Below are 235,993 nucleotides of genomic sequence, written 5' to 3'. Positions count from 1 at the left end.
ATGAGTTTAGGGAAGATCAGACACCTCATTGTCAAGCAAGTCTCGAGTTTGAATACTCATACTGAGGGTTAGAACATTCTAGAAACGAGTGAAGACTTAGCACCAGACTGCCAAGGAAGATTCCTTTAGTACTTTAGTGGACCACATATGGTACCAGAGGGGGCTCCCCCAGAGCCCCTCTATATTGTTGAAGTAGGGGTGCTGAAGTAGGTAATGAATGGGGCTTGTCCTCTCCCTGCTGGAATGTGCTTCTGAGAGGGAGAGTCACAGAGTACAGCGGCTGATTGATTCATTGGTTCTTTTACCCAATAATGATTAAGCACCTACTTGTTTTCATGCTTGATTTAGGCCCTGGGGAGACAGCTGTGGGCAGAACAAAAAAACCTGCCTCCTTCAGAGTTGATATTTTAAACTCAGGAGACAGTCAGTCAGATAATGAAATAGGTCTGTAACATGATGATGACAAACTATAGCAAGTGTTCAAAGAAAAATAAAGCTTTAGGGATAGACATGTAGCTCAGCAGTAGAGCACTTGCCTTACAGGTGTGAGGCCCAGGATTTGATTCCAGTTCTGCAAAGCAGAAGGTATTTTTTAGCTGGCAGAAACGTAAGAGAGAGGAATGCTATTTGAATGAAAGTTGTCTTTGAGGAGGAGATATTTAATCACAAACCTGAAGAAAGTAAAGGACAGAGTCAGGCAGGGGGTGGCCGGTGCAAAGTTCCTGTGGCTATTGCAGGTCTGGAATGTTCCAGACCTCCTCAGAGAGGAAGTTGACAGGGAGGATGACGTCACTGCAACCAGATTAGCCAAGGATGGAAGGTGGGAGATGAGGTCAGAGACAGGTATTTATGAAGACTTGGTATTTTCTTGGGATATTAATGAAACCCCATGTTAATGGGTGTGTACTCAGGCTCTCATGAGAGCCCATCATTTCTGCAGAGAGAAAAGATGACAGAAGGGCGTTTGCCTTGCACGCAGCCTATCCATGACAGACGGTGGTTCAGACCCGGCATCCCATATGGTCATCTGTGCCTGCCAGGAGCAATTTCTTTTCTTTTCTTTTCTTTTTGGTTTTTGGGTCACACCCGGCAGTGCTCAAGGGTTCCTCCTGGCTCTGTGCTCAGAAATTGCTCCTGGCAGGCTCAGGGGACCATATGGGATGTTGGGATTTGAATCACCAACCTTCTGCATGCTAGGTAAACACCTCCATGCTATCTCTCCGGCCCCCAGGAGCAATTTTTGAGCGCAGAGCCAGGAGTAACCCCTGAGCACCCCTGGGTGTGACCTCCCCCCCCAAAAAAAAAACAAGAAAACACAACAGCATATGGTGGTGATTGGGACATGGTGGTGATTAGGTGATTGAGCCAGGTTGGAGTCTGAGATGGCGGTGAGAAGGGATGATGGTTCTAGGATCTAGTTTGTGAATGGGGAGATAACAAGATTTGCCCAGAAGCTTGGTAACTATGAAAGTGTGAAAGTAGGGCCGGGCGGTGGCGCTGGAGGTAAGGTGCCTGCCTTACCTGCGCTAGCCTAGGAGACGGACCGCGGTTCGATCCCCCGGCGTCCCATATGGTCCCCCAAGCCAGGAGCGACTTCTGAGCGCATAGCCAGGAGTAACCCCTGAGCGTCACCGGGTGTGGCCCAAAAACCAAAAAAAAAAAAAAAAAAAAAAAAAAAAAAAGAAAGTGTGAAAGTAGAGGCGTGTCAAGGAATGATTGATTACACTTAGAACAAAATCCATTTTCTTCATAATAGCCTACAAGGCCTTACATGAGCCAGGTCTGTGCCCTCTCTCTAGCACCCTCTCTGCCCCACAGTGACACTGGCCTTTTTTACTCATTGGCCAACATGCCAACCTTCTCCCCCTCCTCCCTCAAGCTCTGCTCAAATGGCCACTCTGCAGAGAAACTGGCCCTTTCCTTAAAGCGGTAACTACTCGCTCAGAGGTTCTGTCTATTTTCCTATTTATCATCTTCCTGCTCCTCCAGACTGTCAGCCTCTTGCGGGCAGCGACTCCACAGGGTCTCTCTGCTATATATTCCCAGTGCTGGCAAGAGTGGCTGGCACTTGGGGGCCAGAAAGATAGCACAGCGGTAGGGCATTTTTGCCTTGCAAGCAGCCGATCCAGGATGGACGGTGGTTCGAATCTTGGCATCCCATATGGTCCCCTGTGCTTTCCAGGAGCGATTTCTGAGCACAGAGCCAGGAGGAACCCCTTAGCGCCGCCAGGTGTGACCCCCCCAAAAAGTGCCCATGCCTGCCAGGAGGGATTTCTGAGCACAGAGCCAGGAAGAACCCCTCAGCGCCACAAGGTGTGACCCCCCAAAAATTAAAGAGTGCTTGGCACCACCGCTTACACCAACAAAGACTTCACCACTTCTCCCCTTTCACTGGTGTCCGAATACTACCCAGGCAAGAGACCTGGAGCATCCGCAGATTCTGGGGTCATCATATATTCAGGGGAGACATATACCCCACGAAGCCAGGGACCTCCCACGCCCACAGGTGCCCGCAGGACAGAAGAACTGGAGTGGGCAGCTGGAGAGCAGCGCCTGGGATGGGCCACGAGAAGATGCTCGGGAAGCCACGCCCCGTATCCCGCGCAGCCAATCAGCGCGGCCCTCCCGATGCCCCCTGGGGCCTGTAGTCCCGACCCGGGCGCCCTGGGGCGCCGCTGCGCGCTCCAGGACTCCACGTCCCGTCGTGCCCCGGGGGCGCGCTGGGATTGGCCGGGCCCCGCCCCCGGCCCGCCCCCTCGGCTCGGCGCCGCAGCCCCGAGAATGAATGAACTCGTAGCGCGCTGGGCGGCAGAGCGGGCGGCGCAGGCCGGGCTGGGCCCGCGCGCGGCGGCGGCGGCGGCGGCGGCGGCGGCGCCCCGGGCCGGAGGCGGCCCAGTGGAGCGGGCCATGGCCACCGCCATTCAGAACCCGCTCAAGTCGTGAGTGTCCCCGCCGTCCGGCCACGTCCACGTCCGCGTCCGCGTCCGCGTCCCGGGGCCCCGGCGCCCCCATCTCGCCAGCCCTTCCCCCAGCTCGATGCTCGTCGGAGGGGAGCCCCCCAGGACGCGCCCCCCAAGGCTCCATCTCGGGGTGGGCCGCCACCCCTGGGTGCTGCCCTGGGAGCGAGGACGGGAGCCCCTCAGTGGCCGCGGGGGCGCCTCTTCTTTGTCGCTGTCTGTGAAGGAATGTGGCGCGGGCTGAGCGGGGTGGTGGAGGCCGGTTCCCCACCCAGAGTGGGGGTAGGGGCTCCCCTCTTCTCCCTCTCAGTGGCCCCGGGCCCTAGGGGGTGCTGGGGACTGGGAATGAATTGCCCGAATTCAGAGCCTGGCTCTGGGGGTCTCAGCCCTCTGGCCTCCTCATCCAAGCAGCTTCCCCTCTCCCTCACTGTGGGGGGGCCTTGGTCTTGGCCTTGGCCTTGGCGTGCAGTGGTGGCATTTGAGGGTCTCGTCCCCCAGGCTGCTTCTGTCTTTCTGTCTTTCTCTCCCCGGATCCGGACGCCCCAAGCCCGCTGGAAACGTGTTCATTCCCGTTCACACACACACTCGCGCGCGCGCGCGCGTCCAGTCCGAGCGGATCCCAGGTCGTGGGGGTACCTGAGGGTGCTCGGGGCTGGCACCCATGCTAGCATCCCCGGGGACTGACCCCCTTCCTCGCCCTGGTGCCTGCTCAACTAGGACGCCTGGTTGGAGCCCCGTGCACTCGCTCGCTCGCTCCCTGCGCTCTCCGGCTTTTCCCGGGGTGCTCCCCTCCCGCCCTCTTCGGGAGCACCGGCTCCCGGGTCCCCGCACCCCAAACCCTATTCTCCCGTGGTGACAGCGGGCGCCCCCAGTGACAGGCGCGCGGCCGCTCCTGCCCGCTTCCCGCCCCCCCCCCCCCCGGGCCGGCCCGGGGGAGGAGGAGGAGGAGGAGGAGGCCGAACGCCCGCGGCGCTGCACAAAGGGGCCGGGGCGAACTCCCCCACCCTTCTCCCCAATCCCCGCCGCCTGTCGCCTTGACCTTGAGCTACTTGGGCTGGAGCTGGGGGTGGGACCCGGGAGCCCCAGGGCTGTGCGTCTTCGCTGGGCTGGACTGGAAATCCTCGGTTGCTTCTGGTTTTGGGGGCGGGTTGGGTTGGGTTAGGGCTGGGGCTAGGACAGGAACCTACTTATGTGCCTGGCTGTGTGCAAAAGGGGGCTTGGAGGTTGTGCTGGGGCTGGGGGGATTGGGGGGCACTCTTCTGCCACCCCCTCTCCCTCTGAGGAATGCATACTGTTTCCCTGCTGAGGGATGCCCTCACTGTTTTGGAGACCCTGCTCCTGAATAGCTCAGTGTTCTTGGCCTACAGCAAGGCTAAGGCGTGCCAGCGCTCGCTCTTCTTTGCTCACACGTTTGGAGGGGCTCCCTCCGGTGGGGAAGAGGCCTCCTTTCTGAAGGAATTTGGAGAAAAAAAAATGAATGGCTCCTGGAGGCCAGGGGGCAACCTTCTGGGATTCTGAAGGCCCACAGCTAGCCATGAATCTTTCCTCTGCTAAGCCTCAGTTTCCCCGTCTGTGAATTGGGACATCCTGATGGTCCAGTTCTTGGCGCCTGCTTGGTCCAGACTGCCCAGTGGGGTATCAGTAAAGGTTGGATTGTGGGCTGGTCCCCCAACCCCTCCAGGAGTGATTCCCGCGCAGTGAGCCAGGAGTAACCCCTGAGCACCGCCAGGTGTGGCCCCAAAAAGGAGAGAGACCCCTTTCCAAGTGCAGCCTGGATCTGAGCCAAACCCTGTGCCCATGGGATGTGAGGGGCAAGGCCCGGAGGACATGAGAGCAGTTTCATGCAGGCAGTGTGAGCTTATGGCAAGAATTCTGGGGTGCAGTGAGAGAGAGCCCAGATGCTGGAGGCCAGAGGTGTGTGCCGCGATAGAAGGAAGAGGGGGGTGTTTGGGGGATCTGTGGGAGGTGAGAGAGGAAGGTGGCCAGGAGGACACCCTCTGGGTGAGCTAATATTAGAGGGGGCAGGGTTTGCTGTGAAGGAGATGGGGTGATGCGAGTGAGTGTCCCTCTGGGCCAGATGTGAAGCAGAGACTCGTGCCCCCTTTTCCTGTTGAAGGTGGGAATGGGTCAAGTGGGATGATGGTGAAGAGATTGTAGAAGGGGCTAAGGTTGGAGAAGAGTGCACGTGCCCGTGTGTGTGTGTGTGTGTGTGTGTGTGTGTGTGTTCTCCCCTGTCTATGGAGAAATTTGGCCAGTGCCTGTGACTCTAGATTTGTCCCTTGGGGATAAATGACCCTTGAAATATCTTGAAATGTCCCTTGACCCCAAGTCAGTGGGGGTGACAGCTGGAGAAAGGAGGTAGGGTCCATTTGGGGACACATCCGCTTAGGTGAATGAATTCATCCCCTCAGTCCCATTTCTATCGTTGTAGAAGATTCCTGTGCCCCAGATTTCCCCAGTGGGAAATAGGGCGGATCATCAGGATGCCAACAGGGAGGGTCACTGTCAGGATTATCTGAGCTAATCCCGGTAAAGCATTTACCTGCCCAGGGTGGGTGCTAGTGTCTCATTGAACCCCCTCTTCTCCCCAGAAACGGGTTAGCTAGCGGCCACTTTCCACATCTGAGTCCAGATCAGAGCGTCCGGAGGAAGGAGCACACTCAGCACATGCTAGCGGTCAGGCACCTCTCGAAACCCTTGGCCTGTATTTGTTTACTTACTACTCCTCATCCACCCTCATGTTACAGAGGAGGAAACTGAGTCCCGGGAAAGTGAAGTCCTTTGCCCGAGTTCCCGTGACCAACAGGTGCAGCGGGATTGATTTGAACCGGGGAAGTGTGGGTTCCAACTTCCAACTAACAATTCTTGTGCTGCAATCTGGGGGTGATGAAGGGGGTGGGCGCTGAGTCACACTTGGCTTCGCATGTGGATGGGACATTTGCATGGACACTAGTAAGGAGACCTCACGCCTCCCGGCATGGAACTGCGTTGTGTGCTTGGGTGTGTTGTGTGTCTGTGCGTGTGTGTAAATGTGAGTCTGCCTGAAGGCGTGTGTGTGCGTGAGTCAGTGTGGGAGGCTGCGAGCCCCCCCCACCCCCGGGTGCCTGTGTGTAAAACTGCCATGTGCGTGCGGGCGTGCGCGCGCGAGTGAGTGAGCGAATCCAGGTGCGCGTGTGCGCGCGTGTGTGCCGGCCGGCCGGGCTGTGTGTAAAAAGCAAAGCGGGCGCGTGTGGGCGTGGCCGTGCGTGCTCGCGGCGGGCCCGGGGCCCGGGACTACAACTCCCGGCATGCCCCGGGCGGGCCCGCCCCGCCGCCGTGATTGGTCAAGACGCTCGTAGTCCCGCCCCCGGGAATGAATGGATGGGCGGCCTCCGCGCCCGCCCGCCCTCCCGCCCGCCTGAGCTCGGGGAGGACCGACCCGGCGGGGACCTGCTGGGGGCAGGACCCGGGGAGCAAGATGGCCACGGTCATCCCCGGCCCCCTGAGGTGCTGCGGGCCCGGGAGGCAGGGAGCATGCGGGCGGGGGATGCGCGCCCCTGTGTGCTTGTGGAGTGTGTGTGTGTATGTGTGTGTGTGTGTGTCTGTGTGTCTGTGTGTGTGCCTGGGGGTGGGGCCGATGGGGTGCTGGGGGCTGTCACCGTGCAGTTGCGGGTCTCGGGCGAGAATTGGGGTCCCACGCGCTGCTCCTGGAGGAGCCCAGGGTGTGGGGGGAACTTTGTGTCCGCAGAGGGGCAGGATCCGGTGACTCCCCTGGCTGGGCCAAGAGTGAGGAGGTGGCCTTGGGAAACTCGGGAGGAACCCCCACACACACCACCTTTGTCTTGGGGTGCCGAGCCTGTCACTTGTTTGTGTGCAAGGGCTGCTCTCTGCCTCTTTGGGCTTCTGTGTGTGTGTGTGTGGCTGTGTGAGGGGTTCTTTTATTCCACACCAGGGAGCTTTTTTTTTTTTTTTTTTTTTTGGCTATGGGGTCTCTTGAGTTGCATGTCCAGGCCCTCTGAAATTGCAAAAAAATTTTTTTTATTATAAAAGAAACTGTGGCGTCTGTGCTGTGTGGCTGTGAGTGTGTTAAGTTTTTGTGAATATGGGTGGATCTGCCCGTTTCTGGCAGAGATGTGTCTATCTTTGTGCATCCGAATATTCTCGAGTATGGATGTCTGTCGGCGATATGGGATGTGAAGATGTTGGTTCTATGTCGTGTGTTTTCTCTGTGAATCTGATTTTATTGTAGAGTGGGGGGAGAGGGTGTGTGTGTGTATCTTTGGATATTGTGTGTAGATGCAGACGTGGGTAGTTTGTTTCTATAGTTGTCTTGTTACGTGTGTGTTTGTGTATGGGGTGTGAGCTGTCTGCGTGTTGTGAGGTTGTGTGTGTGGGCGATTGTTTATGTTGCGTGTCTTTGGATGTGCACAGGCAACCTGTGTGCCCTGCCTGTCTCTACCCTCTGAGCTGCGGGTTGTGAGAGGGGGTGCCTTAGGTGCGACTGATCTGTTTCTTCTTTGTGAGTCTTGCTTGGGCTGGGTCTCTCTTTGTGGCTGTGTTGGTGTGGTGTGCTTTTATTGGTGCCTATATAGACAGGTCCCGGTGTATTTTGGGGTCTGTATTATTTGTCCCTGATCCCTTGGTCAAAGTGGGTTGAGTCCATGGCTGGGAGTGGGAGAGGGAAAAGGTGATGTTGGAGGAAGAGGTGAGGGTGGTGGGGAGAGGTGAGGCGGGAGGGGCAAGGTGAGGCCGGAGGGGAGAGGAGAGGTGAAGTTGAGGAAGAGGTGAGGTTGGAGGAAGAGGTGAGGCTGGAGGGGAGAGGAGAGGTGAAGTTGAGGAAGAGGTGAGGTTGGAGGAAGAGGTGAGGTTGGAGGAAGAGGTGAGGCTGGAGGGGAGAGGTGTGGGGTGGGAGGGGAGGGCTGAAGCAAGGCCGGGGTGCCCCCCCCCCCCCCGGGCGTCCCCCTGAAGCCCCTGCCGCTGCAGCCTAGGCGAGGATTTCTACCGCGAGGCCATCGAGCACTGCCGCAGCTACAACGCCCGCCTGTGCGCCGAGCGCAGCCTGCGCCTGCCCTTCCTGGACTCGCAGACTGGCGTGGCCCAGAACAACTGCTACATCTGGATGGAGAAGACCCACCGTGGCCCTGGTACCCGGGTACCCGTGGAGAGGGCGTGGGGCGGGCGGCTACTTGGGGGGGGCGCGGCCTGACAGCCCCCCTCACTCCAGGCCTGGCCCCGGGACAGATCTACACGTACCCGGCCCGCTGCTGGAGAAAGAAGCGGAGACTCAACATCCTGGAGGACCCCCGGCTGCGCCCCTGCGAGTACAAGATTGGTGGGTGGGGCTGTGCCTGGAGTGTGGGGGGACGGTGGGGTTGGATCCAGAATCCCAGCACTCCACACTCCAGTGTGTCTCCAGGTTCCCTAGGTGATAACTTTGTACAGCGTCTTCTCACGGGGTCCCAGGCCTGTGGGGCCGGTGGGTGGTCTGTCATGTTTGCAGCAGGATCAGGGTTCAAGCTGTTGTGGGGGGCTCTGGCCTGGTCTTCCTGATGGGGTACTCAGTGTATCTGGAGTGTTACTTTATTTGTGGTTCCCTTTCTCGGCCTGTGGCTGCTTCTTCGAGTGACCCCTTGGATCTAAGGGGTCTAGGGGTACTGGGTGCTCAAACACTCTGGGAGTGTTGGGGAATCTCCTCTGAGCACATGGGTGAACTTTCTGTTTCTCCCTGATCCCGCCCTCAGTGTGGGTCCCACTGTGCTGGAGGGTCCCCTTGACTGTTTCTCATGGGGTGTCTGTGTAGCGGTAGGGAGGCCCTAGTGTCCCCCTTTCCTTTAAGTATCCGGGCACAGCCTGTCCCTGAAGGTCTCTGCATGTGGCAAGGTCTAGCTGTCATGCCTGTGTTTCTTGGTGTATCCCGGGGTTTCATCTCTCCTGAGTGTCTTGGGAGTGTCACTCAAACCCCATAGTGTCTGGTGGGATCCCCGGTCTGGTGCTGGGCCCCGGATATAAGGTGGCACCAGTGTCTGCTGGGATATTGAGGAGCCTCCCCTGCTACCCCCAAAAAGCCTAGGCCACTGCTCTGGGGGTGTGCCAGGACAAGACGGGCCCCTTGACTTCTCCCCCAGACTGTGAAGCACCCCTGAAGAAGGAGGGTGGCCTCCCTGAAGGGCCTGTGCTTGAGGCGCTTTTGTGTGCGGAGACTGGGGAGAAGAAGCTCGAGCTTAAGGAGGAGGAGATGGTCCTGGACTGCCAGGTGGGTCTCCCTCCACCCAGCCTCCCCTACTGTCTCCTGACTTGTCCTACCCCTTGTCCCCAATCACCCCTGAAGCCGAACAGTGCTCCCCACTTTTGCGACCTGACTCTCCTTCACCTGGTGCCCAGAAACAGCAGCTGCTGGAGCTCCCACATGACCTGGAGGTGGAGGACCTGGAAGATGACATTCCCAGGAGGAAGAACAGGGCCAAAGGAAAGGTGATGGGATACCCCAACTTCTTCCCGCACCCCAGGCTCGGGACACAGCCCTCCCAGGTGCTGTCCAACCCCATGACTCCCCGGAGTGGCCTGTGGGCTGAGTGGAGACTTTCTGTAGATGGGGAAACTGAGGCTTGGGCCACAGAAGGCTTGTGCCAAACAGGTTGGATGGGATCAGGACACCCCTAAATGAGGGAACCATGTCTCAGGGAAGGCCCATTTGCACTCGGGTTTGCAGGCGGCAGGCAGACCACACTGGGTATCCCCATCCTCCCCAGGACTCTTTATTCCTGACTGTCTCCCCAGGCGTATGGCATCGGGGGTCTCCGGAAACGCCAGGACACCGCGTCCCTGGAGGACAGAGACAAGCCGTATGTCTGCGATAGTGAGTCCTGAAGAGGGGGGCAGAGAGGGGCCCCGAAACCTCGCCCCTTCTGCTCCCCCCTCCTGGTCTGGACCCTCTGGGGCAGGGTGGGGTGCTCAGCCTCGGGCAGCTGGGGTGGGGTACGGGGGGGGCTGGGGGTTCTGATGGGCCCTGCTGCCCCCCGCAGTCTGTGGGAAGCGGTATAAGAACCGGCCGGGGCTCAGCTACCACTACACCCACACCCACCTGGCCGAGGAAGAGGGCGAGGAGAATGCGGAGCGCCACGCCCTGCCCTTCCACCGCAAAAACAACCACAAACGTGAGTGGGCCTGGGGCCCTCCATGGCCCTCCATGGGCTGGGGGGGGAGCTGAGGCGCCGGGGGAGGTAGGTGGGGGCAAAGGAGACCAAGACATTTCTGGAAAAGCTCCAGCTCAGCGCTCCCTTCCCCCACCGACCATGGGGATGCTGGATCCGGGGTTGCCATGGCAACCCACCATCTCTCCCTCGCTCCCGGCCGGGCGTAATATTTCTGGGTCTGATTTATTGTTTCAATTAGAGCTTGGGGAGGGGGGTGGGAGCTGACTCCCTCCCTCCTTCCCTCCCCACCCCCCCTTTGCCCTTCTTGTTGGAGCTCAGGCCAGGGGGCAGGCGCCGTGGCCCAGCAACCTTTGGTGCCAGCCCCGCACCCATCCCATGCCAGCCTCGACAGCTGAGGAGTAGGGGAGGGTTGGCTGGCTGGGAGGCAGGCGCTGCCGAGGAGAAACTGTCCCCCACCATCCCTGAGAGGGGGGGGTGGCTCTTCCTGTCCCTTTCCCCCTGCCTCTATGGGAATGTTTCCTCGGGGCGTGACTTCCCAAGGCAGATGGTCTCAATGCCGGTCCGAGAGGCTGGCACATGCATGGGTGCTGGACTTGACAAGTTGCTTTTTTAATAAAAAACCGGAGATCAGGGGCAGGAGCCTGTGCAGTGCAGCAGGGAGGGTGCTTACTTGCACAGGGCCAACCTGGGTTCCATCCCTGCTTGGCTGCCCGAGCCCTGCTGTGAGTGATCCCAGATCCCAGAGCCAGGAGTCAGCCCCGAACTGTCAGGTGTGGCCCCCAAACAAACAAAAACCAAACCAAAATAAAGAAGATAGGTCAGCTTTCAAAGATTGGGGTCTTCTTTTTTTTTTTTTTTTGGGGTCACACCCGGCTGCGCTCAGGGGTTACTCCTGGCTGTCTGCTCAGAAATAGCTCCTGGCAGGCACGGGGGACCATATGGGACACCGGGATTCGAACCAACCACCTTTGGTCCTGGATCGGCTGCTTGCAAGGCAAACACCTCTGTGCTATCTCTCCGGGCCCAATTGGGGTCTTCTTGATGAGAATGATTTGATCCTCCCAATTTCTTTTACTGGCCACAGCTGGGGGTGGGGTGGGGAATGCCCTCTTTCCCCCTCCCCTGTGCCTGGACCCAGGGCTGTGGCCTCTGGTAAAACCCCCTTCTCTGAACCCCACCCCCAGAGTTTTATAAGGAACTGGCCTGGGTCCCTGAGGCGCAGAGGAAACACACAGGTAGGGAACACCCCTTTACCCTGCATTGCTGCGTCTCTCACCCCTGCCTGGGAGTCCCTGTCAGTTCCTGTCCGCTCTCCACCCCTCACCCCTGCCCTAGGGTCCCTGCCAGCCTTCCATCCCTCACCCATGCCCCAAAGGTCTCTGCTGTGCCTCACTCCTGCCCAGGGGAGGTTTCTTTTAGCCCTCCACCCCTCACCCCTGCCCTAGGGGTCCCTGTCAGCCCTCCACCCCTCTCTGGTGTCCCTCCCTGTCCTACCCCCTCACCCCTGCCTACTGTCTTTCAGCCAAGAAGGCGCCTGATGGGACTGTCATCCCCAACGGTTACTGTGACTTCTGCCTGGGGGGCTCCAAGAAGACGGGTTGTCCTGAGGACCTCATCTCCTGTGCTGACTGTGGGCGATCAGGTGATGCCCCCCACCAGAGTTCTGGGGTACAGAGGATTCCCAGTGTCCAGACCTGGGGGGATGGAAGGCAGAGGTGTGAGACCAGGAATAGAGCGACTTGGGGAGGATTAGGGGTGCTCCTGACTCTGGGGCTCAGGAGTGGTACTGCTGGGGTACGCAGGGGGCCCATCAGCTGTGCTAGTGAGTTCCAGGGCGGCTGTGTGTGCAGCCCGACTGTGGGTGACGGTGCCCCTGCGGAGGTATGTGGTTAACAGAATGTGGTGCCCCGGTGGCTTGTGGCAGGCGGCTGTGGTTACTCGTGGCCATGGGGAAGGAACTGTGGTTGTCATGGTATTCTGGGAGGGAGGCAGGTTGGCATGGCGACCGGTTGCTTGGACCTTGGTGCTGGCTCTGGGGAGTGGCCGTGGGGTGACCAGGCCACCTCGACAGGGACAGTGGATTCTGGACATGGGATGTGGAATGTGGGACCCGCGGGGTGACACATGGCTGGGAGAAGGCAGGTGGGGAGACAGTGTGGCTGCCCTGGGGGGTCTGGAGAGCTGAGTGCAGTGGCCCCAGTGGGGTCACAGGGCATGAGGGAGGGGGTAGGCGCTCCACCCAGGTGGACCCTAATGCCTTCCTGGCCCCGTCCCCCAGGGCACCCCTCGTGTTTACAGTTCACGGTGAACATGACTGCGGCCGTGCGCACCTACCGCTGGCAGTGCATCGAGTGCAAGTCCTGCAGCCTTTGCGGCACCTCTGAGAACGACGTGAGTCCCCCCACCCAGACAGGGCGCCCTCCGGAGGGAGGGGCCGCCCCCCAGCCCCAGCCCCCCCACCCCGGCTTCTGGTGCCCCCGTGCCCCCAGGGTGCCAGCTGGGCAGGTCTCACCCCCCAGGACCAGCTGCTGTTCTGTGATGACTGCGATCGGGGTTACCACATGTACTGCCTGAGCCCCCCCATGGCGGAGCCCCCAGAAGGTGAGAGAACCGGCTTAGAGGGTGGTCTTCCTGGGTGGAAGGGCTTATCCCTGGTCCCATTTGGGGCCTCATTCCTGCCTCTGCCTCTGCCCTTGCCCAGGGAGCTGGAGCTGCCACCTCTGTCTCCGGCACCTGAAGGAGAAGGCGTCTGCCTACATCACCCTCACCTAGGCCTGCTGCACTGGGGTGCTGCCCTCGCCTCTCGGAGCGCCCCCTCACTGCCGTTCTGGAGGGGGAGGCTGGGAGGCGGGTCCGACCCCTCCTTGATCAAGTGGAATGTTTGCCCCGTGGGGGTGGCCCCACAGGGACCCCCCCACATCCTTCCCTTGGCAAACGGGCACCAGGGGCTTCTGCTCCCCTCAAAGCCATACCCCGCCTCTGGGCGGTCACGAGGGGTGGTGGATGCCAGCTGGGGGCATGGACACAGCCTTTTTCTAAAGAAAAAGTCAAAAAGTTAAAAAAAAAAAAAAAAGAAAAAAAGAAATTAATATATACAAAGAGTCCTAAGGCTCGGGCAGGGGTAGCCGAGCTGTCCCCCGGGCACCAGTTTCTGCCAGCTCCCCCTGCCCCATTTTCTGGTGGGTCGCCGCTGACCTGACCCCAAGTGGGTACCTACCCCTGGTGCCAGGGCAGGTGGGCACCGTGCCAGCCCTGCCCTGGGGCGAGCACTGTGGATTCTGCATGACGTGACCTTGGTTCTGAACTCCGACCCGTCCCCACACCCCACCCCACCCGCACCTGCCGCCCAAGGTGGGCCCTGCCCAGCGCCTCCCGCTGGGATGAGAAGCACAGACTGCAGCCCCCCCCCTTTTCCCTTGTTCCCACCCCACCCCGGCCAGGCCGGGCTGCCCCTACCCCCCTCGCTGACCATTTTCAGGGGAGCGAGGGGGTGTGGTTGTTTCTTGTGGTTGTGTGTGTTTGTTGTTCGGTTTTAAACAAAACAAAAAAAAAAAAGGGAAATTGAGACTGCAAGTGGGGGAGGCGGTGGGCATGGGGGAGACCGTCCCCCACGCAGGCGAACCCCCCCACCCTGGAAGCGTCTCCTTTATTGCCTGCCTCTGCTGTGAATTCACTTGTTCTGTGTATTAAATTGGGCCAGACCCCTCTGCCCACCGCTGTGCTCCAGGCTGCTTCGGGGCGTCACTTAAGACAGGGAAGTGGGGGTGTGTGTGTGCCTCTTTGGGGGGAGAAGCCACCGAGGCGAACAGCTGGAGCGGGCCGACCTCCGTGGGGCTCCCCGCCCGCCGCACCCCGCCTTCCCCGGGCTTTGTCCCAGTCCTCCCCGCCTGGCAGGAGCGGAGCGGAGAGGGGGATGGGGTGGGCGAGGGGCGCCCGCCCGCCCCGCCAGCTGTGGTTGCCCTGGCAACGGCTGCTGCAGCTGCGCGAGGCCGGGGAGGGGGCGGGGAAGGGAGCGGAGGAGGCGCTGGGGTGCGGGGCCGGGGCCGGGGCCTCCATCCTAGGCCGGGATGTGGGGCCCAGGGCTCAGGGTGGAGGGCCCGACTCGGGCGTCTTGGGGGAGGTGGAGGGAGGCTTGAGAACCGGGGTACAGCTCGGAGTGAGCCCCCGATCAGATCAGGAGCCTCGGTTCGCGGTCGACCAGTGACAGCAGTGGGGCAGGATGGGCGAGAAAACAGCAGATGAAACTGGGGGAGCCCCGGGGGTGATGGGGAAGGGCCCGAGAGGTGCAAGAACTGGGGGGATTGGGTGGGGAGGGGGCGCAAGAGCACCATAGTAAAACAAAAAGCTGCGGGGTTGAAGCAGAAGCAGCGATAGCATAGCAGTGGACACAGGTTCGATCCCCCCCAGTTAGCCCGGTGATGATTTCTGAGCGCAAACGGGAGTAAACCCTGAGCACCACCCAGTGTGACCCAAAAAGAACCCCAAAAGAAAGAAAGTAGCAACCAGGCGGCGAGGTGTGGTGTAGGGAGGGAACCAAGGCCCAGAAAAAGGAGAAAATGGGGGTGGGGGGCGATCCAGGGACAGGCCAGAGATAAGACTGCTTCTGGGAAAGGATCTGGGGGAGTGAGTCAAGAGTGGAGGGGACTTGGGGGGGCCGCCGGGTGTGGGAGCTGAAAGTGGGGCAAGGTGGGGAAGGGAGGGTGGGCCAGGCCGGGCCGGGCCGCGGCTGCCTGTGCCAGTGTGGGGTGCTGGGTCGGCACCAGCGAGATGTGAGAACAGATTGTTCCAAAGGTTCCCGGCGGGGAGGGCTGCCGAGGCTGAGGACAGGGCCACGAGGCGGGCGGGGGACCCGGAGTGTCTGGAACGCTCCAGACTTTTTAGGAGACGTGGAAATAGCCAGTTCACCTCTGGGAAAAGAACGTAGCCGCTTTCTGGAAAATCTTTACGGGTGTGAGTCAGAGATCGAGATGGCAAACTCCATGGCAGGTCAAAGAGATGGGCAGAGAGTCCTGTCAGAGGCAGATGAACCCCCCTTTCTACGAGACGCAGGTCTTTGGGTTTCCAGGAAGTCGATTCAAAATCATGTTGCCCTTGAGTGCACAGGTCCTAGGGGTTACCTAGGTTATGTGCCCCAGCAGGGTGAGCTCTCATGGGGTGACTGCTCCCTGGCTATCTGTGCCCACCTTGGACCAACCTGACAATCTGCGCAAGGAGGTGCAGGGGGGAGGGCTAGAAATCCCCCAAGGGGCCTGAGTCCTGAGCCACGATGCTAAGGTCCTAGTCAGAACTGGGGCGATAGCACAGTGGGGAGGGCAATTGCCTTGCACGCAGCCTACGTTTCCATCCCAGGCATCCCTTATGGTCCCCCAAGCCTGCCAGGAGTAACCCCGAGGGCCCCAAAACAAAACAATACAAAAAAATCCAAGTGATTGAGCCAACTGTGTTCTTCACACACCTTTTTTGTTTGGTGTTTCTTTTTTTGTTTGTTTTTGTTTTTGGCTCACACCCGGCAGTGCTCAGGGGTTACTCCTGGATCTAGCTCAGAAGTCGCTCCTGGCAGGCTCGGGGGACCATATGGGATGCAGGGATTCGAACCACCGTCCTTCTGCATGCAAGGCAAAGGCCCTATCTCCACACTATCTCTCCGGCCCTGAATTGTCTACTTTTATATTTTTCTTGAAGGAAAGGAAGTCTGCTCCTAAGAGAAGCAGTGGCTTGTAAGCCGGTGGTGTATAAGGTGTGCATGGGTGTACATATGTGGTGTGTGTGGTATGCCTGGGGGGGGGTGGAGGGAACCCCTCACTCATCAGTGTGGGAACGAACACAGAAGCCTTTTCTATGAAACATTTTATTTCCTTTGAAATCTCCAGAAACATGCCAGAAAATTTCAAGACAGGGATAGGAAAAAACAAAAGAAAATGACAAGGAATAAAAAAAAATTCAAAGGAAACAAATCAACATCTGAAAAAAATAAAACAAAAAGCCAAAAGCCAAACAAATACCCCAGTATCTTCAGTATCAGGTAAAACACCAACCTCAAATTAAATAGATTTGTTTTTGCAGAGATCCTTAAAAATAACAAAACAAAACCAAAAACCATAATTTACACTTGTCAATGTACATGATTAGGTCCCCGAAATGATTAGAATGATCTGAGGATATGAGGAGACAACTCAAAAAGGGGTGGGGTGGTCCCGGAGAACCCTCTGGACAAGGGGTGGGCAGAGGGGGCGACGTCACAGTAGTTGGCCAGGGCTGAGGGCCAGGCAGGCCCCCCTGAGGGAGGTGGCAGAAGTGGGGGCTGCTCTGCCAGCAGGGAGGGGGGTTGTGCCGCCCCCAGGCTAGGGGGCCTGCGTCCTGTGCAGTCCCTGCAGCCCCTTCCCTGAGGTTTTTGGTCCCCAAGAGAAGGCGATAGGGTCTCTGGCCAAGGGCAGCGCCACAGGCCCTGTTCCCGGCCCCAGGCCAGCTGCTCTGGGCCAGGCCTGCGCCAGCCCCTGCCAGACCGCCCTGTCCGGGTCCCAGGACAGGCCTCGACCCGCAGCTGGAGGAGGTTGCGGGGATCCACAGACTGTGGCCGTACAGACTTGTTCTGGCGCAACTCTACATGAAAAAATAAATATATATATATATTTCTTGTTTGTTTTTAAAGGAAAAAAAGAAACTCTGTTTCCTGGGTGAACAGCGTGGCACCACGCGGGCTCGGCTGCCTGCAAGGGGCCCCTTATTGCCTTTAGAGAACCGGTGTCTCCAGAGGGGTCCACGGCCAAGTGCCCCCCAAGGAGCATGGGGAGGGGGCCTGCCAAGATGGGCCGAGAAACTTGCAAAGGAAAAGACAAAAGCGGATGGAGGCAGCTGTGGACAGGCTGCGGTACGGAGGGGCCAGGCCTCGGCTGCAGGGTGGGGGGTGCAGGCTCATGGCCTCATGGCCTTGGGTGGGAAAGACCATGACGGTCTCTAGTGTGCAAACAGTCTCCCCCAAAGTGGCCTCCGTTGCTGGGGTGCTCTGGCCCTCCTGGAAGGCCAGGGGAACGTGGAAAGTCGAGAAAGTGCTCCTGGGGGTGGGGGGGCAAAGGTCTGGGCTGTGGCCTTCACCTCTTGTGGGGCTTGGGGGGTCACAATGGTTTTTCATGCAGGGAACTAGGACGAGAGTCCACACTGGGGCCCCTTTGGGCTGTGGGGCTGGCGGTTCCTCTGGCCCTTCCTGCCACCCCTGTGGGCTGGGCCCTAGAGGAGAGGCTGAGGCCCTGACCCTGGGTTCCAGGCTTGTGAGGCCACGGAGGCGGAAGAGCTGTGGCGGGTCTGGCTGGATCCTTGGTCACACCTGCCTGGGGAGGCCCCTGTGGGCAGTGGGGGGCACAGAGGGCTCACAGCTCCTTCTTGTCCCGGCAGAAGATCTCAGCAAACTTGCGCAGCTGCTCACTGGCAGCCTGTGACTCCTCCTGTAGCCGCTGATTGTTCTGCCTCAGACTGGCCACCTCTGACTGCAGCACTGCCTTGTCCTGTTTCTCCTGGGGGACGGGAGAACACCACGGGGTGTTTGGCCAGGGCCAAAACCCACTGATGCAGTTAAGGGGCTCTGGCAAGGTCTCTCCAAGGTTGGACTTGGGGGTTCACTCCACAACCTGAGCATCACTGCATCCTCATGGCAGTGGGGGCCTCAGGATGGTGGACACCCCACTTTGCTGCCCCTTCGGAGATGCATTCCCAAAAGTCACCACATTGGAAGGTGGTGTCGGGCCTCAGGTCACATGCTTTCAGAGGTCGGCCTGCGGGTCCTGGTACCCACACTGAGACTGATACTTGAGACTCAGCATCCACTTTGCCTTTGTCTAGGACCAGCAAGTGACAAGCAGTCTCCTAGGCCTCAAATCTCCCCACTTTCCAACAGACCCAATACTCAATTGCCTCTATACTCAATTGCTGACTTCTTCTGGTCTGACGATGCTGAGAAACTCATGCAGCTCCCCTCACAAACACTCTGGGCCCCCTTTCTATCACACCTGGTAGTGCTCAGGCATCACTTCTGGCTGTGCTTGTGGGACATACGAAGTGCCAGGGATCAAACCTGGGTTGGCCATATGGAAGACACTCGCCCTGCTCTACCTGCTGTACTACTTGGGTCATACCTGGCAGTGCTGAGGGTTTACTCCTGGCTCTGTACTTGGGGATTACTTCTGGTGGTGCTCTGGGAATGGAACCGGTTTGGGCACCTCCAAGGCAAGTGCCTCATCCATTGTCCCATCTCTAGCCCTTTCCACCCTTCATGTGCCTATAAGGACGTCTGCATCCCCTACTCTGGAGACTCGTCCAGTGCTTTGGGGCTCACAGTGTGAGACCTCCTTCCAGGTCCCTGCTCTGTGCTTGTGCTAGTGGGTCTATGGGCGCTGTGCCCAGGTAAGCGGGGCAGCAAAGGGGTAAACAGCTCCAACTCTATGCTCCATATTCTGGCTACTATAATCCTGTCTCCAGAGCCTCTCTGAGAGGTGCCAACCCTTGGGGCTGGTTCAGGCCGGGCCATACCTTCTGGAGGTCTGTGTGCAGCTGCTTCAGCATCACTTCCAGCTGGTACACTTTGCCTGTCAGGTCCAGCGGGGGCTCCTCACTGTGAACACAGGCCAGGGGTTAGGGGTTAGGGGTCAGGGATGAGGGGATGAGCCCCCACACTCCTGAGAGCTGAGAGTTCTTTCGGCAGGGGGAGACCAAGCAGCCGCCCACTGCTCCGCTCAGGCCCACAGTGCACCCCCAGGGCGGGACTAGACACTGAGGTGTCATGGTTCACCCCTCGTTCCTGTCATTATGGGGTGGGGGCCGGGTCCCAAAGCCAATGTGAGGAGCCAGAGAAAGCAGAAATGACTCCAGGGAGCGGCTGCACTTGCACATGAGGCTGAGGGTGCGGCCTGGTGTGTCTCCCAGAGTGGGACAAGGAGACTATGGAGAGCAGCCCGCAGACACAGACCTGCCCACCTCCCTGTCCCCAGGAAGGTCCCCCTGTGTGCTACCTGGCAGCCTGAGACACAAAGCAAGTGTGTCCTGCTCTCCTGGGAAGCCACCAGGGACTGGCTGCCAGCAAGCTGAGCATGACGACGCTCTCTCCCAATTGCACAGAAGAGGCCCACGTCGCAGCCAGCATGCTGCCCCAGAGGGTTCCCAGGAGTCTCACCTCATGGTAGGGGTGGTCCTGGGCGTTGGGGGGGCCCTCTCCAGGCTCAGGTGGCTGTGGACGGGGCTGTGTGCTGGTGGGATGTCGGGACTCAGAGCGGGGTCATTGAGAGAGAAGAGTGAGACAGCCCTTTGCACTGCCGGGAGAGTTTCAGAGGGCAGATTAGAGGCGGAGAGGGGAGGCGCAGAGCTCCCGAAAACGCCTCCCTCCACCCCCACCCTGTCCCCACCGCTGCTGGCTCAACCCACCTGAGGGAAGAGTGGCAAAACCCACCCAGCTTCTGATTCAGCACTAGGGCCAGTCGCGCCACATTCCACAGACAGACAAGTTAACACATGGGCCCAAGGGGTGCCTGTCAGGATTGAACCTGGTCCTCCAGTGAGCAAAGCCATTCTCGGGCTACACCCAGCAGTGCTCAGGGCAGACCCCTGACTGCTCAAGGTTTATGATCCCTGGTGGTGCTGGGGGAACCGTATGAAGTCTGGAGATTAAACCAGGGTTAGGGTCAGTTCTGAGCAAGGCAAGTTAAGGCAAGCCTTAACACTGGACTATCTCTTTGGCCCTTTCTAGTCTTTCTTGTTTATTATTTAATTTATTTATTTTTGTCACACTCAGTAATGCTCAGGGATTACTCATTCCTTCCTGGCTCTGGGCTAAAAAATTACTCCTGATAGTGCCTGGGGGGCCATATGGAATGCTGAGGATCAAATCCTGGTAGGCTACGTGCAAGGTAAACCCTATGCACTGAACTATCACTCTAGCTCCATTTCTTGTTATTTTATTTTTTAAATTTCTTTTTATTTATTTAATTAAATAATTTATTTTGGGGGCAGGAGAAGTGGCACGGAGCGGTAAGGACAGACCACGGTTTGATCCCCCGGCATCCCATATGGTTCCCCAAGCCAGGAGCAAATTTTGAATGCATAGCCAGGAGTAACCCCTGAGCATTACCGGGTGTGGCCCAAAAAAACAAACAAAAATTTTATTTTGGTTTTTGGGCCACACTCAGTGGCGCTTAGGGGTTACTATTGGCTCTGCACTCAGAAGTCGCTCCTGGCAGACTCGGGGACCACATGGGATGCCAGAAATTGAACCCGGGTCTGTCCCGTCCCGGGTTGGCCATGTGCAAGGCAAATGCCTTACCGCTGTGCTATCAACTCCAGTCCCGTCTCTTGTCATTTTAAAAATGATAAATGATAAAAACCGGGGCTGCCACACTGCTGTGCACATTCCTGCCTGTCTCGCAGATGCCACATGTGACTTCTGGAAGCTGCATCAGCACTGTGGCCAGGAGTTTGTGAGCACCATTCAGGGTCAGGAGTATGTGAGCACTAAGGACAGGATCACAAGCCTAGTAAGCACGCGTGAGCAAGCATCCCTGTGCCTGTGTTCGAGCCCATGGCTGGAGAGAGCACAGTGAAAGGAGGCAGTTGGCCTGCGAAGTGCTGAGCCAGTTCAATGGCTGATGCCATGGGATCTCTGAGAACTGTGGGGTGATTTCCAAGCATAGAATTGGAAGTGACCCCAAAGCATTACCAAAACAAACAAACAAACAAACAAAAATAAGAACCCCTGGGCTGGGAGAAATAGCCTGGAGGTAAAGCGTCTGCCTTCCATGCAGAAGGGCGGTGGGTGGTTCAAATCCCGACATCCCATATGGTCCCTCATGCCTGCCAGGGGCGATTTCTGAGCATAGAGCCAGGTGTAACCCCTGAGTGCTGCTGTGTGACCCAAAAACAAACAAGCAAACAAACAAAATAAACAAGTGAGAGCCATAGAAGCACCAGAGTCCACTGTGAGCCCCTGTCCAGGCAACAACACAAAAGCAAAGTTGGAGTATAAAGAACCTTAGGGCCTTTTCCTTTTTTATTTTTTCTTTGGCCCCACTTGACATTGCTCAGGGGTTACTCCTGGCTCTGCACTCAGAAATTACTCCTAGCAGTGCTCAGGGAACCATGTGGGATGCCAAGGATTGAACCAGGGACAGTCTCATGCAATGCAAAAGCCCTACCCGCTGTGCTATCGCTCGGGACTTTCCTTCCTGTTTTATTTTATTTTTTTTTCTTTTGCTATACTTGGCAGTGCTTAGGGGTTACTCCTAGCTCTGTGCTCAGAAATCACTCCTGGTGGGCTTGAGGGACCATATGGGATACTGAGAATTAAACCTGGGTCAGCCACATGAAAGGCTAATGCCCTACCTTCCTTTTTTTTTTTTTTTTTTTTTTTGGTTTTTGGGCCACACCCGGTAACGCTCAGGGGTTACTCCTGGCTATGTGCTCAGAAGTTGCTCCTGGCTTGGGGGACCATATGGGACACCGGGGGATCGAACCGCGGTCCGTCCAAGGCTAGCGCAGGCAAGGCAGGCACCTTACCTTTAGCGCCACCACCCGGCCCCACCTTCCTTTTTTGGGGGGGGGGTTTGGGCCACACCCGTTTGACACCCAGGGGTTACTCCTGGCTATGTGCTCAGAAATCGCTCCTGGCTTGGGGGGATTGAACCGTCACGGTCCGTCCTACGCTAGCGCTTGCAAGGCAGACACCTTACCTCTAGCGCCACCTTCCCGGCCCCAATGCCCTACCTTCTATACTATTGCTCTATAGCTATGCTAGCTATAGCTATGCCATATTAAGGCCCCCTCCTTTTTTTTTTGGCCTTTCTAAACAACTTTTGTTTGAGTCACACAGAGCCCTCAGGCTTTATTCACTCCAGGATCTGCACTCAGGAATCACTCCTGGTAGACTTGGGGGACCATATGGTATATCAGGGGTTAAACCCAGGCTGGCTGTGTGAAAGGCAAGCACCCTCCTGCTGTCTTATCTCTCCAGCCCTGTCAAATACTTCAGGGTGGTGTCACTTCCAGATCCTGCAAATACCCTGCATCTGCTTCTGCTTACAATCATTTCCCCCCCCCCTTTTTTTTTAGCACTCAGTCAATTGTTGCTCTGGGATCCAACTTTTGATCATTTTCCCCCATCACCAAGTGGGATCATTCTACCAGGAAGCAGTATCATCTGGACCCTGGCTCAGTGGGGCAGGAAGTGAAGTGAAGTGGGGTGCTCACAGGCACCTGCGTTGGTTCCTAGATGCTTCTCAGGGGTCCTAGCCCTAGTGTTTGGCCAGGAGAGGGAGAGGAAACAGCTCAGGCCTGGGTACCTTCCCTGGAACCCCGGCTCAGGGGACAAAAGAAAATTAGTGTTTTTTTGCCCCCAGTAGCTTATCGCCCTCTGGGTAGTGAGAGAATGGGGGCACCTTCTGTTCTTCCTTCTGGTGTGACTCCAGGTGGGCCCTGCCATGATGGGGAACTTTCAGCTGTAGCCCTCCCACCCGCGGAGAGCTGGGAACAGAGTGACAGCTGGTCGGGCCCACGCCAGGAAGCTTCTCCGAAACCCCAGAGAAGTTCCTGTGGGGCGAACACACCCACACGGGGAGGCTGAAGCCGCCCAGCCCCAGGGAAGAGGAATTCCTGCCTGAGGAGGTGCTGCCTCGAGGCTGCTGGTCTGTGCAACCTCATCTGTTTCCTGGAACACAGGGATCAAAGCATCTCCCTGAGTGAAACCTGAGAGGAGCCTGAATCTGTGCTCATAGTACCCTAGTCAGAGGCACAGAGGTCCTGAGGTGGCTCTGTGGTGAGGGTTGCCCTGAGTCGGTAGGATCCTTGTCTAGGCAGGGTACAGAGACCTCGGGGTGAGGAAATGTCTCACTCTCGGAGACCAAGAGATTCAGCACTGGGGCTCTTTTATAAAGGGTGGAAGGTTGAGTTTTTTTCTCTTGGGCGACAGAGCCTGCTCACTGCTCTGGAAGCCTGGAGGTGAGAGGGAACTTCAGGACCTATGACCCCTACTGCCCAGAATGGAGAGAGGGCGGATCTCCTTCCCATGGCCTTCCCAAGGGCAGCTCACATCCCCCCACTCTGGGCAGCACTTGTAAGTATCCGGTCCGTGATGTCACTTTCCTGGTGGAAGTGACCCAGCAACCCTCTCAATACTGAGCCAGGCAGCTGGAGACGCTCAGAATAACCAGGTTTATGTGCAGTGTGGACACGCCCTGGCTGCCACTCCAACGGTCCAGGAACACGAATATAATGCGTTCAGCCTGGTTTGTCCTCTGTCTGTGCCCCCTGACTCCTGCAGATCACCTGTCAGAGTGCACAGGCTCAGATACTGTCTCAGTGCTCAGGGCAACACACATGCTGAGGAAGCACAAGGAGTTGGGCTTCCTCCTGGGCTTCCTGAGGGAGGATAAGCAGATCTATGGGCTAAAGACCGACCATAAGCCACAAAAGTATATGTCAGGGCCCGGAGAGATAGCACAGCGGTGTTTGCCTTGCAAGCAGGACCAAAGGTGGTTAGTTCAAATCCCAGTGTCCCATATGGTCCCCCGTGCCTGCCAGGAGCTATTTCTGAGCAGACAGCCAGGAGAACCTCTGAGCATCGCCCGGTGTGGCCCAAAAAACTAAAAAAAAAAAAAAAAAAAAAAAAAAAAAAAAAAGTATATGTCAGAGAGAACCCTGAGTTCTGTTTATAGATGAGAAGGGGAGCCACTCCCGGGGGACACGGAAGACAAGGCAGAGACTGGCTGCTGCTTATATTCTCTTTTCTTCTCTTCCAGAAAAAAAATAGCAGGTCCCCAAGTTTAGCCTGGTGTCATTCCCCAGTCTTTCCTGCAACTAGATGTGGCCTTGCTGGGGAGCAAAGACCCGGGGAAGTGTCTATAGGGGAGGGTATGTGTTCTTTCTCCTGCTCATCAGAGTTGGAAGTGAAGGCTGGAGCTGTAGCAGCCTCCCTATGATGGTGAGTCCCCTGGAAATGATAGGGCACAGTGGGGAGGTATCTGGTGCCTACTAGCTTGCGGAAGTACCAGCTCCAGACTGTCCATCCCAGGATTTTTTCTTTATAAAGTTTTGTGGATTATACCCAAAATGTTCAGGGGTTACTCTTAGCTTTGCAGTCAGGAATTACTCCTGGTGGTGTTGGGGGACCATCGGGGGTGACGGAAATTGAACCCACCTGGTCAGCTGCATGAAAGGCAAGTGCCCTACCCACAATACTCTCTCTCCAATCTGCATCCCAGGAATTTTTACCTGCAGAATGTCTTGTGTGTTTACGTCATCATTAATGTAGGTTTTTTGTCACTTACATTGAATTCTAATCTAATTACCATTTTTATGATGTGAGTTTTGAGCTGCAATAATCTAAGATATCATCTACTGAAGGTTGATGTGCTTGATGTGATTATTTTTTTTTTGGAGGGGAGGACACATCCAGAGGTACTCTAGGGCTTACTTCTGGCTCTGTGCTCAGGCAACTAAATATGGTACCAGGATTTGACTGGCATTGATTCTGTGTAAGGCAACCACCTAACCCCTTGAACTAACTCTTTGGTCCCCCTGCCCCATGGTGTTTCCCACAATCCACTGCAGCCCTTGGCCCTGGGAAACTCACCTCTGTTTTGATTTTGTTTGGCTTTGATTTTGGGCCACATCCAGCATTGCTGAGGGGCTACTGGCTCCGAGCTGGGGGACCAGGTGGTGCCAAGTAGGACATGTGGACCTCCCACATGCATAGTGTATATTCCCCAGCCGCTGGGCCTTCGCCCTGGCCCCTCCCTACTCTGCGGACAAGGTCATTCTCAAAGATAGCTCAGAGGTGACACTTGTACAGTGTCTTCCAGAAGTCTGAGTACTGCAGTGAACCCAGCCTGAGTCTAAAGCCAGAGTGCACCCACCACCTTCTCAAAGCTCCAAGGCCCTCCACTCCACAGATCCTTCGAGAACAGAGGGGCTGGGTAGAAGGCACCACCTACCTTCGTATGCCTTAGCCGCATTCACCAGGCTGGACCACTCGAGGCCAGCGGCTGTGTCTGGTAGTGGCATCATCCCAGGGTCCAGGCGCCGCAGCGGCCGGTCCCGACTGTCGGCCAGCGAGAGCTCTGAGGCAGAGATGGTGGCTGCGAGCCAGAGGGAGGAGGAAGAGAAGGTGGGGAAACAGAGAAGTGAACATGCTGTGCTTGTATAGTCCGTACAGCACCACGGCTCGCCTGGCAAGTCTGAAACGCTGGCAGGTGATAAATGCCAGGTGTCTACATGGGTACACTTTCCCGCAGGGTTCCCGGGGTGGCCTTGCTGAGACGATTGTGATCAAAGTTTGGATGGTGGGGAGGGTAGGAGCGGGGTGAGATGCTGAGTACAGGGTAGCACAGAAGTGTTTCAGGCAGGGGGGACCAACTGAGAAAAGAGGACCGTGGGGGAACAGACTGGCTGGCGTGGGGTCTGGGAGGGGTAGGAAGGATGTGGCCAGGGTCTGGGGGATGGAGGGTGCATATCGGAAGGCCCAGGAGAAGGGGTTTACACAGCATGTGGCAGGGTAAAGATGAGGTGGGTCCCGGATCTGCTCTGTAGGTGGATCCAGCAGTCATCCACAAGAATAGCTGAGTGTGTGACAGCGAGGGGTTAGGATGGTGGTCAGGGCCAACAGGATGGAGCAGGTGCTGAGTGACACCAGATCATGGTCACAAATTTCTGGGTATCCATAGGCTTGGGGCTGACCCCAGAAGCTGAGCATACTGGCTGCAAAGATGCAAGTAAAAACTGAGGCCAGGAACAAAGCTGGGAGAGTGTTTGCCTTTCACGAGACTGACCCAGGTTTGATACCTGGCATCTATTATGGTCTCCCAAGCAGTATCAGGAGTGACTCCTGAGCACCACTGGATGTGGCCCTCAAATATACAAACAAAAAAAGAGGCTGGAGGGTAAGGGGGTGACAGCACAGCAGGGAGGACAATTGCCTTGCATATGGCCAACCTCGTTCAATCCCTGGAACCCTATATGTACTCCCGACCCCTGCCAGGAGTGATCACTGAATCCCCCGGTGTCCCATATGGTCCCCCAAGCCAGGAGCAACTTCTGAGCACATAGCCAGGAGTAACCCCTGAGCGTTACCGGGTGTGGACCAAAAACAAAAAAAAACAAAAAAAACAAAACAAAAAAAAAAAAGGAGTGATCACTGAAAAGGAGTAAGCTTGGGTGTGGACCCAAAATAAAAGAACTGGGGCTGTCAGGTGTGGGCTGTGTGGTAAGCAGGAATGGCACAGCCTGGTCCAGGCAGGCATGTGGGACCGGGGAGCGAGTGCTGAGCCTCAGAGAGGGGCAGATTCTGGCTGTGGCCACATCTCATGTTCCAGGGGCTGGAGAGATAGCACAGTGGGTAGAACGCTTGAATTGCATGTGGTCAACCTGAGTTTGATCCTTGGCATCCTATATGGTCCCCCGAGCCTACCAGGTATGATTTCTTAGCACAGAGTAACTCCTTGAGCAATTCAGAGTATGGTAAAAAAAAAAAATCACACATACACACAAAAAAAATCAAACAAAACAAAAACATATCCCATAGTCTGGAGCTGATCAGGAGGTCAGCTCCTGATCCTCAGGGAGGAAGCAGAGGGCAGTAGCAAGGTCACTTGCTGGGTGGAAAGATGTCAGGTAATGGCAGAAGAGCTGGAGGACAGGAATTGGGGTAACCGTTGGGCTCAAGTTCCTATGCACCCGACTTCCCTCCCTGGTCCAGCTACCCTCACCCAGGGGGTTCCAGGCTCACATTTCTTTTCTGGGAAGCCATTGCCAGTAGCAGGGCTGGTGGTGGGGCCCCCAGGCGTGTGAGGGTGCTGGCGGCGCGCGGGCAGTGTGCTGGCGGGGAAGGCGCAGGTGCTGCTGAAGAGCACGTCGCTGGGCAGGCCGGGCTCGGGGCCGATGGCGAAGCTGGGCTCACGGCGCCCGCTGCACAAGCTCTCATCTGACAGTGTCCGCTGCAGGCCCTTCTGCGGCGACTGTGGTGGGAATGGGGTGTCACGTGGGGTGCAGGGTGTGGGGCACAGCCCACTGTCAGAGGCCTCTTCCTTCCCCGGACCTCTGTGCTTATGGCTCACCCATGCTCATTTCTTTTTTTTTTTGGTTTTTCGGGCCACACCCATTTGATGCTCAGGGGTTATTCCTGGCTACGTGTTCAGAAATTGTTGCCCCTGGCTTGGGGGGACCATATGGGACGCCGGGGGATCGAACCATGGTCCGTCCTACGCTAGCGCTTGCAAGGCAGACACCTTACCTCTAGCGCCACCTCACCGGCCCCACCCATGCTCATTTCTATCCCGTGCAAAGCCCCCCAAGTTCTGGATGGCCAATCCCCCTTTCTGCTCTGAGTGAGCTTCTGGAAGGTGGGGTGATCTGGCCTGGTAGTCAAGTGGTGGAGCTAACGGGTCTGAGCACCCTCTTCCTGCTAAAGCTACAGTGGCTGGGTGGGTTCCCACAAGAGCACGGGACAAGCCTGCTGGCAGCTACCCCCATTTTGGTCCCCAACCCCCAACCTAACATCTCCTGGGGTCCTCCCTCTGCTCTTGGTCTGGGCAGATGGTGGGGGGCACTTTCCTTGCTTGAGAAGGGCACAGAGCTGGGGGTTTTGATGAGAGGCCTCTTAGGTCCTAGGAGAACATTTTTTTTTTTGGGGGGGGGTTTCAAGTGCCCTTGTGCCTAAGCTGCTCATTCATCCCCTGATGAGCTGGACACCATGAGTCCCCCTGAGGCCACCCCTGGCCCTGATTGCTGGAGGAGGGGTGGCCGCATGTACCCCACCTCTCGCTCCTGCTCGGGCGCCAGGTTGTCCATGATGATGAGCTTCTTCAGGTCGTCCTCAATGGTGGACTTGTAGTTCTTCCTTGGGGAGCGCAGGTCTCGGAGTGATGCCCTCAACCGTGGCTGCCCGAAGACATTCTTGGTGCTGGTGTCCACCTGCCTGGAACAGGGGTCAGGATCAGAGAGGTGGAAGCATGAGATGCTTCTCGAAGCTGCTCTCTCTGCTCCCTCCCTGGAGAAAGTGTCCGAGGCCCCTCTTGACCCCCAGAGGGAGCTGTGTAGTGCAGCACTTGTGCTGGGCACTGGGACCTTGGGGGACAAACACCAGGAAGGAAGGGCGAGAGGCTTATCAGAGGGAAATTCGAACAGGCGCATTCCAGGAGCTGGGAGGGCCCCCCCCCTCCCATTCTGGAGGCCTCCCTGAGAATCTGGGTCACTGCAACTGCTGCTGTCCTCTTCAGTTCTCCCAAAGCTGACCTCCACTACATTCAAGAAGGCTCTGTCGTCTGAAGCCAGGCAGGGTAGTGCCCTTCCCCCATCTCTGAGCCAGCATAGTGCAGTGGGGCTGGGGACCCTGACTGAGAGCAGAGGTGTGGGAGACAAGAGCCCTGTTGTGTCAGACTGAGCAGCACCTGAAGCTGTGTTCCCCGCCCTATCCCTGTGTTCTCCGGTGCTCAGCCATTCTCCAAGTCTAGCTGCAGTGCCAGGTTACCAAGTGTGGCATTGGATCATTGCAACAATAACAACAACAACAACAATAACAACAACAACAAAAGGGACTGATGTAATAGCACAGAGGAAGGGCGTTTACCTTGATTGTGGCCAACATGGGTTTGATCTCCAGCATCCCATATGATCCCCTGATGACGGTCAGGTGTGACCCCAAAACTAAACAGCAACATCCCCAAACAAAATCCCCCAACAACAATGGAAAGGGAAGAAAAAGCAGCTGACACCTGAGTGTGTCTGCTTAATGTCAGCTGGGACTCCTCCCTCAATGCCAACCACCCCTATGTGGCCATTTCCGCTCCAACCAAATGGAAGAAACAATAAACCAGGAGCAGCTCGCAGGCAGGGAGAACAACTCACAGAAAAGAAACTGTTTAGAGAACAGCTCTAGCAGATGATAAAAAAACAAGTCTGGGGGAAACTGCACCTCTAGTACTGAAGGGGTGACCAGGAGCCAACGAGCAGTGACCCACCCTAACAACCTGTAGTGCAGGCACTCTGGGAGCACAAGCACAGGACAGGACATGCTGAGACACAGCAGTTGATAGAAATGCTTCCCAGTAGCTTTGTTCTGTTTGTTTTTGGGCCACACCCAGTGGTGCTCAGTGCTTGTTCCTGGCCCTGTGCCCAGGCTCAGGAATCACTCCTGGTGGGGCTCAGGGAATGCTAGGGATTAAACCCAGGTCAGCTGCATGCAAGGCAAGCGCCCTATCTGCCATATAATCGCTAAACCCTATTTTGTTTCAAGTTTTATTTGCTTCAGAAGTTGACTCAACTTTTTTTTTTTTTTTTTTTTGGTTTTTGGGCCACACCCATTTGACGCTCAGGGGTTACTCCTGGCTATGTGCTCAGAAATCGCCCCTGGCTTGGGGGGACCATATGGGACACCGGGGGATCGAACAGAGGTCAGTCCTACGCTAGTGCTTGCAAGGCAGACATCTTACCTCTAGTGCCACCTTCCCAGCCCCTTGACTCAACTCAATTCAATTTGCTGCATTCTTAGAAACCTCATCGAGGGCCTGGAGAGATAGCACAGCGGCATTTGCCTTGCAAGCAGCCAATCCAGGACCAAAGGTGGTTGGTTCGAATCCCAGTGTCCCATATGGTCCCCCGTGCTTGCCAGGAGCTATTTCTGAGCAAAACAGCCAGGAGTAACCCCTGGGCACTGCCGGGTGTGACCCAAAAACCAAAAAAAAAAAAAAGAAACCTCATCGAAATTCTCTATGAGGAGAATTTGATCCCTGATCCCCCAGGAGTGATCCCTGAGCAGAGAAGAACAGCCAGGTATGCCACCAAAACAAAACAAACAAAAAAAGAAGTAATTAGAAGTTGCTGTTTTGGGGCCTGGAGAGATAGCACAGCGGCGTTTGCCTTGCAAGCAGCCGATCCAGGACCAAAGGTGGTTGGTTCGAATCCCGGTGTCCCATATGGTCCCCCCGGAGCTATTTCTGAGCAGACAGCCAGGAGTAACCCCTGAGCACCACCGGGTGTGGCCCCCCCCAAAAAAAAAACCAAAAAAAAAATTGCTGTTTTGGGGCCCGAGAGATAGCATGGAGGTAGGGTTTTTTTTTTTGGCCTTGCATGCAAAAGGATGGCGGTTTAAATCCCGGCGTCCCATATGGTTCCCCGAGCCTGCCAGGAGCGATTTCTGAGCATAGAGCCAGGAGGAACCCCTGAGTGCTGCCGAGTGTGACCCAAAAAAACAAAAAACAAAAAAGTTGCTGTTTTATATTATGACTGCTTTTTTTGTTTTTAAATTTTTGGGCCACACAAGAATTACTCCTGGTGGTGCTCAGGGGAACATATGGAATGAAAGGGACTGAATTGGGTTGGCTGTCTGCAAAGCAAGTGCCCTACCAGCTGTAATATCATTCTGGCTCCTGCTTTTTACTTTGAGGGAGGGGTGGCACACCTGGCAATGCTCAGGGCTGATTCCTGGCTCTCTACACTCAGGAATAACCTCTGGCAAACTCTGGTGATCATATAAGATACTGGGGATCAAACTTGGGTCAGCTGCAAGTGCTTTACTGGCTGTACTATCACTCTGACGATAGATTAGGTTTATATCTAGATCTAATTTTTTTTTTTTTTGGGTCACACCCGGCAGTGCTCAGGGTTACTCCTGGCTCCATACTCAGAAATCACTCTTGGCAGGCTTGGGGGACATATGGGATGTCAGGATTCAAACCAATGTCTTTCTGCACATGAAAGGCAAACGCCTTATCTCCATGCTATCTCTCCGCCCCGATCTAATGATCTAATGATTTTTTAAGTTGAAGGCCCTTGACCACTGTAGCTCTTCAGTTTTTGCTTATACACAATTCATTCTTTAAAATTAAGCTGTGTAGGAATAAAATTTGAAACAGGTTTATGTATTATTTTTTGTTTTATTTTGGGGTCACACCTGGCAATGCTCAGGGTTACTTCTGGCTCTGAACACTAGACTCAGGAATTACATCTGTTGGTACTTGGGGGAATATAATGTGTATAATGGGGATAGAGGGTCTGAACCTGGGTCAGCCACATGCAAGGCAAGCGACTTACCTGCTGTACTATTTCTCTAACCCCACCCCCGAAACATGGGTTAATAAAATGCCAAGTTAAAAAAAAGGAGAAGGAGTAAAACAAAGTTACATAGAAAGAACAAGGTATGGGCTGAAGAGATAGGATTTAGGGTATTGTATTATTTGCCTTGTAAGCAGCGGGCCTGGGTTTGATCCCCAGCAAACCCATATGGTCCTCCAAGCCCTATCAGGAGTTAGAAATAAGTCCTGGGGCCGGAGAGATAGCATGGAGGTAAGGCATTTGCCTTTCATGCAGAGGGACGGTAGTTCGAATCCTGGCTTCCCATATGGTCCCCTGTGCCTGCCAGGTGCGATTTCTGAGCATAGAGCATAGAGCCAGGAGGAACCCCTTAGTACTGCCGGGTGTGACCCCCCCCCCAAAAAAAGAAATAAGTCCTGACTGAGCGTATCTGGTTCTATTTATTCAAGGTCTATTCTATTTAACATACTAATGCAGGTGATGCAATTTGGACTAATTATGCCACATTCAAATGTGAGCCACTGGTGGTACACACTCATGTCAGCATGTCAATCTGTGTTCATTTGCTAGTTGTTCTCAGATACTATAGAATGTATATATATATATTGTGTGTGTGGGGGCAGTGAGAAGCCGATGGCATAGCAGAAACCAAACCTCCCCAGCCCCCAAACTCCGGCTGAATCCTGCCATCGAGTGACTGCAGATATAAAGTATGAGGAAAGCCACTTTGGGAAGTCCGTTCCTTTGGATTTGCTTTTCTCTGTGTCCTGCAATTTTCCAATCTATTTCCTCAATTGCCAACGGCAGCCATACATTTTAAGCAGCAGGAATTTCAAGCTTGGAATAAAACCAAGCAGGAGAGCACTCAAGAGGCGGAGCCGGCACGAATGACACACGGCTTCCCCGAGCTCTGGCACCGTCATGGCACCGCCTCACAGGCAGCACCTGCCAGGGGCACAGCCACTGGGGATCCTTTGAACCACAAGTGCACCCCCCAGGCGCGCGTTCGTGTGTGTGTGTGTGTGTGTGTGTGTGTGTGTGTGTGTGTGTGTGCACGCGCACAAGAGAGAGATTCCCACTCATCATCCCAGCAGCCACCAGCACAAAGGAAAGGGAAGGAGGGAAATAAAATTTAAAAAAGCCACAAACCAACAAACCAAACAAACCCAAACAGGCTAGGCTTTGGCTCAGCTGTAGTGACGAGACAGCCTGCCTGTGGGGCCCAGAGTTCAATCCGCAGTACTGAAAGTAAACCAAGAAACAAATGAAGAAAAGGCCCCAAAGGAAGCTCCTTTGCCCAGGGGTCTGAGTGGTGGCATCAGCCAACATCTCAGTCCATGATGCTCAACTTGCATTCTGTCGTGCTGCAGTTTCTTTTAAGAGGGGGCCCATGAGTGCTCCAGGCTTATTCCTGGCTCTATGCCCAGAAGTGAGCCCTGGCAATGCTTGGAGACCATTTGTGATGCCAGAGATCAGACCAGGCTCATCCATGTGCCAAGGCCAGTGCCTTACCCCCATACTATCTCTATACTGTATTAATAAACAAGTTTCATTACAAGAAAAAAAAAGGCAAAGAAAAATGAAAGGGCAGAAAATGCCAAGAAGGGCCAACAGTCAGGACCCAGACAACAGCCACTTCCTTTCCCGCTGCAGAAGGGCCAGAAGTGGCAGCAACCGTGGCCAGAGCTTGGCTGGGCCCAATCCCAGCCGACACGTGTTCGGCCTCCAACTGGGGCGGCTCCCTCTGGGACTGGCTAATTAAGACCATTAGCATGGCTGCTGGCCTGCCCAAGCTGGGGGTGCTGCCAATGTGGCTGGCAAGGATGCAGCCAGGTCTGTACTGAAGGCGGCTGCGGGCTTTCCTGGAAGGACAGCTGGGAGAGGCACAGGAGCGGGTCACATGGTCCTTTCTGCTGTGGTGGCTACAGCTGGATCCAGGCCAGGGTCACCCACTGGAAGTCAGAGCTTGCTGACTCATGCCATGCCACATGGGGGCCTGGCCACACACCCCACCTCTGGCTGCAGGCTCCCATCTTTCCCCTTCTCAGGCTAAGGAAATGCAGCACACACTGAGCAGGACTCCCAGTCTATGTGCCCGGTGCCCTGAGCACCTGAGACTTGCTGAGAGTAGAGTCCTGGGAAAGGCGGTCCCTGATTGCCCCTCAAGAGGCTGTGGGGCAGATTCTCCTGTCACCCTGGCCCCTCAGAGGCTCTGACTTCTGATAGCGGCCATGGGGATGGGAACTTGGGCCTGATTTGATGCTGCTCTGGCACCCGCAGCTAAGCTCACATGTTCGTCCTTCCTTTTTTTGTTTTGTTTTGTTTTTGTTTTGGGGTCACACCTGGCTGTGCTCAGGGGTTACTCCTGGCTCTATGCTCAGAAATCGCTCCTGGCAGGCTCAGGGGACCATATGGGATGCTGGGATTCGACTGACCTTCTGCATGCAAGGCAAACGCCTTACCTCCATGCTATCTCTCCGGCCTCCTCGTCCTTCCTTTTTTGCGGGGAAACAGGGTTAGAATTCAAGGTCTCCTTCGTGCTTGTGAGGCACCAGACTTCCCACCCACCCCTCTCCCGTTATTCCCCTTAGAGCATGCACAGGTTCCCTTGGCTGCCTTCTCTCCAAGTCTGGGGCAAAGGGATGGAGCTAGAAGGGGACCTAAACAGTGTCCCTGATGACAAGCCCATGCAGTCTGTCAGCTCATTCCACACTCCTAGGGAAGGGGTCTCTGTGGAAACTTCTGGAAGGGCCAGCCACAAGGTCACCAGTGGCAAGGGAGGGGCCAGTCTTGGGAAACACATACCGAGGAGGCTGAAAATGGCTTTCAGTCATCCTGGAAACCACCGTGCAATGGCTTCACCAACTGTCACATGTCACACTGAAGGAAGGACAGTCCACTGGTTTAACATTTTGTTTTTGGCCACACCCATTGACGCTCAGGGGTTACTCCTGGCTATGCACTCAGAAATTGCTCCTGGCTTGGGGGGAACATATGGGACACTAGGGGATCGAACCACAGTCTGTCCTAGATTTGCGCTGGCAAGGCAGACACCTTACCTCTAGTGCCACCGCTCTGGCCCCTAGTTTAATATGTTGATGCTGGCACTGCAACTTGTATTAATTAGGCGCCAGAGTTATAATACATTGGGTTGGGCACTTGCCTTGTGCATGGTTTATCCTGATTTGATCCCTGGCATCCCAGGTAGTACAGCGGAGCATTGCCAGGACTGATCCTGAGTGCAGAGTCAAGACTCAGCCCTGAGCAGTACTGGTGTGACCCAAATTTTATTTTTTTTTAATTTTTATTTATTTATTACTGTTTGGGCCACACCCTGTGACCTTCAGAGGTTACTCCTAGCTATGCGCTCAGAAATCGCTCCTGGTTTGGGGGACCTGGCCCAAATTTAAAAAAAGGAAAAAATCTGGGGCCAGAAAGATAGCACAGTGTGGAGGACCTTTGCCTTGCAAGCAGCTGATCCAGGACAGATGGTGGTTCAAATCCCGGCATCCCATATGATCCTCCAGCCTGCCAGGGGTGATTTCTGAGAACAGAGTCAGGAGTAGCCTAGCCCCTAAGTGTTGCCCCAAAACAAAAACAGAAACAAAAAAAAAAAAAAAAAGGAAAAAATCTGGGGCTGGAGCAATAGCACAACAGGTAGGACATGTGGCTGACCCAGGTTTGATCCCCAGCATTCCCTATGGATGGTCCCCGAGCTTACCAGGAGAAATCTTTGAGTGTAGATCAGCAGGAGTCCCTGAGCACTGCTGGATGTGGCCAAAAATCAAAAGAAAAGAAAAAAAATCTATCTGTAGGTCTCGGGGGTAAGCTCGGCAGCTGTGGGCTGCTGTGAACAAGTATAAAGTCAACAATTCTGGGAATCCCTGGTGCCTCCATGCACCAAAGAGAGATCTGGTAGCTCTGCCATCAGTGCTCTTGGGTGACACAAGTGTTTTCTAGCAGCACTGCAAGCACAGATGTGAGCTGTGGGTGGGCCCAGTCAGCACCACGACTAGACCTTATGCCTCAGTTCTAGAGGTACAGCAGGCGGGGAGCTTGCCTTGCACACACTGGACCTGGGTTTAATCCCTAGAACCCCACAGGTTTCTCCAAGCCTACCAGGAATGATCCCTGAGTGCTGAGCTAGGAGTAAGTTTTGTACACAGTGGCTCTAAAACAAAAGTGATACCAAAACAAAAAACAAAATTAACTCCCTTGACTATAAGCAACACATACCCCAGAGGGCACCAAGGAAGAGGGAAGAAAAGAGGGACAGGGAAGAATAAAAACGAACACAAAGAGAAGGGGAACATTTCATTCATAAATTAATAAATATCACAGTAAACTTTCAAGCTGTCATGTTCTCCAATACTGTAGGCAGCAAGGAGCTCATAGGTAGTTTTTTTCCTTTCCTTCTCACCTAGTGGTGCTCAGGGTATGTTTTTATTGGTACTGGGAAGACACTGGGGATTGAACCCAGAACTCCAGCATGCAAAGCAAGGCGGGGCCATTGTCCAGGCTCCACTTCACACTTACACCAAGTGTGCATGTGTAGAGGTAACAAGGGCCCCTGGATTGTGTCTCTTCTCTGCACCTACTATGCCTTGACTCACAGGCTTAGCTTCACCATAACTCTTAGCCTAGTGGGTGTGACAAAATGTGAGTGGCTGGGGTGGGCGCTGGAGTAGAAAAAAGTAGGTGAGGGGCTGGAGCAATGGCACAGCGGTAGAGTGTTCGCCTTGTACGAGGCTGACTCAGGATGGACCTGGGTTCGATTCCCAGCGTCTCATATGGTCTCCTAAGCCAGAAGTGATTTCTGAGCACATAGCCAGGAGTAACCCCTGAGCGTCACTGGGTGTGCCCCCCTCCAAAAAGAAAAAGTGGTGGATAAGTGAGAGGACTGGAGAGCTTCTCAGAGAATGGGCGGTGTTAAGCACCTTGGGGGTCCTTGAACTCAGAGACCAGAAAGGGGATAGGGGCCAGGATAGGGCCTGGTGTAAGAGGCGTGACATGTGTGCTTAGTACCTTTGGTTGATATCAGCTTCACTTCCTTTTCTACCCCATCAACTCCAACCCATCACCCTCTGAGCATCTCCCTGGGAGGCACAGCTCTTGCTGGCACTCCTGCTCACAGGCCCTCTTGCGTGTCATGAGCACCCACTTTATTTCTTTCTTTCTTTATTTTTTTTTATTTTTTTTGGTTTTTGGGCCACACCCTGTGACGCTCAGGGGTTACTCCTGGCTATGCGCTCAGAAGTTGCTCCTGGCTTCTTGGGGGACCATATGGAACACCGGGGGATCGAACTGCGGTCCGTCCTAGGCTAGCGCAGGCAAGGCAGGCACCTTACCTCCAGCGCCACCGCCCGGCCCCTTATTTCTTTATTTTTAATATTTTTAGTTTCTGGGTCACACCAAGCAATGCTTAGGGGTTACTTCTGGCTCTACAGCTCAGAAAGGAATTACTTCTGGCAGTGTTCAGGGGACCATATGGGATACTGGGGATCGATTCCAGATTGGCCACATGCAAGACAAAGGCTGTTCTAGCACTCTGGCCCCAGCACCTACACAAGGTCACATCCCCCCACTTCCTCAGGGTAGATGCCACAGCCCTGCCACATGGCTTCTGAGGCTACTGCAATCTGCCAACCCTCTGATGTCACTGTTCCCACCAACCAGAACAATCTTCATCTAGATCCTACATTCCCCCATCTGGTCTCCTGCCCTCTTCTCTCCTTAACTGGAAACTCAGCTCCCCAACAGTGGGGAGTTCTGTCCGTCTCTCTGCACTGTGCCCCAGTGGACAAGCATGCACTCACACAGGAGCCAGGAACCTCCAGCTCCCATGCCCCACAGAAGCCAGGATGCTTCACGAGATGCCCTGGTACTTACTTCTTTGGGTCCGTGAAGGGAAGTGTTGGGTCTGTGAAGGGGAGCGGCCGTGGCGGGGGCTCGTCCGTTCTCTTCCACCCCGTCGGGTGCTTATTGCGCACGGGCTGCTTGGAGAAGAAGGACTTGGGCACAGAGGCAGAGAGCGGGAAGGGGCCCGGCTGGGTCAGCTGAGAGGGCCGCGGGGTCTCTGAGTTGGTTGTCTTGTAAACCTGAGCAGGGTAGGCGGCCCTTGAGCTCATATCACTGCAAAGGGAAATCAAAGAAATGAGCCATCAAGTTCCAGCTGCTTTTTACAAAAGCACCCTGTTTCCATGCACTCCTGGGAATTGTGAAACACTCGCTCATGAGACACACCAATGTGTACTGGGGGCGAAGGCTCCAATCCCCAAGGAGAAGAGGTCACAGTTGCACATTGGGTGCCTCTTACAACTCTACTGGTCACCAGAGAACAAGTGTGGGGAGAATGGCCGGCCTTGGGTCCATCATGGAAAGTTCTTGGTCTTTCACCATCACTGGGGGCAGCCCTGGATTCCTCTGAGCAATGCAGGGGTGCTCTGGGGAATCCCAGGCCCTGCAGGGTCCTCACATTGTACCACACATCTGGTGGCTACAGAAATATGGGGAGAGGTCCCAGGACCTCCTGAGTGTGATTTGGAAGGTCCCCAGAAAAGGCCACCCCCAACCCCTACCCAACAGGCCCAGACTGGGCACAACTACCAGACTGAAGGAGGTGTTTCTAAAAGAAACTGTTGTTTATGGTTTGTTCTTTCCTTTCCTTTATTTTTTTTTTTTTTTGGTTTTGGGGCAACACTTAGCGGTGCTCAGGAGTAACCCTGAGCACCACCAGGTGTGGCTCCAAAACCAAAAGTAAAAGTACCTCACAGCTCAAGTGCTAGATTCTTGTACAATCAAAAGCTGCAATGAACCTAAAGCTCTCAACCAGGCCTAACGGCTTACCCACGAGGCATATCAACTTTCAAAACATTTAATAAAATTCTGATTCCGTTTCAAGCAAGAGGTATTTAATGAGACAATGAATGCCCTTCAGAGTATAAGCAGCAAGTCCCTTTTGAGGTTAATTTTCCCAGTACTGGGTTTGTTTGTGTGCTTTGACAAAGGCCAAATGAGGAGGGGGTCAAATTCCCTCTCCACAAACACAAGGCAAAAGAGACCACATTGGCACTGTGGCAACTGAGCAGAGTGTGGGCTGCAAATTATCGACCAAAGGGCCAAGATTCCATGAGGCGGTTGCACTTCCTGAGGAGAGCAGAGGCATGTTACTTAGGGGCTCTCCTCTCCTGCTGCCCAGCTAGGTGGACCAGGATGCATGGCTGCAACAGAGGCTTGGGTCACAAACACAGTACGTCTCAGAAGGGGAAGTAGGAAAGGGGCGGATAAAGCTCAAAGAGACGAATGGTGAGAGCAGTGGTAAGGCTCCTGCCTTGCGTGCGACTGATTTAGGTCTTTTCCCTAGACAAAACTATCTAAATTTGATGGGTATCATTCATCAAAGACATTGAATAAGCCCAGCAAACCCCAGGAAGGATAAACATAAATGATTTATGCCTAGAAAAATGGCTGAAAGCCATATACTTAAGTATTTTATCAAAATTTCACACCCAGTGGGGTATCAGTACCACTAACTATTGCAAGAAAACAGTTAAGGGCTGAAGTGAAAGGATACTGAGGAGGGCACTTGCCTTACAAGTGGCTGATTTGGGTTTGATCCCCAGAATCCCATATGTTTCTCTGAGCACTGAACCAGGAGTACAAAAAAAAAAAAAAAAAAGAAAACAACAACAACAAAGACATCATGGTTAAGCAAGGATTTGTAGATTCAGTAAACTGACCTGTCATCAAACAAAGATAGTTCCTGCTAACCAATGATGAGAGAAGTCTCTGTGGTCATATCCAACTCACAAAACCAAGAGTAAAATCTTAAGCTGGAAGGAAATGACTTTCGGGGATGAATTCATGTGGGAAAAGAGGGGTTCTAGGCAGTCAGGGGTGTGGGTCACAGGGCAAGATCCCCACAGACTCACATGATCTCATTCTACCTCTAACTTTCCATGAGATGCACGACTGTGCACTGTCGGGTTTACAACACATGAGGAGACAGAGATGAGATAAAAATAACACAAAGGGGCAGGAAAACACTGTTATACTTGGAAAAAGTTTCCATCTTTTAAGGGACTAAAACTAGCATTAATGTAAGTTCTACTGATATGATATATAATATAAAATATAGTAAAAAAAATCGAAATGAATCAGAGGCAACTGAAGACTATGAATATGGTGTGTAAAAGGGGTGCTTGGAGCCCACCAACTGGAAGCCATGCAGGCCTGAGTTCCTAGTTCCAACCCTCCCACCCACCTGGGCCACATGTGTCCTTTCCTTCGAGACAAAGCAGCAGACAGACAAACAAGGTCAGAACCCAGATTTTCCAGGGCTATAAAGCAACCTCACTACCTAGAATTATGGTTATAAAGGGCACAGTTTTATGTGGGGTTCAGCCGGGCTGCTCTACCCAGCCTAGCAGCCCCAGAGGCAACTGAGATTCTGGTGGGTCTGTGTTTTGGCTCACCAAAGGTGCTGAGGAGCCATAGGGCGGCTGGAAGCATCACAACTGTGCAGCTGGGCAAGCTCTGATATGGGGGTGCCTGGTGACAGTACAGGGAGCTGTGCTTCTACCTCCAGCAATAGAGGGTGGGGCAGCACCTCTCTCAGAGACCTCTTGCCTGTGAGCAAGAGATCTCAGGCTCCTCTTTCAGAGGGAAACTGAGGCCCTGAGAGAAAACAGCTTCCCAAGTAGGTAGGAATACAAAAAAAAAAAAAAAAGACAGGTTTGGCTGGAGAGGCCACTTCAGCATGGTGGTCATGGTGAGAAGACAAGTTCGACATATAGCCCAGATCCTATCACAACCCTTCCAAAAGAAAACCCAGGCTCTGAACAAGGTGGAGCTCACAGGCAGAGCCGGGAACCCAGGAAACCGCTTGCTCATCCTGGTTGCCCCAGGCTGGCCCATCCCTGGGGCTGAGTCAGCCACTGGCTACGTTCTATCTGTGGCCCCGTAGGTCTTCAGAATTCTGCCACCTCCACCATCCCTGGCAGCCCATGTCCTTGCTATGGCTTCCTTCTGCCTCTCAGTGTAGACATAGCAGCACCTGCTTGTCTACTTAAGACTTGTGACAATCTCACATAGGGGGAGCCAGAGCTCCCAGAGGCCCCACAAGTCTGCCACTTTATCTCGGCTCCAAGAAAGCTGCTTCCACCACCAGACACAGCCACCTCAGGCTCTGGCAAGTCTCGTGCCCTCTGTACTTTTCCCATTCACCTTAGGGCTCACTGAGTCTCATAGGAAGCCTGGCACAGGGGATCCCAGTCTAATCCTTCACCAGGCAGGTGGGCCCCCACAAACCTAGGGCACTCACATTACCTTCGGGGACTCGGTGCCCTGCCAGGGGTCCCCAAGGCTCTCGGTACAGCGTCACGGGCTGGCCACGTGCTGCCTGCCCCCGTGGGAATGCCAGTGTGTGCCACCACACGTGGCTCTAAGCCTGTGGCAGCACTGACAAATTGCTCTGGAAAGCCTGGAAGCTTCTGAGGGAAGGGTGCATGCCCAGAGGTGCCTAGGAGCTCAGCCCACTGTGGGACCCACAGCAGGCGCCTGGCACTGTGCCCAGGAGCCAGGCTCCATGACAAATGTCTGGGGCTGGGAGGGGGGCCAGAGTCCAGGCAGCACAAGCCGCTACAGGCCACTTCAGGCGGGGGTGGGGGTGGAGACAGCTTGGCAGGGCTGGGCTGGGCTCATCCATCCTTGGGCTGACTGTTTCCAGCTCCACTCCACTGTGGCTCTGCTCCCCAAATGCTCCTCTGCCCGGACCCCAAAGCTGCTATGAAGTTGTCTTTTGGTGATGTGCTCAAGGACCTGCACAGCCCCAGTTTCTCCAAATCCAGTATTAGAGGAACCGTGCCCTGAGCACAGCAGTCCTCTATTTGCCCCACTGGGACCCCACACATACCCCCTGTCTAGGACATTGCAGTGAGCCTCCTGTAGGACCTGACACCTACTTTTTCCTTTACCTGGATCACTACCTGGCTTCCTCCAAAGTATTAAAACATCACCTTTTTGGGGCCAGAGCTATAGCATAATGGTAGGGTATTTTCCTTGCAATCTGATCCGGGGGGCCAGAGAGATAGCATGAAGGTAAGGTGTTTGTCTTGCATGCAGAAGGACGGTGGTTCGAATCCTGACATCCCATATGGTCTCCAGAGCCTGCCAGGAGCGATTTCTGAGCATAGAGCCAGGAGTAATCCCTGAGTGCTGCCAGGTGTGACCCAAAAACCAAAAAAAAAAAAAAAAAAGAATCTGATCCGGGACAGACTCTGGTTCAATTTCATCCCATATGATCCCCTGAGCCTGCCAGGAGCGATTTCTGAGCACAGAGCCAGGAGTAAGCCCTGAGCACTGTGAGATGTGGCCCTAGATCCCACTCTGGCCAAATAAAATAGCCCATCTGCATTGTCCTTAGGCTGGAAGGTTACTTGCCAACTATCTTAGGAACACATCCAAACTGTAAGGTGCTCTGACTTCCTTATCCCCCACCAGTTTGTTACCCCACAATTTCTCCTGAGCCCAGGCACTTGCATTTGATGGACTCCCTTGTTTGACCCCAGAGCCTTTGCATGCAATTCTCTTTTTCTCATTCACAGAAACATTCAACTCCACACTTCAGTTTCCCTGCTCCTATTTGGGAAATCAACTTAAATCTCTCTGTGAGGTAACTGAAAACGACCCACTGGATGCCTGAATCCTGGCCTCTTCCCTGAAAGAGAACTAAATACCATATTTATTTTACTGACCAAATGGGATGCTTCTTTGTGGGGTGTGGGGCATTGGGAGTTACTCATTCGCAAGTTCAGGGGATGCTGTGGTGGCAGCATTCCTCCATCTACACGTGTCAAAGGAACATAATTTTTTGTTTATTTTTGGGCCACACCCACCTTGAGGTACTCAGGAATTATCCCTGGCTTTGAGCTCAGGAGTTACTCTGGCAGGGCACTGGGGGACCACATAGGATGCCGGAAATTGAACCTGGTCAGCCACATGCAAGGCAGTGCCCTACCCACTGTGCTTTTGCACCAGCCTCCAAGGTGCATCTTTTAACCCAATTCTTTTGACCTTGGTTCCTGAGACATGATCACCACTGGAGTGACTCATGGAGAGACCTCTGGAGAGAGGCCATGGTCAGAGCCGGCTCTTCCGCCCTGTGCTCTGCTCCTCTGAGGGAGATGGGGCTGCAAGTGCAGCTGATGGGTTGAAGCCCCTAAGAAGCTGCCATACAGGCTCCCCAGAGTGTGGGGTTTGGAAAATTGTGGGTGCTGAGCAAGAGCAGATGCTCCGGAGGAGGGTGTGCTCGAGGGCCCAGAATTTAGCCAGCCCGAACCGCTTCTGCCTGAACAGTCCTTGTGTGAAAGGTCACACAAAGCTGGACACTGAAGCCAATTGCTCCCTGAAGCTCTATGGCAGGGGTGGCGAACAAGTTCGACACAAAGAGCCAAAATTTTAAACTGTGAGAGTCAGAGAGCCACACCACGCAGTGACCTGCCAAAACAGACAAACACTCACACAAAAGCATATAATTTTAACAATAATCTATTAAACACATATTTCATTTTGCCATTTTGAGTGAGGGTAAAAATCCTGCAGTGATGGTGAGGGTGTGCTGTGTCCTCCACACGAAGAACTAACAGCAAGATGTGACCCAACATGTGACACATGGGTCCCCTGCTTGCTGGCCCATGCAGTTGTTTCTGAGGGATGGGAGCCGGGAGGACGCAGGCTGGGGGCGGGACTCCGAGCTTGGAGATCTCTCCTCAGAGGTCCCTTCTCAGAAGCAGCAGAAGAAAATCCAAACTTGGCAAAGAGCCACAGTAGACAAAATAATGGTAAGAGGCCCAGAGAGATAGCACAGTGGTGTTTGCCTTGCAAGCAGCCGATCCAGGACCAAAGGTGGTTGGTTTGAATCCTGGTGTCCCATATGGTCCCCCGTGCCTGTCAGGAGCTATTTCTGAGCAGACAGCCAGGAGTGACCCCTGAGCACTGCTGGGTGTGGCCCAAAAAAACAACTAACCAACCAAATAAAAAATAATGGTAAGAGGCAAAGAACCGCATTCATTTTGACCAGGAGCCACATGTGGCTCGAGAGCCGCATGTTCGCCACCCCTGCTCTATGGGCTGCTCAAGCAAATCACTGGGAACAGATACCCAAGAAGGTCATGTGGAGACTCTTTACTAGCACAGGTATCTGAGGTGCAGGGGCGATCTCATGGGAAACCCTTTCCACACCTCCAGGTGGAGTCAGGGTGGAGTTAAACCGGGGAACACTCACAGGCTGTGTAAAATAAGCCATGGTACAGTGGGTTTGATCCCCAGCATCACAGACTGTACCCGAGTTCCACCTGATCACAGAACACAGAGCAAGAAACCTTCAGTACTGATTGATGGGTGTGGCCCCCAAAACTAAAAACAAACTGGGAGGAGGCAGCAGACAAATCCTAAATGAGCTCACTCCCATGTGGGATCTGGCACCAGAGCAGGGGAACAGGCACCCAACAGAACCACAGAACCTAGACTGACCACAGAATGGAGGTGACAGGGAGGAAATGGACTGACCATGGAGGTGGTAGTAACCCCTAAAAAATTCAGGCCCTGTAAACCATTGTTACCTTAATCCAAAGTTTAAATCTTACACACTGTTAGATAGACAGCCTGTGCTGCTATGAACTGTGAGGAGTGGGGTCCCTGCCCCCATTAGCTGATCAGAAGTGAACTTGTTCGAGGTGAAAGTAAAGGACACGCACAAGGGATAATTGTCCCCCAGTCCATGCAAACCCATGCAACAAATGACACACACTTGCACAAACTCTCTAACACCCACATAACTGTACCCCAGATCAAGACTGGATCCTCTTGGGGCCGGAGCCATGGGTACAGCGGGAAGGACATTTGCCTTGCATGCAGCTAACCTGGGCTCTATCCCTGGCACCCCATGTTGTCCCAAGTTAGAGCCAGGAGTAATCCCTGAGTACTGCTAGGTGTGAACTCAAAACAACAACCCCCACTCCCAAAGACTGGGTCATCAGCTCACTTGAAACCACTCAGTTGCTCCTTCCTTTCTTCCTCCATCCCCATCACTTCAGGAAAGTGACTCCCAAACCCAGGCGAAATCAGGGTACCTCCTGACCAACCCTAACCCCAGGCACTCCCCTTCAGGCTTCCCCCAGAACCCTCCATTCAGTGTTGTTATGGTTACTTGCTTGTTATTCCCCTGGTCCCGTCAGTGCCAGGGGGTCTGGTCTGCCCTTGGTGCCCAGCAAGCGCCCTCTGAGAACATAGGCAGAGCAGGGTGCTCTCCACATGGCCAGGGAGGCAGAGCCAAGGGCGGTGCCAAGCATACTCGGAGCAGCCCACATGCTCGGAGGCACAGGCCGGTTGGTACAGGCCTTCGCTCAAGCCGGAGGGGCCTGGGGTCCTTGTGCCCAGAGAGAGGGGACAAGAAACAAAGGAGGGGGGCTGGGGTGGGGCTGTGTGAGTTCCAGGTTTTTCGGCAGCTTTTCTCCAGGAAAGATCCTTCCATACCTGCTCAGGCCTGCTGGGCTCCTACTTTCTTTTTTGCTTTTGGGCCACACCCAGTGGTGCTCAGTGCTGACTTCTGGCTCTGTACTCAGGAATTACTCTGGGTGGTGCTCTGGGGACCATTACCTGAATTGAACCCAAGTTGACTGTATGCAAAGAAAATGCCCTACCAGCTAGCTGTACCACTGCCCCAGTCCCTCTTTCTTTCTTTCTTTTTTTTTTTTTTTTCTGAGCCATCCCCAGTGGTGCTCAGGGATCACTCCTGGCAGGGCTTAGGGGCCCTATGGGGGGGAATGGACGGACCAGGATCAAACCTAGGTTGGCTGTGTGTAAGGCAAATGCCCTGCTCTCTGTGGTAATGCTTTAGTCCCCACTTCCCACTTTCTGATGCTTCCTTCTCCTCCCTGATTGGCTGGGCTCTCACTACCAGGAAGGGGGTCTGTCTCTCCCACTGCACTGAGCTGCAAGAAGGCCAGCTTCAGGCTGCTTCTGCTGTCCCTGGCACTGTGACAAACTTGGTCAGTCTGAGGCAGCCCGTTCTTGTTATAATCACTGGACATGGGGGATGGGGCATCCGTTGCCAAGCACTGCTCTAAGACTCTAAGAGGATGGTCACTTAATCTTGTTAAGTGGGAAATGATGCTGACAAGGAGGCGCACGGGCTCAGCCCACCCACACTGAATACCTAAGCACAGCATGTGGTCCAGGATGTCAGGAGGGAACTTTCATGTTTTCTTGGTTTAGTTTTTGAGCCACAACTGGTGCTGTTCAGGGGTTACTCCTAGCTCTGTGCTCAGGGGCCATTCCTGACAGTGCTTGGGGGACTATATGGGATGCTGAGGATCAAACCCAGGTTGACAGAGTGCCAGACAAGTGCCCTTAACAGCTCCATCCCAGGTTGGAACTTTCTGGTCAGCACCAAACAGGTCATCCTTTCCATTCCCCAAAGGAAAGTAAGGTCACCTGTCACATTACCAGGTCCTCATCCTTCTGACTTCTCCTGAAATCCTGCCTCTTCCTCCCTGCAGTGACTTTTGGAAACTTTTTTTTTGGGTGTGTGTGGGGTCACATCCGTTGATGCTCAGGGGTTACTCCCGGCTCTGCCCTCAGAAATCACTCCTGGCAGTGCTCAGGGGAACATATGGAATGCCAAAGATTGAACCTAGGTCAATCCGTCACCCACTCACTATACTATCTGTCCAGTCCCTGGAAACATTTTTATTGTTTGTTTGTTTCTTTTTTTAGTCACACCCATCAGCACTCAGGGGTTACTTCTGGCTCTGGGCTCAGAAATCTCTGCTGGCAGGCTCAGGGGATCATAGGTGATGCCGGGAATCGAACCTAGGTCTGTCCTTGGTTGGCCATGTGCAAGGCAAATGCTCTATGTCTATGCTGTGCTATCTCCACGCCCTCCCCCTCCCAACACTTCTAACTTGGTAGATGAATGCTATCTGGTTGGAGAGCTGTTTAATTATTTCGATCCTCAAAAGAGACTCAGTTGAATTTTCATTTGAAAATCCTCATCACATCACTCTGAGGTAGACCGAGATCTTTCTACACACAGACACCCTTTCACAGATGAGTAAACTGAGGTCCAGAGAGGTTCTGTCATCAGGCCAGGCACAGGAAGGAGTATGCACCTCACCTCTAGGTGGACTCTGGGTCACACTTTCCCCTGCCTAGAATACATTTGTATAAATCTGTGCATTTAATATGCCTTAATTTATCAAAACAACCTCAGTAAAACCTGGGGCTGGGCCGATAACGCTCTTCCTAATTCTCATTAAAGCAAACATACATCCGTTTAAGAGGAAACACTTTCCTCTCTGCACCACCCCAATCACCCTGAGCACCCCATTTTGGGAAATGCTGTTCCACACTAAAGCTTGGTTGCCTAGGAGAAAACTTCAGGAAGCAGCTTTAATGAGTAGATAAGAATGATTTGCAATTAGCATCAATTGTCTGTATGCAAATTAAGGCTCCCCAGCACAGGCCCCTCTTTTGTAGAGGGCTCCTCTCCCATTTTATTTCCTTCATTTCTGGGTTCAGCAAATCCTTCTCTCAGACACCGGGTAATTTCATACCCACGCCCTGCCTCAGTCCAAGTCTCCTAGCATGGCGGCCTTTACAGCTTTGCCAGGAGCCTGTGCCCGGGACCTTCTGGGGAACCTGCCACCTCTGGCACTGAGTCCCTGGTGGCTGTGGGGACAGACACCAGAGCTGCTCTATGTACCCCTAGTTGTTGGGGGGCTGGATGAGTGACTGAATGAAGGAGCTGTTCAGGAAAGGTCAAGGCTGTCTAGTCAGGTGGCACGAGTGAGATGAGCCAAAGTCATTGGGCACCTCTTCTCTTTTCCCTGACAGAAGCAGTGAGCCCCAGGGGGACACTCAAACTCGGGATGCTGGTGTGGTACAGGAAAGAGTCTACACATGGGGCAGGTGGGCAGGCTCAATACCGAGAATGCTTGACCTTTTCCACAGAAATTTCTTGGGACAGACGCAGGCCACGGGGGTGGGCAGGTGGGAGAGGTCAAGGGGTCCGACCCCCTCCTCAGAACCAGGGTCCTAAGGTACAAGGAAAACTCCATACAGGCATTCATGGGTGAGGCCAGAGGGCAGGCCAAGGAGGGTGTGGCCCTGTCTGGGCACCCTCAGCAGGGGGCCCAGGGAGGGTAAGACACAACCCTCCTTCTGATTTCTAACGGGGGTTGCATCTTACCCTCTCTGGGGCGGGAGGGTTTCTGGCTTCCAACAGCTGCTGAAAAGGGATGTGGGCAGGCCTGGCTGCTGGCTCCTCTGTCCCACCCTCTACCTGCCTCTGCGGAGAATCTCAGTCTGGTCTCCAGCCCCGTTGGCATCTACAGTTAAGTTAAAAATATACATTCCCAGGCCCTACCTTGACCCAAGGAGGCAGAAATTCTGGGTGGGGCCCGGTCCTTTGCATTGACCTGCACTCCAGGGGACACCTGGGAACACCATCCTGCGTCGAGGGGGGAGGCAGGGCAAAGACCTTGCAGGCTTAAGGTCAAGTTCTGCCTGTCCTACTGGCCGCAGTGGCTCTGCCGAGCAGGAGGCGGCAGCTGCTTATCCCAAATCACCAGGTTTCACCTCAGGGGTCAAACACTTCTGACACCTCAGAAAAGTGACCACAGGTTTTAGCAGTGAGAGCAGAAAACAGATGGGATAAATCAGAGACTTGAAGCGACAGACCAGGAGCAGGGCTGGAGGTTCATGAGTTCCCCTTCCCCTTCTGCAAGGACATGCACCCGTGATATACTGTGGGCATGTTTCTGGTGGAGAACCCCACCGATAGAGTTGTGGAGGGATGCAAGGGGTTTGGGAGACCCTCAAAGGCATAGTCTTACCTGGGTTGCCTTGGTGGGTCACGGCTGCCCCCTGCCAGGCCAGTGGGCGTGCTGGTGCCTGACGAGTACAGCTTGGTTCGGTGGCCTTTGCTCTGAGTGGCGACTGCAGGGGCCGGGGAGACCTCTCGCCGCCGGTCTGTGTGATGGGGCCGCCCCATGGCCTCACGTCCGCCCCCACAGAGACCCAGATTTCCAGGAGGCTTGTGGGGTTTGGTGGGCCGAGGCACCTTGGCCAGGGACACGCAGCTGGGGCTGGAAGTGTAGAGGGAGGTGTCGATGCCACTGTCGCTAGAGCCACCCTTGGAGAGGGGATCCTGCTCAGGCTCCAGAGGGTCCAGGGGGTCGAACCAGCGGTCATCACTGTGGCTGCTGGATGCATTGCTGGACAGGGTGTTGCTGCTGGAATGACTCGAGTACTGGGGCTCTCCCTGGAAGGTGAGAAGTTTGTTCACCTTGGGTAGCACAGGACCCCGCTTTCATTTCCCAAACACCCATCTGAGCATCTTCGGAAGGGGGCTGACACCTGCTCAGTGTCTTGGAGGGGTACAAGAGGTTGTGTGCACAATCTGTGCTCCCCTGGACTTGGCCCCAGGTCTGGTCTTGAGCTCTGGTCTTGCAGCCTTGGGCCAGCTCTTCCCTTGCAGCCCCATCCTCTCTGTCACCCTGAACTTTGCTTCACTTATATGCTCATGGCCAGTTCATCAATGGCAAATCCTGGTCTGTGAGAATAACTAAATCCTGCATTCCTTGCTTCCTGGTGCTGCCTTGCCCTTCTCAGTTCTGCTACCTCCCTGGTCTTTGGACTCCTGTAAACCCTGGTGTCAGCTCACACCCCTTCCCTGCTCACATTCTCTCTGGACTTAACCTCTGTCCTGTACCATGTGGTCCCTCTTCAGGCCTTAGACCTGCTCATCATGGCTCTGGGCAGTGGCTGGGCCTCAGCCCTGCGTGCCCTTCCCTCAAACCTCCCAGATGGCCTTCTCTGTCTCCCTCATCCTCTCTCTCCTTAACTGAGCTTTGGATTTCTTTCACAGCGGGGCTGGGTTTCTATTATCACCTTGCTTTAGGTCTGTCCCTGTCTTGCATGGTTCCATGGCTGGGCATGGTGGAAGCGCCTGTTCAACACCCACTGACAGGTGCTGAGAGGCCTGCCCGAGACCACCTCTGCTTCCTGTGTGCACAGGACATCCTCACCCCACCCCCAGCCTCTCTCCCTTCCTCCCTCATCTGGCAGCAGTGCCTTAAGGGGCAGTGGAGCCACGAGAGGCTTGGAGCCTGGGCCCCATTCACCCTGAGGATGGTTCTCACTGGACACCATGAGCTGGGCTGCTATTGGAGGGAGAAAGACGTGTGCTGTGGAAGGTCACTGGGATCTCATACAGGGACTGTCAAGCTGATGAGACTGAATGTCCTCCCCCCCCCCCACAATTCCTGCTGAATTCTCGATCTCAGAGACCACAGTAGGTGGCAGGACCTCTGGAAGTAACTGCTCCTGAGAGAGTTATGACAGCCTGACCCATGCGTTAATCGTCTTGCAGGAGACCAGACTCCTTCCTTGGCTCTGGATCATGGTATAAAAGCAGTAATTTGGGGCCGGAGAGATAGCATGGAGGTAAGGTGCTTGCCTTGCATGCAGAAGGTCGGTGGTTCAAATCCCGGCATCCCATATGGTCCCCCCCCCCCAGCCTGCCAGGGGCGATTTCTGAGCGTAGCCTAACCCCTGAGCACTGCCGGGTGTGACCAAAACAAAACAAAAAAACAAAAAAAAAACAAATAAAAGCAGTCATTTGCCAACCAGGAAGGGGCCCTCACTGGACTCAGGGTCTGCCTGCACCTTTGTTCCTGACTTCCCAGTCTCCGAAACAGGTAAGAAGATCCTGCTGTTTCCCAGCCACCCAGCAGCGGTACTTTTGTTACCATAAGCCAAGTGATGGCAACCCCCAAGACCAGCAGAATAATGAGGAAAAGTACAGCATGAGGAGTGGGCTGAAGGCCAGAGTCAGCACACAAGCATGGTAGGAAAGTGACTGTAGATCCGGAGGGGAAGGGGACAGAGGTGGGGGAGGTTCACCGCCAGGTCTTCCTGCGGTGGGGGAAGGGGAGCCCCGACTCACTTTGGAATGTCTGTTGGGAGAATCTTTGCCTGCTGGGTCCTGCCGGGAGGCGTGCTTGCTCCCACTGCTTCCAGTCATGGCTGTGAGCCGGGCCTGGGCGGGCACATGCCACAAAGGCTCTGCAGGGAGACAGAGAAAGGAGCGGTGAGAGGTGACTCAGGCCTGGCCCCCGTCCACCCATCCATTGGAAGGAGCCAGTGCTCAGATGCTGCAAAGTCCCACCCCTCTGCCAGCTGGTGTGCTGAGCACCCAGGGCCAAGCCCATCAGCCTAGCTTGGAGCCCATCTAGGGCTGAACATAAGCTCTCAGCAAGCCCTTAGGCCAGTGCAGGTAACCACGTTCCTATCCTCACTCACTGTCTCTGGTCTTTTCTGGGTTGCTAGGGGCTAGTCTCAGCCTTTACCCACTTGCCAGGGGAATAAGGTCTTGCAGTTCTCAGGTCAGCGGTGAGTGCCCTGTCCACCTTCGAGGTCTGTGCTTTTGGGCTTGACCCTCGCTTTATAGCTGGGCAGACTCAGAATTGTCATAAATGACTGTGACCTTTCATTGGACAATCTGCTGATGATTCCTCTGCCCCTGGTGGCTTCAAAGAACTCAATGTGAAGATACCTCATGCCTACGGGAGGCTCTTGGTTGGCCCTGTGATTGACTCTGTCACTAGGATCCTCTGGATGAACATTTAGGATGCTTTTGTTTTGTTCTGTTTTTCTTTATAATAGCATCTAGGGCTTTATTGCACAGAGGCTTTGCTGGGTAAAAGGTAAAGCAGGTTAGGTTTACAGTCACAGAGCTGATATGGCTGTCAGTTAGTCTCAAACTCCCAAGACTCATCAATTACCTGAACTGGGCATCTGACTTTAAAATAAAACTGACCACTGTAGGAGGGAATTTAGTTAATAACCCTGAAGTTTCCTCACTCTACAAAGCAGAGGATTCAAACTTAGACAGAGTCCCCACTTCTAATTAGGGAGATAGGTAGACAACTGACACGATAGGAATCACTGATGAGCCCCCTTCCTGCATTTGCTATCTGCCAGATGTGATTGATGTCTGCGCCCTTCCGACAGATGGAGGACAGCAAGACTCAGAGAGGTTAAGTCCCTAGTCCAAGGTCACACAATCAGAAAGGGCTAAAGACCTGAGCCCTGCCCCTGCCGCTGAGCCTCCTGCAGTGAAAGGTGGCAACAGAGAGTGTCTGAGAAAGATCCGCCTTCCTTTTAATGACAGACCACTTAGGAGTGACCTCACTGGATGCCCTCAGCCCTGTGAGCGAGAGACATGATGGACGCTTCCTTGTGAGATGTGAACCCTGCTCAGAATGTCCCAGAGACCTGCTGGAAGCCAAGTTCACAACTACAAAGTATGTTGCCTCCACAGTGGCCCTGGGGTGCCAGGGGTACAGCCAAGGATGGCCCTAGCTGTAGGTGTGATAAAGCAGGGCAGCTGCTCTTGGGCTCCTGGGAGATGAGCAGAGAATGCTGGGAGGTCACACCCCCACAGTGTCTACACCATCTTCCAGTGCCCCAACAGTTCCCCACAGTCCCCCCATGCCCAACCTCTCCCATCGGCTTCAGACTACCTCTACCTCCACAGTCTGGTGCCTGACAGACTCCTGTCACCAAACATGTTGCCTCTTTACACAACACCTTTCAACACATACACACACACACACACACACACACACACACACACACACACACACTTCAATGATAGCTCTTTGCTAGTTGTCAGGCCAGACTCCCCACACCCTCTTTCTCCTGTTACACTACACTGAGGCACAAAGACACCCCTCACTCTTCTACATGACCACATCCTGACCTGCCCTGCCCCTCTTTTCCTGCAGTGTCCCCAGAAAGAATTGTAGTCAGAGGACCCTGTGAACACTGTGTCCAACCCCACCCCACCCACCTTCGCCACACCCAGCTGGGGTGCTGTGCAGAGGAGACAGAATCTACACCACCTCCCCCATGTCCTCATTTCCCCTAGTTCTCCTGCCACAAGGTCCCTCACTGTTCCTCCAACCCCAGAAGCACCTTCTCCAACATCCGGCATCTGTGTCCCTCACCTTCCCAGTGACACACCCTCCCACAACGCTCCTACCTTCCCAACATGCTGCATGCGTCATAGACAAGGACATAGCTGTGTAAGGGGCAGTGCTGAGACCAGGGCCAGGAAGTACAGCCCTGAGCACCTCCCCCAAACGCTCCCACTCTGCTGGTACCTCTGAACTCTGGGGATTGGAATAGTCTGGGGACAGGCCTGGGATCAATGCAGGGACCTCCAACAAGAGCACTTATCTGTGGTTCATCTATAAATCGGGCTGAGCCACTGTGGTGTCTCTGGGACACCTGGACATAGTGGTATGGGGGTCATGGGGCAATGCCAGGCAGAATGAGGAGGGGAACAAGTCCATAGGCGAAGCCCTGTGCTGGGCTGAGCAGACTCCAATCCATCACGACACTGACTGCCCCAGTGAAGACGCTGATGAGTTTCCGTGGTATCTTATTTGGGGTGCAGGAAGATGCTACCTCCCACCCTCACCCATCTTACACTTCTGGTGTACTGCGATCACCAAGCAACGCTTCTGTGTCTTTCTGAGCTGAGTGGGGAGGAACAAGATGCAAATCTGGGGCAGAGACTCTGTTCCAGAGCCGGTGGGTGACAGGCACAGCCTGCAGGCCCCGCAGCAGAAAGGGCAGCTGCCGCGCTTCTGGAACTCTCCATCCCAATCTGGGATGCGCAGCCTCTCCCTGACAACCCCTCTCCCCAGCACAGTGCTTGTGGGAGATGGAAATGGGCCAGCACGGTGACCTCCAGAGCTGCCTGGGACAATGGTAGAGCTGCAGGAACAGCTCCCCAGAGGACTTGTCTTCCGCCTCCTCTCCAATGTGACGTCTGGCACGTCAGTGTTTGCTTTCCTTTGAGCCCACCCTGTCACCTGGCAGCTCTCACTACAGAGCTGCAAGACTATGATGTCAAATACTGCTAACCGGAGTGGCCCCTGACCATCAGTATTGTCATGGGAGAACAGGCAGAGGATAAAGACATGGGAGGCTGCTCAAGCTCATCAGGGTGTCAAAACAGGCAGGATCATTAGTACAGCACTGAGCCTTACCATGAGTACCCCAAGCACAGAGTCAAGGGTGATCTCTTAGCACTACTGGATGTGACCCCCAAACCAAACAGAATATCAGGACATTAGGAAAAGGTAAGCCAAAGGTATGCAATGAAACCTATGATGGTTTCCTCCCACATGGCCTGTGCAGGGCCCTCAGAGATTCACAGCCATGGGCCTTGGCCTTGAGCTGCAGCCTGGTTTGTCTGAGTAGAGGTTCCTCAAATGAAAACTTAAATCACAACATGACCCTGCTCTATGTCCACCCCAATGGCTAGAATGGAACAAGACCCAGGCGGGGCATGGACAGGCTGAGGCATTGGTCTATTGTCTACCAGGTTCTTTTGGCTGACACCACTGCTTCCCAGTATGCCCACACCAGTGTGAACATAAGCACTACAGCATTAGGAGCAGTGCAGCTGCCTGTCACTGCCAGAGCGGGTGGATTGTTCATACCAGAGTCAGGCCGGACACATGGACATGTCTGGGTTGTGAGGCACCATGGGACCCTGGAGCCCTGCTGGAAAGAGCCCGGCCACGCTGACTCTCACCCTGTGACAGACTCACACATGACATGACCTTTCTCTTTGGCTGCTCAGAGCCAAGCTGGATGCGCCTGCTGCCCTGGTAAGACCCCTTCCAGCCCTTTCTCACCAAAGCTGGTGTGGTGCCTTGTTATTGGTGCCTGGAAAAGTGTGTGTGTTAGGACTTACCTGGCTTTGGGCGCTCCATGGTACTCTCCTGGCTGGTCAGACCACCTGAGGAGGACTCGCCGCTGGACGTTCCATCGAGGCCAAAATGGGGGTCAAAGGACAGCAGTGGGTGGGGGGCGGCTGCATACCTGCAGGACATCGAGGAGAACGAGTGCAGGGGTTAGGGCTGGCATGTGGAATACCCCCAGCCAAAGCTACGTGCTGCTGGGTGCCAAGGGACTGGGAGGTAGGGGTGGGGGAGCTGGTGAGTGAGCCTGAGTGTGTGAAGGTGCTGGTCACTGAAGGTCGAAGGTCAGCACATTCAGGGAGGGGCATCTCTGGGGGCTCTTTGATGCTAGAAGAATGGGGGGGGGCTGGTTGTGAGCAGCTCTCCCCTGACCCCAGTCAGCTCTGGGCCCCCCTTCTGCCAGGACAAAGGAAGTACCTGAGGATTAGGGGAAGGCTGGATCTGGGGGGATGCTGGAGGGTTTGACCTCCCTGCTGCCTCCTGCCCAGCCAGGTGCAGACTCATTCCCTAGGAGTGCCAGAGGCAACCTCAGCCAGCCCTTCCTCAGGAACCAAGGACAGGCGCCCCCTAGAGGAATACAGTGCCCATCTGTCTGTTTAGTGGCGGCTGGAGGTTCTGGCTTCAGAACAACCCAACTGGGCTGAAATACTGGTCCCCTCCTTGGGCCGACTAAGGACTCTGGGAGTTGAGCTGAATTTTGCCACCAGAAACCAGGATAATGATATTTTCTAAGTACCAAAGCTGTGAGGTGGAGGAAACAATAATCTACAGACCAGCTCCTCCTGGAGGCTGGGGTTCAGGGAGGAGGAAGCACCCTCTGTGCCCTATCTCCCAGGTCCCTGCCGGAATCCACTCCCCATATGATCACAGCTGGCAGAAACCTGCTCCTGGCTAGGCTGGGTTCAGGGATAGACATCTGCACAGTGTCGCTAATGAGATGGGAAAAGAGAAGAGTCACTGAGACTCCCACAAAGTATTTCTGGATCAACACCTGGCAAGCACATGACAGGCAGTTTGGCCTGACCCTGGGGGTGGGGGCTTTGTGGAAAAGTTTCCTTGCTTTCAGAGAAGTCTCGAATGGATGGCTCAAGGACTGGGAGAACATAGGACCACTGATACTCCCTAGCTCCTCCTAGGGAGGTTAAGGCTAGTCATAGAAACGGGCTGGCTAAGCCCTAATGGACTTTCTTTTTCTGGGCCCCAAATATTTGAGCCAGTCCCATTGCAGGGACCTGTAGACAGATGCACCCATGGTCACAGGCCCCATACCTGGAGGAGTGATGAGCTCCTGTTAATAGATGAAGGGGCCACTCCCCACTTGGCATGGGAAGTTCTCAATTGGGATCCTCAAGATACCTCACCCCATGGTCAAAGACCAACTCTGACCATGTTCTATGTTCCAGGGTAGCTGAGGGCCAGTCCTGAGGTACACTGGGCTTTCTGAACAGGCACTGCTGTCCTTGCCTTCCCAGTCCTGACCTCTAATGCACCCAGAAAGACAGGGCTAAAATAGTCAAAACAATCTTCACTCTGCTAGTGGCTTGCAGCCAGCCAGCCACCTGGTAACACAGTCTTCCAAAGGAGCCAGAAATTGCAGCATTACTAGGTTTACCCACTTTTTGAAAAGTATTGTTATCAAGTCTTCAGAAGGAAAGGATAATGTTAGCATGGCTGGAGTCAGACACTGTGGGCTGCTTCAGGGAGTCAAGTCAGACTCAATAACAGGAGCCCAACTCTTTCTAGGTGGGACAACAAAGTGTCACTGGACTACATTTTCCAGAGTCCCTTGTAGGTCACGATGGCATTTCTGCAGGGAGGACCAGCCTGTTCTGTCCATCTTGAACCTCTGTCAGCAAATCGGTGAGTATGTGGTCCAGAGGATCATGGGGTAAAGGGGGAAGAACTGCCTGCCATGTTTGGTCCTGCTGGTAGAATCCCAAGTCTGCTCTGAGGAGCTATCCTGCCATGCCAAGTTACAGTTTAGGACAATCATGGATGCCATGTGATCTTCCAGGGGGTTGAGTCAGAACTGAGCAAATGACCTGGTTTCTTGTCTCAAGCCAGAAAGAAAAAGCTGAGTTGTAGCTTGGTGGCAGAGTATGTGCTTTATGTGTGTGAGGCCCTAGGTTGGATCCCTGGCACCAGCTAAAGAAAACTGTATCAAGGGGACAGTGTTGCTCCTTCTGAATCACGGAGCCAGGCCCAGAGGGGAGCTCTGCTGGGCTACGGTGATCAATCCTTCTCAGGTTTCATATGTCCCCTTGAGTGAAGCTCTGGGTCACCAGCAGCCTTTAGCTTCCTAATTGACAAATTGCGCTTTTAGGAGTTGGCAGAAAAACAGGGGAAAACAGTGAGTGGCCTGTCAAGTGAATAGATGGGGTATCTGGCTGGCCCTGTGCTACAGGCTCGCTCATGTACATCCCTATGTGCTGAAGACTCTCCCTGGGTTGGTGGCCTGCATATTCTCACCCACACAGGGACAGCCCTGCTGCCCTCATGCACACACACACACAGGCTTCCCTGGGTGTGCCAACTTTGCACCAGGCATTGCGACATGTTTGAGAGGGATCCTCTTGGAATGTTCCACATTATGAGTTGATCGACTGCATTTACAGGGCTGACATGTCTGGTCACGGGTCACTTATAAATTTTTTTGTTTTTTTGTTTTGGGGTCACACCCGGTGATGCTCAGGAGTTACTCCTGGCTCTGCGCTCAGAGATTAACACTGGCAGGCTAGGGGGACCATATAGGATGGCAGGAATTGAACGAGGGTCTATCCTGGGTTGGATAGACATACAAGACAAATGCCCTACCGCTGTTCTATCTCTCGGCCCCTCACCTATAAATCTGAGGTGATCCACAAGACAGGTTCTCTCTACAGGGTTCCTAAATAATCTCTGTGCTTATGTTTTATTTTTATTTTTTTTGTTTTTGTTTTTGAGCCACACCCGGTGATGCTCAGGGGTTACTCCTGGCTATGTACCCAGAAGTCGATCCTGGCTTGGGGGGACCATATAGGACGCCAGGGGATTGAACCGAAGTCCGTCCTAGGCTAGCGCTGGCAAGGCAGACATCTTACCTCTAGCGCCACCATGCCAGCCCCAATGTTTTGTTTTTATCTTGGGGTTTCACCCAGCAGACTACTCCTGGTCCAGTGCTCAGGGGTTGTTCTATTGCTCAGAGGACTGGCCATCTGGTGCTGTAGATGAAACCCAGGACTCCTGCATGCAAAGCAAGTGGCCCACCCTCCTCAAAGCTCCCTAAGTTGGATACAAAGCAGGCATAATGGAAGCCAGAGGCTCATGGTGAGGCAAAGTCCGAGACTGAAGTGGAAATAGAGGTGTGGGTCAAGGGCAACTGAGCAGCAGGAAAGGCCTGGACGAAGCCTGCTAGGGAAACTTGGCAAAACTTGGAACCCAGCTGTAAACTGAGATTTTAAAATAAACCAACCAGGCTCAAATCTGGGCAGAGCTAGAGCAGAGCCAGTCAGTGTTCAGAGGGGAATACACACCACAGCCCAGCACCCTGTGGACAGGGATCGGGGTCAGGGACAGAGACACAAGGTTTACTAGCATCCTCCTGAGACTCTGCCACCTTGTACAAGTGTGGACCAGGAAACAGAAGGGTGATGGAGGATGCACATTAGGGAGCCTCAGTTTTCATCTGTAAAATGGGATGATTCAACTCCCTGGTGCATGAGAGGATCTATGCATGAGCACGGATCACACTGGCAGGTGACACAGGCTCACAATGAAGAGTTCAACCACTTCCTGTCTGAAGGGGCAGAGCTTGGAGGGAGGAGGAAGGACAGATTCACAAGGGGCCCCAGAACAAAGGGATGTGCTGGCGGATAGGAGAAATTCCAACAGAAATCTGCAAAAGACAACAAGAAGGGGCCAACAAGAAGTGATAGCACAGCGGTAGGGCATTTGCCTCGCATGTGGCAGATCTAGGACGGACCTTTGTTTGATCCTTCAGCATCCCATGAGGTCTCCCGTGCCAGGAGTGATTTCTGAGCACATAGCCAGGAGTAACCCCTGAGCATCACAGGGAGTGACCCAAAAAGCAAAAAAAAAAAAAAAAAAAAGTTCAAACAGTGGCCTTCATCGTACAATGTGAAACTAGAACTTGTAGGACCCAGGATTGGGCAGTTTTTAGACTATATATTCAAGGCATGGTTCACATGAAGGAAAAACCCCAGGAATTCAGGGGTGGAGCAATAGTATAGCTGGTAGGGCGCTTGACTTGCATTCAATGACTTGAGTTAAATCCCTGGCATCCCATATGATTCCCCAACAAATACTACCAGAAAGGATTCCTGAGTGCAGTTAGAAGTAAGCCCTCCTAGACAGACAACCAATTAATCTTTGATAAAGGAGTAAGAAAAGTCTCTTCAACAAGTGGTGCTGGGATAACTGGTTAGCCACATGGAAAAAAGCAAAATTGACCTCTACCTAGCACTATGCACAAAGGTCAAATCCAAATAGATTCATGACCTTGATATCAGATCCAGAACCATACAGTATATAAAAGAACACCCCATGACATTGAGACCAAAGGCATCTTCAAGGAGGAAACAGCATTGTCCAAACAAGTGAAAGCGGACATAGACAGATGGGACTATATTAAGCTGAGAAGCTTCTGCACCTCAAAGGAAATAGTGACTAGGATACAAAGGACACTAGAGAATGAGAGAAACTATTTACCCAATACCCATCAGATCAGGGGCTAATATCTAATATATACAAGGTACTGAGAGAACTTAACAAGAACAAAATCTAACCCCATCAAAAAAATGGGGAGAAGAAAAAAACAGATAATTCCTCAAAGAAGAACTACAAATGGCCAAAAGACACATAAAAAATGCTCTACAGGGGCTGGAGAGATAGCATGGAGGTAAGGCATTTGCCTTTCATGCAGAAGGTCATTGGTTCGAATCCCAGCATCCCATATGGTCCTCTGAGCCTGCTAGGAGCGATTTCTGAGCATAGATCCAGGAGTAACCCCTGAGCAATGCTGGGTGTGACCCAAAAAACCAAAAAAAAAAAAAAAAAAAAAGCTCTACATCACTAATCATAAAGGAGATGCAAATCAAAACAACAATGAGGCACCATCTCAAGCCACAGAGACTGGCACACATCATAAAGAATAAGAACAATAAGTGCTGGTGGGGATGTGAGGAGAAAGAACTCTCATTCACTGCTCATCGGACTGCCGTCTCATCCAGCCTTTCTGGAGAACAATATGGAGATTCCTCAAAAACTGGAAATTGAGGGACCAGAGTGGCGGTGCAGCGATAAGGCTTTTGCCTTGCACACATCTGACCTAGGATGGACGGCAGTTTGATCCCCGGGGTCCCATATGGTCCCCCAAGCCAGGAGTGATTTCTGAGCTTATAGCCAGGAATAACCCCGGAGCATCACCGAGTATGGCCCCAAACAACCAACCAATAACCAACCAAACAAACAAACAATAAACAAAAATCTGGAAATTGAGTTCCCATATGATCCAGCAATACCACTCCCAGGGATTTACCCTAGGAACACAAAAAAAACAATACAAAAATGTCTTCTGCACACTTTTATTCAGAATCTGGAAACAACCCACATATCTGATAAGAGTGGCTAAAGAGACTGTGGTACAAATACACAATGGAGGGCCCGGAGAGATAGCACAGCGGTGTTTGCCTTGCAAGCAGCTGATCCAGAACCAAAGGTGGTTGGTTTGAATCCCGGTGTCCCATATGGTCCCCCGTGCCTGCCAGGAGCTATTTCTGAGCAGATAGCCAGGAGTAACCCCTGAGCACCGCCAGGTGTGGCCCAAAAACCAAAAAGAAAAAAAAAAAAGAAAAAGAAAAACCAAAAAAAACCAAATACTGGGGCCGGGTGGTGGCGCTAGAGGTAAGGTGCGCTAGCCTTGGACGGACCGCAGTTCGATCCCCCGGTGTCCCAGATGGTCCCCCAAGCCAGGAGCAACTTCTGAGCGCATAGCCAGGAGTAACCCCTGAGCGTTACTGGGTGTGGCCAAACAAAACAAAACAAAAACAAACACAAATACAATGGAGTACTACGCAGCTGTCATGAAAATGAAATCATGAAATTTTCCTATACATGGACAGACATGGAAACTATTATGCTGAGTGAAATAACTCAGAGGGAGAAAGACATAGACTAGTCTCACTCATATGAGATTTAAGAAAAATAAAAGACATTATTGTAATAATACCCAGAGACTATAGAAATGAAGGCTGAAAGGAAGCTTACCACAAAGAGTGATGAGTTCAGTTAGAGAAATAGCTACACTGACAACTATCATGATAATGGTAGTGAGCGGGGCCGGGAAGGTGGCGCTAGAGGTAAGGTGTCTGCCTTGCAAGCGCTAGCATAGGACGGACCGCGGTTCGATCCCCCGGCGTCCCATATGGTGCCCCCAAGCCAGGAGTGACTTCTGAGCGCATAGCCAGGAGTAACCCCTGAGCATCAAACGGGTGTGGCCCAAAAACCAAAAAAAAAAAAAAAATAGATAATGGTAGTGAGCAAGAGAAATAGAATGTTTGTTTTGAATACAGGCAGGAGGTGGGGGGAGGGAATGCAGGGGCTTTGGTGGTGGGAAGGTTGCACTGGTGAAGAAAGGTGCTTTTTTTTTTTTGTTTTTTTGTTTTTTTTTTTGGTTTTTGGGTCATACCCAGTGGCGCTCAGGGGTAACTCCTGGCTCTATTCTCAGAAATAGCTCCTGGCAGGCTTGGGGGACCATATGGGATGCCAGGATTCGAACCACGATCCTTCTGCATGCAAGGCAAATGCCCTACCTTCATGCTATTTCTCCGGCCCCAAGGGTGATTTTTTATAACTGTAACCTAACTACTACAAAAATGTTTGTAATCATGATGCTTAAATAAAGATATTAATTAAAAAAAAAAAAAGAAGTAAGTCCTGAGCAGTGGTGAGTATGGCCCCAAAACTAAACAATCCTGACCTGGTTCAAATGAAAACCCTTTTTCATTTTGCAAAAGACTCCATTAAGAATATGAAAAGAGGGGGCCGGAGAGATAGCATGGGGGTAAAGCGTTTGCCTTTCATGCAGGAGGTCATCGGTTCGAATCCCGGCATCCCATATGGTCCCCCGTGCCTGCCAGGAGCAATTTCTGAGCCTGGAGCCAGGAATAACCCCTGAGCACTGCCGGGTGTGACCCAAAAACCACAAAAAAAAAAAAAAAAAAAAAAAAAAAAAAGAATATGAAAAGAGGGGCCGGGAAGGTGGCGCTAGAGTTAAGGTGTCTGCCTTGCAAGCGCTAGCGTAGGACGGACCGCGGTTCGATCCCCCGGTGTCCCATATGGTCCCCCCAAGCCAGGAGCGATTTCTGAGCGCATAGCCAGGAGTAACCCCTGAGCGTCAAACGGGTGTGGCCCAAAAATCAAAAAAAAAAAAAAAAAAAGAATATGAAAAGATTAGAGAGAGAGTGATGGTACAGTGAAGTACAGTAGAAGTGCTTGCCTTGCACATGACAGACCCATGTTCCAAATCTGACCCCCTGAGCCTTGGCGGGAGAAGTCACTGAGCATGAAGCCAGGAGTAAGGCTTGAACCACGCCAGATATGGTTCCGAAACAAAACAAAAATGACTGAATAAAAGGAAAGAAAGTGACATCACCAAAATGGAGAAGAGCATGGATAGCCTAATCCTTCACCCCCTAGGAAAGGGATGGGAAAGGCACAGAAATGCTGCAGAGATGGGCAGAGTGTTTGGGGAGCACTCACTCTCAGTGAAGCTCAACCGAACAGAGTGGGTCAATGGGTCAGTGCTTGGAGACTAGTTATACTGGTAGAGTATGGGGAGGCGTGTGGGAGCATTTTGAGCTCCTGGGGCCTCCCTCCCTCCCTCCCTCCCTCCCTCCCTCTCTCTCTCTCTCTCTCTCTCTCTCTCTCTCTCTCTCTCTCTCTCTCTCTCTCTCCCTCCCTCCCTCCCTCCCTCTCTCTCTCTCTCTCTCTCTCTCTCTCTCTCTCTCTCTCTCTCTCTCTCTCTTGGTTTTTGGGCCACACCCAGTGGTGCTCAGGGGTTACTCCTGGCTATCTGCTCAGAAATAGCTCCTGGCAGGCACGGGGGACCATATGGGACACCGGGATTCAAACCCAAACCCTAACCCTAACCCTAACCCTAACCCTAACCTTTGGTCCTGGATTGGCTGCTTGCAAGGCAAACACCGCTGTGCTATCTCTCAGGGCCCTCCTTCTCTCTTAACACACTTGTTTCAACAGTACATGACAAATAGGCAGCACATGATTCTTTTCACCTAGCATAGAGAACTCACACAAACATCTGGGCATCATAGACAGGCAACTAATGGAACAGCAGACGGAGAAGGCATGTGGCAAGGCTGAATGCACAAAGCCATCAACATGTTCGTCACCACGGCCATCATCACCTCACACTTACTTCTCTGTGTGTGTGTGTGTTACATATCCAGCAGTGCCATATGGGATGCCCGCTCAGCTGCATGCAAGGTAAACACCAGAGCTGCTATATTATCGCTCTGATCCTCACTTATAATTTTTTTTTTTTTTTTTTTTTTTGGTTTTTGGGCCACACCCGGTGACGCTCAGGGGTTACTCCTGGCTATGTGCTCAGAAGTCGCTCCTGGCTTGGGGGACCATATGGGACACCGGGGGATCGAACCACGGTCCGTCCTAGGCTAGCGCAGGCAAGGCAGGCACCTTACCTCTAGCGCCACCGCCCGGCCCAGATCCTCACTTATAATTTTTTTGGGGGCAAAAATGTGCAGTAGCTGCATTACAGATCTCACAAGCAAAATCTAGTAGATCTTCTAAGTAGATATGGAGCCAATGACGCACAGATGTTAAGTCAGCAACATCGAATGATTAACTTGTAGTCACCAAGCTGTACAGCATGTCCCTGAGTAGTTTTGGTGAGAAAATGCTGAACACAAACATAGTACCTGAGGCTTCACTTCCGTCAAACGTCAGTTCACTTAACACTAAGTTTCTGAGAACCTAGTGACGACATCAGGTGAGGATCCACACGCGAGGATCTACACTTTGTAACGGAAAGTTTGGCTCTTCTGAACCACTTCTCTCCCCTTTTCTCTCTGTGTGTGTGTGTGTGTGTGTGTGTGTGTGTGTGTGTGTGTATGTGTATGTGTGTGTGTGAAATTCTGCAAATGTAATACCACCTAGTTAACTGAAATTGATTTCACTTGGCATACTGCCATCTAGGTCCATCTATGTTGTAGCAAATGGCAGGACTGGTTTTTTTTTTTTTTTGGTTTTTGGGCCACACCCGTTTGACGCTCAGAGGTTACTCCTGGCTATGTGCTCAGAAATCGCCCCTGGCTTGGGGGGACCATATGGGACGCCGGGGGATCGAACCGCGGTCCTTCCTTGGCTAGCGCTTGCAAGGCAGACACCTTACCTCCAGCGCCACCTACCCGGCCCCAGGACTGGTTTTTTTTTTTATTTTAATAACTGGATAATATGATTGTATATTTGTATATGATATATAACAGACATCGTAATGATGAATTTATGCAGATTCTATGGTCCTTTCAACCAACAACAGGAACTATGGTACTATTATCCTTCAAGGGCCAAAAGGTAAGAAACAAAAGGTGACTCTTCTGTGCCATGGACTACAACTGACCAAAAGAGAGGGGTTGACCATTGGTGCACAGACAACCTGGCAGAAGTGGAAGGATGCTACTGAGGAGGAAGCTCACTCAAAGGGAGACACCCTGTCTGAGTCATTCTATAGGACACCTGTGCAGTAATAAAGGGGTGCAGAACAGATGTGTGGCGCTGTTTTGATGATGAACAGATGGAGGCTAGGAATGAACAGTGGGCAGGGTACAAGAGGGAGTTTTGGAGGAGCTTGATGAAGGTTCCAGAAGTCCATACACAGAAGTGCACCGAGGCACTGCACACGATTGCCAGGGGACTTCTGTGCAAGTATCTTGCTCTGAAATCACATTAAGCTCTGTAAGACGTCAGGCCTGGGGAAGGCTGGCCTAGGGGCTTGGGTACTCTTCAGAACCCTTATTATGTAGAGATTTTAGTAACTTACTGTGGATCTGTAATTATTAAAAAATGAAAGTTTTTGGGGGAGGTGGTTGGGAAAGCTCAAAACAAAACAACAAAACAAAAGCAAACAACCAAAAAACCCAATAATGAATAAAACCCAAATAAAAGTTCAGAACTGGTAATAAAGGGGGTTAGAGAGACACAGCAAAATTTTGGGAAAAAGAAAAAGCTTCCTGGAGTTTAGAGTAAAATCATCCCCACTACCTCTGTCTTTGGGTGCCTGCTTGGTGCCAACTGTCATTTCCCTGTTGCCAACTGCCCAACTCAAACGCCTCCACACCATTTTGCTTAGCCACCCCCCCATTCCCCCCCACCCAAGGCCTTGGTTCTGGAGTCGCTCCCTCTTCTTTCTGGTAAACTCCTACCAATTTCTCAAAGCTCTGATCAAATATCACCTGTTCTAAGCAGCCAGCCTTGACCTCTTAAGGGTGCTCAACAAAGTGCATCCCAGTCAGCAGCACCAACAATGGAAATTCCTGGTAAGTATCCCCAACTTATCTCCAGGCCCCAGCACATAAGATGCTCAGGAATTCCATGATGGAGGAGAGCCGAATGGTGGCTATGGGTAGGTCCATTTCCCAACCAGCAGGACAGGCTTAGAATCAAACTGTGGGTTGGTGTGGCGTCCTGGGCTGGGAGCTGGGCCCAGGAATCCTTCCATGAAATATGTGGTCAGGGATTTCCTATGTGCAAGACTCTGTGCCCTATGACAGTGACAAAAAGCAGAACTGGGAGACGAGATCTTCATGTGCATCCCCCCTCCCCATGCCTGCTAAAAGAATGAGGACATGGACAGCCTGACACGTGGCCTGCATGGGGCCAGAGACGTGGATATGTAAGGCAACGTGGCCTCAAGGAAGCAGGGACAGATATGGGGGACAGAAGAAGATTCCCTACCCCCTACTGAGACTGAGTGGGGGTGAGTCAGGCTGGGGGATGGGGAGGAGACGGAGAGAGGCCGTGGGGGGAGGAGGGAGAGTGAGGCCCAGGATCTGGCCTGAAGCCAGGGGAGTGGGGGACTCCCCAAGACAGGGATCCAGGAGGGGGATGGGCAGGAACAGGGTGGAAGGTGGAAGGCACCGAGGGCTTGAGTTCATCCCGAGGAACATCCTCCCATGGTTGGTGCCTCAACGACACTTATGCCACAAGAAAAGCCAAGGGTGAGCCCAGTGCAGACCAGCCCAGACACAGCCATTCTCCCTCAGGCACAACCAGTACCTACGAGTCCCTGGGGAAGTGTGCATACTGCAGGGAAGGAGGTGCCCCAGCTTTTATCCCAGTCCTGAATTTGAAAAGAGGGAAGAAGTCTGACCTTTCTGGGGATGGCTTGTATCTGGCGTAGGTAGCTGAGCCGGGGGTGGAGAAGCTCCCAGAAGGCTGCCGGTAGGGAGGGACTTTGTCGCCCCCTGCTGGTGATGCTGTGTAAGGGGTTTCTGGGAAGCTGACAGGCCTGGAAGGAGAAAAGCAGGGGGGGTCAGTGGCAGGGACAGAAGCAGAGAGGACAGGCCCTGTCACATCCCACCGTGGGTCTGTAGAAAGGGTAGCTGGAAACCACACAGCCCCCCCCTCAAGGACAAGACATTCTCCTGCTGATTGCACCCCTCCATTTCTTAGAAAAGGTTCTTTCTTTGTCTTCCAGTATAGAAGAGGTTCGACAGAACACTTGGGAGGCAAATGCCATCATCATGAACTAGAATGGGGACAACAGCTCCCACACCCCACCATCACAGCCTCTCCTCCTCCTGCTTTCCGCCTCCCCCAATAGGGAATCTCTCACCTAAATTTTGTGCTTATCAGTGCCTGGATCTTTTTAAAAATAGCTTTAATCCTACATGCTAGGCTGGATCTCCACCCTCAGACTCTGAGCTCCCAGCACTGGGCCTCTCACTCACACGAGAGCTCGTAATAGAAAGGAGAGAAGGAAGGGAGGAAAGCGTGAGCCAATAGGACTAGAGGGAACCGAGCAAGACTGAAACAGGCAGACACTAGGAAACAGGGGAGGAGAGGGAAGAGCGGGTAGGACAGGAGGGAGACGGAGGGTGGTGGTGGTGCTAGAGGGCCTGGGGGGTCCTTACCTCTTGCTGTGCAGGGACTGGGACTCCCGGAAGGGGACCATGGGGTTCTGCTTCGGGGGCCGGTTCAGGGATTGGGCATGGCCGGGGGTGACGGGAGTGGTCCACTTGGAGGCTGGTAGAGAGTTGTGGGATGCGGGCCCGCTCCACTGCCAGGGAGCGTTGCTGCGGTAGGGGGGCCGGCCCCCCAGAGTCAAGCTCTCCGGCTCAGTCCTGGGCTCCGAGGTATTCATGTCGTAAGTCTCTGGCCAGCCCCTGGGGAGAGATTAGGTGACTCAGAGATCACAGCGGAGGGGAAGGTTGTGTCTCAACTGTCAGGCAGGGCCTAATCGATGTTGGTCTGAAACTTGGCAGCTCCGGGTCTTCAACCTGGTTGGGGCTCAGCAGCCCAGTCACCTTCTCTCCCTTCGCCTAGTGAGGCTGACCGCTGCCCTCCTGGACTGCCTTGGGCCCTTCCCGACTCGGGAAGGGGCAGACGCCTTCCAGATCAAAGGATAGTATCTGCCTTGTTCCAAAGAAGCTCAGAGGCAGCTGAAGAGGAGCAGGTGACCTACTTTGCAGGGTGGTTAAAGGAAAAAAACACACACACACACACACACACAAAAACACACGCACAAAAACCCTATGAAACCCAGAGCCTTGAAATAGATGCAGGAGGGCCTGTGACTCCCTCTGAGGGGTTGGCGCACACATCAGAACTCCAGGCTTGTGGTGGCAGTGGTGGCTGTATGTAGCTCAAGAGGGGGCCGGGGAGCCGAGCAGGGTCCAAGCTCTGGGATCTACCTCCTGTCCCCAGAACTGGATGGGCCTGGAGCCCCACCTGTCTCCACCCAGCCATCCTCCAAGGTACTTCTGTGCCGTGGAGCTGAGGAAAATTTTAGCATCACCTGAAGGGACCTTGGGACCTCGTGGCCATGAACCCAGCAGGGGGGCCAAGGTGTCCTTGGATGGCAGAGGGCAGGAGTGATAGTAGAACAGGTAGGGTGTTCGTCTTGTACGTGGCTGACTCAGATTTGATTCTGACATCCCATAAAGTTTTCTGAGTTCTGTCAGGAGTGATTCCTGAATGCAGAGACAGGAGTAAACCCTGAGCACTGCCAGTCATAGCCCCAAAACAAAAGTTAAACAAACAAACAAAAACTGGGCTGGAGAGAAAGCACAGTGGTAGGGCGTTTGCCTTGCATGCAGCCAGATGGTGGTTCGAATCCTGGCATCCCATATAGTTCTGTGTATGCTGGGAGCGACTTCTGAGTACAGTCAGGAGTAACCCCTGAGCACTACTGGGTGTGACCCAAAAAACCCGCCAAAACAAAAAACAATAAACAAAAAGACTGAGGGGCTGAAAAGATAAAATGGAGGTAGAGCATTTGCCTTTCATACAGAGGGATGGTGGTTCAAATCCCGGCATCCCGTATGGTCCCTGGAGCCTGCCAGGAGCAATTTCTGAGCAAAGAGCCAGGAGTAACCCTTGAGCACTGCTGGGTGTGAACCCCCCCCCAAAAAAAAAAAAAAAAAGAAAGAAAAAGAAAACTAAGCGGGAGGGACACAGGTTGCATCACTAGGGCAGGAGTGTGGCCAGAACTGAATCAGTGGGCAACATCTCAGAAGGTAGGAGGTAAGAAACAAGATGGAGTTCTGACAGGGCTCTGCCTACGGGAGGGAATATAGGTCCCAGTCTCAACTCGCCAATACCATGGGCTGTGTGGCTGCCCCACGCTGATATCTCGCTCTCCTAGAGGAGGCCCTGTGACTGAGGGGCTGAGCTCACACCCTGGCTTCAGGTGACCAAACCAGGTCTCGTAGAACCCCACTGCCTGGACAGGGGGGTTCGGTGCAGGCCAGACAGAAGCTGAGCAGCAGTTCTGCGAGTCTTGTGGACTCACGGGGAAAGGATAGATTCTTAGGTGAGGCGCTGCTTTCGTGTTTCATTTGTTTTGGGGTCATACCCAATGGTGCTCAGGTGCCCTATGTGGTCGTTCATGTGCTAAAGCAGATGCCCCCTCTTCTGTCCTTCCCCTCTTCTCTGCCCTCATGAGCTGAGGAAATGGGTGAAGGGGAGCCCTGAGGGCTATGAGTCTCCACATGTGTTTCAGTGCAGTGTGGTGGGTTTTCCAGTGGAAACTGGGGTCGGGAGCCTACCTCAGGGACCGTGGAGATTTGGGGAGATGGTGCACCCCGGAGTGCAGATACCCACCCCAGAGTCCCACTCACAGTAAGCATCCCTGGTGCCCTCAAGCCCTCACCTGCGGGGTGTGCCGTCGTCAAAGGGCGGGATGATGACCACCTTGACGGTGACAGATGTGCGCAGCAGGTCGATCATTTGGTCATGCGTCAGCGTGACCACGGCCACTTTGCAAATCTCCACCAGGCGGCTACCCTGTCGGAGGCCAGCCTGCCAGGCAAAGCCGTAGTCCTCCACCTCGGCCACGGTGCCGTCGTACTTCACGTGGAAGCCCAGCTGCCCCAGCCCATTCCGCCGCAGTGTCATGTCCACTGTCTCCCAGCCGTTGGTCATCACCTGTGGGCAAGTGGCAGGGGTTGGGCTCAGAGGCTGCCACCCTGCCTCAGCACAGCATGCTGGACCTCTGTCCTCACCTTCTCTTCCTGGTGGGAGCCTACCTTCTGGCCCCACTGTGGAGGGTGGGCTCTGTGACCTGTGCTCTGGGACCGAGCACTGAGCTATGAGTGTACTTGCTGTGTCGCTAGGGCTGGGCCATTTAGCTGCCCTAGTGAGACCCTCCATAGGCCTTTCCCTGGGCTCCAGCCCCCACAAGTACATGACACATGATGACTGTCTGAAGCTGTCCTATGCAGCAGGGGGACAGACACCCTCTAAGTCACCATCAGAGCCAACAGTGACTCTGGTGAAAGGGGCTGAGAAGCTACCGAGTAGCCCTGGGAGCTTCCTTAGGGTCCCAGCTGAAGGCTGGAGGCCACATGGACACTTGTTTTTAGTGAACACTCTGCTCTGTTTGTGGGGGATCCCTCTCTTCCTGGTCCTCCCTCACAAAGCACTGCAGAGAGCAGGAGCCCCACCCAAAATCCCAGTCTTAGGCAGGCTGTGCAAGCTCCCCCTTTCCTGGGAAGAGATGAACCACACATGCGATGGCCCATACAACAGCTTCTGTCCCATCTTCAGAGAAATGTGCCATGGGGGGGGGGGGGGTCATTCCTTGGCTTGTACCAGGCTGTTGTCTCTCACCTCCACTCCCAGTGATATGGACCTGCCTGTGATAGCCACCTGGAGCAGTCACATGTTCTACATAACCAGGGACACACAGAGTATGAGTCTACTATGGGCAGTGGGAAAGGAGGGTTTTGGGAAAGGTGGGAACTGTCCTGAAACGGTCCCTCCAACCCATCTGTGGGTGGGAGTGAGACTCGAACTGGGGCAGCCTAGGCTTGCTTGGACCCCACAGAACTGAGACTTCCTGCCCTTTCCTTTCCTTTTCGGTAATTTCAGAGCCCAACTTGTTTACACAACAATAAGGAATTAGTGTCAATTGTTTATGTACAGCAGTGACAGTGATTCTCAGTCTACTGTAGAAGGGATTATTTACAGATGGAGAGACAGGATGTGCTGAAGTATCAGGGCCGTGGGGAGCCGCACACCCTGGGCTCTCTGCTGCAAGCTGGGTTCTCAGCTGTGAGCTGGAGCAGGCCCCGGCCCACTCTGCACATGGTGCAAACCTTCCCACACTAGAAAGTGGAAGAAACAACTGGGCTGAGAGCTAAGTCTGGTGTTATGTGCCTCAGAAGAGGATGTCTACTGCCTTCAGCCAAACCAGCTACTTCTGCTCTGGGATTCTGTCATCATCTTCTTCCCTTTGAAGGTATCAACTGAATATACAGACCACAACTCTCTAGACTAGAGCCCTGACCTGCTGATGGGGAGGGTTAGAGGTTAGCCTAAACCCCACAGGGGCAGGACTGCTAACCCTGTCGATCATCTCTTCTTTAGTGCTTGGGCCACACCTGGTGGTGCTCAGGGCTTACTCCTGGTTCCTTGCTTGGGACCCCAGGATCTAACTGGGCTCGGCCATATACACAGCAATCACTTTACCCACTGTACTATTGTCCCAGCCTTTCCTCCTACCCATTTACTAAGATGTCGCTCCCCTCTCCAGGATTTCTGTTTTGGATTTGGGGTGGTGGTGGATCACACCAGTGGTGCTCAGGGGTTACTCCTGGCTCTGTGCTCAGAAATCATTCCTGGCAGGCTCAGGGGACCATATGGAATGCAAAGATTTGAACCACCCATCTGTCCTGAGTTGGCTGAGTGCAAGGCAAATGCCCTACCACTGTGCTACCTCTGTACTACCTTCTCTGGCCCCCAAGGATTTCTTCTTTATGTAGGGGCTGAGGAGGGGGATAAGCCCAGTTTTTTTAGGGGTTAAAAAGGCAACTTTCAGGGGCCGGGAAGGTGGCGCTAGAGGTAAGGTGTCTGCCTTACAAGCGCTAGCCAAGGAATGGACCGCGGTTCGATCCCCCGGCGTCCCATATGGTCCCCCCAAGCCAGGGGCGATTTCTGAGCACATTGCCAGGAGTAACCCCTGAGCGTCAAATGGGTGTGGCCCAAAAACCAAAAAAAAAAAAAAGAAAAAAAAAAAAAAGAAAAAGGCAACTTTCATAGATGCACCATCACCTTGCTGGATACCGAATTTCTCAGTTTCAGCAGCTGGGTGTGGACACTTGGGTTTTGGCCAAACCAGACAGGAGCATGAGTGATGGAACCAAGGGCTCACACTCAGATAAATGTTTGTAACTGCTGTGGAAAGAAAAGGCAACCACAACTACGTTGTCATCTCCTGTTGGGAACAGATTGAACAGAGTGGCTCCAATGGTCACATCTTATTCTAAGACAGGAAGATGGAAGAGAAGGTGTGTGAACTGGGCAGGAGAAGGCACATACAGAGGCGTTTATGCGGAGTCCAGAGAACCCACCTGCTATTGGTGTCTGGACACAAAAGAGCTAAGATCTGGGACATGGCATGTCCTCAGCTGTGAGCACTTTCACGTGGGCTCCAGTGTGCTGGGCCAGCAACTGGGATGCCTGTGGCTGGCAGAACCATCTGCTCAATGTGCCTCTACCTGGCTATATCAACCACCTGCACCAGAGCAGCCCCAGAAAGCCCCTGGGGGGCTCACCAAAGGTCACAGCAAGTCTATCTATCCAGTGTTGGACAGTGCACAGCAATAGCGACACATCCTAAATCTACTCTGGAAGCCACGACGCCACATCAATTACAGTGTACAGTGCTGGGGTTTGTGTTAGAGATCCGGGAAGTAGGGTGCTATCAGTAGCCCAAGCTCATGAGGCAGTGTAAGCCCTGAGCTGTCGCTGGAGCAACAGGCAGTCACTCCTGCTGCCAGACTCTCTTCCTGGTTCTGCCTCATTCTTCACCAGTCTGAGGCCTGGCTGTGTGCAGAGGCCAGTGCCCAGACTGTGGGAAATGAACCAGGGCTTCAGATATAGGGGACACAGGCCACCACTGAGTTACAGCCCTGTGACTTTGATCACTACATTTTGTCAGGCTCAATTAAAAAACAAAAACAAAAACAGTAGTGGGGCCTGAGTGATACCACAGCAGTAGGGCACTTGCCTTGCATGTGGCTAATCCAGGATGGACCTTGGTCCGGTCCCCAGCATCCAATATGGTCCCCCAAGCCAGGAGCGATTTCTGAGTGCATAGCCAGGAGTAACCCCCAAGCATCACCGGCCCAAACACACTCTCTCTCCTCCCTCCCTCCCTCCCTCCCTCCCCCTCCCTCCCTCCCCCCCTCCCTCTCTCTCTCTCCCTCCCTCCCTCCCTCTCTCTCTCTCTCTCTCTCTCTCTCTCTCTCTCTCTCTCTCTCTCTCAAAAGGTAGAGGCCACTCTCAAAGGTATTGAGGGATACCATGAGTTTCTGTTTTGAAGTCCTCTTCTCAGGAGGTGCCCCAGACCACCATCCAGAATACAGACTGAGGGTATTTAGTGAGTAACCAAAAGGAGAAGGGGTTGGCAGGAACCAAGAGTAAAAGTGCACTCCTGGCCCAGGTAAAGGGAACTTCCAGCACCTTGCTTCACTGCCCTATGCAAATAGAAGCCCAGAGCATGTAGCCAGATCCTGCAGTATTTAGAAAGGCCCAGAAACCAGATGGTGAACATATGACTCTCTGGATGGTCAGCTCAGGTGAGTCAACGCTGCACACCACCCAGGAGCCAGTGTGCCCCATGCTAGCTTTGCTATACCCTAACACCCCCTCTGCAGCCTCTGGCACTTGTGAATTCTGTGCACCATCTACCCTGAATGGGGGCCCTGGAGGGTATGTTCTAGAAGGGACACACGAGGACTATGGGCACCTCAGCACTGCTGGGCAAAATGGGTGTGGAATTTCTCCCTGGAGTCTTCACAGAGCAGAGCCCTATGGTCATAAGCCCTTCTGTGATTTGTCACTCTCTGGCCTAGAGCTTCAAAGGGCAGGAGGTGGTCACTTGGGCCCACACAGGGCTTCACCTCCCAGGCCTCCTTGCTCAGTGAGATCGACCTCTTTCTTGGGGGTGCTACTGAGAGAAAAGGTGAGTCATGACTGGTGCTAGGCGAGGCCTGTGTGTATCTACATTTGCTCCCCGAGGCAGTGATTGGATAATTAATACAACAGGCATGTAAGGCCGCAGGTGATGGAGGTGGGCAGTCTGAAAAAAAGAGAACAGGGATGGAGGCACAGGCAAGACTAGAGAGGGGAAAGGGTATTATATCTCTCCTCAAGAGGCTGCAAAGGCAGGGAAGGCTGTGGGAGCACACAGGCACCCGATATTGGTGAGGTCAGAGGGCAGCAGGGAGCAGAGCCTGTGGGTAGAACTTCAAAGACCTGGATCTTTGCCTGGAATGGCTGAGGGGCCTGCTGTGAGTTGTCCAATTACCTTGTATGTGTGTGGTGTTTGGGTCACATCTGGCAGCGATTAGGGGTTACTCCTGGCATTGTGCTTAGAAATCATTCCTAACAGGCTTCAGGGACTATTTGGGATGCCAGGGATTGAACCTGGGTCAGCAACATGCAAAGCAAACGCCCTACCTGCTGTGCTATTGCTCTGGCTCCATCCAACTACCTTACTTGCGGTCAGAGTAAGGAGGGAAGCTGAGACCATCTGATGGCCTATCTTCAAGAAGGAAGGCAGGGACTCTGGGAAGAACGGGCCAGGAGTTCACTTCAGGACAGGCCAGGTTAGGTTTCAGGGTTCTGAGATGCCCACCTGAGGGGAGGTGCTAAGTGAAGCAGGAAGATTCTGCAGAAGTTTGGGCACAAACAGGTTTGCAGCCTAGGAAAGCCGACTTCAGCTCCAGTCTGCCACCTGCTGGCTGCTGCCCTGGGTGAGCCTATCTCCAGCTGCCTTCACTCTGGACTGCGGTAGGAGCTAATATAGGGCTGGATGCTGGAGTTGGGGTGGCCAACAGCTGGTTGTTGCTCTGACTTCAGAGAACAGGGACAGAGAAGGGGAGGCCAGCCAGGGGAGGGAGAGAGGGATGGAGGGCAGGCAGGCAGTCAGGCCAGCCTGGGCAACAACGCCACTTACCCAGTAGTGGTTATTAACAGACTATCACTCTCATGGTTCAGATGAAGAAACAGAGTCACACGGTCTGTTACTTGGCTCCAGGCCACAGGAAGTGTCAGTGCAGGAGCTTGTGGACTGACCATGGGGTGACACGCTTCTGTTTCCCTCAGGCGCCTTCTTACAAATCTGCCCAGGGTCTGGAGCTGCCCACAGGACACTCCCCTCTGGCATACCCTCCACCCCCTTGTTTAGTGCTTCAAGGAACCTCAACAAATGACATTGCCCTCTGTCTTGAGGCCCATCTGCTGCCCTCAGGTTGACCAACTGCCTGAGCTATCTGAGGTTTGGGGCAAGACTTTTTTTTGGTCACACCTGGCAATGCTTGCGAGGTCATATGGGGCACTGGGGGTCAAACTCAGGTAGGCTGCATTTACAAGGTAAATGCCTTGCCTGCTTTACTTTCTTTAGTCCAGGTAAGATTTTTATGCAGGGGCTGAAGAACACACAACAGGCTGTGCACTGACTTTGCACAGGGAAGGAACAAAGTACTGCTGGATAAATGGCCCCCTTCTCCTTCCCTAGAATCAAACCACCAAAACCCGATAGACTGTTGTTTGGTCTAGTAGTGCTAAGTGCTTACTCTTGGCAGGTTCGGGTGATCATATGAGGTGCAAGGATCAAACCCCGGTTGACTGCACACAACATAAGCACCCAGATCTGCTGTATTATAGCTCTAGCCCCCTGAAACCTGAAAGACCTATCCAGATTGGTTTTTGCCTTCAGAGAGAGGAAGCAGAATCTCTCACATTTCTGTGATGAATACTATGGCATTATTGCTGTCACCTCAGTTGACACTGCCTAGGTTTGCTTTTTTTTTTGGGGGGGGGGTCACATTTGACAGCGCTCAGGGGTTACTCCTGGCTCTACGCTGAGAAATCAATCCTGGCAGGCTTGGGGGACCAGATGGGATGCCGGGATTTGAAGCATCATCCTTCTGCAAGCTAGGCAAATGCCCTACCTCCATGCTATCTCTCTGGCCCCGGTTTGCTGCTTTTTTAAATTTCTTCTCGGCCCCTTTCCCACTAATGGCCTGAAGTTTTCCAACCACTTTTATCCTTCTGGAAAGTGCCCTCACTGTGCCTTGGCATTCTGGTTCCCACCTTCCCCAGAGCAATGTCAAGCAGACTGGCTGCTGGTATGCCAGGGCATGGCCACTTGGCTTCTCTAGACAGGGCCTGGCACCTTGCTGCCTGCTTAGGCCCCTGCCCACCCCAAGGGCCACACCTGCTCATCTCACCTTTAGTCTCTGGACAATCTCCCTGATGTCATCTACAGAGCCCTCAGTGGCCTGCAGCAAGATGTGGTCCCCTCGCCCATAGAAGATTTTCAGTGTCGAGGAGTCGGGAGTCCAGCCAATGACGTCCCCACAGTAGCAGTTGAACACCACCTCCTTGGTGCGGAGGTCCAGGAGCACCACAAACTCATTGGAAATGCCCAGGATGCAATCAATCTCCTGTCCCTGGGCGTAGTCCTGTGCTGCCACCCTCCAGGCCACGGCCCCCGCACTGTGCTGCTCGGCGCCTGCCCGTGCTTTGGTCTTCTCCTTCTTCTTGGAGGTCAGAGAGATGAGGTTGAACTTGCCGGTGGAGTCAATGGGTGTGTTGGAGACACAGTTCTCGGCCAGGTCCTTGAGGTACTCCTGGCGGGTCCTGGTGGCCATGGTGTGGAACTTGTCCGACTTGTGCGCTGCGTTCTCCGCGTTGATCACCTTAGCTAGCAAGAAGTCTCTGAAGACGTCAGATTTGCGGAATGTGGTCCCACTAGGAATAGGGGGTCCGAAAGGAGGTGCATCTTTGGATCGAGTCACAGCCATGCTGCGGAGAGAGATGTCATTCAGATCAGAGGCTCTCACATTCCTTGGGCCCACTGCCCCTGAAACCTACCTTTTTTAAGCAAACGAACAGAAGCTGCTTAATTGCAATCCAAGCTACTACTAAACTGGGCTGGCGCCTCCTTAGGGAAACCCGGGGTCAGATGGCAGGAAGAGAGAGGTACCAGGAAAGCCTACTTAGGAAGAAATGAGAGGAGCAGCATGGGGGTGGGGGGCTTGGAAGAAAGCATGGAATAACTTGGAGTGGTAGAGTCTCTTGGGCACATACCCAGCTTTACTCCCTCCAGGCCTCTGAAGGCCCATAGAGACTGAGTTATTGCTGTTCACACACAGATTAGACCCTAGCTGGGCAAAATTTCATCCCTTCCCCCTCAGCTCTGAAGGGCAGGTGTAGCCTGGACTGCACTTGTGACTTATCAGGCCGATGACTTTTCCACAAAGGCACAACTGGGGATAAAGGAGGGGGTGGTAAGGGGACGCCCAACTTCCCAAGCTCCTGTCTAACAAGTCCAGGGGACCCCCCCCCCCCCCGCCTCATACAGGATGAGGGCCACCTGCAGCAGGCCTGATGTGATCTGTGGTCCTGGGCCCTGACTAGTCAGACCCTGCTGGCATGACAGTTTCCGTGTGCCAGGGAGGAAGCAAAGGCCTGGATGAGGATCAATGTGGCTAGAGGAGGGTCCTGGTGAGGGAGACTTTAGGACTCAGCTTTCTTGGAGGGGGGCAAAGAAGGGAACCTTCTGGGGCACTGTGCTGCCGCCTACCTCCTCCCTGTGCCAGAACCTGGGTCTGGCAGGCCACCAGGTGAAAGGGGGAAGAGACCAGACTCCCTCCTCCTCCCGGAGAGCCTCTGTCCCTGCTTGCTTGCTTCAGAGATTCATAGGCACCTTAGGTGCAATTCTGAACAGGGCAATCAGGTTCCCAGTGGGGTGCACTCACCCCACCTCTTAGAAGTCTCTAGACTGGGGCCGGGCGGTGGCGCTAAAGGTAAGGTGCCTGCCTTGCCTGCGCTAGCGTTGGACGGACCGCGGTTCGATCCCCCGGTGTCCCATATGGTCCCCCAAGCCAGGAGCAACTTCTGAGCACATAGCCAGGAGTAACCCCTGAGCATTACCGGGTGTGGCCCAAAAACCAAAAAAAAAAAAAAAAAAGAAGTCTCTAGACTGCTATCCCCCAGTTAAACCTTGAGAGGGCTGAGGAGTGTCTGCTCCTGGTGGGGTTCCCTATCATGCTGGAGGTTTCTGCAAACCCTGGAAGGCTAGATTAGCTTCCCTGGATGCCACTTCCACCACGGGCATTCCAGGGGACCCTCAGTGTTCAGGGGAGTCTCGCAGGCAGCACCCAGTGAAGCACAGGGGCCTAAGGACCTATAAGCCAGAGCACATGCCCTGAGTAACACAAGGCCATCTCCTAGACAAGGAGACATTTTGCACACAGACCTGGTCCTGATACCTCCCAGGGAAATTGTGAGAGTAGTGATGAGGAGAGCTTGCATAGCCCTAGCCCCAAAAATCTTGGCTGTGGGGTGAATAATGTGAAGGGCTCTTGCTGTGCTTGCTCCTGGTGTTTCCAAATCCAGTTCCAGAGCATCCTGTCACCAGCTGGAGATCTGGGGCAACAGAAGAGCTGGTCCCTGAAGGGCTTGCTTGGCTGCAGTGGGGGAGGGGTGCAGAGCTCCTCTAGGGGTTGCCGAGACCACCTGGTCCCTGTCCCTGCACTGCTGTGTGAGTTTTCCAGGACACTCATGATTTTTGTTTATTCAACAGCCACTTTCCCGGGGCCCTGTGGTGGGTGTGAGAGTGAAGAGACATGGGTCTCTCTCCGGGGAAGTGAGAGCCACATTCAAGGACATGTGGGGGGGGGGGGGCCTGGGGGCTGCAGAGAGTAGCTGTCTGGGAAAGGAGAGGAAGGGGAAGCTCCGGTGGAACCACTAACATTTTCCTTCTTGAGAAATGAAAGGGGAGAGCGAGTGAGAGCACTGAAGCAAACAGAGAAATGTGAACATCTGCGCAATCTGCTGGTAGGCACCAGGGTGTCTGTCATACTACTTTCTGTACTTTTCAGAATGTTTAATATATTGCATAATACAAATATTTTAAATAAAGTTGTGAGAAACAGGAAAGGTTCGTGTAGCAGCAAAAAAAAAAAAAAAGATACTTCCTTCTTGTGAGCACGTCAAGACAGACCTGTGGGTGGGAAGCTGGCAGAGGGTACCTGGCCACCTGGGGGCCCTTGACCACTAGCACCCCGTTCCCAGACCCTCCCAGTCCTTTGATGCTCCCTCTAGGCCCAGGTGCAAGGTGTAGGCACAGTAGCGATCACTGTTCAGCCTGCAGCCAAAGAGGGGAGGATTCTCTCATAACCTGAAGTCATTTCCCCAGCAGGCCTGATAAGAGTGGTCTGGAAAGTTCCTGAAGCAAGTGATGTGAAAACACACAGGGTGTAGTGAAGCGTGTGATGTGCTCCAGCTGGTATGGGAAGGCAAAAGGCACACTGGGCTGGCAATAGGCATGGGCACCTAGGGCTGGAGTGGGAGGGAGAATCCCTATGTAGTCACTGCCTGAACTTTAGATCATTTTTTTTCCCAGGAAACAGGAAGTTAACACTTGCCAGTCCACTTACCTCACAGACCCTGGTTCCCCTTTTATTAAGTCTTGGGGCTACAACTCCAGGGGTGAGGTCTGAGCCTACATCATTGTGTTCATTCCCTTGCTGACTATATGCCTCAGCTCTGCCTCGTGGGGGGACAGGGTCCCTGCCCATTTTGCCACTATCTGTCTTTCCACCTTCTGCTTCCCATGGGCCACCGTGCCTGCATCACACAGACCAGATGCACAAGGTCTGAGCAGGTTTTGTTTTAGAATGGGCACATGGTCCCAGCTCAGCTAGCCAAAAAGCCCTTAGCTTGAAACTACTTCTCCTGGGAAAGGAGGGCGCTCCTTCCACGGGGTTCACAGCTGGGATGCTGATCGACTTTACAGCACAGTCAGAAACTGCTCACAAGAGGTGCGACTGGGGTAGATCCCCCACATTCACCTGGGAGAGCCAATTTTTTCTGGCCAAGCTCAATCTCCAAGGGAGGGGGGATGGAACCTCCAACTTGCAGCTGTATGGGAAGTGCAGGAGATGGTACCCCTTGGCTGCCAGGAAGCTGGACACCCTTTCCCGAGGTTTCAGGTGGGGGTGAGCGCACCTGTAGCAGACATTCTCTGTGCAGGGGTTGTGTGCTCGCACGATGATGAAGACGTGCTGGAAGTGGGAGCGGATGTTCTTGGGGGTGAAAGGCAGAGCCCCTGGCTCCTGGAAGATGATGGTCACGATGTCATTTCCTATGTGTCTCTTCCTCAGGAGCTGGTGACAGGGAGACAAGAAAGCATCATAGGCTGGCCCAGGTGGCCTCAGGAGCCCCACCAAGCAGCCTCCTTACTATCTATTTCCCTCATCTTTTCTGGGGGCGGGAACCAGATCAAGGGTCAATAAAGGGTCTGAGATCCAGCCCAGAGTGTTTCTGGGCAGACCTGAGGCACTACCTTTGCATTACTTTTAACCCTTCTGATAAAAGACCATGTAGATGACAAGTGGTCAGAACACAAACAGGAGTCCCCAACCCAAAACTGCCCAAAGCCGGCCTGGAGTAGCAGACACCTTCTCCTGAGTCTTCTGAAGCCAGCTGGCTTGCAATTCTCATTGTTTTGTTTTTGGGCCATGCTCTGAGCTTACTTCTGGCTCTGTGCTCAGGGATCACTCCTGGCAAGTTTGAGGGACCATCTGGAGTGCTGGCGATTGGACCTGGATAGGCTAAGTACAAGCAAATGTTGTACCTGTTGTGCTATTGCTCTAGGCCCTGGTTTGCATTACTGATTTGCCTTTTTCTCACAGAACTGGGTAGCCAAAAGCAAGCAGGGTGGTGAGGAACAGTCAGAAAACACTGCACCCCTGCCATTATCTGGCCTGGTCTCCAGCCCTAGGGGAGGTGCCTGCAGCACCCAAAGCAACTGTCCACTGCCCAGGATGGTAGCAGGTGCAGTAAAGGCAGGGGAGCAGCAGGCAGCAGCTCCAGAGATTCAATTTCCCAAGACCAGCCAGATCTCAATAGGAACTCCTGTGGGGTCCCACCCTGAGTTTGCACTAACCTGCTGCCTATTGTTGGGGGTGTAGGGAAGCAGGGTGGACACGTGGAACATGATCTCGTAGTCCTGGTACGTCGTGTAGAGGGAGTGTGTTCCTGTGGAGTCGGCTGAAACAGAAACACCAGTTAGCACGGCGGTTCCCAAACCTCTGGGCGGGCGCCATGGCCCACGTACCATCTGTGCTGGTTTTCAACTTGATGTTTTCACTTAACTCCACTCTTTTAAGGGAAATGAGTGTAGAGAAAGGGAAACATTATGTTCTGCTCCCACCCAATGGGTGGGAGCCAGTGTCTGACGGACCCAAGCTGGTGAGGGCGTGGAGCGGCACTGATGGGGAGAAATGGGCGCCAGCGTTTTGACAGACGCTGTAGAGGGAAACGGCCTCCGCAGGTGGCGCCACGCTTCCTCCTTCAGGCATAGCTTACAGGCCTCGAATGCATGTGTGTCTGGGGGTGTGAGTCCAAGGATCTTCCCATGTTGGTGCCAGTCCGCTGGACACACAGATGGGCAGATGCAGACAGGAAAGATGCAGTCCCGAGGAGAGTGGCCAAAGCTACCGTCAGCTCAACTTCCCGAGCAGTCATACTGCTCTGCTCACTCAAACAAAATCACTTCTGCTCTTGAGAGGGATATCTCTGGGGAGAGGAGAAAGAGCCTCAGAGCAGGTTCTAGTTACTCACTAAGGTGAAGGGCTCTGGCTGGGTAGCAGCACATCCAGTCACTGGCCTGCTTTTCAGAGGGGGTAACAGGCAAAGAGAGTCCGTGACTCAGCAAGGTCTCAAACTCAGACCATCTGGTCCCAGCTATGTCCTTAACAGAGCCCGGGGCTACTTAAGTGTTCATGATCCTCTGAGAAAATAGATCCCAACTCTAATCTTTCAGCCCTATAGGCCTGCATGGTGGGTTCCTTACCCAACTCCTCAATTCTTCCCGCTGCCTTTAGATTTCAGGGCCTCTGTACAAGTCATTCCTTTTGCCTTGAACTGTTCCTTGCTGGTTTTATTCCAACTTTTCACCTCTCAGGCCATGGATCGTGTTCTCCAGAAACCTGGTCCAGTCCTAGTGCCAGGTAGGACCTTTCATAGATCCTCAGGTCTGGGGAGCACAGCCTGGAGGTGCCTACCACATGCATGCTCAAACCCATAGAGCATACTACAAAAACTCAAGGCATACCCTACCCACAGACCCATTCAGTTCTACATAGTACATAAAGCTGTGTGGGCATGTCCAGATGCACATGCATGTGAAATGCTGTGAGAAATGCTATGAGGGAATGTGGGACCACTAACCTATCTAATCACAGTACAGGGAGATGGCTCAAAGGGCTGAATGCAGACTCTGCATATGGAGGTCCCTGAGCACCACTAGGCATGATCCTAACCTGAAAATCCTTCTGTAGTGACCTCTGACTTCTGAAGAAAAGCCCACTAGCCTGTCACTTGCTTATTTTTCTTCAGCTTTACTAAATAAGAACAACCCTCCCTTACCCCATCCCAGTCATCAACACACCACACACACACACACACACACACACACACACACACACACACACACACACACACACACACACGAGCCTCATTCCTAGCTGTTGTGTGTGCTTATAATTGTGGAGGCTTGCTTTTGGATTGTATTTGGCGATACTCCTGGTTTTGTACTCAGGGATCACTCGTGGTGGGGCTTAGAGGACCATATAGGATGCTGGGGATCAAACTTGGGTGAGCTGTATGTAAGACAAAAACCCTCCCAATTGTCTCTCTGGCACCGATCTATGCTCAGGGATTCTTCTAGGCTTGGTGTTCAGATTCAGTTCCTGGTGGTATTTGGGGGCATTAGAAGGTACCAGGTGAGACCCAAGGTCCCTGCAGGCAGAGCATGTGCTCAAGCCCAATGAGTCATCTCCTTAGATCCTATGTTCACACTCCTCCTTGCTGACAGCACCGAGGGGTCTATAGCTGAGGGTCCTGGGGACATGTTGGAGTGTGAATGATTAGTGTGGGTTAGAGTCTGCTAGTCTCCAACCCGCCCTGAGTGTGGTCCCAGACAGCTGTTTCCCCAATGTCTGCACTCTGTGTGCCTCCCCACGGCCAGATCCTCCCCCTGGTGTCTCTGGCCTCTGGCTGTGCGCCCTGGAGCTGCTGGCACTTACTCTTAACATCCAGCTGGGCAGCATACTTGGTGAAGCCCTTCAGGCAGACCTTGTCCCCGATGAGTGAAAGGAATTCCTCAAATGCGGGCCCGGCTTCCTCATTGTTGTACATCTCCTCCTCGGAGCTCTGGCCTGCCTTGCAGTACAGGATGCCCACCTTGTGCTTCCGGCAGAGCTGCAGAGGTGGGCCAGAAGGTGAGAGGGGACGGAGGGAAGGGTCATTGTCAGGTGGCAGGAATCCAGCACAAGAAAAAGGGTTGGAGCACCTCCTCTAGTTCCACAAAACATGGGGGTGAGGTTGGTAATGCTACCCCTTTCCCATTCTTTCTGCAGTGGTTGGAGATGCCACTCTCTGGATGAGAAGAAGCTGCTGTTGGCCAGCTCCCATAGCTCATGAGCTGGAACTGGCCAAGACCCTGCACAGGGAGATCTGAGCATTCCTTGAACTTCTTGGTTTGTAAGGAAGTAAGTTATGAGCATTGTTACATATGCCACGAACTCCAGAACATGATGGCTGGGCAGAAACTTAGTCCAAATACAGGCCTGTCCAAGAGGTTCTTTGGGACTCAGAATAATCTACCCAGGTGCCTAGGTGGTGTGAGTCTAAGAGAAACTGGGGAACTGTGTGATGACCAGGGGACAGACATGCAGAAACATATACGTGTACGCATGATCTCCACCTTACAGTACTTCCCTTCACACCCTTCTATTCTCTGGGGAAGGACAGAGGAGGCAGGGGTGGCCTCAGTGGCTCCCGCCAACCCTTCCCAGCTCACCCCTTGCTCGTCGAGCTTCAGCAGCTGCTCCGTCACCTTGGGGGTGTTGAGAGCCAGTCGCAGGCAATGGATGTTGAGCTCGGGGATGACATACTCCAGGGCGTCCTTCAGGGGGAGCCCACGTCCTGTCCCATGCTTGGTGGCTGTGGGTGTGGCATCCTCCAGGATGGAACCCCGCAGGGTGATGAGCTGCTCAGAGACAGAATAGGAGGTGAGAGGTTCTCGGGACAAAGAAAGGGAAGAGGACCTCTGGGGGTTTCTCTAAGCAACCTCTGCTGTGACACAGAAGCTCCAGGGTTTGAAAACCCTGGGGGTTGGTGAGGGGAACCAGGATGAAACTGCCTGTGTAAACTTGACCAAGTGACTTCAGATCTGACTCAATTCTTTGGTAAAGTGAGTAAGTGCCAGTATAACCCCAAAGAGTTGTAAAGACGAAGGTAAGTAGTGTGAACAAAGTCCTTGCCTCGGGGTGCTGCCTTTCGCCTGTGTCTGAGAGAGAGGAGGGTTAACGAGTGGGGGTCTAGGAGAAACTCAGATGGGTGCTTGGGCAAGACCCCTACATTATCCTGAGCACTGATAGCCAACTATGCTTTTAGACAAAACCACAGGAGATTCTGATTTGGGTGATCCAAGCAGGGACATATAAACATATGTAAACATGATTCATGCATGTGCACACAGGAACACTAGGATTTTGATGTGTCCCTACTTGCTTGAATATTATTTTTTCTGTCCATGTTCCTCTCCTGGAAATCACTTTCATATTTTTCCTACAGACAACAGAGCTAAAATATTAGGCTTGAGGAGGACTTTGCAGTGAAAGGACAGTGCTTTATCTTGGGGGGTGGTGGTGACATGGGGTTGAGGACTGCACTTGGCCATGCTCAGGGTTTACTCCTGGCTCTGTGCTTAGGAATCATATGTGGTGCTAGAGATCAAGCCATCAGTCGTGTGCAAAGCAAGCGCATATATTATGGGTGCAAGGCCAGTGCCCTCCTGCCGTATTATGTTTCAGGCACCAAGGCTGGCATTTCTAACACACTGAAAGGCACTTGATCTACTGCCGAGCAAGGCAAGTATACGGTGACAACTATGAACAGCACTGTCAGGAATGCTCACAGCCCTCCCTCAGGCTGCATGGGGAACATTTTCTTCAGGGTTTATACCTGGGGGTTATAAACAAGGCACTTTCCTCATCTGCCCGAGTTTTCTGAGCTGCTGTGTCAAGGTGAGCCTTCCAGCTTCATGTCCTCACAGCCCAGGTGAGGCCCTGCCCCGTGACCAGCCCCACACCCAGCAGTTAGCAAGGCTCCTTCAGCCTGTGGGGCAGGTTATAAGCACCCATATCCTACACAGAGCTCCAGTGTAGGAGGGTCTGTAAAGTGGAAAAACGTGCTCACCCACATCTCTCTCATTTCCCCCACACATACACCTACTAGTTCTTAGGGGCTACTCCTGGCTCAGTCCCAAGGTACTATCCTAGCTCAGGATACTTATGCTCAGGGACTTAAGCAGTGCCAGGGGATTAAACCTAGGCCTTCTAAGCTATGTCCCCAGCCCAAGTACATTTCTCTTTTCCTAAGCAGGTAGTTGTGAAAGTAAGTATATTTGATAAAGCTTTCTAGTGCACAATCTGGTTAGCTGGGGTTTTGTGGGTCCTAGTGAATGTACCCACGAGATAGGTCCGTATCCATCTCCCTGCTCCCTCCCAGATCATTCTGTGATAACCTGTGGCAGGTTATGCCTCTCCATGGCTTGTTGCCTACTAAACCAGGTGTCCTCAAATTGTGGCCAGCATGCTGAGGACATTTATCTTGCCTGCTGGATGTTTTTGCTGCCGGTGGTTCTCCTTTTACTTCAAAATAAGGTATGTGCAGTGTGTGTAGGAATTTATACTTTTTCTTTAATTATAGTCTGGCCCTCCAATGGTCTGAGGGATAGGCAGCAATTAACAGGCTTGGAACCTACTTCACGGGTCCGGAAGATGATCCTATACTGGTGCTGAGGCCCATGGTCCTTGTGGTCCTCCAACTTCTCCCGCTTGATGCTCACGGCCACTGGCCCCAGCTTCTCGTCCACACCAAAGTAGTTGGCATGCTCTGAGGGAAGAGTGAGGGAGTTAAGTCAGCAGGCCTTGTGCCACCCTAGACTTGCAAAGTTCATGCCCATCTCAGTTCCACGTAGAGTGGAGGGACTTGGAGGTCCAAGTCAAAGGACCTACCTTTGTTTGGGATGGGGACCTTGATGGGTCACACTCACAGAACTGGTGGGATGGTGAAGTGAAGACACTAAGTGCTTGGCACATGCTTGCCACAAACCCAGCCTCAAGGCAGCTACCCCATGTCTGCAAATGCCCCACTCTGACACCCATCAGTGGGCCTCATGGAGCTGTTAGGGTCCTGCTCAGAGAGCCTCTGAGGGGCTAAAACAAGTCTCATTGAACAAGGCTGAGTGATTGGGTAGCTTTCTGCCGGGAAAGTGGGCTGTGTGCGTGGGACCAGCTCTCAGGGTAGGTGTGGGCACCTGGGAAGCACGAGCTGCTTGTTCCTGGCCCACTATAGCAAGAGTCTGACATGAAAAAGGGACCCTGATTTGTCACCAAGCTGCCAACAGTAGCTTCCACAGGCCCAGGAGACCCAAATGCTCGTCTCACCCTTCAGAAGACAGGACATATGGTACAGGTGCTCCAGCGAGAGTTCAGGGGTTACAGTGCTTCGTGTAGATCCCCCTCCTGCTCGCCTTCTCCCTCTTTTCTTTGCCAGGCCACTGCCCCATAATCTAGACCCAGTTCTTCCCCACGGCTGCCTCTGTCCAGTGTATGTCCACACTGTGGTTCACCCAGTGGATGCTGACATTCAAGGGGTCCCTGCTTTCATGCTTGGCTATATCCAAGGCTGCCCTGGGCCCCATATCCCATGACTGTGATGGCCAGACCACCTCCCCAGCAACCCCCAAAAGGCAGTGACAAGAGGCTTCCTTTGTTTTGGGGTCCTCAAAGCACTGCTTTGGGGACCCAAGGGCTACTCCTGCTGAAGGGAACCTGGGGCCCCTATCAGCATGTGTTCCAATCCCTGAGCTACTTTCCCAGCAATGTTTTCATCTTTTCTCATCAATGTGCTATAGTACCTCAGTGCAGAGCAGGCACTGGTAAGTCATCTAGGAGCTTTCAGGGTTCCACAAAATCCTTATTTTTAAAGGTTCTATTATGGGGCTGTCGAGGTGGCGCTAGAGGTAAGGTGTCTGCCTTGCAAGCGCTAGCCAAGGAAGGACCGTAGTTTGATCCCCAGGCGTCCCATATGGTCCCCCCCCCCCCAAGCCAGGGGCAATTTCTGAGTGCTTAGCCAGGAGTAACCCCTGAGTATCAAATGGGTGTGGCCCCCCCAAAAAAAATTCTATTATGAGGGACTGGAGTGATTGTATGGCATTTGCCTGTTTTTTTTGTGTGTGTTTTTTTTTTTTTTTAATTTTTGAGCCACACCCAGCAGCACTCAGGGGTTTCTCATGGCTCTGCTCTCAGAAATCAATCCTGGCAGACTTGGGAGACTATTTGAGATGCCGGGGATCAAAACCAGGTCTGTCCCAAGTCGGCCGTGTGCAAGGCAAACACCCTTTCACTGTGCTATTGCTCCAACCTCTGACACTGGTGCCAATACTGCTGGATATAACCTAAATAACCTGGAATGGGGAAGGTGACACATGTTCCAACGCCTGGCCCAATGAAGAACAGTGTCTGAATGTGTGCTCTAGGCTCCTGACTCCAGTTCCTTCTATAGGTGAGTGTCTGAGAGCAAAAAGAATGTGCCAGCTGTGGGCTAAACACAAAGCCAGAGTGTGCCGGGTTCATCCAGTTCTCCACCGCCTCCCCAGTGTCTCCACTTCAAAAAGGCCCAGCAGCAGGTCCCAGAATGATGGATCCACCCACAGTCCCTGCAGCCTTATCAGCGGCTGTTTACATACCTGATGCCAGGTGCCAGGTGCACACAGGCCCATAGCTATTAAGAGTTTCTGGGTGATCAAATCCCCCCCCCCAAAAAAAAAACAAAGCCTAAATCTCCCTGAAATAGGCCTTTCTGTAGCAACAAGTGTTTTTAGCTTTTAACTCTCTTTACTGGCAAGAAGTGGCTGCCCTGGGTGGCAGCTGTTCAGAGCAGCCTTTGCTGCCCTATTGCCTCTTTTTCAATCTGCACCATGTTACGTGGAGCGGTGAGGGGTCACCATCACCTGTGTGTCACATAGGATCCCAGATGAAAGGCACCACGTACCGAATGGGATGCCCTCTACCCAGGGCAGTAGAGGCCTACTGGGTTCCCCGCCCCACCCCATTTCACAGAGACTACTCTGGCTGACCAAGCCCTGTGAGATGACTTGGGAGTTTGTCCTTCTGGAGGAGGACACTGCTTTTACAAAAGTCAAAATTGTGAGTAGTTGTGAAACAGGCCTCCATGATCCAGCCTTACCTTTCTCCTTTTTTTTTGGGGGGGGGGAAGGGGGGTGATTTCACACCTGGCTGAGCTCAGGGGTTACTCCTGACTCTCTGCTCAGAAATCGCTCCTGGCAGGCTCCAGGGACCATATGGGATGCCGGGATTAGAACCACCATCCTTCTGCATATAAGGCAAATGCTTTACCTCCATGCTATCTCTCTAGCCCCCCCTTCCTTTTTTTTTTTTAGACCACACCATTGATGCTCAGTACTTAATCCTGCTTTGTGCTAGCAGTGCTTAAAGGACAATTTGAGATGCTAGCGATCAAACCCAGATACGCTGAATGCAAGGCAAGTACCCTGTCCACTGTACTGTCTCCCCAGACCTTCCCTTCTTTCTTTTAAAGAAAAACCTCAATTTCTCAGGAATATGGATTGTGTTTAGGAAAATTTCTAGGCCTGCCTTGCAGAGTACTAGTCAATAAACACAGAAAGTTGAATGGAGTTTCTGAGAAAGCTCTGTAAAGGGGGCTGACTTGATCTAGCCTTTCTTTCTTTTTTTTTTTTTTTGGTTTTTGGGCCACACCCGGTTGACGCTCAGGGGTTACTCCTGGCTATGTGCTCAGAAATCGCCCCTGGCTTGGGGGGGACCATATGGGACGCCGGGGGATCGAACCACGGTCCTTCCTTGGCTAGCGCTTGCAAGGCAGACACCTTACCTCCAGCGCCACCTACCCGGCCCCGATCTAGCCTTTCTAACTTTTATTCTTTTTCCTTTTTCTTTGCCTATGTACAGGCTTGTGATGGCTGGAGCTCCAGCAGCCTCTTGGCATCAGTAGTCCATCTGCAGGGTGGAGGCCATGCAGTAAAGGCAAGTATTCAATGGAGGAGGAGGAGGAGCTATTCCAGCTATAAGAGGTTATTAGCAGGCTGGACTCAATTTTCTATTTAAAAGTTTTCTTTTAAATTGTTGATGCTAGGGATCAACCCGAGTCCTCTATGTGCAAGTGCTCTATCACTGAAACATTTCCCTGATCCCAGATCAGACTTCATTTATATAAAAAAAAAATCTATGTAGCTTAAGTCTGTTACCGGTTACAAAAAATTCTTTATATATATAAGTATATATAATATATATATAAATTATATATATTATATATATATAATTTTTTTTTTTTTGGTTTCTCGGGTCACACCTGGCAGCGCTCAGCTCAGGGGTTACTCCTGGCTTTGTGCTTAGAAATCACCCCTGGCAGGCTCGGGGGACCATATGGGATGCCATGATTCGAACCGCCGTCTGTCCTGTGTTGGTTGCGTTCAAGGCAAATGTCTTACCACTGTGCTATCACTCCGGCCCCACAAGAAATTCTTAATCAATACACCTGAAGGCAGCATCTAAAATCCAGGAGGGGGACCAGGGATGGGACTCAGTGACAGAACACACAATTCACCAGTATGAGACCCTGGTTCCATCCCTGACCCCTGTCCTGCAGATAATTTTATTTACATGAATAAAAACTAGAAGAGGGGCCAGATCAATAGTACAGTAGGGAGGGCATTTGTCCTGTATGTGGTCAACCTGGGTTTGATCCCTGGTACCCCATATGGGTCTCCAAGTAACATGAAGTGATTCCTGAGTCAAGAGCCAAGAGTAACCACTGAGCACAGCTGGGCCTGGTTCAAAACATCAAAATAACCCAAACAAACAAAAAAGGCACCAAAAAACTAGGAGAAACCACATTTAAAAATTCAAATTTTGGAGAGCCTTGAATACCCAGATAGGTTGGTGAGTTTTTTCTGAACACAAATGGACTGGCGCTGAGGAGCAGAGGTCCTACCCATCCTCAGGCATCTGGTATGTGTCCTCCTGCACCTTTCCTGTCTCTGCATGGACACTGTGGGGGCCTTCTGGCAACCCCAGTGAACTGAAGGATGGATGGAACCCATCGCTGTCTACATAACACTGGGCACTCCTCAAGAGTGCCTCCATCGAGAGGGCTCCAGAATCACTTCTTTGGGCCATCTGCATTCCTGTTCCCAGAGGGAAGCAGTGAACAGAGTAGTTCCTGTTCCTGCTCAGAAGCCCCGAGGACCGTCTCTCTTCCTGCAGGGTTGATTTGAGAACCCTCATTCTGGCTCACAGAATCCTGGTCAATCTACAATCCCTCAGCCACTGTTATGGTCTCCTTCCAGGTTCTGTAGTCCCTTGTCTCCACCTGGCACCCTCCCTCACCTCCTGTAAACTAAGCACTCCAGGCACTTTCATAGAGGCCCCCTAATTCCTTCCTGATGCTCAATGCCTGCTGCACTCTGTACTTTCCCCATTCTACCCCACAGCACTTTACCTAATTCCTCGGTTCACCCAGCTTTCTAGCTGATCCCATAAATTCTATGTGTTAGCAAGACAACAGTTTTCTCCTGAGCTGGGCAATTGTGCTGGTCCAGAAAAGGCCTGACATGGGACCACCTGTTTGTTGAACGAAGCCCAATCTATGGCACTAATCCCTCGTGAAGGTGGTGTCCAGGCTCCCTATCTCCCCATAGCCCTCTGTGGAAGAGCTTCTGGTTTTTAGGCAGCCCAGCCTGGCCCAGTGAGTGAGGGATGGTATGGGGGTAAGGGTGCAGATAGGCGTGGCGCTGGCCCCTCACCTCTGCCCACGAAGTAGTCCTGATAGTAACGGGCACCCAGGTCCACGTGCTCGATGCTGTACTGCCGCGGGCGGCTCTGTGTCCGCTGCTGCTCCTTGGGCACCTCGAGCACCGAGATGCTGGCGTTGGTGCGGTAGGTGCTGAGGGCAGGTTCAGGTGGGCGACTCTCGGGCCCGGCCCCCCCAGGAGAGCCGGCTGAGGCCCGGGAGAAGCTGACGTTACGCTCACGCTCACCCCCAATCTCGTTACGGAAGTGCGGGCAGCTGAGCAGCAGTTCATTACTGTTGTCGTCGCCCAGGTCCTGCTCCAAGCTCTCCTTGCAGTTGAGGTCCTCGGTGCTGGGGAAGGCAGGGTCCAGCCCCCCTAGGCCATGGGCCCGTGCAGTGGCCGTGAGTGAGGCAGTGGCCGAGGCGGCCGAGGCCCCCGTGGTGGTGTTGCGGCGTGGTGCAGGGCAGCCCCGGTTGGCAGCAGCAGCGTGCAGGTCAAAAAGCATGCTCTGCACGTCAAAGTGGGCGAAGCTCTTCTGGCACACCCAGGGCCGGCCAGCCTCCGGGGCACTGCGGCCCTCCTCTGCCTCACCTTCGCCCTTGTTGCTCCTCAGCTTGCGGAAGATGGAGGAGTCGACAGAGTCCCCGCCACCAGGGCCCCGCACTGCCTTCCGGCGGGCCTTCTCCTTCTCCTTCAGGGGCTGCAGTGAGAGGAGGTGGTCCTGGGGTGCTTGCCCTGGACGGGGTGTCCCTGCGAGGGGGGCCCCAGGATCAGCCCGAAGCAGGTGGCTGAGAGCCTGGGAACCCCGGGGTGCAGGCTGCTCACTGCGGAACTCGTTGAGGATGTCGAAGAAGCTGTGTTCGGGCACGGCCTGGACGTCGATGGAGGAGGTACTGCCGTATTCCCGGAAGAGGGGCAGTGCCCCTGGGTATCGGGCACCCCGGGGATCCCCCACATCCTCCACGTCGCACTCGCTGAGGGTAATCTCACTGCTGCTGCGGTGGCGCAGGGGGAGGAAGGCCCTGCCAGGGGACCGTGGCCATCCATCCTGGAACTCCACGTCCTTGGACCTTCTCCTGGAGAGCCGGTGGAAGGCTCTGCCCCCCGAGGCTGCCATGCGGCTAGCAGGGGGCTGTCCATTTTGTATGTTCCGCAGGGAAGGGGCTGCCGTGGTGGCCTTTGCACCCTCTGTGTCCAGAGAGGGGCTGGGGTTGCTCTGCTCTCTCAAGGCTTCCCTCTTGGGTGGCCAGTCAGCCACTCTGGCACGAACACCCATTTTGGGCACTGCAGGGGTGGTGGGACTGGGCCGTGTGGGGGCTGGGACCGGGCTCTCACCCAGTGACTGGGCCAGGCCCCCATTCTGCACCCAGAACCCCAATGAAGTGTAGTCCCCTGAGAGGCCATCGGACCGGGCCCCACAGTTGGCGGCCAGGTCCACACCATCGCTAGGAAGGGGCCGATAAGTGGTCATCGTCCTGGCACCAGAGTGCTGCTGGCCCCCGGAGAGTATCGAGGAGCTTCAGGGGGTCCCCTGGCCCTCAGCCATTGTTGAGGGCCACCAGTCCCAAGAGAAAGGAAGCCGGGCCCTGAAGCCTGTCGGGAAGGTCGTGAGCCTGTGGTGGCCAGCTCTCCACCATCGCTGTGGGCAGCCGAGCTGGACAAGCTCTGGAGATGGCGCTGTCCCGGCGGCTCTGTGCCGAGGGGCTCAGCAGGGCACAGTGTGTGGTGGGTGCGGGCTGGTGGGCTGCTGAAGTGTCTCTCCCGCCATGCTGCAAAGAGAGAAATGGCAGAGATGAAGGGAGAGGGAAGGAGTCCCGAGGACGGGCTTTTGCTTTGGGGCAGCTCCATTCACGTCACAAACCGTTCAGTGTGGAAATTTCCAAACGTCTCCATACTCAGACAGGAGCTACCCACAAGCGCTGACACCCAGAAACCATAGCCTTTTCTGTTGAGCCTATTTCTCTGCCCCACATCTGCTTCTTGTTTGGTTTGGGGACAGAATACTTCAGAGGAAAGCCTAGATAGTAGGGTATTTTATTTACAAACATTTCACTCTGTTGCTCAAGTTGATAAGGTCTTTGGAAATAAACCATCTCCACCCAACCAGAGGAAAACATGGTATTTGCTGCCAGGGTCTCAAAGGCTCCTCTATATGGTTTTGTAAACAAACAAGATCCAAATGCTGCTTGGGTAGATGCGCTGCCAGAGTTCCTCCCTGTGCCTTTCAGGCCCTGCACTCCCAGGATTATGCTCCTATAGGATGGCCAGCCCTGTGGTGCTTTTGAATGTGGCCCTCTATCTCTCACACAAAGTTATGCTCTAGACTTAGGGAAGAACTCTATAGAAATCTGTGACAGACACACTCCATAAATGGCATCCGTTCCTGCCACTTCCTGGCTAAGGTTTCCTCAGTGGCTTTCTGCTGCGTCAGACCAAAATATGGATTTCTGTTTTGTTTTTTGTTTTTGTTTTTGGGCCACACCCGTTTGACGCTCAGGGGTTACTCCTGGCTATGCGCTCAGAAATCGGCCCTGGCTTGGGGGGACCATATGGGACGCCGGGGGATCGAACCTCGGTCCGTCCTACGCTAGCGCTTGCAAGGCAGACACCTTACCCCTAGCACCACCTTCCCGGCCCCCAAAATCTGGATTTCTTTGGCCAGCTTTCAAGCCCTGCCCTCCTGTCCTCCTCGATGTCTTCTATTCCAACCAAGATCCTGGGAGAAGATTCCTCCCTGTTCCCAACCCCCCAATCCCCATCAGAACATTGGGGATCCTGCCTGGACTCTTGACCAGGCCACCAGCCTCTGGGCAGAGCCCACTCTACTATCTGGTTTTATCTGGCTGCTCCCTGCTACGACCAGTATTTTTGCTCATCATCTATTTGGCCTGTCACCACCACCAGGTTCACATGTTCCAGAAGGGTTGGGGTGTCTGTGTTGCTCAGGGAAGCCTCCCAAGCTCCATTTAGAATGGACCCTGGACAGGCCACATTTTCCCGGGTGAGGTAGGGAGCAGACAGATGCTGCCTGTCCTGCTGTGTAAGTTCACCTGGGAAGTGCAGGCTCTGGGGGAGAGTTCACACTTCTGCATAGCATCATCTAGTTATCTGCCTCTACCTTGAACTTGTGGAAGATGACAGAGATGAAGGAAGAAAGGGACCGGAGGCTCATGGTCTAGGGCAGACCCCACTGGTTGCCCAAATGCTGAGCCCCCTTCCTCCTGCCACTGGAGTGAGACCTGCTCAGGACAGTGACAGGCCAGACTGGGTACCTGACACAAGTGAAAAGGCCTAGAACTTTGCTTTTCCTTGGAATCAGGAGCTGTCTGGCCACTTTGTCTATGTTGTATGGTATTTTCTGAGTGAGGAAGCAGAAACCCTCCATGTGAGGTGTACACGGGCATGAGTGAGCGTGCACAAATGTGAACTGTAAAGAGGCGAGTATTGGCACATACAGGTGTCCAGGAACATTTCCTAACTTGTCTAGAGCATGTGAGGTTGAGAGACCAAGAGGGAAGCAGAAAGCAAATTCATGAAGTACAACCTCTGAGAAAGTGAGAACTGGATGAGGGGTGTTTGGGAGCACAAATGTGCTCCTCTCCAGCGTTGCACATGGGAAGAGAAGAGGAGATGGAAAGTCCTGTAGGTGGGTTACAGGTGGTGGGAGAGAGCCTGAGGGCTTGTGTCATGCAGGAAAGGGGAGGTGGGATTGGGGCTGGGGCCCCACGAACTGCAACATGGAGGTTTGAAGGGGCAGACTCGCTCCATAGAATGAGAAAGTCAATGCATCCGACTTCTCAAGAGAAACCTACAATCTAGAACTGGGAGCAACCTTCCAATTTGAAAAACAAAAAACAAAAAATGGGAGGATTGGGAAAAGGTCCCACAGGCTTTGCAAGTGGGAGTCCTGAATTCCATCCCTGGCACCACAGGGCCCCAAGCCCAGCACTGCTAAGTGTGAACTCAAACCTAACTCCAATCCCCAAAGAACAATTAAAAAACAAGCACCAACAATTAACACGCCCCAAAAGATCTCTTAAAGGATTTTTGTAGAACTACACGAGAGGGGCCAGAGCAATAGTATAATGGTAGGGCGACTTGCCTCGCACACGGCTGACTTAGGTATGATCTCCAGCATCCTATATAGTCCCCGGACCTGAGCACCTAATCAAGCAATTCCTGAGCTCAGAGCCAGGAGTAGTGTGTGCTCCCCACAAAACTGCCAGAGTGGTGCCTAGGGGAGGGGTGGCTATCCTCCAACCCCTCCCCTGCTTTTTTCTCTTTAATGCCTACAAATGTACTTATTTCTCTTATTTCTCCCCACATCTCCATCTATGAGAACATGAACTACTGACGTATCCCAGATTTTTTTTTTTTTTTGGTTTTGGGCCACACCCGGTGATGCTCAGGGGTTATGCCTGACTATGTGCTCAGAAATCATTCCTGGCTCGGGGGACCATATGGGACATCGGGGAATCGAACCATGGTCTGTCCTAGGTCAGCTGCATGCAAGGCAAATGCCCTACCACCGTGCCATTGCTCCAATCCCATATCTTCAAGATTTAACAGTGTCTGGAAAGGTCAGGGCAAAGGCACCTCCTTCCTTGTGGCACACCGCTGGCTCTGGTATAAATGAAGCATCCCACATACTTCTAACCAGTAATTGTGCCTCAGAAACATTAGTGGCAAAACCTTAATGAGGGCAGACAGGTAAGTCTATATAGTAAGGGGGTTTTGGCGCTTGTGGCATATGCCAGGAACCAGCCTCCCAACTCTGGCTAGTGAAGGGCACTGTGGGGGTGTGGCAGCTCAGTTGTGTACTGGCTTAGTCCAGTAGAGGGCAGAACATTCACCTCTGAGATGAGGCTCGTGACCCCAATGTGCCTATGCTTGCTTATGCAAGCACCCCGACAGATGGGCTTTGCTGCCGATGGCTATTTCCATCTGGGTCAGAACCACCCCCCCCCCAGTCCATTTTGTTCCCTTTCTGGATGTTCACAGATGTTCTTTGGAGGAGGGTGAAGGAGCAACGCATGCCCCCACCCCCCCAGCACTCCTTGGCCCAGATGTGCCCATCTGACAGTTCAGTTTCCAGGCCAGGTGTGATAGGGTACTGGGTGCTGAGCTCAGGGCCTTGCGTGTACAGGCAGTCAGGCACCCCAAGCCTACCCCTGGTCTACCATGACCCTGGAAAGCTGAGTGACATAGTGTCCCCTGGTATTCAGGGGCTAATGTACCCTAGTCCTATCCCAGCTGCCTGCTGCCAGGCTCCTCCCTCCTAAATCAGCCCAGACTGTGATGAGCAGTCCCCACTATGAGGTCCTGACTGCCCAGATTCTGTGTACCCAGAGATGGATACTGACAATGTGACTCTATTTCAGCACCTACCTCCAGACACTGCCACTACTACTGTTCCACGAGCCCTTTAGTTTTGTTTCATTTTGGGGCCATACCTAAGGTTCACTCCTGGTATGGATAGGGGGACCATTGGGATGCTGGGGATCAAACCTGAGTAGACTATGCTTCATCTGCTGGACCATCTCTCCAGCCCATCTGTTTTGCCTCTGGATCACAGCTCAAAAACAGAGCTTGGGGGCCACTCCCTAGTTGGTCCCGTGGTATTATCCCGTGAGGGGATCACGTGGTGCTGGGGACAGAGCCCAGGCCTCCCATGTGCAGGACCTGCATTCAGCCTGCTGACCTTCCCCTGCTGCAGAGGCACAGCTAGGGCTGGGCACAGACCTCAGCTCAGCCTGGGGTGCTACACGGGTTCACTGGAGCATGACAATCAAAGCACCCTGGCTTGTCATGTGGCATAGCTTGTTGGGGCCCACGGGTTCCCCATAGCACCTGCCTGTGCTCCAGGATGGCCCATTCAACCACAATAGTCCTATTGCCTCTGGTAAGTTCTGCAGTGGTCTGAACCTTTCAAGCATAGTTGCTGGCATGAGGGGTACAAGACTGAGATGTGCAAGGTGCTACATCAGAGCTGGTCAGAGCTGGGCAGGGAGGAAGAGGGAGCCCAATCACCTAACACTAGTCAGGAATGGGCACTGTTGCCAGGATGCCTACCTCAAAAGACTCTTCTAATTCATGCCTCACTGGTGACAGGTGGCTACTGTAGGCTGAGGGAGACTGGGATACCAGTCTGGGGTGTCCTGGAAGAATGCTGGAAGGTCACCACTCCCGGGCTGTGGGTATCCCTAAAAATGCAGGCCCCTTCATGGGGCATGCTAGTGACTGGCAAGCTACTAACAGGCACTTTGCGAAGTGCTCCCACAGGTCACTCAGGAAGAAGGGGGTCTCCCTTGTAAGTCCTCAAGCCCAGGATCACAGACCCACATGGGTCTCTTTGTGGATGATTTTCTTCATGGTGTCCATCTCTCCTTCTTTCAACAGCCCAGGTTACCCTCTGGGAATTGCCCATGGCTCCCACCCTGGGAGCTGACTGTGGGGAGATGGAGGGGTCTTTCTTGGGCACAAGAGCTGTGGGGCTTTAGACAACACTGCCATCCTGCGTGTCCCATCAGCTGAGCAGCATTTACTGAGCCCCTAAAATCTCCCGCCATCTCATGCAACAGTCTTTGTCAGCAATGACAGGAGTGATTTGGCACGTCTGTTCCCACTTCCCTGGCCAAATCAAAGGCCTGAGACTGACATCAATAGAAGGATCCACCAGAACATCTGAGAGCACAGGAAGCAATGATTCTCCATTTGTCAGGCCTCACGGCAGGGGGTCCCCTTCTTCCCACCACGTCCATCCATCCCCCAGTCTCCCCACAGCAGGTCCAAGTTCATCCTTCTCTCCCATCACCCACTCTGGACCCAACTGACAATTCTCCCTTGCTGACCACATTACAGCCTCACTGGTCCCTGCTCTGGCTTCTCCTGAGCCAGTCTCCACACAAGTGGGCAGAGCAATCTGAGAATAAAAGTCACAGCTAGCTCAGCTCTCAGTGCACCCACCACCTCTACTTCGGTTGTATAGCTCAGACCAGTGTGACCATTCTCTCTGTTCTGGCTTTTCTCCTTTCTCCCTTCTGCCCCAGGGCCTTTGCACATCCCACTCCAGGTCATTCTTTCTCAGGACTCAAGACAATTTCCATCCACCCTGAACTCCTCGAATATGGTCATTATCTTCAGAGACCCCTGCGTCAATATATGTATTTGCATGTTTGCCACATGTAATACTTGTGAGGCCCAGAATTATAATCACTACCGCTCCCCCCGCCCAGCACAGGCCAGATACAAAGTAGGTCACTGATGAATTCCCCTAGTAAATAAATGGATGGGTGACAATGGGGAGTCACTTGGTGGGGCTATGAGCTGTGCGAATTGGTGTTTTCCTGGTGCCTGAGTGTATCTGCCTGTATTTTCAGGAAGCTAAAAATGAGAGAGAGAGAGAGAGAGAGAGAGAGAGAGAGAGAGAGAGAGAGAGAGAGAGAGAGAGAGAGAGAGAGAGACAGAGACAGAGACAGAGACAGAGAGACACAGAGACACAGAGAGAGACAGACAGACAGAGATCCTATGTGCTGCCCTTCCTCTGGCCATTGGATGTGAGAGGGGTGGATATTCAGGTCTCCTTCCCAGGTGGTCAGAGTCTAGGAGTCTCTCAACCTGTTCTAGGGGTTCCTCTCCCTATGGAAATGGAGATCCAGCTGTCAGTATAGGGGGTCAGGGAGACCTAAGCACTCTGGAGAGTGCCAAGCTGTGGCATCAAATCTGAGAGGTACTTTCAGAAGGGGTCAGTGACCCCTCTGGGACACACCTGGCAGCCCGGCAGTTTCTGGGCACACGAGTCGTTCATTCACCTGGTAGGGGATCGCTGCCCTTCCAGATCATTCCTCTGTTCATTCATGAAATGAACAATGACTGCACTCTTACAAATCATTCAGTGCCAAAAAAAATCAACGTGGGGCCAGGGAGACAGTGCAAAGGGCTAGAGGACATACTGAGATATACAGGGCCTAGAGTGTAGCCCCTCAAGGATCAACAGGTACAGTCCTGGGGTTCTCACCAATCCCCCACCAAAATTACCAAGTCCAAAAAACACTGAAAACTTCATATGATGTCATCACTCATTTCCCAAACACGGATGACTTGAAATCCATTTAGACCCGGGATGTAGGTCAATAGGGCATGTTCTTGGTCTACATGAGGCTCGGATTTGACCCCAAGCACCAATCCAATCCTAACTATTCATTTTGGAAGCTCACAAGGGTCCGTGGATTTTTAAGCCCTCAAGACTGTGGGTAGCTCCCAGGTATGCAGAGAGTTGGGGTATGAACTCGCATCCTGGTAGCACAGATGGGCGAGGCTTGGGGCTCAGTTGGCGAGTGACAGTAGAGTAAGACCAACACCATGAGTTCTCCTAGGGGTCAGGCACAGGCTCCATGTATGTGATATAATGAACTCATAGAAAAGGGACTTCAGGGGCCCGGAGAGATAGCACAGCGGTGTTTGCCTTGCAAGCAGCCAATCCAGGACCAAAGGTGGTTGGTTCGAATCCTGGTGTCCCATATGGTGCCTGCCAGGAGCTATTTCTGAGCAGATAGCCAGGAGTAACCCCTGAGCACCGCTGGGTGTGGCCCAAAAACTTAAAAAAAAAAAAAAAAAAAAAAAAGAAAAGGGACTTCAGGGGCCGGGCGGTGGCGCTAGAGGTAAGGTGCTTGCCTTGCTTGTGCTAGCCTAGGACGGACAGAGGTTCGCTCCCCTGGCGTCCCATATGGTCCCCCAAGCCAGGAGCGACTGATTTCTGAGCGCATAGCTAGGAGTAACCCCTGAGCGTCACCAGGTGTAGCTCAGAAACCAAAAAGAAAAAAAGAAAAGGGACTTCAAACAGACGAGGCCAAGACAATGCGGTAGACTTAGAGGAAAGGACTGAAGCAAGTCAGCAATAGCACTACAACTTCAGCTTAAAAATTCATTCTTGAGTTTCTCCTTCAGTTATCTCCCTTCCTTCTCTCCCTCCCTCTTCCTTCCCTCCCTCCCTCCCTCCCTCCCTCCCTCCTTCCTTCCTTCCTTCCTTCCTTCCTTCCTTCCTTCCTTCCTTCCTTCCTTCCTTCCTTCCTTCCTTCCTTCCTTCCTTCCTTCCTTCCTTCCTTCCTTCCTTCCTTCCCTCCCTCCCTTTTCTTTTCTTTTCTTTTCTTTTTTTTTTTTGGTTTAAAAAACTAAAAAAAAAAAAAAATTCATTCTCTCCTTGCTATACTGGGAACATCAGGATAGTACCCAAGAAGCAAAATGCTCGGACACTAACAATCTCACTAGAAAGAGCCACAGTAAGTAACTCCCTGCCTTGCTTCCAGGAGCCTTCACCAAGGCCTGAGCCCCACTCTAGCTCCTGGGGTTTTTCTCCAATCCTCCACAGACACATGAGGATATTTTATAACTTAATCTAATCCTCACCCTCTCTGAAGTCAGTGCAGGCTAAACTCAGTCACACATGACGACCTCCCATCTCAGATGCTACGGGTGGGTCCCTTTCTCCCTACTTACTTGGATTCTTAGGACTCGGATCCTCAAGTTGGATAATTCACCATTATCAGAGAGGTTGGGAGAAATGACTAACCAGCCACTGGAAAGGCCAGGTAAAGAGGAGGAGTGCAGATGCTTCTGACCTTGTGCAATTTGGGGTACAGCACCCTTCTGGCATGTGGCTGTGCTTGCTGGCATAGCAGCTCCCTGGATCTGGTAGTTTTAGGTTTTAATAGAGGGACTGGTGTTTGGAGGGGGACTGCTTCAATCTCTAACCACCAGTAATTAAACCAGCAAGAGGAAGTCAGAATTGGCAATGGAAGTCCCAACACTCTTAGCACATGGCTGGCTCCTCGGTAGAACTGTCCCTTCTGAATTGAGAGGTCCACCAAGAGTGATCTATTAGCATAACTTCAGAGAGGGTAGACAATTAAGAGACACTGTCACCCCAATCACCCAGGAAACCCAAGAGCTCCTGGAGAGGACACCATGCTGCAGAAACCCTGTCATTCCTAATACCCCAGGACCCAGTACATCTTACCACCCCCAGCAAACCCACTACTCATGCTACATGATCAAAAGCCCAGAGTGGCATTTCATAGTTCCCTTTCCTGGGCATCCAGAATTGGCCCACAAGCCTCTTAGAGCCTGAAGGGTAGCCAGAATACCCAGGAAGGGAGGGGCCCTGGGTCCCCTGCTCAGAGCTTCCAAGTGGCCATACTGCTTGCAAAGGAGTAAACCGGTAGTCCTTCCCCGGTGGTGGTGGGGGCAGGGGGAAAAAGAAGTAAAATTAAACTGGACACATGCACTGGAGTTTCCAGTTGTGGCTGGTCTGCTCCTCAGGAGGGTGGTGTGGCCTGGGAATGAGGCACGTGATGGTGGTATTACTTCATCCGTGAACATGTGAGGGGAACACGCCAGAGTCTACCCCACCCCTATATCTGGTTCCTCTAGCCTGCAGCAACCAAATCTGAAGGAGCTGAGAGGAAAAGCCATATCCCCTCCCCTGCTGAGCTACTTCTGGTCTGGGAGGTCTCTGAGTAGAGTCCACTGTCTCCCAGACACCAGGCACAGCCAGGGAAGGAAGGGGCATTCCAGCAATGGCCATAGGTTCCCCCAGGTTACAGCTGACACTACTCACGGGGTGTGTCTTCTCTATCTGGTTTCTAGCCTGCTAACAAGGACAGCTAAAGTGACCAGGCTAAGTTGATCATATGGTCACTTACCTAAATATACTTGTGGGTGGGGTGGGGGACACTTGGCAGCCTCATTGCCCTTAATTTCTCCATAGAACAGGGACACACAGGGACAATAATGGACTGAATACTCTAGGGAATGCCCAGACATCTACTAGACTGTCTCTGGCACACTGCAGTACACAAGTGTTAGTGCTGATCACTTTGAGATCAGCCCTGGGAGAGGCAGATGAGCCCCTCTTTCCTGGGGGGGTGGGAGGAGCACTGAGGCTGGCTGTGAAACCCCTATGGGGTAGGATGCCCTGGCCATCTTGCTCTCATTCTGGGCACAGCCGACTCCAAAGACTAATCATAGACTCCAGAGACTCGTCAGAGACGAAGGCTGGACCCAAGGCGGCATACACGCCAGCCCCTCTAGGCACTGTGGCCATGCCGCCCAGGGGGCAGAGATGACCCCACAGGGCTTGTATGGTGGGGGAGGCTTTTTGGGGAGCAGTAAAGAGGCAGCAGCAGTTCAAGTCTGCTGGGCTGGTCCTGCCTTTATTCCCAACTTGCCACCTGTGTAACCCCTGCAGGTGAGTAAATATTTTGTATGTCTCCCTGGAAGGTTCCCTCCAATGGTCAGGCCTGGCCTTGTTTAGGAGCTGGTGCCTCGTTAGAGTGAGGCCAGTCCCGTAGGCTAATCCCTCCTAATTGCCCCCTGAAACCTGCTAAGATCACATCTGCTGGGCCGGGAGAAAGAATCAATATTTGCCAATCTTGATTAAACAGGGCCCGGGAATCCCTGTCAGAGAACATCTGTCAAAGGCTGCTTCTTCCATCCTGTCCTGGGGGCAGCCAGGCCTGGGTGTCTTTGGTTCTGCTTGATCTCCCCAGAGGGTGGTCTTGGGATAGGGGAGTAGGAAGAAAGGAGACACCCAGGGTGAGGGTGGGGGAGCTGAACACACAGAGGTGGACCTGGCCAGCTGCCAGCAGGCATCACCCTGGCATCCCTGACGGCTGTGTTCCCTGGTGGGTGACCTTCTGGGGTACACTAGTCCCCTCATTTTTCAAAAAGAAATTCTGAGATGTATATGTCTATTCAGAACGTGTGGGGTGAGCCTGGTCTGGGGGGTGCTCCTCAGGCTGGGGCCCTGGCACAGCACAATGGGAAACAGCAGTCAAAGCTAGTGGTGTGGGGGAGCCAGGCTGGATGTCTGCCCAGTGCCCAGCCCCACTGGTGAGATCAGCCCCGCCCCTGCCCTCCAGCACCCATGGGCAGGGCCCTCCTCTAACCCCCGCTTCCGGAAGAGAAGAGGCCCAGCATGCAGGGGTCCTCCCCAAGATCACCTGGTGAAGGGAGAGGCAGAGGGGTGCAGCCTGCCTGTCATCTCCAAACAGCAGGGATAAAGCTGTTTGGACAAAGGACACCACCCACTCCTGGGGTAATTTCTGGGAGAGAGCCTACACTCTGCAGCTAGAGGCCCTACCCAAGGGCAGAAGATGGGCTCCCCTAGTGAACTGGGGGATCAGGATGCACCCTAGAAGGCACAAACCACCAGTTCTGTATCCTTCCAGATGTTAAACTGCAGATCCCCTGCTAGGGAGGCTGGGTGGAGCCTCAGTCCTGATCTCACCCCTTTCCCAGATGCGAAGCAGGCAGGATGGGGTGGGGGGGGGCTGCTTCCCCAGACTGTACATAACAATGAAGAAAAAGGGAAAACAAAAGCAGTTAGTCCACAGGCCAGTTGCCTCTAGGGGTTCTTGTCCCCACTGCCACTCTATCCAACTGTCTGTGGCTGTCCCACTTTCTGCTCTGCCGCACACACACAGCCCTGACATTTCTGGGTTCGAGTCACCAGACTTTGTCAACTCACCACTGAGGTGTGCTCCAGCCAGGCAGCTTCGGCCTGGTCCCTCAATAATCTCCCCACTAGATTTCCAGCTCCCAGCAAGGATCAGGAAGAAAAATGGCCCAGAAAAGGGTCCAGATTCTTTAGCCAGAAGCCAGAGAAGGATGCCAAACTACCCAATGAAAGAATCACTGGCTGGCATGGGATGATGGAGCTTGAAGTTATGACCTGGATTAGAAGTTTTAAATCTCACAGGAAACTGGCTACATTTAGCATGGGACCAACACAGCTACACACTCCGCCTCCTTAACCCCATGCCATCAGCAGCAATGCAGAAACACAGCACCCTTTTGAGAAAAAAACACTCCTTAAAACCCCCCCTTTCCTCACCAAGTATCCCTTCAAGATCAATGTGTGGGGGCCAAAGTGGTGGCGCTAGCGGTAAGGCATCTCTGTCTTGCAAGCTCTAACCTAGGACAGACTATCCCCTGGCATCCCATATAGTTCCCCAAGTCAGGGGCAATTTCTGAGTGCAAAGCCAGGAGTAGGCCCTGAACGTTACCGGGTGTGACCCAAAAACCAAAAAGAAAAAAAAAAGGATCCATATGTGGTGACATACAGGCTCATCCCAACGCCCCTAAACCTCCAAAATCATAAGCCTCCAGTGGGACAGAGGCACAGATCAACTATAGGAGGCCCAGTCAGGCAGGTTTTTGTCATCAACTCTTTTATAAAATAAAGTGAATGGGCAGGCTAGACACTGTCAGTTAATGCTGTTCACAATTGCGATTAAACTTTCAGGAGGTCTTGTAAAGGAAGCTTGAAACAGCCATCAGGCAAGGACAGGAAAGTGGGCTAGACGTGGCCCTCAAAAACACTGGGGTCGTACAGGCATCCATGACAATTCTGGGAGTTTCCTGACTGCCCTGATTACCCACCCCCCTTCACAATTGTGGGAAAATGCCAGATGTCATGTACTTCCTAAAGCAAATCAATCTACTGTACCTTTCTATTGTTTAAAATACTATATATAGCTTGTAAGCTCATGGTTCAGGGCTGGCAGATTCTGGCTTATGCTGGATTCTGACAGCCCCTGCATGCTTGTAAGAAAAATAAACCCTCTGCTATTGCATGAGAGATTGTGGTCTTGGTGTCTTTGAACGGCGCATCGTTCTCCTGAACTTAACATTTGGAGGCCCCAGCGAGATATTCACGCCTGTTCAGGGACATCAACGCTTCACCTCGGGGTTTTGAGAAAACCGGCGCCTAGGAGGTAAAATGTGCACTTGGTGTGGGCAGTGTGACTGCCGTACGAGCCCGTGAGGGTTCTCGGTCTAGGGGGCCGCAGGTCACAGATCTGAGGGACGCCTCAGTGAGGTTTGGGGATCCCGAGGACGCTCGGGAGCCCTTCTGTATGTATGACCCTTAGTGGGGTATACATTGGTAAACTGCCCAAGTATCGGGACCTAGGTCAGATTCTGTTTGTCTGTCTGTCTGTTACCGTTTTGTGTGAGTTGTTTCTCCTTGTCTTGTGTGACTTGGTTTTATTGAGGAGCCCTAGGGAGAAGTGGCCAGAGGGGCCCTTCTCATCAGGGAGGAGGTCGGGCGAGGCCTCCTCAGCAGGGAACAGAAATCTTGGCTCCAAACGTAGGAGACTCCACGGAGCTCCAAGGATCAGTGCAAGTCCCGGCCGGGCTTTCCAAAGTGGGTGTGAGCCCTTCGCAGATCCTTCAGGTTGGTTTGATTTCATTTTGATCTCATTTTTAGTTTTGGTTTATTTTTTGGCTTTCCACTTCTCTGGTTCATTTTCTCCTGTCTCTCTCTTCAAAACTGGAAGTTACTCAGTGAGGGAAAAATCCCTCCCAGTCCTGGAGAGGTGTGGAGTTCATTGGGCATGGCCCAGAGAGCAAAAGAAATTTGTAAATTTTAACGTGAGAGTGAAGACCGGTCAGTGTGAGTGGTGAAGTGCTTGGCAAAATGTGTGGGGAATTTGTGTGATAATTGATTTCTTGATTGTTATTATCTATTGCCTTTTCTCAGTCAACCATGAAGCAGGCTCAGACTGCTCAGTCCAAGGTCTCTTGCTGGAAAACTTCCCAGAGGTGCAAAAATTGGTGTTGAGTGGCAATTTCTATACTTCCTTGTTATTTTCTGTTTCGTTGTGTTTTTGTATTTCAAGGCAGGCTCTGTTAGGGACAGGGCAAGGTGGTGGTCGCAAACTCTGCCTCTTTGCTGGCCAGCAGGACTTAAATTTGTCCTGGAGGGGCTGGACTTTGTAACTAAACACCTCAGCCAAAAGGTAAAAATCAGAAAAATCTTGGGAGCTGCCGTCTTGTTGCTTCTGGCTGGGAAGCTAAGAAATTAGTCAGTTAAAAAAAAAATTCTTTACTGGAGCTTATCCAAGAAAGGAAAACTTACCAAACTCCCTTCCCCCCCCTGGTTTACATATCGAAGAAGAAATTGGGAGTGGCTGGGATGAAACTAAGTTCTAATACAGACTGGAAAATGCCACCTGCCATAAGGAATTTCACCAACTCTAAGAAATTATCAATCAGTTCAGAAACAGGTTCCAACAGCATTGTAATGTGGGAATAATACAAATTTTTGTATTTCTATGTCTGTTAAAAATAATATTAATTTTAAAAGGCCAAAACTGTGTGAAAAATGTTGTGGTTAGCATTTTGATAATATTGTTAATCTTGTGAACGCTTAATATTGTTGAAATGCCTAAATCTAGATAACAATATAAAATTTAATGTAGTTTTAAGGTTTTAATGTAAAAATGCCTAGATTGTCTTTACTAAGTGTAACAAAAAAAATTTGGTCCTGTCAGATAAAAGTAATTCTAGCAATTTGTTTTCTAATTGGGAAAAATAAAAGAAATAAAAGTTTTAGGTATTTGTATAAAGTGCAAACCTTTTAAAATTAAAGTAAAATTAGTCATATTTAATATCTCTAAGGTTTTTATAACTTAAGTTATACTGTAGTGCTTGGATGGTTACAATACCTACCTCTCATTTGCTGAAGTTGCATCTTGTAAAGCTTAAGTAACTTGGTAACTGGAATTTAAAATATAATATGTTCTGAACACTGTCATAAATTTGGCATTTTAATCAATAAACAGGGTATATTTGTAGTAAACTCATTTGAACCTATGATAAGTTATAAAGTAGTAAAAAATTGTAAAATAAATTTTTAGAAACTGCAAAATGCTATGTTTGAAATAGTTAAAAAACAAAAAACCATTTTGAATAATGTACTAAGTTGTTCAGAAAAGTAAAGTAATTAAAATTGAGTAAAAAAAAAATCAAACTTTAAAAACTATAACTCCTCTAAATTGTAAATTTAAAATACTTTTAAGAAAATTTATGTTTTGCTTTGGTCTAAAGCATAGCTTTTAAAAATTTGTTTAATGTTTTAATTAAAAGTCTTATCAAATATTATTTATGTAGGAAAATATGTGGTTATGCAAAATAAAAAGATATAAATTTAATACTGAAAAAAAAATAAAACTCTAAAAAAGAGTAGCCAGTTGGTAAAACTAAAGGAAATTTGTAAAGTGAATTTAGAAAGAAAAAATTTAAAAATGTGTAAAAGGAACTAAGGAGGTGTACTAAAAAAGAAACTATCAGATTAAGTCGGATGATGATAATAATGATGATTATTATTATTAGTATTATTAAAATGCCTCTAAATCAGGAATTAGCCAATGTTTTGTGCAAAATAATTTTAAATGTTTTAAACCATGTTATAGTGTTCATATGTTGTTAGGTGAAAATGAAATAATAATGAGGTATTATAAATACCTAAAATATATATATATAAAGGTTTTAAAAAAATAATCAAAAATTTAAAATATTGAAGTTCAGTTTAAAGGTGTTTAAAAATATAGTAATTGTTAATTGTAAATTTTTTTTAAAAAAGGTCTAAAGTCTGCCAGAAAATTTTGTAAAATATAAATTGCTAAATTGCTGGTGTCTAATATGTTTTCTGCTTTAAGCTAAGTCCAGAAGAATAAGCAAACTTCTACTCTCTGTATGTAAATTTATTTACTGCCAAGAATATTAATAAGTGTATCACAAGGAACTTTGTAAATCTTATTGTAAAAGCCTCCAGACAATAATCAGGTTTAGAATTTTCTGTGCAAAATTAAGTAACATTTGCTTTTTCTCTCGTCCTAGCACCTTTTAATATCATTTTTATGTCATGGCATCAGTTTGCTTTGCATGAAATACAAACAGGTAAATTTCCTCTCTGCATGAGGAGTAATCCCCGTGCAAACAAGAAATCTTAAAATTAATAAGGGGACCCCAAAGCCCTCTTTTGGGGAAATAATCAGGCTTAAGGTGGTGTGACAAGCAGGCACCGTTAGGCATCTGGCTAACAAAACCAGGAAAACATCAAGATGAATGGCCTGAAAAAGGAAATGGAAGATTTCTGAACCTGCACTAACTGGCCACGACCACTCTCACCCTCACCCTCAGTCTCAAGAAAGAACTTGAGGTCAGAGTCTCTTCCAACCCTGAAGAGGAGTGGAACAGGCTACTTCTAGGAAAATCCTGCAGTGGGTGAGAAGACAACAGCCATCCGAGAACCAACTCGTTCTTACATCAGCCTAGCCTAAGTAACTGTAACGTGACAAATCTGCTGTGTCCCCACCCTATCCTCAAAAATTCTGTAAGTATTGGGAGTGCCCCAAATGAAGATTTCTCCAGTAATATTGTGTTTATGCAAAGGAAGGAGCCAAATTTTTTTCAAATATCTAGTAAGGTGCAAGGTGAAGGTGGAGAGAAAAATAATTTTTATAATTAAAGTAAAGTAACCTAGGTGTAAAAGCATTTTTTATTAATTGTACTGAAACAGATCATAAATTACAAATGTAAGCATTAGTCTAACTAAAAATAATTCAGAGCTGTTTGTTAATAATGCTATAATGCTTTAATTTCTGTTGTTTAACTTGTGTTATCATTAATTGTTACACACTAGGTGTAAAAAACCTTAGATACAGAACAAGTAAGAAACCCCCCGGGAAACCTCTTCATAAGTCTTTTTCAGATACTTCTCAGAAGCCCGCAGCTTGGATGGTCAGTGGCCTGGACAGACTACAAAGGACCCCCCCCTGCATATCCATCTGACTCAACTTCCTGGACCGGGGCAAAATGAAGATCACCTACTGTACCAGATGACAGCATGGGACTGTAAAACCACCGGTCAGGCATACTGGAAGCTCCCTTCCAGTTGGAACTGAATCGTAATAACCAGATTAGTAGTAAATCACACTTTTTGAAAAGCAGCTGGGGAAGGGGTCAGGCAAGAGAAATGCCTTGCATTGCCCTTGAAGTTTTTAATTTGACCTTCCATTATTGTGTGCTAATTAACTGCGCTCTTAAGGGGGGCCAATCAAATCAGTAATCACCCACCCCCCTTCAAGAAAGGCTAAAACAAAAATTCCGGGTTCAAAACAATTGGTTTCAGTCCTGGTTCAAGTAGTCCCCCTGGCTAACAACTCTAATGTCTGCCATTACAGGCCCGCTTGTGCTCCTGCTGCTATTACTGACTATAGAACCTAATGATTACTAGGCAGCAATATAAGGCACTTAATCAAACAACCCAGATCTCTAGGATTAGAGATCAAACAAAAGAAAAGGGGGGAATGTAAAGGAAGCTTGAAACAGCCATCAGGCAAGGACAGGAAAGTGGGCTAGACGTGGCCCTCAAAAACACTGGGGTCGTACAGGCATCCATGACAATTCTGGGAGTTTCCTGACTGCCCTGATTACCCACCCCCCTTCACAATTGTGGGAAAATGCCAGATGTCATGTACTTCCTAAAGCAAATCAATCTACTGTACCTTTCTATTGTTTAAAATACTATATATAGCTTGTAAGCTCATGGTTCAGGGCTGGCAGATTCTGGCTTATGCTGGATTCTGACAGCCCCTGCATGCTTGTAAGAAAAATAAACCCTCTGCTATTGCATGAGAGATTGTGGTCTTGGTGTCTTTGAACGGCGCATCGTTCTCCTGAACTTAACAGTCTCGGCAATGTGCTGCAGGCAGGAAGCGGGCTCTGCAGTGAGGGGTCTGCAGAGACCCAGGGAGCGGGTGAGTTTCTCAATCTTCTTTTTGAATTGAGGCAATGTGATTTACAGTTATTCGTGACTAAGTTTCTCGATTTTGACCTGGAGTCAAGGAGTGCTTCCCTGTAGCTGTTTGCTAAGCTACCCATCAACCTCAGGACTCTGTTTCATAATCATAGAGACTTATGATGCCAACATTTTGTGTGGTCTGAATTCTTTTAATGATGAGGCTGCAAGTGTGCTTGTTTTCAGGACAACTGGACACAAAGGTGTCAGCAACTACTTTATGAAGACTCACAGGGTGGACACCGCTGCCATATGCTGTTCCTCCTCGCTCCCCATCATCCACACTCTGGATCCCTGGCTTGGAATTCACTTTCCTCTGGGGGCTTTCACCTTCCAGATCCTAGAGTCTGCAGAGGCACCCCACCTGTCTAAGCACAAACATCCAGGTTGGGGACTGCTGCCTTTCCTTTAGCCCTGGGGGAGGCTAATGGTTTCTGGGGACCAGAGAGCTGAGGACTGAGCACAGGGAACTGGTACCCAGGCCAGGCCAAAGACTTTTCTTTCTCCTGAAGTACCGCCCCTAACTCTAGCTGAGATTCTATGACTGGCGAAAAGCCCATTTTGGGTGGGGTCAGGAGCCTGAAGCTCTGTTTACACAACACTGGGATCAAACATCCTGCCCTGGTCTCGAAGAATGGACGCCTGGCAAGGGCCTCAGGCTGCAAGGGGCACAGGGCTGGCAGCTCTGCGGGAGTCTGAGGAGCCATAACTCCCAGACAGCAAACTTTCCACTGCCCACAGTTAGTGAAACCTGGCAAGAGCTTGTGAAAATATTCTTACCCTCTGAACCAGTAGTGCTGCTTCTGGGAACGGGTCCCAAGGAAACAAAGAGCAAAAATTCATGAAATTGGTCAGAAGAACAAAAGAAAACAGAACCAGGCCTGAGAAACAGGACACTGGGGAGAGCACTTGTCTTATATGCTGCAGACCTGGGTTTGATCCCCTAGCACTACATCCCGAGCCCACAAGAATGATCCCTGAGCACAGAACCATAAGTAATCCCTAAAAACCATTGGGTGCCACCAGAAAGGGGAAAATACCCTGATCTCAATGTTCAACAACTATCATGTTCCTATATTAAAATTTATGCAAATGTAACTGCTCAAGACTGAAGCTCTTTGAATAATCTTTATTTTGGTTTTGGCTTTTGGGTTACACCTAGCTCTGAGCTCAGAATCTCTCCTGACAGGCTTAGGGGATCATATAGGGTGACAGATATTGAACCCAGATCCGAAGCATGCAAGACGAACGCCTTCCCCGCTATACTACTGCTCCCATCCCGACTGAATAAAGAGCTCTTTAAAAAGTCTAGAATCAACACTCTTAAGTATTAACCACCTCAGGGTTGTATTTCAGTGCTGAGACTCCCTCTGACAGTTGAAAATTTGTTTTTACCTTCCAATATATTATTTGAATTACCTGTTATGATTACTATGTTTTCAAAATAATATGAAAACCCTAGGTTCTCCCTGACTGCCATTCACACAATGAACAACATTTCCTGAGTTTTAAACTCAGGAAAAAAGCAGTGAATCTCTCTCTGCTATAGGGAGAAATGCTGGGAGTGGAAATCACCTATCCTGAGAAAGCAAGAGGAAAAGGAGACAGCAGAGTGGGTGGTCCAGAAGAACTTCGTGGAGGAGGTCACATCTGAAAGAGAGGCAAGCATGGTGTGAGGGGGCGGGAGGCGAGGGGCTCTCCTGCAGGTGGGAGTCTAGAGCTGGCTGCCATGGCAGTAGTCACATGAATAGTGAACCCCAAGAACCTTGGTGTGTCTCGCAGGGCAGCACACTAGGGCTGGTGTTGAGGGAGCAGAGAGCACAGTGTGGATGATCTAACTCTTGATAGGAGCTGCAGGGCACATTCGGAGCTGCAGGAAGAGATGTGACTGCAAAGTATGGCTGGGCTTGGTTTGGCTTTATGGAAACCTGACAGTTTTCCAAACAAAAGCCTGTTGCCAGGTGTGGCTCCCAAAACAAAAGCAAACAAACAGCATCAACAAAGAAAACAGGGCCCGGAGATATAGCACAGCGGCGTTTGCCTTGCAAGCAGCCAATCAGGACCAAAGGTGGTTGGTTCGAATCCCGGTGTCCCATATGGTCCCCCGTGCCTGCCAGGAGCTATTTCTGAGCGGACAGCCAGGAGTAACCCCTGAGCACCGCCGGGTGTGACCCAAAAACCAAAAAAAAAAAAAAAAAAAAAAAAACAAAGAAAACAAAGCCAGTCCACACACACACACACACACACACACACACACACACACACACACACACACACACACACACACACCCCTTTGAGAGATATGACTGCAAGTCCTTCCTTGCAGGTGCACAACTGGATAAGAAGTATCATTACTGAGGGGAGCAGAGGAAAGAGCCCCCTGGTGGGTGGGGGGCCATGGTCGCCCCCTATCAGGGGTTGCTACCATGCTGGCACTGTCAGATAAAGTATGATGAGAGGATCAGCCCCAGATGGACTTAGTGAGAGCAGCCCTGCTTGATCCCTGAAAATAACCCTACCCCACCCCCACAATGCATTGAGTGACTTTTTCTTTCCTGCCTGTGTTTTACAGTTGTTGTCACACACCTTTAAAAATCACTTTACATTTTCCTTTCACCTTTTTTGAGTTAATTAGCACAAGTACCCTTAATAAATAAATCACCTAAGGGTCACCCTCAACCCTGACCCTCAGGTGACTTATGTTAAATTTTGGCTAATAAAAGTGGCAGGGAAAGCAGCAGGAAAAATAAAAAAGCAGCTTGGCTGGCTCAGTAAGAAACAAGAAGACATTCAACAACCTCTGGCCAACAATACACTTTTTCTGTGACTGTCTGATTTCTTGTGCAAAATTGCAGGCTGAGACCCCACACGACAGTCAGTGGAGAATCACGAGAGAAGATACATTGGAAAGCCAAAAAAAAAAAAAACATCAACCAAGGGTGACTGAAGCAAATGGCACAAGAGCTAACTGTACAAGGTCATGCGTGCAGCTTGAGCTCCTTGCACCTTCCTGGTCACCACAACATTCTGCATGGCTGCTAAAGAGCTGGGATGAAGCTAAGTGTCCATCAGCAGTGTGCAGAGAGTGGTGAGGCATGTGGGCCAAGGGGAAGCTCTCTGCCACAGAGGCAGAACCTGCTGCTGGTAACAACAGGGATGGGCCTGGCAGACATCAGGCTTAGTGACCTGGTCAGAATGGGAAAAGCCAAACGCAGCATGGCTTCATTCCTAAGGAACAAAACTAGGGGCTAGAGCAATGGCACAGTGATTAGGGAGATGACTTGCATGCGGCTAACCAGGGTTCAATCCCTGACATCCAGAGCTTGCCTGGAGTGATTCCTGAGCGTAGAGCCAGGAGTAACCCCCATGCACAGCTGAGTGTGCCCTTAAACAAATAAACCCCAATAAAACCAATGAATTAAAAAAAAAAAAAACCCAAACAGGATCAATGTTTCCCAGAGTGGGAGATGCCATGCTCCCCACCCCCTGGGACTGGGTGTTGGGATTTTTGTAGCTTTGGGTTGTAATGGGGGTACTTTGTTCACTTCGGTGAAGCAGATTTCCAGAGGATGTTGAGTGTGTTTTGTTGGTTTTTGTTTTATTCCTTGAAACAGACTGGTATGCTAAGTAAGTTTGGGATTTTGGGACAAGAAGAACAAAAGGGTTGCAAGAAAGAAAAGGGGGATGGGCAAGATGGGTGAAAGGGCTTAATGGTCTGAAGGATGGAATGGAAGGAACGGAACACAACAGGGCCCACATTAATAATGTATAACGCACATGTGTTACCCACATATCACACACCAGCATGACTTCCAAAGGCAGGAGCTGCTGGAAGCAAACTGGCTGGGGGCTCTACCTGGAAACTGGTGATAATCACACACTGGTGGGAACTTGGGGCTCTCTTTCTGCCTCTGTGAGCCTCAGGCATTCCCTGGGGCTATCCCGTGAGGCTCTGGGATGGAGCATATTCTGAGAGATGCATTGTCAGGCAAATGTATTGCGTGAAAGTCCGAAGTATCAATGACCAAACCTAGCAGCATCACCTAGGATGTCCCTAGCTCAAGTGCTTGAGCCCTCAAGGACTACAGTGCTATGTGTGGCTTGTCACAAAAGGAAAGAGGCTCCTACTCTGGTGTGAGTGTGTGGGTGGGTTGGGTGAGGGGGAAGAGACAGAGGACACAGCCTGAGGCTCTCCGGCAGGTAGCAAGATTAAACTATGCACTTTGGGGGTTTCCAGGGAAGCTCTGGCCCAGGAACCCAAAGCTTGCTATGTGAGGCTCCCCAATGGCTGAGACGTCAGGAAACAAAGGAATTCTGAAAGTATCTCATTAAAAATCCAATTAAATCATTTCTGTAGAGTCATAGATGCCCCCCTTCCAGCAGTTTAGAAAGAGTAAGGTCACATGCAAAACACCAACGAGGCAAAATGCCCAAGGGGCACCGACAAATGACAGCAAATGTGGAGAAGTTTGACATCATACTTAGAAAAAAAAATATTTGGGAGCTGGGGAGATAGCTCAAAGGGCTGGAGTGAATGGCCACAAGACCCCAGGGCACACTTAGGAGACCCCTCCCAACACTAAATGTTTAAAAATGCATGTGATAGCCAGAGGAAAAAGTAAATGGTAGAAATGTTATTATCCACACATAGGAATGTAACATTTACCATCTGTCAGAACTTTCTACATACTTGGATTAAAGTCTTCTAGGGTACATATAGTTACTGGGTCCATTTTACTAAAGTGAGGAAACTGAGGCACATGTTGCAGCCCAAATCGGCCCTAAGAATATTTGGAGAAGATGCCTTTTGGGTTTTGTTTTGTTTTTACTTTGGACCACATCTGCCATTGCTCAGTGGTTACTCTGGCTCTGCGCTCAGAAATCACTCCTGGCAGGGTGGGGGGGGGACCACATGGGACAACAGGCTTGCTTCAAGCAAGGCTAACACCCCACCCCCTGTGCTATCATTCTGGGTCCAAGGAAAAGATGCTGTTAAAGGTACAATCTGGTGCCAGAGAGAAATAGTACAGGTGTTAAGACACTTCCTTGTATGCTGCTGATTTGGGTTTGATCCCCGATATCACATATAGTTCTTTTTTTATCCAGCACCAATAAAAGTGTGAGCACAAAGCCAGGAGCACTACCAGGTATGACCCCAACCTTTTTTTTTTTTTTTTTTTTTGGCTTTATCCGGTGGCACTCAGAGGTTACTCCTGGCTCTGCACTCAGGAATCATCATTCCTGGCAGGTTCAGAGGACCCTACGGGATGCTGGAGATCGATCCCGAGTTGACCATGTTGTGCAAGACTGTGCTATCTCTCCAGCCCCTCCAATTGTTTTTAAAAGACACAAACTGGAGCCAGAGGGGTCACCCAACGGGCTGAGCATGTGTTCAGCAAGCAGGAGGCCTGGGTTCCATCAGTGGCACTGCCTGGTTCAACAAGCAATGCTAGGAATAACTCCCAAGCACAAAAGCAGGGGTCATCTCTAAGCATTATTGGATGTAATGACTCCTTCCACCCAAAAAGGGGCATAATTCAATTTAAAACAAGATGACGGGGCCCGGAGAGATAGCACAGCGGCGTTTGCCTTGCAAGCAGCCGATCCAGGACCTAAGGTGGTTGGTTCGAATCCCAGTGTCCCATATTGTCCCCTGTGCCTGCCAGGAGCTATTTCTGAGCAGACAGCCAGGAGTAACCCCTGAGCGTCAAACGGGTGTGGCCCAAAAACCAAAAAAAAAAAAAAAGTTAGGGTCAGGGCCCGGAGAGATAGCACAGCGGTGTTTGCCTTGCAAGCAGCCGATCCAGGACCAAAGGTGGTTGGTTCGAATCCCGGTGTCCCATATGGTCCCCCGTGCCTGCCAGGAGCTATTTCTGAGCAAACAGCCAGGAGTAACCCCTGAGCACTGCTGGGTGTTGCCCAAAAACCAAAAAAAAAAAGATGACAGGGGGAGCAAAAAGGGGACTACTTCAATCTTCCCATTGTCCTTCCCAGGGGGGGGAGGATATGCAGAGAAGTTGAAAACATGGACTCTTCAGGACGACCACACAGACTCCCACCACTCCATCCCCTGAGCCCACACTCCAGTCTTTACAACCGGAGAAGATTTATTTCTCCTGCTGCCCAAACCACCCAGTGGAGCATTTTGTTAAGGCAGTAACAGCAAACTAAGACAGCAGGTCGCTCAGTTAGCAAGTACTGGAACCGGGAGCTGAGCCCAACCACTCTGGCTCCAGAATCCATAGCCTAAAATTACCATATGGCTGACACAGACAGTTGCTGAGGTTACCTGTATTTAATCTTGGGAAGTGGGACTCGGGTGGGTAAAGGAAACAGAGGGAAATGTCTTTTAGTTCTCATTACATATACTTTTAGAATGTTTATATTTTTGACAATCCACACATCATGTATTTATTTACCTTTTTGGTTTTTGGGGCCACATCTGGCTCTGTGCTCAGAGGACCACCAAAGCAAGTCATCAGTCTACTGAACTCCTTTGACTATCTCTCCATCCCCACTTTTTTTGGGGGGTCACACCCAGCAGCGCTCAGGAGTTATTCCTGGCTCTACGCTCAGAAATCGCTCCTAGCAGGCTCGGGGGGAACCATATGGGATGCCGGGATTTGAACCACTGTCCTTCTGCATGCAAGGCAAATGTCCTACCTCCATGCTATCTATCCAGCCCCCCACTTTTTTTTTGGGGGTCACACCTGGCAGCACACAGAGGTTATTCCTGGCCCTGCACTCAGAAATTGCTCCTGGCAGGTACGGGGACCATAAGAGATGCCAGTATTCAAACCACCATCCATCCTGGATCAGCTACGTGGAAAGCAAATGCCCTACCACTGCACTATCTCTCTGGCCCCTACCCCCACATTTTAAATATTAAAACTAAAACTACATACACAGAAATACATACAGCATCACACCTAGATAAGAAGTCAGGGTATGTTCAGCCCTTATCTGTCTTTCCGCTGGGGCCACTTTATCAACACTCTTGGAATCTTAGGCACCTCTAAGGCAGGTGAGAAATGCCTCCACATGGAGACAATCTGATGGGAACTGAGGAGCAAGTAGGTCAGCGCAGAGCGAGAGAAAGGGGCAGAGCTCGTATTACTGTGTGCCAGACCCTGGCACAGTTCCCCCCATGAGCGTAGCCTTGGCAGACCCCGAACATCAAAGACCACCCAAACTGGCTAAGGGTCCCCCAGTACTAATGCTATGCTATGAAATAAAATTAAATAAAAAAAGTTTTAGAGTAGAGGGGCCAGAGAGATAGCATGGAGGTAAGGCATTTGCCTTGCATGCAGAAGGACGGTGGTTCGAATCCCAGCATCCCATATGGTCCCCTGAGCCTGCCAGGAGCGATTTCTGAGCATAGAGCCAGGAGGAACCCCTGAGCGCTGCTGGGGGTGACCAAAAAAAAAAAAGTTTTAGAGTAGAGAATGAAGTATCTGAATTTTCATAAATTGCCAAAACCCATTAGTAATACTACCTGTGATAAGTGACTTCCAACATTTTCACATCGCATATATGCTAGACATCGTGCTAAGCCATTTTTATATTATCTCTGGAAGCCCCAAAATGTTGTAGCATTTAGCTATTAAGATTCATCCTTTTTCAAAGCTCAAAAGCTTGGGGAGGGAAGTTAAGTAACTTGCCAGGTGAAACAGCAGGGTCAGAAGAATTGGAAGCTGGGCCACCCTGCTGCAGAATTTGCCCTCATCACCTCCTTCTTTGTTTCCCATCAGGTGATCATAAAGTGAGTCAGGGTGACAGGTGGAGGAAGGGGCCTGAAGCATCTCTCAGCCTAGCCAGGCTGGCAATAGAGCACTGAAACCAGAGCCTCTCTGTTGGGGACAAAGCTCAGCACTTGGGTATAGATAGGCCTTACATGTTCAATCCTGGGTACTGCAAGACAAACACAAAAACCCCATTTCACTTGCTGGGTTTAGTTCACATCAGGAAGCAGGACAACGGCAAAGGGTGATGGTGAACTGGCAAAGCTGGATCTACTGGTATGGGTCAGAGATGCCTGAGGGAGCACAACCTGGCCAGTATGGGTGGGGGTGAGAGAGATCATATCCACTATGGCAGAGACAGGCCGCAGGGTGCATCAGGCAGCTTGCTGGTTGGGGAAAGGGAGAATAGGAAGAATGAGAGATGGGGGGCCGGGCGGTGGCGCTAGAGGTAAGGTTCCTGTGCTAGCCTAGGACGGACCTTGGTTCGATCCCCCGGCGTCCCATATGGTCCCCCAAGCCAGAAGCGACTTCTGAGCGCATAGCCAGGAGTAAGCCCTGAGCGTCAAATGGGTGTGGCCCAAAAACCAAAAAAAAAAAAAAAAAGAATGAGAGATGGCACCTCCAAACCATTCCTGGAGGTGAATTCTGTCCTCACACCTCAACACAGATTTCACAAAGACACATCACAGACCTTCTGCAGTGGGGAAAGGAATGAGGGAGGGGACAAAGAAGAGAAAGAGTAACAACAAAAACAAACTAGGGTGAGATCTTAAGGAGGGTGAAGGCACTAGCCTTGCATGCTGCTAGCATAGGTCCAAGCCCCAGTTCCCCATATGGCCCCAAGTGCCACCTGAGTGATTCCTGAGCATAGAGCCAGGAATAGCCTCAGAGCACTACTAAGTATGAACCTAAAACCCAAAACAAAACAAAAACTTGGGGCCAGGTGGGGCATTCACCTTGCACACAACTGACCCAGGTTCGATCTCAAAATCTCATATGGTCCCCTAAGCACTGCCAGGAGTAATTTCTGAGTGCAGAGCAAGGAGTAACCCCTGAGCACTGCCAGGTGTGGTTCAAAAACCAATCGAAGAAAGAAAGGGAAAAAAAAAAATCCAGGGAAACTCAGATTATTTCCGCCTACAGTCAAGCTGACTGTGGGAACGAGCCTTTCCCTTCCCGTCTGTGGGCTCACTTGCAGGAAAGCAGAAACAGGACACAGGCCAGTTTGCTTCTTCAAAGAAAAACCACACTTCTCAAGCCCACACAGTCCCTTAGTGTAGCCAGGCTGGTTCAGAGTCGAACCCCTCCTGGTTCTCCACGGATCTGATTGGCTGGGAGAGGGGGCTACATGACCAAACAGAACCAATCACACCCATCCCAATGTATTCATTCCTACAGAACTTCACATGCTGCCCACTCACTGTCATTGGTAGATAGAAATGGCTCTATTATTATTAAGATACCCCCCCATATCCCAAGCTGCCCCATATCCATTGGCCATTCCAAAAAGGCACTCTCAGAGGATGCACACTGCCTGTGGCTACAAGGATGAGCTCTTTCATACAAAAGGTTTCCGTGGGCTTATGCACGTGGGGGAATGTATGGACAGTCTGTTCCTTCTGCTGGCTGAGTCATGTTACCATGTGGCTGGTTTTAACCACTCATTTGCTGATGGCTGTTTCAAGTGTGGGGCTATGAGGGATTAAAGCTGCTCTGAACCTAGGGTACAAACTTTTCGGGAAAACCTAACATCTTTAGGATAAATGCTCCAAAATGCAAACCTAGGTTGCAAGTTTAGCTTTTGCCTGTTCTCTGGAGCAGTCTCTGATATGTCCCCTGGTGATGATGGCCAATCGGCCCCTCCAAAGCCCTGCCCTATGTAGGAAAGGCTGTTAGTTCATGGGCCACATTTACTGTGCCAGGTTCTTCCCAGAGGCTGAGGGTACAGAAGTGGGTAGACACAGAATCTGTGTAATCCAACAGGCACTTACATGCTAAGGGTGTAGAGAGACAAGGTACAAGGTGACAACACAAAGACAATATATGACGCGAGATTAAGCTGGGGGGTGTGCAGGTGTGTATGAGTGCTGGGGGAGGCAGGTAGGAGTCACAGCATAGGTGACAATGAAGCCAAACAGTCCGGACTCCAGGCTGGGCTCCCTCATGTCTTAGGCAATCACTTGGACTTTTCAGTGGCCTGTTCTGCTCCTAGGTGAAAATGGAATCAGTGAAGCAGTCTCTTGCCAGTACACATTGAGCAGCCTGGATGGAAATCCTTCGCTATAAAGCTCAGTGCCTTTGCACCTCTAGACAAAAGCCTGAGAAGCTGCAGGTACGAACTTGGCAACTCAGTGACAGAGGGAAGGGGGGCACTCCCTAAGAGACCAGCACACACCTTACTGTGGGAGTGGGTAGCCCTGGGCATGGCCAGGAAGTCAAGAACAAAATCTTCACCGACCCAGCAACTGGCAGGAGCCACTTATAGAGTGTCTGGACCTCATTCCCAGGTGCAATCACCTGGGCCTTCCTGGACCTTGCAGAAAAGACAGAGAACCTGGAAACTCCCCTCCCCAATGGGCCCAGAAGAGAGAACCTCTTTGGCACCTCAAAAAAGAAATAGGGAGGGCCAGAGCAAAAACACAGCAATAGGGCATTTCCCTTGCACAAGGCCAACCCTGGATGGACCCCCTTTCAATTCCTTTCATCGCATATGGTCCCAAGTTTGCCAGGAGTGATTTCTGAGTGCAGAGCCAGTAGTAACCCCTGAGCGCCACCAGGTATGACCCCAATCCCCCCCTCCCCCCGCAAAGAAATAGGGAAACAAGGAGGGAGCGGGATGCTGGGAATTGTGGGTCCTCTTTGTGGGGAGGAGATTGGGGTCTCTTCTCAGACAGGCTCCTTGATCATAAACTGCTCCTCCCCAGTACCCAGGACCGAGAGACCTTTCTCCTTACAGAAAGCAGACCAGAGAATGGCACTACAGGGTGTCCCAGAAGGCAGGCTGATATCCCTCACCTGGACTCTGGCTGCAAGCAGCTGGGACATGTCTGGGGAAAGAAAGGAGGGAGGTCACCAAGGCCCGAAGTTGCACACAGATCCAGAAGCCTGAGACACAGCCCTGCACTCCTTCCCTGGCCCAGTACAAGCGGCCAGTTGGGGCACGAGGCCCCTCAACAACAGTAACAGCTGTTCTCAGAAGCCCCCTAAGTTCCCATGCTGGTCAGGCCTTCTAACTCCTGTCTGCTCTTAATCAAGCCTTCCCCTCTTTGGGAAGAGGGTGTTGGGGCCACTTCTAGTTCTGTGCTGAAGTTTTATTCCTGCCTCCGTGCTCAGAGATCCCTTTTGGTGGTGCTGGGGATGGAACTAGAGTCAGTCACAGACAAGGCAAGTGTCTTACCCTGTACTATACCCCTGGGTCACACTCAAGGCACTTCTTTTGGGACTGAGAGTCATCATCCAGCTCTACGGTTATCTGAGTGGTCACTGGCTATCTATGCCCATAGTCTTCTGTGAGGGCCATGAAGTCAGACTAATGAGGGCAACTTAATAGCAGGAACAGCTTCCAGTTAGGAACCATGTTCTGCACTGATGGCATGGGCTCACTGCCTCCTGACATCAGGCTCTATGAATTTAGAGACAGGGATGCCGTCTCAGCCCTGCCCACAGGCATCAGATCAGTGGAAAGTCTGGGGGCCACCCAGATGCTTGGGTTGAACTGTTGATTTCTCGCCAGTACCTGCTGGGAGTCAGGAGGCAAAGCTCATTGGGGACAGCCATCAGACCCACTGGGCACATTTCGGCCACACACACTGAGGTGATCTGATTCCAAGGTCCCCCGCCAGTCAGAATCTTCACTAGACCATGGAGACATCTTCAGAAGTTTTACTGTGCAGAGACTTGCATGGGGCCTGGCCCAAGTACCAGAAACATGGCACCAAAATGCGAGGTGTGGCACCTTTGTCCAGAGTGAACAGGTAGAAAAAAGCCTGTGCTTAGAACCCTGATTAGAGATTCCCAAAAGGAATGGGGAGCAGAGGGATAAGGTATGGCATGGGAAAACATCAGGACCATCAACTATCTACTGGGTGACGATGCAGTGGGAAAGCCACCAGAGGCAGAACAGAGCGCAGCCTTGTGTGATCTGGGGCTAAACTGCGATGATACATTGGTGCTGGCCCAATGATAGTGGCCACAGCATCCTGACCACCCTAAAGGGAACAGAGGGGAGCTCTGCAGGGAGGAGAAAGGGTGTTTGTGGGGATTACACTTTACGACTGATATTTTGCAAATCTGCTCTGGAAAACTGGGAATGAAGTCCCTCACTCTCATCTCAGGACCCATTCGGTTTCTGGGTCCCTGCCTGGACCAGGCCTCCTTTCCCCCCACCTTTTGGTGGGCCCTATCAGCTTTCTTCTTCCCTAGCACCTGCCCTGCTCTGGGTACCACACATGAACCCCTGGCCTGAGACAGACTCACGACTAGGATTCCCTCTCTCCCGATTAGGGTGTCCCCTTCCCTGCACACCAGTGCCCAGCCCTCTCCCACACATGCCCTATCTTCTCTAAGCAAACTTCCGCTCTCAAGCCTGCAGCTCTGTGGCTTCACTGTTCTAGGGTCCAGCCACCACCCAGCCTATCTGTACCCATCTAGCTTCACCCTTTTCAAAATACCATTAGGAACCAACCCTACCATCTCCTGGGACCACGCACCAGAGCAGGTACTTTGTGCAATCTGGGACCCATAGCCTCACTCCCATACAGGCCACAGGAACTTGCTCCATATGACTCAGACTTCACAGGTCCCACCTAGGTGCTGTTTTGCCCTGGGCCCCATCCTGACCTAGTCCCTCCCATGTTTTCTTGGTCTTCCTGTCACTGAAGCAGTTGTCTCTTGTGGGTTTTCATTTCCATTTCCATGATGAGTAAGGCTAGTGAGCAATACACTTTAAATAATAACAATAATAAAGATAAATGGTTAACATTTATAGAGCATTTATAATATGCCAGGCATGATGCTAAATGCTTTCTCTAAACAGCTACATACTCCTTTCCAAACCTCTCAGACCGGATGTGCTTTAGAACCGGGGATAATCTGGGTTTGAGAAAGGCAATGGAAAACTTATGCCCCAGTAGCTCTGACACGGTCTGTGAGTTTGGGTAACATTTCACCTGATTAAATCTCAAAAATTTATGAAGTAGGAGTAGTATCCCCCATCATTTATAGATGGGGAAACTGAGATAGGAGTGATTAAAGGCCTAGGCCATGCTCAGGGCAAAAGTGGAGGCTAACACCCTGATAGAGATTTGCTTTAACTTCTGTTCTCCAACGTGGGTCCTGAGGGGAACTAGCAGGAAGCCCAACAAAAGAAGAAAAGGAAGGATGAGCCCAAAGGGAAAGCCAGGGGACTTAGCCCTCCGACTAAACCCTGTAGTGGCAAGCGGGCAACTACTGAGCTCATTTAACTGCCCGAATCTCCTCTGAATGCATAAGCTGCAGGATTTCCCTCTGAACTGATCCTTAGGAATTCAAGTTGTTCTTCAGAGTTCTGCTGCTGTTTTACTTTGAAGAAGATGCTGTCTGGGAAACTAGCTTAAGAAAATCTGACATGGGGCCCGGAGAGATGGCACAGCGGCGTTTGCCTTGCAAGCAGCTGATCCAGGACCAGAGGTGGTTGGTTCGAATCCCGGTGTCCCATATGGTCCCCCGTGCCTGCCAGGAGCTATTTCTGAGCAGACAGCCAGGAGTAACCCCTGAGCACTGCTGGGTGTGGCCCAAAAACAAAAAAAACAAAAAAACAAAAAAAAAGAAAAAAGAAAGCTCTATATGTGACGGTGAAAGTGCTGATTATTCATACTATGTGGTTTGTCTGCACAATAAAGGGAGCGTAACACTGCTGATGTCATTTGGCTAGTATATGCTCTCCTCCACTGCCCTCAGGCTTCAGCTCCAGGCAGCATTCACTCTATCAGACATTTCTCCCCCATCTTTTGTGGGGGAGGGAGAAAGTACATGTTATGGTACAAAAAATATGGTACTTTAAAAGGAAACCCTTTTAAGGTTTCAAAAGGACTTTGTAAATCACAATGGTTTCAATAAAATTTAAATTAAAAATATATTACTTTAAAAGGCAAATAGGGACAAAAGTAAGAAAAGTTCAGCAAGTTAAACAAAATACTCAATGTAAAAAGTCAAACTGTAAGGACCAGAGTAGTAGTCCACTGTATAGGAAGGACACTTGTCTGAACAAGGTTCAATTCCTGACAACCAATGTGGTCCCTAAAATCTGCCAGGAGTGTTCCTTGAGCACTGCTGGGTGTAATACAAAACCAAAAACTGAAACTATAAAAAAGAAAAAGAAAAAGAAAAAAAAAAAAGAAGAAACAAAGTCAAGCTGTATAAAGAAAGACACTGAAATAAGAATTTTGAAAACTAGCCAAAGGGTGTGTAAGAAAATACCAAAACTGTGGGGCCAAGTGATAGTACAGCAGGCAGGATGGTTTCTTGAAAACAACTGACACAGGGTTCACGCTCCAGCCCCACATGGGGTCCCCTAAATCCTGCCTAGAGTAATCCCTGAGTGCAGAGCCTGGAGAAAGTCCTCAGCAAAGCAAGGTGTGGCCCAGAAACAAAACAAGAATATGTACATAACACAGCAAGTTAGTAGCATCACTTTAGAGATCACACAATTCAAAGGAATCTTAAAGAGACAGCTATCTGGGAGCCAGAGCAATAGCACAGTGATAGGGTATTTGCCTTATACATAGCCAACACATGGTACAAACCTGGGTTCGATTCCCAGCATCCCAAATGGTCCCGTGTCTGCCAAGAGTGATTTCTGAGAACGAACGCGGGGTAACCCCTAAGTGCCACCAGGTGTGGTCCCAAAATAAAGCAAGCTATCTAATGATGTGTCCTCAGGTTCTCAGATGTGGATGGGAATATCCAAGGCTAAGAGTGCAAAAAGATTGGGGAACACATCATGAACACAGGCCAAGTGGTGACTGAGAAGACAGGTGTCCTGCAGCAGATTAAAGAGTAGCTATGAACATGACTGGGATGGCTCTGGACATAGTGGATGACACCTGACAGGAAACTACGCGTCATTCAGGATTTGACATTTTGGGTATCATAATTCTAAACTGTGCCATGCAGTTGAGAACGTAGGCAATTGATGTCATCTATATCCCAAATAGTTCAGTGGACCCAGATGTTAAGGAAAAAAATTACTCATTTATTTGGAAAGATGGGATGTCACCTGATTTTGGAGTACACAAGGCATACTGTGCCTTAACCTTTGTTCTACCTTCCCAGCTTTGATATTTCCTTTTCAAACAACAATTTCTCAGATACATGCACACACACCAAGAAAAAGAAAGGAAGAAGAAAGAAGAAAAAAAGAGAAAGGAAAGAGGGAGAAAGAAAAGAAAAATAAAGAGGAAGGAAGGAAGGGAGGGAGGGAGGGAGGGAAGAAGGAAGGAAGGAAGGAAGGAAGGAAGGAAGGAAGGAAGGAAGGAAGGAAGGAAGGAAGGAAGGAAGGAAGGAAGGAAGGAAGGAAGGAAAAGAAAGACAATACAGGCTTTATAAGATAAAGTTCACCCAAGGACATATTGAAGTAGTAGTACTCACCCTCGGCCACACCCTGAGAACATCTGGGAGCTTTGAAAAACATCCCTGATCCTACCCTCATTCAGATGAACTGGCCTAGGGTGGGGTGCAGGCCATGGAGTTTTTGCAAGTTCCCATGTGACCACAGTGTGCAGCAAGGCCAGGAACCATGAAAGCAAACATTTTTCAAATTTTTCGGTACAAACATGCTCCCAAGTATCCTTTAGGAATAAAAAGGTTCCAAAGAGCAGGAAATCAGGTTTCTTTCCCGTGAGACTTATCTATACAAATATGCATGGCTCTGAGAAGAGACCCAGAAGAAGCAAGACATGGGGTGTCTACATATCCACTAGGCAGCCCTGTCCTCATCCCCCCACACTACATTATGGCAGCAGCCTATCCTGGACTCTCCTGCTGGCCCCACAATCCAGTGTGGGCTGGTAGCCATCTGTGGGGCACAGCTGTGGCAGAATATGCCCCGGCTTGCAGCCATCTTGGCCTGGAAGGCAGCCCCAGGAAACCTGGACTCAGAGAACCCACACACTTCCTGATGGATTAAGCCGGCACAAATGGGATATTCTATTACTTGCAAACCATTTAGACTTCAGGCCTTAGTTATAATTATTAGACATAAGTTTTCTCTCCAGATAAATTTTGTTTTCCTTTCCTTTCCTTTGTTGTTGTTGTTTTTTTTTTCCAGCCACACCAGCAATACTCAAGGGTTACTCACACTCAGAAATTATTCTAACAGTGCTAGGGGTACTAGATGGGGTACCAGGAACTGAACCCAGGTCGGTTGTATGCAAAGCAAATGCCCTACCTGCTGTACTATAGCTCTGGCTGCTTTGTTTTGTTTTGCTTTAATTGATGGGTCACCCTAGTGACGTTCAGGGGTTACTACTGGCTCTGTGCTCAGAAATCACTCCTGGGGGCCGGGCGGTGGCGCAAAGAGGTAAGGTGCCTGCCTTGCCTGCGCTAGCCTTGGACGGACCGCGGTTCGATCCCCCGGCGTCCCATATGGTCCCCCAAGCCAGGAGCGACTTCTGAGCGCATAGCCAGGAGTAACCCCTGAGCGTTACCGGGTGTGGCCCAAAAACCAAAAAAAAAAAAAAAGAAATCACTCCTGGCTTGGGAGACCATATGGGACTCCAGGGATTGAACCCAGATCTGTCCTGAGTTGTCCGCATGAAAGGTAAACGCCCTACCGCTGTGCTCTCTCTCAGGCCCTAAGCTTTGTTTTTGTGATTTATTATCTCCACCATCCAGAATGCCAGCTCCCTAAGAATTGCCATATTGGTTTGTCTTTTTTTTTTTGGTTTTTGGGTCACACCCAGCAGCGCTCAGGGGTTACTTTTGGCACTGTGCTCAGAAATCGGCACTGGCAGGCATGGGGGACCATATGGGATGCCGGGATTCGAACCACCATCCTTCTGGATGTAAGGCAAACGCCCTACATCCATGCTATTTCTCTGGCCCCCATATTTGTCTATCCTATATACTGCTGTACCCCCAAACCACAATAAACCCCTGTTAGTAAGAACCATTTGTGGAAGTATGCAGGGCCAAGGATGCACTGGGCAGCAGACCATTTGCTTTGTATGTGTGAGGTCCTGAGCAGGATTCCTAGCAACACCAAAAAGGGTGGGGGTGCTCATGGCACCACCAAAGGAAACACCATGAACCAGTCTTCTCAGGGAGTCCCCCAGACCCCTCGGCCTATAGCTATAAAGGTCTTCCAGAACCTTCTGGGAACACATCTGCCCACTATGCTTAGGACAGTTATTGCTCACTGCTCACCCACCCATGCAGTTAGGCAGGGCCATTTGCCAGCTCCTGGAGTGGGTGGATGGGCAGTATCCCTATAGGCATCCCCTTGGCATCTGAGCACTACTTTGGAAACTTCTATTCCCTGGTCCTGCTGGGGGGATCAGGAGACAGTGAATGGCTCCAGCTGGGAGGCTTCAAGATGAGAAACCCCTATTAATCGGACTTTTCAAGGCACAAGGGAAAGCTCCCTGCCATGTGACCAGCCGCAGGTGTCGAGGAAGAAGTTGGTGTTTGTATGTGGCCCAGCAGGATTTCTGGACTGCTTTGCTACCATCAGCAGTGTCTCATGGCAGTCCTGATAATGAATGAAGGGAATCAGAGGCACGGGTGGTGATCAGAGACAAGAGGTGAGAAGCAGGCCACAAGTTCCAGCTGCCAGAGATGAACCTCCCTGAAGGGATAAGAAAGGAGGGCGGAACTACGACTCCCCAGGAAAGCCCTAATCTCAGCTCCTGGGGTGGCAGATGAAAGAGCCCCTATTCCTTTCAGGCCAGCCCTGCCTCAGAGACCCTCATCAAACATGGTCCTGAGGGGGTCAGAGCCAAGATTAAGGCCCTGGGGACAAGAGGAGGCAGCTGAGAGGCCCCACCACCCCTGGACCACTCCATTAGCTAACAAAGCTGAAAGAGCATGGCTGAGAGAAGGACCTGGGCTAATGTGGGCTGACAATCTTCCTGACTCACCCACTGGGGCTCTGCCCTCGCACTCTATCCCAGAGAATGAATCCTACTGTCAGGTCTAATTTGAGTCTGGGCTGATGGGCTGAGTGGTGCATCCATGCGTTCTGGCCATTGAGGTCAAGGGCAGCCCACTCACCAGAGGCCAGAGCTGAAAAGCCCAGGAACTAGACAGAAAGAGTTCCCTGAGAAACTCCTCTCCTCTCCCAGGAAATTTCTGCCCCAGGACATTCTGTGTTCCCAGAGCATGATCCTGCTGATGCTGGCACCACACTAGCTTGTAGCCTGAATAGTGGGAAATGCATGTTATGATGAAACAGCCACCAAAATCATAGCCAACACCAAAGTCCTTTCTGCTACCTAACGTCAGACCTATAGGAGGGGCTGGTTAATGAAGGCGTGCAGCCACCCACCATCACCTCCTCAGTCTGCACTGGGCATCAGCCTCAGGACTCAGCTGTGTCATCCCCACATGTTCATTCTCAAAACCACTTAGGAGAGGAAGATGGAAGCTCCCAGGATGAGGCTTCACACACCTGGGTCAGCAATGACCAGGGCTTGGTGTTGCCTCTGTGACACAGGCGGGCAGCTCCCCATTCTCCCAACCCCCCAAAAGTCTCATGTCTCTGACTCGCTTGCCTGCAGGAGCTTTTACCAAGTTCATCTCTGTCCCCGAGGAAGGCCCTAACATCTGGTGACCAACATGTGCCTCAAACACATCGAGCTGATGGTGTGGGAAAGGAAAGTACATCCAATCCCTCCTTTTACAGAGGAAGTGGAGGAGTGGAAAAAAGAGCTGACATGCTAGTGTCACTAACGAGAGTGCAGGCAGAGAGAGGGCCGACTGCTCCCTGAAGAGGGGCTGTTCCTCTTTTGAGATTTACAGCTGCTTCCAGAAATAAGCCACCTGCCTACAGCCCCTTAGCCTGGGTTTCCCCCCGTCCAGCCCTGACCAAGCTGTGCTGTCAATGGCTGAGTCTGACCTGTTATAGGATAAGACAAGGAGCAATCAGGGCAGTTCCAACCCACTTTGAGGTGGTCTCACCACTCCCCTCTTCTGAAGGATTTTATAGTAAAATTTTAGTCTCTTTTTCTTTCTTTTCCCTCCCTCCCTCCCTCCCTCCCTCCCTCCCTCCCTCCCTCCCTCCCTCCCTCCCTCCATCCCTCCCTCCCTCCCGGATCTACGCTCAGAAATCACTCCTGGCAGGCTCGGGAGACCATTTGGGATGCTGGGATTTGGTCCTGTATGCAAGGCAAACAAGCTACTTCCATGCTATCTCTCCAGTCCCATTTTCTTTCTTTTTTTGCTTTTGGGCCACACCTGGCAGTGCTCAAGGCTTACTTCTTCACTCGGGTCACTCCTGGTGAACTCGGGAAATCACATATGGTGTTGGAGATAGAATCCGAGCTGTCATATGCAAGGCACATATGTGCTCCAGTCCCAGTAAATCGCCCTACTTCCTTTCCTTCCTTCCTTCCTTCCTTCCCTCCCTCCCTCCCTCCCTCCCTCCTTCATTTCTTCTGTCTTTCTTGGTTCTTTGGCCACACTCAGTGGTGCTCAGACATTATTCCTGACTCTCTGTTCAGAAATCACTCCTATCAGGCTTGGGGACCATATGAGATGCTGAGGATCAAACCTGGGTCTGCTCCGGGTTGCCGCATGTGAGGCAAATGCCCTACCGCTGTGCTATTACTCTGTCCTCCCAGTAAATGGATTTTTAATTTATGAAGAAAACTCCAAGAAAGTCATGGAGGTGGGCAGCCTCATTCTGGGACAATTGCTGATAAGGTTAGATCTGTTCAGAAAGGAGGAGTAAGAAAAGCCAGCTAGAGACACACTGCTCTGCTGGGCCTCTGGAAGGGAATTACAGACAGGGAGTCATTCACAAGAAAGTGACCATGGGGCCGGAGAGATAGCATGGAGGTAGGGCATTTGCCTTGCATGCAGAAGGATGGTGTTTCAAATCCCTGCATCCCATATGGTCCCCTGAGCCTGCCAGGAGTGATTTCTGAGCGTAGAGCCAGAAGTAACCCCTGAGCGCTGCAGGGTGGGACCCCCCCCCAAAAAAAAAGAACAGTGACCAAAACCTTTCCAAAGACACTGCCCTCCTCCTCACCTGGACACATAGAAACAGGCTAGAGAATGAGCAGTCAGGGAATTGAGGGGTTAGCCCCAGGCTGTCTTAGGACTCCACCTCAGTTTCCAAGTCGGTGCTAGGGGGATCCCCAAAGCGACTCTGGGTGGGTGAAACTGGAATGAGATCAAGCACAGGACTGGCCCCACTGGCTCCACAAATTCCATCCCTATGTCTCTCCCCTCCTGATGCCACATCTGTGCTGATTGGCTCATCCAAGGCACCCTCAATCTTGTTCTCTGGCTCTGTACTTGGGATAGGCTGAAGAGGTCAGTAAGATTCCCCAGGAGCTAGATCTAGGGGAGTCCATGGTACCCTTGTGGTCCCTGAGACCTAACTGACTCTTCTGCTGAACTGGGACCTGACTAGGGGGTGTAGAAGCCTTTAGAACTGCTTAGTCAGTCACATGCTTTGCTGGGAGATGCAGCAGAAGCAGCACTAGAGCTCCAAAGGGGTTCCTTCTTCCTCCACAGTTGAGGGGGAGTGGGAGATGTTTCTTCTCTAGTACTAACTCAGGTGTCCACAGGACACAAATGCCTTGGGGTGCACCCCAGTCAGGGTCCATTCTGAGAAAATTGAGGGAAGTTGGACCTCCTGAGTGTATTTGCCCTTCCTTTTCAGTGGCAACTCTGTCATCTGTACAGTAACACTCATTCACTCACTCACTCTCCCGCTCCCCCCAACCTCCCATGGGAATAAAAAACTGGTATTTGCCTACAAAGGAAAAGAAGCTGGGGGGGGGGGGGGTTGGAGGGGCTGGAGAGGTGACCCAAAGGGCTTGAGCCAATGCTTTGCATGTTGGAATCCCAGGTGGGAGCCCCAACACAACATAGTCCCCCTAGCACCGCACCATCAAAGGCATGCTTTAATAGAGTAAAAAGTCATTTTCATGCTACTGAAAATCATCTGATGTAGCATCGCTTGGGTTCCATGAATTAGCAAAACCTCCTCCTCATTTGGGTCATTTTGCAGAAGGGGGTGGGGGATCAGATCTGGCAATACTTGGCATATCCACAGGGGAACAATGGGCTAGTCTTAAGTCGGGGCGCCCTCAGAGAGGGAAAGCAATTTCCTGTTTGTTAAGTGTCTCCAAGCCCTCTTCAGGAGTGAGATAATTCATTCCGATCTCCTCAGACTGGCCCAGAAGTCTGGGAGAGGCCTTCAAGGACGAGCTTGTCTAAGCACCCAACATGCACCCCTGCCAGGCTATCAGCCAACCCCCACCCCCACTTCCCTCATTGCTGGAGTATTGGTTCCCCCAGCTTGTCTCTGTGTTTTTGCCTCCAAGAGAATGCCACTTCCTGTAGGGAGAAAATCTTTTTCTGTTTTATTTATTACTGAATCCCCAGCACCTGGAACAAAACAGGTTCTCGAAGATGCTTTTGCTAAGCAAAGGAAAGAAACAAAAGAAAAGAAGCGCCCACCTCTACCCTCCCATTCCTGCTGGTTCTAGTCACTGTGTAGGAAAAATATGTGGGTTGCCCATGGTCAGTCCAGTCCAAGAGGCTGTACTAGGAATCCACTCTCGGCTTAGAATTATTTTTTGTTTTGTTTTCTGTTTTTTGTTTTTTTTTTTTTGGTCACACCTGGCAGCGTTCAGAGGTTACTCCTGGCTCTACGCTCAGAAGTCATTCCAGGCAGGCTTGGGGGACCATACCGGATGCCAGGATTCTTCTGTCTGCAAGGCAAATGCCCTACCTCCATGCTATCTCTCCGGCCCCTCCTTTTTTTTTTTTTTTTTTTTGGTTTTTGGGCCACACCGGCGGTGCTCAGGGGTCACTCCTGGCTGTCTGCTCAGAAATAGCTCCTGGCAGGCACGGGGGACCATATGGGACACAGGGATTCGAAACAACCACCTTTGATCCTGGATCAGCTACTTGCAAGGCAAATGCTGCTGTGCTATCTCTCCGGGCCCTCCTTTTATTTTATTTTTATTTTTTTGGTTTTGGGGTCACACCTGGCAGCGCTCAGGGATTACTACTGGCTCTACACTCAGAAGTCGCTCCTGGCAGGCTCGGGGGACCATATGGGATGCCGGGATTCAAACCACCGTCCTTCTGCATGCAAGGCAAATGCCCTACCTCCACACTATCTTTCCAGCCCTTCGGCTTAGAATTTTTACTTTTATTTAATTTGGAGGTGTGTGTGCGCGGAAGGTTTGGGGACACACTCGGCAGTTCTCAGGGGTCTATCTGGGATGTTGGGTATCGAACCTTAGTTTGCCATATGTAAAGCATGCGCCCTACACGCTCGGTACTATAGCTCTGGCTCCAACACTTTTATAGTTTGGATAGTCATTCTCTGCACAGAATGGGGAAACTGAGCAAAGGAAATAAAAGGTCATGTTTAAAAAAAACTTTTCTATCTGAATTTCCTTCAAAAGAAGCAAAGTGAATAGAGAACCATGCTAAGAAGTGTCCTTTGACTGAAATAGGGCCCAGAGACTGTCCCACAATCCAGCTCCTGAACCAGGACAGCACCAGGCCAGGGAGAGCCAATCACCAGTCAAGAAGTGAGTGACTGGGCTGGAGAGCAAGCATGGAGGTAATGCGTTTGCCTTGTATGCAGGACAGTGGTTCAAATCCCGGCACCCATATGGTACCCCATGCCTGCCAGAGGCAATTTCTGAGCGTAGAGCCAGGAGTAATCCCTGAGTGCTGCCAGGTATGACCCCCCCACCACCACCAAAAAAAAAATGAGTGACTGGAGTTGCCTGATCCCACAGTTCGAGTGACTAGTTCTTAGCTGCCATCACAGTATGCCTGGGTCTCCATGTCAGAGTCTTGCATTCCTCTTCATCCCTTGCTTAGGGCTTGCTCAAGGATTAGACAATGCCTCCTCCTTTTGGGAGGAGAGAGGGTTCTTGGGGCCATACCCAAATGTGCTCAGGGGCAATTTCTGGCTCTGTGTTCAGAGATCAAACCTAATGGTGCTCAGGGCCTAAAACAGGGTTGGCTGCGTGCAAGGCAAACACTTTAAGCTTGTTCCTATCTCTCCAGCCCACAAGCACCTTCTCTGACCTGTTAAGAGTCCTACAAGAGGACTCTCTTGTAAGAGAGGAACCAAAACCCCATGTCCACTTAGACCATCCCAAATGTATCCAAAATATTTACATCACAGTAATTCTCTGTATTTACATCGCAGTACTTCTCTGTATTGTGGTAAAATATGTATTTTACATATTTCTCTGTATTCTCTGTATTGATGTAATTCTTCTCAATTCTTCTCTGTATTGATGTAAAATATTTACATCACAGTACTTCTCTGTGTTCCCGCCAGAGGAAAAGCTACACCTTTCTACAAGGGGTGGGGAGTCGCTGGTGGGCACAATTACAGCTGCATGTAATTATCCAGACATAGAACCATGTGTCAAAGTGAATTTTGCTCTATGTACATTTTTTTTTTTTTTTTTTTGGGTTTTGGGCCACACCCTGTGCCGCTCAGGGGTTACTCCTGGCTATGCGCTCAGAAGTTGCTCCTGGCTTCTTGGGGGACCATATGGGACACCGGGGGATCGAACCGCGGTCCGTCCTAGGCTAGCGCAGGCAAGGCAGGCACCTTACCTCCAGCGCCACCGCCCGGCCCGCTCTATGTACATTTTAAAAAGAGAATTTAAAGATTGAAATACAATAACAAGAGTCCATTGATGCACATTTCTGAACAAAGATCTCGAGGACATGCACTGTGGCTTCTGCAGGGATGCAGGTAGAAGCACCCAGAAAGCATAGATGCTTCTTTTTGAAGCAGCTGGAAATGCTCAGGGAGTGCACAGGGAGGAGGCTCATGGCCGGGGAAGGTCATCTGCCCCACTTTTGACCTGCAGGGGTAGGTCAGGCCCATAAGTGAGATGATCCCATTTTCCCTCTTCTCAGAAAAAAATAACAACAAAGTGGCTCATGCGTTCTAGCAGAAAAATTAAAGCAGTCACCGTGTCCTGACCTCGATGTTCTGGAAATGAGCTCCCAGAGGCAGCAGGAGAACCACTTGCACCTCCCAGGGGAGGAAGAACAGAGAGTCTGTGGCCCACCCAACTCCTGGAGGATTTATTCCCTCAACAAACACTGAGGAAACTCACTAGTGACCAAGCCAGAATCACTGAACAAACAAAGGAGAAGGGGAGGGGGATGCCACACAAGCACAGCTTGGAGCCAGGGAAAGAAACTGGGCAGACAGGAGCTACAATCCAGGGTGGTGAGAGAAGGCCTGAGATGAGACCAGACTCCTGAGCACAGGGGCTGCACCTGGGGTGGCTGTCTGGAGGGTGAATCTTCTAGCCATTGAGCACTAAGGATGTGAGGCAGAAATATGTGAGTGTGTGGACACATGTCAGGGGCAGAGGTGAACAAGGAGACTGTGGGCCTGGTCCAGGGTGAGATTGGAGAGAGGAGGGAGACACTAGCAGGTATATGACAAGGGCAGAGAGAAGTCCATTAAAGGAACATTTGCTCTGGCCAAAAGTGAGCCAAGGAGGGGCAGAGAAATGGCACTTGCCCGAACTTTACACTTTGTTGTTAATTTATGTTTCTGAAAATGAAGCAGAGTTGTTTAGATTTCAAATGGCACTTCACAGGTGAATAAATGTCACCAAGCTCAGAGCCATTGTCTGTCCATCATCATATTCAGCTTAGGGCAAAGCACTCGAAAAATCAGGGAGAGGAGAGCTGAGAGGACAACCTAGAGCAATGGTCCTCAAACTATGGCCTGCGGGCCACATATTGTATTTATTCCCATTTTGTTTCTTCACTTCTAAATAAGATCTATGCAGTGTGCATAGAAATTTGTTCATAATTTTTGTTTTTACTATAATCTGGCCCTCCAACAGTCTGAAGGACAGTGAACTGGCCCCCTGTTTAAAAAGTTTGAGGACCCCTGACCTAGAGTGACCCTGTCCTGAATGGTGCCAACTCAGCACACAGGTGCCAACGTATTTCATGCATGACTGGGACTGCAAATGCACTACAAATAAGGAAACTGAGGCACAGGTGCCCATCACCAGTCAGAAGCATACTTTAGGCAGGATGAACTCCAGCATTCCTTTAAACTCCCTCCAAAGAGCTCGAGGATCCATGAGAGCTTGAATAAAACCTAACAATAAAGGGGCTAGGGAAACAGAAAAAAACACAGATGCTTAAAAGATTCACGAATAGGGGCCGGGCGGTGGCGCTAGAGGTAAGGTGCCTGCCTTGCCTGCGCTAGCCTAGGACAGACCGAGATTCGATCCCCCGGGTTCCCATATGGTCCCCCAAGCTAGGAGCGACTCCAGAGCGCATAGCCAGGAGTAATTCCTGAGCGTCATCGGGTGTGCCCCCCCCCAAAAAAAAATCACGAATAGCCTCTTGAGTAGATCCTGTCCCTAAGAAGCTAGTTCGATGAAACCCCAGCAATTTTGATTTCCAAAATGTCTGGCAGCACAGGAGGGTTCCAGAAGGATCCAAGGCAAGTGCCCTACCCAAAGGAAAATGCACTATCAATTAGAAGTCTCTTTTATCATCAGACCTTCTAATTAAAATAAATTCCTGGGATAATCAAGAAGCCTCTGTAATAAAGCTCCTATAAAAATTTTTTTAATAGCTGCCTCTTAAATTGCAAAGGCAATTGCTTCTTTGCCACTAATCTTCCCTTTCATTCTCTGGTGATGCATATGGCTCTTTCCAACCATATTGCTAAGATAATACATTTTTGATGACTGAAAGGTGTTAACAATCCAAGGTCCCAAACAGAGAGAAAGAAGTAGAGGGGTTATAGCGGCAGCAGCAAAGGCCAGAGTTCAATGAGAACCCAGGTATCCCAGAGCCCCACCTCTCACTGCCTGGGCAGGAAGGATGCTCTTGGAAGTAACTGCCTCAGCAGTCTGTGCACTGTTCTTAGAGCAACAACTCTGGCTATGGGTGGCACCCCTCAGACCCCTCAATCACTCCTAGGGCTGAATATTCCAACCCCCAAGCCTCTGTCAAGAAACAGAATCCCCATGAGAGAAACCTGAGGACTAAGTCTAAATTTAGCCGTAAACTGAATTTCTAAACTGAATGCTCTCCCTCCCCCCCCCCCCCCGTTCATGATTGGTTCTGGAAGAGACATATGATCCTACTTGGGCCAATCAGATTGGGCCCTAGATTTTGCAGACATGGCTGGGGGTGAATGGGATGTAAGGCAGAGGCTGCTTCTGGTTTCTTTGCCACCTGGGTGGGTGGGGATGGGATTGGGCTGGGATGGTTGAGAATGACATCAAAGTAGAGAGTGATTGCACTAGGTTCCTGGAGTAGAGATGTGGCTCAGTCAGGGTCAAGTACCTGCTTTGCCAGAATGAGGTGTGGATTTGATTACATGGTACTGCAAAAAACAGTACAGAACAGATAAAACCCAGAAAAGCATATTGCTAATGAGAATCCTGGAGTGTGGACCCCAGTCAGGCCTGCTAACTCTGGGCTTTCTCAGGCCCTTTTGCATTTTGAGCTGGACTGATTCTGTTCTGTACAACAGAGGTATGACAGAGCTAGAAAGAGCCTCAGAAATCAATACAGCGCTTCTTCACGCTTGGATGAACACGATTCCTCTAAAAGGATGACAAAAGTCTATCATGTTTCCAGGAGAAGAACAGGAAATACTGCATATCTCAGGGTGTCAAAGACCTCTGAAGTGACAGGAATTCCCTCTGTTGAGAGGAACTGGAGAGGGATACTTCAATCTGTCCATTTGCTGAAGGAAGAGACTGAGGTTCAGAATAAACTTCAGCTGAAATGATGGAGCTGAGGACTAGGGTCAGTTGGGAGCTAAGGCAGGCGTCCCCCAGAGCCCCAGGAGGTTTCCTTCAATGTCCCTGAGGATGACCTCAGGGGAAAGCAGAGGGTAAGGGGAGGCATCAAGTGAGACACTGGGTCTCCACACCTTTTCTGATCTATAGCAGCTCCATTTTCAAGGACCTGCCATGACAATGCCCATTGTTTCCAGGCACATTGTAGTCCCACAGGACAAGCCATGCACCATGATTAAGTGAGGCACTTTAGCTGGATGAGCTGGGATGCCATGCTCCTGTCCCAGATATGCTACAGTATCTGGGCAATTTTTTTGTGGGGGGACACACCTGGTGACGCTCAGAGGTTACTCCTGGCTATGCACTCAGAAATAGCTTCTGGCTTGGGGGACCAAATGGGATGCTGAGGGATCGAACCGTGCAGTCCATCCTAAGCTAGCACCGGCAAAGCAGATGCATTACCGCTCTGTGCCACTGCTCTGGCCTCAGGCATTTCTAACCTAGACTTCTTTGGCATACTGCTTCCTTTTGGGGGGGAGCGGGAGATTTATCCAGTGACCCCTGGAAATCTGCCTTCTGGAAGCCACAAAACATGCCACCTACCTCTACCACAACACACCAGAAGCTACAGTCCCTGGATAATTCTCATTCTACCCTCAGGGGGTATCACCCACTTTGAGAAACACTCTTCTGGACATTTCTCATATTACTATCTTAACTCATATGGCAAGGATCACCCCTTTCCGTAGCTCCCCCAAGTCCTGCCACTCCAAAGGATGGGTGGTGATTCTGAGGTGCTTGAAAGGTGTTGGCAACACTGTGGGCTTTTAGACTCTGTCTTGGAGCAGGGCACCAAGGTAAGAGCACTCTGCCAGCACTGAGGGGATGGCTACAGGCACCCTTCTTGACCAATCGCAGTGGGAGTGGCCAGGCCTTTCTTCTCCAACAGTGCAAGTGGCCAATAGAGGCACTTTCTCTCTGAGGCTGCGAGCCAATCTGGCCAGAGTCCTTTTTAGGCCCAGCTAATCTCCTCCCTCACCTTTATTGCAGCCACCTGCTAATGAAGGGGTTCAGCCTGTCCTCATTCACAAAACAAGGCCATCATGCCCATCCTGCCTCAGAAACAGTGGCTGATTCAGTGGGGACCTGGCACCACAGGAGAACCAAAGCAAGCTCTGCTCAGGGAAAATCTGGGTCCTCCACTACTCCACCGCAGGGCAGCTACTGAGATCATCTTGCAATTAATCACGTTTTCTCTTATGACCTATATTCTATTAATACCACACACTGACGAGTCAGCACTGATCTTTCATTGATTGATTCAGCCTGCAAGGATGACTAAGGTGGGGCCCGGCCTTCATAGGCCTCCCACTCCGTTCTCCTGTCCCTGTCCTCCCGCCCCTTGTTACTCCCCCCTAAAGCTCCATTCAGGATGAATCTCAGCAAAGTGTGTGTTCCAGAAAAGCAGCAATGCGTGACTGTCTCATGCACTGCGCTAGCTCCGATGTCAGTGTGACACTAGCAAATGCGCCCAAGATGTGGAAAAGGGGAACTTAGAGGCACAATGGGCAGGAGTGCCCTGTGAATGGAGAGTGGGAGAGAGCAGCCAGCAGCTTCCTGTACAGACAGAGCTGGTAACCTGGGGAAAGGCCTTCATCTCCTCCGCTAATGTGTGTCTGGGGTTCCCTGTGAGTCCTCACAGCATTTGGCCTTGCAAATTCCCATTGTGACTCCCACAATAGGTTGGCTTTGATTTTACTACATGCCAACAACTGTCGGTTCCTTAGCATTCAACTCATGCAACCCTTTTACTGGCCCCCTAAGGAGGCTGTCCTAGAGCCCCTGTTTAAGTTTTTGGGCAATACCCAGTGGTGCTCAGTGGTTACCCTTGGTTCTATACTCAGGAGACCATAAAATTGCTAGGGATAGATCCCAAGTTTGACCAGGCTGTACTACCACTCTGGCTCCCAAACAACCCCTGCTCTTTTGTTTGTTTGTTTTGATTTTGGGCCATGCCCAGTGGCACTTGGGTTACTCCTGGCTCTGTGTTCAGATATCACTCCTAGAAAGCTTGGGGGTTTATATGGGATGCTGGGGTTTGAACCTGGGTTGGCCTCAAGCAAGACAAATGACCTACCGCTGTGCTATCACTCCAGCCCTGCAACTCTGTTCTTAATAAACCTGGAAACTGGTACAGGGAGGAAGGCTTCAGACCACCATCACAACCACATCCCAAATATGAGGTGAGGAGGAGCCTAACCTGCAACCGCCTCTCTTCACTCCCAGATGGCAATCCCAACGGTCAAAGACTTCACCCAGAAGGAGCAACACCAGACACCAATTCTCATGGTGGAATAGGCAAAGGTTCTGTGATCAAGGACAGTGGAAAACGTGAGTGCTCCCTATCAAAAGGCACTCTGGACCCATACAGTATTTTGTCCCTTGAATATTCTGCTGCTTTCCATCTGTGGCATTGGAGAGGATCCCTCTGGCTCCCAGAACCACTCCACAGAGCAGAAGGGCTGAATTATCTGGGGGACCTGAAATTGTGGAGTAGGTGCTTGCAACAACCAACAGTGGCCCTGTGGGGGACAAAAGTCAAGCAGAAGTGATGCTGACAGTCACTACCTTCCTCTAGATCTTGAACAACACCACAGCCTACATGGAAAGATAAAATTCCTTTTCCTGACAGCCCAAACCCTCCCCAACTTGAATCCCTAGGCCTACCAGGCTGCTGAAAACATGTGTTATGACACCCTCAGAAGGTTCGGGTACAGTTCCATGGACTTTGTTACCAAAAGAGTCAAACCACAAATGAACTTTGGGAATTGAAGATCCCCACCATGCTTGCCTGGCCAGGGGCCTCTGGATAGATGATCTAATGCCTGGACTAATTCTCAGACACGGATACAACTATAAACACTTCTGTCTCCCTCGAAATGCAGAAGAACCGTTAGAGAGATGCTCACTGGCAGGCCCAGCCTGGCTCATCCTGCTGGCCTGACGAATCTGCTACCCTCCTGTCACCAGCCATTTGCTGGATGAGCCAAAAGTTAAGCTCCTTCCTGTATGCCTATTAAAACAGCTTGTCACTGTGCTTTCAACTGCTGGGTGCATTTCCACAAAGACCTCTCGGATCCCAGACAGACAGATGACAGAGAGGCCTGCACTCAATTCTACCAAATAGGTCAGGCTAAAACTTCCTAATCCTCTTGTTCACAGTATACTGAAAGAGAAGAATTTAACAACAAAAAACAAAAATTAGGAGCCGGAGAGATAGCATGGAGGTAAGACTTTACCTTGCATGCAGAAGGTTGGTGGTTCAAACCCTGGCATCCTATATGGTCCCCTGAGCCTGCCAAGAGCAATTTCTAAGCGTAGAGCCAGTAGTAACCTCTGAGCGATGCCGGGTGTGGAACCCCCCCCCCCAAAAAAAAATAAAAAAATAAAACCAGAGACCAAAAACAAAAACAACTATTAGCAAGCATGTCTATATTACCTAACCCCTGTAGCTCAGTTTCCTCATCTAGAAAACACTAGAACAGAAAATAGACCCAGGCGTTCTCCCCTCTCTTCTACTCAGGGTGCTCATCTGGGACTAAAGCTCATTCACACATCCTTTGCAGTTAGGGGTGGCCAACAAGAGGGGAGTGGAGGTTACTGTAGAACTCAGAGGAACATTCTACACCAGAAAGACAGGGCTAAACAACTCATGGCTCCATCCTAGCAGCCTGACTGCACCTAGAAGCCACAGCATGGACAAACACCTCATACTGGGGATGGTAAAGCTGAGAGATGAGGGATCTCGAATTCTGATGATGGCCTAGACTGCCCATCTCCAGCCATTTCACTTTTGAAAGAAACCAGCTTCAGCTGCACTTATCCCATGGTTAGTCTCTGCCAGTGACAGAGAAAAAGCCTTTTCTAAGACACAGGAATACAATGTCCTGTACCAGGGACAATCCTTGAGCAACTGGCCACTATCTGGGATCTTTGCACTCTAGGAACCTCACTCTGCCCTCATGCCAGGTGAAAAAAATGCTGTAGAATGTCTCCCAGAGGAGCTGGAGAGATAACATGGAGGTAAGGCATCTGCCTTTCATGCAGGTCACTGGTTCGAATCCCGGCATTCCATATGGTCCCCAGAGCCTGCCATGACCAATTTCTGAGCATAGAGCCAGGAGTAACCCCTGAGCACTGCCAAATGTGACCTAAAAACCAAAAAAAAAAAAAAAAGTCCCCCAGAAAGAGATTCTAGCCACTTTGCTTTCGGAGGCAGGGCAATGAGAAATGTGACAGGAATGGACATTGACTGACATCTCTAAGCATCTCCACTCCAATGCTCGGCCAGGTGTGTGTGTGTGTGTGGGGGGGGTTACATGATATGACCAAAAACATAGGGGCTGGAATGGGTAGCCCAAGTGGGGAGGGGCATTTGTCTTACATGGGGCCAACCCAGGTTCAATCCTGTCTCTAGCAGTGATCCCTGAGTACAGAACCAAAAGTAAGCTCTGAGCAACACCGAGTGTGGCACACTTCCTCGCCAAACAACAACAACAAACCCAAATAAACAATGACACCCCCCCCCAAAGCAGCTAAAAGCCTTTGCTCTTCTAGGAGTTACCATGTGTTCACAACACAACGGAAAATAAATAAGACACAAGAGTGAGAGATCATTGTAAGAAACCCAGGAGAGTTTTAGCCTGGAAGGAAAGAGTAAGGAAAAAGAAGAACTGTAACTGTGAGGAATAGGAATTAGCACCTTCCAGATCCAGAAGGTCCTAACTGAGCACAGATGCTCACATACAACATGGGCAAGTGAGACAGTGATGTGAATACAAGCACAGACTCTTAAGATTCACTTAAATAAAGCGGCTGCAACAGGTCAGTCCACACAGACAGAGTTCTGTTCTATTGCTAGGGGCTAGGATGGGGGGAAAGCCAGGGCGAGTGGGCATTAACTACTAGAGGAACTCTTCTGCAGCCAATGAAGATATTCTGAGATTAGATCCAAGTGATGGTGGCACAACTTTATAACTGCAACAAAACTCAGCGGGCTGAGCACTTTCAAAGGAGGGATTTCATGACATTTGCATGGTATTTTCACTAAAAGAAGCACAAAGGGCCATCCAGACTGAATGATTGAGTTAGTCATAAAGTCTCTAATAAAAGCTTAAAAAGAAAAAAAGGGGGGGGCACATTCCAGTAGATGGAAGTCAGATGGATGAGTCTGCTCAAAGAAAAGTCCAGTGGGGCCACAACAATTGGTCTCTAAGCCTTGAGCCCTGCTCAAGTAGTAATCTCTGAGCATGAAGACAGGAATAAAAAAGCCCTGAACACAACCAGGTGTAGCTACCAAACAAAATTCCAGCAGGCATGAAAGCTATGCATTGCTTTCCATTCTAAGTTTGGGGGAAAGCAGGAAAATAAAGTGTTCTCAGCTTCACTTCTCCAAAGATCCCTACACTGGTTGCAGAGAGAGGAGGTTGGGGGCTGTGAAACTCAGGAAGAACTGTTCATGGTTGGGACCACGGTGAGAGCAGCAGGACCACAGGAAAATCCGTTCCAAACCAAGAACCTGTCCTGCTGATGGACTGACCCCGTGGGTGGCAGAAAGAAAGAATCAAGAAAGGGGGCTGGAGAGATAGCATGGAGGTAGAGTGTTTGTCTTGCATGCAGAAGGACGGTGGTTCGAATCTGGGCATCCCATATGGTCCCCCGAGCCTGCCAGGAGTGATTTCTGAGCATAGAGCCAGGAGGAACCCCTGAGTGCTGCTGGGTGTGACCCAAAAACCAAAAAAAAAAGAAAAAGAAAGAAAGATCTTTCTGTGGGGTCCTGTATATTTCCCAAGTGCTTTTCTGCCGGATTCAAATTGTGCACAGCCCCAGTGCTCACCAAACACCTGTTCAAAAAAATTGATAAATGAGCAAAATCACTGTGATTGGAGTGTAACTTGGGGGTAGGGCACACTTTTGTTATTTTAACAAGTGTGTGAATTCTTTATCTAGTACACACATATATGCACATTTATATGTAAACATAATCAATGCCACCCCAATACTGTCCTTTCCTGTTTCCCCTCTTCCTAGCCTAAGCCTCTCTGCTAAGTGACAAAAGCCTATGTGCTCAAACCATACAATTACATGTATGTATGTGTGTACATATACAACTCTCTTTCCCCAGCTTCCCCCCACCTTCACCAACATAAAGCTACTGAATTGGTCCTAGGCAGGCCTTTGTTTTTCTAGAGATGTCAGAGGCACAGAGAAGCCAGTAAGATGTGGATCTCACATAAGAACAACCTGTATGAAAGGAAGTGGAGGGAGGGGTGCTGCTCTAGCCAGGAGTATCATTTTCTTTGCGGGGGTAGAGAGACAGAGGAAGGAGAAGTGGTTAGGCTGGGGCAGCGGTGGTGAACAACCTAACTGTCAAGAACAGCTATGGCCAGAGAATCCAGCAGGAGACACAGCCAGGGGCAAATCATGAGGAGAGACCACAGTAAGGGGAAACCCAGAAGCTGGCACCAGAAGCAGGAAAGGGGTGAGGCATAGCATCTAGGGACATGAGATGGCGGCTGTCCCATGTAGCTTCATCTGAAGCACAGCTGACTCCTGGACAGCAGCATTTCTGCAAATATCCAGGTCTGGGTTAGAAGTGACTTCTCAGGTGGGAGTCTGGAATGACAGCACAGTGGATAGGGCATCTGCTTTGCATGCAGCTGACCCGGGTTTGATCCCCAGCATATCCCATATGATCCGAAAGCACTGCCAGTAGTGATTTCTGAGTGCAGAGCCAGGAGTAAACCTTGAGCGCAGCCAGGTGTGGCCCCAAAACAAAACAAATAAAAAAAAAGTGACTTCTCAGGCCAGAGAGAAGGGCACTTGCTTTGCACAAGCTTTGATGCCCAGAATTCCAAACAGTCCCCTAAGCATAGTCAGGAATGATCTCTGAGTGCAGAGCCAGGAGTAACCCACCTCTGAGCACTGCTGGGTGTGGCCCCCCAAAAAACCCCAAACCTCAGAAAATGACTTCTCTGCACAGCATCTGGTTCCATAATAGTCCAACAGAGGGCACCAGGAGAACCAACTAACACCCATGCCAGGAGCTAGACCTGAGGGGGAATTCTCCCTCTGGATCACTACTTCAAACCAACACAGGAAGCCTGGTCCACAGTAAGGGTGGATCAGATGATGGGAAGTGAAGGGTACCCGCTGCTTTGGACAACAGACGCACAGACTCTGGTCAATACAATGTACAAAAACACAACTGGTTTTATTTTTCTGAATCTTGCTTTCCCTTAAACATATCACTGAAGTGTCTCCAAGTCAATTAGCAGTACTTTACTGGGGAGCATGGGGGTTCTGGGCAAAACTCAGCAGTTTTCCAGGGGCTATTCCTTTTGGGGGGGTTGGGCCACACCTGGCTATGTGCTCAGAAATTGCTCCTGGCTTGGGTAACCATATGGGACACTAGGGGATTGAACAACGGTCAGTCCTAGGCTAGCGTGGGCAAGGCAGATGCCTTACTGCTTGAGCCACTGCTCCAGCCCATAGGGGCTATTCTTATCTTTGTGCTCAAGAGTGATCCCTGTGGGGGTCTGGACCATATGTGGTGCCAGGGCTACAAAAGGCCTTGTCCGCGCTCCATCCCTCCAGCTCACTAGCTGTACTTTTCTTAGTCACTCTTCATGATATTCTACTGCATGGGTGGACCATACTTCATGGAATATGGATGTTTTGTTTTGTTTCCAGGGTTTCAGGTTTAGCTTTTGTTTGCTCACTACCAATACTGCTGTATCCATCCCTTTGCTCTGAGGTGCATTTTCTGGAGGGTGAATTCCCAGCACAGGCAGTGCTTCCTCTAAGAACATTTGTGAATGACGGTCAGTGCAGTAAACACCACCTATACCATTTAAGGCTAACCATACCCAGACAGCATGCAACATTTCCCATGAAATGGGAAAGTTCAAGTACATAACTGATTTTGAACTCAGTATCTCTGGAAAACCACACCAGCAATGGCTGCCCTCACAGAAGTGGTAATGGATGGAGGAAGGAGGTTTACTTTCACAGCACATATTTTTGGGTGTGTGTGTGTGTGTGTGTGTGCTCTTTTGAATGTTTTATCCCTTGCATATTCTGTTCATTCAAAAATAAAGATGATTTCTTTTATAGGCTGACTTCTAAAAAAGGTTGAAATGATTCACATGTCCTCCAGCAACTCTGGAGAGTGCCCAGTTGGGTTCATTCATGCCCTACATTTTTCTCCTTCAAGGCTGTCCTCTTCTCGCTTTTTGACCTGGCACAGCTAGGATGTGTCTGTCAAATCTTACCTTTTCGTGAGGCAAGGTTCCTTCTGTTCTATAGCTGCTCGGCAGGCAGGAGAGGAGAGTGAGGAAGGGAGAGACTAGGGTAAAGATGGGCCTCTCAAGCAATGAGAGGGAAGAAAATCATGGCAGGGCTCTCTCCTCTCACCTCCCCTCACAGCTAGTCCAGTTGCTGGCTGAGCTGCCCTCAACAACTAATTAGCCTGGAGGCCCCCAAATGCCCAAAGCCCCCACAAAAGAGCAAGCATTAACTATTGCCTGAAGAGCCTATGCAGTCTAGAACAAGGCCAAGAGGGGGAAGCAGGAAGAAACCAGACAAAGCATTCGGCAGACCCAAGCATCCATAAACAAGAGGCCTTCTCTTTCACCCCCCCACCCCCAGCCCCCACCCAGACAGGCAGCACCAGCCCTGACTCAGGACAGAAAAACTTCAGCTGGCCAGCACAGGAGCAGTGTCCACCTACAACACCTGCTGCTGGGAAGTGAACAGAGCTTGAGTCTAACTGAGGTGGGAGGTCAGCTCGTTTCAAGGGGGAGGACGCAGGCCATGTGCCCAAATTCAAGTCTGAGCCAGGCAGTGGACACACAGCCTCTGCTGAATTGCCTCTTTATACAGGAGTTCCTTTCCTTTGGTACTTGGAGACTTTGCTCAGCAAGAACATACAACTGAGTACAATGGGCAGAGATCTTTGATGGGGGTGGGGGAGAGAAGATCGAGCTGAGTATCCACCAGCAGGAAGGGGCCTGCAGGCCGAGGGGTGGACACACAACCCTCATCACCCTCAATGGCCAAGTCCACAAGTAAGTCATCATGTCCATGTTCTATCCTGCATCTAGTGTTCTCTGATCCCTTTTTTGTTTGTTTGTTTGTTTGTTTGGTTGGTTGGTTGGTTTTGGTTTTTGGGTCACACCAGGCAGCATTCAGGGGTTACTCCTGGCTCTGCATTCACAAGTCACTCCTGGCAGGCAAGGGGGACCATATGGGATGCCGGGATTCGAACCACCATTTGTTTGAATCAGCTGCATGCAAGGCAAATGCCTTACCACTGTGCTATCTCTCCGGCCCCTCTCTGATCCTTCTGTGGCCAAGTCAGCACTGTCCTATTTTACCAGACAGCAACCCCAGATACTCCCTGGACTCCCCAAATCACATCTTCCGAAGTTCCATTTCCACAGCCAGAAGGATCAAAGCCAAAGGGATCACATGATTTTTCCTGCCTGAAACTGCTCCCCGCCTGGGGCCTGGGGAGATGGCTGGAGTTGGGGGTGGTGGCACAGGCTTTGCCCATGGAAGCCTTTAATCCATTTCTGATCCCTCTGAGTGAGGCCCCTCCAACCCTACCCCACACACCTCCTGGATCTAAGGTTCTTCCACCCCAAAGCTCCCACTATCTGGTTTTCTTTCCCTTCCACACTCACTCTGCCCAGGAGCTTGGCACCTTTTGCCTCCTCTCATGCTGCCAGCAGGTCTGGACTGTTAGCCTGAAATCTATATAGGTAATGACGTAGGCCTCTCCCAGACTGAGGCTGGACAGAGAGGTCAGGCCCAGAAGAACACACACGAAAAGTATGGACATATTTATGTCGAATCAAAGTCAGAGATAGACAGTGGTTCTGTCTGGAAGGAAAGACAGCGAGAGAGAGGGATGGGGAACCTGCTGGTGTCTCGAGTGTGCCCACCTAGTGGTGCATTTTTACTTATGTGCCTCTGACCTTTTTTCTAGAGAAGGAGTTTAATAGGAGACAGAGGGATAGCACAGTGGTAGGGCGTTTGCCTTGCAGGCAGCCAAATCTAGGATGGACCTTGGTTCGATCTCCTGGCGTCCCATATGATCCCTCAAGCCAGGTGCAATTTCTGAACGCAGAGCCAGGAGTAACCCCTGAGCATCACAGGGTGTGGCCCAAAAAGCAAAGGGGGGGGGGGGAGAAGTTTAATAAAAGCCTTCTCTCAGAGACCAGAATCTCCAGTGTGCAAGCCCTTTGTGTTCTCTACTATAGAGGCAAGAAATGGCTTTTCCAGCTTCCCATGCTAAGCCCATGTTAGGGGCACGGGTTACAGGCCCTGGGCTGTCCTGCATGACAGATATCACCCTGGAGATCTAGGGCTACACAGACCTTGGGATTGAGAGCTACTACCCAGCACAACAGAAAGAGCTCACAGAGGCTTCCAGAGCAGAACCACCCATGAATGGCTCCATCCCTGCATTGGCCGCCCCTCTATACTTAAGGACTCCTTCGTTCTTTCAAATGTTCCTTCTCTTCTTGGGGCCAGAGATTTGCCATGTGACAGACAATCCAGATCATACTGCAGGGAACCAGAACCAATGAGTGGGGGCTGGGCAGCCTCTAAATCAGGTGGGAGAGCCTTGGAGTTGTAGTCGTGACCGCACGATTCCCAAATAGACCTTGTTGAGTCCTCACTTCAGTGGGGCCGAGGGGATATGGGGATGGGGGGGTGTTTAATATCCACCCTCTACAGAACTGTTGGGTGAGATGCGGTAACAGGGATCAAGTGCCTGGCAAGTGGCTGGCACAGAGGGAGTCCTCGAAGACATTAGCAAAGCTGTTAGGAGAATTGAGTCTCCAAAGAAGTAACTAATAATAGACCCTTCTCTGCCAGTCTGGATCTCCCCATGGGGACCCCAACTCTATTCACTTGAAGTCCCTCTCCATGAGATGTCTCTGACCTCCTACCACTCTCCAAGGAGTAACTGGGAACAGAGGTCAACCAGGGCAAGAGGAGGGGCCTCAAGCAGGCACATTTCACAGGGTGCCCCAGCAGAAGCCTGGGCAAGAGAGGCTGCCTATGTCCAAATCTCCCATGGGCGCCAAAAACAGAAGATGTGGGAAAGGGGAATTCTTTTTTTTTGTTTGTTTGTTTTTGGGTCACACCCAGTAGTGCTCAGGGGTTATTCCTGGCTCTATGCTCAGAAATCACTCCTGGCAGGCTCAGGGGACCATATGGGATGCAGGATTCAAATCACTGTCCTTCTGCATGCAAGGCAAATGTCCTACCTCCATGCTATCTCTTCAGCCCCGAGAAAGGGGAATTCTCCCATCCAAGTAAGTACTAACCAGGCCCAACCCTGCTTAGCTTCCGAGATCAGACAAGAATGGGCGCGTTCAGGGTGGTATGGCCATAGACAAGAAAGGGGAACTTTTTTTTTTGGTTTCTGGGCCACACCCGCCAGTGCTCAGGGGTTACTCCTGGCTGTCTGCTCAGAAATAGCTCCTGGCAGGCACGGGGGACCATATGGGACACCAGGATTCGAACCAACCACCTTAGGTCCTGGATTGGTTGCTTGCAAGATAGCTGTGCTATCTCTCCGGGCCCCGAGAAAGGGGAATTCTTTTTTTTTTTTTTTTTCCACCTACCCACTCTCCCTTCCTTCTTCTTCTTTTTTTTTTTTTTTTGGCCACACCTGGCAGTGTTCAGGGCTTATTCCTGAGTTTGTATTCAGGGATCACTCCTGCTAGGGCTCAGGGCACAGTATGAGATTCCTGAAACAGAACCTGGGTCGGTAGCATGCAATACACAAACTTTACCTGTGTACTATCTCTCTAGTCCAATGAAGGGGAATTTTAACAGAAGAAACCACAGTCCTAAGTATATACCCACTTTACTTTGCTCCCTCAGAGAAGCAGCCTGGCGTCTGGAGTTCTCAGGGGGCAAAAAAGCTCCTCATCAGGACCCCTCACACTGTCACTCAGCATAGAGCTGGCACTCATCTATCATTCCTCTGTCTCTGATGGGTGCCTAAATAAGTCAGCAATTGATGCTAAGTGCCACAAGGAAAGAAAAACAATGGGAGGGCCATGTCACTGGGGTACCTGAGAAGGTCTCTCTGAAGCAGTTTTGCAATTACTCAAATACAGAAGAAAACACATACGTGGGGCCGGAGTGATAGCGCAGTGGTAAGGCATTTGCTTTGCATGCAGCTGATCCAGGATGGACCTCAGTTCGATCCCCAGAATCTCATATGGCCCCTCAAGCCAAGAACAATTTCTGAGTGTATAGCAGGGTGTAACTCCTGAGCGTCACTGGGTGTGGCTCAAAAAAAAAAAACCCAACAACACACATGTAAATAAACAAACAAAAAACATACGTATGACCTGGATGCATTTGAGCATATGACACATGTGAATATGCACACACATGCAGCCTTCTCAGACCAAGTCTTGGGGGAGTCCTAGAATATTCAGTACAGACCCCCACTCTGCTGGTTCCAACATACTTCCTGCTTGGAGAATCATACATGCAAACAGAGGCCTTCCCTTTTCTTCTCTTCTCTTCTCTTCTCTTCTCTTCTCTTCTCTTCTCTTCTCTTCTCTTCTCTTCTCTTCTCTTCTCTTCTCTTCTCTTCTTTTCGTACCACACACAGACATGGGGGCCCTCCAAGTGGAAAGCATGGCCAGAAATAAGCTTCATGGCCTTGACTCAAACAATAATGCCAGGGCCGGAGAGATAGCTTGGAGGTAGGGCATTTACTTTGTATGAGAAAGGATGGTGGTTTGAATCCCGGCATCCCATATGGTCCTCCAACCCTGCCAGGATCAATTTCTGAACGTAGAGCCAGGAGTAACCTTGAGCGCTGCCGGGTGTGACCCAGAAAAAAACAAACAAACGAAAACAAATCAAATAATAATGCCATAAGGGGCTCTTGGCCACACCATACCTCCCACTTGGAACATTCAGAGGCAAAAATTCCTAAATAGTGGCTGGGCGTGGCTCAGTGGTGGGGTTCATGTTTTAGATGGGTGTGACCCTGAGCCCCATCTTGGATGAATATACATATGGACACACAAAACTATGTTGAAATAGAATTGCTGGGGCAAAGAAACATCACAGGTGGTGGCCGGTGGTCTCTCCAGAAAAAAAGTGCCCATAACCAGCCATCTACATACACTCACCTTGCCCAGGCCCCCTGGAGAGGTGGAAAATTGATCTTAACAAGATTTTGACTAATACCATATTTATTCGAGTATAACACATACAATTTTCTACCTAAAAAAGAAATCGAAGTTTGGGTACGCATAATAAACGAGGGCTGAGGTGGGGTGGCAGTGGCGGCCGGTTCAATGAGGGCGCAGGGGAATTGTGAGTTCGCACTGCGCCTTTTCCGGGCTGCGAAGGAAAAAAAAAAACCTCAAGAAACCTAGCCTAGCTCTTGTAACATCCTGGGTTAAAAAATCATGGGAAGACATACCAAAAGAAATGATCATCAAGAGTTTTTTGAAGACAGGCATCAGCAATCAAATGGACGGCACAGAAGACGACCTGCTGTGGAATTCGGACTCAGAAGAAAGCTAAGAAACTGGAGAAACAGATGTTCCTGCCAACTGGGACACTGATGAACAATTAACTCGGGAAGAATGGGAACAACTCTTTAGTTTATCTGCTGATGAATCTGACTGAAGCATTTTAAATAAATATTGTTACTGGTCATTTTATTTCAGTATTGTATTTATACCAGTTACGTTGTCATTAAATGAGTTTTATAATGGCTGCACGTGTTCAACAACTTTTTTTTGTCAATTACAATGAATGGTATGAAACAAAATTTTATACCGATTTTAAACGAAAATTAGGGGTGCGCGTTATACATGGGTGCATGTTATACTCAAATAAATACAGTATGTCTCCTACACAACATTGAGTACCTTCATGTGACTGACCAAGACACTTCCATAGCTGCTGCCCATGACAAACATGTTAGTCCCTGCACTGCTCAGAGAACTTCCACTGTCTTGTCCCTCTCCCCTGGTTCTAGAAACAAGACTCAATTCTGTCTGAAGCCTCCAGGAGCCAGCTTGATTTGGGTCTGTCCACCTTTCACTTCTGTCTTGCCATCCCTCTCACTCAGAGGTTCTGAATGAGCTGGCTCTGGTCTTTCAATTGGGGAGAGAATGCAATACCCGGCTATGTTCAGGGATAATTCCTGGCTCTGAGCTCAGGGATCATTCCTGGTAGGGCTCAGGTAAGTGCAAGGTAAGTGATCTATCCATTGCTTTTTGGCCTTTTGGTTCTTCCCAACTGACTGATCCCAAGTGTGCACCAGTCTGCAGACCTTTGTGCTGGTCCTCAAAAAGTCATTGCTGATGAAATGAGAACTTGGGACTTCCAACAGCCCTCCAAGCTGCCAGTCAGTCCACAGAGGCAAACAGGCCAAACCCACTGATTTCACCATCTCAGGGCTTCTGCAATGTGCTGCATCCCCCAAAACTAGCAAACTTCTACTCCCTGTACCCTCCCCCTACATCCAGCTCAGATCTATCTCTCCTATTTGCAATTACATACTTCTTAGCATCTTGCTCTTTTCCCCCCTTTTCTAAGTTGTTACTGGTGCACCATGATTTGCAGTGCTATTAATGCTACATACACCCAGTGGAATAATATTTGGCTAAAAGAATGAGGTCATGTGACTTACCACTAGGTGGATGGAACCAGAGAGTATTATTCTGCTGAGTGAAGTCAGTAAGAAGAGGAACACATACACCCCATTCTTCTTACTCCACAACCTAACTACCTGTGTGCCTGCCTCCCCACACTACATAACAAAACACATACAATAGGCTGAGATCAGTGTGGTGGGTCTGGAACTCAGTGCTCCACATTCAGCACTGAGCATGGCCCAAAGAAGAGAACCCAGGAACACTTACTGACTGAGACATGATGAAGAAAAGGGACACAGGACACAGCAAACAGCCTGACAAGCTCTTCTCCTCCGCATCTTCCCAGCTCTACATGTCCCCTGGCCCTACCACACTAGGTAACGACAAGTTTAGGGGCCTCTAAGTGCTCCCTTCTGCCCTCAGCAGCTGTCAGTAAGCCAGATGCTGTACCCATAAGTGGAAGGAATGAGGGTACAGATATCTGCGGAAGGGCAGCTGGCTCACTCACAGGTGTCCTCCTGCACTCCGAGTCCCTGCAGAGGAGCCCAGGATATGGGGTGCTGTGAGAACAGAGAGGGAGGGTTGAGCTCACTTCATGAGGACTGGCCATTCCCACCGACCTCTGCAGGAGGAGCTAGAGAAGGCAGACTGGGTAGTTGCTTCTAGCAAGGGCACTGTCCTGCACCCTGTGTCTTTGGGGCTGCTAGCTTGCACACCGCCCATCAGCTCCAAGGCCCATCATTAGCACTGCACTGTCCAGGATCCCCAAAGGTCAGAGGCCAGGCCACATGATGCTGGGGAGTCACTACAAACCAGGCACCTGTAAAAGTTCACCCTGAATAGGTACCCCACATCACTCAGTAGAAACCCTGGTCTCTTTACTACACTCCCTTTACCAGAGACAGCATCAGTTAGCAGTAAAGATCTTTGTAGAGGTCAATCTGCAGAGCTGGGGGATCACCCCTCCCAGGCTCTCAACATTCCGACCCCCTTCTCAAGTATGAGGGCAACAATTCCCACCAACGTGGCCATTTGCAGAAAGCAAATAAGGTCAGGGGACAATGGTTCTGAGAGGCAGGCTTGAACACTCCCATCCAGAGACAGGCATGGAGACAGCAACAGAAAGCCAATGGACTGAGGGGACAGGCAGAGGGCAGCAGCAGAGAGCCACAAATAGTGGAAAGGAGAGTATGAGTATTGGGATCATGCTGTATAGGGAACGAATAAGAAGTTAAACATTCTGAGAAGCAAAAGGAAAGCAGACATGCTCCCAGTCACTGACACACACACCCAAAGTGTCACCTGGTGCTGGGAGGAGCAGAAAGGAGACTTCGGAACAACTGGCCCCCGTGAATATGTTCCCCACCCAGAAACGGGGAACACTCACACTAGATATCTGCTATGTAAAGAACAAAAACCCAGATGGTGACACCGGGCCACCTAATAAAAACTACATGCTCAGTCTTCCCAGCACCTTGCTCCCAAACTCTGGGAACTTCCTAGGAGCAATGGAAGCAACTATTGTTTTGCATCATTTGGCCTTTTATCCTCAATTCCAGAAATAGCTACAGAAGTACACAGAGGTGAAAGGAGTGTCCTGTTATTCATGGCAAAGCCCTTTCAACCACACCTGAGTGTATATTAATGAGGGGACTTTGGAAAGCCCCAAGATTTACCTAAGGGGGAGCAGGTTGCCAGGGAAACCAACCATGATTATCGGGCTGGGACTTTTAGCCACATCCTTCGCTTGCTCACCCCACAGTCGGGCGGGGAAGGGAGAGGGCAGGGCTGAGCCTGATCAATGGCTGAAAGCTTTGTGATCAGCCAGGCCCCATGTAATGAAGCCTCCATGGAGCCCCAAGGGGCGGGGGCTAGAGATCTGGCTTTGAAGCCAGGGGAGAGGCCAGCAAGGGAGGGCAGGAAGTTCTGGGGTCCTTCCCATATCTTGCTTTTCCATCTGGCTGTTCCCGAGTGATAGTCCTTTATAATACACAGATAATCTAGTGCGTACATGTTTTCCTGAGCTGGTTTTGAGGGGGTTGTGGGAAGTTCTGAATCAGTGGGGTGTCTGAAGCACAGGTGGGGGGAGGGTGCAGGCTCTGATGTTATCTCCAATTGGTAAGCTAATTGCTTGATGTGGAACACCTATACATCTGGTGTCAAGAAGAGGAGACACAGAAGAAATGATTTTTACACACACACACACACACACACACACACACACACACACACACACACACACACACACACACACACAGAGCGCCACCAGAAATGGCTGATAGAAAAATGGTGGCTCTGTGTGGCCTTGGTGAATGACTAAATGACTAGAGCTCTCCAGAGTGTGTTGCCATCCTTGTGGGGAGACAGGGCAATAATTACAGGGTCTGGGTTGCGACTCCAGCGTGGCCACTTTCTTACTGAGTGCTCTGCGCAAGCTCTCTACACTGTGTCCCTTGGATGGATGCTGGAATAGTCCTCGCCCTGGCCGAGGAGAACTCTCAGGGTTCCGTCACTCTCACTAGCAGTGGGCTGTTCACAGGGTCTATAAGATAGAGAGCTCAGGACTGCGCCCCTCATATAAGCAGCTGTTCCAAAGGCAGCTCTGGCTTTTCTTACAAGATTAGCACTGTCTTCCCTTCCTTGGCAGAAGAAGACAACTCTGGGGCCCAGGGGGTCACCACAGGGGAGTGGACATCACCACCTACCCACAAAGCATGAGCTGAACAGTTTAGGAAAGAGTGAGGTGCTCTGGAAATGCTGTCAGAGGAGCTGGAAGCAAGGAAAGGGACAGGAGCAGCATTCATTCCAGGGGTAGGTGCTAAGCAGAGACCTACAAAAGACCTGAAGGATGAGGCCCTGCAGTCTGGTCTGGTGTCTCGGCCCTCTCAGAGGGGACACCCCCCCCCCCCCGAGCCCCCGGCGGCACAGGCTTGAATTCTAGCACCATGACAAAGGCAGCCCGGTCCATGCCTTCAGAGTCCTGCTTAAATGACTCCTAGCTTAGAGGTCCTGAAAAAGGGGATATGGTGGTACTGGAGGAGAGAAGGAACAGTGACCTGTCCCTGCCTCCAACAGGCCTTTCTTGCACTGCCTTTTCTGGTTCTGAGTGCAAAGGAAGGCGTCTTGGGCCACCCGTGCCTTGACCTCAGAGGACAGGGCCTCTCTCTGAGGGAGCCTGGCAGGCAAGAGGAACAGCTTGGTCTGTGCACAGTCAACTCTGCCAGTCAGACATGAAGAGGGGAAGAGGGAGCGTGGGGCAAGAGGAGGAATAAAGACAGTAAGGCAGAGAAGATCCTGGTGCTGGCCTTTGTTCTAATGCACAGGGTGTAGGTGCCTTCCGATTGGTTTGTGTGGGAGCGACCACTGTCCCCTCCTATGGTCACATACCTTACCAGAGAGTAAGTCCAACAAGCTTGGAACTCTGATCAGGGGTTAGGTACCCCTGCAACACAGAGCTACCCCCTCAGGACAGGGGTCATGTACAGCCAATACACCCACACACATACACACATATCAGAGGAGATAAAGGAGAGGAAAAACGTGCAGTCACTGGTGTGCGCCCTGGATCGCCCAGAAGGCCCCTTACTCCCAGGCTCTCTCTATGGCTAGATGCACTCCTCACAACCCGGCACTGCCGGCACCTGCTGTTTCCTGAGGCCTTGCCTTGGCTCTCAGGGATTCTCTTTTACCCACACCAGAAAGCCAACAGACCAAGGGAGCCCATGGCATAGCGCAGCACTGTGCCTGCACAAGCAACATGTCCACCATCAGTGGCCTCCTGGTAACTTCACAGGTTGTTAGGAGGATGAAAAAGGACATAAATATCTAACCCTGTGCGTTCACCACACATCAGCCAAGATTATTCTAAAGCACAGAGTGTGGCTAGGCAGTCTCTCTCCCCTATGTCCACTGGGCTTTGTTCAGGTCGGCGTGTCTTCTCCTCACCAGCAGGCCCTGAGAACAGGCAGCCAGGTTTCCGTCACAGTATGACCCGAATGAAAGATACTCAACTTCTGGGGGAGCTGGTGGTGGAGGAAACCCTCCTGAGCTCACTTCTCCATCTAATAGCAGCTGGGGTCTCAAGTTTCACAAACACAGGCTGGGGCCCTGCTGGCCCAGTCCCAAGACAGGACAAAAAGAAAGCTGGGCTGGGAGAGCAGCCCCAGCCTAAAAGGGCCACAACTCACTTGGGCAAGAGGAGGCTCCCAGGCTGGCTGCCAGCCACATCCGCTCTCCACACTGCCTCAGAGGGGAGTCCGCAGGAAGAAGAGACCCCACCAGGTCTGTATTTACAGCTGGGACTGGCAAGGGCACGGGAAACTGGGAAATAAACTCGGCCAGGAAGTGAGAACTGGAAGATGCTTCCATAGCAACGCCCATCTGGAGCTCCCTGCTCACAGCTGGAAGCATTCAGAAGCGGGGCTTATCTGGAGACGCACCCCACACTCATTTTTTCCAGCAGCACCAGGAGGATGTTACCGAAACTTCACTTCCTGGGGGAGCCTCCAGGAAGCCCTGATCTATTGCTCAGAACCATGGCTTTGAGTAATTCATTCTTCCGAACACGTTGAACACGGTCCCATGTGTCTCTTCCCTCTGTCTGGAGTGAGGCAGGCTGTGTCTGTCTTGCTCAATGGTCCTGGCTTAGATCAGGCCAACAATCAGTCATTTTTTTTTTTTTGGTTTTTGGGCCACACCTGGTGGTGCTCAGGGGTTACTCCTGGCTGTCTGCTCAGAAATAGCTCCTGGCAGGCACGGGGGACCATATGGGACACCGGGATTCGAACCAACCACATTAGGTCCTGGATCAGCTGCTTGCAAGGCAAACGCCGCTATGCTATCTCTCCGGGCCCAACAATCAGTCTTTAAAATAATTAAGTAAACTGTTCTGAACCCCTAACTTCGCCAACATGTAAGTACCCATATATACAGGTTTCTCTGCTTTTTCACTGCACCTTTCGAGAGGAACCAGACCAGCATAACTGAGCAACTACATCAAAGAGGCTGTTTTTAGCATTTTACTGAAGAGCAGTTCATTCACCTTGCAAGTCTGAAGCAGAAGCTCTTGTTTTATAGATGAGAAAACTGAAGCAGGGAGGCTAAGTGACTTCCCCAGGACCACCCAGGTACTAAGCTGTGATAGTGGCATGGCAGCCTGGGACATCTGCTTGGGGTATCCTTTTTTCCCCACCAAGGTCCTGGCAGTAGGGATACCAACTCCAAGCCTTAGGACAAAGTTCCAAAGTGCTATTGCCAAGTCTGTCATCATTATTCACACTTCACTCTCGACTCATTTTGTTTCCTAAAGGAAATGAGAAATTGCTGGAATCCAGCAAAAGTGAGACGGCAGGAAGCTATGGCCGCCCGCATGCACACATGGGGCTCTGTGGGCTGCCGAAGGAACATTCTCCAATGATGACCTTCCTGGAAGGGCCAGCAGTGAGTTCCCAGGTGGGTCACCCTTTGCTGACTACTGCATCTAGTGCCAGATGGGGAGCCAGGTGGGGTGCAGAGAGCACAAGAGTAAGCACTGGCAAACATACAACCCCTGCATACAGGGGCATTTGGAAAAAACTGTGGGGACCAGTGGGTTGACAGGGAAGGGCAAGGACAGTTTTTTTGCCCGAGGAGCAGCAGGGCTGGAGTCCACATAGTCACTGTGAATCACCACTCAGTTATGTTCCTGCCATCACCACCCAGCTTGGCTCCCAGGAGATGCAGTTCCCACCTCCTCCCGGCACAACAGACCCACCACCGAGAAGTTTTTCCCCAGGAATTAGCCATGAGGAAGTCTGCTCTTCTCCAAGGCAGGAAGGGAAGGAAAAAAACTCCAGTTGGGGAAGGAGATGAGAAATGGTTGCATTGGGGCTTGAAAGATTCTATCCTTCCTTCCACCAGGGTCCCTAGGGAGAACAGGTGGGGAACCTGGGCTGTGGTGCTGCTATCAACCTGCCACTGGGGTTTGTGTCTAGGAGCTCAGGAACCTTCACTATTGGGAGAAGAGAAAGAGCAAGAGAGCGAGAAAGCAAAAGGGGGGATTATTTATTTTGCCTTTTTAATGAAATACAATGAATTTCATGGACTCAGATCCAGGTTCAACACTGATCAAGATTCTACCCTGGGGCCAGGAAGGTGGTGCTAGAGGTAAGGTGTCTGCCTTGCAAGCGCTAGAGTAGGACGGCAGCGGTTCGATCCCCCCGCGTCCCATATGGTCCCCCCAAGCCAGGAGTAACCCCTGAGCGTCAAATGGGTGTGGGCCCCCCCCCCCCAAAAAAAAAGATTCTACCCTATTAACTTCATCTATTCCACATCTGTTCTCCTGGCTCCCTTTCCTTCTTGCTGAAGTATTTTAAAGTTACACCCAAACATTCTGTCATTTCTCCTTCACTTTCTTCACTACTATTAGGCTGGTTTCATTTCTCATCAAGACAAGTGAATTTTTTCCTAGAGGGGAAGACTTCAGGACTGATTAGGGAGCAGGAAAATAAGTCATATTCTCTCCTGGTAAAACATTCCCTTATTTGGAGGGCCTACCGGAATTACAAATTCAGAAATTTAATAACCTGTGCATCTCTCCTGATTCAGTTTTTCCATGTATGTGCACCCTATCCCCCCAAAAAAATTCCCAAACTACATTTACATATTGATCTCTCCATGTGCTAAGCATTTTTCTTCCTGGTAATGAAGTGCAACAAGAGGGGTGTAACAATTTTTCCAGGGTACTTTGTCCTTAAGTGCTATGGCTAGTCTCTAAGCTCTTGCAGGCCAGACATAAGGCAAGAGTCTGGGCTGTCTCTGTGGAAGGCCAAGGCTCTAGGTGTCCAACCTGAGACTGGTGAATGAGTCTCCTATGGCCACTGCCTCACACTGTGTGTGCAGTAAGAACCGTGCTGATCCCGCTATTCAAACAAAAGGAGGTGGCAGACCAGTTGAATGTATGTACAAGAGGCTCTGTGCTGTGTGCCCAGATTCTCTGCCCACCCCTTCCAAATGTTCCCTTCCGTAAGGTTGTACCACAAGCCTCTCAAGGCTGAGCCTCACTGTGCCCAACCTTCATGTCACCCTCCGACACCATCTTCAGCCACTGACCACCTCCTACAGTCAGTGTTTGTGTCCCCCAAAGTAAATATGGTGGAACCCAATTTCCAACAGGATGGTAGTGATCAGGGCAGAAGAATGCCCAGGTCCTGAATAGAATCCGTGCCCTTACAAAGGAGTTCCCTTTCCTTGGAAAGTGAATTTGCCAGGGACTTGATTGTGAACTTTCCGCTTCCAGGATTATGGAGAAAGAAACTTTGTTGCTATTAAGCTACACAGGATGTGGGTTTCTGATTATAGCCCAGGAACACACTGACACACCCCATTAGAATCCTCCCTTGGAGGAGAAGATGTGGTGGGCAGAAATCCTCTTTTTGAGAAATCAGGAAGATTTGTACCTGGGCCTGGCCTGCTTATACAGCGAAGACAAGCAGAGGGAATGTGCCCCAATGCAAGTCTGAGGCCTCTTCTTGGGCCAGATGGCCATCCGACTTACCAGTGACATGAGACAGGTCAATCTCATTGCTGAAAAAGCCTCAATGAACCCACCCAGAGCTCGCTGTCCCCCTGCTTTGGTCTCCCAAACCCTCTGCCTGGGGCCTACCCTCTTTCCATGCCTCTTCCCCGTGTACCAGAGGAAGAGATGCTCACCTGTCGGAGGACAACCTGGTCACTGCTGATATTCGACACTCACTTGTGTGTGATCACAATCTCTCCTTGTGTTCTCGTCGCACTTAGGAACATCAACTGCTCATTATCTCCTTGGGAAGACTTGGGGGGCTCTGCTGGGCAGCACGGTGCAGGGATTAGGACTGCAGGTCCTGCAAGAGGAAAGATGATGTTCAAACCCCTGTTTTACTACCAAATGCCCCATGAGACCACCCCAGCATGCCATTTCTCGTCTCTTGACTCTTTCCCCTATTTGAGGGTCCTGGAGACATCTGCTTATAACAGTCACTCATTTGGGAGCTTCTCTCCATTCCCCATCTCTGACACTGCTTCCTGCTGGGCCAACTGACATTTTCCCCATCTCCCTTGTAGCCAAGGGCTCCTTCCAGCCCATGAAAGAAAAAGACAAGCTGAGGAGAGGATGTTGATGTCCCTTATGGAAAGGAAAAGGTCTATGAAAAAAGATACCTTTCTGCCTCCTGCCCCTGCCTCGTAGGCAGCAGCCATAGGTGCCCAAACAAGACCTCCAGGCTGGGGCAGCCCTTCCATGACCATGATCAACATCAACACCAAATATTAACATGGAGAAAACAGGGAGAAAGCAACAGGCACCCAGTAATGCCTAACCCCTGCATGACTGTGGTGTTTCTCTCCTCCTCATTGTGCAGTGAAGGCATCAATGGGCCACACCACACCAAGATTCACAGTGTGTCTGTCCCCTGCAGACATGGTGTGCCCCAAATGACAGGTCACAGTGCAGAGCACAGGGCCAACACCATCAAGCTGCAAAGTATTTGGGAAGCAGCTGGTGATCACACAAGGCTGGTTATAGAGGATAGCCTGGTTTATAATGAGTTGCTCAAAGCCACACCATGGCCTTCTACTCCCTACTGTAGACACAAGAGAAGTTGCCAAAAGCAAAACCTTGGTGTATCTCATTACCTGCCTGAGAGACTCTAAGGGAAGGAACCACAACTATCAGGGCTACTGCCACCTTGAGGCCTGAAAGTCCTGAGGAGAGGGGCAAAAAGGGGTCCAACAGCTCAGCAACATCCAAGGGAAATGGCACCGCACAGCTGCAGAAGTGGACTGAAACCAGTTCAGCCCATGTCTCCCACTAGTCCCAGGTCCACAGACTAGGATCCCAAGCACCAACATCTGTTTTGCCAGTCTGCGAACCCCAATTGGATTTAGGAACTTGGCACTTTTCTTTAAAGTAGTAAGTGAGAGTAAGAGGGGGAGGAAGGATTATATATAAATATAACAGGGAGAAGGATTCTATACAATATAGACAGACAGACATTATGCATATAACCGACAGACATCAGACAGACAGGTGGAGCCAACACATACACTCACACACACACATAGACATTGGGGATCGATCCATGGTTGCAGCTGAAAAGCTGACCCAGGTGGAATGGGTCAGAACGTTTAAAAATTATAAAGCCGGGAAGTCAGGCACTTTTCTTTAATTGTGTGCACTTTTGTTGTGGCTCACATACCAATGTTAGCCACACCCACAGGATACTGGTCTCCAAGTGTTGCTGAAATTCCTTTCCTGTTACGCATAAAAATAAAAGCACAACTATCATAGTGTCTGAATGTGTATCACACAGTGGTACCTCACAGTATCTAAAGAAATAATCCGACCTTGGAACCCGATCCCTAAGGTACCCAGACATCACCCTAAGCCACCATGCTCCTCCCTAAGCCATCATCCTGGTTATCATGGTCTTTCCGAGATATCATCCCAGTCACCAGAGTCCTCCCTGAGACTTCAGCCCAGCTACCACAGTTCTCTCCGGACATCACCCATGGCCACCACTTCTCCGACCCCTTACGTTTCAAAAACACAGGGGCTTGAATATTTGTTCCAAAGACCGCCGAGGCTGAAATCCACTTCACCCCAGCTCTGAAATATACCCATAGTTCAGACCTAACCATCTTTGAGGACAGGTCTCTGGGTACAGTGGAGCACGTCTTAGCACCTGCCATTGCTTGAAGGGCTTTGCTTGGATGCACAGCTCAGGGGCCTCATAATGCAGGCCCATTCCTTTCCAAACCCCTTTGCACTTGCTGTCCTCATCGCCAGGCACTTCCGTTGTTCACCTCTTTGCAAGGCTGGAGCCTTTTCATGCTTCACGCCTCAGACCAAATGTTTACTTTAGTCCCCCTCACCCAGTTCCCTGCCTGCGATTCTTTGGGGCACTTCCTGTACTACTACCTCCCACAAACACACTCTAGCTCTATACTGAGTAGGTGCCCTAACTATTTGCTGAATGAACACAAGATTCATTCTATTTGGGGACCATACCTAGGGATGTTCAGTGGCTACTCCTGGATCGTGGTAAAGGGTTGTTCCCAGGGATGCTGGGGAAACCATGTAGTTTATCCAGAAATTAAACATGGACCTCCTGCATGCCAAGTCTACACCAAGGTCTTTGAGCCCTTTATCTCCCCAGCCCCAAACACAAGACTATTTCTTGTTGGGTTATCAACATGGCACATGGCTGTTGTCCTGAGAGGTCACTGGGATAGCTCGTTCTCATTTGTTTCTAGCATTTTGGAAAGTTGCAGAGAAGAGGACCTTTAGAGAAGGTTCATGCCCCACTGCTGAGCTGCAACCCCAGTCATGGATGGACACGGCCTTGCTTGTTTGAACTGCCCACATAAAAGTTCTGTGAAGGACCAGACAAGCCCTATTCCACAGCCAAAGGAATTGATGGGAAACGTTTGATGTATGAGCCCCAACCTCACTTTCTTGGGTCAGAGCACACAAACTGCAGCAGATACTTAGATCTTCTCTTGCTTTCTGCAGAGATGTAGAGAAGCCTCATACCCCAATCATGGGGAGATTGGGGGACGTGGGTCTGGAAGCAAAGCTGACACAGGAAATAATCCACACAGGTTTGGGAGATGAAACAGGTTAGGGAACTTGCACCACAAGCTAGCTGCAAGCAGGCAAAAGGGCACAAGCAGGCAGACAGGGTAGATGTGGGTCAAAACTGGGAGAAGTCCCTTTGACCCAAGGCCTTTATTGGGAAGAGTAGGACCATTCCCATGAGTGGAGAACAGATAAGGGCAGGGAGCCAATAAAGAGGATCTTCCCACCCATGTGGGACAAACAAAAAATGCAAAGAAAAAAATATCCTGATTAGAGTGAGAACTGGTTACTCAAACAGAGTGACATGAAGTTGGAAAAGGCTGCCTCCTGGACAAGGCCAGTTTCATAAAGATCAAATACAATGAACTTAGTCCTTTACTAAGTTCCTCCCACATGAGGCGTTTCTTCTCCTTTCTCCTTTACCTGCCAATAAACTTTCTCCTTTCTTTAAAAAAAAAAATATACAATGTAGAACTATGGCAGAAATCCTTGAAACAGTAGTCACGGATTTTGGAAAGTGATTCACTAATCTTGGGCCCAGCCTAGCTTTCTTTCTCCCTGTTTCTCCCATGAAAATACCCACATTCTCATAAACTCCCCAAACTCAAACTTCACTTTTACCTGCACTGAGCCTGCTTATATCCACGTGCAATGCACACATTTTGGGGTGAAATCACTGGTACTTGGGATCAAAGTTAAACTTCATGGAACTGAGCTTGTTTCTCCATGTGCTGGAAATCAGGACTTGATTATTCTTTGTCATCAAATCTACCCTTCCAAGCCACAGTCATGCATGTGCCATGTGCTAGACACGTTCAAGTTTCCACTCCCTTAACTCTCACAGCAGTTGGTAGGCACTACTATTATTCTCCTCCACAGAGAAAAAAGCGGGGACCATGGCTTATCTAAGGTCACCCAGCAAGTAAACAGCGTTCTTGAACCTCAGGCCCTAGCTAAGGGATTGCTTTTCGCTTGCAGCCCCCCAAACTGTTGAACCCTGATTTACCATGTGCTCAGAAGCCATGACAAGTATGCTTAAACATTCCTTGTGCCAAATGAGTCATCTACTCATTTCATTCGACCTGTTTTCCAAACCTAGTGTAGTCGGAATTAGGCAAAGAAAGTAGAAGCAAGGTCTGCCCTCCAAATGCTTGGTTTAGAGGAATGAATGAGCAAGATGGAAACTTTCTAACATTACACTCAATGTTCGTCCAAAGTTTCCCCCACTAAGATTAGGAAAAGACAAGGATGCCCCCCAACCCCTACTTTTCCACATGGGAATGCAAGTCCTAATTAATGTGCAAAAAGAAAAAAAAGAAAAGAAAAATGAAATCAAAGCTATATATATTGGGAAGAAAGAAATTAAAATGATTTCTTTTCCAAGGATTTCAAGGATGACACGAACATCTATGTAGAAAATTCTAAAACAGGGGGTGGGAGGAAGAAAGAAAACAAAGAACAATTCCTAGAACTAATAAGCAACAAGCCAGGTTGCTGATAAAAAAGATTGTAAGATACAAATTTAATATGTAAAAGTCAATCATTTTCCGAGATACCAACAACGAACAGGCAGAATATCTAAAAATAACAATATAACACCATCCACAGCAGCACTCTCCAAATATTAGGTCTAAGAAGATATGGATAGGTGATTGATGGAAAAATTATCTTTAAAATTCAATGAAAGGTGTGGGTGTTGGGGCTGGAGTGATGGCACAGTGGTAGGGCACCTGCCTTGTACGCAAAGACCCAGGACAGGCCTGGTTTTGATCCCCCGAACCTGCCAGGAGCGATTTCTGAGCACAGAGGCCAGGAATAACCTTGAGTGCTGCCGAGTGTGGCCCAAAAACAAAACAAAACAAAAAAAATCTGATGAAAGGTTTAAAGGGATGATACTACAAGTATGGCACTTGCCTTTCATGAAGCCAACCTGAGTTTCATTTCCAGCATCCCATGGTGCTCATCATCAGAGCACCACCAGGAGAATTCTGGAGTGCAGAGCCAGGAATCACACCTGAACATCTCCAGGTGTGGACCCAAAACCAAAACCAAAAAAAAAAAAAAATATATGGTGAAAGATACCAAAAATTTAAGTAAAGAAAGAAACTTCCATGTTCAACAGTCTCAGGATATCAGTTTTTCCCAACTTGGCCTGTAAATTCAAAGCCATCAGGTTTACAGTGAGTTATTTGTGGTTATTGATTAAACTTATTTCTAAAGTTTCTATATAGAGCAAAAGACCTAAAATCAACACAGAATTGAAGGACAAAATCAGAGGCCTGACAATATCCAACTTCAAGACTCAGTTTAAAGTTATAGGACACTGTACGTAAACTAAAGTGATGAAGAGCATGATACTGGTGAAAATCACACAGAATAGACAAAAGAGCAATGAAATAGTCATAAAGCACCAGAAACAGACCCAGATAAGTACAATTAATATAGATTAGTTCATCTTTGATGAAACAGAGGTACTGCAATATACAAAGATAACCTTTTCAAAAATGATAATAAAAAACTTTAACATTCATATACAAAAAAAGTCAACCTTAATACAAACCTTAAATCTTTTACAAAATCAAATCTAATGGGATAAGCCTACTACTACCCACTAAATACCAACTAAATATTGCCAGTGATTATCTCTAGCACCTTGGAGAACATCGATCACACAATAGGACCCTCCAAGACCCACTGGGTCCAGCCATCTGCTCCGAGAGCCCAGCCCAGAGGAAGAGATGACCTGGAAGTCCTCTGGGATCCAGTGGGATTTGCCCACTTGGCAACGAGAGAAGCAGGTCTCCAGATCTGCCCCAAGAAACCGGTTCTGCAGCCTCACTCTGGCTGCTCAGGGCCCAGTTCCCAGAGACTGCCTCTCACTTTGATCTAGGAGATTAATAGTTTCCTTGATTTGATAGAAACAACCCAGGAGGCATTCGAACTGAGTCTCTCACAAACTTCCTTCCAGAACTTCAGGTTGAAGCGGACTGTTTGGACACATTCCATACCTGTGTCCCCTGTCCCTTTGTGCAAGCAGACCACAGGAAGGCCTGTGTGCTGGGAGGAGGGCTTCATACTGGCTAGGCTAGAAAATGGATCCCTGTGCTAACCAATGTTTACCAAGCATAGCTGAGACTGGAGTTGTTTTACTAGGAAAAACAACGAGGGAAAGCCCTAGTTTACTGGCCTTCGGTGCCATTTAATAGTGGTCAGCAGGGGCATAGGAGAGGAATCTGTGGCTAACACACCTACGGTGCAAGCTGGAGGCTGTGAGTTTGATGCTAGGTGACACTCCTATGCTGAGTCTAAGACCTGGGCAGATCTGCAGCCCAAGAGCCCTGACACCAGCAGTCATTTCCATAGATGGGTGACCTCTAGCAAACATGGGGACTAACAGTGCAACCCCAGTAGGCACTTACACTCCAATGTGGGATTCTTGTCAGCAGCAGCAACATCCACTGAGGGAAGGACTAAGATGAGAGTTGCCACATGACTGACCATGCTAGCCAAGGGTGTCCCTCAACCCCCTGGAGCCTGGCAGGCTCACCACTCCTGATTAAATCCCAGACAACCCTTCAGTCCAGTAACCTGAAAGCATCCTGTGCAGAATGTGGGGAGAGCTTCAGGAGGAAGGCCCCACTCTTCTCACCAGCGCAACACTGAGCTGCCCTGAGTCTCCTGTGGAGACTTCCTGAGGGATAGCAGTGGTACAGAATAGGATCAGCCAAAGCTGAAGGGCCTCACACGTGGAACCTCACCTGAGTCTCAGCATAGGTAATGCCATAATACTTCTTAGCCACTTCTGGATGAGTGAAGGCCAAGCACAGAAGCAGTAAGAGGCTGAGGGTGCTCAAGACTTTTCTTTAAGAGTGACTGCAGTGTTTCCCCACAGACATGGGAACTATCCAGGAGGGGTGGCGGGAGCAGGGGAGCACATTGTTGCTTCACATAATGTAGGGCAGGGGTCCTCAAACTTTTTAAACAGGGGACCAGTTCACTGTCCTTCAGTCTGTTGGAGGGCCAGATAATAGTAAAAACAAAAATTATGAACAAATTTCTATGCACACTGCATATATCTTATTTAGAAGTGAAGAAACAAAATGGGAATAAATACAATATGTGGCCCGCAGGCCATAGTTTGAAGACCCCTGTAGGGAAATAGGAGGGTTTTTTTTGTTTTTTTTTTTTTTTTTTTTCTGAAAAGAGAGAGGCAATAGGCCAGGAAGTATAGGAACCTCAGAGACACCAAGACTGCCACTGCCTCATGTTGTGAGGCTGACTATGCTGTGACCACAGAGCCACTGGTGTGCACACTATTTCCCGATACCCACTGTGGTCAGCAGTGTGACTGTCCCGTGAGAAGATGAGGGCATAGAACCTGCCCTGCATCACATGCTTGCTGAGGACCTGGTGACCACAGCTCTCAGCCGTCACCCCAAGACAAAGGCTGGGTCTCTTGAGAACACCTCTCAGCAGAAATTTTCTTTCATCATTAACCAGAGTCAACAACCTGCTCTCAAGGACGTTCTTGGTATCTCCATGGTTTCACGTGATGACGGCCACATGCACAGGTCTATGGAGAAAAGCAGGACACAGAAGAAAATAGAGCAGAACCTCCACTGCCAGGTGCTCTGAAACTCCAGGCACAGGGCACTTCCTGACCATGGGGCCCTGGCCGTCAACCAGGCCCCTCCTCACAAGCTGAGGTCACATGACCAACACTGCTCTGGAGGAAGCCGTGGCCCCAGTACCTTGACACTTGCTGTTTCCACTGTACCCTCTGCCTGCCTCCATCTTGTCCTCCTGCTCCCTCTGCCCCAAAGCATCCTTTTTTCTTTCCCCTGATTAACGCCTACCCACTCCTCAGTGTTGAGCCACTGGACCGGATAAAAAGATCTCCAGGACGTGCTATTCAGTAAAAGAAGCCAAGTGCAGGACAGGGTGTGGAGGAGGCTACGGTTTGTATAAGAAAGGAGGAGAAGATAAAAATAGACATTTATATTTGCATGAAGAAACTTTAGAAGGACGTGCAAGAAGCTAATACAAATGATTACTCAAGGGGTGGAAGAACAAGGTGGGCAGGGAAGAGGGTAGGAGAGAGACCGCCCAATGTTTGTCTCTGCACACATGCAGTGACACACAGAAATGAATTCTGAAGCATGTCAAGGCATGGCCTACTTTTTACAAAGGTGTCACAAATAAACAGCAGGAGCCCTGGGCAGAGGGTGAGAGAGGGGCCTCAAAAAACAGCTATCCTGGAGGTGCAGATAGCTTCCCTTCTCCCCAGGCTGTCGGTGCTTGAGGGCAGCCTCGACCTGCCATGGCTGCCAGACTGGGGCCTTCTGACAGAAGCGTGAAGGGGCGCACCAACTCCAGCCTCTAGCATCACATTTGGGCTTGGTCCCCAAGGCCTTCAACTGAGCTCTGCAGCTTCCGAGATACACATTAACACAGACGGGACCAAAATGCAGTGAGTGTGCCAGAAAACTGTAACAGCTGCAGGTGATGGGTGTTGTGGACGGTTCAGCAAGCTCCTTCTGTTAAAAAAAAATGTCAGATGAGAAATATCTAATATTTGGGGGGCCGTATTTTCCACTGCAATTGTGCAATGCTGTATAGGAAGCAGAAATGGCCAGTAAATACTGAAGGAACAGAAGTGGATCCTGATGACTTGATTCATGAGCAGATACTCCCAAACCTAAAGAATTCCCCATACCAGAAGATGGTCCTTTAATGTGTATTGGGGGGGTGGAGGGGGGAGCTAAGGGGGTGACAGGATGAAGCCCAAGACCTAACACATGTAAGGCAGGTGCTCTGACCCTGAGCTATATCCCCAGGCCCTAGATTTTTTTTTTAAAAAAGATATTTAAAAAAATAAAACACTCTAAACACCCAGACACACAAGAACAGGCTGTGGCTCACTGCCACTGGGGCAGTGCTAATCACCACATCTACTGAGGCAGATGAGGCACTTCTGAAAGGAGCTACCTAATTGGAGGGCTATGGGCAGAAGAGAAGTGTTTTTTTGTCTGTCTGTCTGTTTTTGGGCCACACCTAGCAGTGCTCAGCTTATTCCTAGTTTTGTGCTCAGGCATCCTTCTGGCAAGCTCAGGGGACCCTATGGGATGTCAGGGATTGAATGCAGGACAGCCACGTGAAAGGCAATTGTCCTTCCTGCTTCTTTTTTTGGGCCACACCCATTTGATGCTCAGGGGTTACTTTTGGCTAAGCGCTCAGAAATTGCCCCTGGGACGCCAGGGGATCGAACTGCGGTCATGATCTTTCCTTGGCTAGTGCTAGCGCCACCTTGCCGGCCCCCCTGCTTACTTCTTAATTACTGTACCACATATAAATAAAAAAGTATAATTTTTAAGTTATTGCTGAAGAAAAAGGAGTTGTATGTGGGGGTTAAGTCAAAGTTCATGAACCCAACTCTTCCTTACTTGTCGGTACCCATCAGGCAAGTTACTGTACCCCTGAGCTCAGCACCTTGGGGAGGTCATTTCTGGTCTCATAGAGCTGATGGGAGCCCAAGGGTTAATCCTTATGCACAGTGCCGGGCAGAATTCCTGCAATTATGAGCTTTCTTGTTAAGTCATTGGAGGGGAAAAACTCTTCTCAGGAGGGAAGCCCGGAGCATCCCACAGAGCCTGTCCGACCCCACAGCAACTTATCCCTGGCCACATAATAGATGCCTTGTGACAAGAGGAAACAGATTTGCATTAACTGAAACATTCCTGAAGAGCTGCATCCTGGAGCCACGTCTGCACATCCGGTTCAAGGGAGAAGGTGGCCAGTCCTTCTCCAGCTCTGGGTCTGTCCCTGACAGTCACAGGGGGTGGAATGCAATGTCAGGTTGCTCAGAAGATCATTCAGGGAACAATGACAAAACAGCCATTGTGTGGAAGGACAAGTAGGCAGACCCCTCAGTACTGCACCTGGGAGGAGACAGGTGCACACGTGGGTTTCTTTAAAATAAAGGGAGGAGCCAGAGAAGGCTTTGGCAGCCCATTTCCACTCTCCCACTCACAGCTTGTATTTGTTTACTCACTCAGCCAATATTTACTGAGCCCTACGGGCCACTGTTCAGGCACTTGGCCTTAACCAGCTGTTTGTTTCCCTCTGAACCGGAGATCTGTCCCAGGGTGGCCTTGGGTCTCTTGTCTTTGTCTTCTGTGCCCAGCACAGGCTTTAACACTAGGCAGGCAGCTCACCATCATCACTGGAGCAAATTATGGGAAGTAGTTGGGTCTGGGCCTGCCTGGTATCTCTGTCCCAACTTGGGCAAAGTCATCCATCTTTCCTGGGAACAGCTCTTCCTGGATTCCCCTTTTTTGGGGGAGGGAGCACACACAGCCAATCATAAGACCACACCCACTCAAGCTAGGCCAATCAACAACGCTTGCTTGGGAATTTGAATTTCAAACTGTTGATATAAAGAGCAGTAAAACAAAACCACCAGCAGCTAATATTTACCTATTCACAGAAGGTACTAGGTAGGCACTGCTCTCCACACATCTCAGTATCAACTTGCAGATTCCTCACAGCAACCCTCCTGCCTCAGCCCCAATTCATAATTGGCAAAAGGACCCAGAAAGGCTGGAAACTTATGACTAAGTCTTGAGGCTGGGCACAGGTCCAAGAAGCCAGTCAGAACCACAGTTCTCACTGCTTCTATTCTTCCTGTAGGGCCCAAGCTGGTTTCTTTTTTATTTCTCTTTTGGGGGTGTTAGGGATGGGACCCAGGACTTCAAAGATTACAAAGTCTGAAGCTCTCCCTCTAGAGCTCCACCCCAGCCTCGAGCTGGTTTCTGTTAAAAGTAACTCAAGACCCTGGCAGAACTCAGGCAGATAAACCAGACGCTTCCTCGGTGTCACTCTGGCTGCCAGACACACTACTGGGCAAGGGTGGCTTATAAACATTTCAGCAGATGGAGTCGGTGACTGGGGCACTTGGGGGCAGCCTGCATCTATGGGGCGACTGACAACCTGTCTGAGCAGGAGGGAGACCCAAGGAGAACCATTTGGTAAGAAGGGAATCCTCCCTGATAGGCCCCCACAAACTTTTGAGCATGTTGTCCTGCTCCTCCACCATGAAACCAAACCACAGCACACGTTCCTAGGCTATATCTCTGACCCACACCCCAGGTCTACACTTCTGGCAACCTCAGTCAAGCACTTTGCTAAGTTAAATTCTGGCCTGAGGCTGAGCTCTTTGATTTTCTCTGAGCTGTTTAAAGTCCCACAACATTACAAGATTTAATGACTTATGAACACCCAAGGAACCCTTGCCACATGCCAGGAGCTGCTCTAAATGTCTTACGTGGCTTCCACTGGGCATTGCTGCTACATTCATCTTACCAAACAGGACCCCACATCACCCCAGCCTGCGTGGTTTGCCTTGGCTTTACACTTACCCCAGAAGAGGTCTATGTCCCTCTGGCCACCCTCCAGAGCTTTAGGCATCAGCATACAGAAGGCTTCCTGGCCACACAGTCCCCAGATCAGGTCCTGTTGTTGCATCTCCCTGTGCTTCTGAGCTTCTCATATTTTCCTCTCATGGCATTTACCACAGCAGCAGTCAGTGCCTGGGAAACTAAGCGCTGAGTGCCAATGGCTCCAGCCTGTACTTCAGAGGCCAGCTCCAGAAGAACAGTGCCCTGCTGGGTGCCAGCCCTGCATCTGTGGCCCCAGATTGGCACCTGAAGTGCACCACATCTATCCACTAATTTTTAAGACCAAGACATGGACCCAGGGTTGTGGCTCAGTGACAGAGAGTTTGCTCTGTGGATTACTGTAAGGCCTCAAGTTTGCTCCCTGGCACTGCCCCACATTGCCAAATGATATCCAAACACTGTTCTTCAGCGTCCCTGACACTACCAAGCATCACAACCAAAGGGTAAAAGTAATACAACCAATTTCCATGACCACAACGACACCATCACCACAACCAAACAGAAAGGGAAGGAGAAAGCCTAAATAAAAGTAAGGAGGAAATAAAAGGCACAACCCGAGACAACGAAACACTGGCTCTGAAAAACGGAAACCAGGGAAGGGAAGAATCCAGGAGACCAAAAAGTGATCTGTTGCCTGAGCTGTTTGGAACGGGGAGCTGGGGAATAGTGACTACTCTGTCCCACCCGACACCCTCGCTGCCTCCTCTCTCTGCTAACGACCTTCCAAGACAAGATGAAGCTGAGAAAACAAATGTCTCCAGTTATCCAAGTTGAAAGTTCAATGCTTCGCATGAAGCATTCCAGTCTTGCTTCACATGCCGCACCATACATCCCAGGGCCGCAGGAAGAGGCGCAGAGAGGGTGAGCGTCAAATGTTTCTGTCGCACCTCCCAGCTGGCCACTAACCTCCTCACTACCTCCCCCGAGAGAACCAGTACTTTCCACGGAACAGATGTCCAGATTCTACTTGGTGAGTGCTTGCTCCTGCATGAACGGAAGCCGAGCATATGCTGGTGCCTCTGGCAGGCTCAGTTCCTCTGCACAGAGCAGCATTCGAGTGTTTCAAGGCATACTTTTTTTTTTTTCAAGGCATACTTTTGAGGGGACTTTTCTTCAGGGACTATTACTGGCTCTATGCTAAGGAGTCTTTCTTGGGGGTACTTGGGGAACTTTATAGGGTACCAGAGATACAACCAGGGTCGGGTACATGCAAGGTATGCACTTAAGGGGCTGGCGTGGTGGCGCTAGAGGTAAGGCGTCCGCCTTGCCAGCGCTAGCCTAGGACGGACCATGGTTCGATCCCCTGGCGTCCCATATGGTCCCCCAAGCCAGGAGCGACTTCTGAGTGCATAGCCAGGAGTAACCCCTGAATGTCATTGGGTGTGGCCCAAAAACAAAAACAAACAAACAAAAAAGGTATGCACTTAAACCCCTGTACTAGCTCTCTGGCCCTGTAGTGCTTGGGTTTTGTTTTATTATTTGTTTTGGGGTTTTTTTGGGTCACATCCAGCAGCGCTCAGGGGTTACTCCTGGCTCTACACTCAGAAATCGCTCCTGGCAGACTCGGGGACCATATGGGATGCCGGGATTCAAACCACCTTCTGCATTCAAGGCAAATGCCCTACCTCCATGCTATCTCTCAGGCCTGTTTCATTTTTTTTTTTTGGTTTTTGGGCCACACCCAGCAGTGCTCAGGGGTTACTCCTGGCAGGCACGGGGGACCATATGGGACACCGGGATTCGAACCAACCACCTTTGGTCCTGGATCAGCTGCTTGCAAGGCAAACACCACTGTGCTATCTCTCCGGGCCCTCTGTTTCATTTTTTTTTTTCCTGTGTAGTCTTATTTCCCAGGTTTTACTGGGCATTTTTTTTTTTTTATTTAAACACCTTGATTACATACATGATTGTGTTTGGGTTTCAGTCATGTAAAGAACACCACCCATCACCAGTTCAACATTCCCATCTGTTTCATTTTTTAAACATACATTTCTCATCTAATACAGCTTTAAAAGCAAATCAACTCCTTTGGCAGGTGTTATCAGAATCATGTCCTGCATCTGTGGGAGAAGTTGGCTGTGCAAAGGGAATCTGTAATAATGACTTTTTTGGGGGGGGAGGGAGACACACACCTGACAATGCTCAGGGGTAACTATTGGTGGACATAGGGGACCATATGAAATATTGGGGTCAGCTGTTTGCAGGTGAGTGCACTACCTGCTGTATACTCTCCAGCCCAATACTCCCTTCTTTCCCCTGATAGCTTCTCCTTTGGAATTCTGACATTTTACCAGACATTATACTGACCTGAATGAAGATGACGTTTCCCAGCTGTGCAAGTTCAGACCAATGAAATGGGAGTAAAGAGGGTCATGATTTCTGTTTATGGGTGTATAAGTGTATGTGGAGAGAGGACTGTAGGGGAAACGGATGGTCTCTTTATTTTCATTTATCTCTAACTGAAAAAATCAGCATTTCTTTCAATTCAGAACGCAGGCAAACTGCAATGTTTATAAATGTCCCTGACAGAAACCAAAGGACTATTTTTGTTTGGTTTTTTAGATAACATCATTGCTCTTCCAGATATCTGGAAGGAAAAAACAAAATCCAGCCTGGATACCCATAACTTTGCCATTACTAGAATAACTGCTTGGGGCCGGAGAGATAGCATGGAGGTAAGGCATTTGCCTTTCATGCAGGTCATCGGTTCGAATCCCGGCGTCCCATATGGTCCCCCGTGCCTGCCAGGAGCAATTTCTGAGCCTGAAGCCAGGAATAACCCCTGAGCACTGTCGGGTGTGACCCAAAACATACACACACACACACACACACACACACACACACACACAAAAGAATAACTGCTAACTAGGCAGTTATCAGGCCTATCACTGAATTTGGCCATATCACAAATCTGCTTTGTATTTTGAATAGCATTGGTTCACTTTGCAATCCCACATGTTTTATGGATGTGAAACAAGACTCATAGACATAGATGTCAGAAGAGAAGATCCAATGTGTCAAATGTCAAACGCGTCAAACCTCCACCCTGCTCTTGGCAAAATGCAAGTGCCACAAGTCCTGTCAATTCTTGAGAGTAACAACCAAGAAAAAGGAAATCTATATCCATGGTACCCAAATGTTCAGAGAAGCATCATTCCTGATGTTAAATTAGTGGCAACAGTCCAAAGGGACATCAAATGCCATGTGGATAAGGAGACCTTGAAAGAGTTACATGCCAATTATACAAAGAAAGGAACACTGCATGGTACACCATGAACATAGGCAAGTGGATGGAATGTCACATGTGACATCATCCACTGGTGATGGACTGTCAAGAACAAGCATACCCATAGAGATGACTAAAGTACACTAGTAGTTCCCAGAGGAGAGGAATAAGAGAATTCAGAATGTCTTTGGGGTGGGTGATAAAAATGTTCTGCAAAGAGGGACCAGAGTACAGTGGATAGGACACTTGCCTTGCAAGTGTTCAAATCAGCACCCCATATAGTTACCTGAGTGCTGGACCAGGAGTAAGGCCTGAGGGTACGGACACCAATAGCATATATGTGTGCACACGCACGCGAGCACACACACAAAGTTCTGCAAAAAGACAGTGCCAATGGCTATAAAGTCATGTGAATTCCTTGAAAACCATCCAGAAACACCCACCCACTTGAAGTCACCCATTTTCTTTTTCTGTGTTTTTGAAGGATGTTGGGCTCAGGCCCAGAGCCTCACACATGCAAGGCAAGAGCTCCACCACCGAGTGACATCCCTGGCCAACCTCTACTCTCAGGTACTTTACGTGAATTATAGCTTGAAGATCAAACATAAGATGAAGAGGTAGTACAATGGTTAGGACACTTGCCTTATACACGGCAGACCTAGGTTTGATCCCTGGCACCCCATCGTCCCCCCAATTCTCATCAGAAGAAATGGCTGAGTGCAGAGCCAGAAGTAGGCTCTGAGCATAGCCAGGTCTGGCTCAAAAACAAACAAACAAAAACTCATAAAAATAACAGTTCCTAGGGTCCGGAGAGAGAGCACAGCGGCGTTTGCCTTGCAAGCAGCCGATCCAGGACCTAAGGTGGTTGGTTTGAATCCCGGTGTCCCATATGGTCCCCCGTGCCTGCCAGGAGCTGTTTCTGAGCAGACAGCCAGGAGTAACTCCTGAGCACTGCCAGGTGTGGCCCAAAAACAAAACAGAAAAGCAGCTCCTTCCCTAAGAGGAGAGGAATCCTGTTCCTTGGGTACCTCCCTTCCTAGGACAGACACGTGCTCATGCACACGAATGCACACATGCACGCACACACATGCACGTACACACATAGGGTGTCATTTGGAAGAGACAGGTGAGGGCAACTTGAGCTGCTCATCTTCAGCAGCCCCATGAACCTTGATCCAATTGCTCCTGATAGCTCACAGGCTGGCACCAAGTGTCACCCTGCACCTGTCCAAGTCAACCCTTCATGGAGGTACCCCCCCATCCTCAAGTACTCATAGCCCGGACTCCTGCACCCCAGTTTGGTGACCTCTTTCTTCTGAGTTGGGAGGCTGAGTAGATAGTAGATTGTAGCTTTAGAGAAGCAAAGAGACATCCAGAAAAAGCCAGCAACTGAAGAGAATGCAGCAATGAAGGGTGGCACTGGGTAACAATGGTGGGGGGGAGGGGCGCCTTGGAGGAATTTGGTTAAGCCAGTGTTCAAGTGCTTGATCGTACTTTCCTATTCCCTGGTCTTCTTTGATACAAGACGACAAACAGGCTAATTAAAAGTGTGTTAATCTTTACCCTCTAGTTAGCACGGGGAGGTTTTTATTGGGAGGAGATGCACCATCTCAGCTGGCCCAAGACTCCAGAGCAAGGTAACTTTGGGCACCATCACACCAATCCAGCCTATAAAAGTGCTGTGGCATGCATTCCAGTTCATCTACTGTGACACTTGCACTGACCCACACTGCTCGGCGAGTGTTTTGTTAGGCTTCTAGCCAGTCACTGTGCCATGCTCAATGGTGCACTAACCGGACTTTAAATGAATAAACCTTTCCATGTCAGCCGCATTCATTGAATAAAGTCGTACTAAACTCTGAGCACCTAAGATGAACCAAGAATGCAGTGGGAGGAGAGGAAAACAGGCCTGGGCTTGATCTCCTAGATTCACAGCCCAGTGGGGAAGACAGGCATTAAACATGTAAAGGCAAACAGAACATATAATTAAAATATTATGGTAACTGCTCTGAAGACTTGCCAGGCGAGACTCGCAGGGGGCCACGTTACATTCAAGAGGGCCCCCTGGAAGACAGAAGTATTAGATGCAGTCTGAGGGATCAGAAGACTCGGCAAAAAGTCTGCTGGGGGCAAAAGCAACTCACATATCAAGACAGACCCAGACTCTGAGAGAGGAAAGTACAGGCCTCGTTTCAGAGACAAAACAAAAGCATGGCTGCTGTGGGGGGTGTGAGTTGGGCTGTGTGTGCGGACAGAAGCCCGCATAGCCCCCAGCAGCCAACAGCGACTATGTGTTACCCAAAGGTGCTCGCTGTCTCTTTTCCCACAAAATACTTTCTTTTCATTTGTGGTCCACTTTGAGGCATCAGTGGGAGTCCAGGCCTAACTCCAGCCTCAAGGTGCCCAGGTCATAAGGAGTGAACACCTGCACACCTGATCTTAGCAGGCCCACAGGGAACTCCCAAATGTTTGCCAAAGTTCCCACACCAGAACGGTGGGAATCAGGGGCTCTGTCCCTTTACCATTGGCCTTGAGCCTAATAATCTGGGGCAACAGTTGTGATTATCTTAAAATTCCTGAGTAGCGGGACCGGAGAGATAGCATGGAGGTAAGGCGTTTGCCTTTCATGCAAAAGGACGGTGGTTCAAATCCCGGCATCCCATATGGTCCCCCGTGCCTGCCAGGGGTGATTTCTGAGCATAGAGCTAGGAGTAACCCCTGAGCACTGCCGGGTGTGACCCAACCCCCCCACCCCAAATTCCTGAGTAGCAAGCAATTTGCAGCTGGTACTGTGATAAACAGACATATTTTGGTCTTTGTCCCTGGCTAGGCTGCTGACATGGAATTTCTATAAATGCTTGAAATTTCCAGGATGAAAATGGTGATAGAAACTTCTTGTGCTACTCATAATCACCCACTTTAAACCATCCTCTAATTTTAATTTTGTGTGTGTGTGTGTGTGTGTGTGTGTGTGTGTGTGTGTGTGTGTGTGTGGTTTTTGGGTCACACCCGGCAGTGCTCAGGGGTTTTTCCTGGCTCCGTGATCAGAAATTGCTCCTGGCAGGCACGGGGGACCATATGGGATGCCAGGATTCGAACTGATGACCTTCTGCATGAAAGGTAAACGCCTTACCTCCATGCTATCTCTCCGGCCCCTAATTTTAATTTTTGTTTGTTTGTTTGTTTTGGGGCCACACCCGTTTGACGCTCAGGGGTTACTCCTGGCTATGTGCTCAGAAATCGCTCCTGGCTTGAGGGGACCATATGGGACGCCAGGGGATCGAACCGTGGTCCGTCCTACACTAGCGCTTGCAAGGCAGACACCTTACCTCTAGCGCCACCTTCCCAGCCCCTAATTTTAATTTTTATTATTATTTTTTATTTGTTGTTTTGTTCTTGGGCCATATCTAGTAGTGTTCAGATATGTCTTCTTACTGGGCCCAGGGGATCCTATGGGATGCCAGGGAGCTAACCTGGGTCAGCTGCATGCAAGGCAAATATCCTACCTGCTGTCTATCATTTTGGTCCACATCCCCAATTTTCAGCTAATCAAGGGACTTGGGGCCAAGAGTCCCCAGTGTCATGACTATAGGACATTGGTCACCAAAAGGATCAGGGTGAGAAATCAAATACTGCAACAGGATGGTCCCAGCTCTGTCTGGAGAGGCCAAGGATGAAGCCAAACACCTATGATTTCCTCAATCATGCCCAATACCAAAATCTCCATAAAGCACCTTGACAGCACATATGGAGTGCTTCTAGGGCCATAAGCACAAGAGGAACATGGAGGGGCAGGAAGGGGACTGAGTCCCTCCCCCACACATCCGCTCTCTGTGACTTTTCCACTGAGATTCCGTAACTTTCTAAGGTATAGCACCGAATATCTGATTGAGGTAGCATCGGTGAGAAGCAGCAAACTGGGCTGTGCCTACTTTGGAATTAGCGCCCTGAAGCTCTAGTGGAGGGATTGTTAGCAACATGGTCCTGTCCTGCTAGGGGTTGAACTGCATCCTCCGCCAAATCACCAGCTGAAGTTGTACGGGTGGAGTGGCACTAGTATGATTCATTCCATAGGAATGAGGGACATCAAAGATGCCAGCAAACTTCTAGTGGCTAGTGGTACGGAGGGCAACATGTCTCTACTCAACCTCAACCATACTCCTTGGCCTCAGGACCCTCTCACAGTGATTTCTACAAGATTCCCCTAATTCTCCTGCACCAGTCTCCCTACACAGGAGGAATTTGCAGGTCTGACTACACTAGAAGTTGTTTTTCTAACTAGAAGTTGTGTTTCTAACCGAGGTACAACTCTTTGGCCTTGTGGAAAATGCTCCTCACTACTGTCCACCCCACCAAGGCCAGCTGAGGTCCTGAGCCTAAGCAGGTAAGGAGAAAACAGGGAAGCACTTTGGACTCTGGAGGTAACAACAGAACAGAGCCCTGTGCTGTCCTGAGCATGAGAAAACACTGGAGAAAAGGGTGGAGACTGCAAATCCCTCCTCGCCCAGATGGCTGGCCCCACGCACTCTCCCTGCCTCTCCCACTGCAGCTTGGAGAACAGCGCCCGCCCCAGATGGACAGACAGAGGGAGGCGGGCCTCTGGCAGGAGTCATCCAGGAAACCAAGAACCAGCCTTGGGCCCATCTCTTTGGAGCTGACATTCTTCCAGTCCCCATGAGCCAAGGCGCCTGTCACTCTCCCCTTGGAGGGGCAGAAGGTGTGTTGTCCAAACTTGTCCTTGCCCTCTTGAGCAAGTTGGAGCAAAGTTGAACCCATGCAGGTGGCACATGTGGCATGTGTGAAGTGGTGGGTGCATGAGCTCCGGCACCAGCTCCTCCCCTGGAGGAACATCTCTTCCAGCAGAGCAGGGCCCTGGACCACAGCTACAGAGAACAACACAGAAATCCAAGTGGATTTGAAAACCAATTAGCACTTCTTTCAGGGGGGAAAACAGCGAGGCGTGGATCACACAGCAGGGAAATGGAGGGACTCTGTGTCTAGACCAAATGCTACTAGCGAAGGGAGGGGGGGATGGGTGAAAAGCCAGCCTGGCACACAGCCGGGCCATGCAAAATCAGGTGTTAAATCACAGTTTGCCACTTCTGAGGTGCCCAGTTCCCCAAAGAGGCCGCCACACACACAGATCAGAAACTTAGCAGGTGCTTCGGGGAGTTGGGGGAGAAAAAGGCAGTGGGCAGATGTGCTGACACGCACTGGTCCCTGACACGCACATGGGGACCCTGGGCGTGCAACTGAGGCTGAAACAAATTGTGATGAGGCACAGGAAAGCTCAGGGAAATGGGGAGACACAGTCTAGTATTTCCCTCAGCTTCTGTAGAACAAGTTATAAAGAAAAAGGATCTGGCAGAAAAGGAAGGCCCACTGAGCTGAGTCCATGTTCTGCATGGGGGAGGCCTGGTTCAATTCTCAGTTCCTGCAATTCCCAGTCCCACATTGTTCCATTCACAGGAGCAACTCCATGCAGAGAGCTGGGTGTAGTCTCCAAATACCACCAACCATGCACACCACCCCTCAGAAAAAGAAACACGAATCTAAATATTTAAAATTAAAATCTCAGGAACTCTTCAAGCAGACAGATTTGTCATCACTTGCCTTTCAGGGATCAGGGATGTGACCCTAGCATATAAGATGCTCTGGGTATGACCCCAATAATACGTATGCCCCAAAGCACATCCGTAAATGGTAATTCCCAAATCATAGCACTATAGAAAACATACACATACCCTTTCAGGAGAAGTTAAGAAATTGTTTTTAAAGGTTTATCTGAAACTCTTAAATAAACATAAGATTTGTGGAAACTGTACTATGTTCATAAAAACTGACCATATGACAAGGAAAGACCCTTGGGCTGGGAAAAGAGTTCAGAACACTGGGAATGACTCCTGAGCAATAAATGGAGAGCAGACTCCACCTATCAAGGCTATCCCCCACTCCTCAAAAATAAACCTAGAATTCAATTAAAAAAAATGTCCCCATCAAATACTTTGACCCTAACATTTGGAAACTAAAAACTAACAATTGGAGTGGTTGTTTTTATTTTGGGGTCACACCTAGAGATAATCACTGAACACAGGTCAGCTATGTACAAGGAAGGCAAGAGTCCTAGTGTACCATAGCTCCAGCGCCCCCACAATGAACAACAATTTTGGAAAAAGGATAAAGAGAAAACTAACCCAATGGTTCTTAATCTTGGCTACATGCATTATTACCTGGGAAATTATATATTCTGAAGCCAAGGTTTCAAACCCCAAAGAGACATCTTATTTACTGATTTTCTTTCCTTTACCATGGACCCCAGGCAGATGGACCCCAGGTGTGTGCAGTACTAGGGCTTAAGTCCAGAGCCTCCTGCTGGCCCAGGCACTTCCTGGACACATGAACCATGTCCGGGACCCTTTTCTGCTAGTGATTCCTAATAGCAAGGTTCCAGATCCCCTCAGCACTGTGGGTGAGCAGTACAGGATTAAAATTTCAAGCCTTGGGGCTGGAGAGATAGCATGGAGGTAAGACGTTTGCCTCGCATGCAGAAGGACGATGGTTCAAATCCTGGTATCCCATAAGGTCCCCCGAGCATGCCAGGAGCGATTTCTGAGTGTAGAGCTAGGAATAACCCCTGAGTGCTGTCAGGTGTGACCCAAAACCAAAAAAAAAAATTTTTTTCAAACCTTCAGTTTGCTACCACTAAGTCATCTTCTGGGCCCTAGAAATTTTATTTTTTCAAAGCTCCCCAAGACTATTTAATTATACTAAAGAATGAACATTGTTTTCATTAATAATGATGATACTGTAGTTATATTTTTCAAAACAAGGTCTCTTCCTTTTAGAATTACCTACTGAAATATTTCTGGATGAAAAAAATGGCTTGTTCCAAAAGAACAGGTAAGTGAGAAGGTGAAGTCAGAATATGAGACAAAACTAGCTATGACTAGAAAATATATGTTTGACTTCACCATGCTTGCAACTGTTCATATTAAAATATGAAAAATAATCTTACTGTTTGTGGATTAGAATGTGTAGATCAGTGGACCAGAATGTGCAGCCAGGGTAAAACAGTTATCATATATAAATTTACAAATCTTCTGATTACGATTTTTTTTTTTGGGTTTTTGGGTCACACACAGCAGCGCTCAGGGGTTACTCCTGGCTCTATGCTCAGAAATCACCCCTGGCAGTCACGGGGGACCATATGGGATGCCGGGATTTGAACCACCGTCCTTCTGCATGAAAGGCAAACACCTTACCTCCATGCTATCTCTCCGGTCCCCTGATTATGATTTTAAGTTAAATAGAAAATTCAAAGTCAAAACTGCCTAGCCAGAGCTGGAGTATATAGGTAGGGCACTTGCCTTCCATGTTGTTCAATCCCAGCACCTATATGATCCCCTAAGCCTGCTAGAAGTGATCTCTGGGCACAGCAGTAGGCCCTGACCAGTCAGGTTTAGGCCCTCCCCAAAATTATCCAAACAAACTGGAAAACAACCTCCCACCAACCAGGAAATTCTTTCTCCCCAAATTCAACACAATAAAACTGGACAAAATTGGGGCCGGAGTGATAGCACAGTGGTAGGACATTTGTCTTTCATGCGGCCAACCTGGGACAAACCCGGGTTCGATCCCCACCACTTATATGGTTCCCCCAGCCTGCCAGGAGTGATTTCTGAGAGCAAAGCCAGGTAGTAACTCTTGAGATCCAACAGGTATGACCCCAAAACAAGAAAACAAACAAACAAAACACAAAAACAAACAAAAAAAAAACTGAATAAAATTGTCCAGAACAACACTTTGAGAAACCCAGAAATCAACTGCAAGGTGTCCAACTGAGAAGCATTCACCTCTGCCCCCAGAAAGGCTCATGGAAGAGGAGCAAGTGTGAGAGACGTTTCTCTTGGGCCTCCATTCTAAACTCTGGCCACCCCTTTTTATCCTCTCCCAGTGCTACAGCAGAGGCGTGTGGATATTGAAAGGAAAAAACCTCACTTCAAAAATAAAAAAATTGGGGCTGGAGTGATAGCACAGCTCTGTAGGTTGTTTGCCTTGTACACAGTCCACCCGAGATGGACCAGGGTTTGACCCCTGGCATCCCATATGGTCCCTAAGCCTGCCAGGAGTAATCCCTGAGGGCTTCCGGGTGTGGCCCAAAAGCAAAAAACAAATAATTGTTTGTTTTTTGTTTTTTTTTTTGGGGGGGCGGTCACACCCGGCAGTGCTCAGAGGTTACTCCTGTCTCTAAGCTCAGAAATCGCTCATGGCAGGCTGGGTAGAACGCCGGAATTCGAACCACCATCCTTCTGCATGCAAGGCAAATGCCTTACCTCCATGCTATCTCTCCGGCCCCCAAATAAATAATTTTAAATGAAAATGTATGCAGGGGCCGGAGAGATAGCATGGAAGTAAGGCATTTGCCTTGCATGTGGAAGGTCGGGGTTCGAGTCCTGGCATCCCATATAGTCCCCCGAGTCTGCCAGGAGCGATTTCTGAGCATAGAGCCAGGAGGAACCCCTGAGCGATGTCGGGTGTGACCCAAAAAAACAAAAAAATGTATCCAGTTGAAAATTAAAATAATCACTAGAAGGATCCATCAGGCTTAAAATGATAGAAGAAATAATAAGTGAGTTTAAGAAAATAACCAGTGAGGGGCCGGTGCGATAGCACAACAGAGATGGTATTTGCCTTGCATGCAGCCAATCCGGGTTCAATCCCTAGCATCTCATATGAAACCCCAAGCACTTATAAGGATGATGCTCGAGTGCTGAGCCAGGAGTAACCCTGAGTGGCGCAAGGTATGCCACCCCCACAAAAGAAAAAAAAAAACCAAAAAACCAGTGAACTTAAGGTTAAGAGAAACCAGAATAAAAAGTAAAATGAAGACTCAAGAGACAGATGGAATACACATAGAATGTCAGCACAAGCATAACATAAATTCCAGAAGAAGACAAAGAAAATTAAAAAAATCAGAGTAAATAATGCCCCAAAATCCAAATTCCAAGGAAACATTAGTCTACACATCCATAAAGTCAAACAAACTCCATATACAACAAGGTACAACATAGGCAACTTGTTGGGAAGACATACAGGAAGAGTCTTTAAAATGGGAAGAGAAAAACAGTTCATCATGCATAGGAACCATGAATAAGCAACCAAAGCTTATTTCCCCTCAAAAGCAATGGAGGCATTGTAACAATGAAAATGCTAGAGGGTCTAAAAAGATAGTACAACAGGCAGGGTACTTGACTTGCACACAGCTGACCCAGGTTATATCGGGGGTGGGTGGGTGGGGGGGAACACAAGAATTCTTTAGCCAGCAAAACTATTCAAACAATAAAGAGTTCAAGCACACTGGTGGTCACATTAGATCCCTGGCACCACATGGTCCCTAGAGTACCTTAGGAGCCATCCCACATGTTCTCCCCCAACCTCCCACCCCTCCCAGCACTTCTAAGTAGGGTCCAAAGAACAAAATTCAAATGAAATTGAGGTGAGGCATTCACAGATAAAGACTAAAAGAATTCACTGCTATCAGATTTATTTGCAGTAACTATTATGGACAAGTCCTTTAGGCTAAAAGGAAAGGACATTATCATTCCAATTAAAAAGATATAAAGCACACCTTAAAAATATACCTTCTTGGGGCCTGAGAGATAGCATGGAGGTAAGGCATTTGCCTTGCATGCAGAGGATGGTGATTCGAATCCCAGCATCCCATATGGTCCCCTGAGCCTGTCAGGAGCGATAGCCAGGAGGAAGTTGCCAAGTGTGACCCAAAAACCAAAAACCAAAAAAAAAAAAGAAAGGTACATATAAAGACTATATAAATCTATTTTTCATTTGTTCTTGGCTGATTTAAAAGCAGTAAAATTTCTTTTCACTTTTTTTTTTTTTAAACCCCAGAAGCTCCTAAGGAAGTCTGGAGGCCCCAACAGTGATTCTCAGCTAACCAGACTATCACTTCAATCCAAGGGTCCAAGGACACTGTGATGCTTTTGTGGACCACTCCAGCAGAGCTGAGGATCTCCAAAGTCATACCTCATAGTGGACAGAGGCCTCCAGGCCTGCAGCCAGCATGGGGGCTGGTGGGAGACAACTCACCAGTTGTGGGTGGTGCAGTTGATGTACTATCTTGCAGTCTTCAAAGCAAGAAAATTTCACAATTTTAAAATGCATTGTGAGGGGCTGCATACAGCAGACCAGAGTTCAATCCCCTGCAAACCCATATAGTCTCCCCCCGGCCAGCCAAGAGTGATTTTCAAACACAAAGCCAAGAGTAAATCCTGTATGCTGCTTGATATGACCCAAAAGACAAAACAAAAGAAAAAATAAATAAAATAAAAATAACAAATAACAAAAAAAAGCTAGAAAATATGTTTTTTATCAGAAAGAAAACAGTATAGGAAGAATGGAGGACAAAAGATATACAAGAATACAGAAGGGGGGAGGCAAAATGGCCAATTATATTCAAAAGCAATACCAATCCAAATATAACAAACATGAATGGGCGAAATTCATTTCTATAAATGTAAAATTCAATGGCTTTTTGTATATTTACAGAGTTGTGCAACCATCACCACAAATTAGGTAGAAATAAAAACATTATGTCCACACAAAGAACTGTACATGAATGTTCATAACAGCGTTACTCATAATAGCCCAGCACTGGAAACATTCCAAATACCCATCAACTGGTAAGTGGATAAACAAAATGTGGTATACCCATACAAAGAACATTATTCAGCAGTTAAAAAAAAAAAGGGATGAGCCACAGTACATGCCACAACATGGAGCACCTCAAAAACAATATGCTAAATGCAAAAGCCAGGTGTAAGAAAATTGTATCTCAGTTAAGGAGTTTAAAAACTGCTTATCGGGGCCGGGAAGGTGGCGCTAGAGGTAAGGTGTCTGCCTTACAAGCACTAGCGTAGGACGGACCGAGGTTCGATCCCCCGGCGTCCCATATGGTCTCCCCAAGCCAGGGGGCGATTTCTGAGCTCATAGCCAGGAGTAACCCCTGAGCGTCAAACGGGTGTAGCCCAAAAACCAAAAAAAAAAAAAAAAAAAACTGCTTATCATTCAGAAATAAATGACTCACGGGAAATGACAGATCAAAATCTGGAGGGCATGTGGGGAGTAAAGAGGCATAGAGGTGAGTAGCTACGTAATTAAATTAAAATTTTACTCTAATGAAATAACACTGGGGCCAACAAAGCTAACAACACTTTTGACTAGCTCAGCCTCTGGAGCAGACTCCCAAACTTATCTGACCTACCACAACCTTAACCAAAAAAGTCCACTCAAGGGGCTGGGCGGTGGCGCAAGAGGTAAGGTGCCTGCCTTGCCTGCGCTAGCCTTGGACGGACCGCGGTTCTATCCCCCATTGTCCCATATGGTCCCCCAAGCCAGGAGCAACTTCTGAGCACATAGCCAGGAGTAACCCCTGAGCGTTACCGGGTACGGCCCAGAAACAAACAAAAAAAAAAAGTCCACTCAATACCAACCCCCAGAAATGTAGCTTCTTGTTTGTTTGTTTGTTTGTTTGTTTTTGGGTCACACCCGGCACTGCTCAGGGGTTCCTCCTGGCTCTATGCTCAGAAATCGCCCCTGGCAGGCTCGGGGGACCATATGGGATGCCAGGATTCGAACCACTGTCCTTCTGTATAAAAGGCAAATGCCTTATCTCCATGCTATCTCTCCGGCCCCAGAAGTGTAGCTTCTTAAACAGAAAGTGCTCCCAACTGTACCCAAGATCACTACAGGTCCCCCGGCTCCCCATCATTCCAGCTAAGGAGGATTTCCTAAAGAGGATATATTACCCACTTTATGAAACACTATTTGGAGTGATACCCTCTGTGTATGAGAATCAAATGAGGTTCCCAGGAGCTCACTAGTAGAACTGCTCTATTCTAACAGGGTTTTATCAAGTAGGAACAGAGGGTAGAACCAAGGCCTGGTCCGCCAAGCTCACCCACCAACTCCCACTGCAATTTGCAGGATGCAAGTAATAATCACTCTCCTATCATCAGTGTCACCCTAACAAATGGCACACATCTCCTCCTTTCAATGTGACAGAATGTTAACTGCTCCCACAGCTTATCTAATTTAAACCTCATGACAACCATGCTAGACAACAGTGCCATCACATTAGCTCAAATCCATCTTCCAGGCACAAAAAGGAGGACAATTTCTCATACCTGGAAGTTAGTTATGTCCAGAAGAGTCACTTTGGCCAATGAAATATAGACAGATGGCAGCATGCAGGATCATCTGAGAGATAATATGCCATTTACCATCCTCCCCTTACTGCATGAGTGACATTGCTTCAGAGGGTGGATCCCAGGTCCCTGAATAAGGATGGGAGGGCAGAGACTGGCAACACCTCATGGTCTTAAGAAGTAAATCTGTAGTTTTTAAGCCACTGTAAGAAAGTTTAGGGTTGTTACAGCAGCATCATGTGAACTATCATTACTGCTTGGTACCTCTGGGCTTGCTCCCTTTTTTTTTTTTTTTTTTTTGGTTTTTGGGCCACACCCAGTGGTGCTCAGGGGTTACTCCTGGCTGTCTGTTCAGAAATGGCTCCTGGCAGGCACAGGGGACCATATGGGACACCGGGATTCGAACCAACCACCTTTGATCCTGGATCAGCTGCTTGCAAGGCAAACGCCGCTGTGCTATCTCTCCGGGCCCAGGTTCAATCCCTGGCATCCCTTATGGTTCCCTGAGCTCGCCAGGCATGATTCCTGAGTGCAGAGCCAGGTGAACCCTTGAACACCGCCAATGTGGCCAATAATACACAACAAAACAAACAAGACCGACTTAAATTCTAATTCCAGGGCCACTAAAATTCTCTCTCGGAATCACTCAACATTTTATGATGACTACTCCCCATGCCTGCCTGCCTGCTAGTTAGGGGCTGAGGGGTGTTTTAACACTCCCACCAGTAATAAACACAACCAATATTTAGTCAGGGCTTATTATGGGGCTGGTGCCTCAGCAAAGAAAGGCCTCTATGTGAGTTAACTCTTCACCTGGTAAAATGCCTCTGTGATTTAACACTCAAACTTCACACGGTTTTTCTTACTTTTTGTATAGAAAATTTATGCTCTCTCTCAAAAGTCAAGATGAATTTCTTTCTTGTTTGTTTTGTCATGTATTATTGGCCACACTGGTGATGCTCAGGGATTCACCTGGCTCTGCACTCAGGAATCATACCTGGCGAGCTCAGGGAACCATAAGGGATGCCAGGGATTGAACCTGGGTCGGTCATGTACAAGGGAAGTGCCCTACCCACTGTGCTATAACTCCAGCCCCCAATATGACATTTCTAACAAAACATGTGCACGTAATCTCAAGGCCATTTCTTAAATACAACCACCAGATGTTCAGAGTCATGTGTGAACATTAGGTCTGCAGAGCATGTGAGGCTGAGATGAAGTGAGTAAGACAGGGATGGATCAGGGTGTAAAGTCAGAATGGCAGCTGGTGTGAACTAATACCAGGTTATGGCTAACAATTTGGTGATCAAGTGATGGTCTCGGTTTTTAAAGGCCTTACACCACAGTCGGGCTCTCAAGGATTGGGTCAGAGATAGAAGAGGCAAGCGCACTGCTACATTACCCTTTCAGAAACAGTCTTGTTGGACCAGAAGGCTGGGGCTGGGGGCCAGCACCTGAAAGCAGACCGGGCTCCCACAGAAGGAGGAATCGCAGAGTCAAGGAAATGAGCCCAGCTGGGTCTGCAACCATCTCTGTAACCGACCCACCTCTGTACATTTGCACCGCAAGAGTTAAGTAACCAATTTAGATATGCTTATCCTGAGGTTTGTTCGTTTATTTATTTACTAAATTTATGGAGGGTGGGAAATCAAAGTACTTTACGGGGGACATGGGGTACTTAGGAGAGGACTGAAAGTGGACATCCTCCTCAGGGCTGGGGCGATAGTAAAATGGGAAGGTGCTTGCCTTGCACATGACTGATCCAGGGATCCCTGGCATCCCATTTTGTCCCCTGAGCCTGCCAGGAGTAATTCCTTAGCACAGAGCCAGGAATCATCCCCTGAGCATCCTGGCCAGGCATGCCCCCACTCAAAGAAAGTGGACAGATTCAGCTGGATCTCCCCATCCTTACAGTTACAGAAAGCTTGTCCCAGGGGTTTATAGGCTTCAAGAGCAGAAGTACTGAAGGGAGGGGTTGTTTCTGTTTTTCTGGAGTGCATGGGAGGTAGCAAGGGTCGAACCCAGGGACTCACACACTTGAGGCATAAATGATTTGAAGAGAAGCTATGCTCCTTTCCTCAACTGTCTCACCCTCCCAGCCCCCAAACTGATCTGGCTACAAACCAGCCTGAGAAGTCAGCGGCCCTCCCCACAGTGATCAACCACAGCTTCCCAAGAGGCTCTCTGCCCAGGGGGTATGTAAACCTCCTGGATGCCAATCACAGCAAACATCGAAACACTGGTTTCAGGAAATAGTTACTAAGGAATAATAAGACACACTAAGCCTTCAGATTTGCCTGCTTTTCCCCTGGCTTATACATCTGTTAAACAAAAAATTTGGCTTTGAAAACAGCCATGCCGGTGTCCCCAAAATTCAGAATCCTCAAGCCAGTATAGGTCAGCAGTTTTGATTTGGTTATGTGGAATGTTTTTTGAAGGATCACAGATTCTTCAAGATCTACCAGGAAGAAAAAAAAAAATCCCCAAGAAAAGAGTTATGTGATTTCTTCCACATTCTGCATTTTGTTCAGCAAGGTAGAGAAAACCTATTTTAGACCAACCATATTGTAAGTTTTTATTTCAATTACAGTCAACAATCACTTCATGTTACAAAACATGTAACATGAGATGTTTTTCTTTTTTTTTTCCTCCTGCAAGTAGGAAAAAGATATAAAAATTACTATAAAATTGAACTAGATTTTAGCATTGGCGCCTACAGGAGGTAAGGGTATATCAAGAATTCTTTGGAAGGGGCCACGGAAATATTTGAATACGATCAGTTTAAATTTGAATAATTCTGGCCAGTGCACGCCTTAATTCCTGAAGGCTGAGCCACACCAACTCAGCAAGGGGTACAAATCCCAGGGGAAAAACACTTCAGACAAAGGCAAAGTCACACGTGCCTGGGTTAGAGCCAAGCACTTGGGTCCCACCCACCACTCCTCAAAAACTGCTGCTGGGCTGAATTTGAAAAGGGATTTTCTGGCCTGAAGGATCTACTCAAAAGACTCCCTTTCACAGAAGCACAAGGACTGTGGCCCTTCCTTCACCTCTAAGTGTGGATGCACACACAAACACACACATGAGGCCAGCATTCTCCACTAGCCAGCTCAGGAGTCCATGAAGCAATTCCCCTAGAACAGTTCACCCACTTACCCAGGATCCTCTTGCAGGGTAGACTGTTCTGCATTTGAAGCAACATGAGGCAAGAACTCTTTCAAGCCTGCCTACCTGGGCGGGATCTATACACAGGGTTTAAACATGAGACCCTTCTTTCCCAAAGAGGGCGAAGGGCGATGCCTACCCACCTCCACCTTGCAGGTCCAGGAGGGGGGCACAATCTTCTTGTACTACTGGGGTAGGGGTTTCTGTTTGTCTGAAACAAAAGCAGATTTTCCAGAAATGCTGAGTGGTTTGTTTGTTTTCTGAAAAGGAGCAATAGGCCCAAGAAATGTGGGAACCTCTGTGCTATGCTAATAAAGCTCACAATTTAACCAAACTTCCCCTGAAACGCAATGTATTTGAGCCAAGTTTACAGTGAGCCAGCCAAGCAGAGTGCAGGCAGGTAAGGAAGAATGTTCACCCAAAGAAAATCCTAGCTCAGAAGCCCAAGGACTTTCACTTCTTTCAGAATACTCCCTAAAGGGAGTGGAGTGGGCGTTGACTCATTTCTAAGAGCTCTTTCTAGAAAATGTGAAGAATACATAAAAGTATACAATAGAAAATAAAACTAGGGCCCAGAGAGATAGCACAGCGGCGTTTGCCTTGAAAGCAGCCGATCCAGGACCAATGGTGGTTGGTTCGAATCCCGGTGTCCCATATGGTCCCCCGTGCCTGCCAGGAGCTATTTCTGAGCAGACAGCCAGGAGTAACCCCTGAGCACTGCCGGGTGTGGCCCAAAATCAAAAAAAATAAAATAAAATAAAACTATCTATAGTCATCCAATCTTTAAACTTAAAACTGTGGGGCTAAAGCGACAATGGGTGGAGTGTCTGCCTTACATGTGATGTAGCAGGGTTTAATCCCAGGCTATCCCCAATCCCCAATGGTTCTCTGAGCCTGGCAGGTTTGATCCCTGAGCACCACTTGTATGCTTCAAAAACAAAAAATTAATTAATTAAATAAATGTACTGAGTATGGAGGTAAGGCGTTTGCCTATCATGCAGAAAGACAGTGGTTCGAATCCCAGCATCCCATATGGTCCCCTATGCCTGCCAGGGGCGATTTCTGAGCATAGAACCAGAATTAACACACACACACACACACACACACACACACACACACACACACACACACACACACACAAAGATAACATTTTAGTGATTTTTCCCCCTGTAGTGCTAAGGATAAAAACCAGGGCTTCACACATGAAAGGCAAAGCCCAGCTCTTATTTAGAGACTTTTATGATAGTTCATCTAAGACTGCTTTGCCTCTTCCCCTTTCTGTGGACATGATCTTGTTCTTAGCCACTGTAATGGCCAGTGGGCAAAGTTTCCAGGGGACTGTGACATTCTCTCCACCACAGCATGGTAATTAAAATGAGGACGTGACCATGAAGCCATCTGCTCCCAACCTATAAGATAACTTTGACTTACAGAAAACTTGTTACCCAGTTTGATTTTCAAGGGCAGGGCTTTGTGACTAGCAAATTCTCTTCCCCATTCTGTAGGGCTCAAAATGCAAATACTGGATAGTAGTTTCCCCAAATTAGATTTGCTGGGCATTCCCTGACCCCAGCAGATACCCACCTGCTCCCTCCACTTGCCCTAACAGAAGCTCCAAGAGGGAAGCCACAGCTATGGGCAAGGCTCCCTGGGTGATGACTGTTTCCGGATGAGTTTTGGAATCGTTGTCTGGGGAACGGGTAGGACCAGCACAAAGCCTTTTCCTGAGCGGCTTCCACTTAGCACTGCATGCCCAGAGGCTGGGAACAAATGGGGCAGCCCGGGGTCTTGTCCTGGCAGAGCAGAGTGTCTGGGGGCACAGATGCATTTACAGGGAAGAAAAGCAGAACTGGGAGAGAGTGGCCCTGTATGAAGGTGGCACTGCAGGGAAAACCACCATGATCATGTCAGTAGCATAAGAGGAACAAGGAGTCAGGGCTGTGGAGCCCAGGAATTCTCATAGCCACCCTCAAACTTTGAACAACAAATGTCCATGCAATGACACCAGTGCCTAATTCTTCCTATGACACAGGTGGAAAAAAAAATCCAAGGTTCCAAGAAAAGGGACTTTCCTGAGGTCAAGTACAGGCTCTTTATTTCCAAGTGATGAGGATGAGGATGAAGATAAGGATGTCACCCAAACTTAGCTAATGCTCCAGGAGTTGGAGATATAGTAGGCAAGTACTGAGGGCCTTGTACAAAGCTGATCCAGGTTTGATCCCCAGCACCCCTGAGCACTGCCAGAGTGATCCCTGGGCACAGTAGTTCTGATCGCTACTTAAGTATGAACTCCCTAAGGTACTATGGATCTGGTCTGGCCTCTGTTCTCAGCCAAAGGAACCTCAACAACCTCAAGTGAGCACTTCTCACTTGGTACCCACCCTGCCCCCTGGCCCAGCTGGCTCCTTAGTGCCTCTCAGAACTCGCTCTCTCAAGAGCCTGACCCATAGCCTTCACAGCTCTGTGCCTTCTCACACGTTCTGTTCCTAGAGCTGCTAGGACTGGTCCCTGACATGGCTTGCCCTCATTCCCCAACGAAGTTTCAGTCATTCCCTAGCTGTTTCCCTGGTTGTTTTTCCTTCCAGTCCATTCCACAAACTAACAGGACCTTATGGGTCCATTAGGTGTCCACCTTGTCTCTGGAATGTCCGCGCCCCAAATGCAAGAATTGTGTACTTCATGTCACAGGAGCTTTGCAAATACCAGAGTGATGAGATCTGCCCACATGCTCTGCTCACATTTCCTGGAACCTTTGTCTCTGCCCTCAGCACTGGAGAAAGGGGAAGAGAAAGCGACAGTGATGGAGGCTTGCATGATTATTTCCTAGGAGCCAACCACAACGCTGAGCACTATTTGTCAAAGCCTACACAGAACCCAGGGAGTGTGAGAGATTCTACTCCCATTCTATGAGAACATGTCAAGTCACAAATACATGAAAGCTCTTGCCATGGAATCCCAGCCAGGAAGAGGCCAAAGCCAAGATAAGAGGTTGACATCTAGTTGTCAGGCCCCACAGATGGAGGGTGAGCAGGGCATCTGAGACCATCCACAGATCCAGCAGCAGCAGGACCTGTAGGTCTTGCAGCCTCCTGCTGGACATAGTGAGTGGGTCACTTGCCTGGATTCAATCCCTGGCATCCTTTAAGCACCTCCAGGGGTGTTCCTGAGTGTAGAACCAGGAGTAAGAAAGACCACCACCAGTAGAGCCTGAACACAGGGTATGGATCAAAAACAAAACAGAAAGAATGTTCTCCACTGCGGTTTGAGCTCACTATTGCCATTTTCTGTCCTGGTCTGGCTCAGGAACAGGGATGGATGAGTCTCCCAGAACACTCACAGACTGAGTGGCAACAATAATCTTTTTTTTTTTTCTTTTTTGATTTTTTGGGTCACAACCAGCCGCACTCAGGGCTTACTCCTGGCTCCATGCTCAGAAATCACTCCTGGCAGGCTCAGGGGACCAGATGGGATGCCAGGATTCGAACCACCAACCTTCTGCATGCAAGGCAAACGCCTTACCTCCATATTATCTCTCTGGCCCCAACCATGAACTTCTTAAGGGGAGTCAGGAGACTGCTGGGTGTCCATCACGGGGGACCTCACAGGATAAAGTATGAGGGCACCCATACCTGTCTATTGTTACTGGTAGTTAGCCTTGTTTTGGACAAGGCGAGAGGGCAATAAGGCAGGGGACAGGCGTAAATCTAGCATCTCTGCACAGAAACACAGAGTGTCTATCACTAGTGGAAGATAGGCCAAGAAACTGCAGAAAGGCTTCTAAAACTGCATTTGGAATAAAGAGGTTGGTGACCATTGAATAAATTCTCAATACCCCCAAGCAGCCACTTTCCTATTTGGGGAGAAGAATATCTTCAGTGACCAGCCTGTTGTGCACAAGTCACACACACACACACACACACACACACACACACACACACACACACACACACACACACACAGTGACATGCCTGTTGCACTGGTCCAGGGTCAGTGCTTGGGGGAAGCATGAAAACACAGAGATGAACTCTGGCTCCCACTGAGCGTTTCAACTGGGCAGAACTATTTAGTCATTACTACAGCAAAAAATGGTTAACTATAGGCTCAGGGGTATAAAGGGAATGTCCCATACTTACCATCAAAACAATTCCAGAGGGGCTGGGCGGTGGCGCTAGAGGTAAGGTGCCTGCCTTGCCAGCGCTAGCCTAGGATGGACCGTGGTTCGATCCCCTGGTGTCCCATATGGTCCCCCAAGCCAGGAGCGACTTCTGAGCGCATAGCCAGGAGTAACACCTGAGCGTCACTGGGTGTGGCCCAAAAACCAAAAAAACAAACAAACAAAAAAAAAAAACAACAATTCCAGGTGTTAGATATAAAAACTGACGTCAAAAAGTAACTCCAAGGAAAATATAGCATTATATCTCCTTAAAAGCATGAGAGCAAAAATAGTGGGATAGAGGGGGAAAAGAAGGATCCCTGATGCTTATTGACATAAAACATTAAATGATATTAGTATGGGGTTGGAGAGATAACACAGGGGTTAAGGTGTCATCCCCAGTTGTTCCTGGCATCGCATATGATCTCCTGAGCATGGTCAGGATTAACTCCTGAAGCACAGCTGATGTAGCTCAAACCAAACCCCCAAACAGTCATAATTAGAAATAGAAATTTGTAACATATAAACTTATTCTAGCTTCAATACTGTGATGCATCTCTAACAAATTAGTAAGCAATAAATAACCACCCCTAAAACCTGAGCAGACATGAAGAAATGAGTATGATTAAAGATCAGATCCCAAGAGATAAGATCAGTGACATTCCCAGATTTAAAGGCCATAAAAATATTCATGTACGAAGCAGGGGCGAACTCAAAGGGCTGGAGCAAGGCCTTACACATGTGAGACTCAGGTTCAATCCCTGGTAACAAGTGGTTTCCCAAGTCGCAGCACTAAACTATAAGGTTCATATAGCCTAGCATGGTACCAAGCCCCCAAATACCATGGGGAGCCCCCCCCCCCCCGAGCCTTTAAAATAAATTTTTGTTAAGAGGGCCAGACTATTAGAGGCTGGAGAGATAGCACAGCGGCAGGGTATTTGCCTTGCACGTGGCCAACCCAGGACAGACAATGGTTCAAATCCTGGCATCCCATATGGTCCCCCGTGCTTGCTAGGAGCAATTTTAGAGTACAGGACCAGGAGTAACCCGAGTGCCACTGGGTATGACCCCAAAACAAAAACTGGAGGGGAGCAGTGGTGCAAGCAGTAGGGCATTTGTCTTGCACGCACTAACCTTGATGGTCTGCAGTTTGATCCCCCAGCGTCCCATATGGTCCCCCAAGCCAGGAGCAATTTCTGAGCACATAGCCAGGAGTAACCTCTGAGCATAACCAGGTGTGTCCCAAAAAGCAAAACAAAACAAAACAAAGAGGCCAGAGTGATATAGTACAGTGGTAGGGCACTTGCCTTGCATGTAGCCAACTTGATTTCTATCTCCAGCATCCCATAAGGTTACCTGAGTCTACCAGGCGTAGGGCATTACCACGTATGGCCCTCCAACCAAACAAAAACATTTTTTATTAAGGCACCATGATTTGCAGAATTGATCATAATCGAGTTTCAGGCATACAATTTTCTGACACCAACCTCATAATCAGTGTCAACAATTTCCCTCCCACCCCCCAACCTTCCTCCTTGACAGGAACATTTTTAAGTTTAGGTCTCCTGCTTACAGTATTGTTGGCTCTGTGGTATAGCCACATCCACATACCACACCTCTATGCCACCCATGTGACCAAAAGGCCCTGACTTCTGCCCCTGTTACCTCCCATCCACATTTCCAGTGATTACAACTCTAGGACTTTGTCCTAAGAAAATTCTCAGCAGCCAAGGTTTCTGTGTAAAGATGTTAAAGATTCTGATAACACACTAGGAAACAACCAGCATATCTACCACCAGGCCTGACACTGATGACCATGAAGTCCTTAAAAGTGAGTATGGCTCCCTTTGGCCCCTGCCAGGGAGATTCACTATTAATGTGAAGTACCAGCTGCAGAACCCCACATCAGGTAGCATGCAAACAGCTACTGTGAGAGCTTGTCCTATGCCAGGTGCCACTCTGACTTAACATGGGAACACCAGTTGGGAAGCATCATCAGTCTACAGAGCACTTATGGAAGGGCTCGGGTCAGTTTACAACAAAACTGAGCTTAGAACCCATGTACAGGCTCATTCAGAGCCCAGGCTCTGGACAAACACAATCCATTGCACAAAACCAGCCCAGGAAGGATGCCCTTCACATCCCTCTTGATGGGTGACAGAGGCTGGGGTATGAATGAACAGAGAGCCAGGAGCTGGAACTCATGACAGGAACACAGAGTCCACCAACTTTCTACATATACTGCTTTACCCTTTCAATCACTTTATAACCAGCCTCTGACTTTTGTATGTCTTATTTATTTATTTATTTGGGCTTTGGACCATACCCACTAATACTCAGGGATCACTCCTGGCAGGCTTGGGGGACTATCGGGGATACCAGGGATCAAACGCTGGTCGGCTGTGTGTAAGGCAAATACCCTACCATGCTACTGCTCCAGACTCTGGGTTCTGTACATTTCAAACCAGAAAGATGATTTCAAGTACTGTGAGAAGGGGCCAGAGAGATAGCATGGAGGTAGGGCATTTGTCTTACATGCAGAAGGATGGTAGTTTGAATCACAGCATCCCATATGGTCCACTGAGCCTGCCAGGAGCAATTTCTGAGCATAGAGCCAGGAGTGACCCCTGAGCACTGCCGGGTGTGACCCGAAGGGGAAAAAAAAAAGTATTGTGAGAAATCTACCACTAAAAGATCTTCACCCTTAAGTCCAAATGAGAGCAGACTGGCATCTCTCAGTGCCAATGAAGCAAGGCGAGGACACAGGACTGAACTTAGGTCTACCATCCAGAGGGGGTGCTTGGAGGGCAGACACACCTATGTCCTAAAGGACACCAAGCAGAGTCATATGGTTGACTGAAAGTGACACACAGCCATGGGCGTGGCCCCCTTTACACCTGGGGCCCTGGAAGCAGAGGTTAGAAGGATCTGATGGGTGAGAGACTTTGGGCCCAATCAGTTAAGTGGGCCCAGGAGCTCAGAGTCCGGGTCCCATATACACCTTATCTTGCCATGTGTCAGCTTACTGCAGTGTTACAGTGAACCCTGTAATAAACACTGCAAGACTGGGCACAGCCAGATCTAGGTTACTGGGGATGGAGACGGGCAATGCCATGGACTCAGCCCCTACTAGTGTCCCAAATATAGGGCAGGGATATCTGCTACTTCCTGGCCATAGGCTGTGTCCACCTCATGAATGAATGAAGGTCTATGTACCCCAAGGAAGGACAGAGAAGAGACTGACCTCAAGCTCGTAGTGCTCCCTCTGTCCACCCTTTGGTAGGGTATTCTGGTTCCTTTTACCCCAGGTTCCCAGTCCATTGGCACTGGCTGGTATAGACGGTTTTGTCCACAGAGCTTCCACAAGGAATCCCCTCGGGGCCTCAAGTCTCAGCTGACATGTCACTATCCCAGAGACACTACCAACACCCACACCCACCCATTATCCAGCCTCCCACAGCCCCTCCACCTTCCAGGTGTGGGTATTGAACCAGTCTGCACCTGTTGACTACACAGCATAATTCAACTCCACTCGTATGATGGTCCAAATGTGCTTACTAGGTAAGACCAATGTCCCTCAACCACACAAATGCTCCAGCACCTGCATCTCAGCACTCGGAACTGTGCCGATCCCAACACAAGGGTGATCACAGAAGGAGCCAATGATCAATGTCTCCATCATATTCCAAAATTCCCTGCTCCCCTCCCCTCTTTGCAGAAGCAAAGAAAGCTGGAGATTAGCAAGAGATAATGTCAAAGAGACCCAAGGAATCCCCATGGTCTCACATGCACTAAGAAATGTGAGCCCGGACAATGGTGACTGGCTGAGGTCCAACAAACAGGAGGACTGACCCCTCCCTAGGATGAGATGTGATCAGCCTTTTATCCAAGAACAGACTTTCGGAGCATTTTCAAAGGCTTGGAAATCGATTCCCCAAAGCATAAAGGTATAGGCAGGGAGGGAAGGAGGAAGAGAGAAAGAGGGAGGGGGGGGAAGAGAGAGAGAGAGAGAGAGAGAGGAGAGAGAGAGAGAGAGAGACAGAGAGAGACAGAGAGAGACAGAGACAGAGACAGAGACAGAGAGAGACAGAGACAGAGAGACAGAGAGAGAGACAGAGAGACAGAGACAGAGAGAGAGAGAGAGATGCCAGCCATAGGTCTAAAAGTACAAGGGCAAAAAAAAAAAAAAAAGACACAGATTGTCAATAGTCTAGATCTTCTTCCTGGTTCTAAGACATAACCAGGCTCCACCTGGTCGAAGGTGAGGCTTGGAGCAGCTATGCTAACATGATAAAACTATGGAGAAGGTTCAGCCTCTGATTTTCAAGTCCTAGACAGGGCGTGAGCAAGAGCAGAGAACAGAAACTATTAATGAATGAACAAAAATGTAAAGACTGAAGATGTGAATCACCAGAGGAGAAAGCCTGTGGATTAGAAACCAGTGGGCCAAATGTTCAATACTCATCTCTAATGTAAACAAAAGTTCAAAAGAGTCAGTCCCCTTAGGATAGCTGAATAATAGATGAGGGAGGTTCTCTCCAGAGGAATATTCCAGCTAATAAATGAAGCAGATAGAATTACAATGTCACCATTTTTGCAAATCCTAAAATGAAGTCATGGATCTAGGCAATGAATGGCATTTATGGCCATTAACACCACAGAAAATCCTGAATGAGACAAGAGGCTTTACCTCCTAATGTGCACACACTCATAATACCCCTAAGAGAATGTCTTGGGGCCAAAGAGATAGGTAAGATTCTTACCTTGCATCGAGGAGATCTGGTTGATGCCCCTGGCACCCTGCATAATTCCCCCAAACACCACCAGGGGTGATTACTGAAAGCAGAACCAGGAGTAACCCCTGAGCACCAGTAGGTGTGGCTCAAAAATAAAACAAAAGGGGGCCAGAGAGATAGCATGGAGGTAAGGCGTTTGCCTTTCATGCAGAAGGTCATCGGTTCGAATCCCAGCGTCCCATATGGTCCCCCGTGCCTGCCAGGAGCAATTTCTGAGCATGGAGCCAGGAGTAACCCCTAAGCACTGCCGGGTGTGACCCAAAAACCACACAAAAAATAAATAAATAAAATAAAATAAATAAATAAATAAAATAAAATAAAAAAAATAAAACAAAAGAACAACAAGTGAAAGAAAATGTTGTAATCCATATACACATCCACACACACATCATACCTAGGAGCAGTCTTGTTCCCTCCACACATAAAAACATGTATATCTCAAACCTGCATCTGATCCAATCTAAACCCAACTCCATCTGCAGGAAACACAAGGGCAGAACAGATTAAATAACACCTCAGAGGCACAATCAGCCAGAAAAAGACTCTGGGAATCCACAGGAGAGATGACATCGCCTTTCAAATCAACAAATAAACTGTTAGAGGTTACAGTGACACACAAATTTAAAGGAGGAATGAATGGGTCAAGGGACGTGGTTCAAAGCGGCACAGCAAGTACAACTTGTGTGAGGTCTAAGGTGCAATTCTCGTCATCACACGAGGACTATGATGTGGGGCTGGTACTCTTTACCCCAGCCATGGTGAGTCCTTGAAGAGCCCCCTTGAGCAATGCTGAGAAAAGCCTCAAATCATTGTGATAACAAATTAAATTAAGGTCGTCTTCAAGTTGGAGCTGCATCCTGGTAAACAGGTCGAAAAGCCGGCCACCCAGTCCACACACCATGGTCCACCTTTATATGACCATGTGACTAGCCAGGGTAGGGACACAAATCTAAACACCACCACTCGCCCTGGAAAAGAGTAAAATTTCCAAGTATGGTCACTACATTAATAGAACTGTTTTCATACCGTTGCAAGTCAAAAATCCTAAACTGAGCCATTGTAAATTGAGGCCAGTCTGTAATCTAGTGAGTACAGATAATTAGTTATACAAGAACTGTCATCATGTAAGGGCGGAAGCTGTTTCCTATTTAAGAGGTATTGGCAAGGGATAAAAGCACTGAGTGACCATGAAGTCAGTTCGTGTTCAGGGGTTTCAAACTCGAGGCCCTCCGTACAACATTTTGTGGCCCTGCCCTAGAGGAATCTTTTTTGTTTTGTTTTGTTTTAGTTGTTTGGGTCACAGCCCCCAGTGTTCAAGGCTTACTACTGACTTTGCACTCAAGGATCACCCCGACTTTGCCTCCTGCGGCCCCCAGGTAAATTGAGTTTGAGACCCCTGACCTAGACTGTTGTACCCCTCTCAACCTTCACTGTGCCCCCCATGCCTTTCAGTCACCTCCTTTTTTTTTTTGGTTTTTGTTTTGTTTTGTTTTATTTGGCCACACCCGGCAGTGCTCAGGGGTGACTCCTGGCTATCTGCTCAGAAATAGCTCCTGGCAGGCACGGGGGACCCTATGGGACACCGGGATTCGAACCAACCACCTTTGGTCCTGGATCGGCTGCTTGCAAGGCAAACGCTGCTGTGCTATCTCTCCGGGCCCTCACAGCCCTCCCTCACTTCTGACCACTCTCAGGGCCTCAGGCCTGTCAATGATCTCACCTGAGGATTTTTCACTGACCCTTTCCTCTGTCCCAAATGTTCCCCCAAACCCCCAGATAGCCACATGTCCAGTCCCTCGCTCCCTTCCTTCATGTTTGTTCGCCTGACAAACACCCTCACACAGCTCCACCCACCCCCACCCACCCCCGGCATCAATAGCCTTTCCATTCACAGCATCTGTCGTTTCTATACTTGGTACTCCTGGAAGCTTTGTCTCCCCCCCCCCCTTATTCTCTTATAAGATCCAACTTCTATGATAAAGCCTGTAAAAGAAGGTGCTTAATACATATTCAATAGTATTATTAAATACTGTAATGAATGAATCACAAAATCAAAGAATCCAAAGGGATAAATTCTAGAAGCTCCACCCAAGCATCTGGTAGTTCTTTTAAGAATTACCTTTAGTGGCCGGAGAGAGCACAGTGGTAGGGCGTTTGCCTGGCAAATGGCCGACCCAGGACCAACGGTGGTTTGAATCCCAGCATCCCATATGGTCCCCCATGCCTGCCAGGAGTGATTTCTGAGCACAGAGCCAGGAGTAACCCCTGAGCATCATCAGGGGTGCTCCCCCTACTCCAAAAAAATAAACACCTTTAGGGCTGGAGAATTTGTACAGCATTTGAGGCACCTGCCTAGTATGTGGCTGACTCTCCTTCCAGTCCCTGGCATCACATGGCCCCTGAGCATTGTTGGGGTGGCCCAGGCAAGCCCCACACCCCACCTCAGGGTCAAGCAGCACAGCATCATCAGGCCTTAAAGTGAACTAACTGCTAACCAAATTAGAGAAGTATCTCAGGGAGGGGCATACTGCTGGGAAGGTCCTTCCTCCCTCTGCAAAAAAAGGCCTGTTTTAGGAACACCTTGAAGCTAGTCAAGTTGCTGGGTGCCAGGCACAATGTTTGGCTTCCCCTTTTTAACCTAGTAATGAACTCTAGTTTTAGCAAAAAGCAAGGCCATGTGACACACAGACAGTATTTCCCAGATTCCCATGTGGTCACAGACCACATAATGGCATTTCATCAACAATAGACCACAGTGGCCCCTATATATAGCCATGGTGGGTAACAGGCTATGCAAACTAGCTAGGTTTGTAAGTACCAGGACTTTCAGGCAAAGCTGAAATAACGTAGCAACCCATTTCTTAGAACAGGTTCCTGCAATTAAGTGACCGAGGGTAGTCTATGGTACTGTGTCTAAGTTCTTGGCAAGAGTCTGTAAGTGGAATTACTGTGCACAACTCCCAGTAAGTCTTTTAAAAAGATCAGATTTTATCTTCATCTCTTCTGTCCTAAAAGGGCTGGTGTTTGACCTTCTTAGACCCTGAGGAAGTACATAATGATGGTGGAACTATAAGGCAGGAGCTGAGAGGCAGGAGTAAGGCCTGGCTGGCTAATCACTGGACATCTTTATGCTGAGAGAGAAAAAATTTTACTTTGTATTGGTCACTGTCATTTTGTCTTAGGTACATTTTTCTATTATAAGCAATTGCACTTAATCCTAATAGGCTGGGGCCAAGAAGATATTGCAGAGTGGATGAAATAGATACAATCAAATATCAATAAAAATGCCTAAAAATGTCCCTAAATTAGGACTGAAGAAATAGTACAGTGGGTAAGGCACTTGCCTGACAAGGAGTAATTCCTGAGTGCAGAGCCTGGAGTAATCCCCAAGCATCACCAGATGTGCACCCCTCACCTCAAAAGAAATGTCTCTAAATTAAGGACTGTTCCAAAGAATAATCTAGGTATAGATTATTATGTGAACTAGGGCTATACAAAGAGATGCTGTGGAGGCCGGAAGGATAGTATGGAGGTAAAGACACTTGCCACGCAGGAGGCAAATCCTGGTTGGAATCCCCAGTAACACATATGTTCCCCTGAAGACTGAGGGGGGGTCGCTCTTGAGCACTGTGGGGTATGCTCGAAAGGAGAGCTGCCCTGGAGCTGGAGGAGGCTATAAAGTGAAGAGACAATCCCAGAAACGATGTCTTAGAGCCTCAATGGCGAACCTGTGGCATGCTAAGGCCTTGTAGCTGGCACATGGGAAGGTCCGCAAATAAGATATGCAGCGTGGTGGGAGGCGAGTGTGCCACTGTCTGCTTTGCAGCTCACCTGGCAACAGGGCCAGACTGGCCATTGTGCAGCAGTTTGGGCACTTGGGCTCAAAAAGGTTAGCCATAACTGTCTTAGAGTTATAAAACTTCCGTTTGGTTAGTAGACTGCTGCCCAGGATGAGTAATAAGAGCAAATAAAAAACATTTATAGATTAATAAGAATCAGGACTGGAGAGAAAGAGATAGTATAGGGGTTAAGCCTGCAGGGGTCTCAAACTCAATTTACCTGGGGGCCACAGGAGGAAAAGTCGGGGTGATCCTTGAGTGCAAAGTCAGTAGTAAGCCTTGAACATTGGGGGTATGACCCAAACAACTAAAACAAAACAAAACAAAAAAAGATTCCTCTAGGGCAGGGCCACAAAATGTTGTACGGAGGGCCGCAAATGGCCCGCGGGCTGCGAGTTTGAGACCCCTGGTTAAGATATTTGCCTTGCATGCAGCCAACCCTGGTTCAATTCATGGTACTGCATATGATCCCCTGAACACTGCTGGGTGTGACCCTCACTAAATAAATTAGGTAATTTTAGAAAGAAACAAAACTTGAATAAACCAGACCCAGGGGAAACAGAAAAGAACACTTTGTTAATCCAGTCTTCAGGGGAATGCAAATTAAAACCACCATGAGGTTTACCTTCCTATCCCTAAGACTGGCAAAATTAAAAAGCTTTATAAAATGAAGAAATTGTATTTGGTGGCAGTGTTTAGAGAACAGCTTGACAAAATTTGGCAAAGCTATAGAGGCTCACATCCCACAGCATTCAATCTCCTCATAGTACTTATTCCAAGAAATTCTTGTCCACGCACCCAGGACATATGTGTGACAACATTCACAGCACCGATCTTTAGCATGTGCACACACACACACAGACACACACACACACACACAGCCTAGAAACAAAGAAAATATCTATAAGCATGCAAACTCTAAAACTAAAAAAGAGTGATATATAAATGCATATATTTTTTCAGCCTGTAGAATATTACACAGCAATGAGTAATGAATTAAAGCCACCAACTTTATCACTAAGGTAAAGTATAATAAAATAATAATTTCAAGTCAATAGCCACCTCTGGGATAGCAGGCAAGAAATGCAAAGGGAACAAGGTTTAAAGACATTAGCAGTAATGGTCTAGTTCTTAGAAAACAGCCGGCTAATAGCTATTCAAGAGACATTTTTGCACAGACCAAAAACCAGTAGTTTCATGCACCACAGATTATGATTAATCCAACTGTATCCCATTTAGAAAGAAGTGAGAAAGAATGTGCACCAAGTAATGAGCAGAAGGAATGAGTAAGACCTGAGGTAGGAGTGGAAGAATGAAATAGTAAGTGGTTTTTGTTTTCCATTTTGTTCTGCCATCACTTACATGTTCACTTCAACAAAAAACGAAAGTCATGGATGTAGCACAGTACATGTACTACATGGAATCCAGGCCAGACCCCTGGAGACTGTATCTCCTACCCTACTGCTTGAAGCAACTAATTTCCCTCATCTGTGCTTCTGCTCCTGCATGTAAAAAGGGGAGAAGATGTTAGCAGCACTGCTTCAGAGCACTGGGAAGACCAAATAGCTCAGGTTCACAGTTCCACTGAGAAGCCAGTTATGGGATTACTAGTAGTATTATTTAATTTATATATTTATTTCTTTTGGTTTCTGGGCCACACCTGGCATTGCTCGGAGGTTACTCCTGGCTTTGTACTCAGGAATCATTCCTAGCAGGTTCAGAGATGCTGGGGATCAAATCGAAGTCAGCTGTGTGCAAGCTAAGCACCCTGCATGCTGCAATATTTCACCAGTCCCAGTAGTATTATTATTTTAATCTAACTACACACATCTTCACAAGAAATACAAGCTAAGCAATGATAGGGTTCAGGGCCTCGAATGGTCCTGCTCAGTTAAAGTCTTAGTTGAGTCCTCCCTGATCCACAGAGCTTCTGCACCTTCACCATCCCTGGCACCAAATAGCTGGCAAAGGGGTACCTGCAGCTTTAGTCTATTCATCACACCAATGGGCACTCCTAGATGTCCACCTGTGACCAGTCTCCTGACTGACTGTTCAGTGATGACAAGCCAAGCTTTTTTTTTTTTTTGGTTTTTGGTTTTTGGGTTTTGGGTCACACCTGGCAGCGCTTGGGTTACTCCTGGCTTTATGCTCAGAAATCGCCATTGGCAGGCACGGGGGACCATATGGGATTGCCGGGATTCGAACCACCATCCTTCTGCATGAAAGGCAAATGCCCTACCTCCATGCTATCTCTCTGGCCCCAAGCCAAGCTTTAAAAACTATATTTCCAAGACTTTCTGTGGCAAGGGTGGTCATGGGTCAGTTCTGGCTAACAACACAGCAGAACTCTGCTATGGGTTTTAGAAACAGCTCTGGTTTCCTTCCTTATCTGCTGGAACTGGAGAGAGAGTGCAGCGGGCAGGGTGCTTGCTTTACATGAGACCTACCTGGCTTCAATTTCCGGAGTAAGCCCAGAGCACCACGGGGTGTGTCCCCAAAATAAAACAACAAACAGAACAGGTGCCTCTTTCCTAAGAGTTCTTTTCCTCCTGCTTGTAACAAGTAAACAAGGATGGAGATAGTGACACTAAGGCCCAGGGTAACAGTGCTCATAAAGGAGATCCCAAACCCAGGAAGCCAGTAAGCTGCAGCACCAGCCTGTCCAGCTGGCCACACACTTGCCATTTTGTGAGAAAACAAACACTGTACAGCTAGTCTCCAAAGAGAGATCACACAGGCTGTTGCTCAGGGAATTCATCTTCCATCATGACTTGCACTGAATCTGGGCTGCCTTGCTTTGACCAGGATCTTGGCCAGTTCTGGACCTAGATCTTAAAAAGTCTTAAGATACTGACACCAGAGCTGCAACTCGTCTACCATCATCTGGAGAATTAACTAAATAAATCCTAATTTCTTTCAATAAATATAAATTAAGTTCTGATATTATCAATAAACACAGGGACCAATAAAATAGTACAGCAGAAAAGGCACTTGCTTGCCTTTCACAGAGCTGGGTTCGATATCTGCTACCCATACGATCCCTCAAGTACCAACAGGAATGCTCCCTGAGCACAAAGCCAGGAGTAAGCCTGGAGCACCGCAAGGTGTAGTCCAAAACACCAAAAGGAAAAAAAGAGTATCAACAAATAAACTAACTTTCAACTATCTGGCAGTTTTTTCTCCTTAATGTACAAATTTTATGAGCTACCATACACACTTGGTAAGAAAATGAAATGTGAGACAGCAATAGTCCGCACCAACAGTTAAGTCACAAGGCCACACAGAAGGAGGGGAGCTGAGAGACTAGAGGAGCACTTAGGAATCTACGTGGTGCCATCTTAAATGTTTCAGCCCCATCTGCTCTCTGATATGGCCACAAAATAGACCCCAAGCAGCCCAGAAGTGTCACTCAGATGAGCTCTACACTCAGAGATTTATGAGAAATAATAAACTTCCATCTTTGCCAATCACTAAGTTTTGGGGTAGCTTGCTATGTAGTGACAAAACCAACCTCAATCAGGGTATACCCGAGTACTGGTTTCTTGAAACTAAACATATTCCTTAAAGGACCCACTGAAAAAGAAACATATAATGAACCACCCCTTCCCTATCTCTTGCATATTCTGATTTGCCCCCAAAAAAGATAGCTAATATGAAAAAAGTACCTTCTGTTTCTTATTTTGTAGTAAGTAGTCATTAAATACAACTAATATATGTGAAAGGTGATGAGTCTATTAATCATTTTTATAATTAAAAAGCTTTTTAAAGTAGATGGTTCAACATTGTTCTGAACCCGGTGGGAACCCTCAGAAAACCAAGCTCCTATCTGGACAAGAGGCGTCATTACACTAATGTGACTTTACACTTGGGGTTCGGCTTAGAGCTGAAATTAACAAGGTGGCCAAGCAGGTTGAGCGAGCTTGCAATGTAAGGAAAGGCTATCAATAAAATCATTTGGAAGGGGAATAAAAAGAGAAACAAAGGGAATGCACAGCAAGTCAACCTGGCAAAGAAATTACAGTCCGCCCACAACTCCAGGCAGTGCACAGAGGTTAAAAAAAAAGCCAACGTAGGGCCAGAGAGATAGTATAGTAGGTAAAGCACCTGTCTTGGACATAGCTATCCTGGGTTCAATCACTCCCCCCCCTGCACCATATATGTCACACCCCCACCTGCCAAGCACTATCAGGAAGTGATCCCTGAGCATATAGAGCCAGAAGTATATAGGCCAGCATAGAGCCTGACCACAACTGGGTGTTCCTCCATCACACACACACACACACACACACACACACACCTGTGCAATATGAGACCTATCTGACAACTGGGAGACATCACCTCACACTGCTGCCATTAAAAAGAAAAAGGCAAAATGCAGGAAAATTAGGGTGATATTATCCCTTATAAAATACATTTCTGGGACCAGAACAATAACACAGCAGTAGTGCATTGCCTTTTTTGTGGCTGACCACGGTTTAATCTCCAGCATCCATATGGTCCCATAAACCTGCCAGAAGCAATTTCTAAGCAAAAGCAGAGCCAGCAATAACCCAACTCCTTAGTGCCACCGGGTATGTCCCAAAGCATAAATAAACAAATAAATAAAGCAAGCAAGCACCTTTATTTAAAAAAAAAAATACTCCTTTTGGGGCTGGAGCAGTAACACAAGCGGTAGGGCGTTTACCTTGCACGCGCTAACCTAGGATGAATCGTGGTTCAATCCCCCATCCCCCATATGGTCTCCAAGCCAGGAACGATTTCTAAGCGCATAGCCCTGAGCACCACCGGGTGTGGCCCAAAAATCCCCCCCAAAAAAACCAATTCCTTTTCTCTGTAAAATTACAAAACTATGGAGAAAACCACAGAAAAATCTAGCCAAGGGTGGGGAGGAAACATGGGAACACTGGTGGAGAGAACCTGACATTGATTGTGGGATTGGTGTTTGAACACTATATACCAGAAAAAATTCATTGGAAGGAAGGGAGGAAACCTAGATCTACCCAGTGTCAATTGCTACCATGGGTGAAGGATTATGGGAGAAAGCTGACAGAGGGACAGGGCAGAGAGGCAGAGGAATACATGGGGCACTCAACAAATTGGATTAACTAAAAGCAATTAATTACCAAGTTATTTGGGTGTAGGGGAGAGAGTTCTCAAGCCTGGGGGTGACTCCTGACTTCCTAACATTTTTAGGCAAACTGGGTCCATAGTTCAATACAACTGCCCAAAGCTACAGCAGCACCAGGCCAATACGCCTCCACAGGGACACATTAGAATGGTGCGCAGGGGCCCATGTAGTACTGGGCTTGAACCGGGGTCAAACTCCTGTGAGACATACACCCTAACCACTGTACTGTCTTCCCAGCCCATGTAATAAATTCCTAACAATCTTCATTATGCCCATTTACTATCTGCTAGACCAAGAGCTAATTAGGCCACCAGGTCTCATTTTAACTTAATGTACAAACTAACGAAATACCATACTTTCAGATAAGGAGACTGAAGCCCAGAGAAGGTAAGTACTGCACCCAGAAATTGGACAGTGCAGGAGCATGAATGAGCCTGGGGCCTAATCGCTGCCAATACGGTCACCACCCCCATGACCATTGCACCAGGAGAGCAAAGGGTGCGGTGAAATGTGGTAGGAACAGATCTTCTTACAGTTGGCACGGTCTTAAAAAAGCAGCAGGCCTGGAGGTGTGATGATGGGTGACGCACAATGAAGGCCACAACATCTCGGTCCCTGAGAGCCTTGAGCTAGCAGGAGAAATTTGAGAGCTGCTGACCTCGCTCCACAGAGCTTGGGGGAGTCCTGCCCAGGGTATTTCTACAGAATCACTTGCTGACACCAGGAGCCAGAAAACAGATGACGAGGTGTTAACTATTACACAGTCAGACTCTTCAAGTGCACCAGTTAATTAAAACTTGTTCAGCTCAGAAGAAGAATTACTACCCGATAAAGCAGGAGAGACCGATAAACTATACCTGGCCAGTTAATTCTTATTTCCCAGGATCCTCCTACAGGAATGCAGCACACAGTTTGACAGAGAAATGGACTGGCTTCTTGTTCCTATCTGGATGTAAGTGCAGGTGGTGTCTGGACAGGAACTTCCCCAACTGAACCTGAATAGGCTATTCCTATTCAGACCTATTCTGTGTCACAAGTACCCAGGCCATCCAGATGAGCTGCTGCCAGAGCCCACAATGCAGAGGTTCAGGGCAGAAAGCCAGAGAGCCGGACACTGCAGACAGACCCAAGGACCACCGAGTGTCCAAGGGTGTCACCTGGTGTCCACAGTCTCAGTGGACAGTCTCACAGTGTCCTACTTGTGCCCCAAGTGGGGAGAGCCACCCATCCTCAGGCAGTATCAAATACATTCACGGAGTAACTGATCCCACATCTACCACGTGTCATAAACTGTTCTATAAGAGACACCCGTGTGCTTTCTGGGTGCTGGGGAGATGGAAAATATCAATGGGTCATAAAAATGTGATTAAGTGGGGCCAGAGCAATTGTACACTGGGTAGGATGCTTGCCTTGCACACGGCTGACCCAGGCTCAATCGAAGGCATCCCATGGTCCCCAGAGCACCGCAGGAGTAATTCTGGAATGCTGAGCCAGGAAGAAGTGATCCCTGAGCATGGCCAGGTGCAGTCCAAAATCAAAAACAATGCTACTAAGAAAAATATAGTAGTGAAAAAGGTCAGAGTGGTAGAAAAGGAGCACTCTGAGAGAGTGGGGCCTCCCTGAGAAGACAACATGTGAGGGGCGGGGGCCAGGTGGGGCGCAGCAATACTCTGGATTGAGGCAAGAGCCAGGGCAAAGGCCTAGAGGGGGCCAGGGAAGCTGGGGTGTACCCAACAACTCAGAGGACAGAGATATGGTCTAACAGGGACTATGAGTGCTAGATGAGGTGGGGATACAGGGAGTGCCAACTCTGAGCCCCAATCCCCTGTGCCCAGAGGGTGCATCACATATGACTCATAGAAGGGGGTGATATTGCTATTTCCTGTTTCATCACATGAGAAAACTGAGGCCAAGAGAGGATAGAGCGCTGACCTCAGACCACACAGCTGGGGCTACCAGGCCGGGTAGCCGGCAGTCCCTGGCAGCCAGGCTGGAGTCCCACAGGAGCTCAGCACTTCTGAAACGGCCTCCATTTCCTTCTCACTGGGCAAAACGCCGCCAGTCTCTCCTGCTGTTTGGAGCAGCCAGGTAAACATTCATGCCAGAAGAGAGAGAAAAGCCACCAGCCCAGCTCCCCAAAAGAGGAACCACCACCGAATGAACTTTCCTTCTCTACAAGTCTCTACGCCCCAAGGCAACAAAGCTAAGCCACTCACCTCAGAGATGCCTGAGCCAGGCCAGCTCACAAAGTGGGGGTGAGTGCTGGGCGAAGGCCACCTGGCTGAGCAGCTGCCTGGCACCCTGGGGTGCTGCCCCCCTACCTTGCCTGGAATGCGGAAACAGGAGCGGCCTCTTAACAGTCACTAACTCAACAGCACTCCAACCCTCCCACTGGGGTTCCCCTGAGATGTTGGGTCTCCAGGAGCCAGCTCCTGAAGCGGGTTGTTTTGCCAGCAGCCTCTTTGGGGAAAGGAATAAAAGGGCTTCTTCCTCATCAGGCATGTGGTCTGAGGCGCATGGATGGGTTTAGGAATGTTTCAAAGGTAACAAAGGCAACTAGGGATTTGGAGTGAGGTTTGATCAGAAAACCCCAGTTGTCATTGACTGAGCCCCAGCTGACCAGCTGACCTCCATCCTGGGTCAGCCAGTCTTTTTTTTTTTTTTTTTTTTTTTTTTTGGTTTTTGTGCCAACCCGGTGATGCTCAGGGCTTACTCTTGGCTATGCGCTCAGAAATCGCTCCTGGCTTGGGGGACCATACGAGACACCAGGGGATCAAACTGCGGTCCATCCTAGGTTAGCATATGCAAGGCAAATGCCCTACCACTTGTGCCATCACTCTGGCCCCTGGCCAGTCTTCCGGCTTCACTTCCCCCTCCCACTCCAGACACAGGCTCAGTCAGACCAGCAGAGGGATAGTAGAGCTGGCAGAGGCAGCAGAGAAGGTGAGGCCACCACAATCCTGGGCCACAGCCATATGGTTTTGCCTCATGACAACTGCAGGGGGTATGGGCTCAAAGGGCTGGAACACATGCTTTGTATGCAGGAACCATGGGTTCCATTCCCTGAGCACACTGGGAGTGTCCTTCAAACACTTCCAGATGTGGCCCCAAAAGCAAAATAGAAACAAAGAGCCAGAGAGACAATACAGGAGGTAAGGCATGTATATGTCTTGCTTTCAGGTGACCCTGAAATCTCTGGAATCTGAGCACTGTGAGGGGTCATTCCTGAGTACAGAGCCAGCAACTGCCCCTGAGCACCTTCAAGTGTGACCCATTCTCCACTCTCCTCCAAAAATTAATTCATTAAAATAAGTGTGTGACTCATGATCATGGAGTTTAAATTCTGGGCAGCCGAAGAGAGAAATTATCAGGTTGTTACTGTACTTCTTAGCCATCAAAACAATCATACGGTACATTGAAGTCAACACAAGGACACAAACCACAAAATCCTGCCCACAGGAGCTCAATCTCAGGAGAACACACAAGCGCTTCAGGGAAAGAAACCACTGCTTAATCAGGTCCAGCTCTGCCATGTTCCCAGCACTATGGGATCTTGCTTCTGTTATAACGGGGGCTGAACCCGGGGCCTCACACAAGTGAGGCATATGCTTTTACAGCTGAGCCCCAGACTCAGCACCTTAAATGTTAATGGGTTTTTAAAAATGTACTGGGTCACAGAGATAGTATAGTGGGTAGGGCATCTGCTCATGGCCAACCTGGGTTCAATGCCCAGCACCCCATGTGGTCCCCTGAGTGATCCTTGAGTGCAGATCGATGAGTAAATGCTAAGCACCACCAGATGTGACAAAAAATATATATACACACACATACACAACCAGAGCTCCTGACCTTGTCAAGAGCAGAGGCCAGCTGCTCACTGCAGATTTTTGCTACCGTGGCCCTCAGCTCAATTTCTCTGGGTTTATTTGGACATGAGATTTGGTTTCCAGAATAGGAGGAACACTTCTGGTAAGCAGGGACAGCAGGGACAGTGAACACATTCTCAAGGGAAACACAATCAGAGAACAAGATCTAGGCCCAGATGCTTACTCAGGCAAGCACAAAACAAAGTTGGTCAGATCAGAGACAGGGACTGCACAAGTGTTAGTTTCTGATGTGATTTTGTTCACTTCTGCAAAAATGCTCTATCTGCCCTTCTTCGTACTCCCTCCCAGTCCTTCCTTAAGCCATTCATTCGAAGGTTCTCTTGTAAGCCCTCTTGTGCTTTAAGTAAGGATGACTCCCTTTTCAGTCAGAGTGTGATCCCTGACAGGTCAATGTCACTGCTGGCCTAGGTCATGTGTCATGTGATGGCTGTGAGGTAATGAAGGGACCCTAGGAGGTTGGATCTATGAAAAGGTGATTCTGAAAAAGAGACACAGTGGTGAGATGGACTCATGTTACAGCTGGATTAGCCCTGTCAAGGTCTGACCACTGGAGCTGTGGCAATTATCTTGTAGATACGAGGGAAACCAGGCAAGGCACAGTAAGAATGATGGATGACGGAGAAGTCTGGACTCCTTACAGCTTAGTCAAACCCAGAGTTGCCTATCTACAGGCTTTAGATTTGTAGGACTTCAGAAATCTCTAGGTTCTGGGTCAGTTTCTAGTGGTTCGATCAGTAATCCGGAAAATATGCTCCCCAGATCAGAAGAACCAGCACCACATTAGGGCAGGTTAAGAATTTGGAAAAAAAGGGGCCAGAGAGATGGCATGGAGGTAAGGCGTTTACCTTTCATGCAGAAGGTCATCGGTTCGAATCCTGGCGTCCCATATGGTCCCCCGTGCCTGCCAGGAGCAGTTTCTGAGCACAGAGCCAGGAAAAACCCTTGAGCACAGCCGGGTGTGACCCAAAAACCACAAAAAAAAAAAAAAAAAAAAAAAAAGAATTTGGAAAAAAAGAAAAAAAAAAAAAAGAGTGTGAGGATAGGACTATGGATGAGATACTTGCTTCGCATGTGTCCAGCCTGATTTTTTTTTTCTCAGCCTGATTTTAATTCAGGGTATCCCATATCCTAACTAGATAACTAGGAGTGTTCTCTGAGTGCAGAGCCAGGAGGAAGCCCTGCGTAGGGCAGGTGTAGTCAAAAACAAAGAGCTAAGAGTGTGGCCATGGAGGTGAGTTCCAAACCCTGTGCCCACTATAGCTATGCAACCAGAGGCAAATTACTCAGCTTTTGATGCTTCATCTGCACAAGGGGAGTGAGAGGCCGTATGTTGATTGCTGGGAGACCTGAACTCTGTGGCAAACACCCAGCGCAATGGCTAGCAAAGATACATGCTGCTGTGGTTGTGATTTTTTGCAGCCTAAAGCATACCCCCTGGCTTCCTGCCTGTAATCCCCAAAAGGTGAATTCATTATTCCTTTAGGTTTTTATTTAACTCCTTACCCCAGATCAGCACCATGGGGATACAGAGACTAGTAGTGATTTGGTCCCATGAAGTGCAGCACCCAGGGGGCTGAAGGAACTTCCTCCTGCACCCAGATCACAATGCTTCAACTCTGCTCCTATGTCCTGAGCCTCTGCAGTTCCAGCAGACACTCCCTGAACTCCCAGGCTGGGCATTCTACCAGCTGCTCTGCCCAGTTACTGATCCAGCATGCCCATAAGCTCTGCCCACCTTCAGAGGGTACTCCCACCAACTGAGTCACATCAAAAGTCTGGCAAGCACCAGGGGTGCCCTGCCCTCTGAAATTTCAAAACTGGTGACACTAAGATGCAGAAAGACCAAGTGATTAACACCAGTCCTAGGTAAGATCCCAGGAGAGCCAGGCGGCCTTTACTGAGGAAGGGGCTAAGAGTGGGCCATAGGCCAAAGACAATGAAAGGGAAGCATGGGCAGCAGCAAGAGGGAAGAGGTTCTGACCTCAACGATCACCAACCCTAGGCAGAGGAAAGGCAGGTTATTTCCATGCTCCAGAAAAGAAGATATTAGGCTGAACTTCAGAAAATTGCCAATATTCAACCTTTCTTGACCCACAAAGAGGCAATTTCATGGGGCTCAACTTAAGTCTGGAAACTCAGTCAAATAATGTCAGTCAAGGAGCTGATGAGCAACAAGAGACAGAGGATGGGCCTTGGGGGAAAGAGTATCAAGTACCTTCTTTTCATTCTCATGGTTCTGTGCATATGTGACAATTCAACAGATACTGAGATCTAGAAGATCCATCACCCCTGAGAAAATTTCCCACCTGAGCCAAAGGAAAGACAGGACTCTACCAGCTCCTAAGAGTTCTGCAACCCATCTTCACTCTTCTCAGTTCCAGCCACTCTAGCCTCCTTGCCAGCATCTTGGCTGACTCCAGACACACCCCTCCCGCCAAGGCCTGTGTTCAGGCTGTTGCCTCGACCCAGAAAGCCCGCTGCTCACACTCCCCATCTCCTCAGGCCCAGACTCAAGTCACCTGCCCAGCACCACTGTCTGAAATTTCAACACCCTCCACCCTCCTGTGTACTTTATTCCACTTCCATGTGTTACCAGCTGACACAGCATGTATTTTCCTACTTGGCTACTGTGAAACCAACCTCAGGGCACCAGGAGGGGCAGAGCCTTGCCTGCCTTGCTCACTGCTCTATTCCCATACCTTGAACAATGCTCTGAACCCAGTGAAGAACTGGGACATTTAAATATCAGACAAGGGGGCCAGTTTGATAGTACAGCAGGAAGGGCTCTTGCTTTGCATGCTGCTAACCTGGTCTTGATCCCAGGCACCCCATTTGGTTCCTGGAGCCTGCCAGAAATGATCCCTGAGCACAGAGACAGGATTAAGCGCTGAGCACCACTGGGTATAGCACAAAACCAAAAAAAAAAAAAAAAAAATCAGAAGAATGTGGGGCCAGGCGGTGGCGCTGGAGGTAAGGTGCCTGCCTTACCTGCGCTAGCCTAGGAGACGGACCGCGGTTCGATCCCCTGGCGTCCCATATGGTCCCCCAAGCCAGGAGCGACTTCTGAGCGCATAGCCAGGAGTAACCCCTGAGCGTTACCGGGTGTGGCCCAAAAAAAAAAAAAAATCAGAAGAATGGCAACCAGAGAGTTAGTGCAGGGTTTAAGGCACATGCCACTTGTCTTGCATGTGGCAGGTCCCAGTTAAATGTCCATCACTGATGGTGGTCCCCCCACAGCACCACTAGAAGCGATCCTTAAACTCAGAGCCAGGGTCGGCCCCTAGCACTACCAGATATGACTCCTAACACCCAATTTTTTAATTAATCAGATACAGGGGTAATCACAGATGAACACAAACAAGTAAGAAGCTCATAGTCGGGGCCGGATAGATAGCATGGAGGTAAGGCATTTGCCTTGCATGCAGAAGGTCGGTGGTTCGAATCCCAGCATTCCATATGGTCCCCGGAACCTGCCAGGAGCGATTTCTGAGTGTAGAGTCAGGAGTAACCCCTGAGCGCTGCTGGGTGTGACCCAAAAACAAAAACAAAAACAAAAAAAAGAAGCTCATAGTCAATATAACAAAAGGAGTCATTTAAAAAATTATAGGGGGGGCCGGGCGGTGGCGCTAAAGGTAAGGTGCCTGCCTTGCCTGCGCTAGCCTTGGACGAACCACGGTTCGATCCCCCGGTGTCCCATATGGTCCCCCAAGCCAGGAGCAACTTCTGAGCACATAGCCAGGAGTAACCCCTGAGCGTTACCGGGTGTGGCCCAAAAACCAAAAAAAAAAAAAAAAAAAAAATTATAGGGGGCTGGAGTGATAGCACAGCTGGTAGGGCATTTGCCTTGCAAGCAGCCGATTTGGGTTCGAGAGTTCAATCCCTGGCATTCCATACAGTCCCCAGGCTGCCAGGAGTGATTTCTGAGCAAAGAGTGTGGAATAACCCTTGAGCACTACCGAATGTGCTCCCTCCCAAAAGAAATCCTGGAGCCATAGCACAGCAGTAGGGCACAGAGGTAGGGAGTTTGCCTTGCACTCGGCCAACCCTGTATGGACCCAGTTTGATTCCCAGCATCCCATATGGTCCCCCGAGCCTGCCAGGAGAGCTTTTTGAATGCAGAGCCAGGAGTAACCCCTGAGTACCGCCTGGTGTGACCCAGAAACAACAACAACAACAACAAAAAAAAAAAAAAAACATTTAATTAGATGTAGGGAGGTACAGTCTTTTTCAAAGTGGGTGATAACCCTCAAGGTCTGACACTGAACCATCTGGGGCAGCAGTAGCTGCAGGTACAAGGGGAAGGGGGGGCACTTATGTTTATTTGCTAAAATAAAGCAGATTTCCAGGGAACGCTGAGTAATTTTTTTTTTTTTCTGAAAAGGAAGCAGCAGACCAAGCAAGTCTGAGAACTGTTGGAAGTGAGGATGAAGTTCAGTGTTACAGAGTATGCCTATATGAATGAGATTCAATCCCCAGCACACTGGGGGGTAATATATATATATATATATATAAACCGTATTTTCCAGCATATAAGACGACTTTTTTTTTTTTTTTTTTTGGTTTTTGGGCCACACCCAGCATTGCTCAGGGGTTACTCCTGGCTGTCTGCTCAGAAATAGCTCCTGGCAGGCACGGGGGACCATATGGGGCACCGGGATTCGAACCAACCACCTTTGGTCCTGGATTGGCTGCTTGCAAGGCAAACGCCGCTGTGCTATCTCTCTGGGCCCATAAGACGACTTTTTAACCCATGAAAAACTTCTTAAAAGTCAAGGGTCATTTTATACACCAATATACAGTATGAAGCTTACTCCAGCTTCAGGGACTAGTGATCTGCCCCCCTCTTACCACCACATCCCATGCGGCTGCCAGGCATCATCACTCAGTCCTCTGCTTGTCCTGATTCATCTTTCAGGGCACATAGAGGAGCTGAGTTGCTGAGCACTGCATCCCATCCAGCCTCCAGGTGTCATAGCTGGCATGTGGCTTTCCAGTGCTCAAACCCTGTATTTTAAGAGGAAATGCCCAGTCATCTTATATGCCAGAAAAATCAGTAAATATATATAATATTATATACACACACACAATATTATATAATATACATTACAGCACATACATATATACCAGGGCCAGAGAAAGAAAGCGCAAAGTATAATATATGCCCTACATGTGCGAAGACCAAAGTTCAATCTCCAATACAACAGGGCTAAAGAGATAGTACAGTGGGTAAAGGATCTGCCTTCCGTGCAACTCACTAGGTTTGATTTCCAGCACCACATATGGTCCCCCACCCCTCCACTGGGAGTGATCCCTGAGCCCAGCCAAGTGCAGCCCCCGACCACGACTGTCTGAGCACCACCTGCTATGGGACCCAGTACTGTTTAGGAGACAACCCCCAACCCAATTATAAAATTAAGGGACCAAGAGAATTGTGCAAAGGGCAGGAGTACAGTTGTGCATAGTGAAAAGTCCAGGTTCGATCCCCAGCATCAAATGGTCCCCCAAGCACAGAGTCACAGAGTCCCTGAACACTGCTAGAGATGGCCCCAAACCAAAGTAACTTTATTTTTTGTTTTGTTTTGTTTTTGAGCCACACCCGGTGGTGCTCAGGGGTTACTCCTGGCTGTCTGCTCAGAAATAGCTCCTGGCAGGCATGGGGGACCATATGGGACACCGGGATTCGAACCAACCACCTTTGGTCCTGGATCGGCTGCTTGCAAGGCAAATGCCGCTGTGCTATCTCTCCGGGCCCCAAAGTAACTTTTAATTTGCTTTTTAATACTTTATTTTGAAAGGTTGTAAAAAATTTTAGCAAATATAGCTCCATTATTTGGGTTTTGCTATCTTCAGAAGAGGCCACACAGCTGCACAGGGACACATAAAAGAACTGGAGCTGCCCCGCCCACTTACCACAGGGCTCACCACAGAGGCTTTGAAAGACAGAGTGCAGGTGAAGACAGTACTGGTGCAAAGCAGGAGGGACAGTGGCCTCTGCCAGGCCTCCCCTCAGCCTGAATACCAGCGTGGTACTGAGGAACAGGGTCCTGGAGGCGAAAGCTGCTAGTCAAAAGGTGCAAATGTCCTTGCCCAGCAGGGTCAGACCCTCTACTCCATGCCACCCCCACTACTTCCCCATAGAAGTCATCCCCAATGCGGGAGCCCTCTGTTACTGACACTGCCACTCAAGAATTTCTGCCACATGTCAATTTAGAGATGCCCATGCCCCCCCCCCCACACACACACACACACAAACAAATTCAACAGAGGCCTCTCCTCCAAGAAGACGAAATGATGTGATGGGGGCTGTGTGTGTGTGTTGGTGTGTGCTTGTTTGCACAAAAGTGCTGGCTGCATGACAAGTATCAGCAGGTCCAAGCACTGGCTGCATCTTGCCCCTTTCTCCTTTTGTCACAAAGCAGCACAGAGAAACTGGAGGCACTTTCCCTGCCTACCACTGCAAAGGCAGGATTTTGGTTCCATGTGGGGACTTAACAAAGACCCATCAGAAGAAGGATCAGTTCCAGGGGAGGATGGGGAAAGGATCTGAGGCCTCCTGTAGAAACTTGTCTTCGGAAAAAATGTGGGAGGGACTGATCAGGTGTTGGAGGGAAATGGAGGGCGGGAGGAAGGACCTCAGCAAACCCTCAGATCAGAGCCAGGAACAATGGGGTGGGGGGCCTCACTGCAGCCTTCACCTGCGGTACCAAAGGAACTCCTAAAGCTTGGTTGAATGAAGACAAACAAGCAGCCTTGTTTTTATCAGAGGCAGGAAATCCCCCTGTGCATACAACTGAACTGAAAACGTAATGCTGTGTGGGCTTTGTTGTACTTGTTTCTACCTTTTAGTGATGAGGTATTTCAAACACACAACAGGGCAGGAGAGAAAGAACACAATGGAGAGGGCACTTGCCTTGCATGTGGTTGAAACAGATTTGACCCCTGGCACCCTAGATGGTCCCCCATGACCACCAGGAGTGATCCCTGAGCACAAAGTTAGGAATTAACCTTGAGTGTGCTCTGAGTGTGCTCCCCACCAAAATATAAACACAATGATAAAAAGAGTTTTATCAAACCCCCATTGCCTGGCTGCTGAGCTTCAACCCTCACCAACTCACACCAATCGCATTTCATCTCTTGGTCACCTCATCACACCTGACCCCTCCACTCCCTGCTCTCCTCTATATTTTGAAGCAAACCCCAAACAACTCAACAGTTCACCCACAGGTATGTCAGAATGTGTATTGTAAAGATAAGGAATTTGTTCTTAGCAGTGTCATAATATCACACCTAAAAAATAAATAATAATCCCTTAATATCAAATATCCAGATCATTTGTGTAGGTTTCAGAATCAGAAAACAAAATCTCATGCCTATGTGATGTTTGAGCCTCTAGAACCAAAGGACCTGTGATGGGATGTGGGACTAGCAGGAGAGCAACGATCACATGACATGGAGAGACCAGAGCTATCAGTCTGGGCCTGACTGTTTCCCCTGCCTCTCAACAAGGGCCACTGAGATAGTGCAGTGGATAGGGCAACTTGCTTTGCATTCAGCCAACCTGGTACCACATATGGGTCCCATAAGGCCCATCAGAAGTGATTCAAGAGCACAGAGCCAGGAGTAAACACTGCACAGTCAGGTGAGAGTGAGAAAGACTGAACTCCGGAGAAGACAGATAATTTGCTTTCAAGTATGGCTTTAAGACAGAATTCTTCTGAACTTCTGTCTCTTCTCACGAGAATCGGGAACAACAACTCACAACCAACACCCATGGGGTGATGAGGATTAAACAGGTTTATCACATGAGGTTCAGTATTGCCAGGTCTCCTGATTCATTCAGTCAACAGCACTAAGCACCATTTACACACCAGGCTCTGAAGGGCAGTAGGTGGGAAGGAGATTAAAATACTCATGAATCTTCACCCAGAGACAAGAACAGAACTGGTACCAGGCTAGGTCCTGGGGACAGGACATCTAGCACCTGCCAGGTTTGGGCTGGCAGCCCAGATTCTTTCTGGATGGGCTGAGGAACCCTGAAGCATGAGAGCAACTAGAATTCTAGAACAGTGATTTCTCCAGATGACAGCAGACACCAGGTCACAGCTGGCCCCTCCACAGTGATGTGCCCCTGCCTCTCCGGATCCCAACACGGTAAGAGCCACACACTGGCTGAGCTCACAGGGAGATTCACCACAATTCCCAGGAGAGGCTGAGGCCATGAGGGACAGAGCAGGTACATGAAAAAGAGACTTCTAGGGGGTTGGAGTTATAGCACAGTGGGTAGGGTGTTTGCCTTGCATGCAGCTGACCTGAGTTTGATCCCCGGCATCTCATACTGTCCCCCAAGCCTGCCAGCAGTAATTTCTGAGGGCAGAGACAGAAATAACCCAAGTGCTGCCAGGTATGGCCCAATAAATAAACAATAAAAATAAAAATTTAAATGAATAAGAGGCTTCTGACCCAAAGGAGTTGTTTAGAAATGAATTTCCAACAATCAAGCCCCTTTCTTAGCCTCCTCCACTTTTTTTTGGGGGGAGGGAGTGGAGAAGCAGGGAATTTGGGTTAAATCTGGAGGTGCTTAAGGGTTACTCCTGGCTCTGTATTCAGGGATCGCTTCTGATGAGGCTCAGGGACCATATGCAGTGAAAAGGATCAAACCGATGAGATGATTGCAAGGCAGGGGTCTCAAACTCGAGGACCGCGGGCCACTTGCAGCCGTTTTGTGGCCCTGCCCTAGAGGAATCTTTTTTTGTTTTATTCTGTTTTAGTTGTTTGGGTCACACCCCCCAATGTTTAAGGCTTACCACTGACTTTGCACTCAAGGATCACCCCGACTTTGCCTCCTGCGGCCCCCAGGTAAATTGAGTTTGAGACCCCTGTTGCAAGGCAATTCTTGCTGCTCTACTATCTCTCCAACCCCCCAACCCACACACACACACACCCTGCTTCCTCACCCTTGCTTCGTCCTTCCTCCCCACCAGTCCTAGAACTAAAGGATTATTTCCTCGCTTGGGCCTAAACCTACAGCCAACAAGAACACAACTCAAAGATGTAATCAGATAATGCTCTGAAATCCATATTGTGCTATGGTTTTCTCTGTTCAAAATTCAACCTTGGAGTAAAGGAAAGAACTCGAGTGGCAAAGTCCATGGCCCACAGGTACAAGAAGGTCCTGCATTCACTCCCTGGCATCATACATGCTCATCCCCTTCCCCAGTAGACGCAGACCCCACATGCACTAGCACCATTGCTGCCTATGTGGGACTGATATAACACCAGGGGTGGCCCAAAATGCACCGTCCGAAAACCAATAAATGTGGCCCCATACCAAAACCAAAGCAAAACCCAAATACCCTATGATCTCAGTCCCCTTAAATACCACCTAACACAACGCATTTAACAGTTTTAATGTCTCAGGGGGCTGGGGGGCCGAGAAATAGTACAGAAGTCAAGGCACTTGCTTTGAATGTGGCCAACCCCTGTTCCATTCCAACATCACTTGGTCCCCCCAACCAATGTCAGGAGGGTCCTCCACAAAGAGTTAAGAGCAGCCCATAAGCACTGCCAGCTGTGGCCCAAACTGCTGCCCCATCCTCTAAAAACAAACAAACAAACAAACAGGTGATACAGATGGATATGAAAAGTCCCTTGGACTTATGGGGAAAGTCAAAATGCTTTTTGGGTTACATGAGAGTCCCAAAGCCAAAGTACATGGTGACCCACACAAAGTGTGGCCAGTGCAAACAGAGATGTACTAGAAGTATAAAGTGCACAATGTGGGCTATCAATAACATGGATTAATCATGTTGAAATGGTAATATCTTAAATAAATCACAAATATTAATCTCCTGCTTCGTCCTTTGGAAACTACAGCCACTCTGATATGGTAAAAAACATCCATGAGCCGAACAAGTCAGCTCCCCCTGGGATTCCAAAGGATGGAAGTACGCCTTCTGCAACACAGTCACACCTGTGTCTACCTGTGGTGCCAGAACACACGTTAAGTTGGAAAAAACATTTCAGAGCTGGTTGAATGCATTGCACCTTCCCTGTTTCTTTGGCCCTTAAAAATACCTACAGCTCACAGCTAACCTGGGCAGTCCTTCATTTAAAAGATTGAATATGTTACATCACCTGGGCTCTAGACAGTCGAGATGCTAGGTCAGGGTCAGGCATTATCCTTTCATAGCTGGAATATGTTTTGCTGGACCAGAGTGATAGTGCAGCATGTAGGGTTGCTTGCCTAACTGGATTTGATCCCCAGCAGCCCATATGTCCCCCAAGCCTGCCACGTGATCCCTGAGCACAGAGCTATGAGTAAGCCCTGAGCACCCCCACAGAAAAACTAAACACACACAACAAAAAGGGTTTTTCTATCATAGCAGCCCATGATGCTATCTATCATGGTGCTTACAAATTCTCTCCCCACTATTAGTTCAAGTCCTTGCAAAACTCATCAAAATGAAATGAGACCCTTGTTTTGTTCACTCCTTTAACTTCACAACCTGTGGCTGACAATAGCAGGAAGACAAACAATTTTGTTTTCTTTGAGAACAGGCATTACTGAAGGGTCCCCAAATCTGATATGTGAAAATTAGCATATAAAAATTTAAGAAACCAAAGTAATAAATAGTACAGCAGGTAAGGCGCTTGCCCTTGCATGCAGCCAACCTGGGTTCAATCCCCAATACCTCATATGGTCTTTGAGTACAGAACTAAAAGTTAAGTCCTAAGTATTGATGGGTATGGCAAATTAAAATTAAATAAGGTCAGAACATGCCTACACATATGTACCAGCAAACTACAGGTTCTAGCATGCCTTGTACTTCTGACAGGAAGTGATGTTTCATGTTTCTTGTCAGCCCAAAGGAAAAGAAAGATCCCTCCTTGTATGTGAAGGGCCCCGACATAAAGGGCTGTAGAGGTAGTACAGTGGGCAGGGTGCCTGCCTTGCACCACTTATAAATCCAAATCCCCATCAGAAGTGATCCCTGGGCAAAGCCAAGAGTAAGCCCTGATGAGCTAGTGCAATAGCGCAGCAGATAGGCATTTGCCTTGCACATGGCCAACCTGGGTTTGATCCCCAGCACCATATATATTACCCTCCTCCCCCCAACCCCAGCAAGAGTGATTCCTGAGTGCAAAGTCAGGAGTAACCCCTGACTGCCACCAAGTATGTAAGAAAAAATGAGTAAGCACTGAGTACCACCAGGTATGCCCCAAATAAAAAAAAAAAATTATTAAAAACTATATAAGGGGGTGCTGGTTTTTAATCTGGGGCAGTGTCTTGTCATAGGACTGCTCTTTTCCAAATGCCGAACAGCAAACTTGTTGTTTCTGATTAACCTCATTTTTGTAGGGGCCACAGCAATAGTACAAGAGGTAGAGCATTTACTTCGCAAACAGCCGACCTACATTTGATCTTTGGCATCCCATGTGGTTCCCCAAGCCAGCCAGGAGTGATTCCTGAACGCTGAGCCAGGAGTAACTCCTGAGCACAACCAGGTGTAGCCCCAAAACCAAAAAAAGTAAAATAAATCCATGTTGTTGGTGAAATAACTGACAGCTTTTGGTTTGGGGTCAACAGAAAAAAACCAACTAAATTTCACAACAAAAACAAACCCCATTGTGTCTTCCTGACAGAAAATAGTGCCGTCACATCAGCATCCTCACATCCTGCCACAGATGATGTTGGAACTAAATACCAAAGTGATTCGCTGGTCAAACAGAAATGAGGGACTGGAAGGTTAATGAGCAGCTAGACACAACACTAATTCAAATCCTGGCACTGCATATGGTGCCCTGAATGAGCCAGAATTGATCAATCCCTAACACACACACACACACACACACACACACACACAAATGCGCACAAACACACAAGCATGCATTGTTGTGTACAGCTTAAAACTGCTTCCACCAGAATTGATCAATTGCCATCTACACACACACACACACACACACACACACACACACACATATACTCGCACTACGTCCACAGCCTAAACATCCTAAACCTGGTGAAGAAGGCCTGGCAAGAGGGCATCTGGCATGTGGCTGAAGAGCTGTTGTCTGGAGTCAGTCTCCTCATCTTTAAAATGAGTCTCATAAATACATCTTTTTCAGCCAGCATGAAATGCTTAGAAGTGTGTCCAGTATCCAGTAAGCACCAGTTACCGGTAACTACAATTGGTCTCACTGCTTTTCTTTTGTGGGGAGAGTTGGAGCCACACCCAGCAATGCTCAGGGGTAACTCCTGGCTCTGCACTCAGAAATCGATCCTGGCAGACTTGGAGGACCATATGAGATGCCAGGAATCGAACTCAGGTCCATCCTGGGTTGGCCGTGTGCAAGGCAAAACACCCTTCTTCTGTGCTATTGCTCCGGCCCATGGTCTCATTGTTTTTCAAAAAGAAATGGAAATCCTTCCTTTTCCAACTCCAATGCTGCAAATTTAATTCCACCTCTGGGCTTTTGCACAAGACCTCCACCCTGCCTAGAATGTTCTTCCAGCTCTTGGCACCATCAATGTCTCTTGCTTATGGAGATCTCCATTTACATGAGGAGACAGCCCTGATCATTCAAACTTTTCTCACCACCATCCTGCCTCAGCCACAAGATACCTTCACTGAAATTCCCCGGGAAACTTAAAACCACCTGATACGACATTGTTTATTATGTCTCCCCAGCTAGAATGTAAACTCGGAAGGCAAGGTTCTCGTTTGTCTGAACTGCTGTCAAGTTTATGCTTTAGTCACTATTTCACACTACCCACGTACTAAGATGAGCGCTGGTTGTGGAGTTTGTTTTTTGTTGTTGTATTTTTTTTGTTTTGTCACACCCAGTGCTGCTCAGGAGTTACTCCTGGCTCTATGCTCAGAAATTACTTTGGGCAGGCTCAGGGAACCATATAGGATGCCAGGATCATAGAGGACCATATAGGATCAAACTAGGGTCAGCTTCATGCAAGGCAAAACACTCTCTCTGCTGAACTATCGCTCCAGCTGGATATGTTCTGGCGGCAGTAAAAGGAGCAGAGGAGTGAGAGTAATTCAGTGCAGTCTTTTCAGACTGAAAAATGTGAGGTAGCGTTTCAGTCAGACCCATAGGTTGAAGGATTATGTCCTTCCATCAAGTGGCAAAATCTCCCCACAAATATAGGCACTTTGAACCTAACCTTCCTTTCCAAAAGAGCGAAAAAGAAAAGATTAGTATATGCATACAAGGTCCTCGCAGAGAGGGGAACACATCTGCCCAAGCAGCCAAAGCAGAGACGCCCACCACTGCATTCACCACTGCCCAAATCCCAAGGTGGCTAACACATGTCTGAGCACATGATTGTCTCTCCAGGTCAGAGGCTTGGGTTTTGTGTCTTGCTTTATTTTGGGAGACAACCACATCTAGTGGTCCTATGGTTACTCCTGGTCCAGAGGGGGAAGTGGGGGACACACAAGACAGCACAACAAGTGGTGATGCCAATGATTAAAACCCAGGATGCCTAGAGCCAAATGGCACAGCAGGTAGGGAGTTTACCTTGCTGAAGACAAACCCAGATTCACTCTCTAGCATCCCATATGGTCTCCCAAGTACTGCCAGGAGAGATGTCTGAGTAACCTGAGTAACCTCATCCTCTGATGAGGTCAAAAATAATAAACATAGGCTCTGGGGCTGGAGAGATAGAACAGCAGCAGTAGGGTGTTTGCCTTGCACACAGGTCCCCCCACCCCCCTGCCTGCCTGGAGCAATTCCTGAGCAGAGCCAGGCGTAACCCCAGAGCCTGGGCAGGTGTGACCCAAAAACAACAGCAAAAAAAAATTTAGGACTCTGCCTTCAGGCCCTTCCTGCTATCTTCCAGGCATTCCGGAGGAGAGGATTTTGTTGCAGTTGTAATTGTTTGGGGGCCACACCCAGATGTATTCAGAGCTAGTTCTGGACTCTGTACTCATGGAATCATTCCTGCCAGGCTCAAGGGACAATATGGATGCCAGAGATCAAACCTGGTTTGGCCACGTGCAAAGCAAGAGCCCAGCCTGCTGCACTATCGCTCCAGTCATGGAGGAAAGGGTTTTGAAGTAGAGCAGAACTCTCACTATTTTCCTTACATCTCTTTGAAATTTTTTTTACCATTTTACAGCAAATGTGTATTTCTTTGCCTAACTTTTTAAAAAACCAAATTCAACCCATTCTCACACATATACAAATTAAGACCAGGACCAAAGCAATCGTAAAAGCAAACAAAAACCTGTTAACAGACTGAGAGAAAGCAGAAATGCACAAACTGGTTAGAGCTAAAACAAATACTTCAAGGAAAATATCCTTCAATTCTTGTGTTAAAATGCAAATAATTTGAGGTCTGGGAGAGTTCCAAGGGTTGGAGCACAATATTGGCATACATAGGACACCAGGCTCAGTCCCTGGGATAGCATGGCACCTCAGCACCACCAAGGAACATCCCTGGCAGTTCTTGGCACATCTAAGAAGGATGTGCCCTGCCATATGCCCCCATAAAAGGGCTGTGGAGATGGCTCAAAGGACTAGAGTACAGTTTTGAGTGTAAGATCTCCAGTTCCACCCCTGGCACCCCATTATTGCCTAAGCACCTTGAGAGACTCTACGGACATGGATATAATCCTGGAGCAACACTGGTCATAGGACCCAAAACCAACCAACAAAATCCACAAAATGAAATTTAAGTTTTGTAAGTGATGCCTAACCAAGTTAAATTGTTGCCCAAGGCATGTCATTTTTCTTTTATGTAAGTTTGAAATAAATCAGCAAAATGTTTTCCAGGAAAAAAAAAAAAAGGCGCCACATTCTAAATTCCATTTTGATTTACCGCCTGACAACTGCAATGTCTGGAACACAGGCTCACATTTAACTTAGACCATTCCACCCCGATTGCTAAAAACCATGTGCTCTTGTCACTAACAATTAAAAGCAGGATTTTTTTAAGACTTTTATTTTTAAAAGTTTTACAAAGGAAAAACAAGTAAGCTTGATGACCATCACAAATGTGATTGAAACTACAGGTTCCCATCATCAAATAAAATCCCAATGACAGGTTTCTCACAACACTCAATCCAAATGGAGACACCCCCCCCCCCCAGATGAGGGCTACCTTCTCTTATCCAGATATAACTCTCTGACATAGTATATAACTTTTCACAAAAAAAATGTGAGCACGCGAGGCCGGAGCAATAGTATAGTGGGAAGGGAATTTGCCTTGCACACAGCTGACCAGCGTTCAATCCCCAGCATGCCAGATGGTTCCCTGAGCAGTACCAAGAGTAATTTCTGAGTACAGAACTAAAAGTAAGCCCAGAGCATAGGTGGGTGTGGCCCAAAAACCAAGAAAGAAAAAAAGAAGAGAGAAAGAAATTGAAGACTTGGCCTGAAAAAACCGTTGACAGGATCCTGCAAGTCAGGCTCTCAGGCCTCATGTGTGGCTCTTGCTGTCTGGCCAAGTCCATAATATCTCTCTCCCCACTAGGAAAACAACACTAATATGAGCATTGATTTTGGATGACTTGAAACGAACAGCTTGACCTTGTTGGGAAAGGCTACTTCCAACGCCACAGGACTCATCAGTATCTAGGAAATAGAGTCCATGATTGGCCCAGGCTGGAGAAGTGGCTTTTCTACGAGATAACAGTTTCATCCTTTCACCCATTACCAGGAACTGGGAAGACCGAGGAGAAGAATCAGCCTCAAGTAACTGGCTTAGGGTGTCAGCCCGTTTGCTGGTGATTACTGGGTCTGAGAAGAGAAAGCCATCAGGTCAAAAGGTTCAGGCTCCACATCTCAAACTACAGCTCAGTGGGCTAATATGGTTTTGAGTCAAGTGTAGGCAGCACTGGGACTGGACATAAGGCAAGAAGTGAAATTTGTGGAGGCTGGTTTGGTGGGGAGAAGAGTGTGAGAGCCCAGCAGGGGGCTGCTGAGAGCATGCCCGCACCATCTCTTCTCAGCCCCGAAACTGCAGTGTGGCCCACAATGTTAACCTGGAGGACTGAAATGGAGAAAGGGGCCACGAACCTGAACCCACGAACTTGAACCCACGCTGCCTTGTAACTAAAAACAGAAGCAGCAAAGGCCAATCAGGAAAAACAAGATATGCTTATTAAATGGTTACTGTGCACCGGGGCCAGTGCTAAACACTAACCATGAATTATCTCTTGGAATCATCTAAACAACCCTGGCGCAACAGCCCTGACTACCATTTCACAGATGGGACACTGAGGCTGGGAGTGAACATGTGGGGGAGCCCAGGCCTGTCACGTCCCTGCCCACATTTAGGCAGTCTTGGGGCCAGATGGAGAACATGAAGAACAATTACAATACATTAGAGCTGTTTCTTAGTGAGAGATGGCTCTGGACTAGGAAGACAATCTCAGCAAATCCTTCCAACCCTCTGAGACTGGTGTTGTTAAGCCCAAGCCACAAATAAGGCGTTGAGGCAGCAAGGAGAGGTCAACCAGACCAGTTCTGAGTCTGGCCTGCTGCAGAGATCAAGGCTACAGCCCCCAGCTCCCCCGTTGTTGAGGCTCTGTGGACCACTTTGAACCTAACAAATAAATGGTACATTTATAAAAAGCTGAAGACATGCCAGCAGCTGCTCTGAGAGCTGTACACATGGTATTCTCCATGAATCCTCAAGACACCTCTACGAAAGGGCGGTTAGTATTTTAGTATTTTCATAGCACCCTACAGAGAAACCGAGGCACAGAGAGGTTAAGTCAGTTGCCCAAGGTCACATAGTAGATACATGGCAGAAGCCAAAATGTGTCCCCGCGTCTCTGTCCGCCCCCCTCCCAAAAACCAAAGCCTTCATGAATAAAATAATTTCAGTTCATAGCGGCGACAACGCATGGAGTGCTTAAGTGTGGTCTCGGCTGCACACATGCAGCCGCTCAAGTAAACCTCTGCAGTTGATAGATCGTTCTCCCTCCCCATTTCTCAAGGGCTAACAATAGCGCATACACGTTGCAAGTGCCTTCTCGGTGGCCAATTCGCCTTTCTTCGCCCCGATCGCAACCTCTCAACGGAATGAATCCCTGAGCAAAAAGATGGTGACTCTTCTCCCTCCCGTCTCACCCAAGAAGAGACTAAGGAGGAGGAGGAGGAGGAGGGTTCGGCTCGGTGACCCCCCCGATCGCAGCTCTGGAGCAGCAATGCCAAGCAGCAAAAATAAAACCTCACGGACACCCGATTCCATGCATACTCCATGCATGCTTTTTTTTTTTTTTTTTTTTTGCAAAGCGCTGGGCTACAGGTCTGGAAAGTTGAGCCATGCGGGCATCACCAGCAGATCAGCAGTCCGGACGATCTGGTCCCGAGAGGTCCAGTCCCGGAGCCGCCGCCCCCCACAACCAACCGGTGCCTACACACACATACACACCCTGCCAAGCTACACATGAGCGGGGACCCCCTCGGGATGGGGTGGGGGGGATCCGAAGCTGCCATCGATTCCTCGCTAGCCTTGCGCGAGGCTTAGCCCTCGCACCCTGGCGCCACGTACCTCGAGTGGGAGTCCCGGCTTCCCACCCTTCCGAGAGGGATCGTCCCCCCCAAGACCGCGGGCGGTCCAGGGCGCCGTCCACGCCGCTCGCTACCTCGCTCGCTCGCTTGGAGACGCCGCCAGCTCCGGTGGCCCGAGTGACTTCCAGTGACTGCCCACTCTTGCAAGCCGCTTCGGAGCGCGCGGGGCCTTATGGGAATTGTAGTTTTCGCCGTGGGCAGCAGCTACTGGAAAGAGATGGGGGGAAAGAAGTCTTGCGCGCAAGGGCTGCCGGGAGTTGTAGGCGCACCGCGAGCTCCGCGTTGCACTCTGGGAGTTGTAGTCCACCTGTCGCCTCCGCGCCTCCTACCAGTGGCTCCAGGGCCACTTCCGTAGCCCTGAGGGGCGGAGGAAGGGAGGTGTGTCTGCTGAGACTCCCAACCCGGGGGCCGCGCTCCTTCCCGCAGAGAGCCTCTTGTCCCTCCCTTCTCCCTGAGGCGCGAGGTACTTACCCCGAGGGCACGCGCCTGCCTCGGGAGAGGCGGGGAGCCAGCCAGCCGGCGAAGAGCGCGCGGCTGGGGAAAGCAGCCGCGGAGCTGGGCAGCGGCGGCTATGCGCACTGGCGCACGCGCACACGCACGCGCACGCGCGCTCGCCGGCCAACTCCGGCCTCAATTGCCTCGGGTCCCCGCGGGGGAGGGAGGGGAGGACTTTTTCTTTTTTTTTCGTTTCGAACGCGCGCGCACGCTCTCCCCCGCCCCTTACACGCGACTACAGCCGCGCGCCACTGCGCACGCGCGTTGGCTCGCCCGGGTCAGTGAGCGCTGTGCGGGCTCTTGCAGGCTTAACCGCCTGTCATTTGAGTTCTCACACCGCCTCGCCGAGGTCGGAGCTGAGACGCTGCTTCTCCTATAGAGGTCGGATCCGAGCGTTAGGAGCAGCAGCACCTGAGTGCCTTCGTGGCCGCCCCCCACTTCGGGAGTCCAGTCGTTGCAGGTATAGGCACGCCCCCCTGAGATCCCTTCCCCATACCTTTGAGGCGATCACACACACAACCACACACACACACACACACACACACACACACACACAAACACACACACACACACCCTCTTTGATTTCCTCCCACCCCAACGCCAGGACTCACACACAGTCGTTGCAGGTATAGACACGCCCCCCTCAGATCCCTTCCTCACACCTTTGAGGCGATCACACACACACACACACACACACACACACACACACACGAGTCGTTGCAGGTATAGACACGTCCCCCTCAGATCCCTTCCTCACACCTTTGAGGCGATCACACACACACCATCATCTTTGATTTCCTCCCATGCCTATCACACACACACACACACACACACACACACACACACACACATTTCCTCCCACGTCAACACCAGGACAGGATTCCCAGAATTTAAGGGAACTGGATCTGATCGCTTCTGCCCAGCCTGCCCAGGCAGCTCCCAAATTTCTTCCTAAGGTTTCCTCTCTCCTCACCATCACCTAGGGGCTGCTGCACTGGAGAATCATCAGTTCTCTTCCATTTCTTCCTTCAGTTAGGGAATTCCCAGAGCAGCAATTCCTACAGCCTGGGAAACTTGGTCCGAGTTTACAGTACCTGCTTGACATGATCAAGGATCCAACCATGGTGGGGTTTTAATCCAGTCATTTTTACACATACACACACCATACGTTAACACAGTATTCCAATATGCACCTGTGGGCCACCTGCCCTGCACACCTGCCCACCGTCCCAAAGTTAGAACCAAGGCTGTCAACCAGGTAGGGTTTCAACCAACTGATCACCAGCACCAGGCGATCAGGACCACTGGATCATCAAACTGCAATGTCCTCTGGTCAGGAAGGATCTGAGAGGAGCAGAAAGATCCTACGGCGAGTACTCCATTTGCCTTGCATGTGGCTGAACCATGTTTAATCTCTGACACTCCATATAGTACCCCAAACCCTCCAAGAGTAATTAATCCCTGAGCAAAAAGTCTGGAGTAGGCCCTGAGCACCATGTGTGGGTCACCACCCTCCGAAAAAGAGGTCCTTCCTGTGTCATCCTTCCACAAAGATAGACTAGAAGCTAAGAAGCGAATTTCCCCTTAAGGAACTGGGCAGAGGGTCATTCATTTGCTAATTGTTCCAATAAAAACATTTAAAGCACCTACTTGATGCCTGGCTGGATGATTATGAAAACAGTCATCCAGAACTGAGCTCAGGGCTTCATATACATGTTTGGCATGTGGGAGGCTCCAGGAAGACCAACACCCAGTCCCCTCAGCACTGTCCAGAGCAAAAGTAACCCTGAATGCTGCTGACTCTACCCACACTACTAACCCCAAAGCAAAAACAAACACAAGAAATTAAGGCCAGCAGGAATATCACCAGGCCACTGGACAATTACAATCTAAAGTATTACTATGGTAATTGAAGGTGGGAAAAGCACACCCTGTAGTTGCTCCTGAGATGGTCCTGTGCAGAAACCCAATTTCCTACCTGCAGTGCACTCTATCTCTTTGCTCAATTCTGAAGTAGTACCAGCTGATAAAAAATATCCTGCAAACCGGGGCTGGAGAGATAGCATGAAGGTAAGGCATTTGCCCTGCATGCAGAAGGACGGTGGTTTGAATTCCGGCATCCCATATGGTCCCCCAAGCCTGCCTGGAGCGATTTCTGAGTGTAGAGCCAGGAGTAATCCCTAAGCACTGCCGAGTGTGACACAAAAACAAAAACAAAATAAATTCTGCAAACCACACACATACATATATAGTTATATATAATTTAGTTATATGCAAAACAAGTTAGAGCTGATGAGAAAGATTGATCTAAGAGGTCAAGGACAAGGCTTAATGGTATAGCATTTGCCTTGTATTTGTGAGGTCCTACGTTCACTCCCCCACACTGCAAAGAAAAGAAATACATATATTTGCCTCCATTTGTAGGGGTGGGGTGTGACTTGCAAATGTGAAGCTCTTCACCATCCTGATCCATTGGCACACCTTCACCTCTTGATCTTCACCTCTTGATCCAGCTGTCTGTTTCAAGGTTGAGGCACACCTAACTGTACTCAGAAAATGAAGCCAAGGCCCAAACTCTCACCTGTGTTCTCATCCTTGGCCTATGCAGTGATAGTCTTCTGCCATTACCTCTTTTCCTGAAGCTCCTTGCTTTGGTTATGGTTGGCACAGTGTTATTTCAGCAAATGAGAAAACAAGGTCGAGGCCGGCGAGGTGGCGCTAGAGGTAAGGTGTCTGCCTTGCAAGCGCTAGCCAAGGAAAGGACCCCGGCTTCCCATATGGCACCCCCAAGCCAGGGGCAATTTTTGAGCGCTTAGCCAGGAGTAACCCCTGAGCATCAAAAGGGTGTGGCCCGAAAAACCAAAAAAAAAAAAAAAAAAGAAAAAAAAACCAAGGTCATGTTGGGGTTGGGGAGACTGGTTCAGATGTTTCAAATTTGAAGCTAATGGGGTCTGGAATGTCGTTCAGTGGCAGAGTATATCTCTTGCATGCAAAGGACTGGAATTCAATTCTCGGGACCAAAAAAATACACATGTATATATTTGTTTATTAAAGTTAAAACTGAGGTATCAACAAAGGTATCCACTTGAGGTATGTGTTTAAGCAAAAGGTTGTAAACTGTCCAGTGTTCATTAATATGTTCAGATAAATTAAATACATCTCAGTGGCAAAGCACCTTGCCTTGCTACAATAGTTTGTACAATCTCTGGCACCCCACAACTGAGTATATGTGCAAATATCACAATTGTGTGGCCCCACGTGCAGGCACCACATCCAGGTGTCTTTAATTCTACTCTGGTCATCATGACAACAAAAAGGGAAGTTTTCTTTTTTTTTTTTTTGTGGTTTTTGGGTCACACCCGGCAGTGCTCAGGGGTTATTTCTGGCTCCAGGCTCAGAAATTGCTCCTGGCAGGCACGGGGGACCATATGGGGTGCCGGGATTTGAACCGATGACCTCCTGCATGAAAGGCAAACGCCTTACCTCCATGCTATCTCTCCGGCCCCAAAAAGGGAAGTTTTCTTTTTTTTTTTTTTTTTTTGGTCACACTTGGCAGTGTTCAGGAGTTACTCCTGGCTCTACACTCAGAAATTGCTCCTGGCAGGCTCAGGGGACCATATGGGAACCGCTGTCCTTTTGCATGCAAGGCAAATGCCTTACCTCCATGCTATCTTGCTGGGCCCTGTTTTTTTTTTTTTTTTAAATTAAAAATAGGGCTGGGGGGACGGAGTAATAGCACAGCAGTAGGGCATTTACCTTGAAAGCGGCTGGATGGACCTGGATTTGATCCCCGGCATCCCATATAGTCCCAGAACCACGAGTGATTTCTGAGCACATAGCCATGAGTATTCCCTGAGCGTCCCCAGGTGTGGCCCAAAAACAGCAACAAAAATAGGGCTAGAGGGGCCGGAGAGATAGCATGGAGGTAAAGCGTTTGCCTTTCATGCAGGAGGTCATCGGTTTAAATCCCAGCATCCCATATGGTCCCCCGTGCTGTGCCTGCCAGGAGCAATTTCTGAGCCTGGAGCCAGAAATAACCCCTGAGCACTGCCGGGTGTGACCCAAAAATCACCAAAAAAAAAAAAAAAAATAGGGCTAGATTGGATTGGAGCCTTGCATGCAGCTGACCTGGGTTTGATCCCCAGCATACCTTATGGTCCCCAGAGCACACCAAGAGTGATTTCAGATCATAGAGCAAGGTGTAACCCCTACACTCCTGTACCCTTTCTCCGCGGGGTGTAGCCAAAACAAAACAAAACAAAACATAGGTCTTCTTAAGTGATGGCTAACCTTTTTGAACCCGAGTGCCCAAACTGCCGCACAATGGCCAGTCCGGCCCTGTTGCCAGGTGAGCTGCAAAGCAGACACCGGCACACTCGCCTTCCGCCTTGCTGCATATCTAAATTGTGGACCTTCCCGTGTGCCAGCTGCAAGGCCTCGCGTGCCACAGCTGCCAAGCGTGCCATAGGTTCGCCATCGAGGGAGACTCTAGGATTAGTCACAAAAGCCAGAATCTGAAAACAACCCAAGAACAGCTCAATTATAACAGCTTATTATACAGGGGCCAGAGCAGTGGCGCAGGTGGTAGGGGTTTGCCTTGCTACCACTGACCTAGGACAGACCGTGGTTCTATCCCCTGGTGTCCCATATGGTCCCCCAAGCCAGGGGCGATTTCTGAGAGCATAACCAGGAGTAACTCCTGAGCGTCACCAGGTGTGGCCAAAAACAAACAAAAAAATACAAACTAAATGTGCTTATACATGGATGGATATGGGGAGTATTATGCTGAACAAAATAAGTTGGAGAGGGATAGACATAAAATCACATTCATTTGTGGGATATAAATATAAGATTGTTGGGGGGCCATAGAGATAGCATGGAGGTAAAGCGTATGCTTTGCAAACGCCTTGCAAAGGTTGGTGGTTTGAATCCTGGCATCCCAAATGGTCCCCAGAGACTGCCAGGAGCGATTTCTGAGTGTAGAGCCAGGAGTAACCCCTGAGCACTGCCGGATGTGACCCAAAAACCAAAAAAAAAAGATTGTTGGGGCCAGAGTGATAGCACAGTGGTAGGGCATTTCTTTGCACACGGCCAACCTGGGACAGACCCGGGTTCAATTCCTGGCATCCTATATGGTCCCCTGAGCTTGCCAGGAGCAACTTCTGAGTGCAGGGCCAGGAGTAACTCCTGAGTGCCACCCCAATAAAACAACAACAAAAAGGATTGTATGGCATCAGCATCCAGGGATAATAGAGACTAGGGCCAAAAGGACCAGCCCATGGTAAGAAGCTTGCCACAAATAGCAGAGTGTAGTTGGGACACTTCTCTATATAGTGGACACTATGACAATGAGAGTTGGAAATAATCACTCTGGACAAGAACTGGGTGCTGAAAGATAATTTGATATATATGATACCCGTTCAGTAACAATATCTAAAAGAAAAAAAGGGAGAGAGAAAAAAAAAGAGCAGGGAGGCTAGTGTGGAGGGCAGGAGGAGAAAACTGGCCTGGAAATGTGCACTGGTGAAAGGTGCTAACATTGTATGACTGAAATGCAATCATGAACAACTTTTGTTTGTTTGTTTTTTGGGGTTTTTTTGGGTCACACCCGGCAGCGCTTGGGTTACTCCTGGCTCTATGCTCAGGAATCGCTCCTGGCAGGCTAGGGGGACCATATGGGAAGCCAGGATTTGAACCACCGTACTTCTGCATGCAAGACAAACTCACTACCTTCATGCTATCTTTCCGGCCCTCTTGAACAACTTTTTAACTATGTATCCCACCATGGTTCAATTAAGGAATATAATTACATATATAATATATAAGTTATATATATATATGGTTCGAATCCCTGCATTCCATATGGTCCCCTGAGCCAGGAGCAGAACCAGGTGTAATCCCTGAGCATTGCCAGGTGTGACTTATAAACCAAAAAAATTTTATTTATTTATATATATATACACACACACACACACACACACACACACACACACACACACACAGGGGCCGGCAAGGTGGCTCTAGAGGTAAGGTATCTGCCTTGCAAGCGCTAGCCAAGGAAGGACCGCAGTTCAATCCCCCGGTGTCCCATATGGTCCCCACCAACGGGTGTGGCCCGAAAAAAAAAGAAAAAAATTAAATATATATATATACACATATATATTATATATGTGTATACATATATGTATATATAAACCTATTGCAAGGTTATAAAAAGGGCCAGGGCCTGGAACACTAGTATGCGGGGTAGAGTATTTGCCTTACACACCACCTACTCGGATTTGATCCCTAGCATCCCATAGGATTTTCCCCACCCATCCACTCCAAGCCCACTAGAAGTAATCCTGAGTGCAGGTCCAGGAGTAAGTCCTGGCCATTGCCAGGTGTCAGTGGTCAAAAAATAAAAAAACAAAAAACAACAAAAATAGGACAAGAGAGATAGTACAGCGGTGAAGGGATTTGCCTTGTATGCAGTCAACATGCAAGTTAGATCCTGGATCCTAAGCACAGCCAGGTGTGGCCCAAAAAGAAATGGGGCTGGAGTAATAGTGTGGCCAGTAAGGTATTTGCCTTGTACATGACAGTCTGGGTTAGATTCCCAGCATCCCATATCATCCCCAGGACCAGCCAGGAATAATTCCCAAATGCAGAGCCTCTGAGTACCACCTGGTGTGGCCCTAAAACATTACAAAAAATTAAATGAACTGATATAAGTGAAATGCCTAATACATTTTATTAGTTGCCTAATCAGTTTTGTATATTATAAGTCTCTATTAACTCAGCAGATACTAGCCCACTTTAATGTGTGTGTTTATTTTCCTTCCCTGTTTTTGCGGTGGTGAAGGGGAACACAAATGCATTGTTTAGCTGTGTTGCTTGCATACACTTGGTTGTGGTGTATCTGATCATATATTTGGGTATGGCACTAGAGTTTCAGTTGGCAGTACCACCGGTCTCACTCAAACCCTCACACACACAAAGCAGGTGCCCTGCCACTGAACTACATCCCTTGGCCTTGGAAAACGTTCTTTTTATTTTATTTTTTTGTAAAAGGCAGTTAAGTGTATTTCAGCCCTAACCCTAGTTTTAAGGACACCAATAAGGTAAAATTAGCATTCCTAAGACCTGGGAACAGACTTGGGCTCCTTATCAGTAATGTACTTAAAGAAAATAGAATAAGAGGGCTGATGGAGATAGCATGGTTTCTGCTTTGATTATTTTTTGGGGGGTAAGGAGGTTGACCACACTCAACTATGCTCTGGGGGCTATTCCTCACTCTGGGCTCTGTATGACCCTGGCAGTGTTGGGGGACCTTATGTGGTACAAGGGATTAAAAAAAGTGAAGTCAGGGGCCGGTGAGGTGGCACTAGAGGTAAGGTGTCTGCCTTGCAAGCGCTAGCCAAGGATCAGGACCGCGGTTAGATCCCCCGGCGTCCCATATGGTCCCCCCAAGCCAGGGGCAATTTCTGAGCCCTTAGCCAGGAGTAACCCCTGAGCATCAAACGGGTGTGGCCCGAAAAACCAAAAAATAAAAAAAAAAGTGACGTCAGTAGGATGCAAGGCAAGAGCCTTAAACTCCTGTACTATCTATCTAGCTCCTCAGGAAACAGCATTTATTTTGTTTTGGGGGTCACACCCAGCATTGTTTGGGAGTTTACTCCTGGCTCTGAACTCAGGAGTCATGCCTAGTGGTGCTTAGGAGACCTTATGGGATGCAGAGGATAGACGTTCAGGTTGGCTGTAAGGAAGGCAAGTGCCCTATCTGATATACCCTGATATGCCCTACCTGATATCTGGCCTTAGGAGATAGTTTTTCGAGGGCTGGAGTGCATGTCTTGTATGCAGAAGCCCCCAAGCTCCATCCTCAGGCCACATGTCAGCACTGCTGGGTATGCAAGCAGGCCCAGTGGCACTTTGTCAGGAAGTACACTAGAATGCACTGCAGCTGAGAAAAAGGATGTGATGCCAGCATCAAGGCCAACAAAGGCTTTTTCTAAATTGGTGACACCAAGGACCTGAAAAATAGTATATGGCGGGTAGGGTGCTTGCTGACTTGGGTTCTATTGCTGGCATCCCATAAGGGCCTGAGCTCAGCCAGGAGTGATTTCTGAGTACAGAGTCAGGAGTTCCTTGGAGCACTGCCAGGTGTGACCCAAACACTTAAAAATATTTAGCATTAGGGTGCCGGAGCAGTGGCGCAAGCACTAGGGTATTTGCACACGCTAACCTAAGACGGACTGTGGTTCAATCCCTGGCGTCCCATATGGTCCCCCAACCCAGGAGCGTTTTCTGAGTGCATAGCCAGGAGTAAACCCTGAGCTTCACCGGGTTTGGCCCAAAATCCATAAAAAAAAAAAATTAACATTTATCACCTTTGGATTATCAAGATATCAAGTCAAGACCATTAGGGTAATATTTCTGGAATCATTCTGAAACAGCTTCTAAAGCTAAGTATTAGAGAATTACATGTAGGGAGCATTTGGGGCAGAAACTTCCTTTGGGGGTAGCCCAAGGAAGCTGGTGTGTGGATGCAAAAGAGTGGCAAATTAGCAAGAGATTTATCTCTATAAACCCCTTAGGTGTCCAGTATCCCCCAGGGATGTGGCCCTGAATGGTCCTATCCTTTCCCTTTTGTAGGCTGGTCAAGAGAGGCTGGACCCAGGGGAAAGATTAGGAACAATGGGAACTGATGACAGTGAC

General features: G+C 50.0%; 2 protein-coding genes across 5 annotated transcripts; one reads left to right on the top strand and one right to left on the bottom strand.

The window, feature by feature from the left end:
• Nucleotides 1-2,879: 2,879 nt before the first annotated feature.
• On the top strand, nucleotides 2,880-13,804 carry DPF1 (double PHD fingers 1). 4 transcript variants are annotated; one of them, XM_049786619.1, is made up of 12 exons: nucleotides 2,880-2,939; nucleotides 7,920-8,080; nucleotides 8,161-8,268; nucleotides 9,062-9,189; nucleotides 9,318-9,407; nucleotides 9,714-9,792; nucleotides 9,959-10,090; nucleotides 11,275-11,325; nucleotides 11,613-11,732; nucleotides 12,369-12,481; nucleotides 12,610-12,691; nucleotides 12,792-13,804. In XM_049786619.1, exons 1-12 carry the CDS (start codon nucleotides 2,908-2,910, stop codon nucleotides 12,860-12,862), a joined length of 1,167 nt encoding a protein of 388 aa, XP_049642576.1. In that variant the 5' UTR covers nucleotides 2,880-2,907; the 3' UTR covers nucleotides 12,863-13,804. The 4 variants fall into 4 exon arrangements, with proteins under 4 accessions (XP_049642576.1, XP_049642574.1, XP_049642573.1 ...); XM_049786617.1 differs by having other exon boundaries at nucleotides 12,580-12,691; XM_049786616.1 differs by lacking the exon at nucleotides 2,880-2,939 and adding an exon at nucleotides 6,376-6,443.
• Nucleotides 13,805-15,920: 2,116 nt separating this feature from the next.
• Nucleotides 15,921-157,629, bottom strand: SIPA1L3 (signal induced proliferation associated 1 like 3). The gene is made up of 21 exons (XM_049786559.1): nucleotides 157,482-157,629; nucleotides 89,702-91,458; nucleotides 84,599-84,729; nucleotides 82,631-82,819; nucleotides 81,855-82,029; nucleotides 79,712-79,815; nucleotides 78,772-78,929; nucleotides 74,985-75,561; nucleotides 68,396-68,670; nucleotides 66,156-66,407; nucleotides 65,393-65,530; nucleotides 53,982-54,109; nucleotides 50,154-50,272; nucleotides 48,040-48,467; nucleotides 37,034-37,276; nucleotides 27,872-28,031; nucleotides 26,844-27,072; nucleotides 25,054-25,197; nucleotides 19,251-19,386; nucleotides 18,611-18,692; nucleotides 15,921-17,598 (listed from the first exon to the last, which is right to left on the bottom strand). The coding sequence occupies exons 2-21, from the start codon at nucleotides 91,158-91,160 to the stop codon at nucleotides 17,455-17,457; spliced, it is 5,271 nt and encodes a 1,756-aa protein (XP_049642516.1). The 5' UTR covers nucleotides 91,161-91,458; nucleotides 157,482-157,629; the 3' UTR covers nucleotides 15,921-17,454.
• Nucleotides 157,630-235,993: the final 78,364 nt, after the last annotated feature.

The sequence above is a fragment of the Suncus etruscus genome, chromosome 14 (genome assembly GCF_024139225.1).
Source record: "Suncus etruscus isolate mSunEtr1 chromosome 14, mSunEtr1.pri.cur, whole genome shotgun sequence".
NCBI lineage: Eukaryota > Metazoa > Chordata > Mammalia > Eulipotyphla > Soricidae > Suncus > Suncus etruscus.
This window is presented reverse-complemented; position numbering and strand designations above follow the sequence as displayed.

Excerpts from the sequence above, each read along its gene's own strand:
- DPF1 (XM_049786617.1), top strand. The coding sequence starts at position 2,908 with ATGGCCACCGCCATTCAGAACCCGCTCAAGTC. Across the intron at positions 9,190-9,317 it reads AGATGGTCCTGGACTGCCAG|AAACAGCAGCTGCTGGAGCT; the intron begins GTGGGTCTCCCT and ends CCTGGTGCCCAG. Across the intron at positions 12,692-12,791 it reads CATGGCGGAGCCCCCAGAAG|GGAGCTGGAGCTGCCACCTC; the intron begins GTGAGAGAACCG and ends GCCCTTGCCCAG.
- SIPA1L3 (XM_049786559.1), bottom strand. The coding sequence starts at position 91,160 with ATGACCACTTATCGGCCCCTTCCTAGCGATGGTGTGGACCTGGCCGCC. Across the intron at positions 84,730-89,701 it reads GGACTACTTCGTGGGCAGAG|AGCATGCCAACTACTTTGGT; the intron begins GTGAGGGGCCAG and ends CTCTTCCCTCAG. Across the intron at positions 66,408-68,395 it reads GACGACGGCACACCCCGCAG|GGGCTGGCCAGAGACTTACG; the intron begins GTGAGGGCTTGA and ends ATCTCTCCCCAG.